Consider the following 281,057-nt stretch of genomic DNA (forward strand, 5'->3'; position numbering starts at 1 on the left):
AAGTGAATCCTGGACCCAGACCTAAGCGACAATGTGTGACACTTGTGCTGTTGCAGGTCTTACCCTGAGACCTCCCTCTTGTGCCCCTCTGCTGGGGTCTCTCCCCGTGGTGCTCCCAGCCACCCAGGGTGACGCTGCAGGGGTGTCTGTGCCTGAACAATCCCTTCGATGCAGGGGGTGGGCTGTTTTAGGAAGGACCTCAGTGCCCTTGGAAGGGGCAGGTCTGTGTCCTGGGGGAGCCCCTGCATACCTGGCAGCATACCCCCGCAGGTGGAGTTGGCCTGCATGGTCCCCAGGACTGGGGATGCTCAGTATTACACAGCTGAGCTCCAGCATAGCTCTGCTCAGGACTTGCCCTGCCTTGGGGACTCCTTGCTCCCACTGGGACTGGGGCTCAGCCACCCCACTCATTCCCCATCCTGACAAGCGCTTTGTGTGAGTTTTGTCTTCCTCTAGCCTCCAAGCATAGCGTTAATGCCTGTTTCGTGGTAGAGCCAGTAACGCCTTACCCTAAAACCTTTCTGCCCTCACAGGTGTAATTTTAAAATGATTTCATCATTCCTTTTCTTTTGGCTGAAATAAGGAGAGCTTCTTGAGGAAAGTGCTTTGTACAAATAATACATAGAGCTGCTTTTATGAGCTCTTTCCAACCCTTAATCATGGCACGAAGGAAGGACCTCAGGCTGGGCACAGTGCCATCTCGCTGCAGCTGGTTGGTGTGGGGCGCTGTGCTCGCTGAGCTGGCTCCCCACACCTTCCAAAACCAGTGTCTGCCCTCTGTGGTGGTCATAGCAGGGTGCTTGTCCCTCATCACTTCACACCTCCTCCTTGGCCCCACCTCATAAACCGGAGCCGTCCTTTGAGCTGCGGCTGGTACAGGCAGCATCCTCAGAACTCACCACAAAACTACCGGGCAAGCCAAACCAAACACTGTCATTGGGGTGAGAAAGGAGAACTATCCCTCCTCTGAGGTGGCGGTGGCTATGCAGAGGGCTGAAGGTGTGACTTGAGGCGTGCATCACTCCATAACAAGCAAAGTGCTTTACGCAGCCGATTCTCTCTAGGCACTGCCTAGCATTGGTTCAGCATGCTGCGTGTACACCCTAAAGGAGGCCGACAGCAGTGCAGCGTAGCGCTCAGTGCAGTACGAGTGGCTGCAGGTTGTAGCAGCCATGCTAAAACTCTGAGGCGAGAGGTGATAAATGTTCCTCTTTAAGACAGACTGTTGTACCTCCTCAAAAAGTATTTGGAAACTGCAATGTTTACTCATCTTTACAAGAAGAAAATTCAATGCCTTAATCACTGAAATGTCAAGTGCCGCGCTGTGTGGAGAGGATCCCCCTCCTCCAGAGCACCTGGGAAACAGGAAACGCTGCCGGCACCAGCGCAGCACCAGCCTCTCCCTCCTGCAGAAGCGGTGGAGCGTGTTGAGTTTCCCTGGTGCTCGCTTACTGGGGATGTTTTTCCATTTCAAGTTCTTTCGTCTGTAAGATGGGGGAGCTGTTGCATTGTACAAAAAATGGCAGAGACCATTCCCGCTAGTTCCTACTAGTTTCTAGGCATTACGGCTCCTTGTAGCCAGTCTGCAGGTGAGGCTGCCACAAGAGCCGGTGCTTGCCAGAGCCGTGGTGCACGCAGTTACAGCCCTCACAGGCCGGGGAGGCACAGGGCGAGTGGTGTGTAAACCTGGCCCAGGCAAACGGATTTTGGAGAGGCCCCTTTCTCCTCCTTAGTTCTATTTTTATTCCAGGTGAACTGGCGTTGCATTTCTATCCAGGGTACGTTGGTGAGTGGAGAAGCACCAGTGCAGCTCAGTTCACCTCCCAGCAGCCCTGCTCTGCCCGTCTTGCCAGCTCGCTGCTGGTGGATCAAACCTTGTACCAAAACCACCATGGGGAGAGAGTGCTTGTGCTCAGACAGACTCAGTTCACTCATTGAAACCAAACCAAGAAATACTTCATAGCTGAAGTGCATCTCTTTTATATTTTTAAATCTGTTTAAAAAAATCCCAGTTCAACTTAGATTCAAATTCATTATTACAGTAATTGCTCTGTTTCCTTGATATTTTAACAGTTTTGCCTTTTGAGGAATAAAATTATGCACTGGTATCCTTTGGATTCTTTTTTAAATCTCCTGCATGATTGTATGAGGATTTCTACCAACTGGTACATGGCTTTCAAAAAAGTGGTTGATATCTTTAAGTACTTTTTAATTGTATATATGAGCTGGGGAGTAGCACAAATTAATGCTGGATGTCCAGTAGTGATGTAGCACATGCAACAATTTTGCATTGCATGAGCACATTTTTATCTGGGAAAGACCTTAAGGCGCAACTGAGAGAAGTTTGCTGTGCCGCCTAAAAGCCTTTCCCCACTGCCCCAAACCTCATGGGCAGGGTTCTGCCACGCTCTGCACCAGCACACAAGCTCAGGACATGGGGGCAGCATCTGGCTGACATGCTGCATCTGCCTTCAGAGAGCTTTATGCTCCATGTGATAGCTTTGCTCACCCCCATGGCTCTCTGGCCATGTCGAGCCCTGTGTTCCAGAGGCTGCTTCGTGGCTGGGACCTGAGGTCATCCGAGGCACAGCTTGTTCAATTTGGTGTGCAAGGATATAGAAGTGGAATGAAATACAGCAGGTGGAGACCCTGCACAGGAAATGGGAAGAAAGAGATTTATTGTAAGGCTGTGAATACAAAATGGAGAACTTGCCCAGCTATTATACCCTACCCCAAAAAAACCCTGTTACCTGCAAAAGGCTGCTCTCTTCTGCCAGGTCTTATTGTCACCTCCAAGCCATGGGACGAGTATTCACAGGGCAGGTGGGGACTAAAGCAGTAGGGAAGTGCCGCAGGTCCACTGCAGCCCAAGGGTAGCGCCAACAGGGGTGTTGGAGCCAGGATGGAGGTTAAATGAAAAGGAAGGGGCTGCTAACACCAAGGGTAACCCCATTTTTGCAGCTGTAAACAGAAATATAGGTACTTGTATTCTTGAGGGACCGACACAACCTTCAGTCCACAAAGCCCTTTCCTTGACGTAGGAGTGCCTTCTGCTTTCCCATCTTAGCAAACCGCATAAGCAAACCAGTGCCCGTAGGAGAGGACTCTGTGCTGCAGTGCAACACTGCTGTCTGATGAGCTGGTTTGGGATAAAAACAGCTCTAAATTTCTTCCTCAGAGGGAGATTAACCCCACTGGATCCAGGGGCAACAACTGCCCATTGCTGAATGAGGAATTCCCATCACCCATTGTTGAATGGGGCTTCCCATCGGTGCATGGCAAGGAGCCCACCAGGATCCCTTGTGATGTTGGACCTCACACCACTGTCTGCCAGTGGCAGGATTGCTTCGCCTTGCCTGGCAAAGTGGAGCCTGCCAATTTTCTCAAGCCAAGACAGGCGCAGAAGGATAAGTGGGATGATGGAGAAATGGCAGAACACCACTTGACATGCTTTTGATCCAAGTTAGCATCGTTCAAGCCCACATACCATCAGTTGTGCAGGCTTCTGTTGCATTTAGGAATGTGGTTTAGCAGTGGACTTGGCAGTGCTGGGTAAATAGTTGGACTGGATGATATTAAAGGTCTTTTCCAACCCAAACTATGATTCTATGATTTAAGCAGACTGAAGTGTTGGGTGCCACGCGAATGGAATGGGCTTCACCTGGCAGATAGCACAGGTGCCTTGTCCTGCTTCGCCAGGGCTCATCATCCTCTGCCTTGCCTATTTAACAGAACAGACCAGCCGAGCAAAAGATGTACTTCATTGCCTGTCTCCTCCTCTCTTCTTCTGGTAGTATTTAGGTGTGCCCTTGCTATTTTAATAATGTGCTCCCTTAACACTTGCACTCTCTTCATGTTGGGTTTTTGAGTTTTGGTCTTTTAAAAATTCTTTCTTATTCACATTTCTTCCCTATGCTTTTTATTCCGTCTTTGTTGTGGTGACTTCTCAGTAGAAAATAGCAAAATGAACATTACCAGCCTGCTCAAATTCCTTTTGCATGCTTGCTGCTCTGTAAGAACCATGTGAAGAGCTCGTTTCCATAATAGACTGCGAAACTGTTTGCTCTTCTACCTGTTGCTGAATGAAATGTTTTCCTTAAGACAAATCTTGCATGGAAAAGAGTACCCAATAGTTCAAGCCATTTTCACTTTCTTCTTCTGCATTCCCATCTCCTTTCTTATATTGAAGATCTCTTATATCAAGGACCCATGTTCAGCTGACTGGTATGCAAGAAAGAAGAACTACCAGAGACCTCATTCATGCACACCAGAAAGAAAAAAAAAAATCTTTCATTTACAGTCTTTACAGTCTTTAATTTACAGTCTTTACAGTCACAGTTTAAAGCCTCCACTGGCAGCTCACCACTGCCATAACCACACTGAAGCAAAAAAGCTACACCAAAAATGAGTCAATTGTCACTGCACACTGATGTTTTCCTCCCCAGACAAGGAATGCAATATTCCATTGGAACAGGAAGATAAAGCACATTTAATGATTATTAGGCATAAGCATCCCAAACAAGCAGAACTGGAAAAATAATAAGATAACTGATATCTTTAGGAAGTGGCTAATTGGAAAAATTACAGAGACATGCAGGCAAAAGAAGTCTAGTAATGACTCTTCAAAAGACAGTAAGCTGCAGTCTGGCATGGATCCCCACAGCTTCTAAGCTCGTTCAATTAAAATCAACACTGAATGTGTTTTCCTTCACTTCCATTACTCAAGCTGCATTCTTCAAAGGGATAGCAAATGAGTGATATGCATATGAAAGAACCATGGAGTATGAAATTACAAAATGATACAGGGTTTGGATATTTGCACTTTGAGGTATTAAATCTTCTGAAGGAAAATATTTGAGCAAATTCTGAATAAAGAGGAGGAAGGAAGAGCTGCGAGATAAATCTAATAAGGAAGAGACTAAGCAACCTCCAAGCACTATTGAATTACTGGGTTTAACCATCACACAGTGTTTCCAGTCTAGGACTTACTCCTCTGTGTGGCCAGGGCAGCGAGTACAGTGCAACAGCCGTTCAAACCCACCTCCCTATAGACAGCTGCTGTGGGGCAGTCTGTGGGGAGCACTCGTGTCCTTCCCATGCGGTTTCTCCTGCCAGCACCGTGCCACTGAGGTTCACTTGTGACATTCACCAGCTGGGTCTCCTTTATGTTTGTAACACAAACTGGGTTTGAAGTCCTGAGTCAGATGTGGATTTAACTTTTTCCAGATGTTGAGGTGTGAAGAGTCACTTCCTTGCTCCTTGGTGCCCACCCTCCTTTCTTCTTGCAGCCACTGCATTGCTGCAGCACCTCTCCAGGCAGAGCAGATCCATACCTCATCTCTGTCCTGCATGGCTCTGCATCGTGAGACAGAAGACAAGCAGCTGCAGGCCTTACCTGCACTGAAGCTGCCACTGCCCCGTGGAGCACATCTCTGCTTCAGCCTTTCTAGTTTCTGCCCAGCACAGCCAAAGGCATGCTTTGTTACAGCTGCTAGCTGACAAGGAGACCTGCCAGAGGTGTGTGATGTTTCATTTGGATCTCTCAAACTTACAGGACAATGTACTCTGTAAATTAAGCTTTATTTTATAAGCTCATTAGGAAATACAACAAACAAACACCACAAACAAGGGCTCAACCCCCTTTGCCCAGGCTAGTCTTTCACATGAATTCGCTTATTCACCACCCAAGTCATGAGGTTTCTTAACTTATAAGCTGTAAGTCTCAGCTCATGCACCTATGAGCAAAACCCTCGAGTTCCCCTGTTAAGGGTTAGTGCTCACCCTTCCTCCTCCATTGAAGTGCGGGTGCCACTGCACCACACCAGCTGCTGCTCAATCTGCTTCCAAAGCTTTTTGGGTAAGCTGATGTTTTATACCTTCCAGCTTGGAGGTTCAGGATATACTATTTCCAAGAGTTAGATTCTGACAAACCTGCCGAACGCTCACTATGCACAGATGCTGGCTGCAGGGGACAGCCAGTGGAAGGGGACAGCGGTGGCATAGAGCCCTTCATCTCTTTCTGGCCACCCTTCCTGCCTAGCTGGTGCTCTCACTTTGACCCAGAGGTGCTGCTCCCAGCTCATATTGGGCTGTGGCACTAGCTGTGCTAGCCAAAATCTGAGCAGGAGTCATGAGAACGGTCACAAGGTCCCAGGTATTCCCATCATTTCATTTCCTTGAGGAAGCATGATGGGAGGGCAAGGGCTACCTGCTGTGCCCATTCTTGGTCTCAGTCTGCCAGCCTGCTTTGTTTTTAATATTACATAGAGATTAAAAGGCATTGGAAGGCACCTCTTTGGCACTGAATCATATTGTATTTTCAGGAATATGCTGCATGGAAAACACTTAGTTGCCTCAGAAAATTCCTAGCCCTGACAGTCTCTCTAATCACACAAGACTTCCACACTGTGTTTAAAAACCTCAGAATGCTGTGACTTGATGGCAATTAGTGGTAATTGTTTCACACACAGGCACTGTATTTGACTAATAACTCTCTTTACAGGAGTCAGGGAGACCAGGGACGCCTGGGTCAAGAACCATCACTGTTAATTACCCTTTTACTCCTCCTGTTACTAAAGCAAGCTTCTCTGCTGCTTCTGCTGGTGTTGACCTTTCAAGGACAGGATGCTTGGTCCTTCAAGCACCCCAGCACTGCACTCAGGCAGCAGAAGCAGGGCCAAGTGCTGCATCCCAGGTTCCCTTCAAAGGTGGCAAACACAGATTTTCATTTCTTAAGGAAAAGAGGCAGGTATATCATCTCTGGTCTACCGTGCCGCAGGCCAACAGCCACACACTCTTGCCTTTTGTTGCTGTTTGAAGTTCTTCTGCAGATGAACCCAGGATGGGTTAAAGAAAAACAACTTCAATAGCCAAAACTCTAGTGGCCCCTTGGGTAAGTTGCTCCAATGACTTACCATCCTTATTGTTAAAAATGTGCATCTTCTACTTTTAAGTTTCCTACTGTAGCTTCCAGGCATGGATTTTTTTTCCTTTTTTAATGTCTAGCCCCTAACAAGAAATGTTTTTCAGGCACTGGGTAACATTTGCTACAGTGCTGTGAATGGCCATGAAATAGGGTCAGTAGATACTAAGAGCTGTACCGCCATCTCCAGCCAAACACCCCTCTCACCCCACTTAGGAGCCATCTTGCCCTGCAAGGTCACACGCCTGTCTGCTGTTGAAATTCACACAAAGGAAACAGGAGAATGAAGGCAGTGCTGGTACCACACAGGCTTGAGACAACATGGGCTGCAAAACAGGGGTTGATCATCTGAAAAGGTTGAGACACTCTGCAAATCAGAGGAAATGAGTTATTTAGAGGGCCTACAAGGATGCCGGAGAGGGACTATTCATCAGGGACTGTAGTGATAGCACAAGGGATAACGGGTTCAAACTAAAACAGGGGAAATTCAGGTTAGATATAAGGAAGAAGTTCTTCCCTGGGAGGATGGTGAGACACTGGAACAGGTTGCCCAGAGAAGCTGTGGCTGCCGCATCCCTGGCAGTGCTCAAGGCCAGGTTGGATGGGGCTTTGAGCAACCTGGTCTAGTGGAAGGTGTCCCTGCGCATGGCAGGGGGTTAGAACTAGATGATCTTAAGGTCCTTTCCAACCCAAACCATTCTATTATTCTATGATATGGGTTTCCCCTTGTGTCAGGATTGCCAGATTGTGCTGGACTGGCACCCTCGTCCTCTCTGGGAAGTGGGTTTACTTTGTACAGCAAGACCTCACTCTGGGGCACTTTGTCCCCTCCAAAAGGCACCGTGTCCACTGCCCAGAGGGTCACCCAGCCCTCCAAGGGGGGACTTGGTCACTTCGGCCTCTTGGAAGAGGCTTCTTGGGAAGCTCTGCCCAAGCACAGGGAGAAGCCAGGGGTTTCCAGGCTTTGCCTTGCTGTGATGATGTGACAGCAGGTGCCCGTCCCCACAGCCAGCTGCCTTCCCAGAAGGTCAGGGGCTCCTGGGGCACCTGGTGTGCTGGCATAGAACCCAAGAGCCAGGCACCCCATGGGCACCCCCAGGCAGGGGGCAGCCCCTTCCCCCCTGCTCGGGGTTTGGTTCCTGAAGCCACATGCCTGCTCCGGCCTGAGCCCTCCTCGCATTGCCACCACGCTGCCCATTCCTGAGCATCCCCCTCCTCCGCTCACAGGCCCAACAAAGCATCTCTCTGGCCTCACTCCCTCTCCAGAAGGAGGTGTGTGAATATCAAAGAGTTAATCAGATGCTCTGACTTCTATAAAAAGAAAAAAAAAACCAAACCCACACCTCCACCACTATTATTTTATAGACTCGGATTGCAAAGATGCTGTGCCCTTACGAAGTCAGTGAGCAATATGAATATGCAATGTGAATATGCATTCAGTGTGTACAGGAACATGAAATTACACAGGAAATGGGAACTGTATCTCCAGAAAATGTCCTTTACACGGCAATGACCAAGCACTTCAGATAGCTGTGTGGAACAGCAGTTGTCCCTACGCACTGAGTAAAAAGCAGCTCTGGAAACACTCCCCTCTGCGTTAGAGATAATACCCTTCAGAAATGCCTTTCCCATTACTGAGACACTACCCTGATGTAGTGGTGTCTCCCCCTCTCAGCCTCTCTGCTCGCAGAGATCTGTACGTGTTACTACAGCTCAGTGTGAACTCTGCAATGCCAATGGCAGACATCTTAATGAAAAGCATCTTCCCGTCAGCAGCAGCTCCAGCCTGCTCTCCGCAGTCCTCCTGATGAGCTTGCACAGGAGCTGTCGCTTGGCACTGCCCTGAAAATCTGCTTACCTGATATCTGGTTAGGAGGGAGCTCAGGGCAGCTGAAATGTGAACGCTCAACACAAAAGTCTCTGCTTGGCTTAACACCTTGCTGGCCTTACACAGCCCCGGGCAGAGCGGTGTCAAGGTGCTGGGAGCAGGCAGAGGTTTGCCACCACGTTTCAGGTGGCTGGCATAGTGGAGTGGCAGACACGCCTCGGTGGGGCATTCTGGTTTCTTCTGCTTTGACAAGATGCATCCTTGAGTCCCCCAAGATTTCTCTTTGAAATAGAGCCCCAAAGGTGCTTGCTGTGCTCAGGTTTCCAGGTGCTACAGAGAGATGGCACAGGAGCATCTGAGGCAGGCTCTCTTTTGCCTGTTATAGCACTTTTATATATATATACCCACCAAGAGACTACTCTGGTGCTCACTGGGTTGATCATTCAGCAATAAAATCTGCAGGTGCTTTTTCCCGTGTCAGTGCTAACAAGCTCCTGTTTGCACTGCAGCAGGATGTGTCCATGTCCCCATAATGCTGGGCAGGCACGTCGGATAGGCAAGTCACCATGTTTAACTCCCAGTTCATCAGACAATGCTGCCAGGGAGTGGAAAAGTACCAAGGCTGGGAGCTGCATTTACAGAAAGACTCATGTCTGCTCATGCTGTAGTTCCCTAGTGGAAATAGGGCCCATTTTTTTGTGTTAGGATCTTTGTCTCCATTGAGAGTTACTCCCTGCTGCTGTCCTCTCCAAGCATTGCTCATGTGCTTTGATTCTTTGTGACAGCTTCTCTTGCAGACCAAACATGGTGGCCCCATGGCCCCATGCTGTCCCCAACCCAGGCTGGCTGCCCCCCAGCTCCTCCCCTGCCCAGCATGTATCAGGCACGTCTCCATCCTGCCAAGCTTACACCAATTTGCCTCCTGAAGCCCATGTGCATTAGGTCTGTTCACCAAGATCCATGATAATCCCACCCGGGAGTCAGTCATTAAGAAAAATGTTACTGGCTGGGGAACTCTGATGCAATTTTCCTCTCTGCAGCCCAGCTTGTTTGAATCACAAATTACCCCATCCACTTGTCTTCAGATGCTGTTTCCTCTCAATTTCTCCCGCAACTTTGCACACTGCTGAGGACTAACCTAAAGATTCCTGTTTTCCCCTCTCACTTCAGTCCTTTCTTAAAATACGGGAACAACTGCAGCTTTTTTCCCCACCTGCTGATATCATTTCCAATTTGACAGTTATTACAATTGTCACTTCTGGTCTGTCACAAAAGTACCCTGGGATGAAGACCTCGTCTTTGTGCATAGGAAACTCAGCGGTCTGAGCTGCTCTTCATCCTCTGTTTCCACAGCCTCTGTCTCCATAAACTCATTTCCTTTCCCCACTACCTGTCTGCATAGATGTTTAATTCAACATCGCAGCCTTACCAACACCATAACGTCAATTAGCCATTCTGTTCGTGTGCCTTGCACAGATTTCCTTTAGTTTTTGCCCCAGCCACAACACAGGGTAGCTGTCTTACTCCCCTCTATGTTGCACATCAACCTTTCATGTGGCACTCTACATGCTTTGCAAAGACCTCTTTTCTTCTGGAAATCCCTTCTCCAAGGTTTCCACTCTCTCCAAAATGTAGTTCCCTTTCGTGAATAATCTTTCCCCCCACACACCCTCTTTACAAGTTTTCTCACTCCTTATGTTCTCTTTAAAACTGCTTACCCATTTGGGGCAACTTCACTCAAATTCTCTTTTTTGTGGAGGAACCTAAATAAAGCACTGCACAGTTACGTTTCAGAGAGGCATTTTTTGATATTCAAGTGGGATTTTTATCTTTATTCATTCCAATGGAAAGATCACATATGCAATAAAGAAAGAGGTACTATTGTCTCCATTTAGCTTTCTCTCTTACCACTCCTCCAATTTCCAATTTCTACATAGCAGAAGGAGCTGCTGCCAGAAAAGCTTTTTACCTTGTGGAAAACTACAGATGCTTGTGGATAAGATGTTCTCAATCAGTAGGACCAAAAATCTACCCCATGTATGACCACCAAAAATCTCTTAAGTTCTGAGACAAGCTTGTTGAACTACTGTCTGAGTGCAGGACAGGATTGTGTTGCTAGTCACATCCGAGAGAGCTGCATTTCAAGGAGAACTCCAGCTATGAAACAATAACAGTGAATTAATTTTCTTTCTCAAAAAGAAAAAAGAAAAAAGAAATAATCTTTTACCTTGCTCATCTGACTGGAAAAGCATTTCTAGAGATTTTATTAACTGTCTGATTTTAGATTAGGTTTTTAAAGCAAATTTATTATGGCAATTCAGTAAACCTAAGTATACTTCCAGCAGAACACCAGAAGAGAGCTTTGTCAATCCTGTTTTTAACTCCAAGCATGAGGAACACCAAAATGTGCAAAAGAGCTCACACATGAAATACCAAGTCTCATTTCTGCAGTATTTCCATATTTAACATAGGTTTAATGAAAAATGTGTAAAACTACCCTGCTAGCCAAATGCGGCTTTGCTGCTTCTCTCGCCTGCATTGAGGCAGGCATCACTGGAGACCATATGCTCCCGGTATGGTGGCAGCAGCTCCCAGCCCTGACCCCAGCATGCCCCAAACCTCTTCCTATCACTGACCCACAAATCCAGGGGCTGCACTTGGCACAGAGAGACCGCAGCTCCCACTACAGGGCCCCAAGGCAGCAGGGATGCAGGCTGTGCCCACAGACTGTGCATATTCCTGCTGCTGTGGGCCAGGCGCAGGAGTCTCAAGGCAGTGACAAGATCAGCCGTAATCAGCCTTTGCCATGGTGCAGTGCACCTCCAGGCACCAGCCCAGCACTGGGTATGGGTCTTGATGTGCCTGGCTGTGCTGATTTCACACTGGTGGGCAGCTCAAGGCCACCCAGCCACTCACTCACTTTCCTGCAGTGGGATGGTGAGAGAATCAAGAGGCTAAAAGCGTGAAAAACAGTGTGTTGACATAAAGACAGTTTAATAGGTAAAGCAAAAACCATAGAACCATAGAAACATAGAATAGTAAGGGTTGGAAAGGACCTTAAGATCATCTAGTTCCAACCCCCCTGCCATGGGCAGGGACACCTTGCCCTAAACAACGTGGTCCAAGGCTCTGTCCAACCTGGCCTTGAACACCGCCAGGGATGGAGCATCCACAACCTCCCTGGGCAACCCATTCCAGTGCTTCACCACCCTCACTGTAGAGAACTTCTTCCTTATATCTAATCTAAACTTCCCCTGTTGAAGTTTGAACCCATTACCCCTTGTCCTACCACTACAGTCCCTAAGGAAGAGTCCTTCCCCAGCATCCTTATAGACCCCCTTCAGATACTGGGAGGCTGCTATGAGGTCTCCACGCAGCCTTCTCTTCTCCAGGCTGAACAGCCCCAACTCTCTCAGCCTGTCTTCATACGGGAGGTGCTCCAGCCCTCTTATCATCCTCGTGGCCCTTCTCTGGACTCGCTCCAACAGCTCCATGTCCTTTTTATGTTGAGGATACCAGAACTCTACACAGTACTCCAAGTGAGGTCTCACAAGAGCAGAGTAGAGGGGCAGGATCACCTCCTTTGACCTGCTGGTCACGCTTCTTTTGATGCAGCCCAGGATACGGTTGGCTTTCTGGGCTGCAAGCGCACACTGCCAGCTCATGTTAAGCTTCTCGTCAACCAACACCCCCAAGTCCTTCTCTGCAGGGCTGCTCTCAATCTCTTCTCTGCCCAGCCTGTAGCAGTGCCTGGGATTGCCCCGACCCAGGTGTAGGACCTTACAGTTGCCTTGGTTAAACTTCATGAGGTTGGCATCGGCCCACCTCACAAGCGTGTCAAGGTCCCTCTGGATGGCATCCCTTCCCTCCAGCGTACCAACCGAACCACACGGCTTGGTGTCGTCGGCAAACTTGCTGAGGGTGCACTCAATCCCACTGTCCATGTCGCCGACAAAGATGTTGAACAGGACCGGTCCCAACACCGATCCCTGAGGGACACCACTCGTTACAGGTTTCCAACTGGACATCGAGCCATTTACCACAACTCTTTGTGTGTGGCCATTGAGCCAGTTCTTTATCCACCGAGTGGTCCATCTATCAAATTGATGTCTCTCCATTTTAGAGACAAGGATGTCATGCGGGACAGTGTCGAACGCTTTGCACAAGTCCAGGTAGATGACGTCAACTGCTCTGCCCCTGTCCATCAGTTCCGTAGCTCCATCATAGAAGGCCACCAAATTGGTCAGGCAGGATTTCCCCTTAGTGAAGCCATGTTGGCTGTCACCAACCACCTCGTTGTTTTTCATGTGCCTTAGCATGTTTTCCGGGAGAAACTGTTCCAAGAGTTTGCCAGGCACAGAGGTGAGGCTGACTGGTCTGTAGTTCCCTGGGTCTTCCACCTTCCCCTTCTTGAAAATGGGGGTTATATTACCCTTCTTCCAGTCATCGGGAACTTCACCTGACTGCCAGGATTTTTCGAATATGATGGACAGTGGTTTAGCAACTTCATTCGCCAGCTCCTTCAGGACCCGTGGATGGATTTCATCAGGTCCCATGGACTTGTGCACGTTCAGGTTCTTAAGATGGTCTCGAACCTGATCCTCTCCTACAGTGGGCCTAAGGTCTTCATTTTCACAGTCCCTGCATTTGCTTTCCAAGACTTTCATGGTGTGGTCAGAGCATTTGCTGGTGAAGATGGAGGCAAAGAAGTCGTTAAGAACCTCAGCCTTCTCCAAATCCATGGTAGCCAGTTCTCCTGATAGCTTCCGGAGAGGGCCCACATTGTCCCTAGTCTGTCTTTTATTTGCTACGTATCTATAGAATCCTTTCTTGTTATCTTTTACATCCCTTGCCAAACTTAATTCTAGCTGGGCCTTAGCTTTCCTAACCTGGTCCCTAGCTTCCCGGGCAATGCTCCTATATTCTTCCCAGGCCGCCTGTCCTCGCTTCCACCTTCTATAAGCTTCTTTTTTCCCTCTAAGTTTCCTCAGCAGCTCCTTGTCCATCCATGGAGGTCTCCTGGCCCTCCTGCTGCACTTTCTTCTAGTCGGGATGCAACACTCTTGAGCACGTAGCAGGTGATCCTTGAATACCGACCAGCAGTCTTGGGCCCCCCTGCCCTCTAGGACTGTATCCCATGAAACCTTACTAAGGAGGTTCCTGAAGTCTGCTTTCCTGCCAAAGTCTGTTTTCTTGAAGTCCAGGGCAGTGAGCTTGCTGCATGCTCTTCTCACTGTCCTGAGGATCTCAAACTCAACCATCTCGTGATCACTAGAGCCAAGGCTGCCCTGGAGCGTCACATTTCCAACCAGTCCCTCCCTGTTGGTGAGCACAAGGTCCAGTATGGCACCTCTCCTCGTTGGCTCCTCTATTGCTTGAAAGAGGAAGTTGTCTTCCACACAATCGAGGAACCTCCTGGATTGGTTGTGCCGGGCCGTACCGTCCCTCCAACAGATGTCAGGATGGTTGAAGTCCCCCATGAGGACAAGGGCCTGCAAGTGTGAGGCTGCTCCTATCTGTCTGTAGAGCGCTTCATCCACAGAGTCCTCTTGATCAGGCGGCCTGTAACAGATCCCCACCGTAATGTCCCCCATTGCTGTTTTCCCTTTGATCCTGAACCACAAACACTCTGTTACCTCATCACCCGTCAGATTTAGGAGGAAGCCCCTTGTCGTTAATTGTCCTCTCCTCCTTTTTTTGTTAGTTTTTCTTGTAACTAATTCCCAGCTTCCTGGGTTGCTGCCGTCCTTCTTTCCTATGGAAAGGACGTTTGCAGCCCCTGCACAGTTTGGGCCTGGAGCAAGCAGCCCAGCTTCCTCTCAGCTTCCCCGGCACCTTTTAGCTCTCCAACAGCCTCCCGCAGCTCAGCCACCTGCTGCAGGAGGACCTCCACCAGGGCGCACTGAGTGTAGCCCTGTCCATTGTGCACCCTCGCCTCAAGAGACCAGTCGAGGCACTTTCTACACTCCGAGGTCTGCGCCGCAGCCTCCCCTCTCATCGGCTCTGTCTGGGTGCCTACGCTGGCCACCGCCGGGGCAGAGCTCCCAGAGCGGGCCCTGGTCCTCAGGCGAGTGCTCACCATCCCGCTCGCTGCCTGCGCCATCCGCTCCCTGGGATGGGTTTTTCCCCACTGAGGGCTGGTGCCGTCACTCCTGGCGCCGCCCCCTGTGAGTCAGCTGCTCGCGTCAGCTGAGCTGCCGGCTCCTGGGCAAGTCCTGTCGAGGACTTGAGGCTCCCTCGGTCGCTTTTGCCGCTCCGAACTGAGGCTCCTGGATGCTGTGCTTCCCCCCGCTCCGGTGTTAAAGGCGTCCTCTCTGGAGACACCTCGGCAATAGATACATAAGCAATAGCCATGCACATAAGCAGAGTGAAACAAGAAATTCATTCACAAAGTCCCGTCTCAGGCAGGTGTTCAGCCATCTCCAGGACAGCAGGGCTCCATCACATGTAATAGTGATTGATAGGAAGACAAACGCCACCACTTCAAACATCCCGCTTTCCTATTCCTTCTCCTTAGGTTTATTGCTGAGCATGACACCATATGGTATGGCATATCCTTTGGGTCAGTTGGGGTCAGCTCTTCTGGCTGTGTCCCCCCCCCCAACTCCTTGTGCCTCCCCAGCCTGCTCACTGGTGTGGTGAGAAGCAGAAAAGCCCTTGAGTCTGTGTAAGCACCGTTCAGCAGTAATGAAATCAACCCTGTTAATCATCAACTCTGTTTCCAGCCCAGATCCCAAACACAGCCCCATACCAGCTACTATGAGAAAATTAACTATGAAATTAACCCTAGCCTAGCCAAATCCAGTACAATGGCTACTTCACAAAGAGCTACTCCATAATCTTCAACACTGCTTCCATGCAATTAGTAAAACATATAGGTTATTCCTGGATTAATTTTGAAGTTAAACTCCCACTAAGGCCAGAAAATGGTACCAAGAAATGTCTTCTGGCACCTCCTTCAGCCCCACACTGCAGAAGAAATATAGCACACCCGGAAGTAGAAGCAGGACAAGGAAGAGGTGGGTGAGCAACATCTCCCCTTTCAGTGGTAACCGGCTGGTGGAGCCACTTAGCATCACTTTGCACTTCTGCAAATACTCTGTGAGGATGCCGAGCCACCCACTTTACCCGCCCTGGGCTTATTTCAAGCCTGCTTTCTGCCAGAAGCCAGTAATTAGATGTATTCTTTAAATTGTTAAAGTGTTTGTATAGTAAGCAATTACCAAATTCTACATTACAGTTCTACAATTAGCAGTTCTCCATTGTTAATAATGAATTTAAGACTTGTGTAACAACTCTCAGGAGCTTCTATTCCAAAGGATCACATTTGCATTATAAAAATGAGGCTATACACGGGCCAGCCAGTTGCCAACTTTGTCAAGGTCTGAAAAGCGTTGGTATTTCAATAGTCAAGTCAAACTCAATGACCGGCATATTTTTGTTGGTAGGTAAATAGCAGTTCAGACCTAGAGCTGTGGTGATGAAGGCTCATAGGAAAGGTGGGATGAGGCAGTAGGACTCAGAGGGATGCTGGTTTGGGAAGTCTCTCATGGCAAACAAACAATATTTGGGGGTATTTTTCCCTTCCTCCCTTCCAGTGAATTTCATCTGAATGAAAAGGATGTGCTGCTCTCCACACCCATTCCCAGGCAGAGCCCACCACAGCCCTGTTAAAGGGCTGTCCAGGACACAGGGGTGCTGAGGACACCCACAGATATCTTGTGGCCTTTTCCAGGCAAGTTCCACAAAATCTTCAAGGATGGAAATATGTCTGAGAGAATCCTGTGGAAACAAATAAGGCAACATTGCTAAAGCAAATGGTACTCAACACACTATTACAGCCTGGTCTTAAATTTTTCTTAAGAAATGGCTTGGAACAACTGGATTTCCTATTAGCTCTGCAGAGTAGATTCTGAGAGAATTTTGTGGCTTATTTAAATAACCCACCAGCATTGTTACAGTTTTTTCATGGTGAGAAGGCTGACATTGAATAAAACTTAGATTAAGGGGTTTGGTTTTTCCTATTCCACTTTCCCCAAACCCGGTACTAAAAAATGAAAGAAATGCATCCATGAAGTTGTACTTCTCTCTTCTTTTTGCATTCTTCCTTCATTGTATCACACACCAGATGTTAATTTCTTCCCTAAAAAATGCTTGTTGCTGCTGCTCAGTACAAAGTTTGGAAATAGAGGACATATTAAATTCATTAGCATCAAAATGCACGTAGCAAAAGGATCAAACTTAGATATTGGGAAGAAGTTCTTTCCTGTGAGGGTGGTGAGGTGCTGGTACAGGTTGCCCAGAAGAAGAAGAGAAGAAGAGAAGCTGTGGCTGCCCCATCCCTGGCAGTGTTCAAGGCCAGGTTGTACTGGACTTGGAGCAACCTGGTCTAGGGGAAGGTGTCCCTGCGCATGACAGCAGGGTTGGAACCAGATGATCTTTAAAAACATCATATTCTGTGATTCTATGGTTCTATACAAGTAAGCAGCAGGTTATAGGCTACAATTAGTCATATGGTAATATCATACCTCAATGCCACAGACCTCTTGGGTGCAGATCACTTAACCCCGGTGATTCATTAATTTTACTCAGCTTAACTAACAACTTTGTTCCTAATTCAGTGAGCTACTTGGAATAATCCTATTCCCGTCCCAAGGGACAGTCTATCTGCTTCAGTAGTCGTACGTAATATCTCAGGTTAGACCATGCCATAACTGTGACAGTACATAGAATTGTTACCTGTCTTGTAGGAGGACAGGTTGCCAGCAATTTCTGGCTGATGGTTTGTCTGCCTACACTGTCTTCATGACAGCTCTGAGGAAGTGCTCTGGCAGTGAAAGCCAACAGCTGGCCATTCACATACAGCAATGTGGGGACAGCACATGGCACAGTGCAGCAGTCCATGCAGGGGATGGAAATACTTCATTCTGACCCAATTCAGGGCAGTTATGTAGTACAACTGACCTTAGTCCTGCCTTTGGGTCCATCCCTAATTTCCACCCCACAAGGGGCAGAAATGTTGAAAAGGGAAGAGTGATGGCACTCTGTATGGCAAACTGAGATTAGTGAGAGAGGAAATAGGTGGTTGCTCCTACCCAGGGCCAGGGAGGACATCTCACGGGATGAAAGTGGTGATGGAAGTGGTGACCCAGCACCCAGGGAGGTTATTTGGGGAGCGGGGAGGCAGAATCATCTTGCAAAAACTGTGATGAGGCCATTATGTTTGGTGAAAAATAATTCTGAGCAGGGGGGAAACCTTCTTGTGAACAGTGGGGGGGGAGTGGTTCCACAATAACCTTCCATTTCTCAAATCTGCAATATTTTTGTTTCATTTTCCATTCCATCCATTCTTTTTTTAGTATCCTTTTTCCAGTAGAGATAGCTGGAAATGAACTGTAGGAAAGGGAGACTTGAAACTGCAGGTGGAAAGGGCTTGGAACTAAAAACAGTTTCTGGAAAAGAGAGAAAACTTAATTCTTATTTAATAAAAAGTGCAGAAAAAAAATATTGAAATACATATTTTGTGGTGGGCTGACCCTGGCTCGATATCAGCAAAGCTGCTCTATCGCTCCCCTCCTCAGCTGGACAGGGGAGAGAAAATAGAATGAAAAGCTGGTGGGCCGAGATAAGGACAGGGGAAGATCAATCACCAGTTGTTGTCATGGGCAAAACAGACTTGGAAAATCAGTTTAATTTATTACCAGTCAAATAAGAGTAGGATAATGAGAAATAAACCCCAATATAAAAACACCTTCCCTCTGCCCCTTGGCCAGTGGTGGCTCCATCTTGGAGACAGTTGGCATCAGCTCCATCGGACACAGGGGAAGCTTCTAGCAGCTTCTGACAGAACTCCTGTAGCCCACCACCACCAAAACCTCACCATGCAAACCCAATACAGTTTACACTGTATTTGTGTGTTTGTTTTGCAGAATTATGTCTTTATTTTGCAGAAAAAAGGGTGCATTTCTGAGCAGCCATAGTGGCTTATGACTTATGTTCAAGGCAAACACAAGACAAATGAGGTACCTCCAGACAGCTGAATACCGGCCAAGCAGGGTTCACTTCCATGTGGTCTTCGGATAAATAATCACCACTATTTGGAGGAAACTGAATAAATGCCTGAAAATTAGGAAAAATAAATAAATCAAGAAGGGGACACCTGAACAGGCAAAAACCAGACAGCATTGCAGCTCATAAACTGGACTGTGAGGTTTAGAAAAATGTGGAGGGCAAGTCTGCAATAAGTAATAGTTTCTCTGATGTGTGCAATATATCAGATCTTGTTTGATGTATTGTGTGATGCAAGGTATGCTTTGTATCCCATTAATTATGTCACCAATTGAAAGCTTAGAATAACATTTGTATCATGATAAATGGTAGTTTCTGGAAGGCGAGGCTTCTTGCAAGGGCTGCATGTGGTTCACTCTCAGCATGATGTGCCACGAGAATGCACCATGTGGATGTGCCATGTGAATGTGCTATGGGGATGTGCCATAGGGATGTGTCATAGGGATGTTCACAGGGATGTGCCATGTGGATGTGCCATGGGCATGCGCCACAGGGATGTGCCATGGTGATGAGCCATGGAGATGCACCATGCGGATATGCCATAGGGACTCGCCATGGTGGTGTGCCATGGGCTCTGCTGCAGCTGCTGCTCATGGCCAACTTTCCCTGTGATGCCTCATGTCCCAGCGGTGTGCCCTGACCCCAGGGCTGTCCAGGCAGGCACCCACAGGCTTCCTTCCCACCTGCAGGTTTCAGCATGTTCAAGCTGCTGCTTTCACATTTTTCATACCCAGCTGTGGAAGCACTGCTCTGCAGGTTCGAATTGATGAATCGAGGTTGACATGCTGGAGCACCATCCAGTACCTCCCGGCAGATTCCCAGCCCTCCACATTCCATGACTTCTGCAGTGTCTGACACCTCTGAGTGGGAGCAGAGGAAGTCGCTGGAGGGCAGCTGCATGGTGAGGGATGCAGCACTGCTCCGGTAGCTGCAACAGCTGCGTGTTTCCTCTGTGGCAGTTCTGCAGAGCTACGTGGGCAATATAACAAATGGTGTTCATATTCAGCACATCCAGCATTAGAGCAAAGCAAATCTTACTTCAGCAAATGTTAAGAAAACCCCTGAAAAATTTTATATTTATGGTATTTCAGCTTTTTGTCCTTGTTTGCAATTAAAAAGAGCTTGGAGCATATAGTTAGCTGGAATAATCTTTAATATGTGTAAGGCTTACATGCATTATCAACAGCTCAGTGCAGCACCAAACATAAAAGGGGCTTCTTCCTGCATGCATTGTTATGTAAAGCTAGAGGAAGGGAATGCAAACATTTCTGTCTTATGGGGGACTTTTTGTCAAATAATCATTTACATAAGCAGCTTCGTGAGACTATTTTCAAAATCATTGATTGAGATTCCAAACCTGCCATGTTTTTCCTCAGAGGACAGAAATAACGCTGCCTGTCTCACATGGTGCAGCAGTAGGGCTGCTGTAGCCACAGTGCTCTAGGGGTATAAACAAGGGATTTTTATAGCAGAGACATGATCTTTTATGTTACCACCTTACCTTCAGCTGGAAGAAAAAAGGCAATATTTCAGAAATAAAAGCTCTTCAGATCTGAAATTTCACCTATCAGTTGTTCTATTAAAAATATAACCTCTATCTACAGATTTTATCTTACTTATATCTTTAGATTATCAGGGCTATAAGATCATTATTTCTGCAACATGGAAAGATATTAAAATTTTCCACTGTGAGAGATACAGCAGAATATACAAACAGCTACTGGGTCGAACCAAATGTCCATATAACCATTTATCCAGCATGAGCTGTGTCAGAAAGCAGGGGAGTTGGAACTAATTGATCTTAAGGTCCTTCCCAACCCTAACTATTCTATGGTTCTATTATCCTGTGAGCTTCCAAATCCCAGATCCTAAATATCTGTGCAAGTCAGTATATCATGAAAAGACCTATAGCCCAATGCTGGGAATAACAGAACATAGGTCTGGAAAACATGTACTGACTTGCAGATGAAATCCTGAAGCCACAAAATGTGGCAGTCTTGTTTATAAATGCAGAAAATGCACCAAAATAAATACAAAGTGTGGAGAATGCAGGAATAAGAAAGACCAAAATGCAAAGCTGACATACTTGCACTCTGGCTGACAGCACTAAACTGGAAAAGAGATTAAACCAGGCGATCCCAGAATGTTCTTCCAGTTTCCAGTGATTTGTGGCTCAAATGGTTTTGTCTGAGAGGCAGTAGATGTGCAGAGCAGGACACCAGAAGTGGCCATGGGCTTTCATGTAAAATGTGACCACATATACTGAAACCCTGTAACATGAGGACATGAGGAAGAGCTGCCTGCATGCTCATGAAGACATGATGATATCCAACAACGGGGTAAAGAAGATGCATGAGGAATTACTATCTAGTGTTTGTCACAGTGCATGAATTAGACAGGACACCAGAAATGACCATACAGCAGATTTAAAGCACAGACAGAAAAGTATCACCCCTCGAAGCAGTCCCTTGCCAGGGCTGTGCTGTTAGAGGAATGTGTGCAGCAAGGATGCAGATTATTCCTGCTTTTTTTTTTTTTTTTTCCCTTATGGAATAGTATTGCATTATATGATTTTGAACCCTTTTCTGTCTCATCTCTGCCAAGTTTGGTGCTCAGCTGGGTTGACAGGTAAGTGATTTACAGAAGTTCAGGCAGAGGAGCTGCAGCTTCCAGCACAGATCACCTCAGTCCACACAGTTACCTGGTCAGAGTCACACAGCTATCATTAGGATTGGAGCAGGGAACAGCAGCAACCTGGGATGAACCACAGATCCTTGTGTTTCCATGCATGTTAAAGATTAGAGTAGTCACTCCCACCGGGATCTCTTCTGCCCGGAGTGCTCACCCGGCCACAGCTCTCTGGCTGGGACACCACAGCTCTCTAGCCAGGATGCAGGAGATGCCTGTCCCCTCTGTCAGCAGCCATATGCTGGGTGCCCAGGCTCCACTCAGCCATGATCCGCTGGTCTTGGTGAGGGACCCAGCTGAGGAACTCATCTGCTCACCGGTGGCAGTTTGCCATCTGCAAGGTGATGAATCCAGGATGTCTATGTAACACTGTTACATAGAGCATTGTTAAACACCCAACACCAAAGTGATACGCTGTTATAAGCCTCACTATCCCAGTCTGAAAACCCGTCTGTATCTAAGGCCATAGACTCCCATAAGACTCCCAAAGCAACTTTCTTCAGGCAGCAGAAAGATGAAAGGTGCAGGGAAAATTGCATTCACATTCTCAAGACAAATCTTCAATAGCGCAGCATCAGTCCCACAAAACGAGGACCACTGCTCTGGCCAAACAGAGAGTTCCTGTGACCCCCTGCCCAGAGGAACCCCTGGGAGTGCAGCCATGGTGAGGTGCCCTCAAAGCAGGCTGTCAGGCACACTGCCAAAATGAGTATTTTAGTATGAGAAGGATGTCCCATCTTTCCCCTGCTTGCATGCTCAGCCAGGGTGCGCTGGATGCTGGCACACAGACACTCTCAGGGCTTCTAACATTCTTAAAGCTTCCTGATTAGCTGATGTCTTTAATATTTATACACATAAATCACATAGTTATAGAGATATAATCTCCTGACTAGATTTCTTTGCATGCAAGAGGAATCTATAGAGTTATTTCAGCTGGAGTTAACAGTTATATCTCAAACATGTATTTTTTAAAAATGATAAACTTAATTTACCACAGCTTGCTATCAGCAGGGGACTCCATGCTTTCATAAGCAAATGGAAAATTGAGGAGGTAAAATGAAGGCAGGATTTGATGTTATAAAATCAAGCACGGAGTTTACAGTGATTTTTGAAAAAGACTTATATTTTGCAGAATGTTTGAGATTCTCAGTGGTGAACTGACCAAGGTGTTCAAGGTAACCTGTAAGGGCAATAAGCTGGCTGTAGTTTACTCCCAGCTTCATGTTTTCAGCAAGACTCAGAGAAACCTTGGGTTTGACAGCGGCTGAAGTTTTCAGCCAAAGTTTTATCGTCTTAGTGAAATGTCATAGATGTCAGGAAGGGCATTTTATATGTGATAGGGTTTGTAGTTCTCCACATCAATATTACATTTGTGGAATTATTTAAAAAATGAAGATGAGGTGGGCTTATTATGGAAATTCATTAAACTAGATCTGCTGGAAAAGAATGAGAAAGGGAATTTTTTCCTTCTATTCAAAGGCAAAATGAGCCACTAGTTCGAAATCCTGAACTTCTTCTACTAGGTAATTTTCTTTACCTTTCCCCTCACTCATCCATCCAAATTTTTATCCTAATTCTTAAAAAAATCAAAACAACCATGAGCATTTTGGCTTGCTCCATTGTTCAAAGGAAATCTGGGCATTTTCCTGTAAATGTGGTTTAGGCCATCCCTTGCCAGTGCTGGTCTGCTGTTGGTGCAAGAGCTGGAGGCAGCTCATCTACAGAAAAAAAGATTTCTATTACTAACTATGATGGATATTTTGGTTTATTTCTCATATTTCTTAATGTTTTAGGTTCCTTGGCAGAACTTACCAAGGAGTGATCCTTGGGTGGGAAGCAGTGGAGACACAGCCTAGAGGGACTCCAAGTCAAAGACACCCATCCCTGGAAGTATTCAGGGCCAGGTCTGATGGGGCTTTGAGCAACCTGGTCTATAATGGAAGGTGTCCCTGTCCATGGCAGGGGAGGTGGAACTAGATGGAAGGTCCCTTCCAACCCAAATCATTCTGTGATTCTATGATTCTTTCTCCTCTTTCAGGTAGAGCTGATAAACAAAAATGATGGATCACTTCCCTCTCATCAGGACAGCTTCTGCTACATTATTTATGACTTGTCAGAAATAATAATAATTGCAGGATTGTTCAGTGAATTATATGCCACGAGTAATGCACATTTACTGTTTCCTCAGTATTTCCATCTTGCTTCACTGGCAAGAGCAATTTGTTGATTGCATTTAAAATGGAAAGACTGTTAACAAGAGGCACATTTAAGTCTATTTGCTCAAGCATTGCTACTGCACGATAGTAGCCCACAGTCCCGTAACGCCCATTTATACACCAGTAACCCTTGGATGGTCATCCAAACAGACAGTGAGCTTCAGAAAGCTGTCTGTGGAGAGGGCAGGTCACCCAGGAAGTGTGGAATGTACTGGCTGCCAGCCCCCATGGCACATATGGAGGGCTGAGGGCTTGCTGTCTGTGTTTGCCTGAGATGACCTGATGTCAGTGCACCTTCACCCCAGAGCTGATGGGTTTTCCAGGGCCAGGACCGCACAGCCGCTAAGCCCAGAGGGATGGGTGGCACAGGGACACGAACTCTGTGTGGAAGCAGCTCCAGCCACATCTCAACTGAGCAGCTGCTCAGCACCAGCCCCTATGCTAGGTTTGGCAACCCCCAGAGTAAGTTCTGACCTCTGGCAGTTATCACCAGACATAAATGAAGTGTCAGTGCTTTCTGAGGGTCACAGATGGGAGTGTAAGTTCCACTCTTGCAACGAGATGGCTGATGGAAACTGCTATGAAGCATTAAAGAGACGTGCCCATGGCACACTGATTTCAAGTGCCCATTTAAGTCCACAAAAAGCAAACATACCTTTGTGGAGGGCAGCCAGCAGCTGCAGGAGCTGGTTCTCCCCATGGTTCCCTGTACCTGACAGGCAGTGCTCACTGCAGACAGACAGTGCTTTCTGCGGATGGGAGCTGCTCAGTTAATATCATGATGTATCATTGTATTGTCTTGTCGGTACTTCAAAGGTTATTAGCTTGTTTGAAGCCACAAGGTCACCTACACAGAATGCAATTGGTTTTCAAAAATAATGCTTATTATGCAAATTCATTATTTACAGACGCCATTAGGTGAAAGTGGATGTGAGGAGCAGAGTAATAGGAAGAAAAAATATTTGATGGAAGATGAATTACGGTTTGGCCAAATGAGGAGAAGAATGCAAATACAGGACCTTTCTGGTGAAGACACAGCAGAGAGCCCTAGGCAGCAGCCAGAGCTGGAGGCAGGGTGAAAGTGGGAGCTCAGGCTTGGCAGGGATGCTGCTGCCAAACCGGCTGCATACAGTGCTGGCTCCGTGGGGGTTCCTCCTTGGGAAGGCTCATGCACAGCTTGGCCAGGTCTGCAGGGAAGGGGCAGACAGAGCACCTGTACCTTGCTAAGGGGTACAGGGGTGTCTGTCAAATCTCCCTACACTCATCTGGTGATGCACATTTCAGCACACACATCTCTATGGAAGAAATGTATAAACCATTAAATTAATTTAATTTGAGGAAGCCTGTAGCTTCGTGGTCTAGAAACATAACCGTGGTTTCTACTGCTTAGAGCAAACACTTCTACTGTTGTGGCTGCGCTTCTTGTTTGTTTTTTGGCATCTTACCTGTCTTCTGTGGGGGAATCAGAGTAAAACTTATTAAATCACTTTGCACAAAATCATCAGCTGGAGGCTTGCAGACAGGCTGGCAAGCACTCAGACTGCTTTTCCTTTGACTGTGGTTGCCATTAGACATAGCTGTGGGTCCCATCCCCAGAGCAGCCCTTGGGAAGCCTTAGTCTGGTACATAATTCACATTAAGTCAGGACACTGCATGGACGTGGTTTGGGGTAATTTTTGCCAGCAGCAGTTATTGCAGGCTTGCATGTTTTTTTAATACATTTCACCATTTCAATGGTAGCTTGTCCTGTCAGCTCTTTGATGGCCATAGGAATGAAATTATTAATTTCTTAGTCTGTCACTAGTGGAGGGGCTAACATTTCAGCTGATCACGGACTGAATGAAGACAGCACCACTACTTACAGCTTTAATGTCCTGGTCTTGTCTCTGACACCTTTAATGACATGGAGACCAACCCTCAGTCTCACAGTCCTCTTCCTTCTTCCCTTCAGATGCTGGCTGTCCTGCGAATGTTGTCACAGCTTCTGGCAGGCATATTTAGATGGCCCAGGCTATCTGTTTACCTGATTCTGGGCCCAAGACACAGGCAATTAGCTCCTGGCCCTGCTGGGTTGGTGTCATCCTTTGGGCAGTGTATAAAGCATGTACCAGTGAGGCGCAGCGGCTGCTGGTGCCACCGCAGGGGTGCTGCTGGGTAGACGGTTACCCTGCACCCGCACAGCAAATAAGCGAAGTTGCCATTCATGAACCACAGTGAGGATGATGGAGTTGTTGATAATTGCTTGTGATTAAATCCATAATTAACTCTGGAATATTTTTGTCTTGCTGGGTGCTAATGGTACAGCTAGAAGCAATCCCTTTACCTATGCTAGCAGTGCCCACATGATAATTGACTACAGGAGACTGCAGGCTTTTTATCTACAAGGGAAAATAAAAACTTCTTTTTTGGATGTCAGTGTTATTTTTGAAAACTTAGCAAACAAAATCTCTTCCCCAGAAAATCCTCAGCATGCATTACAGAACCATTTTGCATCTTATATCCTTTCACTCTTCCCATGTGCCTTGGAAGTGTTGATGTCAACATGCATAACAGCAGTGTATGCTCAAAATCTTATTATAATCTCTTCTGTAGGATTCACTGGAGAAGAAGATGAGTTTTCTCTGTATGTGTGCAGGTGTGTATGTGCACTCAGCTGAAGAGCTAGGTAGCATTTCACTTGATCACCAGTTTCTTCTTCATCCTCAAGGCTGAACAGCGCTGCTACAAGGGAGCACCTTGGGCAGAGAAGTTCCGTAATTGCCTCCAGACGAGTACCTTTGTTTCCAGCTGAACAAGGAATCCTGTCGGTGTCTCAGGCAGCCCTTTCTCTTACACATAGGAGGGCAGGGTCAGGCCATGGCCCAGGACAGGGCTGGGTAACCCAGGGCTGCTGTGCTGATGGTGCAGCTTGCTCAGAGCCTGTGCCAACACTGAAAGGTCTCAGGAGTGCACTCAGCAAGAATAGCTTTCCAGTGTAACTCATGATTAAAGTAGCACACCAAGGAAGCGATAAGGCTTGTCATGGTTTATGAGTCTCTGTTCTAGCACAATAAGAATGGGTAATTTCCAAGGAAGCTATGAGTCTCAAAGGGAGGACAGAAGAAATTTATCCATGCTTTTGTTTCAGAAAAAAATGTGCTTTTTGTTAAAAACAGCAGCATAGGAACCAGGAGCTAGAGTTCATGGGGAAGCTCATCTGGCCTTGGGACACAAGGGTCTCCAGACAGCCCCAGAGTTCTTTCCATAATGAGTGGATAGGAAAGTCCAGAGGGTATTTACAAAGTCACAGATAACTCTTGTGGAGGATAAACATGAGCTGGGACCACAGGAAGCCACAGGTTCGTGATGTCCAGAGGAGCCATCACCCCTGTTTTTTGTAATCCACAGAGACTGGTGGCCACAGAGACAATGACTGGTGTGAGGCTTCGGCATGGTCCCTGGTGCTAAAGCCTTCTGTGCAGCTGGACACATCACAGTGTTGCAGGAAGGACCTCACCATAACGAGGGCACCATGTGCATCTCCCTCTGGTGCAGGAACAACAGTGTGGGCTTTCTCTCCTCTATCTGCTAGAAAAGGTTCTACCTGCTCTTAGTGTACTCATTGCAGAAGCTGGCCTTGGTTGTGTGACCCAAAGTTAAACTCCAGCACTTTCAAAACTTATGCCTTTTTGCCAATCCAATTAATTTTGCTTTAGCTTCCAGTCAGGCTCTTTTTTTTTTTCCAACTAGATTAAAAAGTTTCTTAGTACCAGACAATATCTCCCTGAAAACATGTACGTAAGGCACCATTTTATTACATTTCAGGCAGCATAAGCAGGTGGAGCTCTTTAATTCTTGCCAGATATGAATTTTCTTTTTACACCCCTCAAATTGTTTCGGTGATTCAGATGGAACATTTTTCTTTAAAGTACGGGCAGCAGAACACTGTACAACAGCCCAGTATTAGTCTTATGAGAGGAAAAATGCCTTCTGCTTCCTCCCACTGCTCTCCTGGCATGTCGGAAGCCCACCACCGCTGCACCTGCCGCAGCGCTGCACCCGTTCCTGTTCCCCACCAGCTCCAAGCCTGGCCTGGTAACTCTTGCCTTTTTATATCAACATCCAAGTAATTTACGAGAATACTGAGTAGCCAGAACTTTGGGGTTTTTCCTGTATGGTTTCATGACTGTCTGCATCCCATGGGCTGCCGGGCTCTCCCAGATCACTCCCCTTCTGGAAAATCATTTGGAAAGAGAGCAGCTACCCATAAATCTTACTAAGGGCTGAGGCTGTGCTGTGCCATGGCCTTAAAACCTCTGTGGCCTGAAAGGACCGTTGCAAAGGTTTAATGTTACAAGGAAATCCACTTTCCATACTCACTCAGTTTTCACCTGTAATTAGAACTCCAGGCTTGACAGATAAATCACTCTTCATCACTGGAGCAGAAAACATCTCCCATTCATTTTGGTATATTGTAAGTCCAGGCAAGTTATGTATGATTTAAAAAATGCGATTCTGTATATGAGCTTTTAAACCATAGTGGCACTGTGGGGTTTTATTTAGCAGCACTGCAGTCAGAACAGAATGGAGGTAGGAGTTATCTTTTCCTTCATCAGTAAGCATGTAGACCAAGAGTTTACCTCCCTTTTAACCCTGCTCAATTTTATTTTAGCAATCCAAAAACACTAAACCAAAACCACAATTGCATATTACAGTGATCTGAAAAGAAAGAGGGTTATTCTTTGCCCAGTTACTGGTAGTATTTCTCAGTGATCGGTGACAATACCTTGCAAGGCTGGACCAAGGGAAATATTTCACAAATTTCTCATTTTTCCCGTGGAGGTGGCGGCATATGACCCCTCACGTCCTTCTTCTAACTTTGAAATTATCTGGGAAGTTTTGGGTTTAATGAAACTGTGGCAAGTGGAAGTCACACCAGAAATCATGACATTTTGCTTTTGCCTAATCGTTTGCATTACTGACCTGGCCTGAGCAATCCCTAGAAGAGGGGTTGTGAATTCACAACACCCACAATGTGATGAGAAACTGCACAGTTCCCCTTCACGCCAGGACTGCTGATCTGCCCTCTGCTTTGGTACAGGGTGCTGTTGACTAACCGCCTAATTATCAACAGGCTCTGTTAATTACACATCTAAAGTAATACACAGTATTTTTTCCTTAATATTTGTAATGTTCAGCACTTTTCAATGAAAGATCTGTCTGATGTGGGGCGCACATGTGGTTTCGTTGTTCAATTGAAGCAATGGACTATCCACCTTCACCAAAAGTGTTTTCAGATGTGTAGTATAAAAGATCTGCAGAGCACATAAATCCAGCATATCACCCTTAGCCTGGATCATAATGCCGATTTAAAAAAGCAGATTTTTTACTGAGTACCAATTCCAGCTTACCAAAAGGTGCAGCCACAGGCCATGGTCTGCTCAAAAGCTGGGACTACTGGCCTTGGACTTTAATGCCTGCCACAGGTCTGGTTCACTGGTCTGCTGCATTGCCAGGAGCAGTAGCAACATCAACGGGGACAATATTTTTGGCATGGAATCACCACTGCTGTTTGGCAGAGAGTACAAGGATGTGAAGTGACTTACAACTCCGAAAACGTATCTTCTCATCATACAAACCTATCTAACAGCCACCTGTGTGGGGCACATTTCCTTTTCCTTGGAAGTCTCTATGTAAAATCCTATTATAATGAAACAGTAAAAGAGTATGCTATCTGCAAAATTGTCTAAAAATAGTTCAGTAATAATGCTGCTGCCTTCTGCAGGCTTAAAAAAAAAGACTTTTCAAGTCTATAATTCACTAACACAATCAAACACAATCATAAGCAAAGTTATTCACACTGACTTGATTAGTAAAAAGAGAAGTGTATGCTAATGAGATGTATCCTACAGCATCTTTCGCTGTCTTTGAATATACGCTTCTGTGCATGGATTCATCAGTTGTGGGCAAATGAACCCCTCTTTCCTGTTCTCTTAAAATTTGCTGGTTTCTGGTAGATGAGTGGATATGGGGATTGCACCACAGCCAGTCTGCGCCCACAGCGGCTGCTGCCATGTCAGGGCCATGCAGGGCTGCCCTCCCCACTAAAGAGGCTCCCTCTCCTCGCTGGGGTTCATCATGTCCCTGGGCCTGGTCCGGGGGACCACCGGTGGACAAGGATGCGGCTGTGCTGCTCAGAGCCTTCCCCACCGCAGGGGCCTGCAGCCAGCATGAAAACATCTAAGATGTTCCCTCCCAAACCAAAGGGCAGGAGAAAGCAGGATCTGCCCTGGCAGGGATGAGCACTGCTCCCCTACAGCCCCTCACCACAGGGCTTGAGCTGCGCAGGGATGTCTACCCTGCAGCCCAGAGCTGAGCCGCGGCCAGACCCTGCAGTTGCAGCATCGCGCTGAGCTGAGCCCCACATGTTCAACACACCCGCTCCTCATAGGAGCCCATGATTCCAGGCAGGATTTGACAGGGCTCCATCAGAACCACCCATGAGCACCTCAGATGCACCAGAAGATCCCCTGTCCTTCCACCTCTGCCAGTTCCTGGACTCGCTCAGCCGAGCTGCAGGGACCCTGCTGTCAGTGTCAACGCCTCGGCTGCATTTCAAGCTGTAATAACCTACCAGCCTCACTGATTGCTCTGGGCAGCAAAATAAAAGCATCTACACAATTAAAATGGCAGGGCCTCGAGAAGGAAGACAAATATTGAAGTGTTCACCACTTTATATGGCAGTACCAACCCCTGCAGTGTCAGTTTGTCCTTAGTGGCTCGGTAAACGTGGAGCATAGGCCCTGCTGAATTGCCACAGTCCTCTCACTCCACCAGCATAACACATGCTGGCTGTGAACCGTTCCGCAGTTGTTTGAAAGCAGAAGTGATGCCTACAAATCAGAGAAATAATTCCCTGCCATTTTCACAGCTACTAGCACAGCAGTCCAAAGAGAAGCGTGATCAAGGTTTGAAAACAGCAGGGAAACCGATTTTTGTTGCAAGGCACAATGGCAAAGTAATGCCTAATTACCATTACAAAAACCTGTCTATACAGAGATAAGCGGATGGTCCTCAGCACTACTGAAACTAAAAGCCTGCTAAGTCTTTGTAATTCATTTAATTTGCTTTATTTTACTCTATCTAGCAGATAAAAGGAATTGGACCTGCAGTACAGCTTGTTTAGAAAGCACTCATGGTCCCCATGCATGGAGACAGATACAATGCTAGTTTTCCCAAACCCATTGCTAGCATTTTAAAATGAGCCTCAGCCGTGCAGTGAAGGGGAGAACTCAGCAATGGTGAAGGCTCCACTGCTCACCATTGGTTAATGGAGGTGATCACTGGCACACAGTGCAAAGCAGCACCCCACCAGCAGCACCCACTTGTCAGCAGACATTTGAACAAGATAAAATGTGGTACAAGAGAAGAGACTGTGACTTTACCGCAGTGCACAGCAGTACAATAGCCAAGGCACTGTGAGCTTTCCAAAGAGCTGTCCACGCTACCTCTGCCTGGTGCTGGAAGACAGTGCTTGGCACTGCTGCATAGCAGACCCACAGCCAGTCCAACAGCTTGCCGAAAAGGGACCTTTTAAAGGCAAAGACTGCATGGAAGAGCTCTGTCAGGGAATCACTGGGACCTGTTGCTGCTGCCATGCAGATAAATAACAACATTTTGAAACTGTTTTATATACATACCATAATGTCTAATGATGGCATACATAACAAGCAGCCATAAATACAAGTGGTAGAGTGACAATGCCATGTCCAGGCCTCCATCTTATTTGCCCTATAAGCTGCCAACCCCCTGGATTTTTAAAGGTTTTTCAGTGCCCGGAGTTGAAAATAATTATTGAATGGGAATTTCAAGTCCCCACAGAACAATGAGGGAAACACAGCTCTTGAAGAACAAGTCCCACACAGGACTCAGGGTGCACTGGAAATGCTGTAGCTGTTAGGGCTGTGTTATCTGTACCACACAGCACATACACACCTGCAGACAGATGTTACCACAACAGCAGAATGAGCCATGAACAAATGAAGGGACAACTCCAGCCATGTGTTCAGTCCAGATTTATCTCCTTAAGCATCCCTACAAAATGCCTCAGGGATTAAAAACCTGTCATCAGGGAGATCAGAAAATCCTTTGCAGCCTGCACTGCGAATTGCAGTGATCAAAATGACTAATTAAAGGAGAAATCTAATACAGTGTAACTCTTCTCACTGCTTTGTCAGCTTGTCCATTTGAATTTATCCAAGGAGGCACACAGCTGCCTTCTAAGTCAGTTGCTAGAATGTGAAAAAAACCAGGTTATTTCCCAGGCCTAGATGTCCGGGTTTGAAATATTCCTGTTTCCCATAATATTTTACTTTTCCAGAGGCATGTTATAAAATAGTCTTATTTTCTAATAAATAAAATTAATAGCAAATATGATGTTTTGATACTTTGATTTTGCCTGAACTGACAATCAGCTTCTTACAGCTGTAGTTGCCAGTGCGTGTGCAGCACCATGTGGGCATTTTATACGCACCAAGGAGAATTTGGGGTTAGAAGTCCAGGAAAGAAAACACTTTTATTTTCACTGCATTTCTAAATTAATATCAGTTACAGCATTCAATCTGTCACTTTCCCTTTTAAAAGCAAGAACAAAACAAGCTATTGCAGAGGGGGAAATTATGAGAAGGAACAGAACTGTCTCACTGAGCAGAGATTTCAGTGCTTAATATTTTATATACCAAAATGACACTTCATGAGGGACTGGGCCTTTGTAGGAGGCTAATCTTGGCGAGCCAAGAATCAGTTGTTTGCTGTGGTATTTGGCTGAAGTTGCCTTCATAAAACAAAAATGAAGCCGTTCCACCCTTGCATTCTTACCACACAGAGATACCTGAAATGGTCCGAGACATCCCTGCTGCACACAGGAGCAGCAGCGGTGGGTGAGCAGAGTAGGAGGACAGGAGGAGAACAGGATACAGAGCTGATGGGCTGCATGGGGTCCTGCAACCTGCAGTGACTGTGCCCCAGGAGCTCCCCCCAGGGTTTCTTCAGCGCTTTCAGGCCATTTAAAGGCTTCAGTTCTGTCAGTAAAAGTTGTTTGGCAACAAGTCTTCTCCCTCTACCCTAGCACAGCAGCCATTCAGAAGTGATGGAGCTGCTGGGAGACACGCCAGTGCCTGAGCCCTAGGGAGCAGCCGTGTGTTGCCCACAGTGGCCTCAGCTCAGCTGCTCACCTCCCACATTCTGAGATTGTGACCAGGCATGGATACTGCAACTTGCTGGCACCGGTGAGAGGGTGATTTGCAATCTATAACTAACCCAAAGGCAGCAGTTTTGGTTGTTAAGAATGCCTGCAACCTCTGCCTTCATGGTAACCCATGGACTCACTGATGGGGGTGCATGCTGCCACAGGCAGTGCAGGGCAGGAGATGCCCTCAAGCCCCAGTGCAGAACAACCAGGCCCCACTGCACAAGACCAAACCCCCAAAACCAAGAAGAGCTGGTGCTAGTGACAGTGAGAGCAGCCACACTTCCAGCCAGCATGCTCTCTTCTCCAGTGTTTCACAGAGAATTCCAGGGAGATCCATTGTCTGGAATTGTGTGTGGATGCAGGTGTTGCTATAGGGCCTCATGCCATATGGAGGTGGGAGCTGGAGGGGATGGAACAGGGAAGGCATCGGTCTCAGGGATGCCTGCTATGGAGGGATGGGTAGACAGTCTAGCTCAGCGCATTCTGGGGAAAAAGGCATTTTCTGCCTCCCAGACCCAGCATGAACACTCCTAAAGAGTTCCCTGTGGCTTTAGTGCTGCATTATCATTATTGGGTGACATGGTTTAGTGTGTGGTGTCCCTGCCTATGGCAGGGGGGTTGGAACTAGATGATCTTAAGGTCCTTTCCAACCTTGACGATTCTATGATTCTATGATTATTCAGGGTGACAATAAGACAAAAAACACAACATGTACTGCATAATTTGCAGACAACTTACCCCAGGATGTGCCTCACCTCTGGCAGGTTCAGAGATGTACAATGCAGTTATTCGTCAGTTTGGTTTTCCTTTTTCCCTTCAACCCAGTTTCCTTGTCACATGTTACAAGGTCTGCTCCACTGCAGATGTTGCACTAATTGTGCAACATGTTAAAGGTATGTCTGCTTTGTTATCAGCTCCCCATCCCTGGTGTCCTTTCTCCCTCAGGTGCTGGGGACATCAGGTCGATTTAGTGATGACACTTTAATTTCCATGTCAGGATCTTAATCTGTTCTTTTCTAGAAACAAGGGCAAATGTATATCCTGATGGTGACATATTTTGCTCATTTGTACACAGATATAAATAGGAAGGACTGTACAGGGCAGTGGAAAAGCTCTGCATTGCTGATGCTGAAAGGGAAGCTATGATTCCATGAGCTGGTCCCTCAGAAGGGAGATGCAGGAGCACCCACTGTATGCTGGGCAATAGAGAAGTGCCTGGGGGCTCCTCCTGCCCAGCCCTCACCTGCACCCCCAACAGCACCCACACAGAGACCATGCCCAGCTCCCTGCAGGATCTGTCCATGCTGCCGATCCACCACACTCTCTCTGACCACAGCACTGCTCCAAGCAAAGGGCTCTTCAGAAATCCTGGCACTACAAATGCAGTGGGATTATGTTTTAGGAGTGTATGAACTGCATGGAACCACAGCAAGTGCAAATTGTAACCCAAAATCCAAATCTTCTTCCAACGGCAATAGTACTGGTATTACTAAAAATGACATTTTTGGACCCAATGTGCAATATTTATGAAAAGCGACTGCAACAGAGTCCACCAGCTCTATGTCTAGTTTGCTATGGTAATGGTTTTCTCAGTTCTCCTGTCTTAGCTCTAACAGTCAGTCCACTCGCTTGCAAAGTCCCTGCTTTACCTCATCCACTCATGAGTCACTAGCAATTACTAAGAATCAACAATTACACTGTTACTTCAGACTGTTGAGCAATTATAATACTACAGCAGAATTGTTTCCCTTGCTCCTTTCTAGATTTTGGCAACTGATGGCAACAAATATGCTATGTTGGCAAACTGTACCTCTGTCCCATTGTGCACGTATGTACATATATGCACACTCACGGACAAACCAGGTTGGACGAGGCTTTGAGAAACCTGGTCTAGTGGAAGGTGTCCCTGCCCATAGCAGGGGGGGTGGAACTAGATAGTCTTTAAGGTTTCTTCCAACCCAAACCATTTTGTGATTCTATGCACACACGCAGCAGCACGAGGCACCACCAGAAGTCAGAGGTGACTGCACAGGAATAGATATGAGGAGATCAGCACTAAGGCTGTGCATGTTACAAAAGCAAGAGGACAAGTTTAAAAGTATCAAAGTATTCTGACCACTATGTACTATTTCCAGGAAGAGCAAAATACCTCCCGCACAGCACCAGAAGGTGTCCCAGCCTCAGGTGGCACTGTGCCTCTAATAAGGCAGGGACCATTTCACAAATTCTGCTCAGGATTAAAAAAGAGGAAAAGAGAAACATTTAAAAAAGAGAAACATTTAAAATGTAAACAGTTAAAATAATTGTTCTTGAGCTCATCAAAGGAGAGGAAAGCCAAGTAAGGTTTGTGAAGATGGTGTATCAAAATTAAGTGGAAATGCATTAACTTGCCTCTAGAATAAGAATACATTCAAGCATTTCAAACTGCCTTGGACAAACAAGTGTAGTTTGTACAAACGGGGCAGTAATGATCTCTAAAGTAGTGAGTGCTGAAGCAGTGTTGCATTATTCTACCAGCATCAGTGCATGCCATCACTGGGAGGCAAATTCAGTGCTGAGGTACATTCAGAGTGGGAATAGAATAGAACAGAACAGAATATGTATATAATAGAATGGAATACGAATATAGAAGAATATGAATTGAATTGAACAGAACAGAACAGAATACAGCACTTACGTCTAGAGTTATGCATGGCAAGATACAACCTAGTAGTACCTAGCAGGTTTGAAGGGCCCATCCAGAAGGGCAGCTCTCTGTAGTCCAGGTCCCAGGCCCATCCAGGAGATAGGTAGAGATGGGTACAGCTACCACATCACTCAGGAAGGGACTGAGTCATGTCCCCAGGCCCTTGGCAGGAGACGGGGTGTGTGTGTCCCAGGGGAGGCCACTGAGGTCTGTGAGCACCCTCAGGACCCTGACACAAGTAGATTTGCATGGCTCGTGCTCTTTTTTAGGCACTTATGGTTGTCCAGTTTGGGCCAGATGAGCTTCCACTCTGATGGAGTACTGTTCTTCTTGGGTTCTTCTGTTTTATTATGTTTTTCCAAGAGAAATGGCTCAGGCATTTCTAAAAATGAGCACAAGAGAAAAAATATCCAGGGACAAACGAACAGGTATTGCTCACTTCAAAAACATTTGCAACCATTTAGTTCAGGAGCATTTCATGCTTCAGATAGAGAGCTTGATCTTTGAGCCACACTCAAAGATGTTAGAGATGTGGGCTTTTGCCATTCTGTGGAAACCCAACTAAACTGGATGAACACAGATGAATTTCAAAACCCGCACTTCACACATGCTTTTTGCAAATTTGTCCAGATGATCAAATTATCTCCAGACAATCCACAGCTCTTACCCTCATCAGAAGGTACATGCCTCCTTCCCACAGCATGATAGAGACAGTGCTTAGGCTGGGATGTGATTACCCATTAAATCCCTTCTCCTAGTGCAGGGCTTGGAAGAAATGTCATCAAAGATTTCCTCAGCATGTACTGTAAGGGAAAGAAGGAGGCAAGAAGAAGGTCAAGACAGGCTAGGCCAGGCCAGGTTAGGACAAGATAAGATAGTTCAGTTGGAAGGGACCTACAAGGATCATCTAGTCCAACTGCCTGACCGCTTCAGAGGTTACCAAAATTTAAAGCATGTTATTAAGGGCATTGTCCAAATGCCTCTTCAACACTACCATTGCCATTTGAAATTGAGATGTTTTAAAACTGTTGTGGATCTCATGAGGAATACTCAGCTCAGATGTGCTCGGCTGGAAGCAGTTCAAGGTGGAAATGTGGTGATGACCATATGAACTCCTTGCCACAGGATGGTCTCACATCACAAGAGAAGATCAGAACTTGACTTGTCTAACCTGGCAAAATGAGGGCCACAAGGAGAGGGGACTGCTGTATGTCAGCACGGTAGAAGGGCTAGAGAGTACAAGTGACAACTCAAGATAGCATAATATGAGCACAACAAATGGGTATCAGTTGCTGAGGAAACCCCTCCAGGGCCAGTCACCCTGCGCACAGGTCCCCTGAAACAGACCTGTTGAAACCTTTCCACACCTTGTTGAAGCATCTCTGCTTGTCACAGCAGTAATAGCAACATGCAAATGTACAAATATGTTACCTTGAGGAAGCATGCAAACACTTACATGATGAGTATGGAGGCAGGCTTACCAGCAAACAAGTCAAGGCCAATAAAAAAGAGCTATCTGCTGGAGGAGAAGGAGGAGAAACTGAGGGAGAAAAATTACCATTTCCTGTTTCTGCCTTTAGGCCTCTGTGAACTGGTAAGCTTCCCCTGGGGTCTCTGCACCTCAGGGTGCGCAGGACAGCACCCTGGAGCTAAGTGTGCACCTCCACCCGCATTCCCCAACAGCAGCGAGGAAGGAAGATCCACAGCCACAGAGAGCAGAGCCTGCCAGAGCCCCTCGAGGGCTATGGATCAGGTCACAGCCCAGCTTGCTAAGGAAAAGTTAGCATTTAAACAATAATCAACATTCCCTGATAGACTGAGTAGGCTCAAAGCTTGCATAACCAGTAAGATGAAAAGCAGCAGAAAAAAGTAAATGAACAGAAACCCCATGGGCAGCAGAGCTGATTCTGTGACCAAGCACAAAGTAAGAACAGACAGTTCTCTAAGACTGATTATTAACAAAAAGAGAGCAGCCATGTGGTACGGAGCTTTCCTGAAATCTCTTCCAAACGAAAAAGCAAGATACTGGAGAACAGTGGAAAGGTCTGATGCTAATGAACGTGTTATGTAAAAAAGAGACCATGAGTCTCATTTATGGCCAAAGAATAGTGGAAAGATGTTACAAAGAGTTCAGAAGACTTCTATTGTAAGAATTTGACCAAAACATTGTCTTAGGCTCCAGATACTGAACATTTACCCAGTTTTTCTGATTTTCACCAACCTCAGTCCCTCCAACAGGATCTCAGTAACTAACTGGTTTTGCAGCTCATTCTGCTGCAGTTTGTCCAGGGCCAGACTCTGGCTGTTGGGGCTGCACATCACACTGTAGATGCATTGGGATGGATCTGCATTTCTGCTGCAGGTCCAGCCCCACTTGTGTTCCCCCCAAATTCAAGGTGTGAGGGTTTCATGAGGGTTTTCAGCCATTCCAGGTTCTGGTTTCTGCAGCTCCATGCAATATGGCAGTGGACACGGTAGGGATGAACAAAACTGGGTAGGGGGGATTTTTGTCCCAGCACATAGGAAGCATAAGGTGTTGCTGTGGGCAGACGCACCATTCTTGTTTCATGCTTCCTTGGACCCAGCGACAGAGAATTAAATTTTAATGAACTGTATATTAGCTGTCTTGGGAAATCACTCTGTAATTTGTTTGGAGATGTAAATAGCAGACCCAAACTTCACAAACAGCATATTAAGGAATCAGAAGAGCAGATGTTTTGGGGCTCGTTCTATATCAACTCAGTGGTACTAAAAACTGGTGTAACCAAGCAGGAACCCTTCTTTGGGCACCTTTTGAAAAAGGGGTCTGTCATTCTGAACTTTTTACCATCAGGCTCAAGCACGTCTTTCTTCTGCTTGGCTAGATGAAGCAGGTCTATTATTTCTAGTGGCTATTACCCACCATCGCACACTATTACATCTCATCAGGTAAATTTTGATGTTTTGCTGTGGCTTTCCCCCCCCCCCCGCCGAGTTCTTGCAAGAGTATTTGTCTACCTATAACATCGAGGGTGATCCATTATTCACCTGCAAGGGGAGAGATTAGTTTCTTTTGCAGTAGACAGCAAGGTAGGAACCTGGCAGTCCAAAAGGGTCACAGTGTTACACCACCCTGCCCAATTGCTCTCCCATTTGGAGGTGTGCTGACAGCAAAAGGCACCCTTATGGAGACGTCTTGTGTCTTATGCACCCTCTGCATCTTTTCATTGCCAGGAGAACACAGGACTGGCTTGCTCATGCCCTGAGACCAGCGGGCCACAGTAGGCAGCCTGCCTGCCGAGGGGCAGTTTCCAGGACTCCTGGTCTCCCCTGGGCCCTGGAACACCCCTTGACCAAGGAGCCCCTCTACACAGAAGCATTGAGCCATGCCCTGCTGTGGACAGCAGCCCTGCCCAGCAGTACCATTGCTCTCACTGCTCAGCAACTGCCATGCCTAAGTAATAACGCATTTCCTGGTGAATAAATACCTCATTTGGAGGAGTTAATGGTCCCCAGCTCATGCTAAGGGCTATTAACATCAGCTGCTCATTAATATCAGACATTGCCATGGACTGGTCTTATTCTTGGTTTAATGCAGAGAAGGTGGCTATAATCCTGGACATACGGATCCTTTCCCATGCAATGCTGATTTAGGACTATATACATAGCATCTCAGGAAGCTGATCCATCCACTCAGCACCTTGGGAGATGTGTGAGTGGGGCAGCAGGCCTCCAGGAGCGAGAATAGGATGCCCCAGGCCCCAATTGGGCAGTCTCTGCCCTATTGCCCCCTGGCAGCAGAGCCCAGGTGGGAAGGATGAGATGGGTGGTCCTGCTTGCAGCTGGGAAAGGTGAATTGAAACTGACAGCCGGGAGGAGAAGGAATATTTGTAATAAGAAGCAGCGATGATGAAAAACTACAGACCAGGCTTTTAGAAGCAATGCGTGAAATCTTGGATTGTCTTTATCAAATGCGTTTTTTTCCTGGTAGAGTAGGCCACAGCTGTAAGTGCTAAGATGGGAAACACCAGCCTCAGAACTGGACATGGGATTTCCTACCTGAGAAGTGTGCCGAGGGCAGAGAGCCATGCTGTGCTGGCAGCAGGTCTGTGCAGCCCCATGGAGCACTGCCAGTGCCCGTCCATCCCACAGTACCTGTGGGTCTGAGACTATGTCCTGCAGACTTATCCGGCACTGGAGTGCTCCCCCTTCTACCCTGCAGCCTTGGAGACACCGATTACCTTCTCCTGGCAGCAAGCCCTGCAGACTCTGAGACTCGGCAGTACACACTGCACACATCATTAAGCACAGCAGATGGGACCAACCTTTCTCTTTCTGAGTGAAAGCCAGCAGGAGCAGGCATGAGGAATGCAGGTCATAGGACAGCTTTATTAGGCGGTGATGGGGCAGCGCTGTTTCTACAGTGAGGTGTGGGCAGGAACTGATTGAACTGGTGCAGGCTGCACCTGTGGCTTGTCACAGTGCCTTAGTGCCTTACAAGAGCTGGGAGAAAGACTTTGCTGCGCAGGAAAGCATACCAAGAACAGGATGGAAACAGCACCTGAGGGGTAAAGCATGTGCTTTACCTTCCCTCCCTTCCCTCTCTCCTTCAAAGCAGTGGAACAAGGTGATTTCTGGAATCACTGCTATCTTTTTATTTTAGTGCACTGCTATCTAGGTCACTCAGCACAGCTGCATCCCCACTGCTGTTGTTCGGCCAGATTGCATAGAGCACCAGTGAGAAACGGAGACTTTGGGATTAGCTGTATATACAGGAGCACAGTTTGCCTCTCTCTGATGATGTCCTTGCATGCGTGTCTGCTGCCGTGAGACAAGGACGGTGTCCCTTCCTCAGCTGTATGGGAGAGGGGAAATGAATTTGCCCATCTGGCTCCAAAACAAAGGCATCTCTCAGGAACTTACAGCTGGTTTTCTGCATACAGGAGGGCACAGCACAAACTCCTGTAGGGAGTGTTACCGTTAGCATGTGTTACCGTTAGCATGTGTTACCGTTAGCAGTATATGTTGTTACCGTTAGCAGTATATGCTAACCGTTATGTGTTACCGTTAGCAGTATATGCTCTATAACATTAGTGTTCCATCAGCCCAGTTGTTCTCTGGGGTCAGGCTACAAGGCATGAAGGGAGGCTTCTGTGACTGAGACAGCAACTTCTGTTTGCTTTTCATGGAAAACATGCCCATGCATGTAAGACTTGGGAGCCCAGCTCCAGAGCTGGAAGCAAGCCCTTCAGCAGAGCACCCCAGGGCATGCTCTTGCAATCAGCTCTCTGCAGCCTTCGTCGTCTGCTGGGCAACCAGCTCTCACGCTCAGCACTTCTCCTGGCAGAGCTCCATCCCTAAGCTACTCACAGATGTCTCGTCCCCAGGTGGGATGTTTTTGTTTGTCCATCCTCAAGCAGCAGTTTGAGCCTGGACTGAACGCAAAGCAAGTAGCTGATATGTCTGAAGCAAGTTCCCAGACTCCACTGGGGTTTGTGTGATTTTTTGATTTCTTTTCCTTTCTAGCAGTATTCATCCAACTGTGTCTGCCCGAAGCCTCAACATCAATTGTGGATCAGAGGCATCATTTTTCCTCTCTGCCAGTGGAGATTTTGCCTGGATATATAGATCAGGATTGGGCCTTTTCATCCCATTGTCTGTCGAATCTTTTAGTCTTCACAGAAACTAGTATTTCTCCTGACTTTTTATAAAAAAATTCCATTTACACCTTTTTTTTCCTCAACCTGGCTGTACTCTCCTGGCATTGTGGCTTCTCTTCATTCTCTGTCTGATGTTATAGACAATGCACTGGACAATGTTTTATACATGATCCAGAATTTCCTTAAGCCTCTGAGCCTTTTGCTCAGATACTCTTCTAGATTTGTCAGACAGATAGTTCCATTACACAACTCAAATGTTCAATAATAATAGCCTGGATCTTTTCAAATATCAAAACTTACTCCCACTGGAAATCAATCATCAGACAGACAAGAGACAAGTAGGATAGTTGAGAATTGCCTGCCAACTTTCTTTCACTATGAAAGCTCATGAAAGCAGGCAAACTATAAATGACTTGTCAAAGACAACTTAAAGAGAGAAACTGAGAATATAATTATGGCCGTACAGAACAGAAACAAAGTGTTTGCACAGAGATGCAGCAGAGAGGGCATGTATAGAGGAAGGTTTGTCAGGACTGCAGGAAGTGTATCCAGAGCCAGCAGGCTGTAAGTCTTACTCTGAGCAGAAGTTCCAGGAGGTCACAGCAATTACAGGATAACAAACTTGGCAGCATTGTGCTCAGGACGCTGTGGGCTTCAGGTTGGAGAGCAGAAAAGCTTACCTGATCCCCAGCCTCATTGGTCATATGCAGTTCTGGTCCAGTTCTGGTCCCCATCATTCAAGAAAGAGGCGTAGAGACTGGAGAGGGACTAAAGGAGGGTCATGAATATGACCAAAGGGCTGGAGAACCTACCCTGTGAGGAAACGCTATGGAGGAGAAGAGAAGGCTCAAGGGGGACCTCATCACATCATTCCCTTACATAAAAGATGGCTCCAAAGAGCATGGAGGCTCTTTCTTCACAAGGAGCTCTGTGGAGAAGACAAGATGAGATGGGTACAAATTGCATCAGGAGAGCTTTCTTCTCAATATAAGAAAGACATTTTTTACAATGAGAACAATCATTCACTGGTACAGCCTCCCCAGGGATACGGTTGAGTCCCCATTGGTAGAGGTTTTCAACATCTGGGCTCCCTTTCCAATGAAAAACTAGATGAGATGATCTTTTGAGGTCCCTTCCAACTTGGGCTGCTCTATGATTCTACAATTCCATGATCTGTAGATCCTCGTGATATAAGGATGTAAAAATATTATGTGATTTTTAAGAACTCTACAAGAACTCTGTATTAGAGATACTATCAAAACAAATGAAGGTGCTTAATAGCATGCTTTTCATAGTAATTTGATTTTTCTTTTAAATAACAATGCAAATATGCATTGGAAAATACAATCATTTATGATGAGAAATGAAGACTATCTGAGACATGACAAGTATGATTCTATGAAAATGAGATTCTATGATTCTAAGAAATATGAGCATAATTTTTGGTATACCTTCATCACAGCAGCACCACATCCTTGCGGAGGCTGGAGCCTGGCTCCATTTGCTGCCATGAGCCCTTTAGGATACAACAGTAGAAGCCATTCTGAAAGCTGGTGGTAGCGGTCCATACACCCTTGCAGTCCTGCCCTGCCTGTGCCCCTCGCACGTGCTGGCAGAGCCGCACTCAGGTGACAAGCCAATGCTCCTCCTGGCTCCAGCAGCTGACTGGAGCAGGACGTCCATGGTGGATCCCATTTCACAGCCATCTTTCTGTCCGTTGCCTTGTACACCACTTTCTGCACTCCACAGTAACCTTCTGTGCCAAGAGTCAAAGCTCTCCTTTGTACATTCTCTATCCCAATGTCATGTCTACTGTACTAATGCTCAGTCTGTCTATCGTTAAACATCTTTTTATTTAAGCATGAATAATTAAAACCTGGCATTATTAATAATTTAATTAACCTTTACAAAAGGTTGGGGGTTTAATTCCTGCTTTCATCTCCCTATCCTGAGCCATCTTTATGAGGTGTTTAACTACTGACTTTCTCTCCTGTCACTTGTATGAAGTCTTTAACTGTGCAGCACGTGTGGAGATCATCTTCAGAACAAGCCACCACTGAAAACTATGGAGCTGACTCTCCGTAAAAATACTTCACCATTTGTGATTTCTGCCATTGCGCTGGAAAGTTGATGCCTTCTGTCCTGTGCTGCTGCAGCTTCTTCTATCCCTTCCAATAGCCTCCTCACACATGAGCAACCAGGATCACTTGCTCTGATTCATAACTAGCAACAATGAGAAATGATCACATGCTTTCCACTAGGAAAGACAGACGGGGAGCTAGTGGATGCCCATGACTGTAGGGGACTGACTTATTTAGTATTTTTCTTAACATTTCTGCCACAAATACAGAAATGGGCTAATGAATCTACTATGAAGTGGTATACTTCTTTCCTGTTCAAAAGTACAGTATTGATCTTCCAGCACAGGCCTCCCAGGAAGTGATAACCCACGGAAGATAAAGCTGAAGGATTTTGTCAGTACAGACAGGCTTGGAACTTAAAATAAAGCAATGCCTTTTAGAAAGGTATAAAGGAGCTTCAGCTATGCCTCTCATTCCCTGAGCTGCAGCAGCTGTGCAAGTCTTCCTCCCACTTTCACCATAGTAATCATGAGAACTCTGATTTTGTGCTTAAAAAGTCACCTAATTATACCAGCTTTGGAGAAATGGTTTATGTGTTTCTAATGGGAGTCCTACCATCCTTCACAGTGGTAAGACTTTGGCTCAGGTGGGAACAAGGCAACTCCTGCAGGTGATGCAGGTGAAAGTCATGAAAACTGGTAAGAGGGTAAGGTATAAATGTCTATTTCAAAGTAAGCATAGCTTTTCTGCTGTTCATGTAATGATGCCCTTCCCATACAGCCTGGAGGAGGTCTGTCAGGCAGTTGCTGCACTGGTGTGCTTGGCAGCTCCATTGCCCAGAGGAATGCTGAGCATTCACTGGTATCTCTTACCTGCAAAGGTAAGAAGATAACCTCACCTTCTCTTTTTCCTCCACAGTTCTTTTCCACAGCTATTTCCTTGTGAGCTACAGTGCGACTAGTAGGAATTGGACTTATCTTCTCCTTACGTGACAAAATTTTGTTTGCTTGAGACCAAAAAACTCAGTGATGTCTGGAATGATCTGAGAAAATTAACACAAAAAACCCAAGTGCTGTCATGGGGAGTTTCCCTTCTTGCTCAGGTCATCTCCTGCTGCAATTGCTCAGACTGGTATGAAGTATTCAGATAGTGATCAACAAGCCCATGAATTCCTTTTTTTAGTCAAAAGTCAAAAAAACTTTATTTTATTTTTTTGCTTTTTATGCTCATTGCTGCTTGGAAGACAATAAATTTTTTTCCTGCTGGTAGGGACCCCCAGCACCTACCCAGCCTAAGTGGGATAACTCCAGGCACTCCCTATTATCCTATTTTGTCTGCAGTGAAGGACCTGCCCTGAACTGTGCATGGCTTTTATTTATTTCAAATACTTTAAAGACTGTAGAAAGTATCAAACAAATATTAGATGGCTGTGACCTGTACCAAGGTGATTTTCTTGTGTACAAATTGTTTTATTGCTAAGTGACAATAGTATGCTTGCTCCTAGACTCATAGCCTAAGTCAGAAGACTGCTGCTTAATTGGGGAGAAATAACAGGACAGGAATGAAATAATTGTGAAGAGGAAGGTATTCCGTTAACTGATCACATATGCTGAGTAATTCAGCTCCAAAATTTGTCATTGTCACTTTTCTGACATAAATTTAGAAAGAATGGTGCTTCATTAAATTTATAAGGCTCTTCCAGAGCGAGCAGTGACTGACCACTCACAATAAGTTAATTAAAACTGTTTCACACTAGAAAGAACAAATGTTGGTAGAGATTAATTGATTTCCTGTTACTATGTACTCGGGACTGAGGGATGTACTAGAGGCTTTATTTACAACCACTTCATCTAAGTCAAGTGCAACCTTTAGTGTGCAATTAATTTCATTTTTTCATTAGTAACTACTATTAAAGTTAAATGCCATAAATGTCCAAGCTACACTTACAGTTTACTATGCAGTTTCCAGGTAATGGTTTATCTTTTACCAAGCAAATCAATAAAAACAAAAGGACTGGTGGTAAATCCTGATGATTTATTCACATTCCTCTGTCCCTTCATCTTTGCCAGTTATGTTTAATAATGCTCACCATCTGAGTACTGCTTCTTACTGTTTGTATCTCCTGGATGATTTCTGAGGCCCAAAGGGACGACAGGGAAGGATGGAGTGCAAATTTTGGGTGTCTTTCACTGTGCAAATGGGAGTCCAGGAAACCCCTTCTCTCCCACCTTTAAGCCAGTTTGGCAAATATGGAGTTGTTCAGCCAACTGATGCAAAAGAGGTTTTGGGTGTTACGGGAACATCTCTAACAGATGCTATTGCCCCTGCCCGGGTCTTCATTATCTTCCCTTCCACCAGAAGGACTCACCCAGCGATGCAGGACCAGCTCCCTGCTATGCCAGGTTCTCACCCTGCAGTAACAATGCTGAGCAGTGTCTGCATTGCTAATAAATCCCAGTCATGTTTCTTACCCTCAAACTGAGGTGCAAAATAAATAAACTTGATGTTGTATGAACACTAGATAGTCCCTGTTCTGTGTAGAAAACTTCCCCACTCCAATTCCACAAAATCCTCTAAGTCGGCAGTGGGTGCAAAGATTTAACCAATAATGCTCTATAAGAAAATTATATATATTTTTTTAAACCATCCTGGCAATATCTGGTTTAAATTTTTTATGAAATAATTACAGAAATGCAAGTTCAGTTGCAGTCAAATTATGTGTAAGTTCAGGTAAATATAGTAGTGAGTTTGTTTCTATAAATAAGGAAAAAGTGGAAAAGATGAAATGTTTCCTTAGGGAGTTGAAAAAGTTGCAGTGTTTGCTTAAAGACAAGGTTTTAATACTGAGTTTTAACAGAGAGAAAAAGCGCCTGTTCTGAATGAATGAAAACTCTGAGGCTTCTGCGCACTGAAAAAGAACAGCAGTAGCACACGGCTCTAACTGTGATACGGCAATTGCCTCTGGGCTCTGGTAGGAGCCTCTTTGCTCAAGCTTCTGCCCAAACCTCATGCTGGCCATGGGAATGGAGGGCTGCTCCCAACATGCCTGTGTGTAGTAGTATGGGCTTAGCACTGGCTTGTGTTTGAGGGGGCAGGCTCCAGCACTTCCAGATATTAAGTACACATTTATCACCTCTTAGCCCTCAGAGTTTCAGCTGTGCCAAAGGCTGAGAGCTTGCAGAGCTGTTCTCAGTGGTCTGTGAGCAGCTCCAAGTTTCAAGAGGGCTTCTCCAACCTGTGCTCCATAAGCAGCCACACCGGCGGCTCTCCAAAGCATTAGTCCCACCAGGATGGGCAGCAGCACCCTTCGGTCTCCCTTCTGCACAGCTGAGCTCTTGCATCATCTGCCCTTTTCCCATTTACTTACTGGGATTGCACTGCTCTTTCTCCTCGTTGTCACTTTCAGGCAATGAAGTGTTTTGCCATCTGTAAACTTGATGCTACCGAAGACTGATCTCACATGAATTAGAAGAGGGGATGGCGTAGCCTGCAACAAACTGCTCATGCCTTCAGCAGAATTTCACTTGCATTTGGGGGTATGTGACACTGAGGTGCCTCTCTATTGTCTTTGCAGCTGGACCTCAAATGTGCTACTCATAGCTTGCATCGTTTTTGTCCGGTTTGGTCTGTGTTCCCTTTCTGTGTCCACACTTTGCACTCTTGGTCTAACCTCCTGCTGGAAGATGGTCTTGGAGGCTGCTCTACTCATCCCGCAGGAAGAGAGGAGAGAAGTCCCTCTCTCTGAACTGACGTAGGAGAACAAGAGCTTCTTGGATCCCACACAAGATCCAAGTGTGGATCAAAAGGGGCATCCCTGCACCCCTCTAGGACAGGGTTTGGATGGAGCAGGCTGATGCAGACTCAAGTGTCGTTTCACAGGCCTCTGTCCCAGAGTCCTTTCCCATCTCATTTCTTATTCCAAGAATTTTGCACTGCACTGCTGGGATAAATTTGCCATTTGAAAAGTCATTAGGGACTGTTCAATCACTGGCACTGTTTCCTGTTCTGGATTCAACCACTTGAATGAGGAAAATTCTGGTAATTTCCAGATTTCATTTCCCTTCGTAGAAGTTTTCTGTAAGCTCTGACATCTAATGGCCAGTTTGGAGAAGAGACAGGACTGTTTGCATCACTCCTAAAAACTCCAATTTTGTTTTGGTTTTTAGTGTGCAGAATTGTAAATATTATAATTGTATTAAATTCCTCCTTTAATGAACAAACAGCTATGTGATTACAGCAGTGTGTTAACACCTCTGTAATGGTTGTTTAAGCATTTTAATTACACGCTCTGTTTCCAAGCGGACTCTTCTCTGGGAGTGCAGTCCTGGGTGCCAAACAGCTTGTCAGCCCTTAGTTTGGAAATGAATTTTTGCTCTAATTTACCTAGGAACATTGTGAAAGCTTGGGGGGGGTGCCCAAAGCTGTGATATAGCTTTCTGTCCTTTGATTACCTCATCTCTACTTCCTGAAAAGGAGTCCTTCACAAAACCCAGCAATCTCTGCAGGTCCTAAAGGCAACTACCTGCCATTGAGTTCTCTGAAGGAGGCCTTGAGTTGCAAGTTCCCTTGGTGCGTCACACTATTTGGTTTTATTACCACTGAAGGTAAGAGCCCCCCAGGTGTTAGGCTCACCAGTATGTGTGTCTGGTACAAGATGATTTTTCATCAACAAGGGGTATGTGATTGCTTGCCCAGTTATGCCGGCTGCTCCCCATGGACTGGGTTCAAGCTTTGTTCTGGAGGCTGGTGGGATGGAGATCCCCAGAGCCCTTCTCTGAGCTCTCCTGAGACTCTTCTTGCACTTCAAAACACATTCCCTCCAAGTCAGCTTTTTTGTTTCTTACCAAGTAACAGAGCAGATGAGTTCCTTCTCTTGCTTTGCTTGTGCTGCCTTTTCAAGGGTGATTGTTACGCATAACTTCCCTGTGAGCATCTGCTACATCCTCACTACTGCTACAGGAGCACGCTCTGGACATGCACCCTCCCATGCACAGAACCTAACACAGTGTGAGCTTTCTGTTGTGATTTTTTTTTTTTTTAAACATTACACACTATCTTCAAACATGGTATTAGCCTGATGGGTTTGAAAAGAGAAATTTATCCAGGCCTCCTTCCTACAATAACACATGCCTTTCACCAGTATTAACTTTCCTGGCATGAAGCACGCAGAGCTAGAGGAGCCTCCTGTGTCAGCCTGAATGCGTTATTGGTACAGAGGAACAAAAGCATGGGAGCTAAAGCACTATAATAACTTTAAAAAAAGTCACATTTCAAAATGAAATTACATAAGAACTGTGCCATATGGCTTAGCAAGGAAATTATTCATAACAGCTGGTTCAAGAGTGGAAGTTTTAGTGACTCCATCCACAATGGCAATACAGAGCTGCAGAAATCATTTGCATATCTGGCAAAAAACTTTGATTATCAGCTCTCTATCTTTCTGAACATGTCAGATGTGCACTTGGGAAATTCCTTGTGCTCTGAGCCTGCTGTGACTCACCAGACTTCAATGGGCTACAGCTTTTAAAGAAGTTTTTTGCTGTCAGTTCCAGCTACGGTCATGGCCACACAAAGTCCTGCTAGGCTTCATCCATAAAGCAGGAAGCCCTGGTATCCTCAGGTCCTGCCTAATGCATCTGGAAGAGTTTAACTGTGACATCTTTTGCCCAGTGCTCTTGCAGATGTGAGGAGCAGACAGGGATGTTGAAACTGGAGGGACAAGGGAACTGGCCCCTTATATCCTCAGAGCGTGTTGGCATAGTCACTTGCACTGCTCAATCCCTCTGAGAGCCAGTGAATGCTAAAAAAAGCAAATGATGGGGAGCCCTGCTTATTCTTTTTCTTCTTCTAATACATAATTGTTTCTTCCTCTGACTCAGGAAACTAACACATGAGCCTGTTGGTTTTTTGTTGGTTTGGTGTTATTTTCCCCCTTGTAACTGCCGGCTTCATCAGACCCATTTTAGAATAACACATTTCTGACTGAAATAGGAAACATCAGCACCAGCAACATCGAAATAGTGAATAATAGGTGTGAATTATTTTTTATATGTAAATAAGAGAACTTATTCTAATCATTTGGGGTTTAGTTTCATGATCAGTACAAGAGAAGGTGGCTGGCAGACTGAGTGAGACCAGATTCACCCAGGAACAGTTTATTAGAGATTTACTGGGAGGAGTTTCAGTGGCTAATGAGAGCTACACCAAACATATTTAGGCCCTGTTCAGTGTAGATGTGAGAGACTGAAGGGTGCGTATAAACCAGAATAGAGCCCTCAGGGCAGATGTAAGCAGCTCACTGCAGCTGCAGGATGAACGTTCCCTTTGGTGGCTGGACCTGGACATGTGTCTGTACGAACACAGCACAGGAACCAGGTGAGATGACAGCCAGGAGGAAATGCAAATGCCTGATGCCATAAACAGTGCTGAGTTCTATTATTATTAGTTAACAAATATACCAGAGAGATCATCCAGTGGAGAGTAAACAGCCTGTCTATTCCTACACACTGCCGGACTGACTGCCCAAAACATGGGTGTTTTTATGAGAGGACTCTTACTCATATTCTCTTTTTGGGGAATTGAACTAACCAGAGATAGATGGATGCCAAGTCCACAAGTGTTTTGTAATTCTCTAGTACAAAATGGATGAAAGGCAGACCGTATAGCATGTTAAATAATTTTCCATATGAAAGCAGGATGAACTACGGCCGGAAAGGAAAATGGGATCAGGGATGGGATTATTTTTAAAAGGAGGGGGATTAAAGCATGTAATCTTAATGCAAGAACCAGACAAGTGTGAGGAGCAAAGGGGCATGGCAGAGGAGCAGCAAAGGCAAAGCGGAGGATCAGACAGGATATGTACAGGTGTGACCAGGTGAAGGGAGGAGGAGAGAAGATGAGGAATGTCTCTGTGTGATGGAAAAGGAGAGAGCTGCAGGAGAAGGGCAGCAGAGCAGACAGTGGGGAAAGGCCCCTCATCTTCCCAGCCCCGCACAGGCTTTGTGCGCTTCAGTGTGATGGGATGCAGCTCCTCATGCTGAGGACAGCTTGTACAGAGGCAATGGGGAGGTTTGCCAAGTAAATGTGTCCCTTCTCAAGGGAGATGTGGCACAGATTTTGTGTTGCTCGTGGTGCAAGATATAAGGCGGCAACTTGCCAAGGGGAATATCTTTTCTTGGACAGATGTTACCATCAACTAAAGTACACTCAATTTTGTGAAGGGACATTTCTCTCCCTCAAAGATGTCAGAAGGTGATTAGGAAAGAAGCTGAGCTCAGTCTCCCAGACCCTGAAGCCCCTGGGGTGTCACCTCACTTTACTGGGAGGATCATCTCACCACTCCCGCTGTTCTCCCACTATCCTCACTTAGTTTTCTAGTCATTAATGAAAACATACTATTTTGAAAGAAATCTTTAACCTTTTAAAATAATTCACTCGAATCTGCTGATTTGGGAGTTCCCTGACTACACTTTAGAGGTGTCCAAAAGCTGCACTGGGGAGCAGGGGCCTGCCAAGCCCCTCTCACCCGTGGAGACCCCAGTTCCGGGTGATGCAGCTGCTCTTGGCCAGCCCTTGCTGTGTCTTCCAGCTGCGGGCTCTGCTTTTCCTTCTCTTTGCTGTGCACTACTGGATACTGCAGCTGTCTGCAGTATCTTCTCCCCAGGTCAGATCCTCAGCCATGTCTTCCCAGGCATCCACTTAATTTCCCATTAGAGCTCTCTGGCTTGACATTAATTGGAAGTTTGGGGTCAAATATTATTCAGCTGGCTTTAAAACTGCATTCTTTGTTTTCTCGGGAATAACCTGTCATCTTTCATACACTTTTATTACCTTTTTGTGAAAGGGATATATTGATCTCTTATACTGTGCTGCTGAATGCTGCCTTTCCTCAGTCCTATCCCTGTCATCCCCTTCGATAGCATATGATTAATATGTGCATCATGTTGACTGGGCTATTGATTCCAGCAAATGAGTACATATTGTCATTATGTTTAGATACATTTCCAGGAGGCGGGGAGAAGGCGGCCACCCAAATTAACAGACTTTTGCTCTGATGCAGAATCCAGCTTTGTGCTTTCCCTATGGGAAAGGCCAGTAACAAGTCGCATGCTCTTCCTGGCAACAGGAGCTTGCACACACCCACCTTGGCCCTGCCCTGTCCCTGTGGTGCTGCTGTGCGCAAAGCTGGCCAGGGTTGACCAGGACAGATGAGTTACAGCTGGGGGTCCTGGGAGCTCCCCTCTGCGCCTGGGGGCAGAGTTGAGCGGGAGCAGGGGCAGCTGCCCTCAGTCCCTAGCAGCAATAAAGGGGAATCGGAGGCAAGTCAGAGCCAAATCTCACCAGTGTTGTTTAATTCCTACTGCCCTAAGGGCAAGAGCAATATGAACGTATAGGAGAGACAGGAGGTCCTGCAGCCTTACTCTGATTCCCATTTGGTGCAGATGGAGGTGCGGAAGCACTACGGCACAGTGGGGCTGCCAGGGTGGTGCAATGTCTGTGCTCATGGTAGAGAGAAAAGGTTCGGATCAAAGCGTTCATCTGCCTGAATTCTCTTGATCTCATCTGTTGCCTGTAGCCTTGCCAAACAAGACAACAATATGATCAGCTTGCAAAGACAGCTTCATTCCACTGTCAAAAGCTTCTGATTAGTGAGATCAGACGTGAAGCCTGAGATTTAGATTTCAGTAAGCCTTCCCACAATGAGGTGAGAACACCAGTATGACCTCAAACACATGCTCTAACACTGGGAGGAGGCAAGAACTGCAATTCAGCTAAGATCTAAGAGTCCCATAATTTGCCAGATTGGACATATTGTAACTCCAGACTCATCTGCAGAATTAATTATGCCACATTTGCAAATCACTGTAAAACCATTTTCATCTGCATAAAAATTATTGTGATATTTCCTCTTGCTCTCAGCTCTGGTGAAAGCAGATTTTTCACATCCTCCCTCTAAACAGAGTTCACCAGAAAAACATCTTCCAAAGCTGCCTGTGCAGTGCTTCCATGCTGATCTTCATGCAAACCTGTTCCATGAGTGCCTTGAGCATCTTTTTTGTTTTGCCTTTTGGAGGATGATGAACTCAGGTCAGGGACAATGTCTCCCCATGCACGCATGTGTGAAATAATACGAAACCCATGGGCTTTGTGCACTGAGGGGTGAATGTGGAGCTCACATAACTGCAGACCAGGGCCAGTGCTAGGGAGAGCTCTGCTCTGCAAAGCTATGCACGAAGTGCTATGTGAAAGCCAACACCTTAGACAGAACCCAGTGCTTCTATTTTTCACTTGCTAGAAATTTAGGAAGGGTGACCCAGGATTTTAATCAGGGTTATGTCTACCTGAGAGCTGATAAAGAACTAAGGCAATAAGCAAACAAGTCTTGCAATAATCTTCTGAGAACTGTGCAGGGATAATGCACAAAAAGCTCACAGGAACAATGTATCCAAAGATGCTTTTCTATCATTACTTAATCTACATTCATATAACACTGAGAGGCTTTTTAAGTGACGTAGGTTGACAGAAATCTTTATATTACATCCATTTATCTCCATATCGTTCCTTGCTCTCAAATTTCTGGTTATAAGGACAGTTTCTTTAAATATTCCTAGCATTCTTTTCTTGCTAGATTATTTCTCTGTCTTCAGTAACTTCTGTACTTACAGATCTGACTTGTTTGGACTAGATTAGTGCTATTTCTATTCTTTTCCTTTGTGCCTCTACGAAAGTGATATATACCCATCCTTCAACTTATTTTAGATCAGGCTCCAAAGGACCTTCAGAAGAAGTTCCCAGATATGAATATTCAAGAAAATGAATTCAGAATATCCCACCCCAAAAATACCCAGCAATATTAATTGAAGATTCCTGGCTTCTGTGAGCACCCTCATGTGTACCTGCATTAACTGAGATACTCATAGAAATCTGACACATGCCAAGTTAATCCTGTTAATTAGAAGGATGTTACATCAAAGTAGTCACTGCACAGTGCTTCCCTAGACCTGGTGTCACCTCCTCAGTTCTCTGGGCTGCCTTCTGTTTGTCTTGGGCACAATCCCACTCTGACTGTAGGCAAGAACTGATGTCAAGGGGAAGAAGAGCAAGCTGAACATATAATAACAATTCCTCAAAGTGCTTTCTGAGCTTTCAGCAACTTGTAGTGCCACCCTCTTCAGCCACAGATGAAATCTTCATCTTTAAATTGGTTTTATTCTTCAGAATAAAATCACCAGAACCGCAGAAATATAGGGAGGGGAGGGGGCAGGGAAAAGGGGAATTTTACTGTTACGGGGGAAGGTAGCCCAGTAATAAAATATTGTCACACATTTTGGGGAAAATAGACGTAATCTGTTAGGCCAAAGTAGCTTCTGGTGTCGGACAACCCATAATTAGCCAAATATCCTGAAAGAGCTGGGTTCCTGCTCCAGTTCACCTGTGTCCTGGGTGGTCAGAAAATAGGGAGAAGTTAGCATTTCTGAGAATTATTTGTCTGGTTGGTGTTATTGACCAATTTTTGGTATATTGGTCATTTCTCTTGATCAAAAATTTTCAGCTTTTCTCTACTAGAAAGCAGCTATATTGAAGACTGCTTAGGGTCTGAAGTTATATCGGATCAAACTTGCATAGTATTCTCTGGGTAAATTCTGAGCACATAAATTCCATTTTGGTTTTCAGAGTTAGGCAAGTGCTTACAACTTCTGGGGCTGTTTCCAAGTCAAAGAGAAATATTTTTATTTATTTCAATGCACTTGAATTAGGGCCATGCTGAGAAAAATGCTTGGTTCTTGTGGATTTTTAATTAAGTTTCAAACTAAACTGACTGTTTGCCATGCTCAGTGTGGTATTCATGTTTTTGGCTCCTCACATCTTTCTAAAAATCAAACATTGTACAACTGACAGAGGCATAAAGATGACCGTGAAGCATTAAGCATTTGTTGTGTATGCTTATTTCATCTTTGCTTATGCTGATGGTCTTATTTCACCACCTGACTTAAGAAAAAGTAATTTAGGATTTGTACAGAGTGCAGGAGCCATTCAACCTCCACCTCCCCGCTTCTGGCTCAGAAGAAACTGTTGTTATCAGAATTTCTGCAGAGGAATTAGAATGATAAAAAATGAGCCCACAGAATATGTTCAAGCCCTGGCTGATATAACTCATGTAAAAATCAAAAACAACCTTCTCCAGCCAAGATCCTTTGACAGAGACGAGCACTATGCGCAGACTGGAGAACAGATCTCCATGCTGAGTGATTATATTGCTCTGGCTGTGTTAAAAGAAGGTATCACCAGGAAAGATAAACTCTGCCAGTCCTGGAGGCCTGCACTGATTCTGAAATGGGTGTCCCTGCCTCTCTGGCAAAGACTTATGAGCACAGGAATAGGAATCCTATTCAGATGAGTAGATTTCTCCAATTTATCAATTTTTGTTTTGAGAAGGAATGAAAACAACTGTAAATCTGTCTCTAAAATGTTCTCAGGTAAATTACTTATAGTGGGGATTGTTTTCAGCCCTTAGAGACTCTAAAATGTGAAAGGCTGAGTTCATCAGACTCTGCCAGGATGGGCTGGTGGTGCTGTCCTTGGGCATCATCTGCCCTATAGCTCCATGTCAACCCCAAGAACAGGTAAGATCCAGTGTCTGACAACCGGTCAGACACTGGGAGAAGCCCAAGCGCTGCCATGGGTGCTGTGCCAATCCCACTGCTCAGCACTGTGTGCTACTGGGGTGCTGTTCTGGCTGCCTCACTCCTACCTGTGTCCTGGGTGATGGGCATTAGGAACCTCATTTCAGTAAAAACTGGTACCAAGAATTGCTGAGAAAGCGTCAAGACCAGCTCAGTTTAGGCCACAAGCCATATCTATATGTTCTTGCTTAACTCTTTAGGAGAACAAAATTAAATCATATTCTCGAATACTCTGCCCGAAAAAGTCAGTGAACACTGGAATTCAATGGACCAGGGAAGAAACTTCTATTATTTTTGAAACATGTTAAAATAGCATCAGTAGACAGTGGCTAATACCAGTTATACACAAGGTGAATGGGAAAAGGATAACTTGAAATTTCACACAGCACTGAAAAGAAAATACATTTCTGTTATCATAAAGCAAATACTGGGTCACTTCCTGCAGCACAGTAATTCAGAAATAAAATGGGTCTCTAAGAGGAACAATGGTCTCCTTTGCTCTGGAGGAAATATTCAGTGAATCCTTTCCCATTTCCAAATGTGCAAGGGTCAAACTGCTGCCTGCCCTTATTTTGCACTTTCTGTAGGAGGCTGAGATTGCTCGCCTGAGCTCACCGATGTGGGATGCTTTGAAGACTGCATTGTATAGTACATTCCGCTGGGAAAAGCAAACCTTTGGTATTCCTCCAGGCATGGTTCTGTACAAAAGGCTTCTCAGGGAGCTGAGCTGCCCTATGAATGGTTTGAACAATTATCATTATTAAAATTCATATTACGAAAAACTTTATTACCAGAACTAAACCTGAACTTTGAATTCAGACTTTCAAACAAAAGGAACCTCAGCCACAAGTTTAAACTCATCCAAAAGAATTACTGTTCATCTCCCCAGTTCTGTTTGTCTTTTTTTGTTTCTTTTTAAAGCAATAAAATACTTCTGAAGTTCTGAGTATTTTAGCATTAGTCTTACTGACAGGAGCACTCCCTTCAATTATATTTTAGTCATCAAAGAAACACTGAGCCTGGTGTAACTAGATAAAAGCCCTTCAAAATGAGAACCTTCCTCGATGGTCTCATTCCTGCTCAGAAATGCTTGTTTGTGGATGCCTGCAAACCTTGCACTGCATAACAACGTAATGATGCTTAATGACATTTGCCACTGGGCTTCTGTTTCCCAGCAGAGGTATGTCGTCAGAAGGTTCAGCTATGCTGCGTTGCAAACCGATGTGAAAGCAGATGGGAAGATCTCATCGCTGGTTTGCTTAGAGAAGTGCTTCTGACAACGAATCATAAACCATTTCACTAAACAGTCTTCATAGAAGACAAGACTTGTTTAAGAAGTGTGAAATAAGAACTGCATCCTTGGACAAGATAAACACTATTTTCAGGTCAGTGAAAATTAGGCACATTAATAGACAGTTCCCAATTACTGCCTGCAGAATTGATTTGCTCTACTTTGTTTTGCCTGAGGCAAACTGAGAAGTAAATCAGGAGAGCCCACAAAGAGCATCCTCCTTCCGCAGTCACCAGACAGTGAAGTCCCTACCACACAGACCAGGCCAGGCACCATCCCTGTCAACACAGCTGGCATGTTGATGTGATGTTCTGGGTGACTCTGGGACCCTTGGGCATGGAGGATGTGTATTCATTCAGCAAGAAGAGGCAGCAAAGAGGTCCTTGGCTTTTTCTATTGAAGTCTCCCTGATTACTAATCAAGATCTGCTAATTAAAAGATGCAAGGTTTGATAGAGAAATCAGTGTAAGGCACCAACACTTGTCTGAGTCTGGGACAGTTTTCAGTGTCAGGGGATGGTAAGAAATAGGCGGTGGAAGAGCTCTTACCGCAGGGATCCCCAAGACCCCAACCCAGACACTGAACTGCTGGTGGGCAGAGGGGAAAGAAGAGCCCAGGGAGCTCCTGTAGGGCAGCAGGTACCGGAGGGGGGTCACGGCCACCCATCGGCTGTGAGGTGAGTCCAGGAGCTATCCCAGCTCCCCCACCATCAACTGGCTCTGTCTTCTTGACTGTCCCATGCTCGGCAGGAGTCCTTCCAGCTCCAGAGCTGAGCACGGCCTAATTTTATTACAGTTGTAAACCTTAGTGAATCTTAGATTCAGCAGTGTGACACTGAGGGTACTAGTTCCTGGTAAATCTAGTGTTTGCAGCTCCAGAAATAGAGTTCCCAGATAAAGACCACTGATTACCTTTCAGCCCTGTTTCTATGCACACAAGCTATATCCAAGTCTCAGTTGTGCACACAAGTCTAAGTTCAAGTTGCTTTAAGTGTCCACTTGTGAGTGCGCAGTTCAAACACAAGTGTACGCTTCATTTCTCAGGTTACTAATAATGTTGTATTCAGTTTACTTATTCACTTGTAATTGCAAAAGTAGAGCTGGTTGGAAGTTTATTGTTTAAACTCAGTTTTTGTCAGAAAACTCTGTTTCGACAGAAACGTAGAACTATTGAAAACTGTGAGATTGAATGCTTGTTTGCTTACGATATTCCTGAGAACTGTCCGTTTGTCCTTCAGGAACAGAGGGAAAGGTCAGGGTCTCTTTCAGCAGTTTTCCTTGTTCTTAAGAAAGCCCTTCCTAATTCCCAACATGCACCTTCATTGCACGATGGTGACTATTGCTTGTTGCCATTATCACCACGAGCCCGAGGAGCAGCTTGTCTCTTCTCTGCAGCAGATTTTCAAACATATGAAAGCTGCTGTGTTAGCTTCGTGGCCACTGTCTTTTCTGGAGTGGACAACCGTGGAGCTACTCAGCTTTGATAACTAACCGGCCAAGAAGCTTCACTCCAGGGTCCTCTCTGTGTATGCCCACGGGTATTGACAGGTATTGTGGTAAACTCTGGCCCTTCAGAATACCATTTTTAGTGCTTAACCAACAGCCAGCACACCACCAAAACTTGCATGAAATAAAAGTCTCTAAGTCTTAACTTCAGATGAGTCAGATGCCCTATTCGCACGAGTACTGACTACAACTGAGTAGGCAATTTTTTTCTATTTTTAAATAAAATTTTTCAAAAGGTGTTGCTTAACACAGATGTGTCATTAGCTGTAGAGCAAATGGGGCCATTTGCTTCACAAGAGTTTTGATTTCCACTCTTCAGAAGTGCAACACTTCAGCATAGGATATTCATCTCTCCTAAGAGGGGTTCAAACTCTGTATAGCAGAATCCTGCTGGGATTTGGCAGCTTATTTCCGTGAGCTGGTTGTCAACAGCGGTGGAATTGATGATAGTGTTATGAACAACGTACATCTGCACGTTACCCCTTGATGTGTTAGGCATGCATATATCACACTTGTAATGAAATTAATTAGAGAATGACATGGGATCCTCATTATAAATATAACAACACATTAGGCAGTCCTGTCAACTATTTAATGTGTGTCATAGTCTCAGCAAACCCATTTCTTTCAAGAACTTCTACTTGTCTCAAATTGCTAAACATATCCTCCCATTTAAACAGTTTGCACAGTTCAAGTGATTGACTTGTGAAATAATTTCTGCTCCACTGATGGTGATACTTTCTTTATTTTCACATCCTTTTAAACTTCATTGTAAAGCCTTCTTCCCTTTGCAGTGCTTATTGCTTCACATTTTCTTACACTGTCCTCTTATTACTTAAATAATTTTCCTTTTGTATCCCTTGCCAGCATAACTATCCAGAATATCCAGATATGTAACAGTCCGTGGCTCAACATGTGTTTCCTACAAGAGCTCTAAGATGGGAAGGAAAGGTGGCACACACTTACCCTCGCCCAACAGCCAGTCATGTTATCAGTAAGTGAAATAGTTATTTAGTTAGAAATAGAGAGCCAACCTTAATAAAGAATTTAGGCATAGAATTGTGTATGGTTATTTAATATTGCTTAGTAGGATTTCTAGGATATCATCAGTTATATGATATTAATTGAATTCTGCATCACAGCAGAAACCTGCCATCCATGATAAGGGGTATAATCACATCCCTGGCATGATAGGGGATGTGATATACCCACTTGATGGCATGCTCTTTGACCTAAGTATCCATAAGGCTGTTCTGGAAATGAGTACCATTATCTGACTAAATCCTTTCTGGAGTGCCATGTTGCCATATCCTGCGACAGAGTTAATTTTCTTCCTAGTAGCTGGTACAGTGCTGTGTTTTGGCTTCAATCTGAGAACAATGCTGATAACACACTGATGTTTTAGCTGTTGCTCAGTAGCACTTACTCTGATCAAGGACTTTTCAGTCTCTGCCAGTGAGGAGGAACACAAGAAGCAGGAAGGGAGCAGAGACAGGACACCCGACCCAAACTAGCCAAAGGGGTATTCCATATCTCAGCACATCATATCCAGTATATAAACTGGAGGGAGGTATCCGGAAGGCACCGGTCACTGCTTGGGTTAGGCTGGGTATTGGTTGGCAGGTGGTGAGCAATTGCACTGTGCATCACCTGTGTTTCCTGAGCTTTCGTTCTCTGTTGTTGTTGCCTATTATTATTATCGGTATTGTTATTGTTGGTATTATTTCTATTATCACAATATTTTACTTAATTTCAATTATTAAAATGTTCTTATCTCAACCCACAGGTTTTACATTCTTATAATTCTCCTCCCCATCCTGTCCAGGGCAGGGAAAATTAGAGGAGGATGAGCAGTGGCTGTGGTACTGAGTTACCAGCTGCTGTTAAACCACAACAGTCCTTTTTCACACCCAGTATGGGGCCCTAAAGGTTGAGATAAAGACAGATCTGACCAAAGGGTGTTAAAACAAATTTGTTGTAAGCATTCGTTGTATTGTAATAGTCAATGGTCACAGTATTCTGAGTTCATGTGTGTGTGCTCACTGGTACACTACATAACACTGTTCTTGTCCTGTCTGGTCCCTGCGGTGGGGCTTGGGCTAAGGTTATCATTCTGTTGTACTTTGGAGTTCTGGGTTATGATTTTATAGACTCGCTGCTCATGAGAGTCATCCGGTCCCTGCTCTCGCTGTTGTCGTCACCTTTGTTCCTCGGGAGCCATCTGGTGACAACTGTGAACAATTACACCTTTGGCCTCTTCTCGGAGAGCCGACTGGTGACAGAAACATCTTCCTACTGCGTCCGTTCGTTCTTCCTTTCTTTCTTCCTTTCTTCCTTCCTTCCAACATCCTCTTTCTCCTCCAGGACAACTATAGTAGTAATGTTTTACTAGTTTTTTCCGGATTTTGCACTTGTTCAGGGGTGAAATTCCAAAATGTTGGAAGTGCTCACTGGCCTAGGTACTTGCCCATACTATCCCACACACCCCTGCCACTCATAACTGTCCAGCCTCGGGGCAGATCTCTGGGTGGTATTCTTAAACAATTGTTTAACCTTAAACAAAACCTGAACTATATGCAGCAACATGCTGGTTCCTAGAAAAAGGACCAGGCTGGTTTCAAGGGTGCTCAAGAGATATTCAACATCTTTAAAATTATCGAACACTACTGTATTCAGCCTAGAGGAGAAAGAAGCTGTTGCAAGGAAGGAGGAAAGAAAAGAAGGAAGAAAGCTGTAGGAAGCTGCCTTCCCCGCAGGTTGGCACTCAGAGGAGAAAAGGCAAAGGTGTAATTATTAATAGTTCCCAATAGATGACTTCCAAAGTACAGAGATGATGACAATGCTGATGGAGTACACACACCAGATTAGTTTCACGAGCAGTTTTTCTATCATATCATAAACCAGTATTACAAAGTACAACAAAATTATAATCTTAGCCCTAGCCCCAAGGATAATAAACATAATCGCAAGGAACACATACAGCAAGAAAGGTATCACATAACACAACCCGAAGAAAAAGCACAACACCTCTGAGAGCAAATAACACCATGGCCAGTGACTATTAAACCAATACAGTGAATGCTCATAACAAATTTGTTTTAACATGGTCCAGTCAGATCTGTCGTTATCTCAACCCTTCCAGGCCCATGTTGGGTGCCAAAAAGGGACTATCAAAAACACAGCACTGTACCAGCTACTATGAAGAAAATTAACTCTATCCCAGATGAAACCAGGACATGCTGACAACCAAGTCATTTCCAAAGCAATCTCTTTAATTTCCTCTACTCAATACTTGCTGAAATTTTGTCCTCAACGTTTGAACTGAGTAAGATTCAGGAAACTACCTTCTGCCCATTTCTTTCAAGCAACCCCCTCCCTCTGCTGCTGCTTATGCTATTTGAAGCTGTTTTCATAGCACTTTCAGCTCAATGATGAACAAGAAGTCTACAAAGCAACCTCTTCCAGGGTAATGACTCCCTCAAAATTCTAAACAGCCAAAGAATTGGGATAAATAACCAAACCAAAACCCAACAGCTCAAATTCTGAGGTTTGCCTATTATCAGCCTCAAGATAACATGCACACAGCATTACAGAGTCAAGTAATTCAAAGTGAGAGGCACGATATCAATCTGATAAAAAAAAAAAAAAAAAAATACACTGCACCTTGATCCAGCATTTTGCTATTGGTATGTATGTGTCATTCAAATAAGATGCATTAATCACTGAAGAATACTTCCTGAAAATCAAGTGTTTCTACTCACCCTCTCAGCTGCAGATCTTAGGAGGTGAGCTGAAACAGCATGTGCAATAAGGTTTCCAAATTACTAGCCACTATGAGCTGGTCCTAAATGCAGAACAAAAACCAAAACAGAGCCTGATGCTCTATGCATGAAAGATAATAAACAGTAAATGGGCCTGCATGCCCGGGAGACTGGAAGCATGCTGCTCTGGTATTACAGAAGAAGTATCCTGGAAGATGATCAGCATTTTCTGTGACATGTCCATACATCCAGTGAGGCCTTCAAAGCTCCCATACTTGAAATACTGAAGTAGAGCTAATTTGCCCTCAAAGCCACTTGCCTGCTTCTGAACTGTCAGGGACAGGAATGAAAACAGAAGCGCAACAAGATATGCCCTTCCAGGGCCCCATTTATTAAGTGAATACAAAAATAAGATCATTTAAGTGCAGAGGCACAATAATCCGCTCCATGGTTAAAAGATATCTTGGGTTAGCAGTAAACAGAGTTCACAATGGCTTGTAAACAGACCTCTTTACAAGCAAGAGGCATACTGAAACATGACACACATTGGATTAGAAGTTCCCTGTTGCAGCAATACTCCGCACTTCTCATCTTGAGATTTCAGAGCGCTTCACAAAAGGTGAGAGCATCCTTTGCTCTGTTTTCAGAGCAGCCCATGTGAAACAAATAAAACACAAGTAACTTGCACTGTAAAAAGTTGAGAAAGTGCCACAGCATGTTCCAAGGATGATGGCTTCCCCCTTGTGAGGTATGGTTTGCAATGAAAAATAACAGCCAAAGCTATTGTGCATTATGGAAGTTTTAAAAATTAATACTTCTTTTTAAAATTATTTTTACAGCAACCTGTGGCACAGTTGAATAAAAAATAACTTTTTTCTTAATACAGTACATGGCATTTCTCCTCAATTGCACTACAAGTAAATTTGGAAGCACTTTCAGTTTGTGTTATAGGCAAATAGGAAAGAAAAACAAGTCAGGCAGGGTTTCAATCTCCTTTCCATCTCTCTGCCCACTGTTTTATCCCTACCCTTTCACATCTCAGAGTCCACATACATTCCATTGATCAGGTAATCCACTTGTGTGTAATCCTTCTTCTTGTAGCTCTCGTAGGCCTGCATAAGGAAAAGAACTATAACAGTTATGAAAAAAAACGTACCAACTAAAAGCACTGCAAGAAGCAAACTTTTATCCACCAAGTACTGTGTCAGGGGCTCGGCTGCAATGAGAAGATACTCATTGTCCATGTCCTGAGTTTCTGCAAGGCCCGAAACTGTTGCTTTGGGTGCATCTGCTGGAACAGTGGCTGTTGAAAAAATGTGAGCTGTTGACTTTATCCCATGCCCAGTCACAGTTTCTGCTATATTGGCAGTAGTTAAAACTGTGGCACTTCTTGTAGAGCCCATATGAGAAGTTGATTTACTCAAGGATGTTGTAGTTGTACTTGCTTCTGAATCTAGATTTGGCAATGTAATAGGCAGTGGATTTGCAGAGTGAGAACTCTCTAGGGGGGTAACTGCCATGGCATGAGTGGAAGTAGCAGCAGATGTTCCTACATCTGGCGGGATGAGGGTGGCCGGTGTTGTGCTCAGTGTCTTCAGGCCAGCTCCACTAGCGGCAGGGCTACTAGAGTGGGGAGTGCTGGTGGTGGTGATGGCCGGGTTAAACTGCTCTGTCTGAGGCATTGGAGTACCTGAAGTGACAGTGAGGAGAGCAGAAGTGGCAGACAATACTGAGACAGAGCTACTATTTCCTGATTTCTCAGTGGTGGTCACACGCTTGGTGACATGGCTGGAAGTGGAAGCAAAGATGTTACCAGATGTGGGAGAAGATACAGCAGATGACATGGCTATAGCAAGATGACTAGGAACTCCATGGGTGGTTGAGGCTTTAGCAGTTGTTTCATAGGCTGAAGTGAGGACACTTGCATTTATAACATTTGTTGTTATGTCTGTGGCAGTGGTGGTGGTTGCTATGGTGGTGGTAGCATTGCTTGCAAATGTTTTTCTTGCATTTGTTGTTATATTTCCACTCTCAGCCTCAAGCAAATGCCTTGAGTGAATCTTGCGAGTCTGAGCAGGTAAGGAGGACAGGTTTTCCACGTTGTTTCGGTCAACGTGCGCATTCACGATCCTCCTCTTTTTCTGCGGGTAGCTTTGGTGGTGAAACAGGATTGTTTCCCTTTTCCCAGCGGCAATTTCTTCAAAAAGACAAAAACAATGAGTATCATAAACTCTCAAGATCAAATCTGACTTCAAACCCACAACATGCAAACCAGAACACATTCTGCAGCACATGTGGTACAACTGGAATAAATCAGTCCTAAAATTAGCAACTTTTTTTGGAGGGGAGGGGAGAGATGTTGTTCGTTGTTTGTTTTTGCCACAGACCTCTGGCATTTGCCCAACCAAGGAATTATTTCCACAAAAGGGGGGTAAGGAAGTCCAGAGCTGCAATGCAGAAGCACATTATCAACAGGAGTAGCATTACAAATGCCAGCTCCTGAGAAGAAGCTCTCACACTTTCAAAGTTACACAGCATCAACAAAGCTTTCATGCTTAGATTCATAATTTTCACCTCTCAAAACTGAGTGGAAATTTCCGCTTACACCTTCATACTTCAGAAGAAATTCCTTCACAATTAGTGACCTAGATTTATAGTGACATAAATCCCATCAAAGACCTTTGCTTATCAAAAGTCTGGTTGCTACATTGCAAAGAAAGCTTTGCCAACCCAAAAGAACCATGAACAAACTTATTTTTTCTAAAAAAAACCCCAAAACTTGGGTACAGCAAACTCTTGAAACATACTGTAGAAAATTGATTCCCCAATTTCCACTGAGCTCCATTTTGTTACTGTGTCACTTAATTAAAATTGAAGACCCTGGCGCTGTAAAGTCACCATGAGCAATTGCTAAGGCTGCTCCCATTATAGAAGCAGCCTGCTGCCTCTGGCACAAAATCCTGGCGATCTCAGGAAAAGCAATGCCAAGGCATTTTTCCTTTCTCTTAAAAAATATAAATACATCTGTTATGCCTTTATTTTCCAAAGGAGGGTGTGTGGAGTGCAAACGGCTTGAATGAATGACGTGTTCAATATGGTGACAAACTGTTACTCAGCAACAGTTACGCGAGTTACTCAAAGGCACATCATGCACATATAAGTGCCGGAGTCCTCACAAGGCTAATGAAACAGTTTTTCCAGCGGACCAAGTTCACCTACAGAATCATCCTGCAGGCATCTCACAATCCACTTGTCTCTGCTAAAACCCAGTCAATGTGTAAGCATAGGCATTTAAAGCAAAAGGACAAGAATCCTGGATTTAGCAGGAGCCTGAAGCATGGTACTACCTCCAAGCAGATCTTTGATGTCTTGTTCTCCCGCATTCTGGCACACACTCAGCTGGTGACACTGCAAGAGGATGCAATAATTCTGGTAGGGCACAGACCAACTACAGTGATGGTTACCTGAAAACAGCAGAGAAAATAAAGTCATAGAATCATAGAATGGTTTGGGTTGGAAAGGACCTTAAGATCACGTAGTTCTGACCCCTCTGCCATGGGCAGGGACGCCTTCCACTAGATCAGGTTGCCCAAGGCTCTGTCCAACCTGGCCAGTTCAAGGGTTTAACCAATAGGGTCACTAGACACTGTATACTGAATGCGCTGCTTCAGGTCTGTAATTAAAGAATTAAAAACAAAACCAAACTAAACCGCAACCACAACAGCTGGAAGGTCAGGCCTTAAGGGATCCTAACTCAGCCTTAGTGAAAATAACTGGAAAATTAATTAAATCAATATAGCAGCTGCAGCCTACCTACCTACTTGTCTTATGGCACCAATATCTCCTAACAGCAGCAATTTACTCACCCAGACAATGACAAAGAGAGTGCTCTACAGTTTGGACCCATCTAAACACTAGCATTAATGTACATGTCTTAATGGGGGGTAGGGTGAGGGGAAGTGAGCTGAAACTGACAAGCCACTCGTCTCATCACCCATGGGAGAGAGCTATCATCTCAGTGCTTGGAGTTCCACAGAAATTTACTCTTCATTTGCTGAACCAATTACACTTCAAGAAATTAAAATCCACTCCTCAGAAATGAAAGCATGTTTGGATGTGCCCTGATTCCAAATCCCACCTCCTGTCCCTCACCTGATGAGTCATGCTAGTGGAGAAATGCAGGCCATCTACTACTGTAAATCATGCCATTTCCCATTTCTGGGGAAGGGGAAAATAAAAAGCCATAAGCATCTCTTGCACTGGCTACATATCTAAGTCAGTCAGCTCAGAAAGATCAAGAGACTAATGAGGTCAGCATCATTAAAGCACCCTGGTTTCTGCTGCCATCAGGATGGTATCCAGCTGCTCACGACTTCCCTGTTACTCCCCAGGGCAACCAGACACCTCTATTGAGCTGTACTGATTAATACTCTCCTTGATGCAACTCCAGATTGAGGCTCCAGCTGACATGTCCACTGCAAGATATATGCCACCCAGTGGATCCTTTTTGCTCACCTCCAATTAGGAGACAGAAGGAAAAAAATAAGGAAAAAAAATATGGAAGGACAACAAAAACTCTTCAGAGCTATTCTGAAAGGAAATTATGTAGGCAGATGCCAAGGTCTTCCCTACCAAACTGGTTTACTTCATGCTTAAGCCTGCTGTTACTGGAAAGAAATTGCAGGTACGCAAAGGCAAGCAGAAGCCAGGTAAGCAGCTGTATTGTGGAATTAGTGAGAAGGACTATTTGCTCTTGCAGCCATGTCATATTTTTCCTTTATTTTTCCCAGAGCATGCAGGATAGCTCAAAAGTACATTCTCGGAGCCAAATTGCTCAGATGGCCAGGATGTTCCCCTCCAGGGATTGGCCTGGCTACCATAGAAGACTGGTGAACATATATGGGCTGGCCACCATAGAAGAAACTTGGGAGAGCTCTGAATATGGCTGAGGATGCAAATGGAAGAGCATGGTCTTACCTCCCAACACAGGTTCACCATGTTCATGAAGCATCTGGGAACCCTGGATTGCCAGATCTTTGCTAAGATGGGTGCCTGAGCCCATCACTTGCCCTAGCAGCATCTGGAGACTCGAACCCATTGCATTAGACAACAAACGGAGGTTAAATCTACTACCCATGTTGTCAGCCCTAGAGAGTTTTGCTGCTTTTATTAGCATGCAGTTGAAGTGTCAAACTGTCTCATGATATTGGTACAATCATAGAATGGTTAGGGTTCTGTTTTGTGATATGTTAGTTTGCTAACTCTGTATCCTGGCTGATGGCGTGGATATTTGAAGGCAATGCTGGAATAGCTAGGCCAGCAACCATTCCCTTTTCTGGAGGGCACATCTGAGCGGTGAGTGTACTGGCAAAAGTTCTTTTTGTGACAGCTGCACTACTTCTCTAAGTTAGTGATGTTATGACAGTAAGGGTATAAACTACATCTACAGAAGAAAGCTAACCAGCCAGGAATGTTATTTTTCCACTTCTCCAAGCAATGTAACTATGAAGACGCCTCCCCATGCAACCTTGGCCTGCAACTTAACACTATACTACCTTAAAAAATAACAACCACTGCTCCTTTACTGACAGTTACATAGGTATAACTATTCTGACATGTAAGCCTCAGGCCTCACGTCTGTAATGAAAGAAAGCACAAAAATAAATACACTTTGGGGAAGGTGAGAATGGAGAACAAGAGCAGTAATGCTGATCTTAAAACTTAGGGTTTTATTTTTATTTTTTTTTTAAAGACATTTCACATCCTTCTTTCTATGCATGTGGCTAATACATTGATATCAAGAGCTTGCACCTTTTCTACCTCCCTTGACACCAGATAGTGCAGCAGATTGGCCATCAAGTAACAACTAGGAATTAAATTGCTTCAGTGGGTTTAATACATAAAACCTGAAAAGGTTTATGATTTTGGGTTCAGTTTTGTGCAGCATCCTGAGGATGGAACGTGTCACCTAATTCCAGAGGGTCCACTCCTTCTGCCCAGTAAAGCCAACACTCAACTGGACTTGCTCTGTACAAAACATCAGGAGAGAACAAGGTGAAGGGCATAAAAAAAAAAAACCAAAACCACTGGTTGAAGTCAGCCACAAGATGAAGCATGCACTCAGCTCATCTCCCAGCCCCGATGACAGACTAAATTCCTCACATCCCTCAGATGAGGCAGCTGATAGCACCTTTTCTACACTTACCAAAATATCAGGAAGTTAAAATGACACGTGCAGTGTTTAGAGATTTTCAGGTGAAACAGACAAACATGCAGTGCTACAGACCCTAAGTGTCAGCAGAGTCAGTGTGAATGTGTCATCTCTCTATGGTTTACCACCTTAAAAAGAAGTTGGAGTTTTCAAAGCTCTGGTGCCTGGGAGACAAACCCACTCACATTTTACCTCCTAGATAAAACAGTTCATAAAGGTGCTCTCTTTCCACCATGAAAATGATGTCTCATGTTTAAAATAAAGGTTTGAAACCACTGGGCTTTAAAAAAGGCATCTTTACGATACTCCTATCAATCTGATTGTCAGACATTCATCCACCTGAACCAAGGTCTCATCTTCACTACAGCATCACCAGTTGTTTGTAGGTGCCACAAGCTTTCACATGTGGCTAGATAAGGTCAGGTCCTTCATAAGGACAACTCTGCAAAACTCATTTAGAAGTTTAGTGCTTTTTAAAGACACCTCAGAAGTAGAAAGCAGAAGGCTCTCATCCCCCCAAACTTGTTTAACCCTTCATTGCAGGATACAACTGGTTTCTTCTAAGGTAGGTAGAAAAAACACACACAAATACCAGTGAGCAAAGACTATTCATTCCAGTGCAGCCATCTACAAGAGCACTGTTCACTTGCAAACATCTGGCAGCACAGAATAATCATTTTCAAGTCAAGTGACCTAACACTGTTTGCAAGCTACCAGTGCACACTAAAACCACATGCATGCTGCTTCTTACAGAAGCTAGAAGGGCCCTGGGAAATAGTTGTTCTGGATTCAGTTTAATCAGTTATTTAGCACCACAGGACTGCACAGAGGAGCCATAACTATAAATGCCTGTAAACAACTGAAATTAAGAATGACAGTTGTCAGGGGAGCAGAAGAGACCTTTAAAGAACAGAAAACCCAGCTGAAATTTCAGCTAAAGAACAAGACCCTCACCTGAAGCACCCAGGCTTTGACAAGCCTGCCTGCACTCCTTTTCAGTTGTAAGCATGTTTATTCGCACTACATGGACTCCTCTCCCTTTCAGGACAGAAAACCTGTGTTCACATATACAGAAAGAAATCAGCAGGAAGAATACAACGGTAGTCCACATCTTCACGGTTGGCCTTGCAGGGAAGCTTCTTTTCCCAGGAGCAATTCTTTCTTATCTCACTTTCAGATCCACTGCAATATTCCTGTTAAAAAAAAAAAAGGGGAAAAAAAAAAAGAAATCAATTTATATCAAGTATTCTACTAAACACACTCATATCATCAGGAATGGGGGCAAAAAAATGAACAAAATGCAGGCAAGTATCATTACATACAACATACAGGCAAGGACGCAGAGGCAGGAAGAGAAGACCATTCCCAAGTTCACAGACAGGCTCTTTCTTCAAATAGGCTACATTGCTCTTCTTCCCTCAGGCCCCAACAGAGAACAGCTCAAGTCAAAAGCCATGTATAAATGGCCAAACTCAAACCCCACAGGCGTAGGGCAGCACAGAGATGATGCCTTTTGACTCACTCTGGGACCCTTAATGTTGTTCCCAGGCTCAGCAGAAGGGTTTGCACCAGCTTGAGCACACTGTTAATATGGGAACTATAGCCCTGGCCCTGCCCTTACACAAAGTCAGTCAAAATCAAGCATCAACCTTAGCTGATTCCTGTTTTGATTTTTCCTACTCATTGCAAAAAACTAAAAGAAACTTTGACTGAAAACAAGCAAAAGCCAATATTTCATGTCTTCCAAAACATTATAGACTCATGAGCCGTTGCTGAGGAAGATTCACACCCACAGTAAGCCTTCAGTTCCCCACATAAAACAGTAAATAGGCAATGTCTTTTCTTCATTACCAATGCACACATGAAACACTGTCCCTGTGGATGGGCCCTCATCCTTGAAGTCACTGGAGCAGCTTCCATTGACTTCAGAGCACATCATCAGCTTCTACCCGGATTTACCCTCTTGTTTCCAAGACTTATAAAACTGTATATGAGCTTGCAAACAGTTCAGCCTGAACAAGACCAATTGTAAGTCTCTTCCTTAAGTAGTTTTAAGGCTAACCCTCTTCCTTATCACAGTAGCAAGCTTTGGTTCTCCTGCAGTTCTGAGGAGAAATGTCAAAGACTTCAAAGAGAAGATTGCTGAGATTCAACTCCGTGTGACATCGCAGAGATGTATGTGATGACTGCAGTTGAAGATGCAAAGGCAGTTCACAACACAGAATGAACAGCATGTGTGAATGATATAAATAGCTTAGTGAAAAACATCCAACAGTCATCAGTAACACGCGTAAGACCCTGATCTAGCCATCCATGCAAGAAGTTCCACCCTGAGCTCTCAACTTCAGTCCCAATCATGCCTGTGAATTTAAGAATCTGAATAAGAGCCTTTTTTTATCTCCAAGAAAGACCAAGATAATGTTTATCAGCTTTGACTCCCATATTACACCATTTTGATGCTTCATACCATGAAACTTTTGTTTGGAAAATTTTCCTCCTTACTCTATGTCCTAAGGCCCCAAACAGGGTAACAGAGTTTTAGCCTCAAAACCACCCTACCTGAAAAAAGCGTCAAATATAAACAGCAACCCCAAGCTTCGCAGAGGACAGACAACATACAGATGCACCTTAGACTATCAAAGAGTCAAAGATGGGGACAAAACTTGATACTAACATGCAGTGCCTCAAATTCAGCATCCCTATTTGCCCTACAAGTTCCCTAAGGAACTTAAAGCCTCCTTCCTGCCTTTTTTAGTCTAGTAAAAAGAGTTACTTTGCCTGTTGAAAATAGATGGAGCATTTCTACATCTGCTTCCCCAGAGAGCAGGGGAGCCTGAAAGGACCATACTGTAGAGTACTTGCACCACTGACCTTAGCTTATGCACTCCTCTGTAGCTTTCTCCCTGGAATAAATGTGCACAGCATCATGCTCATTTGTGTGAGCAGGTTTCTCACTGCAGCCAGAAGTTCATGTCTGTGCCATCCCACTTTGCAGCTGAAAACATTTCTAAGTCTGAACTGACAACATAAGTCTTGTAAGGGAAAGGCAGCTCACCAGCCCCATCTAGTCCTGCATACCAGAGACTGTGCCTGGTGTCCAGCCAGCACCAGCTTTGCGGGGGGCTCTCTCCCATTTCACACTGTGCACGCACAGCTCAGACTGACTTGGTTCATTCTTCCTCATCACTTGCTTTTCCAAATGCACCTTAGTGTGACTTGAAAGAACCAGCACAAGAGAGGAGATGACCTGTGCGATACATAACTGCAGCCCCCGTAGCACAGTACACAAGAATCAGCTACTCAGGAAAGCAACCCCATGTTTTCAGCATCATGCTGGTAATATGAATTTGTATTATTCAGCCAAGATAACTTCAACACTTCCCACTGTTCTGAATTACAAGGCACTTCCACAAGTTTGCCTTAGCCTTTAGCACACTCTTGCTGTCACTGTTAGCATAAACTGTAGTTTAATCATTGAAAACTCCTGTTGACAAGACTGTGAGCAGGGCGGAAAGCAAGGGAAGATGTGAAATACTCTGCCCACAAGAGATTTTCTTAGAGCAGACAGATCCTTATTGCTGTCAGACAGGAAAAGTTTGCTTTAAATCCAAATCTTTCAATTTAAAACAAGTGACTTGGGTTCTTTCATGGACACTACAGGTACGTCACCAAGACACTCAGAGCACAATTTGTCAACCTGCATTCTCACACGTTATGCAGAAATGAGTGCAATTTTTGTAAAGTCCTCAGGTCAGAGGCAGAGATTCAGAAAAAAAGAAAAAAAATACATTATGAGACCCACAGGGAAAAAAAAAATAATAAAAAAATAAAAAGTACATCATTAAGGGTAAATTTTACATTTTAAAGAGTACAGCTTATGTTTGCTGTCCCTTTTCAAGGTAAAAGGCTTACAGAAGCAAAATTTTATAGGCTAAGAAGTGACCCTGAGAAGGAATTTGCTGTGCAATAATGTATGCATTTACTGTTTTAAAGAAAACGGCAATGAATAAACACAGAACACTGTCTCATTATTGTGATTTTTTTTCCTAACTTTACTAATACCTCTGTCATTATACTAACTAACCCTCACAGAGGGTTATAGTTTTAATTATAATTAAAATTTCAGACTTTTAGAAAAAAAAAAAAATCTTAATTGATCTCAACTGACCCAAGAACTACAAATATTCGTAAGATCAAATGTTGATCACACTCAATGTCTAGAAGCTGTTGCATTAACACAGCTGTCTGTCCCTTGTGCACAGAGATGCTTTGTATCCTCAACCACATTAACACACCAGAAGTCCTTCCCATCACATCTGACTTTGGTCCCACTTGACTACAACAGCACCAGAGGAAAGCAAAATACTAGTAAATGCCTCTCACCTCTTCCAAAGCGCCTGGCAGCCTTTCTGGATTATGCCAGCACCAGCTAAGGGGGACACACCAAGCTCAGACACAAAAGGACTGTCTCCCCTTTCCCTTTCACTAAACACTGCCTCCTCGGGAGCCAACAGATAATCCCTCTCCCAAGGTGCTCAGTAGAAACTTACAAGTTTAAAATAATTTTAAACGTTCTTTAGCCAATTATAAAAATCCCTTTACAAATTGCCGAGTGAGCATGTGAAGCAGACAAACAATACATAAACTGTAAGTACAACAGATAAGCAAACAGCTCATTTCCAAGTCCAGCAAGGGGATAACTAGATACAGTCATACCTTAACGCAGTCCAGGTGATGCTTGGGACGTTATATTAAATATCAGAACCTCCAACTAGGGGTTGGCTTTTTTCTGGCTTCTTCCACCTTAGCACAATCCCATAAGTCCAGAACAAGAGTCTCAATTATCTGTAAATCACTTTTCCCAACTTAACAACTGTCTTTTATAATTACCAGCAATAAGTTTCATTTCTGTCTTCCCATCACACTTCTAGCCAGTCCCACAGGCTCCATTTGTACTCAGAGAGCCCACTGAGCACCCACTATACACACCTACATCCCAGAAAAGCACCAGCTACAGCTTCTTCTCCAGACCATGTTGCTCCCCAGAATAAACCATCCTTTGGCTGTCAGAGACAACAAAAAGGAAGAAATGAATGCTACTGTTCCCATCAGAAGCAATTTTGATAAACCAGGACAAAATTTACTCTTTGAGCACTAACTTCTCCATCTGTAGAGCGTCCCCAAGGAAATTAAAGTCAAACCAAACCACAGAAGACAGCAACAAATAAAATCTGGGAAAGGACTAACTCTGAAAAATTCAAAGTTTACTTTTACCATCTATGGCTATAACTCATCAGGGAACAAGCATGCTGGAAAACCAGAATAACTTTGAGTCAACAACTGAATGACCGATGACTTCACAACGTACACACACATCCAGAGGGCATTGCCTGCTTTCAGAAGCATTCCTCCCTTCTTGCTGATCTCCCTGTGCTCCAGCCAATGAATTGAGGGGGGTTGTATTATTTCAAGGAACATTGATTGGGCTGATGTTGCAGGAGCAAAGTGAAACCTTTGGAATATAAATCCCTTGCTTCCATGCCCACCCAGCCAGCCTCAGCTGCTCCTGGTTAAGCAGCTGCAGGTGCATGCAAGTGACTGCACCAAGGTGAAAGAAGAGATGTAGAACTAGACAAAAAAGCATGGAAAAAGATCACAGGTACAAAGTGAGCAAAGCAAGTCATGTCATCATTTGATGACATGCTCCTTTGAGCTGTCATCAAAGAGCCAGCAGACACTGCCCCAAAATTCATACTTACAAGTGTGCATGGACTAGGCATGAAATCAGGCCAAAGAGCTGTGAAGAAAACTTCTATCCCAAGTGTAACAACAAAGCAGGCAAAACAAGGGTGGAATGTCTTTTGCAGACAATGATGCTCCCATCCACCTGAGAAGACATAAAGCCTGGTTTCAACTTGCAATTGCTGCTAAACACTTCATCTCTTGTCAGCTCCCAAAACAAGTGCTATATTTCACTCTTTTGAAAAACAGAATTAAACCAGATTTTGCTAAGGGAAGACAAGCACAACATTTTGTGAATCAAAGCTAAAATGCAGGAGACAGGGAATCTGTGCTGCAATCTTGAGAAGCATTTGGCTTCCCAAGCTTACATCCGAGGCTGAAGTTGCACACGTGGGTAGGTCTGGAGATAGAAGGGGCAGCACCACGGCACATGTGGCTGACCCACTGTCAGCTGTGCATGACCAGATGAAGTTACATCATTCTCTGAAGAGCAGCTTTAGAGCCATTAAGTTCCTTTGGCTCCTGAAGAAAGCTAATGACAAGTTACAAAGCTGTTTCTACAAAACATCACATGCTATCAACAATGAAGAATTAGCTGAACAGAGATTGTGAAGCAGAGAAGTGTTAGAGATCACAGGGGAGGAAACGCATTACTAAGTCCCTGGTCTGGACACAGTTACTTCCACTTCCCAAGACGCATGCACAGCATGAAGCATTTCCACTTCCTTAGAAAACCCAGGATACAATGGTCAAAGGTCTATTTGCTGTCCCAATACAGGGTCTCCATGTCCCCACCATTTACAGTACTAACAAAACGCTCCTCCGGGAAGATGACTGAGGTGGGACCTGCACAGTTCTATATTTTCAGAGACAGTTTTGAAGGAAAATGTGCCTAGAAATCACTGAGTCTTATGGATACATCAGCCAAGCTTAGGATGGTGACCAACAAGCTGAATCTGACAAACACCTGGGGCTGACATGAGGCCAGCAGAGCATTCAAGGCTGATCCACTGCAACAGTAAGACGCAAGTTAAACATACTCTGAAATGTGATTCAAAGAAACATTGCCAGCTCAGGTCTGGAAGAAAATCGCTTATATTCCTTTTCCTACAACACAACTTCTTCAGAGCATAACACTGGACAGCTGGCCGTGTATTACAGAACTGCTGGCACATCCGTCCAACAATAGCAGACATGCTCTCTCCCTAAATAGGTTATTGGATGGGCATCGGTTTGGTCTGCTGCTGCCTTTTCTGATGTTTCTCCCGATACATGTCCAGAAAAAAGATTTTAAAAATCTTACAAAGCCAGAAAGTCCACACAAATTGCATCGCACCGGAATGTGTTAAGAATAACAGCCCAATATGCAAAACCATCTTAATCAAGCAGCCATAAAGTTATACATCTCCTCTTCCTTAAACATGCACCACCTCCTTCAGTTTGTAGTGGAGTACATCTATTCCCCATCTATGGCTGAATCTCCTATCAATCTGCATGACACTCATCCCACAGGAAAGGTGACTGCAATGCCTACAGCAGCATCTACAAGCTTCAGGTAATGAGCCAACAGATGACAACAGTTGCAAACAATGACATCAAAAGAACAGAGACAGCATCCTTGCTCAGCACACCCAACATACCCTCTAGATTCACATTTGACTAACTTAGATGAGAGTTATTAAGCTAGAGAGCAAGGAATAATCCAATGTCATTGAGCAGACAGCCGCTGAGAAGGCTGCTGCATCCTCTGGAAGACTGGTGTAAAATGGTGCTTTTTAAAAGAATTTTGCAGCTGCTAAAATATTTCTCCAACTACCACATATTACTCTATAAGAAAATCTATTCTGCTCATAAATGGCCAAACGTGGCAGATCAGGACCTTCAAGATGCTCTGCATAAACAGAAAAAACGCCTTAAAGTCTCTTTCAAAGAGGTGGAATGCCTAGCTTTGCTGAGAAACTCTGTGATCATACTTGGACTTGGCCAACACTTGAAATTTTCACAACTATGAAGTACTTCAGGGTCCATGCTGACAAAAGTACAGTATGTTCCACAGGGCCAAGGCTATGCAAAGCTCATAAGGAACAGCATCTCTGCAAGGTCAACACCACCACTCTCCTACAAACTGAATAAAAACCCATTTCCACGCAAGAGGTGGGTTAATTGCAGTCTGAACAGTGTACCTCATTCACGCAGATATTAAAGTGCTGTATCACTCAGGTTCAAGATTTTCAGCAATCTTCCTTGCTCAATCTTCCTTTCCCTACCAGGAACCCAGACAGGAAGGAGGTTTTAGTGGTTAGAGCCCATATTGGCAGTGACACAACCAGAGCTCAGGCTCCTTCTCCCATTCCAGCATCCTGTGGAAGTAATGCAGTGCTATGGATTCACAATCTTTACACATTTAGCCACAGTGGTTTTTATGGGTGGGTTTGGTTTTTTTCTTTGGTTAGTTTTGTTTTGACTATTACCAACTTTGCCCATCTCCACCTTTCTGTGCCTCGGTTCCCCACCTGTATTCCTTCCTTAGGGCACAAGGCAAGACAGCTTATGCATTTGCTACCCCACTAACAAGGACAACCCACACTGGCACCACCAAGGTTTCATTGCCATCACATTTTGCCTCTGAGAAAAAAGCCTGTTAAAGCGTAAACCCCCCAAACCAGCACTACCCATCCATCAATCTTTCTCACCCATATTAGTGCCATGTGATACAGTTCAGATGGTGAGAAGTACTACTGAGACACTTTTTCCTGTGAAAAATGATGAGACAGCAATTTCATTTATGAAAATGTGGCTTGTTTTAGAATATCTGAAACAATCCAGGTTTAACATACAGAAAAATGAACTGTCAACTATGTTAACTGAATAAAGCTGTAACTGGATAATAAATCTGGCAACAAAGATACCTCCAAACAATAAAAACGTGCACTATGACTCAAGAGCAACCTTCCCTGGTCTAATCCACACCCAAAACAGCTATCAAGTTTTCAGACATGCTGTTGTCTCATGGGAACAGGAGACCATATGCAGGGCATTTCCTACTACATGTTTCAAATTAAACAGCTTTCAACAAGATCTTCAAAGGAATCATCCCACATGAGCCTCCCACATGAGCTCTGCAGCCACTGAGCTAATACAGAACAAAGGAGATCAAGAAGGGTAAAAGGAAAGCTCATGATTTTGGTTTCTCAAAGTGCCTGCAGAAGCAGGTACTATGCAGCATGGGTGCTTCATGCTTGCTGAGATGGCATTAGAAGCTAGAACCAGGACAGTGTACATGCACAGGAATAAATTGTGTCTGAGGTGCCATAAATTCAAAACTGCCAAGTCTGGAGCTAACAGAAACTTAAACAAGCAGTGACTTCAGCCTGAAGGTACAATTAACCAAGTGTTACTTTGGAGCAAATAAAGCCGCCGATGTGTTACAGTCTGCTCACCTGCCCTAGAGAGTTTTATTGCAGTCAGCAATTTCCTGGCAAGATAAATTCCACTGGAGTTAATAGTTGCAATCCTATCTTTCACTCCAGATATTTCTGAGTAATTATTATGCTCCTCTATCGGTTCATGTAGCTGTAATACTAATATTGGGCATGCAGAAACAGAGGACACATCTCCACCCAGAACACAAGGTTCTGCAAGTTTGCTGAGGAATTTAAACCTGTGACTGGTTTTCAGCAGAGTTATGCACAGCAGTGATGGTGCCCTATGTTACAAAATCACCAGGCAATACCATCGATTGCTCAGAAACAGAGAAAAAAGTTCAGACAGTCTTGAAACAGCAAAGCATGGTCCCAGAGCAATGACTGCTCAATGCTAAAAGAATCATAGAACCATAGCATGGTTCAGGTTGGAAGTGACCTTAAAGATCATCGCATGCTATGGCATGATAACTATCAATGACTAGAACGTGTATTTGCCTCCTAAAATCATCCAGAAACACAAAAGTTTCCAAAGTAGATCAGCAAAAAGTCCAGAGCTATGTTTTAAGTGACTGCATGGGTCAGAGGGCTATCAGTCTCCTCTTCGGCTTCCCTCTCTATTTTGGGTCAGCTTAGTGGAGAACCAGCATTTTCTCAGGACTTGAGGCAGAAGGGTCCTTTGTGAAAGGCTGTGTCCATCTCAGTAAGAAGCTGGAAGAGCAAATTCCCAAGGGTTTTTTTGGGTAAATCTAACACCAATGCTCACTTCTAAAAGGCCAAAAAATAAAGAGGCAGAGAAAGTCAGTTCCCTTAGCCTTAAAGCATGGTTAGGCACAAAGGTGCCCTGGCAAGGCAATATGAAGGAAGTTTGCAAGTGATGCTGGGTTTTCACCTTCTTCATTAACAACCAGTGGGCATCAGGCTTCAGCAGTATGAAGCCATCAACTTTCAAACATAAGTAAGGAAAAGGAAGAACATTTCCACTGGATGTTGGGCAACAACCCTCAGCTCTTCCAGCTCTCCTTTGTAATTCCAAAGTTCACTCTTTTATTCTTTTTGCAAACTCTGAAGTGCCTCTTTAGAAGAGGTACTTTGGCCTTTCACGCAGAAATCTGTCTTTAGCCAGAGCCAACAGTGCAAATCTTCATTTAACAATGATTAAGTCTTACAGAACATGTCATGGTACTAAAAAAAAAAAGCGCAGCTGCTTTTAATGGAGAAAAGACTTGGCATGCTCCACTTTATTAAAGAATCAATGCCAACCAGCAACCAGGACATTGTGACATTACTTGTCTGAGACCAGAAGCTGTGACTGAGTTGCATGGTTAGCCTGCACCTTAAGCTATCAGTAAGTTTTAGTTATCGTCAACAAAACGTTTGCACAACCTGTTCTTGACTACAGAACATTTATGTATTTAGCAAAAGCATGAGACAGCCTGAAAACACAGCTCTAAGCCCGACGACAGTGTATCAGACACCTCTTCATCAGCAGAAAGTACAAAAATTATTATCCTAATGCCAGTAACCATGAAGACTTTAGAAGACAGACTGCAAATAATATTCAAGTGAGCCACCATGGAGAAGAAGGGTTCTCCATCGGAAGAGGCTTTGTTCCAGGTTCAGTGCCCCAGTTCACAGGGATGATGTCACTGCCACTGAGCATCACTGAAAAGAGCACTCCCCCTTCAGGTATTTATATACATTGATAAGATCCCCCTGAGCCAGGGCTGAGCAGCCCCAGCTCTCTCAGCCTTTCTTCATAGAAGAGTTTCACAGAACACAAGTTGCAACTTCTGCTCAAGATCAAATTCAAGAACAGAAGCTTCTATGTCACCTTCAAAGCTTTATGCTCCACCTCACTACCAGGTGAGAGGTAGTCTTCAGCCACAGCACTTACATTTCTTGTTCCTAAAGGAGCTCTGCGTAGCAGTACCATATTGAGACAATGCAGGAGCTGGTGTTCTGGCAAACAAGGCCATTTCCAGGCATGGAAAGCATGTGAGATACATCAGGCTTTACAGTTCTACACCAGCCTAAGCAAATACTGTAAAGACACTACATCATCTGTATCACAAACTAAGGAAGTTACTATGATTATCTCAGAAAAAAAAAACCTCATGTATAAAAACAAACTGGAAAGATTAAATAGGATTCATGCATTTTGTAAAGCTCTAGATAATTAGGATTCATAGAATCGTAAGGATTGGAAAGGACCTTAAGATCATCTAGTTCCAACCCCCCTGCCATGGGCAGGGACACCTTGCACTAAACAACGTGGTCCAAGGCTCTGTCCAACCTGGCCTTGAACACCGCCAGGGATGGAGCATCCACAACCTCCCTGGGCAACCCATTCCAGTGCTTCACCACCCTCACTGTAAAGAACTTCTTCCTTATATCTAACTTAAACTTCCCCTGTTTAAGTTTGAACCCATTACCCCTTGTCCTACCACCACAGTCCCTAAGGAAGAGTCCCTCCCCAGCATCCTTGTAGACCCCCTTCAGATACTGGAAGGCTGCTATGAGGTCTCCACGCAGCCTTCTCTTCTCCAGGCTGAACAGCCCCAACTCTCTCAGCCTGTCTTCATACGGGAGGTGCTCCAGCCCTCTTATCATCCTCGTGGCCCTCCTCTGGACTCGCTCCAACAGCTCCATGTCCTTTTTATGTTGATTCATTAATAAAAAGGACTAATAATAAATTTAAAAAAAAGCTTAAGGAGGGAGTGTGTTTGCTTATTTCAAAGATGGTCTCAAGTTTTCGCACACAGACTTTCGCACACAGCTGGTCATGCCTACAGTTGTCCCAGCACCTTCCATCATGCTCATAAATGAAATATTTTCCAAACAAAATACTTCTTAAAAAATGAAACCTGGGTATAGAATGTTTTAGTTTAGAGGAAGGAGCCACTCTGATCCTTTTTTTAAGCCTCAGCAAGTCAGAGTGTCAGAAATTCACATTGAAGCTTCACATAAATTGCTGTGAAATCCTAGTGACAGCATCATCTTTCCAGATCAGCTAGGATAGGGAGAGTTTTAGAAACGGGAAGAAACAACAACTTAAAAGAAAACTGGTCTCAGCAGGAAAAAAAAAAAAAAAAACAAAAAAACAAACTTGATTAGCACAGCTGAGAAAGGCAGAAAAAAAAAATTTTATAGCAATATTTATTGTTTATTAAGTTACCAATTAGACTAACACCTATTTACTGCAGGTAGAGAACTAGGGAGTAAATGCTCTTTGCTTGGACATTGAAAATTTCAATTTATCATTGGGCATTTCTCACCCACCAGAAACTCCCATCCTTAACCCCCTTAATAAGCCAATCTCCTGTTCATCTCACAGCCAAAAAAGACAAAAAAGAGTTGGGTTTTTTTTTTACCATGCTCTCCTTTTTCAATTAGATATGGGAACGTAAGTCCAGATGCCACTGCCAGCAAAATAGACACACTAATGATGGGAAGTTTCATAGAATCATAGAATCATAGAATCGTAAGGGTTGGAAAGGACCTTAAGATCATCTAGTTCCAACCCCCCTGCCATGGGCAGGGACACCTTGCCCTAAACCATGTGGCTCAAGGCTCTGTCCAGCCTGGCCTTGAACACCGCCAGGGATGGAGCATCCACAACCTCCCTGGGCAACCCATTCCAGTGCTTCACCACCCTCACTGTAAAGAACTTCTTCCTTATATCTAATCTAAACTTCCCCTGTTTAAGTTTGAACCCATTACCCCTTGTCCTACCACTACAGTCCCTAAGGAAGAGTCCCTCCCCAGCATCCTTGTAGACCCCCTTCAGATACTGGAAGGCTGCTATGAGGTCACCACGCAGCCTTCTCTTCTCCAGGCTGAACAGCCCCAACTTTCTCGGCCTGTCTTCATATGGGAGGTGCTCCAGCCCTCTTATCATCTTCGTGGCCGTCCTCTGGACTCGCTCCAACAGCTCCATGTCCTTTTTATGTTGAGGACACCAGAACTGTACGCAGTACTCCAAGTGGGGTCTCACTAGAGCAGAGTAGAGGAGCAGGATCACCTCCTTCGACCTGCTGGTCACGCTTCTTTTGATGCAGCCCAGGATACGGTTGGCTTTCTGGGCTGCCAGCGCACACTGCTGGCTCATGTTAAGCTTCTCGTCAACCAACACCCCCAAGTCCTTTTCTGCAGGGCTGCTCTGAATCTCTTCTCAGCCCAGCCTGTAGCAGTGCCTGGGGTTGCCCCGACCCAGGTGTAGGACCTTGCACTTGGCTTGGTTAAACTTCATAAGGTTGGCATCGGCCCACCTCACAAGCGTGTCAAGGTCCCTCTGGATGGCATCCCTTCCCTCCAGCGTATCAACCGAACCACACAGCTTGGTGTCATCGGCAAACTTGCTGAGGGCGCACTCAATCCCACTGTCCATGTCGCCGACAAAGATGTTGAACAGGACCGGTCCCAACACCGATCCCTGAGGGACACCACTCGTTACAGGTTTCCAACTGGACATCGAGCCATTTACCACAACTCTTTGCGTGCGGCCATCGAGCCAGTTTTTTATCCACCGAGTGGTCCATCTATCAAATTGATGTCTCTCCAATTTAGAGACAAGGATGTCATGTGGGACAGTGTCGAATGCTTTGCACAAGTCCAGGTAGATGACGTCAACTGCTCTGCCCCTGTCCATCAGTTCCGTGGCTCCATCATAGAAGGCCACCAAATTGGTCAGGCAGGATTTCCCCTTAGTGAAGCCATGTTGGCTGTCACCAACCACCTCGTTGTTTTTCATGTGCCTTAGCATGTTTTCCAGCAGAAACTGTTCCAAGATTTTGCCAGGCACAGAGGTGAGGCTGACTGGTCTGTAGTTCCCCGGGTCTTCCACCTTCCCCTTCTTGAAAATGGGGGTTATATTACCCTTCTTCCAGTCATCGGGAACTTCACCTGACTGCCAGGATTTTTCGAATATGATGGACAGTGGTTTAGCAACTTCATTCGCCAGCTCCTTCAGGACCCGTGGATGGATTTCATCAGGTCCCATGGACTTGTGCACGTTCAGGTTCTTAAGATGGTCTCGAACCTGATCCTCTCCTACAGTGGGCCTAAGGTCTTCATTCTCACAGTCCCTGCATTTGCTTTCCAAGACTTGGGTTGTGTGGTCAGAGCATTTGCTGGTGAAGACTGAGGCAAAGAAGTCATTAAGAACCTCAGCCTTCTCCAAATCCATGGTAGCCAGTTCTCCTGATAGCTTCTGGAGAGGGCCTACATTGTCCCTAGCCTGTCTTTTATTTGCTATGTATCTATAGAATCCTTTCCTGTTATCTTTTACATCCCTTGCCAAACTTAATTCTAGCTGGGCCTTAGCTTTCCTAACCTGGTCCCTAGCTTCTCGGGCAATGCTCCTGTATTCTTCCCAGGCCGCCTGTCCTTGCTTCCACCTTCTATAAGCTTCTTTTTTCCCTCTAAGTTTCCTCAGCAGCTCCTTGTCCATCCATGGAGGTCTCCTGGCCCTCCTGCTGCACTTTCTTCTAGTTGGGATGCAACACTTCATCAAAAGGATGACGATGTAAAGGAGCTTTGCTGACACAAATACACCAGGCCAACCTCCCTAACACAGGTCAGCCCACAGCACAACATGGCATCAGTTCAAAAGAGCAGACTGTAGGTAAGATAGGCCAACCCTTCCCTATCTCATAGGGTGGAAAAAGAGGTGCGAGAAGACTGAGCCATTTGTGTATGGCTATAGAAGGAACTGGTCAGAGCTGGAAATGAAAATTGAGTCTCTTGAAATCCAGCTTCGTGCATGAGCTACAAGACAGTCTACTTTTTGTATGAAAGCATATATTTAGTAAGTGTGTCATGAAAAGCGTCTCAGGAACATCCAGAAACACCTAGTGTGGGATTTGTCTTTTCTGAAGGAGAGGGGCAAGAGTGTTCCTATAACATACATCACTTACTTAGAAACAAAAAATAATCTATAGTAAGATTCAGGGGATTATGTACGTTGAAAAAATGAGGAAAGGAAGAGGTAGCACAAGCACATGAACTAGCCTCCTCTCCAATTAATGGCTTGCTTGATCTTAAATGGATCCCAAATATTTCCGTTCAACCAGTTCGCATTGATAACACTTCTACTTTTATTCCCTGTTCTTCAATTTATTCCCAGTTCACAAATAGGGATGAATTTTGCCCTCACTCATCTGCTCAGTTTCTGCCAACTTCTACAAAATTTCACTCTACCAATGGACTTGTTTCACAGCAGTTTCAAATCTGTCCAGAGGGAGCAAAAGAAAAAGAATAATTTTGAGTGTAGAAACTTACCAGGCAAACCCTTGTAGCTGTTTTCTCACTGTCAGGACTTACTGCACCTTTAGGGGAAGCAAAAGTCAATAAAAGGCTGGATACAGTAGGACCAGAGCTGAAAGCATAGAAAAAAAAATTAAATATTGTATGCAATCACTTCTCTGAAACAGTCAAAGTATTTTCACAAAGAGATGGAAGAGTTGAAAGGTTTATCCTCCTTTTTAATACAGAGAAGCCAAAGAAAGAAAGATAGAGAAGACAACTCAGCAAAATAATATATTCCATCCTATTAAAATTAATGAGATTTCATCCTGCTGTCCACACACAAGTTGTATTGTGAGTTTAACTTAAGTCGATTTAAACCCAGATTTAGTTAAAGTGCTACAAAGTCTCCTCAAGCCAAACAAGTATAAATTCAATGCAAATGTCATTAAATCCCTTTTTTCTACCTCCCCCCCCCCCTTTTTTTTATATATAAAACAAATCTAACACCAGTGCATATTCCCTGACATATGAGCTCAAGTGTTTTGCCGAACTATTGCTTAAGCAGTTCTCCAGCCGGGTACCAAGTCAGCTGGAGCTCAGGGAAGACAATGCCAATTGTGTTCCCCGGACAGTGTGGTGGTTTAAACCCAGCCAGTAACTAAGTACCACACACAAGAGGAGCTGCGCTTCAGTGCCAATCACTTCTGAAGCAGCTCGACCCCCTCCATAGGCTGCCAGTATCTCTTTTTCAGTGGGAGTGTAGCTGGCCTCAGATCCTCTGTATCCCCGACTCCAAAAGCTGAGGGGTTGACCTCAAGTCTCCCCTGGAGCTTTCTGCCAGAGGCTCCAGGTAGGACCATTCTCCCCAGCTGTGGTGTAGAGCACATTCTTCGCATCTTGCCCTTTCTAGACTGGCCTGAGGACTACTGCATGAACTTTCTTGTTTAATTTCTTCAAAGGCTTGTTGTTGCTCAGGGCTCCATCTGAAATAATTCTTATTCCAGGTCTGTAATTTGGGATGTGCATTCTCCAAAACCCCACAACACTTAGGAAAGCTTGTGTTTTCTTTCTTATTAGTAGGTGGAGACATTGCTGTTATCTTGTTGATCACATCTGTGGGGATCTGACTATATTTTATTCCCAAAAGCTGAATCTCCTGTGCAGGTCCCTTAACCTTACCCCGTTTTATGGCAAAACCGGCCTTCAGCAGGATTTGGATTATCTTCCTCCCTTTCCCAAAAACAACTTCCGCTGCATCACCCCACACGATGATGTCATCAATGTATTGCAGGTGTTCTGGAGCTTGCCCCTGTTCCAGTGCAGTCTGGATCAATCCATGGCAGATGGTAGGGCTGTGTTTCCACCCCTGGGGCAGTCGGTTCCAAGTGTACTGGACGCCCCTCAAAGTGAAAGCAAACTGTGGCCTGCATTCCGCTGCCAAAGGGATTGAGAAAAATGCATTGGCAATGTCAATTGTGGCATACCACTTGGCTGCCTTTGACTCCAGTTCATATTGAAGTTCTAGTATGTCTGGTACGGCAGCACTCAATGGTGGTGTGACTTCATTCAGGCCACGATAGTCTACTGTTAGTCTCCACTCTCCGTTAGACTTTCACACTGGCCATATGGGGCTATTAAAGGGTGAGTGGGTCCTGCTGATCACTCCTTGGCTCTCCAGTCTACGGATCAGCTTATGGATGGGAATCAGGGAGTCTAGGTTGGTGCAATATTGCCACCGGTGCACTGTTGTAGGCACGACTGGCACTTCTTGTTCTTCGACCTTCAGCAACCCCACAACAGAAAGATCCTCTGAGAGACCGGGCAAAGTGGACAGCTGCTTAATTTCCTCTGTCTCCAAGGCAGCGATACCAAAAGCCCATTGATACCCTTTTGGGTCCTTGAAGTACCCTCTCCTGAGATAGTCTATGCCAATGACACATGAAGCCTCTGGACCAGTCACAGTAGGGTGCTTTTGCCACTCCTTCCCAGTCAGGCTGATTTCAGTACAATCAGCTGTTGGGATCCCCTGTTACTCCAGAAATACTAATGGGATCTGCCTCTTGATGGCTTGATGGCATCAGGGTACACTGTGCACCGGTGTCTACTAGAGCCTTATACTCCTGTGGGACTGATGTGCCAGGCCATCTGATCCGCATAGTCCACTAAGCCTGGTTGTCCTTCTCCTTCACCTAGCTGGAGGCAGGGCCCCTTTAATAATGACCATAAGATTCTTCACTTACTTCTTGTACAAAGGGAATTGAATTCCTTTGCATAGGAGTAGGAGTAAAATCAGTTCTTCCACTCCATCTAGAAAACTGCCCACCAGAGACTGGAGGAGCACTCACCGCAGGAATTAAAGTAGCTGCAGTGCCTGTTGCCAAAGTTTGAATAGCCACCATACTTGTCGCTGGAGTTTGAGTGGCTGCAGTGTTTGTTACGGGGATAAAAGTAGCTGCAGTCCCTGTTGCTAGAGTTTGAGTGGCCATGGTACTGGGCATCAGAGTATGGGTAGCTACAGTGCTTGTTGTGAAGACTGAAGTGGCTGAAATGCTTGTCACTGGGGTTCGAGTAGCCATAGTGCTTGCCACCGGAGTTTGAGTTGCCACAGCACGTGCCATAGGGGTTGAAGTAGCCAACTTCCTTGCCACTGGAGTTTGAGTAGCCACAGTGCCTCTCAGTGGAGTCTTGAGTCCCGCTCCTCCAAGTCACAGTGCTCCTCATGAGGGCTGGAGTAGCCACAGGTATCTAACCCTAAGCAGGATCTGAACCATATTCAGCAACATGCTGGTTCCTAGCAAAAGAACCAGGCTGGTTTCAAGAGTATTAAAAATCTTTAAACTTCTCAGATACTATTGCAATTATTCTGGAGGAGAAGGAGGATGTTGGAAGGAAGGAAGAAAGGAAGAACGGACGGACGCGGCAGGAAGCTGTTTCTGTCACCAGTCGGCTCTCCCAGAAGAGGCCAAAGGTGTAATTGTTCACAGTTGTCACCAGATGGCTCCCGAGGAACAACAGCGAGAGCAGGGACCGGATGACTCTCATGAGCAGCGTGTCTATAAAATCATAACCCAGAACTCCAAAGTACAACAGAATGATAACCTTAGCCCAAGCCCCACGGATGAACATAAAATCATAGATAGTTAGGGTTGGAAAGGACCTTAAGATCATCTAGTTCCAACCCCCCTGCCATGGGCAGGGACACCTCGCACTAAACCATGTCACCCAAGGCTCTGTCCGACCTGGCTTTGAACACTGCCAGGGATGGAGCATTCACAACCTCCCTGGGCAACCCATTCCAGTGCTTCACCACCCTCACTGTAAAGAACTTCTTCCTTATATCTAACTTAAACTTCCCCTGTCTAAGTTTGAACCCATTACCCCTTGTCCTACCACTACAGTCCCTAAGGAAGAGTCCCTCTCCACCATCCTTGTAGGCCCCTTTCAGATACTGGAAGGCTGCTATGAGGTCTCCACGCAGCCTTCTCTTCTGCAGGCTGAACAACCCCAACTTTCTCAGCTGTCTTCATACGGGAGGTGCTCCAGCCCCCTGATTATCCTCATGGCCCTCCTCTGGACTTGCTCCAACAGCTCCATGTCCTTTTTATGTTGAGGACACTAGAACTGTACACAGTACTCCAAGTGAGGTCTCACGAGAGACATCACCACATCACCACAGAGAGCATATACCATAGAACCACAGAATGCTTTGGGCTGGAAGGGACCTTAAAGATCATCTATTTCCAACCCTCCTGCCATGGGCAGGGACACCTTCCACTAAGACCAGGTTGCTCAAAGACCCGTCGAACCTGGCCTTGAACACTGCCAGGGATGGGAGACATGACAAGAACCATAGCCACTGCACAGCAGCTGAGGTGAATTGACTGCTTTTTCCTGTATCTTTCCCAGTGAGTAATTGCTCTTGCTATTAAAAGTTTGTATAAATCACAAAGCAACAATTAAAAGGCAAGGATAATCCAAACCTAAAACTGACATTAACAGTGCCTGAACACTCCTGTATGTGCAGTCCAGCAATGAGAACAGAAGCAGGTCAGAGCAGATGGATCTGTTCAGCACACACAGGCAGGCAATGTACAAGATCCCCATATGGAGATAAGGGCTGCGAGGAAATGCGTGTGCATGACACCTAGTCACCTGCAACACTGCTCTGAGCCATAAGCCCAGCATCAGTCAGAACATGCATGTCAGCCAGGATGAAGAAGCCACTGCAATACACCTGGTTTGTGGGTACACAGCGGAGCAAAAAGTTCATTCCTCCTACACCTAGGTGCCCCATAATTTTTCACTGCAATTATGGTGGCATAAATTCTTGCTGGACCTGCTTGACAGCACTTTCAGTTTATAAAACCATGTTCAAGCATGGATGACAACATGTGCTCAGTTAACATTGTGTATTAGAGCACAGGGAGACATCAGAACAACTGTATACTAAAAGCTTCATGGAGAAGAGTTTAATCCATGTCTTAAAAAGAAACCAAAACAAACAAAACAAAAAGAGGCACGAAACTCTACCCAAACAAATCAATTCTTCATGGTTTCTTCAAGCAAATTCTTGGACATTTCCAGCATGCACTGCTTTAAACTAACATCCCCATTCCTTAATGTCTCTGCAACATTTTCCCTTGAAAATTCAGTCAGTCACTGAAAAAGCTACCACATTTAAAAGCACGTACATTACCTAACCCTGTAATCCAGGGTATGCAGCCAGACATTTCAAATATGTTATCAGGTCTTCAGAATGAATGTTTTTTACCACTAAATCTTGACATTTCGCTTGCAAATTACTCCCATTGCCTTGGAAAAGTGTATGCCAGGAGACTTCCCTTAGAAGGCAGAGTCTGCAGGTTGCACGGATGTGCCAATTAGAATTTCAATAGCAAATAACCAGATACAAAGTCTGTTTTCTGGCAGGTGGGTTTATAAATCCAGCAGGGAATTTGCTATTAAAACAAAAAATAAAGATGTCTGCACCGTGTTAAGAGGCATGTAATCCCAGAGGCATTTCTCCCAGAAAAGTACTAAAACAATACATGCATGTATACGTACATTATGTTTATACACATATAAACTAGAACCAAGCAGTAAACATGCACAACAAGTGCATTAATCTACTACAGATGTGAAAGCTAATAAAAATTTATAGATTCCTTCTAAACTAGCCATTATCATGCAATGGACTGCATTAACATATATACTAGTGGATAATCACAGCAGATAAGTAAGATTAATACAGAAATTCATGCACTTTTGAGATACACACTGCATCAACATGCACCTTACAGACTAGCTTACAAAGGTACTGATCAACCACAAACCCTCTGAGGTCTAAAGGGCACGAACTGCTCACTATCAGCGAGTTTACCTCACTCAGCAAGGGGGCAACTTAGCTCAAGGTGCAGAGAATTAATATTTCTATGCGCTTGTTCCTTCAGTAAGCAGTCAGTTGACTCACTTTATCAGGAAACAGGAGCGCTGTTGCATGACCAAGCCTGGCAGGGATTCAGTCAGCTAACGTGTAGGACATCAAGGCACCTTACTTGGCAGGATTTTTCTTTGCCAATCCTAGAAGACAAAGTTTGGGAGACAGCAGAGGGGAAAGTTAAGGGATTCAATGAATCCACCAGAACAAGATCCACTGTGACAGGATATCCCTACAGTCTGCTGTATTTGAGAGCTTGGTCAAAGAACATTTACCAGATTCTGGCTGTCACTTTGCAAACATTGCCCAGGGTACAGTTAGACCTACTGAAAACCCTTACTTAAGGTACAATGCGAAAGATTTAGCACTGTACCACACAAAGCAGGATTCCATCTACAAAGGTAATCTCAACTGTACACACTCAACATTATTTATTCAGACGCAAGTTATGTTTACATATCTGTGATGCCACGCAGAAGGGTGATCTGCTACCAGGCACCGTATTTTGGAGGTGGCCCGTAGGGCCTAAAAACGTTCCATTTCAGGCAGAGAATTACTTGCTGAGTCAATCATCCCTCTTCCCCACAACGAAACCGAGTTTCCTTCGCTCCCCCCTCCCCAAGAACACGACCACCTACGAGCACACACGCATCGCACTGCAGGGGAGCGGCGGGTGAGCGCAAACCCCCGCTGCCACGACTGCTACGGGGAGGGGAGTTGCAACTTTATTAGCAACTTCCGTGGCGAATTCATGGAAACGGCTGCCGAGCCCCTGCTCCCCTCCCAGGCCACGGCCCCCGTCACGACCCGCAGCGGTTCAAACCGACACCCGCTCCGCGAACCCCCCTGCCTCCGAGACCCGACACCGCCGCTCATCCGGCGCGGCGTTCCCCCTAAACCCTCTCCTTCAGGCCCAGGACAAACCACCTCCCGCCCGCAGTCACTCCGTCACGACGCGGCTCAGCCCGGCGCAAAGCCCGGCCTGGGCCAGCGGGGCGGAAGCGGCACTTACCCCGGCGGAGGCAGCAGCCGCACGCCCGGAGCTGGCGCGGCCCCAGGGGAACGGCAGCCGCCCGCACTCCGCGCCGCGCCACATGCCGCGGCCAAGCCCCGCCCCAGACACGCCCCCCTCCGCCGCTCATTGGCCCGTCTGCAGAGAGCCACGCCCCCTAACGCTCAGACCACGCCCCCTGCCCCTTTAGCCCCGCCCCTCCGGAGCGTCCCTGCAGCGCAGGCAGCGCGCTTCACCCCGGAAACACCGGTGGGAGGTGGCTACGTGTCTGCGGAAGTGGCGCTTCCGTAGCGGGGGGGTTCGAGCGGGGCGGAAGTGGCTGGAGGGTAATGGCGGCGGGAGCGGGTCCGGAGCTGGGCCGGTGCGGTCCCAAAGCCGGGCTCGTGTGGCCGCTGGCCCTGCCTGCGGCACTGACCGTCCGTCTCCGCGGCTGCCGCCTGCCCGAGCCACGGCCTGGGCGGCCCGTGCGCCAGCGAGAGCGCCGCTGCTTGCGCCGGACCGCACCGCACCGCTGGCCGTGCTGTGCTTTCTCTGCCCTTACAGCAGGCCGCCGGTGGGCCCGGGTGCTGTCACTGTGTGTTCAGAGGTTTGCGATGAGTTCGGTCTGGGACATGCGGGTGAGCAGCGGTAGTCCGATGAGGTGTATGCATTGTCCTGAGTGTTCGTAACGCGGCCTCCAGCGGGCACCATCCCCTCAAGTTGCGGTGTAGCAGCGGGAGTGTTCCTGGCAAAGCTCACTTACATACTGGTGCGTTTTGCCCATGTTTTCTGCAGTAAACCTAACAGGAAAAATGCACAGGCTGACAGCTTCCTGCTACCCTGGACTATGAAAAACACATATTCCACCATAATCTAGGAATAACTTTTCTTGTATAATCCCTAAAATACGCAAATCTCTGGTTTACTAGACATAGTAAAACAGATAGTCCACTGGCAACAGCATTGTGTAAGTAGAGAATGCTGCTGAACTAAATACTGAATCGGCTCCTTGTTGATTGTTTTGCTATTTTTAGTGCTGCTGCCTATACTAAGGTTGCACATCAGCAGCTCACAGCTGCCTGGGCAAACCCTAGCAGCAACAGAGCTTTGAAGCTTTTATGTACCACATTACGTACATGTATATACAGAGTCATATATATCCAAGCTGCATTCTGAAGTGTGGAACCAGCTCCGTGAAATAGCAGAAGGTGCGGGGTTTCCTTTAAGCCATGGGTGCCGATTTTACAGCAAGCACATTATCTCCTGAACTCAGCTCCTTTGGGCTATTTCCAGATCACCTAAAGAAGAGTCATCCAAAAAAAAGTGCAGAAAACAGCTTTGTGCACAGACAGGTGCAGTCCACATTGTGAGATGCTTTACATAGTGCTTCTGGCATTGAACAGGTAAAGAAGGAGCACTTGCTACCTTAAATCATGTCAGGATTTCAGCTGATACTGCTAATCTGGCCATAGATGAAAGTGATGCTGAAATTATTCACACATCCCAATGTAATTTTAGAACACACAGATTTGCTTTCTAAATGAGCAGTGAGGAGGAGTCATCCCTGGTCCATCAGTTAATTAAAAGTAGACAAAATTCAGAGTTGGCCAATACTCCACATTGAGGACTCAATTTAAAGCATGTCTGTATATATTGTATTGATATATCATTCCATCTTTCGTGTAGGATACTGACATTTACTGAAACGTTCCCTCCCCTCCTTTCCAGAGAAGGAGCAAGGAAGAAGGGAACTCTGCAATTTAAGAGAATTAGAAGAGACAGTTGGAGGGAGGAGGACTGTCTGCTGTAGAATGGATTATCTGGCAGGACCAAGCAAATGATGGAGGAAATCTTGTGAAGCTGTTGAGCAAGGCAGGAGGCCACATGGGCCCTAGGGTTGGGGTAGTGGGGAACAAGCACATTTCTGGGAAAAACAGCCTCAGGAGATAAAAAAGAAAGTGCTTGTGGAGAAGTGCAGATGTGGGATGGGAAAACACAGACACCGAAAAAAATAAAGCTGTGATCAGGCAAACAGAAAATGGGATGTCATGAATGTTCCCTCACTCACTTCCTTCCCTGTAATGCACAGGGAATGTCAGGCTGTTTCCTCTGAGAATCCCAGAGGACATAATTTTGAAGTGTTAAGAGATTTCTGCACCTTTGCATACCTCGTGTGAAAAGCTGCGTGCTAAGACACGCTTGCAATAGCAGGTTTTCACAGAATTTAAATTAGGGCTAAGCCACCATTGAGCTTTCAGTTGGTTTGTATTTATACCAGATTGTCAGAAGAGCAGAGATTATGGGAAGTAATGAAATTCTAACAAGGGGGATTGGGCTGGAGGTTCAGGAAAGGGGAATTTAGGTTATTAGTTTAAACAGAATGGCTCCAATATGGTCAAGCTATGTCGCAGGCATTAATCCATTCAGGGATTTTGCGCTGACCGAGCTAGAGACCAAAAGGTAGGTCTGCGTTTAAGAAATAACACATTTCTGTTTCAAGAACATATTAGGGTAGGGAACATCTGCTCTTCTGGACTATTCAAATAAACTTAGCCAGTTGATGCAATGCAAAGAATAGCCACAGATCTCCTGTCCTTTATGTCCAAGAAAAGGTGGAACTACATCTTTTAAAACGTGGAAAGTTCAAACTCCCCGAGATGCGCTGTAATCACCCTTTCATCCAGTGCCGAGAGAGGTTCCCAGTGTGCCTGGGAGAGCCGTCCTAGAAGCATCACCTCTCCGACTCTGCGTGTGGTGGGTACAAGCTCCTATAAAAGTTTTAACTTGGTGTAGGCCAGATTCACCTCTGGTACAATTTGTGTCTAATTAAGCCAAGAACCTATTCAGCCTGTTATCATTTTTCTCCATAACCATCTTTTCACAGAGGACATGCCTCTGCCAACTCTCAGGCTATGATTAGGGAAGAGTCTGGATGGAACTGTTGACAGTATGTTTGCAGAGTACTAAATACCACTGAATGTGATCTGTAAATATTTACAGTTGGAGGAAGAGATTTGCTCTTTGCATAGTTTGCATGCTGGCATCTGCTAGGCTGAATAAATTACTAATAAAAATCACATTGTGAAAAAAAAATAATCCATGCTGACTCTTTTTATTATTTTATATATTAAATTTAATTTTAATTTTAAAAATATTAAATTTAATATTTTATTAAAGACATGAAACTATTTTATTGAAGACAAGGGTATGATAAGGAAATACATTCCTTGGAAATTATTTTCTCTCCAAGATTTCGATGCTGGAAGAGGCACTATTGCTTTGTGCAACTGAGGCAGCACATGCTGCAGGAGTGCAGGTTTTCCTCGTTGAGGAACCCTAGCAAGGCTGACACAAGGGACATTTTGGCTGAGGAAGTAGAGTCCTTCTCCTTCACTAGTCCTTCAGCAGGACTAGTGCCTGCAGCTAACTGTACAATGGGCAGGCAGGCTTTGTCTCCGCTAAGGGGGGTGGGAAAGGAGACAAGACATGCTTCCAGAGCATTAACTGATAAATTTTTCCTAAGGGAAAGTGAAACATACTTTGACTGTTCAATACAACCTGCCTTGTCCACACAAAGATTTCAAGCACACTTCTCCTTCTGGCATAGTTGTGGCCATATAGGAAGTCAAAGGGAGAAAGATCAGAAGTGCCATGCCAGGGATATAGCTAAATTCTTATGAGAGCTAGTGTTGACCTCGTTTCTGCTCTGCTGCATTTAGCTCATCCATAAGGATTTCTGACTCACACCAGAATGCTCTGCAGTGGCTGCTTCCCCTTTTGAAGGACAACCCAAGCTGATGTAAAGGATCTGGGGACAAGAGAGAATCCCTTCAGAAAGTAAAGTTGGAAAAACAACATAAGCAAGAATCCAAATAGTGGAAAAAGTGGGTTCCTGAGTGGGATGGCAGAGAACGAGGAACTGCCATCATTAAAAAAAAGAGAGTAGTCACCAAATCCCGTCTTTGCCTAGAGCTATGTCAGAAGGATTTTTAAGTGAGATTATGAGTGCTTAAAAATAATAACGTGGAACTTGAGCCTGTATCCTTTATGCTGAAAGCAGAGTTTGTCATGCTTGAAGAGATCAGCCACAATAAGGAATCAAGCTCAGACACTACTTTCCCAATCAAACAGGCAGCACTTTGCACCACACCTCATTTTGAGTGCAGCGTATTCAAATCAAATGCAGGGCTTCCTGCTTCAGTCCTCCTTCTCCCTTCCTCCTCACACCATAAACCAGGACCTTGATCCTATGCCAAGAACACTTGACGATTACATGCAGCTAAAGCTGGAGCTGACCAAATGCTCTGCAAATGTTGCTGTCCATTTGCTTTTTTCAGCCTGTGTGTGTGCAACAATGGATTTGCCAATGGATTTTGCATTGTTCTCTCTCTACTCGCTGCCTTAACAGTAACATCCATTGAACCATCAGCCTTCTGGCCTTAGACAGGCACAGAGGGAAGAGGCTGTAGCTATTTACGTAACTCAAAGAAACAAGGATCATTACATCAGTGCCTGGCAGTGCTGCTGTTAGCCTCCTGCCTGGTGGCATTTCTGCAAGACAGCATTCTGCCTACCACCTTGCCGCTCCAGGGTTTATAGCTTTGATATTAAAATGTGAGGTGAACGGAAACCTGCACAAATGTACTCAGCATGGAGCAGACATGATTTTGGTGTGTTGTCACACAAAACCAAAACTAGTTATTTTAAAATAAAGCCTTCTGACTGGATTCAGACAAGTTCTGAGGCATCCCTAGGTAGAAAGAGGCACTGTATTATTAAGAAGCAGTCAGAGTCTGCACTTGAAGATTTCTTTTAGAAAAGAAAAACCAATCCAAACAAATCACATAATAGTGTAAACAGTGGAAGCACTGATGGAAGAACATGGTAGCTCCTCTTATGATACAGCATGTGCACAAATGCCTACATCTTTTTAAACAGGGATCCATGCAGTGTCCACAGAAGCTGGAGGACAGCAATATGTGGTGCCATTCTCCTCGTGAGACCAGGTACAGCCAGGGCAAGAGAGGTCAGTTAACCAGTAACATACTTTCTGGTGTTTAGTTTCCTAAATAACAACCTGTTTAACATTAACTGAGCTGATTATGGATTTTTTTTCCTTTCCATGTGGGGGGCATATCCCAGCCAAGGGATTCAGAAACTTCCCCAGGGCTGGCAGGGGAAAGGGCAGCAGCAGGCAGCAGTCTGAGGGGGGAAACTCTTGGTGGCATATGAGAGTTTCCTCTCTAGCCTGCCCAGGACCCTGTAAGTTTCCCAGCCTCCACCCAGGAAACCCAAGTTCTGCCAAAAGCATCAAAGGAATGAGGTGGTGGAAGGTGATTGATTGCCTGAACACCAGTGGGGAGTTGGACTGACTGGAAGGACAAGGAAGTGCATGCTTACACCCAAGGGTGGCTTAGGGTCTGACTCCCCTTTCCAGAGCCTGCAAGGAAGCAGAGAAGGGTTAAAGCTTCTTTTCCTCACCACTTTTCCCGTTTGATTAACTTATTGCTATCCTGTCAGCCAAAATGAGTGTCTTTGATATAAACCCATCCTCATGCCATTTCAGCCACAGAGCAGCAGTCACTCTGTAAAGGCCCAAAATCAGGACTCACCCAGATCCCTTGAGGCTTTCTTTGACCTTCTTTTCTGGACTCAACCCCATCCCAGAAGCAGAGTAAGCACGTTCCATCATGCATGTGCCACACCACACTCCACAAGCACACTTAGCAGCTGCCTTCCCACCAGCATCCATTGGCAAGAAATACACCCCCCACCAGGCAGTAAAGCTGCAACACTCCGTGTGCTCCATCCAGGCTGGAGCTGAGCCTCCCCAACACACGCACACATGCACACGAACACAGGCGGGAAGGTGTACACTGGGTGCAGGTAGAAATGAGGAGCAGAGAGGATGGAGGGACTCCACAGCACCACCATCTCCTCCCACTGCATTGAGTCTCCTGCACAGCTCGGCAAAGCAGCTGCTAATAAACACCAGGCTGTCAGAGGGAACTGTATAATGTGGGAGCATGCTGGCAGGGGAGCCTCACTCATTACCCCACAAACTGTTGCACATTTCTTTGTGCATAACCTGGGATGCTTTGTACATGTCCAACCCTGGCTCTGCAACAGCTGCAAAGCAATCCGAGTTCCATACTGCAACCTGGGCTGTTTGTGATGTTCCCCAGCCCATGGCTGTCATGCCAAATATACCTCCTTTGATATGTATGCCCCCCAAAGACCACTTCCCACAAACAGTGCAGAACAACACACTGTCATAAGCTGCTGCTTGTATCCATTACCTTTCCTTCAGCTCTGGTACATCCTTCTGCCCCTTTGCTCCGTGGTGATGCCTTCAGAACTAGCAAAGTGCTTTTCAATTGACTTCAAACTGCTCTTCAAAGTACTTAGTCTTACAGCTTCACTATGATCTCTGATCATAGCAGTGTCTCTTATGCCTCTTTAAGGCTGGCAGGTGTGCACTGCCTCCATCCTTACAACTGGATCATTTAACTCTGAACCCTGATGATAATCACTTTAAAATGTCAGTTGTTTACAGGTAGCACACAGGTGCTCAAACCTAAAAAGACACTACTCTTCCCTTACCATGTAAACGCACACCTAGATAGTAAGGGGAGAAATAGAAGTGTCTCCAAATACATATATACACAAAAATACATCCCTGTCCCTAAATCATCAGTGGACAGGTATTTGCTTTCTTTGGCTGCACATGCTTTATTTTCATTAAGATGACAGGCTGATTGTGAACAAAAAACTAAAACCAAAACCAAACCCCAACACCCCCCTATTTTATCACACTGTGTTGCTGTTATAATTGTCCATTGCAGGCTGTTGTTGCACTGGTAACTGCTTTCTACACAATGCCGGCAGATTTCTTGCTACATATTAGGTTTGCAGCAATGGCCTGTGAACAAGAAATGTTGTAATTATGCTGCACAGGTAGTCAAAATGTATGTTTGTCCAAAAAGTATGCTATCCAATGTTCAGGTCACTGAGGTTAAAAAGCCATATTCATTCAAATTAAATTGGGGGGGGGGAGTGGGAGCCTTCCGTATTTATTGTTTCTAAAAGTAGCAGGACCTGCAGGACTATGTGGTTTTCCATCAAACAGACAAAACTACTCACAGCCATGGGAATGCAGTGCCCACACACACTTAGATGCTGGTAAGTTACAGACTGGTAGTCAGGAACTAATGTACTCTGTTCACAGAACAGGGAACGCTTCACCAATAGCCAGGAGTTAAAGGCTGGCCTGGCTGAGCTTTTCTGAGGCACGCTGCTGAATATTTGAGGAGGATGACACTAATTTCTCTAGTAGTAGTATTAAAAGTTAGGATGATCCTTTAACTTACTCTTTATCCACCTTGAAATTTGCTTACTTTTTCTAAACCAATTACATTGGAAATTGAGACATGAATTCCATAAACAGAAACCACACTGTCCTGGCTGCTGCTTTTGTCTTCCTCCCTGAGTCTTTATCCGTAAGTACACCCGGGTTGTTTATTTTTTCCTCTAATGCACACAGGTACTTAGGATAGAATCACAGATTGGTCTGGGTTGGAAAGGACCTTAAGACCATCTAGTTCCAACCCCCTGCCATGGGCAAGGACACCTTGCACTAGAACAGGTTGCTCCAAGCCCCATCCAACCTGGCCTTGAACACTGCCAGGGATGGGGCAGCCACAGCTTCTCTGGGCAACCTGTGCCAGTGCCTCAGCACCCTCACAGGGAAGAACTTCTTCCTTATATCTAATCTAAACTTCCCCTGTTTAAGTTTGAACCTGTTACCCCTTGTTCTACCACTACAGTCCCTAATGAAGATAATTTTATTTCATTCCTTTGACTTTATTCATTTTTTCTAACCTCGACTATTCTAAAAGTTATGCCTCACCTCTCACTTTGCACACAACTGTAACTATAACCTATCGACTCGTTTAAGTCAAATTCTTTCCATTTATTTAGATGCGCACATTACCAGACGATCACTGCCGCTGCGGTTTACGATCTGTTGAAAAGCTGAAGTCAGACAAACACATAAGCAGCGTTTTAAACCAGACCACTACACCGCGTTCCCCTCACGCCTGCCCGAGCACGGCGCAGGGCCCTTCCTGCAGCTCCCCACAAGCGTGGCAGGCGGCAGCACCGTCCCGCTCCTCCTCCGGCCAGCGGGAATCAACCGCCCGTTGTGCTGACACCAACGCGGACTATCCCCGCAGTGCGCCGGCCCGGCGCTGCCCCACAGCCCCACAGCGCCCGGCGGGTCCTGCGCCGTGCCACTGGCCCTCCGGCAGCGCCGGCACCGCGCCATGTCCGCAGCCCGCTCGCCCCGCCGGGGTGGGGCCTGGCGCCCGGCCGCGCCTCCTTCCCGGTGCCATGGCGTTCCCCGCGGTGCTCACCAGCAGAGGGACCTCCAAGGCGAGCATGCCGCCTCTCCGGAGGCTCTGATCCCGCTCCTCCCCACAGGACCCCGGGCCGGGCTCAGCGATTCCGGTGAGGCGCGGGTCTGCCGCGGCAGCGCGCCCGGGGAGCCGGGCTCGGAGCGCTGCGCTGCCGGCTGCGCGCACCAGGGCGGGTCGGGAGCGGCAGTCGGCTTGAGCAGAGCCGGGCTGTGTTTTCCTTCAGTGTTATCCCCTATCCCAACCATAGCGGACCCAAAACCACCTTTATGTCCTTCCCAAAACAAAGCTGGCTACAACGACACTAGTGGACAGTCTGTCTCTGAGATTTACAGCCGGTAGTCATTCATTCCTGCTAGTAATTAAACGTGCAATGCCATCCACTCGCAAACCTCTCAGCTGCAGCCACATGCACAGCGGTGGAGTGTGGGGAGAGGTGGCATCAGCAGGACAAGCTTGAGCAGTTCATTGAACAGAAGCAGCGAGTGCACGGACTGCCCGTGAAGCTGACGCGGCGGCGCGGTGCCCCCGCGGCGCCGGCAGAAGGACTGCCCGGCACAGCCTCGGGCACCGATAAGCAACATGTTGTGGAAAGTCCTTGCGGAAAGTTCTGGGCGGAGAAAACCCTGCGGGAGGTTCTGGGCGGAGAAACTGTGTATAAATAGGGCTTGCCCGAGATAAAATTTGTCTCAGCCTCAGCGTTCCCATTGATCTGAGTCCATGCCGTAATACGCCACAAATGGCGCCCGAAACAGGCCTTAAAGAGACAGTAATGGCTGTACCGGCGGCGTAGCTCAGCCGAACGACGGAGCTGAAAGGAAGCTCGAGGCGCACCATAATTGCCATTCTGCAGGACAGAAGGTAAGCAGCCGAGAACGCGATGGGGAACACCATCACTCAGGAGCAGAAAACCGTGCTTGATGTCCTCCAAGGCATATTGGACAAACAGGGCAAAAACTTGGACAGCACAAATTTAAAACGTCTCCTCATATGGGCTAGAGATCAGGAGCCTGCTTTAAATGCCCAAACAGTGTACGATCCTCAGTTATGGGATCGTGTTGGGGTAAAACTCTGGGACCATGCGACCCGTTCTGATAAAACTGCGGCAGAGCTCTTAGAAGCGTGGCGCACCCTTCTTGAAGCGCTAAAATCCCATGTTGGGTCGGCCTCACACAAAAGTCCCTCCAAATCCGAGCAATTGTCTATCCCTGCAGCGAATTCAGAGGCTGTCAAAATAAAAGCCTCTGCCCCTCCTGATGATCCATTTCACCCAGGGCCAGTCAATCCAGAACAAGAACCGGACTTAATTCCTCTGGACCCTCACGACCGATGGGCCGCTGTTAGGCAGAGGGCCCGAGACAGTGGGGACATTGAACTGTTGCAGGCTTTCCCTGTCACCTATCAGCGAAACCAGAACCCTCGTTGGGCACCTCTAAGCTATGAGGCCATTAAAGAAGTGCAAAAAGCAGTAAAAGCAAATGGTCTTGGTGCTCCCTTCACTATGAATTTAATTAATGGAATTGCAGATTCTTATTATCTTACACCTCATGATTGGAAGACTCTTGCTCAGTTAATAATGACCCCCATGCAATTCACAATTTTAATGTCAGAATGGCGGGCAGCTGCCACCGTATCTGCCATGGATAACTTGCAAAATCAGGGTCCACTACGTACCATTGGTGTAGACACGCTGATGGGGGAAGGACGCTGTCAGGCTCCGCCCGCACAAGCCCATATCCCTGTGGAGGGAATCTTGCAGGTTCAACAGATTGTGTTAAAAGCGATACGTAAAGTCCCTGATGCAGGCTCCCTTGAGCAATTGTTTGTTAACATTAGACAGGGAGCAAGTGAGCCCTTCAAGACTTTTTTAGATAGCCTCAGAGATGGGATCGAAAAACAAGTTGATAATCTCGCCGCTCGAGAAATCTTGTTTAAACAATTAGCCGTGGAAAATGCTAATGCCGATTGTCAAAAATATTGAAACCCCTTCAAAGCCAAAAGCTTACTATCACTGAAATGCTAAAAGCCTACCAGAATGTTGGTTCTACTTTACATAACACAGCCTTGATGGCTGAAGCCTTTGCGGCACTGAGTCTTTCACAAGGTCCGTGTTTTTCCTGTGGTAAAAGAGGACATGTGAAAAAGAATTGTCCTCGATCACGTCCAGCAGGGCAAGGAAAGGCAAAGCAGCAGCCTGGAATATGCCCCCGCTGTGGTAAGGGATGACATTATGCTAACGAATGTCGTTCCAAATTTGATAAAGACGGCCGCTCCCTGCAGCGGTCAGGAAACAAATGGCAGAGCGCGCCGGCGGGTCGCACTCAGACACAAATCAACCCTCAGAACCATGTGGCAGTGCAGGCCAGCTCTGTGCCAGCACCACTGGAAGCGTCAGAGTGGATTTGGCCACTGCCTGCACCACAGAGTTAAAAGACACTCAAGTACGAGTTGTCCCTACAAGTATAAAAGGGCCTTTAGAGAACGGTTTAAGTGCCTTGCTCATTGGCAGATCTTCTGCCACAAAACAAGGACTTTTTGTTTTACCTGGACTTATTGATGCTGATTATGAAGGGGAAATCAAAATAATGATGTGGACGCCTAGTTCCTCATGCCTTGTTCCAGCAGGCGCCAAGATTGCTCAGTTGATCTATTTTCGGGCCTGCCTCCCAAGGACTGCCACAAAGCAAAGAGGTGCCAGAGGTTCTGGCTCCACTGGAGCACCACAAATATGTTGGTCACAATCTTTGCAGCAGCAGCGACCTCTATTTCAGTGCAAAGTGAGTCATTCTCAACTTAAGGGCAGTGTCTCCCTCTGCAGAATTCTTGATAGTGGAGCGGATGTCACAGTGATGGCATCAACTGTGTGGCCTCCATTTGGCCTTTAGTTCAGCACAATGCTGCCCTGTCTGGAGTTGGCGGAGCCACAACTCCTCAGCAAAGTCGAGACTTTTTAATTATACAAGGGCCAGATGGCCGAACAGCTACCATAAAGCCTTATGTGTTGACCCTACCATCTACCCTTTGGGGGCGAGACTGTCTTGGGCAATGGAGTCTGAAACTGGAGACAGCTTTTCCCTAGGGGCTGCTGATGCGCAGCAGACTCCTGCCTTAACATGGGTAACTGATCACCCTGTTTGGGTAGATCAGTGGCCCTTTTCAAAGGAGAAGCTGCATCACCTACATGATCTCGTAAAAGAACAATTGCAGGCTGGACATATAGTTCCATCCACCAGTCCATGGAACACCCCGGTGTTTGTAATCTGGAAGAAGAGCGCAAAATGGAGATTGTTACAGGATTTATGACATACCAGTGAAGTAATCAAGCCTATGGGAGCGTTGCAGCCTGGACTCCCTTCACCTACCGTGTTGCCTAAAAACTGGACGTTAATTGTTGTAGACTTAAAAGACTGTTTTTTCACTATACCTTTACATCCCAAAGATGCACCTCGATTTGCCTTTTCAGTGCCCTCCATCAATGCAGCAGCACCTCATGACAGATATCATTGGACCGTGCTACCCCAAGGCATGTGTAACAGCCCTACCATTTATCAATGGTATGTGGCCAAAGCCTTAGCTGGAATAAGAACAGCCCATACTCAGTCGTTGATCTATCATTGTATGGACGATATTCTTATTGCTTCTAAGGAAAAAACAGAGGCTGATAAAATCTTAACAGATGTCACTACAGCTGTAACCACAGCTGGATTATGTATAGCACAAGAAAAAGTTCAGAGACTTGCACCTTGGCAATATCTTGGATGGAAAATTCAAGATGAAACTATTGTGCCTCAGAAAGTCAAGCTTGCACCTCATATAAACACTCTTAACAACCTCCAAAAATTATTAGGTGTAGTCAGTTGGCTCCGCCCATTGTTAGGCATCATGACAGAAGAACTACATTCGTTGTTCTGTCTGCTGAAGGATGATCTGGATTTGACATCATCCAGGCAACTCACTCCATCAGTGAAACTCACCCTTGAACGAATCTCTACAGCAATCATGAAACGACGAGCTCAGCACATAAAGGACAAACTGTCTATTTACCTTTATGTTTTATTTTCAACATTTCAACCCTTTGGCCTTTTAGGGCAGTGGTCCTCGACAGATAGAGACCCATTAATTATCTTAGAGTGGATTTTTTTACCTCACCAATTCACAAAAACCGTAACAACAAGACAAGAACTTTTGACAATGGTCATTGAACGGGGCCGATCCCGCCTGATGGCCCTGATAGGTCATGAACCACAACGTATCTATTTAGCGATAACACAGCAGCAAGTGGATTGGCTCTTACAAACTAGCCAGTCTTTCCAGCTTTCCCTAGCTGTCTCTCCAGGGAGGATCGACATTCATTTTCCTCAACATCAACATTTCACGTCTTCAGGCCATATAGGTTTGGCACCGGATTTATGGTTGAGTCCCACACCTGTACCTGGAACATTGACCTTATTCACAGGTGGGTCGGGCAAAACAGGGAAATCAGTCATTACATGGAAAGATGTTCATGACCAATGGCAGAGTAGCATCAAAACAATCTCAGGTTCTCCCCAAATTGTTGAACTAACAGTGGTCGTGCGCTGTTTTCAGCTTTTTAAGCAGGCATTCAGTATAGTCACTGACCTGGCTGATGTTGCTGGCATCGTTATGCGCCTTGAAGGGTCATATTTAAAGGAGGTGACCAACCCCCACCTTTTTGCATTGCTCAGAGAACTGCAATATTTGTTGAATCATCGCAATGCTCATTATTTTGTAGTACATGTCCGGTCACACACAAGCCTACCAGGACCAATTACAGAGGGGAACAGGGTTACTGACTCACTAATGGGAGCAGTACATGTCCCAAATTTATTTCAGCAAGCTCGGATTTCTCATGAGTTTTTTCATCAAAGTGCAAATGCTTTAAGGCGAACTTTTTGCCTCACTCATGAGCGAGCCCAACAACTCATCCAGACATGCCCTGATTACCAGTTTTCTTCTCCCGTGGCTTGGGCCCCTTGGAGTTATGGCAAATGAATGTAACACATGTTGCTGAGTTTGGACAATTGAAATATATACATGTGTCAATCGATACATACTCTGCCTGCATTTTTGCGTCGGCCCATGCCGACGAAAAGGCACGAGATGTCGAACACCACTTTATGGCAGCATTTGGCACTCTAGGGGTCCCTGCTCAAGTGAAAACTGACAATGGACCTAGATATACAGCCAAAACTACCTTAGCATTTTTTCAACAATGGGGTATCAAACATATTACAGGTATCCCACACTCTCCCATGGGCCAAGCCATTATCGAACGTGCACATAGCACCCTCAAGACTATGTTAATGAAACAAAGAAGGGGGAGTAGGGGATACGCACCCTATGAACGAATACAAAAAGCTCTTTATGTTCTTAATTTTTTGAACCGCATTGAAAATGATAGGTCTCCTATAGAACGCCATTTTGGTGGCTCTCAGGATGTCAAAACAGGAAAAGCCTGTGTTAAAATTTGTGATTGTGAAACTCAAGAATGGGAAGGCCCATTCCCTTTAACAACCTGGGGACGAGGCTGTGCTTGTGTTTCCACAGATAAAGGACCTCGTTGGGTTCCTGCATGATGGGTCCATCCAGCCTTGTCCTCTGCCTCCTCATCGCAGAAGGACTGACCATGCCATGGATCCCCAACCAGCCGAAAGAAAACATCTGGGTGACATTGGCTAATGCGACCGGACAAGACACTGTGTGTCTGTCTGTTGCAACACCTATGAACCCGTTTAGCACGTGTCTGGTGGGATTGCCATTGGACAAATGGACATGTCTCAACAACACATCCATGGGAGGTGGACAACCTGTGGACACCTGGGATGCTAGATGGCGCATCGGCTGACAACCTTTTTAGAGCCTCAAGAAGTTGATTTGTTAGGATCTGTGAAAGTAGATATGTGTTTATTTTTCAATTATGCAGGGCAAAACCAATCGTTAGTTCAGAATGTTAATTCATCTTTATCTGTCTATTGAAATGAATCTGTGTGGTGTAGCTATACATCTACTAATATATCTAAATCTTCTAACACACCAGTATCACTCCCTCAAGGCATCTTTTTAATCTGAGGAGATCGGGCATGGCCTGGCATTCCGTCACATATACGAGGAGGCCCCTGTAGCCTGGGAAGACTGGCAATATTGTCTCCAAATATCTCTGTGATATTGAATCATACTAGAGCCCATCATCTCCACAGATTAAAAAGGACCACTCATGCTTTTAATTCTGACTGTTCTGATGATGTCACATTTTGGAACCCCACCAGTATAATTACAGCATCTTTTCTTACCCCAGGGGTAGCCGCTGCGCAAGCTCTGGCAGCTTTAAATAAATTAGGTTGTTGGCTAGCAAAACAAACAAATGCTACCTCTGATGCCCTTTCCGGTCTCCTCCTTGATGTAGACTCCATAAGACATGCAACCCTATAGAATCGAGCGGCCACAGATTTCCTCCTCCTTGCTTATGGTTATGGATGTGAGGATTTTGACGGCATGTGTTGTATGAACCTTTCAGATCACTCTGAATCGGTTCATCAAAGTATACAACTTCTTAAACAACTTATAGAGAAACTTCAGGTTGAGGATGATTGGAATCGTTCTTCAGGTTCATTTGCTGGATTAGGGTTGTGGACCAAAAAATTAATTTTAGTAGGAGCACTTATTAATATTTCTTAGCTTGTTAATATGTATCCCCTGTGTAATCAAACTTATACAATCTCTTATTGATCAAGCTCTTAAACAGGTGATGGTGGTGAATGTGCAAAACAAAGAAGGGGGAGATGTGGGAAGAGGTGGCATCAGCATGACAAGCTTGAGCAGTCCATTGAACAGAAGCAGCGAGACCTTGATACTGAACAAGCCCTGGGCTCAGTAGGCCAGGCTAGGCCATAGGGCTGAGTCGTGAATACCCAGACGAATCAGTGGAGTGCATGGACTGCTCATGAAGCTGACGCGGCGGTGCGTGGACTGCACGTGATAGCCTCAGGCACAGATAAGCAACGTGCTGTGGAAAGTCCCTGCGGAAAGCCCCTGGAAAACCCCAGGGGAGGTTCTGGGCGGAGAGATTGTGTATAAATAGGGCTTGCCCAAAATAAAGTTTGTCTCAGCATTCTCACTGATCTGAGTCCGTGTCTTAATACGCCATAGTGGAGCACTGACATGCTAGAGGTAAGAGCACATTCTGCAGGCATGGGATGCGTTGTTTTCTTGTATTACTATAGCTGAAGACTCTACCATGTTTAGGTAGCCTGTGGCAATAGCTGAGAGAAAGAAAGGCTTTTAAATACTTCCCGAGTCACTACAGCCTTTGCACAACCCAAATCATTGCCTGTTGGGGAGCAGAGCAGGGACAAAGTGGAACAGGGCACCAGCTGCCTCAGCTCCGTAATTTAAAACCATTTGAAAATGAAACACTGATGATAACTTGTTTTGGTTTTCTCTATTAATCACATTGAGGAATTGGTGGAGGTACTTTACTTTAAGCCACCACTTACATACAAATTAAAATGAGAAGAAAATCAAACACGTATAATGAGAGCATAAGCTAACATTATTGCAATCCAGTGGCCACTAACTTGTTCTGAGAGCCTCTCCAGGGTTGAGACAAATAAGCAGAACTGAAGAATATAGAAGCAGGAAGTGACTGCTGCTTGGGTACATCAGCAACATGAAGGCAACATGGATCTGAATTCCAGTAACACAAACCCTCAGCTGGGAGCACTGGGAGCAAGAGAATAGGTATGTGTCCATCCCCATGCTGTGCTGAGGCTAGAGTAAACTCATCACAGAGCACAGGCTCAGTGCTGGGGAACCTGCTCACCCAGGGCTTCTGAAAGCACAACTGTCCCTTTTAAAACTTTGAGAGATACAGACCTCAAATCACAGACTCAGGAAGAGGAGACCAAGAATAATGGCCTGAAATTGAGAGTTGCTATTATAGAAAGAAGTTGTGAATGCTCCATCCCTGGCAGTGTTCAAGGCCAGGTTGGACAGAGCCTTGGGCGGCATGGTCTAGTGTGAGGCATCCCTGCCCATGGCAGGGAGGTTGGAACTAGACAATCTTAAGGTCCTTTCCAACCCAACCCATTCTGTGATTCTATGATTCTATACAGATGTGCTCAGAAGAGAGGTTCTCACCTCCTTCGTCTCACCCTAACTTTCCCTACAAACAGTTTGTATTGTATTTGTATTCCGGCATTAAGGCTAAGCTCACCTTCAGTCTTACTGTCCCACATGAGAATTGTTAGGTCTGTGCTAGAGACATAACCCACAGCTGCTGATGCCCATGTGCAGAGTTGGTGCCCTCTCATTCTAACTTTCAAAAGGGCACCAAAAGTCCTGATAGTAAGAAAAAGGGTTAAGAATTTGTGCCAGTGCCATGGGGTGCTCTTGTTAATGTTCATAAACTGCTCTTTTGTTTTCATTGATAACTGTTGGTATCTAAAATTTTCCCATCGTGTCATGCTCAAAAACAGCAAGAGAAAGCAAATGTGTAACATCATACAAATATGATATAATCACATAACAACAATAATTTTGTAATAATTGGAAGTGTAAGAAAAGTGCCTAAAACAAACATGCTGTGCCAGAGATGAATGGTAAGTTAAGCTTTTAAAATGTCTTCATGTTTAATAATCTAAAATGCTGTTAAATTACAGAGGTAAAGCTATCATCAATACATATTTTATTTCCACAGTGTCCCTTTGTTCTTGTCATTGTTGGTTGGTCACTTTGAACAGAGAGGAGTGGGGAGAAATGCTTTTGAAGATTGGAATATATTCTGGTTTTGATTACAACAGAGGTTTGATGCCTCCTTGATGTGACCCCTACTACCATAAACAGACGGACAAACATAACAGTAGATGAACAAACATCTGGGGTTTATGACATTGCCAGCTTGCCCCATACATTCTTCCCAATACTTCAATTGGGATGTCCCCAAGGAGGCTGAACGTAGCTTTCTTGTCCAGGTTACCATACAGTTAGTTAAGCATTTTTTACTTTGTGAAATACTGTGAGATGGTTTTCCATGTGAAACATGCCCCTGGAGCCCTAGTTCTCTCCTAGATGTGTACATAGTGCTTTATCTGGAGCTCAGGGTGATGGCTGGCTGGCTTTTGTCACATCAGGAACTGGCCATTTCTGAATGCAGTTTCCTTGGCCTGGACAAAAGCTCTGGGGAAGCTCTTCTCACTTTCCTCCAGGGAAGGACCTAAAAAGAGATGTTAAAATTCACTGCACATAATGTGCTGCTGGCTATTGGCAGGCACCCTGGGAACTTCAGACAAATGAAGCCTGCACTGCTGGTTTAGTCAGCAATGACCATGACTTCAGGGAATAGAGAGTGCAACAGTACATTGTGTAATGTGGTTTCCGGGCAGGGGATGGAGAACAGGATGGAAATCTTATTAAATATCCCTGGACAAGCCAGGGTAATCAAGATTGGTGCTGGACTGGATACCAGGAGCTGCAGAAATGCTCACAATTCAGTATTGGCTATGAATAACCAAGGTTAATAAAGAACATGACTTTAGTTCAGTACAGAACTTGCAGCAATTTGTTCAGAGAATGAAAATGAGAGGCATATTGTAAAGGTTTTGTTGCCCAAACATGCATCACTTCAGGAGGCAGTGGTGTGAGGCCATCCTGTGAGTTATATTTCCATCCAATACATCTCTCCAAAGCCTTCTGCTTCACTAAGAGTGTGAACATGCAACAACCATTAAGCACTTTCTGTGCAGACATGATGTGCATCATAGCCAAGACCTTCAGCTCTGAAAGCACACATTTCTGTATACCTGAGCTAAAGAAACAGCTGGTTGGACTTAGCATGCTATTGCGACCAATAAAAGGAAACAACCACCCATTTTAAGGGCTTGCAGTTCTTTCTGGGTGGAGGATGGAAGTCCTGACTTGGTAGTTGCTGTTGAGAACAGCATTTCTAAAATGGCAACCCCCTTTCAACACTGTGCCTGTTTCTTTTTCATCCTCCTTTGTGTAGCCAAGGGGATTTGCAAGGGAGAGAACGGGGCCTGGATTTCCTCTTTGATTCTATCATCCATCTTGTGACTAGAACTCCTAGTGAGGTAATTGAGTGGAAGAGTTTGGGTACTTGTCCTTTCCTCCTCCTCTGCTTTCTCATCAGCTGTCAGAGTGAGCATAAATATATTCAAGGACCAGATTCTTGTCAAGAGCCAGCCTGGAAAGGCCAGTGAGGGAGCTGTGCCCATTCTCTATACCACCGAAATAGTGCACATATGGAAAGCACCATGGTGGCCCATGCATTGGAAGGGTCATCCATGCTTTCCAGATGTGCCCCTAAGTTTTCCCCTCCACCTCCAAGAAGGGAGGAGAAGGAAACAGTTGACATTCTTTGGGTTCACCGCTTATATTTTATCTTCTTGGGTTGGCTCGAAAATAGACTAGGGAAGGGTGGCTCTGGAGCCAAGTTTTAGGTCTGTGAGTGCAGGAAGAAAAGCTGAAGGAAATACCTTCCCAACAGATATTCTCTCCAACTCTGGCCCAAAGACAGCCAGCATATGTCAGCTAGAAGAGAGATTCCCCAGGGAATCGGGGGAAAAATTCTGCCTAGAATTAGGGGAACTGAGAGCGGTCTGTGCCAGAAAGCACCAATATGGTCAACAGTCATCTCTGCAAATATTTAGTAGCTGCCTCTAAGCACTAGCCCCATCTTCTTTTTGAACCCAAAGAAAAGCCATGGTAACACATTCATTTTCTAGGTTCTTATTATTTTCAAGAGCAGGACAGTCATTCGAGCTCTTAAATTTGAGTACTGAAAACTGGTGGTTGTAGAACAGCAGCACCTTTCATTTGTCCTTCACATGAGTTAGAAACCTGATAATTACAAAAGGGATGAGGCTGAGTGGAGCTTGTTGCTGGTCTAAGAGATGAGCAGGTTGAGTTCTGGCTCTGCTTCCTACACTGGGTGTGGGCAGGAGATTTGTCATAGGGGAATGGCAAGCCCAGCCAAAATAGGGAAGAGGCTGCTGGGCTCACATGGGTGGGGGAAGAGATAAAAAGATAAAACGGTTCCAGAGAAGGAACATCACAGTATGGTGCCCCCTTGCCCATAGGCATGCCTTTATGCCCGAGAGAGCCAGCAGTTCTCTGTGGATCACCAAGCATGATCAAGGGACCCTGGGAGGAGAATCCAGTTTAGTTGCCATGCTCCTCAGTTCAGCACTGGGGTTCACAGTCATTTTGCTGAGCAACTGTAGTGGCAGCCCTTGGAAGGCAGCCCTTCACCTCCATAATAGAAAGGGTCTTCCCACTCCTATATTGTCCATTGAAGAAGAGAGAAACCAAGGTGTGCAAAAGGGTATGAGAAAGAAATAGTACAAGAGAAAGGAGGGTGTTATTTGAGGGCATACTGGGCACAGTTTAGACCCGGGTATGTCTACAGGTTCTCGATGTGCCTGAGGCTGAGGGGGCTGTGGAGGTGGAGGGGGACTCCTCATCCGTTGTGTCCCCCTGCTCCTCCTTATGGAGGCCGAGGCTGATGTGGCTCTGCAGGGCTGCTGGGGTCAGCCACTCCTTGGGGAGGCAGCTCTGGAGGAAGGGGATGCACGAGCTGAAGTAGGCCAGGCGGTTCACCCAGCGGGGGATCTCTTTCCCACATAGTATCTGTGGAGCAAACCAAAAAGGAGCATGGTTAATAGTACCACAATACATGCATAGTGGCAATGCCATCCCCATCTGCACCACTACCTCAGCAGAGTGAATTCCCTGTTGCTCAGAAGAGAGCTATTTGAAATGTAGGGAGCACCTTATGCAATCAGAAACAACTGCACATGTGCAAGTGACTACACAACTGCTCGACAAGCACAAAGAGCCCTGCTAGCCATAACCCTTGTCAGCATCATAGCAGAGAACAGGGAAAACATTCATGGCCCTCAATGGCTTTGGCCATTCTGTTCTCCAGGCAGTCCATGGGTATATGGACAGGCCTACTGGTGCTTCTCAACCAACACAGTGACACCCATTTTCCAAGCAGACCAAAAATTTTGGAAAAATATTTAGGCTGTTGCTGGCCAGACCTTGAGGATCCCAGAAGCTGAGCCTGACTAGGTGGATGGAGATGCCTGAGAAGCTGTTGTTGCTGTTCACTTTTCTTTCTTGGGCTGACACATTGGGTCAGTCAAGTTACAGTATCTAGGGGTCCTTTTCCTGTCCTAGCGCATCACCCTTTAATTTCTCCTCATATGGTATTTCCTAAATGTGGGAAAGAAAGCAACAAACAAAAATATTAGCTTCTCACTGGGGCTGTATTTCATTGTAGATTCTCCTGGCATATTTGGATTATGCTCTGCTAGCACAGATGCTGTCTTCCAAGGTCATATCATATTCAGCACAATAAGGCAACTTGCTGTGTACACCAGACCCTTTCTTCTGTAGCATTTGACCACGCATACATTCAGGTGCCAGATTTTAATAGCTGTATCTGGCTTAGGTCACATACAGAAAGTTTCCATTTTACTATTTCCCTTATCAGACACAGAAAATGCACATGGACCTGATCAACTGGGGTGCCTCAAGAGCTTGTCTTTAGTAAATATAATGTTGGAGTGGCCCCACACCAGCATACTAGAGCCTGAAGACTGTGGCAGGTACACTAGTCATAATACCCAAATTCTCCTTCCCTCCCAGCGCTGTCTCCCATGGAACAAGATAGGCAGGGACAAACTCCTCCCCACAGACCTTGTCCCACAATTTACATGAATTAGTGCTTCCAGGGTTGTCGATACTGCACCTTCTGCCAATACTAAATTCCTCTGCTCATCCTCCCACCCTCTTCCCATCTAAAACTACCCTTAATACTAATTACTGCAAAAACTAAGAGGGTGTTTGCCTGTAATCCAGTAAGGAGATTATTTGGCAAGATGTCTGTTGCTGACAAGGGAAATGCAGTACTTAAGAGGTTTCGAGAGATTTTCAAGGAGCACGTCTGGAGCAGTTGCTAGAGAACGGGCTGTGCTGCATTATAGTTCTAATGGCTGAACACCAGCTGGTTCTTCATATGTGTGTCCTGGGCAGAGCGATCTAAGCCCCATTCCATCAGTCACCTTGAGGATAATGGAATTAGCTTGGTCCAAAAGTGTGGAGTTTCCAATGAGGTGAGGAGAAGGCAGCAAATCTGTGACTGTGCTAAGCTGACTACGGAACTCACTTTATTTTGACATGCATTGTTTAAAAATCAATGTGTGAAATTGAAGACATTATCATTAGGTATCAGAGAATGAGCTGAGCCATTTAGCTGCTAAAATTACTTGCAAGCATAGACTGTTGTTGCCTAATACACCCCAAGGATTTTTATTTCACTTCTTACCAGTGCTGCATTCTACTTAACTTCAGATACAGCTATATGAATCTGTATTTTCTAAATTTTTAATGTGGGAACAATTACTTTATTAGCAATTCTTTATCTCCATCCAGATTCCTGGTTTCCATTGCTAGAGCTGTTGCCTGAACTTACAAGCAGATGACCTCTCCACCTGCATTTAAGACTGTCCTCATTCATGGAAAATTTGCTGATCCATTTGATTTTCTCACCAGACACATCTGACCATTTTCACAAGAATACTGCTGGATTTTTTAAATTGTATTCAATATGTTCTACTTGAACACTGAACCTGGGCCAAACTCAAAAAGTGCAGCACAATTGTCTCTAGGTTTTGTAGCGGTTCTCTTTCTTCCTCTCCAGGAACTTAGCAACATACTGGCTCAGTTTGGGCTCCTTGTGATGTATGCGTGCATGCAAGTTTAGTTCTCAAGCAGTCTTAAGTCTCAATAAAGGCTTCCCTCCCATATTAATAGAAAAACAAAACCAAGGTACGATTCCTCAGAAAATTAGCTGAAACAACAGATAAGAACAAGATAAAACTGCCTGAAATGGAAATACCATTTTTAAGAGTTGACTTGCTTTTCTAAGCAAATCCCATAGCAACTGAAATAGCACTTCCCAATGTGGAAGCAGCAATGCTGAGATGTATGCCTTTTGTATATGGGAGCTTCTTCTCCCAGAATGAATCAGTGAGGCAAGACAGAGCTAGAAAAAGAACAGAGATGAGTGGGCATCAGGTCATCAATCAGGAAAGAGCAGTTTGTGGAGCTTAAAGATAATGATGAAGTCAAAGCGGTTTCCCTTTCCTCAGTCATGCTTGTCCTCGCCTCTTGTCAGTGAAGACTCATTACTATTCCACAGCAAAACAGAATGCTCAACAAGAGCGAAAGGGCAATGGTGGGGAATGCTGCTAACGCTACAGCCTTCACCTAACCCTTACCATAAAGCATATTGCGCTGGAGCATCCAGCAGTACTTAGATAATGAAGAAACATTAAATAAACCTGACTGCAATGGGATTAAGCCAATGGAATTTAAATAAAACAGCACAAGCAAGACGAAGTGGGTGTTTTCCAATTGTGTATGCAGCCACAGAAAAATCTACCTACCACAGCTTTTTAGGGCAATTCTCAACTGAAAACCACACGCTGGAACAATAAACTCACAGAACCCTCTTACCACCCATTGTTTCCACCAACAGAACTCTTTTTAAGATGTTTTTAGGGTTTAGGATTTTACAGGGGTTTTTTCTTCCTTGCCAAAGTGGGATTTTCTCTTTTGAAGGGAGTAAACTTCTCTGTGATGGGTCATGTACTTGTTCTGTCAGGGTTAATAAATAATAAACTGTTATGGGTCAGAAATGCTGGTCCTGACCATTATACCAAATTGTCCTGCTACCATCCCTTCAGGAAACTTAACGTATCTGTCGTGGAGCCTGAGCTTGACATTGGACAAGAAAATAGCTGAGTCTTTTGATATGTAACTGACCAGAGAGGAACTTCAAAGGAACAGTCACAGAAGGGCTAAGCCTATACCAGATACAAGCCTGAGATATAAGCTTAGCAGCTAGTCACAGTTTATCTGAGGCATAAGAGTGGGATGGGAAACCCTTTGGAGTACATACTGGCAGCAATGCCTGGAACACCTCAGCCCACGTAGGGCTTCTCTAACCTTTGCAGACCTCCTGTGAACAGTGTCCAACTATCATTGATGAGCATAGCACTTCACCTTTTCTTCACTGTCAGGTCCCTGAAGGCATGGTTATTCTCAACTCACAAAGGCAGCCAGTGCCTGTCACAGACTGAAATCCAGCGCTTGGGATAGCAAGCACAGCTTTTTATTGCCCACCAAGAAACCAGTTCCCCCTTTCAGGCAGAAGCTTCATCGAAGGCTGCATGTACTTGCAGCTTCCACTGAGCGGCACCTTGTGATAGAAAGCCAAGTCTCCCATAGCTGCAGCTGCTTCTGTGGACTCTGTGTGAGAACTGCAAATGACCTAGCTGGCATCTGCAGAGTCAAGTGGAAACAGCAGTTCAGACATCTGTGGCTGAAGCCCAACCTGCAGGAGAAATGGGAGCTGACAGTTCGGGTGCTATTTCTAGGCAACTGTCAAATCCACACTGGGATTTAAACTCATCAAGAAACAAGTAATATGGGATACAGAAGGATCCTCTGAACATCTTAAGCTGTGTCATTTTGTACTAAACAGTCCCTGGTTAAAATGTACAAACTGCCCTGGGAGCGAGGACTGCACCCCATTACTCTTCCCTCCTCTATGTGCCCTAAGAACTAGGTGTTGCTGCTCAGCAAAGCCTTAGTGCTTCCCTCTAAAGCTTTACTGTGGGCAGGGGAGCAGCCTAGCCGCTGGGAAACAGGGTTTTAAATGCCATCCAGCAATGGAAGCAGCAGTCTCCTGCCTTCTAGAGGACAATGCTATTAATGTGCTGCATTTTCTGAGGGCTTTGGGTCTATAGGCATATGCTAGACACCATCTGAGATAGTCTAACAGGCTGAGCACCTTTCAAAATAAAGTGAAGGGCTGGTTATTGTAGATCCTAAGAGAAAGCTCTCAAATATAATAGGTTCTGTGCTGTGCTGAATGGTGTAATTGAGGCAATTCAGGCTATGCACAGAAGTATAACTCAAGGCACTTAGGAGTTTTTCCTAAGTGAACCCTCCCAAAGGCACCATGTAGTGCTCCGATCCATGAAAATGAAGATGAACAGAGGCAACATTACATTCCTCAAACAATACATGCTAATTACTTCAATTCTTGTCTTCAAACCGAGCTTGAAGAGTTCAGCATTGAACATCTGCTGAACCACCCACTGCCACGTCCACTTAGCCTTGCTAGAAATATGGTGGTATCCACATGGGGCATGTATCCATTTGAGCTGCTCTACAGTATTCCCCTTGGAGTGTCTGAGAGAATGCAAAGGGCTTTTATTGGTGCCTGAGGAGTCTAACACAAATCCCAGAGCCCTTTAGGAGCAAAGCCTTTAGAGCCTAAGGGGAATCTTTACAGTGTTCACAGAAGCTGGCTCTTATAAGGCCTAGACAATATAGCGTAGATGATGCTTATCAGAATTTCAGAATAAGGCCATTAGATACAAACCAGCACATCTGCCTAGGCAAAGCTTGCAGGCTGTTCTAGGGCAGCCAAAGACCCTAAGAAGAAAGAGAAACATGGCAATGCAATGAAATATGTATTTAGACACATCTGGAATAAACCATTAAGCCATTGCACAGGGACATCTTTTTTCACCACCTTGCAAAAACTAAAGTGCTAGCATAACTAAAGGAGTTTGAGTGCATCAACAAGGAACATACTTCTAGCTCTGCATTCCTGATCAGCTGTTGCACATGGTGCATATACTGAAAATAACATACTGAAAGAGAATGGACATACAGCCTTCACAACACACCTGAAAGCATAGTCTCACCATGGTGCTAGGATCGATTGCTTGAAACAGATTTATGGTAGAAATCATCATTTTTACACAGTAACTATACTCTAGAGAATATAACTAGCCTGTGGGAATCAAGAGAATAGATGAGGTGGCACTAGGCCATGAAGCTGCATGCAGCATACATTCAGCAGAGCCAGAAACAGCCTGCATCTTGTAGAGGAGAGAGTACAGCTGAGAAACTGTAGATGAGGATGAATGAGCTCAGTGAGGCTGTAGCAACCTGAGTCAAAGGCAAGAAGGGAAAAACCTTTTAAATGAATTTAAGCAACTGCCTAAAATGTCCCCATTCTCCTATGCAATTCCTTTTTGTCCTACAGCAGGCAGGGCACTGCCACTCCTACAGGTCCTGTAGGACCTATAGGTGCTCTCCAGGACTGCAGGTGTTTCTGTCATGTAAAGCAAAAGACGCATCTGCACTGTCTGCCTGAGTCTAGCCAGGAGTGATGAAAAAGGAACACATTGAAAGGAGGGACTGATACCCACAGTCTTGCTTGCCCCTTATGATGCTAATTGGAACGCCAGTCACCTCTGTGGTCCTGTGGTAGGATAGAGTTGCCTCTATGCAAGAGTTTGCATGCAGAGGGATGCCAAGAACAGATGCGATGTAGTCTCTGGGAGTTTGACCCAGCTCTAAGTCAAATGAGACAGCTGGCCTATAGCACCTCAGCACTCCCAGCACTGTTCCAGCTTCACTGGCCAGGCCACAGCGGAGAGGCATGATGGCTGCAAATGTGACATCTTGATGAACAACATTCAGAGCTCTGAGCCCCAACAGAATTCTGAGGGGCATCGCTGATTAGTTATGTACCAACACTGGAGCATGGCAATACCCTCTTTGAGCATGAAGGTCCTTGTAACCAGCACTTATAAGTGCAGCCAGCAGCTGCAGGGTAACAAGATAGGCAGCAAGTGGCCTTGTAACATATGACCATTTTGGGAATTCAGAGTATAATTAAGTCTGGGCTTGTTTGTATTTAAAATAATGAGTCTCCCACCAAATGAATGAACAACTGCAATTAATTCGCATTATCATGATGGCATGAAGAGGAACTGCCTTCTATCAGATGCTGTTTTGAGACCATTGGCTGAGAGCAGCTGTTGCCTAATAGGGTCTTCTTTTCAAGTGTTATGAAACGCTGAACATGTCCAGGCCAACCCACATCAAGAGCATCTGTTTTTTTCCTGAATGGCTAACCAAGAAAACCCTGTGTTTCAGTCTCAAGCCTTGTTCCCTACTATTAGGAAACAGCAGGTTACTACGGAGGGAAGTAAAATCAGAAAAGACAATACAAGAACTCATAGGAACAGGGAAAGACCTTCTTCTGTTTGGCAGTGTTGGCAGGACTCCTAAACAAAAGGTTCCAGTCTCAAGGGTCTATCAACACACTTAAACTCCTGACACTTTTCCTTTATCAACAGGCAGTGGTGAAAAGGACAGGGATTTTCCTTGCTGTCTTCATCTATGGAAAGGAGGCATCTGTTCTCAGCCTTTTGCACACACAAAGGCTCAAAGGTCCCATGATGGTGTGTCTAGACATGAATTCCCCAGATAGTGTGAACCAACTTAGCTCCAAGGTATTATGCTTATTTATAACAGATAAGGAAACTGGGGGTTTGGTTTGGTAAGACAGATACAGAAATCAGATAAAATAAAATAGATGGTTAATCTTTTGGGCTGGATGGATCACATTAATGGGAAAACCTAAAACAAGTGCAGAGGCACACGTGGCAAAACCAACCCTTTCTAAAAAAATAAATGAAATTATATGCTAAGAACTTGCCATTTAGGGGCGGCTGATTTCGGTTTAAATTACTTGCCATCTCCTACTATTCCCCTGCACAAGTGGATAGATAAGGGAAAGAAAATGCACTGAGAGCTGGAAGATGCTTGTAAGAGTTATCCCACTAATCATTTTTGTTGGGCTAGGGGACTCATTCAGAATAGCAAAGCTAGAAAGTTTAACAATGGAAAAAGAAGTTTACACTTTTGTAGCAGCTGTCATTCTAAGTACTTACCAAATTCTTTATAGTTTTCAACTAGCATACAAACTACATCTAGAAAAATCATTTAACCAATGCAGAGAAGTCACATCTGGAATGCAATGTAGCAGTTTATTAACTGCATGCAGTCAAAATTGTGCACACATGCAGAAACAACAGAAAAAAATTACATCCATCTGAAACCATGAGGATAAATTTATGGGTGCGGGATGTCGTTATTAATAAGCTTCTTCTAAACGTACATGGCAGTAAAAAAACAGAAAACAAACACAGCCTGCTCCCCATAGAGCTAACAACATTCAAAGGCTGCTGTAATGAAGCAAGTCTTTCCATCAGCTCCAGTGAGGAGTGGCTCAGGTGCCAGGAAATAAAGCTTTTCTAATGTTCTTTCATGTCCTGTGGTTGTTTGTTTGCTTGTTCCTTCATTTCCTTCTCTCTCTTCTGTCTGTTGGGAGCATTTTGCCCCCCGCCATTAACAGAAACGCATGTAGGCTTTTATGCAACAAAACACCTATCTCCTCCTCCACAACAAAGGCAACTGTAAAGCAATCATTGACTAAGGAAAACATGAATATTACTTGTCTACTTAGGATCTGCTGAGGACTGGTTTATTATAAAGCAAAAGCTTTTGCACTTTTGACTGTGACTTAAATGCCACCTGAAGCTCCTTTCTCTGGTGTTTAATCCTTTCTCTCTGATAGCTTTCAGGCTAAGGAGAGCTTCCTAGTTTTTAATAATATTTTGATGAGAACTTAATGTGCCTGGGGATGGACCCAAAAAGCTTTAGGCTTGAATTATTCACTGGCAGAAAAAAATGCCCTCATTTGGTCCTTGATTCAGCAAACCCACCTTTTCCAGAGAATTTGCTGAAAGTCAAGCTCCTCTATGGAAAGCAGGATTCTGATGTGTTTGTTACATGCTGTCAGCTTTGCCTTGGCTGCAAAAGGATGGGTAAATAGCCAGAGAAAAGAATATGTGCTGACTACCATCTCCTGTCACTTCAACACAACTCTGCACCCTCTACCAGTAAAGTAAGATCCCTCTGTTTACCAAAGCTTCAACCATGCTGACAAAGGACAACCAAGACAGCCACACTATCAGGGAACTATACATCAGGCATAGCTCTAAAGCCAATCACAGAGATATCTTATGCTGCTATTCAGTCATGAGATGTATGTATTTCCTGCTGTTACACTGACATGCAATGACAAAGCCCCTCTCTGCTACTATCAATAGGACAAATCTTTACCAGTAATACAAAGAAAAGGGGAAAGAAGCCCTAGCATCCAGCCTAGAGGTGATCTGCATGCAAGCAAGATCATTGCGAGATCATCCCCTGAGTCCCAAGGAGATTCAGATTGTGTGGCTTCACGAAGCATTTCCATCCCATCTGGCATGAAGGTTTAATATCACTGTGGTGTCAGCATCAATAGTGGGCACGCTAGGTGCCTACTTCAGTCCTCTGTAACCATCAAGTTGCAGGATTCACTGTGCAGACTCCATCTGTAATCATTGAGGTAATTCCTATTGGAGACCATCCTTTTAGGCTGATTTGAGAGAGTCCTACTGACTTCAGGAGACTGGGAACTATTTACCACCCAGGCTGAGCATTGCAGTCCTGCAGCTCTGAGACTTTGGCTGCAAAGCATTCGATTGTGATAGGGTCCATAATCCCTGCCCTGTAGGAGCCGGCCTCATCTAGGATGCTAATGGATTTTCCAAGGCTGACCTAAACCACTCAGATGCTTAGGAGACCTTCTTTCCTGTGTCAACAAAGAGTGAGCCAAGCTCATTTCATTAACCTCCAGCTGCGTTTTCCAAGGCCCATTCAGCCCAAGAATAAGACTCTCAGTTCCCCAAAATATTTTTCTCTCTCTGGAAACTTCTGCAAATTCTACAACTTCAAAATGAGCTTCTAAAACCACAAGCACACAGATTCTGATTTAGGCCTCTCTCTTCTCATGCTGAAATGTGTTATTTCCCTGTTTATGTAAATAATTAAATTAGGACAGTTCCCACAGGAGAGGCTGAGTGTCTCCCTCAGAACATCTTGTAGCTGATATTCAGGGGGATTTTTCATGGAATCACAGGATGGTTTGGGTTGGAAGGGGCCTTAAAGCTCATCCAGTTCCAACCCCCTGTCACAGGGGCAGGGACACCTTCCACTAGACCAGGTTGCTCCAAGCCCCGTCCAACCCGGCCTTAAACACTGCCAGGGATGGGGCAGCCACAGCTTCTCTGGGCACCCTGTTCCAGCGCCTCACCACCCTCACAGGGAAGAACTTCTTCCTAATATCTAATCTAACTCTACACTCTTTCAGCTTAAAGCCATTCCCCCCCTGTGCTGTCACTACATACTCTTGTAAAAAATTTGCTGAAATATAGGAGAAAAGGTAAATAAAGCTTTAGTCCAGCTTGCTCTCCCACACCTCAGGAAGCTTCTCTCTATCCAGGAAGCTCTCAGTTAGTTACAAGTGGGTATGTCTCACCCACTAGAAGTTCTGTTTGAACCCACAAAATGCCCTAGCAAAAGTTTTAATAAAACTATCAGATCCCTCTAAAAGGCTCTGCTTTTGATGACTTGGTTTACTCCAAAAATTCTAGTTCAACGCTAAGAATTAGTTAAAATTTTAGCCATTTATCCAGATGGCATCTCTGAGCATTCTCCCCTGGATCTAATCCTTTGGATCAAGAAATCCTGAGCAATAGGGGAACAGATCCTTTAATATTTAAAGGAATAAAGGGGTGAGAAGGATCAGTGGGTGCAAAAGGAGGCTGGATAATGAGATACCAATCTGTTTTCCTGAATGGTTTTTAATTCCTCAAATCCAAATGACCTTAAAGAGCCTTCTGAAGAATGGTCACATGGATGTGAACTATGCATACTAACTTCACAATTGGTTCTAGTCTTCAATAGAACCAATTGTCTTTCTCTTATATGCAGAGAAATCTGGGTATAAGAGAAAGACATGGTAATTTCGGAAGCAAATAAGAATATTTAACTGTGCTTTATCATCCCTCAGTCATGTGGCCAAATTCTGCTTTCATTGATGCTGGGGGAATTTGTACCAGATTACTCAGGTGTTTCTGAGCCAGGTTTGTCCTGAGGGCTAATGCAGGTTCTCTGACCACACTCTTAAAGACACAAACAGGTCCTACTAACACAGGCTCAGCCTTCTTCTGCCTGCCTTCTTTTACTTTTTAAAGGGAAAAAAATAAAATTTAAAAAAAAAAAAAGGTAGTTTTAGACCAAGACAGATAAATAACTCCAGCTGGGAAACTGCTACAAAGTATCAAAACCCTGTGTATTTTCTGGTCCTTAGATAAATTACACATATAAATCAGAAAGAAATCACTCCCTTTCGAGAAGAGGGAGAAAAGACATAAAAGACTAAGATCTTCTGTCACTGCTGTTCTCAGGTAAAGTTCCAATATAAACAATTTTTAAGGTAAATCAAATCAATGCCTCTCAATTAATTTCCTAATTATGAAGATCAACTTCATATCTTATTAAAAGGGTCCATAAGATCCACTGATTTTGTTACTGTTCCACCACTGATATGACTACTGGGGAGTAAAAGGGACTATCTTCCCTGGTGCTAAGAAACCACACGTCTTCGCTAATTATATGTCATATGTCCTATAGCAAGGTGCTGAAGAGTTTCCTTAAATAGGGATCATTCCAGTTGCTTGGCAGTAATCACATTGTCGAAAGGAGGAATGGTTTCCTTGAGTCATTCCACTTATCTTCCAGTTCTGGTGCTGATTCAAAACTGTTTTCTCCCTTCCCGTGGTGGTTTGCCCTTTTCTGAGACATGCTGTAGCAACTGTCATCACTCTGGTAAGAACAGAGCTCCATAGCTTATCTTAGACAGGAAACTTCAGAAGCACAGAAAATTGCTGGTGGGAAGTCAAATGAGTCATCTTCTGTTTGTGAATGGGCTAAGCAGCAAAAGCTTTTTTGGAGTCTTTAAGCTGCAGTGACATGGTGTGATCCTTATACTCAACACTGAGACATCGCCAGACTGGAGAAGAACCTCAGAGCAGATAACCTTCACCCTCCCTCTGGTCATCTAGTTACTACTGTCTTCTCCAAAGAAGCTGCCCTCAGGCACTGTACACTCACCATAAGGCTACACATCAAGCAGGGCTCCTATTCTTACATGCCCGCGTCTGAACCCATGGCAGCCAACCTTCCACCTTTACGTGTGTTTGGGGAACAAGCCAATTATGCTTTTGCCTTGTCTAGTATCTGCCTTCCACAGTCCAAATCATATTGCAGACTTGCAGGGCAGTGATGAGCCATGCTCTCACATTGAAAAGAACCCTCTGACAGCAATTTCACAATTCCCTGTGAAATGCACCTACCCTTATCTATGCCCAAAGAACAGTCTTGGTGACAAAGTGTGCAACTGCATATGTGTCTTGGCACCTCATGGCATCCTTCCTTGTGGCCCACTGCTGCAATGACAAGTGCTCCTGCAAAGCAGTGGCATGGTTGGGACCTCAAACCTGCAGGTCTCTGCAGGGGAACTTAGAGCCCAGGAATGACTTTGAGTTTGGCTTTTTCCTGAAACCACAGATTGTCTTTCTCTTCCTTTATGTCTGCTTTACAGCAATTTGTAACTTCTGTCATTTTGCTATCTCACATGTCCTTGTTCTGAAAAATCAGGAAATTCAACAAATCACATTATGGAAAGAACTATTTTATCCTTTCTTTTTGTTTTGAAAGGTTTTTCTAATGTTGATCTGCCAAAGTTTAAATATCCTCTTTCATCAGCCAGAGCAACTCAAAGAACAAATGTTTTGCAATTCCTTGAAGGGCCATTTGAATGTATTGCTGTAAGTATACATGGGGGATTGTTAAGAACATAGTGACTTAACAACAGATGATCAAACAGATGGGCTTTACCCAATATTGACGTGGTCCTAACTGAATTCCCCACGCATGCATAACCTCATAAGAATGATAGAATCTCCGTGTTGTGAGCCAGCAGTATTACCTGCCTGGAGTACCGACATGCAGAAAGGCACATAACCTCAGAACAGGATGGGAAGTTTGGGCTCTGATGCTGATGGCCTGACTGACTTTTCTTTGTGGAAATTGTGAGCATAAGTCTCTCCAAAATGATTACCCATCCTCCTGGACAGTTTCTTCAGAGACTGTGGTACTGATACTACTTGATTTTGGGCACTATCAACACAAGCAATGTGAAAGGAATAAGGTTCTTTTAGGCAAATCTGTAATCCTGGTTTGATGAACCTCTGCATTTTAACCCACAAACAATTTAAATGATTTATAAATATAGGTACCATGGGACCATGTTGCAGGAGTCAGAGTGGCTAAGGCAACCCTAACCAGATTTTCACTGCTTAGATCAAGCTCCCCTCACTTTCCCACACTGATGCAGATGGTGAGGGTAAAGGGATACCACAAAGGGGTATTAAGTGTTGTGTGTACCAACCTTGAATTGAAGCTGGGCAAATGCACAGGGAGTGCATCCAGTTTCTTTCTCATGACTATTCAGTAGGAAATCCTGTCCTGCTTTACATCAGAACTTCCTTCAAAACTAAAATGGCGTGTGGGATTTACTAGGCAGAGACTTAGGCTCTGTGTTAGTTCTTCACTTCTTAAATAACCCAAAGTTCCCTGATGAAGAATTTCTCAGGAAATCCACAGGAGAGACTACTGATCATGCAGCACGTTCACTGAATCACTTACTGAGAAGGCTGCCATGAAATGGCATTGGAGAAGATGAAGTCTGAACTGCTGCTGCTGAAACCAGGGCATTCTCTGTTTTCTTCCCACAGGAGCTGCTTTGTGAGTAGACCCAGCTAAAGCCTCTTTGATCCAGTAGCTGCATGTTAGAAGTCCATAGGGAACTGGCAAAGCGGGGAGAGATCTAAGTCTTGAGCAAGTATGAATATGCTTGGCAATCTGCGGTAGGGAGTAAGGAAAATTCAGAGCTAAGTGCCACTGAGGAAGTAACAAAACCCCTTGCAGCTTACAAGTGAACATGGGCAGGAGGACCAGAGGACTCAGAAGAGGTGTATGGCATTGTAGGGAGATGCTCAGTGTCATAGCAGTACACAATTAAGCTGCAATTGCACTGCAAAAGGAGTTTTTCCAGAGGTATATAACAGGTCAAAGGCATACCCAGTGGTTAAGTGGAGCTTATCTGCCTGTGCTGGACAGGTAGTCCAGGGATTTTTCAAGATGCATGGCCAAATGTCAGTCATGATTATAGGCCTGGACATGCCCCTAACCATCAGCAGTCAGCCTTTTAAAAGTAACAGTTATGAGTCATTATGGTAAGACCTGAGGCATCACTGTATTAAACAGGAATTTGAGAGAAAAATCATTCATAAACAGATGTAGACGGACAATTTCTGAATAGATGTTCTATTTGGTGAGAAAACGCTGGTAAAGGACAAGAAAACGAAATTTTGAAAATAAAGCATGACTCCTGTGGCTTCAGCAACCCTTCTGAGGATGGGGAACCTCACTTACAGGTCCTGGCAGTTGGACATGCAGCCATTGTCTCAGAGTGTGACCCCAAGAAAGCTGATTTGGGAGGGCGAGCCAGCCTTATACCTCCTTCCCATTCCCCCTGCAGAATCATGACCTCAGCCAGCAGGACACAAGGCTGCATCTGCCCTCAGTCCATATGACCAGATGGTATTCTCCCAACCCATGGCCCAGCCACTGGGGCAACATCTGTAGGGATACTAATTTGCAAGCCCACAGTCAGATGAGGAAATTAAGGCGGCCAAACACAGCTACCACATGGCCATAGAGCCAAATCTCAAGACCTGCCAGACAGACCTGTGTAAACACGTTAACTCATACATTGCCACATGTTTATAAAGCTCTAGCTCCAGTTTGCATGCTGATACAGAACAAGACAAGCCATAAACCAGCTAATTAACCTTGGCAGATAAGAGACCTGTCACCAAAAGATTTCAGATCCCTTTTTGAAGGAAGGAAATAACCCAGCATATGAGGGGGGATACTTTGGCACAGAGCAGGGATGTGACTTGCCTGGCATTACCTAGGAGGCTCAGAACAACCATCTCCTGAACTCACCACAATTGCTTATGCCCATGAGCACAAAAGGCCTAAAGGACTGTAGGGAGCAGGGGTGGTCATTCCCTTTCATGCTAAAAATTAGCCTCCACCCCGCCCCTCTCTGTAGTGAAAGGGCTTTGTGGCACCGATAGCATCATCTTTCAGCTCGGCTGCAGCAACAGGAAGACTGAGAATTTATACTCACTTAAAATCCCCGGATGCTTTTTGTGTGGCTGGAGTTAAATCCTAGTTCCAGTAAGCAATTTTATTCTAGTTGAACAATATTTCTACGTCTTTTAATTCTTTGAATACATTTTCCAGTTTCCTGTCTCTTACTGCCACATAACACAGCTATGCATAAATAGATGCTAGTTATCATTATTGCTGCTTCACAGACGAAGAGCCTGAAGGAAAGGGCAATACAAACACTAACCAGATTCATCACAGAATTCATTTTAGGGCACAAATATCAGTTTTGTTTTCTGCCTTCTATGGTGACACATATCTATGCAGTCTTGAGAGCCAATCATCATGTAGCTAGCACATTCTGCGTGCTATAGGGCTGCACCTTATAGCTCTACATGGTAGGGCTTGAAGCTCCCTTTTTGGTTTAGTTTTAATGGAAATTACAGCAAGAAAAAGAAAAAAAAAAGACACTAAAGCTGTAAAGCTAAGCAAGTATTCAGATGTTGAATAGAAACTTTCATTGCTTTCAAGTTCTGTCTCAAGAGATTTCAGGCAGTCTTTCCTCAAAGAGATCAGAAGTATCCCAAGATAAGCTGTGCTACCTCTCACTCAGCTCCAAAATGCAGTGATTGCCAAATCATTCTCTTTACCAGAAGTGATGGAGGCATCTGTCTTAAGGCAGCCACGTGTATTTCTCATGTTACTGACTGAAGAACATTGAATGGCTGGGACTTTTGCTTAGTGTCTTAAGACCAGCTATTTCTTTAAGAATTTCAACTCCCATTTTCTGTATCTTGATGCTAGAGACCATACAGGGCCTTCTGCCTCTGGGCCTGAAGAGCACCTCCTCTGGGTTTGCATTTGTAATACTTTAAAGAGGGGCAATAAACACAGGTATATGTGAAGAGCAACAACCAAAATAATTCTGCTTGCCTATGAAGGGTTTATTTAAACTGACCTGAATTCTGAGTAAATTCTGCTCCTGGGAGAACTAGCCATTTAGGCTTTTGTTTTATTATCTGGATAGGTTATAGGGCAGTGAATGAGCACACAGAATCCACCAAGAAAGCTCTTGCAGGAAAACTTAACCCCAAACTCCACTCCTGTTAAGATGTTCATTGAAGGCATATTGAAACCAAAATTTAAAATACCTTAGCATTTTTTTATCAAGATCTCTTATTTGACTTGTGTTTGGAAGGTTGGATAAGGAAGGGGCACTGAAGGGTTCACTGATAATGAAGCAGCAGAATCAAGGAAGGATGACTTTGAGCTTATGGCTTGGACATGAGAGAAAAATTTATGTATCAAAGTATGTGAAATAATGACCTTATTTCACTGCTGCAGGAAAGGGGGAAAAGGAGGGAGTTAGCGTTTGCTAATAATCACACAGCTTTCTCCTGGGTTTCCTTCATAATTTTTGAAGATCCCATTTTCTGTCATAGTAATTTGATTATCTAACAACAAAACAGTAGTGTGGCTAACATGGATTTGATCACTGTATCACTTCAAACTTCATCCTCTGTTTGTACCAATACGATTCCTTCCTGCTTACTTTTATTGGCTAACATTACTTTTATTTGCTAACATTTACAAGAAAGAACTCAGTCATTTTCTCTTTCTGTAATTAGCAAGGATGAAACTAACAGGGAACTGTTTTTCCTAAGAGTCTAAGCAGGTCTCTTGTAAATGAAATCCTGGTTCTTGGATTCACTAGGAATTTTCTTACAAAATCATACAGTATTTTTTCTACAGAATCTCATCTCACTCAGGATCCGTGATGGGCCTGTTTGGGGATGAATGGACACTTGTGGCAAAAGAGGTTGTTGGCATAGGACTTTTGTCCCATATTATGAAGAAAGGTGAGAGATGTATAATGAATGAGGATGAGGACTCTAGAAAGAGAAATGAAAGTTTCACTATTAAAGCAGGTGAACTCTATTGTGAAGAATTATATTCTTTCCTTGTGTTTGCCATAAACACCTATCGGAAAGCACAGAAACAGTTTTTATGGAAGGTCACTTCCATTTTGCGCTTTTCTTTTCTTGGAATTAGGTCAAGATCCTGAATTCAGATTTACACAAGTGCTGAATATTCACACCTTAATTGAAACACACTTTAAACATCTCATCTGGGGGGTAAGGAGGAAGGCAGCTTCCTCCAAAAATAATCAGATATTTGGGAATTGAAAATCAATTATCCCAAATTAGCAGATAGTTGGGATAAATTTGTGCTTCTCTGTGCCTCAATTCTTTCTGAAAAGAAACTCCTAATTTACCACAGAGTGTAGACCAAACATGTGATAAACCTGCAGCAGGCTGTGCTGACCCAGTTCCCTTTTTATGAGCACTACTACAGATCTGAAGCGGGAAAATACACAATGACAACAAGATAACTGTGCCCACCTCAGCCAGAGCAGCAGAGAAGTGATTACAGTTCTTGTGCATCAGGTGGTACGCGTTTCCCTTGTACTCCTTGCCCAGCTCTTCCATAATCTTATCCACATCCTCTTCTGTGAAGTCTGTGGTGCCCAAGGCAATGGATTCTCTAGTTAAAAACAAAACACACAACAGGAAACATGGAAAGATACAGTGAAGAGAGTGATACATATCCAGGGAGAAGGAAATAATCAGACATTGGGAAGAGAACAGGCTTAAAACATGAACATGCATATGTGGGGTTATCAGAGACTTTCACTAACAAAATGCCACAGTAATATCCCCAGCTTATCCACAAAGCAGGTTACAGCACAGGCAACAGCCCTGAAAGCTTCCTGCTCACCACCAGGGAAGTCTCAGCTCTGGGGGTCTTATCCCACTCTGCCCATTATCCCACAACAGAAGTTTCTAGTAGGACAGAGGAGATGTTTCTTTCATGATTGAGAGGGTTTCCATGAGGTGGGCCAGGAAGGAGAAGACTGAAAACTTGATGCAGAAACCTACTGCTTCTCCCAATATTCACTCAGTAGTGCTTGTTCTTCTAAAAGTCTCCAGTGACCCTCAATGTAGACTGGCAGTTTGGGAAGGTCAAGCCCCATCTGCCATGGGCAGTTCCATGACCCACAGCCCCACAGCCCGAGCACCTTGAAGTACACATTAATGCAGCATTCTATCAGACTCCTCTAGCAGCTGGTCTGTCCCATGTAACAGAGCAGCAATAAACACAAGAGATGACTTCTGGTACTTTGTACAGCATCCACAAACAGGTGATACTCATTTTTTCCACCTGCAAAATCTCTCCAGGGCTGCCTTTGAACCAGGAGCACATGAAGGATGTAGTGACAGTGCTTGTGAGGAAATAGAAAGGCAGACCCAAAGGATAGTACTTTCCCTGCTCCCCCTGCACCGATGGCTACTGGGGGCAGAGAGGAAGATGTAGAAAAGGGCCCTTACTTGAACTTAAAGGTCTCGCCAAGTTCTACCGCACTGCCAGGTGTGATCTCAAAAATCCCACTGAAAGGGTAGGGATGCCCTCCATAGGCAAACTCTGACAAGGAAAGAAACAGACTGTGAGTAATTGAATGAATGCAATGTCAGGAAAAAGTCTATGGCAGCTGTCTGCACAGCTCAGCATCAGCACCAGGGCTGGGCTATTGCAAAAATCTGTTTCAGCCAGACTCTGAAAGCCATTTTCTGTGTCTGGTTACCTATCGGCCTGAGGATGCCCTCACAGCCATGCTCTGTGCTAACACTACTGCTTTCCCAAAGTGCCAGGAAAACTCTGAGAGTCTGTCTCTGTACCCATCCAGGTGGCTTCCTCTCAGTGGGAAGTTCTGTGGTGGAGGCATCTAGATAAACTATGAGAGGCTGTCAGTGGTGTTACTGAGCTGGAAGAAGTCTTCTCTAGAGTAGGGAGAAAACAAATCTTCTTCCAGAGGGATTTACAGGCAGTGAGTGGGAATTCTTTGCAGAAAGCCAAGCTGAGCACTCAGCATGCAGGTCAAGCCACAAGATCCTTCCATGTCATACAGGCAATCTTGCATAGCCTGTGAAAGGTGCTGTGCTCAAGATGGAACATGGCACCCCAGGGGTTTTGTCTACTGCAGAACACTGGCTGAAAATACCATGAGTAGCCTGAGTCAATCCCATTTAATGCTGAAGAAAGAAAGGGAAAATCTGTGATGCTGGTCTGCCCTTCACTGCGCTACAGCTGTTTTCCCAGATCCCTTGACTGCACCTTTTGCACCTCTATCACCTCCAACCCTAGCCAGACCATTTCAAAAGCCTTACAAGACAATTTCTTTTCCTTGTAACTCTGCTGTTTTCAAAGAACAGTTTCCAAGATTTCCAGACCATAGACATTCATAAACAATTACTGCAAAACAAATATACCCTAACAGGAAATTAGCACAAGCACACATATGCAGGTCTCAGGACAACCACTGATCCACTTCTCTTCCTCCTCCCCTGTTTCCCCATTCTCTCTTCCTCTCCTTCACTGCAGAACAGCTTTCTAACATTGCTTGGCCCTTCCTGTCTGCCATCCTGTTACATACCTGCACAACTACAGAGGCTGCAATTACATGGTGAAAATATGAAGGGCTACATGGTTCATGACAGAACTGCTCAAGTTCCTGCTGGATTCCACAACAGACTCTAAAAAGAGAACTGGCCGAGCTTTTCATTCCTCAAAACATTCCTTGCCAAAAGCTGTACATTTGGGGTGCCTTCCATATCAGACTAACTACAGTTGTCACCATGTTCTGCAGGTACTGGAAAGAAAATACTTCATACCTCTGCCGTAGATCTCGATGCCAGAGTGGAAGACACCAATCCCCAAGGTGGAGGTGTATTCATTTATCCAGTACTACAGCAAGAGAAAAGCCACATTTGGAAGCATTAGTGCAAAAGAAACACATAACGGTGGTGTAGGGTACATCCCCCATCTCCCGTCCTCAGAGCAACTTCTTTTAAGGAGAAGAGTGATTTTGAAATTATCTTGAGAGAAACAAATCGAGTCTCCTTATAGGCCAACAGAAGTGGGCACTGTGCTTATGCAGTTGGCTGGGATTAGGTCTCCAAAAAATGCTCATCTAATCCTTTCCATGTAAAGCATTAACCTGTATTAGGATATAACTGGACCTCAGCGCCATTTAGTAATTATCTTGGTGACTACTTTATAGGGGAAAAAAAAAAAAAAAAGAAACTCAGAGCATGTTAATCAACATTTTGCTCAGAGGCACCATATACTATCAAGAGACAAGAGCTTGCTGCTCCCAAATTAGGTCCAAGGTGACCACAACTTCACCCGAGTCAAAGACAAGTTTTCCAGAGGAGCTGTTAAATGACTTCATTGCTCTGGTCAGAGTCCAGCACTTCCCCATTACATTAAGAGAAGAATAATACAGCAGTCTGGTGCTTGCATGTGATGCTTCTCCACCAAGCATTGCTCAGGGCCTGTTTCCACCATACCACGGAGGGCAGTGCAGACACCCAAACAAGTCCCAGCTAAGCTAATTCTGGAGCAGGAAGCCATACAGCCATGCCAGGGTAGTGCTGCACTGGAGATAATTAGCCCTGCTCAGCACCAGTATTTATTAGGTCAGCTGCAGAGCTGTGCTGCTACAGAAATGATGGTTTCAGGCACTGAGTGGAAAATGCCCATGCCTGGTATATTTACAGTTCACTTAGGGCTACTCTGCAGTGAAGATGCATCTCCAGTAACTCAGAGCTACTAAATTCTTACTTTAATCAAGCACTGCAGGGGAAATTAGTGTTATTCACTTGTCCCTGTACAAGGACATGACAGGTTCATTAAGCTAAAATTCTCTTTTGGGTCTGATAGCTGCTTCTGGTGGAGCCAGAATAAGGTGTAGCTCCCCTGGTGTCTGGCATCACTGAGCTGCCATGGTGTGAGTTAGAACCCCTCTTCTGTCAGGTAACCAGAGGTCTGGCATACTCTATCTACTCTGCCCACACTGCTTCCTTATGAAATTTTGATGACTGCAGTAGCTCTGCATATCACCTGGAAATACTTTCTGTGAGACCACTGCTACTGTTAAAAACCACAATAGCTCTCATATGAAAAGTACAGTCCCAAGCCTGATATAATGTATAGCCAGTCTTGATACCTTAAACCATGTCTCCAAAAATCCCTGCCTCTGGCAGCACAGCAGTTCCCTTTCCCTTCAGAAGACACTGCAATGCTTCTTGTTCTTTAGCGTGTTTTAGTACCACAAATGTTGTATTACTGCACGAGAGCAGCAAACAACCTGACCCCAGCTGGACCCCTGCCCATTGCTCTCTTCAGACCTTGTATAACCTGTATTTACTTTTTCATTTGAGTTATGCAAACTCCTGTTTTTAGGATACATCAGAACATTGGACTGGAGGTAGGTCAGGTAGCTCTCAACCTCTGTCAGCTGAAACAGTGCATTAGCAATGAACCCTCTGTTGAACACCATGCCTGGTATTTAGGGACATGATGTGCCCTTGCCTTCTGCTGCCCTTCTCCACAGTTCTCTGCTGCAGGAATACCCCTGCACTTATTGGGGAAGAAGATGATACAGAGGTGGAGGCTGCATACAGAAGCCCATATGACACCAGCCACATCTGCTGAGGAGACCAAAGCCTATCTCCCAGGGACACATAGCCCTCAGTTCAATTCTTTGCTCTCCCAAATCTCATGGGTTAATTCCTCAGATAGATAGTCTCAGATAGCCTCAGTAAGCTTCAGAGAAACATTGGTTTCTAGAGTCCCACTGTAACAACTCCCACAGGATATGGTAAGTAGGTTGTCTTCTTCCCTCAGGCTGAGCTATTGTCTCACAGCAACAATACAAGCACAACATGCCCAGGTCATGCCAGCTGCTTTACTTAGAGGAGTAACTAATAGGGAAACTTTAAATTAGATTTGCTCTTGCCAGTTATCAAAGTCAGGGCTATCTAACCTGCAGAGGCTAATCTACATCAGGCTTTCTATTTCAAACAAGAAAGTTAAACTGAAAGCCGCTTTCAACTATAGCTTTTTCTTCTTCCATGTGAAAGTTTATGTTGGATCCAAACAATAAATAAGCAAACAAGCAGGAAATAAAAACCCCAAACTCCTCTCCTTGATTAACATGTTAGAGTAATGCATTGAGACCTCATCACCTCATGCATGCAGAGCACTGTCAGATCACAAGCCCTCCCTGTCCTGCAACCACTCTTGTTCCCAGCACCAAGCCACAGCCCCCAAAACCCACCGTGCCCAACTCCTGGAGGCAAGAGCCAAGCTGCAGGGCAGTTCTGAAAACACAGGTGATGGGGAGGCTCCACCAGAGATAAAGGAGAGAGGAGCAGAAATGTTTCTCTGGCTGATGTCAGATGTTGCAGGATTACAACTGTCACATGGACATTTCTGTATTTAAATGGTATATTTTCTAGTATGAATTCCTTTGATGAACTATTATGGACTAAACTGCAACAACCTCAGCCGTATCTGAACTTGAACTGAAGCTATACTGGTTTAGTACTTTCTTTGAAATAACCTCAATAACACAAGGCTGTTACTGAAGCGCGATCTGATTTGCATCTTGGTTCTATTGATATGATATTGATATGATCTATTAGGAAGACCAAAATGCAAAGCAACTCTGAATCATGGCTGCTACTGTCCTCATCTCACCCTTGTCTCCAGGGTGCTGCAGAATCTGCCTCCAGTGTGTGACTGAACACGCAGTGAATGCCTCATGGCACTTTGGCACAGCCCACGGCTTGTCTCGGGAGGAAGCTATGCTTAGAGTGAACATGTCAGTCACTAGCTGAGCTGGAAGAGAGAATCCAAGCCAGATTTGAAACCAGGTTTGTACACACATGCACAAGCTGGCCTCATTTTCCAAGGGGTTTGCAATTCTGAGCATAAGAACAGCAGCAGCAGTCAGCAAATAACTCATCTCTGGAGTAAATGGGCTATTGCTTAGATTAAAAACAAAAATCTGCACCCTGTTCTGTCAGATGAAAGAGACTGGGTATTAAATACAGCAGTATTTTAAAGAGAGTTGTGATTCATGCCTGCACTGCATACTGCCTGCAAAATCATGCTGTAAACCCTACACAGAGGGACTTGGAGCATTCTGTCTCATTTCCATCTTCAACAGAGACACAGAACAGCTTAGAAGTGAAGAGATGCAGGGAGGAAAGCTAACCAGACTGTAGCTGTTTCACAAAAGCAGCAGATAGCTCAGGACACAAAATCCAAACCCAGAGAGGAAGGAATCTCTTCACATTTACAGTTCGCAGTGTATCAGTTCAGAGCTTTTAATGCAGTTCCCTGATGAAGTAGAAAATTATTTTTTCCAGTTTTATTCAAGTCTTTCCTTATTTCCTGTTGGTCTGGTTTAGAGATTAGAATATCTGGTACGATAATTCATATTCTGGGAGATAGTCCGAGTGAGTTGTTGTGTTATTCACTTCATTTATCCATCTTTCACACAGAGGTAGACTTGAAAGCCTCACCGGGACAGTGAACCATGCCCTAACTTTCCAGAAAGGAAAGAAACTAAACAGCTTCATTATATTGATACATAGTCTGGTAGGTCTAGGATGGAGAAGCAGATGACATGATACTAACAGATTGTGTCATCCCAGGACTTTTCAGAGCAGGAGTTCCTGGGAACTCCTTCCAGAAACAGGTTTCCAGGTAGAAGAGGCCCATCCATGTAACCATTAACTTCTACCATCAATTAATAGCATACTGTAACATTGAAGTTGCTGTCACAAACTTTCTCTTTACCATCCTACTTCAGACCATTATTTCCCATGGTGTGACACCAAAATGGGTTATGCTTCAATGTGCAGAGTAGCTTAACTAACCAGCTCTTGTCTCCAGCTCCCTAGGTGGCTGGAGACAAGACCACCTCTGTATCTCTGATATTAAGCAACACATTAAGCAATATTCCATTTATCACCCCAGTACAGACTGGATGTTCCACTCCACCAGGTTCATCCATTACCGAAGAGACGCTAACCCATCCTTTCTTATGATTTGTATGAACATACAGAAAAGAAATCCACCAGGAGCTACTAAATAAATCTGGTTTCAGCAAATAAATGAAAACTCTGAGTACTCAGTGTTGTAGATCCTTGACACATTCTTCTACTCTTCACTAGGTACCACACAATCATCATCTGAACCAGGATGCAAGGCTAGATAAAGCTTTGCTCTGATTTAGTCTGGTTATGTGGACATCGGAGCAACCAGACTAAATCAGAGCAAAGCTTTATCTAGCCTTGCATCCTGGTTCAGATGATGATTGTGTGGTCTGTATCCTAGACTTGTATCCTGGTCTTTGAACAAGACACCTTTGCCAAGGATGGGTGCAGATGATGAATGAGTAACTAACTTAACCATATCTCCTCTGAAAGCACCATCTGTGTATGTAGGAATACTTCCTTTTCCCTATGATTCCACTGGCAAAGCTTTGCTTCTAGGAGGAAGGAAAAAAAAAAAACAGTAAAGAAGGATGAGATACAGATGATATTCTGACATTCCTAGAGAGCAAGGAGCATGTCAAGAGACTGAAGGAAATGGCCAAATCACCTCATCCTCTGCTAGTCTTCACGGAGCACTCCTGCCAACACAAGTCCAGTGTCTGCCCTACCACCTGGGCTTGATTTTGATGCTTTCCTCTTTGTGGGCCAAGTCACACACTGTAACACCAAGCTCTCCTTTGCAGAGATGCGTCCTCTCTGTAGGATGTGGGAGCTGGCTCACTGCAGAAGATACCCTTAGCTCAACAAATGCAGGGAGAAGACACCCAGGGCGCCAGCTGCTAACCAGTGTGCTGCCTAAAAGGTGTAAACTGGCAAGGAACATTTCTTCACACCTCTGCCTTTACACACTGCATAAAGTCTTTTCCCAGAGGCTTTGTCCTGGGCTTAGCAGTGCTTGGCCACTGTAGTCAACTTACTCAGGCAGCCTCATGAAAACATGCAGAAGAGTGTGTGTGCTAATAAATGCACTGATGAGTCTTACCTCAAAGACCAAGAGAATCCTCTGTGATGTTAAAGCTCAACACAAAAGCCAGTATTTTAAAGGCAACATCAGATTGATGCAGGAGATGAGCCAGGGAACATCAAAGTAATATTTCAGCTTTATTTTCTGAGATGCGTTGATCCAGATGTGAAATACAAGAGCACATCACTCCAGGAAACCAGTGAGTAAAATACCAGCCCTGTATCGTCAGAAACTTCAGAAGAGTTTCAGTTAAGGGTTTTGGGGTGGGGTGCTTTTTTCATTTTTCTCATTTTTTCAGTTTTTTCATTTTTGTAAACCAAGATCCAGAACCTTGGGCCCACAGAGGTGGAAGGAGAGAGCCCAAGACAGATCACAGGCTTTATTCTCTGAGTAATGCTTGCAGGGGTGAAGAAGCATTACCTCAGCTACAGACACACAGGACAGGAGGCTTCCTGCAGGTCTTTGCCAAGGCACTTCAGCCATATTGTAGTACTGCTCGCTTATGTTCCACAGCCCTAGGCATGCACACAGTTCTGCTGATGTGTCTCAGTCTTTCTGCTGTTCACCCCTTCTGGCCTGGAGCTCCAGTAATAAAACCTCACTATCATATGGGATGACATCAAATTATACAGCATGGCAGCTATTAGTAAGGTTTCTTTAGCAATTGGATGAGACCCAAGCTCATTTTAGTGTGACCTGTGTCTCTTACACTCAGTTCTCCAGAGGTCCAAGGCTTGTTTATTCACCAAGCCTAAAACGCTATTTTCCTAATATACTATGAACACAGACTAAGCAGGAAAGGATTTAAATGCATGTGGGCAGAACAGCAACTAAAAAAGAGGCTTAACAGAGTATTGAGAAGTGATGACACAGATTTGTCTTTGCTACTTCATACCTGGGAAAAGCTATCTTGTGCGTCCTTGCTCCAGCACATGCTGAATGTGACTCTTCCTAGCTGGAGAATCACCTCCTGTGTCAGGTCCTCTTCGCTGCTGGCAAAAGCTATCAATCTGCAAGTCATGGAGCACGGTGTGACAGCTCATCAGGTCACTCCAAATCCAATTAGCCAAAAGCACACTCTTTAATCAGGTATGCTAGTTTTCCCTTAAAATGCCAGATAGTGTCAAAGAAACAAAATACTGCAGTAAGCAGGTCTCTGTTTACAAGCAGGCTCAGCCTCTGTTGCAATAGGCTATAACTTGCAAGTCTCAAGAAAAACAGTTCCCAGAGTATGCCCTGTTTACAAACCCAACTGGCAGAACTGATCAAAGCTTGAGGAACTACAGGTTTTCTTCCAGGAGAGCATCCAAGTACTGATAAATCTACAGCTTCAATGCAGCCAGAGAGCTACAAGGACCCCACTCAAGGACCCCACTTCAGGCTTGGACCGGGACACGAGAACAGACATCTGAGGAGCAGAGTCACGTTACAGAAAGAAGAAAAAGACAAGGCATCTCTTGGCAACTGACTGCTGTGCTGCATTTTGAATGGAAGGAGCTTCTGCTGAGGATAGTTCTCAACCCTTCAGGTTAATACACTGTAATAGACCGTAATTTCCTGGGAAATGACATAACTTCCACTGCTGAACATATTTCCTCATGCAAACTCAAAAACGCTGAGAGACACAAGGCAAGATGCTCAATTGCTCTCTTGAGAGGAACGACAGGCCAAGCCTCTGTAGGATTGCAACAGCCAACTCTGTCTCAGCAGCTCTTCCATCTCAGCCAGGTTCTGCTCTGCAAAGGATCTTTTCCTCTCAGGTTGGGCTAAAATACATTCCTTAGCTGTCTCTTCAGGAGGAATTTCTTTGGAGGTTGCTATGGCTTTTCAGACATAATATGCTTCTGAATTGCCTGATGCATGAGCCAACACTAAAATCTTTGCAATCATGAAGCATAAAGAGCTTATTTCAGTGGCTTCTAAAATGCTGTATGTGGATTAAAAACTGATGCTGCTGAGGGAGAGTTGGAAATCTACTTATGCTTCAATGCTGTGATGAAATGAGATTTTACTGGAAGAATAACAGGACAAAAGAAAATACTAATCATGCTGCAGAAAGGAAATAGTATGCATTTTAGCAGATAACTTTTGGGTGTATTCTAATTTTTAATTTAAAATCATAAATAAGATTTAGCTGAGAGAATGGGATACCTTCAGTGTTCCACTTTAGCCTCATCCTACAAAAGGGCAGGCACAGTCCTGGCTCAATATATTGGTGTTACTTGGAGTCCCTTATACTTTTCTGCTTTCCCCAATACTGTTCCACTTTCTACCCTGTTGCACTGACAGCAGCTGTTATCTTGAGCAGAGCTTCCTTCGTGCAGCCACATGTGGGAGGAAGTTTACTGCTGTGTGTCTTTTGTCTCAAGCCATACACATTTGTAGCCTGGTATTTGGGAGATAGCTGATCCAGCATGCTCTGCGTTAAATAGTTGACTCTTCCTGGGGACAGTGAACACTCATCCAACCTATGTTTCAGAGCTCAAGTGGGAACCTGCATTACCAATGGAGAGGCAGGGCAACTTGCTGGCTAAATTAAGCAATTATTTTCTGCCCCTGCAGGACAAACATCTCTCTCTGTTAGCAAGTTCACACAGAAGCCAGCAGAAGTTAATCCACCTGCCCAAGGGTTTGTCACACCAGTCATGACACTAATGGCCCTGTCTGTGCACAGAACATGGTATTTGTAATAGATTGTTTGTGCCATATGAGAAGCAATATGCCGTTTTTTCCAGTGTCCACCTGCTTTCCTTAACCTCAGTCCTGACTGTGTCTGAAGGAGTGACCTGAAGGGGCTGAGGTGGGACTGGGGACATCGAACAGAAATCATGAGGGGGAATTGCTGCAGATGCGTGCAACATCTGCCAGTGCCAAGAACCTGTCCCAGAGTGGTCTCACAAGCAGCCCTGCAGAAGGACTATCCGTGCTATTACACACCACTTCATATGCTGTATCTCCTTATATCTCCTTAGTTTTGACTATTTTCATGTACAATCTTAATCCCAAGTATATGAAATCAGAAGAAAAAAAAAAAAGTGTCCATTTGCAGGATTACACTGAAGTGTATTTACTCGGGGAATGTGCCTGAGAAACTTGGATGTGTTATAAACTTAGCAAAGTGATAATGCCTTTGCCTTAGATGCATTCACAATGACAAATTGAGAAGTATTCAAAAAAGAACCGCAGCAAAATGATCAGAGAAATGGTGAGACTGACTTATAAGAGATTTAATTCAGAAGAGTTAATAGCTTGGCAAAGCAACGACTACAGATGACAAATTTGCAAACATTTGAAAGGCTGACATGAATTATGGGAGAAGACTTCTTAAGGATTCAAGTAGGAGTAACATACTCAGCTTAAAAAGAAGAGAGACTTTGGCTAAGCGTTTAGAAGTTTCCTGGCACAAGAAAGCACAAGAAAACATTTGGATGACTGAAAGCCATGTACCAAAAAAGCCTTCATGTGCCTGTCCAGGCCAGAGTATTGAATACTCCGAAATGTTTTCCTCTGCTAATGTCTAGGAGGCTGTTAACAGCCTTATTTGAGCGTATCTCAGACCCTGCACACCTACATGCACTGTGAACCCACATCCCAGTCTTCAGAGCATGTTAGGAAGCAGGCTTCCAATTAAAAAGGATTCTGGTGACTTGAAAAAAACATAGGCAGAGAAATACCCTACACCCCAGTTCACCAGCAGATATATGAAGCACAGTGCAGGTGCTTTGGCTCTGGAACTAGCTTGGCCCTTACATGCCTGGTAGGGTTAGCAAAATGGCCTCAGGGCTCTCTGTCCTTCGTCTTGCAGGAAAGATGTAACTTAGAACTATAATAATAAATAGGGCTGTTAAATGATTTCTCAGATGAGGAGCAATGCTGTGGCTAGGCCTGCTCAGAAAAGGGTACATTAACACCTTCTTCTCCTTGTTGGTAAGAATCCTTGCTCTCTTTGATGGACCTTCTCCAGTCTTTCTTTCCAAAGAAGAGACTAGCCCTGTCCTGATGTCCAGCATTACAGAGGCAAAACAGGCATTTAGTGCATCCTTTGAAAATGCATTCCAGTCTACATATCAATCTTGCCTAGGCAAAAGCATCTGCTTTTATTCAGAGAATCAGGCTGCAGTTAACACACACCCCAAGCCCTCCATAGAATGGCTGATGGCCTAACAGCTGTAGCATGTCCCTGAAGTGCTGAAAAGCACAGTTCATCTCTCTGCTTTGGCAGATTGGCAGCAGGGATTTGAACTTCAGCCTTTCATAACCAAAATGAACACCCTAATCACCAACTATAGCTTCTCCATCAAAGTGATACATGGACATGTAAACAGCTCCAGCAGAAGAGATTGAGAGATCCATGACATCAAATAAACTGGCAGTTAAGACTTCTCTACCAAAGGCTCATCTAGATCCTTGCTCAGGTTCACAGAGTTCTCTTCCATAGAAGCAAAATACTAAAATAACACTCATTCTTCCTCATTGGCTTGTTCTCTCTTGGAGAGTGCCTGACTGGCCAAACACAAATACCTATTTTTTGGCTAGCTCAGGCACATCAACAGTCCATGACTGACCACCTAAGGTAGACGTCTTGGGATGTCTTCTTGGGTTTCTAAGAAGAACACCCAAAACACTAATGTCTTTCAAGCTTCAGCATAGTTAGAAGCACAGTAGTTGAAACACCCTCTACTATACTGTCTCCACTCAAGTAGTTCAGGAACTAAATATTGCTCAGCAGGATCCAATTCATAGGTACAGTTATCAGATCCTTTGGGAGAGAAAATTAATACCTATGACCAAAAAAGTCTGTCTGCTCATCCTGTTAACAAGGCTCAGAGCTCCACGGCTTGGTGGACTGAGTGTCTGCTCTTCTTCCTGTATGTTGTGTCTTTCAGTTATCCTCTGACAGTTACTCAGACCCACCGGGTGATAGAGACAAACATACTTTATTCACATTTCATATCATAAGGCTTGCTTACTTGCCAAGATCAGCCTGACTTTTCTCAAAACCATATCTAGTCAGTGGCAGGGGAAGGGAGAATCACCTTCAAAGTGCCAGGCTGTGACCATCCTGAAGGGATGGGATGCAATAGAGTATCAATAAAGCCCCTATTGTCAGATATATGATCTTGAAAATCTTGATTGGCTGCATGCAGGCCACTTTCAGCTTTATTTTAGCAGGAACATTCCCTTAAGTGATGCCATCTGAAGGCATATTGTGCCAAGGTAAGACAGGAGTGGGGAGGAAAGCCTCTCAGAGATGACTACCAAGTGGCAGGTATTAGGAATCAAGCTTGACTCAGAGCTAGACATTTCTGTAAAGATGAAGGGACTAAAACCCAAAAACAACAAAAGTGAGAGGGAACGTGGGGAGAGAGAGAGCATGTGTTCAGGTTCATCATCATCATCTGGCTCATTGCCCATCCCTGGAGAAGTAAACCTCTCTGATGTAATGCTAGAGGGGAAGGTCACTCAGGAACTGCTACTCTGGAAATCATGAGGCTGAAGATCATTCCTGTGCATGGCAGAGAAGGCAATTATTGAGGTATACACTTTTGATATATTTAAAGATATACGCAAAGGTTTTAGGGGTTTTTTAATGGTCTCAGGTGAGGTGATTCAACAACACTGCTTTTCTACTTTGCAGTTCTTCCAAAATTTCAAATTTTGGAAGATTTCAAAATACTTTACAAGCATTAAATTTTTAAGCCTCGCAGCATTTGTGTAAAGCCAGAAGACATTCTTCAATTTAAAGGTAGGGGAAGAAAATACCAGCATATAGCCTGTGTTATGACGATGAAGACAACAGCAAATCAGGAGCAGAAATGAGCTCAACATCGTGGCTCAAAGCTTAACAATCCAACACCACTTCCATACTGCCTACCAAAAAGAACTGACCTACAGGACTGTCACGAGGTTTGTTGAAGTGGAAAGGAGTGAAGCTGATCTGCCACAGCGCCTTTTCTGAAAAGGGATATCACAGTGTCTTCCTCTTCCAAAGACACTACTGAAAAGCTAGCATCCTATTTGGCAAACAGAATTAGAGAAGAAGACTATGGAGGAGGCTTTTTAAAAGTTTTGGCTTGAACTGTCTCCTGAGGAGCTCTAGCCTTAAAAGTCAAATTATTAATTGACAACACTGTACTCATATTTACATTGAAACCCAAATCATTAATGCTTTCACCAAGGATGGCATTCTCCTAGATACACAAGGCAGGGACGTCTACTCTTTTTATACCAAGAAAGTATAAGAAACTAGTTAAAACTTCTGACTTCTGCCAAGTTCCTACATGGATAACTACTTGGAGAAGACTGAGGTAATAAGAAAGTCATTATAATTATGGCTGTCACAAAGGGATAAGAAGTCCCTTTATGATACCACAGAAGGACCAAGAACACCACAGGCATGGAATAAATAGTTCATTTTGTTCCATTCCATTAATGCAGAGCACAATAACATATTGTTTTCAACCTGTTGTGCAGAGACCCAAGGGAGACAGCAAACTACTTCAAAGGCATGTGCAGGCTGGCAGGCTTACATTTGCTAGACAAAAGCTGACATCTCCAGAAGAAAAAAAAAAAAATTAAAAAATGAGGGACACACAGACATTAAAGGAAAGAAAATTATTGCCCAAAAGAAAGCAGAGAAAAAATCTTGGGTTTAAACAGGAGATGGAAGCATACTTGAACATCCATAGACAAACTGATGAAGCATAGTCCCATAGCTAGGATGTCAAACAAGGACTTGAGAGGTTCCTATTCCCTGCTCTGCTATGGACAATTTATTTTGGACTAGGTCAAAACTAAAATCTCATCAGCATTACACTACATTCAAATTCAAATCTGTCACGGTCCAAATTCTTCTCCAAATTCCCATTTACCCTGAAGTGTTTAACACCATCAGTATCAGCAATCTGAATGCAAGACCATTACAGCTAAAGTAGGTGGGCTCCATACTCAAATAATGGGAATCCCCAGCAGAGATGGGGATCCCGGCTTTTCTTTCCAGCACTGATTGTTTGCCGTTCAAGTCCACAGACACAGCCTCACTCTGGGGTTCCTAATGGCAGCAGTAGCACCTCATAGCCAGGAGTTAAACCTGCCCACAGGCAAATCTGGATCCCTACAGAAAACAAAAAAGAAAGTAACACTCCCTAGATCTCCTCTCCATGCAAGTGCCATGTAAGGCCAAAATCCAGTCTGGCACTCATGTCATATAGGCCTGTAAATTCTCACTCCCTGTCTCACTCCCACTTACTTGCCAAAAACAATTGTGCCTGTCCTGTGAGCCAACAGCAGTAGAGTCAGAAAAGAGTGGGGTAAGGACTGTTTGCACCTAAGGAATCTATACTCCATGCTTGCTTTGATAACTCAAAATACCTCATGGTGCTTATGACAGAAACTGACTGTGTGCCATTAATCTGCTATTGTAAAAAAAAAAAATAAAAAATTAAAAATCGGTATTTCTCTCTAAGCTGCTGAGAAGGGAACATCTTCTCCAGCATGTATGGGGGAAACCCTTTCACAATGTGAGCTGAGATTTTTTCCTGGAGAGGTTCCAGGGGCCATGCTGGCTGGCAGTGTGCCTAACCAGCTTAGCTTAGAAAAATACTGGGAAATAGATTCCTGCAGCTAGTGACTTGTCCTTTTTCCCTAAAGTGCTTTGTCCTGTCTTGGATAAAGCTCTTCAAATACAGTGCCAATTTCATATAGTGTCTCATCTCTCTGCATTATCTTTTCCTACAAAGAAAAAGGAGATGGGTGCATTTTTGCCATAACCATACTCTCTCTCTCTTCTGTTCCAGCACAACTACTGAAGAATCACGTTGCAGTGGTGTCTCTAGATTAGAATTTAAGGGATAAAAGCCAGGAACTCGAATATAGCAATGATAAAATGTTGTTGTACCATGGAGATTCAAATTCACCTTCCCCCCAAAACTGTTGCTACTGGTCTGAAGAAGAGAAAAACAAAAAAGAGTAGGCCAAAGAACATTTCCTTTAGAAAGGAACTGTCTCAAGACAAGAAGGGTAGCTGTATGACCTAGCCCAATGCCAAATTGGGTTGTTGCAATTATTATCTTCTACAAAGCACAAAACTGATATAAAAACAGCAACTGCGGAAGTTCAGATAGAAACTTGTTTATAACCCATGACCCAAGGGCTTCTACGCTGAATGGTTTTAGCACTGTTTAAAATGACCAAAGATACTAATCACTAACAGTTTTGAGAATGAGTAATCATTTCTGATTGTTGGCATTTAGCTGTTGGATACTGACAAACTGCTTTAAGCATACTTTTACCCCACCTCCCCCCCATATGAAAAAGCAACAAAATGATTAATATGTGCAGCATACCATGATGGCTGGGAAAAAATTAAAAAGCTGTGGGAGTATCTTAACAACTGATGTAATATGCTCTACTCTGGTTTGTCTGGGAGCTACAGGGGAATTTTTGTTCTTTTCTCTCCCTCCCCTCCACCCCAAGGGTTCCCACTGTCTTTATTTAATGAACACCATTGGACATGCAGCTCTGTAATACCATTTAATAGCTATCCCTTGCTGAAAGATAGAGACGACAGTTAGCAGCAGTGCCTGACAACAAATCATCAGTGTTCAGTACTATGAAGATACTTTTTAGGGTGAAAACCATTTCAGACTAAGAAGTGGGCTTGTCCCTTCAAAGGGATAGCTTCTGTGCTTGCTTATCCCAAAAGTCGCACATCCCCTACACTGGAGATGCACAAACATGCTAATGCAGCTTCTTTGGAAAACACTAAGTTATCCTTTCTTCCTCTCTTTCTTTCTTTCTTCTCCTTGCCTCCACCTCCTAAACAACACAGCATGTGCTGGACTAGCATTCAGGCTGCGCTAAATATTTTCCTTCTGCTTGGGCACAGTAATAATTTTACACTTGTGCTAAAGCAGATCTTCTGTGCTAGTCACTGTGTGTTGCATACATCCAGAAACAGACCTGAAATGACCTTAGTGATTCAGCCAACTGGTCTCCTCTTGAACATGCATCTTACGATATCTCCATATCTGAAATGTACCCAGTGAGATCAGGGATTGAAAGGGAAGAGGGAAGATAAGGAAATACTTCAGTAAGATCAAAGAGGAGAATTTGCCTGGTGTAGCAGCTACTCTTCTTGTCTTAAGACAGTTCCTTTCTCAAGGAAATGTTCTTTGGTCTACTCTTTTTTTTTTTTCTATTTCACTGCAAAAGTTCTTTCCCCTTCCTCCCTCCATTTGTATTTATTTCTACAAAAATCCACTAGAAACTGCAAGTACATCTTGGCTCCTATTTATTTTAGTGAAAAGAGAAATGGTTGTATATTTGTACCATGGCATGCAAATCGTATTGTCTGCCAGATCCCTCGGAGACCTGCCGAAAAATTCTCCTGCATGCAGAGTAGACATCTAATCTGAACAGTGGCCAGGCTAATGTAGGAGAAAGAGGTAAGCACCGTAAATGCCTCATCTGTCTCACAACATCCTCTAATATCAAAGACATCTGCTCTGGGATTAAACTATCTCCCTAGCTTGGCCCTTTTAAGAAGCCTGTAGATGCCCAGATGTATATTGTAGGGAAACAAGGCCTTATTCAGCCCCAGCTGACAATGGCCTACCACCTTTCTCAAAAGCAGATTGTAACTCATTTCTTTCTGTCACTTCTTTCCAGGAGTGAAGCAGCACACTCCAAGCACATCCCCATTTTTATTAGTACCAAAAATAAGAGCCTATGTTCTTAATGGAACACTACACACGAGTCATATTCCATATTCACCCAAAAATGCTTCCCAGAGAACCAGACACATAAAAAAAAATATCACCACACTCTTTCCAGAGTGATCCATAGGGCAGAGGAAGAAGAGCAGAACTCCATTTGATCAGGCTCAGCTTAGATATGGACACAACTCCTACAAGAGATGAAGGGTGTTGCACAACAGATGTGGATCTCGGTTCTCCTGAGTTGCTTTTCTTTAAATTCATTCATGCAAGCTAGGGAATACAAATGGTCATAAACCTATAAATTAAGCTAATTATCATTCAGACCAAGAGAAAAGGAGTATTTCTAGTCCTATATAACAGGGAAGTATCTGGACACTCCAGCACTGAAAGCCATGGAAGTGGTGCATCATGCAAGTGATGAATGGATAGGTTTGAGACCATTCAGTTCCCACTCCATGTATCTATCTTCTCCCAAGTTAGATGAATGATTGCAAGAGGTAAACAGATTCATCAAACAAAGATCAACAGCCCAGCCTGTTATATTTCATCTGCTCTATGAAGTACGAGTTTGGTAGCATTTCTATAATTCATTTTACTGTGCTTTCCTTTAACGCCTTAAAAATCTTGTTCAGCCTCTTTAACTAGAAGAGACCAAAAAGAGATAAAAAATAAATTAGTCAGCATAAAGCTTCATAGAAGGAACAAAGCTGTATTTGACAGGGCATTGTGACCAAAGGAATGTTTGCATCAGTGGGAGATCTCACCCTGGAAGGGGTTTGGGGTGCCAGATGGAGCTAATGAACCAGTTGCTGTTTGTATGCATCCTATCAGATCTAGATGAAAAGCAGCTTGTAATCTCTTTGGAGCCAGAACTCTCTCTCTTGTTCCCATTCATACAGTGTCTTCATGAAATACAGTGGAATCCCAGTTTATGGCTAAGGCTCATATTTGGTATCCTAAATCATTCATTAACAGCAGGACAAGGCAAACACCAGCATGCTGTAAGCATGGGAACGTTACCTCATTCCACAGGACAATACAGATAAAACTTGCACAAGCAAATAGGATATCTTTGCTCATGCATCATGCGTGCACACATAAATACAGTCTGTACATATACAACAAAGTCTCAGAGAACAGCAGTGTTTTAACTCTGGTTTACATGAGATGTCCACCTAGCAATAAGCAAACATGTCCAAGAGTGTGTGCAAAGCCAACCGTGGGTAGTCTGACAATCAGCCTCCTTTCACATATGCTGTTTTAGTATTCAAGCCTAGAAGCAAGCCTAGTATTGCACCAAAGGTGCAGCACTATAGATTTGTCCTTGGCAAGTCTCCTTACAGGAACTATTTTCTTCTAACCGTCCTCTTCCAGAACAGTCACTTGCACACAAGTGCTGCTGGATCCCTAGAAATGACTATGCTTTCTGTGGCAATAGTTACCCTGCTCAGAGAACAGCCTCCTTCAGTAAGTAAATTACAGAAGATGCAAGTTTTTTGACTCTCTCCTAGCTTACCTTATTCTCCAAGGTGCATTTGTACATTGTGAATAATGAGAATAAATACGCGGTTTGGTTTGCCACCTTGCAGCATCAGCAACTTTTAGGTAACCAATACTAGATATAAAAATACTAGCCACCAATGCATCTTTTTCCTCTCTCTTTGTAAAATAAGACCACACAGTGCGACATGAGCTTCATTTCTATTTTGTGTAATCATGTAGTCATGGTTTCTGCCTCCCTTGAATGCTAATACCATGACAGTTTCTGCACCCATGCTTGCAAATACCTTCCTTACTTTCCCTTCCAACTCAATCCTAGCAAGGCACAGGCTCTTTTTCATCTGTTTGATCAGATAGCAGTACACAACGGATGTGAGCAAGACCAGCCTGATGCTGAATTGCTGTGTTGGTGCCAGTTCTAAAGAAAAACACTCCCTCCGTGAGAAAGAATACCAACTAGGTTCAGCAGAGAGATGGGATGGAAAACAACATGCTTCACATCACAAGTGAGCCTTTGGAAGATGGATGAAGTAAACAGGAATCAATTTTAAGTTTTAAAGCCTTAAGGAAACTGAAGCATTTGGAAGCACCCAGATGCTCCATTTCTTTGGAGTGTGGAACTGCTTGGCATTGCAGCGCTCAAACCTTAGTTCAAGTGCAGTCACATAAAAGATTTAGACAACATGAACCCACAAATTGGGGTGGGAAAGCCCCAAGGTATCCAGCAAAGAGCACTTAAGACACAGAGCTCTCTTTCTGATCACTCCTCATCCAATTGTCTCAGGAACCTGTGCTTTGAAAGCAGATGAAAACATTGTCACTTTTAGCTTCTAGACAGACCTAAAAAAGATAAGGATAGTGCCTCTCCAGTAACATTTAGCTATCTTCAATCCTTCCTCCAACACATGAGAAAACACAAGTCTGTAGGGCCAAGTGATAGCAAAGCTGTAAAAGGAGAACTCAGACTTGACACGGCTGTTACAGAGAAAATAAATTAAATCTTTGCATCAGAGCTTTCTTGTTTCCACCAGAAGAAAACTGGTGAGATTCCCATGCCTGAACCTCTCACTTATATTTTTATAGAAGGAGTAGGAAGAGTGAGGAAATCGGAAGAGGCTCTGTTTAAAGCTGACACGGATAATACAGACTGACAGAATTGGCCCTGGAGGATTCCAGGGGCAGAAGAACACTTATCCAAGAGAAACAGAGGAACCACAGAGACAGAATAGCTGAATTGCTAATGATCATGGGCAGCCTCTCATGTAAAGTGTCTCTGGGACCTAAGCACCAGAAGGTAGCAGCTGTAATGCTAATCTTCAAACAGAGGTCCACATGAAAGCCAAGGAATTACAAGTGTGAAAGCCTGACATCTAGACTGGATTAATTAGTAGCAGTGATAACAAAAATATAGCATTAACAGACAGTAAATATTATCTTTTGGGTAAAGATCAACATGACTTCTGCAAGGGGAGATGCTGCGACACCCAGCTCTTGGTATTCTGTGGAGAAGTCAGTGATATTGATATAGTTTATTTAAGAATGATTTTTATTACATTCTTCAGAAAATGTCTTTTAGGATGCAACTAGACATGAGACAGAGATATGGTGGGGTTCTGCAGGTGGCATCAAAAAAGTAGATGGGAATTGACTATTCTGTCATGTATAAAACCTATCAAAAGGAAGCCATTTAAAAAAAAATAAAAGAGACCTTGCTTTTCTCCACTAGGTAGTAGACCTGCAAACTCCCTGGCAAGGCATGTTGATACAAAAGGTTATGTTTGTTCAGGAGACCTGAGTGGAAGAAAGAGTCATTGAGGATTAGTAGAGAGACAAAGTCAAGCTCAGAGAAGCCCCAAAGCTGAAAATGTTTGGAAACTGTGAAAGCGTTAGAACGAAATGTTAGAGACATGCTGCTCTGTCTCCCATAGTGGTCACAAGCAGGCATTGAGGGGGAAAGAGTAATAATATTGGACTAGATGGACCCTTGCTCTGAACCAGTTTGGTCATTCATATGTTTGTGTGTTCTGTGTAAAAAAGAACAAAAACATTGAAAGGAAGCCTTGGAAATGAGTTCTCCCATCATAGCACAGTGATTTAAAAATATATATTTATAAAAAATGAACAGAGGTTTTATTTCCCAGAAGAAAGGGAAAAATAAAGTGGAAAGCTATTTCAAACACCCATCTGAAAGACTCTGGGCAAGCCTTATGAACCACTGGAAGAGAATCTGCCTCCGCTTTGATAGTCAAGATACAGTTTAAGCACAGGTTTTGAGGTTATACTGTAATTGCCCAATTAGCTCTTGCGTGCAAAAGGGATTCTCTTGCATTCATCCATATCCAACAGGGCAGAAATCCAAAGGTTTCAGCCCGCTGTGGATTTGCTCTTCCAATTCATTAGGATTAATTTCTTCACCACCCACACAATTCTCTGAATCTCTTCCTCCCCTCCTGCCCCATTGCCACCTGTCAATGTTATAAAGATGATTGGTGCTTCTTAAAAGCAGCACAGAGAATCTTTATCCATTTATTTACTGACAGATGCTTTTTCTCCCCTCCTCTGCTAGACTATTTTTTTCCAAAAGCCTGCAGTCTGTCAAGCTGTCCCCAGAGCACATATGTGCAGGCAGTGTTTAACCACATCACCTCCCGTAACCCTAGCGTGTAATATAACTGTGTTCCTATCCCTCCAGAATCCTAGGTACCATTTTATTTTGACAAGTCCCAAGGAAAACACGAAAATATTTTCAAATCTGTTGGCCATCAAATTAAATTATAACCTGTGCAAACTGACCAGCATTAAGACTTCAGGCTGGTCCACAGCAATAGTTTTTATTTCTAAAGTGCAGGATAAATTTTGGTAGATTAACATGAATGCAATCCTGTTGTTGAGTCACTGGGCAGAACTAGGAATGACTGTTTCTTCTTACCTCTTCCTATCTCAGTCCAAGGCTTGTACAGGGTCATGGTAAACAAGGGGGGCATTAATCTTTCGTGTTCTGGCTCATTTACCTCTATTGACTAAGTGACATCTTTTCAGAAAGCCTCTTGAATTATATTCCAGAGCTGCTCTGTAAATGAATTGGTTTGGGAAAAACCATCTCTGATCCTGTTGGTGTCACGGTATGACATGAAACCCTAGGAGTTTTCTTTCAAGTTGGAAATCATGATAGTAATAGAAAGCCTGCACTTTCATTTTAAAAAGACTGAGTGCTGGAAGAGTGCTTCTGACCCACAGTTCCCTTCAGGGATGGAAGCTATGTGAACTCCATCAAAGGGCATCACAGGTAAACTGGGAAGCCTCAATAAAAGCCTTTGCTTTGAAATATCTATCACAGTCCTTAAAAAGGTATCAGAGCATTTTCAGCAGGAGCTGAAATCAGAGCTGGAGAAGAGGAAGAACAGTCTCACAAACTTTTCTCCACGTGAAAACCCAAGAGACAGTGCAGCAACAAGGTACCTAATCACAGCATACCTCACACTGGAAGGGACCTATAAGGATCATTAAGTCCAACTCCCTGCTCCTCACAGGACTACCTAAAACTAAACCATAATGACCTGAACTCTGACAGACTCAGTGCCATTATCGTTTCCCTGAGGAGCCTGATCCAGTGACCAACCACCCTCTCAGCGAAGAAATTTTTCCTAATGTCCAATCCGAACTTCCCCTGGTGCAGCTTCATTCCATTTCTTCAAGTCCTAGAATCGGACAAGTCAGTCTCTCTGCATGCCAGCACCTTAGCTGCAGAGTGGGAATAACAGCCTTTTCCTTCTCCAGAGAAATACTGGAAAGTATCCTAAAGAAGACTGAGAACGGATGATGTGCTGGAGAGGAGAAGGCTAAGCAGATCTCTTGAGTACCCTCTTGTTCCAGCACCTGCAATAGCAGCGCAACATGGAGATGCTCACGTTTGCTTTAAACTGGCAAATACCATCAGCAGGCTCCAAAGGAGAGAACTGCTTAGTGGTAGCTAACATATCCTGGCAAGAAGCATGGCACGCGGACCTTGTGCTGCATTGTTTTCTTGCCCTGTTTCTCCATCCTCAGCCCCTTGAACAATATCCATCATTCTGCAACATGCATGTCTGCAATTTGCAGGCCATCATCTCAAGCTGCTTGGGCTTTCCTGACAGAATTAAATGAATAGCGAATTGAGTGCTGTCTTTCTCTCCCTCTTACTTCAGTCTCCCCTGGTTTTTATGCATGCTGAAGTAAAAAGCTTCCTCTGAATCAGATTTCAGCTGTCACAAAGCCAGCAGTTTTCTCCTAGGAAGTCTGTGTGCTAACGACAGAAATAGCAGCTGCCTCTGAATACTTCTGCTATATGCGGTCAAAGGGCAGTAAAAGCCAAGGCCAGGAGCAGGTGTGAGAGCTGACTGCTTGCAGAACCTCCCCAGGCAGGCTATGGTGGGGAAAGGAGGGGGACCACTACCTCCTGATGGGCAGAAGGCCAGGGGCAGCCACCAAGGCAGCAGGATTGAGGCTGCAACAGGGTACATACTCACCTGGGCACAGTCAGGCAGGTGCTGCCCCTCAGCCCACCACCCAGAAACCCCGCTCCTGCCTCCCATTCCTATAGGAGTCACACCAATCCAGGCAGTTACATCTCAGATGCCAAAAGGCAGGCAGGGTTTTAACCTCCCAAGCACCCCACAAACATTTCCCCTCACTCCAACAAGAGCACTCTTTCCCTCCTCACAAGTGAGACACCCCCAGGCAAAGAGATTAAAAAGACTTGCTAGCAGTATGACCGAGGTGGGAACTAGGACTAAAGCTTCGGTGTTTCTCAACATCCAGTGCTTTACTCAAAATGAAGGTTTGGTTGTTCTCGGCTAGGGTCCAAGGACATGCTTTGCTGGCAGCATCACACAGGCTGTTTGGAGCTTTTTGATTCCCACATGTTCAAAGCACTTGTACTTTTCACAAAACATTGTGGTATCATTGAACACGATGTTATGTTTGAACTGAAAGGAGGAAAAAAAATCTCCTTCTATTATTATGTGTAAACAAGAGTTGGTCTCCTACAATCATGCTATCTTAGTAGAGAATGAAATAAAAGTGAGCTTGACCCTAGCTGTGCTAATTGGTGATGTTCTATCATCAATTTACTGAGACAAAAAAGTATCTTGTCAGATCATTTCTGGAAGGGTGGAGGAGAACACAAAAGTGCCTGAGGACCTAATCATGTCACGGGGACCCAAAAGAGCAGTTTAAGTCACGTGTAGGATCCTACTTTAATGGGTTCACTTACCTGCATCACCTAAGACTTCCCACAGTAGGATTTTAAATGGTGTCAAGAAAGTAATATTGCCTCCAGTTGTCAGCTTCAGCAACTTACTAGAAACATGCTCATACTGGAGAGAGCCTTTGGGAACTGCAGGGAACTTTTACAAAGGGCAGAGGCTGTCAGTACTTAGAGAGCTACCACTGTGACAAGTGCCAGCTGCAGGCTCCACAAGATAGCTTAGTGAAGGTATCTTGTGCCACACTGCTAAGAGAGACTCAGTACCTACTTTTTATCTGGGTGATCCTGAGAGCATAACATTATTTACAATGCTGCTTCTGCAGATAGGCAGAAGGAAACAAATTTATTCCTTGTAAAAACTGCCCTACAGATGAGTGGAAAGTATCCAGGATTTTGGTTTGTTTTCAAATCTGCTTCAATGTATGTTATCAAAACTAAACTAGAACTAAAGTTCCATTTCCACTAGAATAGTCTCAGCTAGAAGGTGCTGGGTGTCAGGTCCTCACATATGAATACTCCCAGCAGTAAGTGCCTTAATATAAGCTGAGTGATTTTCTTCTTCTTTTATGCTTATTCTCTGGTCTGTCTCCGCTCAGTCCATCTCTCATGCAAGAGAGAACAGGCAAGTCCTAGCGCCCCACACAAGCTCACATGTGTCTCTGTTTCCAGAGCAATGATAAGCAGGAGCATCCCAAAGAGAGGCACAACAGCCAGTCAGCCAACAGTCAAAAAAATTAGTTGTGCCCCCAGGGTTCAAGAACCCCCAGGTATCTTTCAAGGGAGCAAAATACTTCTGTGTTTTTCCTAGTAGGTGCTCATAATGGGCAAGAGGACACCAGAACTGCACACAGTACTCCAAGTGGGGTGTCTGCAAGCTCTGGGAGCTGAGGCTGAACTTTGCAGGATGGAGGGAAGGGAGCTGGTAGGGCGAGAAGGTGACAAGGTTGGAGAGCCCCTGGAAGTTAGCAGCCTTTTCGAGACACTGCCTTTTGTCTCCCAACACAGGAGGAGGTATTATCCTGCACTTCTCCAGGTGGCTTTCACTATCCTAGCCACCAGGGGACCAGAGCAGCAACGATCCCTGCCAATTTCTAGTGACAGCTCACCTAAATGAGATGCATCATTAGAGTCTACGTTCATGTATTTAATAGGCTTTAACATCAGCCTTAATGAGACACCTCTGAGACCTCAGGAGAGGTAACAGATGGCTGGAAACATGCTTCAAAGTCCTGTGGGTATGAGAAGTAGAATTCAAGTTCAGAGGTACCAAGTACAGGATTTTTAAGCACCTGATGTGTTAGAGAGTATTAAATTGTTCTTTACTCTAACTTTAAAATCTCCATCTGCATAAATTTGTTTAATCCAGCCACAGCTTTAACTGTATCAAGATTATCCAAAACAGCAGCTGCAATAGGCACTGAACTGCATATCTCAGAGTAATTGCATATTAAAAAAGGAATCCTTGAAGCATTTCAATAACATGCCATATTACAAACAGCACTTAAAAAGCCATGGATGAATGTGTGAGCTTCCTAGCATAACGTTACTGCTGAGACGGGTTTGGAAGACAGGACATCACTTTTACTCCACCTAGCTTCCTGTTTCCTTGCCTTTCTCTCGGAAGTAGTGGGTGTTTTAAAGAGTGTTGAAAAAGTTCACATTGTGGTTGATCCTGCAGGGTTGAAGACTGTGAAAGAGAGAAGCCTTATCCCCCTTTTCTCTTATGTCCCAATTCAGCTCTCAGATGAAGTGTTCCATTATTCTGCCAGAATACAAGGGACAGAAGAGTATTTTAAGCAGTCAGGGGGACGTACGACCATCCAATTAGCAGAGGGCTTGGACGAATCCCTTTCTATCTCCCCTTTCACCCCCACGGATGTCCTGCCTGTTTGCCTGGCTTTCCTAAGGCCTCTGGCTACCATGTTGCAGCGTATCTCCTGCCAGCAGCACTCTGCCCAAGGGAGGAGACAGAATTTGACCCAGACAATAAAAACAACTGAAATTTTCATGGATTTGTGTGGTTTGCATTAATTTATCCTTCCAGAGGCCTTTGCTCAGCAGAAGCCACAGTTCTTTTGCTCATAATATGAGACACATAGGGGGAAAAAAAAGGATTTGTAGTACTTCCTTTCTTCTGGTCCCAAGAACACCTGAGTTTGAAATGGGCCCATTTATTTTGCCCCTGTTTATTTTTGGCTTACACTAGAATTACTCTGTTCTGTTTCAGTTCAGTAAAACCCATTGCTCAATGCACTGGCCCTCAATATTCTAGCAGTAGTGAGCACAGAGCGAGGGATAGTGCTCCAGCAGCAGAAAATAGAAGAGGTCTATTCCACATCCTAAAGAACTGCCAAAGAGAAGATAGCCAGCTGTCTTGGATAACAAACAGCCATAAAAATTAGAGTGAACAAGGGCACAGCAAATGGCAGTGCAATCAAGAACAATGAATGTTAGAACTGGAGACAGATGGTGGGCGGATTTCAGCTTGGGACATGCATTTTTAGCTCTGGCTTCCACAGATTTGGAGGCCTCCAGCACTGCCTTCCCACCTTTCCACAATGTCTCCATTACATGGGTACTCTAAAGATGTACTAGACTGTGTATTCTTAGTGCTGGGACAGACTCAAAAAAAAAAGGCTGCACATGCGCTCTCTAAGTTAGGTAGCCAGTTAAGGAGGAAAGGGCAGAAGAGATATAGATCCACTCAGGGCAAAGCCTGACATCTGGATAAAAATACCCTGAATGGAAACAAAGCAATAGGAGGGAAGAGCAAGGTTGGCCTCCACTTACCAGGAATAGCAAGCGCTTTCTGCTTGTACCTGATAACCAAGAGTCCAGACACTTGTGCGGAAGGGTACAGACCAACTTTCTAACCACCTCAGCCTGCCAGAGGGGACTCGATTCACTACCTGCCTCAAAGGGAAGCAGACTGGTCACTCTCTCACAGCATATCTGGAGTCAGGCCTTCTCAGTCCTTCGTGATGAAACAGTTTTCTTTCATACAAAATAAAGAATAGATTCCTTTCATATAAAATATATGTTCAGTGAGCCAGAAAACAAGTATGAGTAACACTATAGCCTGGCTCCAGACTGGACACTCTCCTGGATCCACTGGATCCAGTTAGGATCCACTGGAAACAGCCACTCTTCTGCTAAATTAGTATTTCAGACAAAACCTAAATGATTTGACACAAGAGACCCAGAACAACCAAATCCAGAGCTTCCTGCTGTCTGCTTCTATGGCAGACTTGCATGAAGGGGCAGTTGTGTTTGAGTACCTCAGGGATTTTAACCAGGTCTCTGTCACACCAGATGCATCAGCATACTAGATGGCAGAATGGTAGAAGTCAAATGCAGAACCACTACTGATCTTCTTCCAGCACATAAGTAGCGCTCATGTCAGAATCTCTGGGCATGTCATGCCACCTCAAATGTCCTAACATATTCAAGATGTCTCTACAAAGTGGATAGCTATGAAACGGGATCCATGAAGGAAGAGATCTGGACCTTTCCTGAAAGGAAAGATGGATATCCTAAAATTGCCCTTTATGTCTGTGCTGAGGCAGTTGAATGGAGCCTTTCATTTTCTAGATAAGCGATTTGCTAAGAAAGCACTTGGAAATACTTACAACCTAGGCCTCTTAGCAACTAGAAGCAGCCTGCTGTGGCTCTTGCCCCAGTGCTGCCCAAGAGTGCAGGTTAATGACAGAGGTAACCTATTCGTAACCTCTTGGTCCTCTTTTTCTGTCACTTCTCACGTTCACCAAGCTAATCCAGAGCTGGAAGAAATGACAAATACAGGGCAACTATACAATTAACTGCTTCAAGTAGTCCCAAACAGAACAAGACAAACAGATGAGCCAAGAACATCACATACCATGGGAAGGCTAGCCTATGGCAAAGCCTATAATTCACTCTAGAAGGAAACACTGGCCTCTTCATGCACTCTAAACCCTGAGGCAGCTATCAGCACCTTGGAAACTTTTTTTCTTGCATCAGTATCCAGTATAAATCACTAGCAGAAGAGAACAGTAAAGCGGTTGACAGTTCCTTGTGGGTTTAAATAAGACTGCATGGAAAGCACAGTAATAGATCTGTGGCTGAAGGTTCAGCAAACCATGTTATCAACAGAGCTTACACTGTGCCAGGTCCTCCATCTCTCAGACATGGGGATCTATCACTAGTCACATGGCATTCGACTCATGTTGACCCACATGATGAAGGCATTTTCTAAACAAGCGGAAATGCTTTCAGCATTCCTAACATATGACGCTTGCTTTTGTAGATAGGCATTCGTACCTATCAGGTATCATTTATAATCCACAGCATTTCTTCTTCCCTTACCATTGCTTTTCCAGGCACCTTAAGATTCTTTGCTAAGTTACCAATTAAAACAATTTTCCACACTTAGGATATAGCCTCATATTTTGCTCTGAGAGGAGAAGTCTCACAGATTCATGTGCTGATTAGGTAAAGCTCTGAAGTAAGGAGATATCTACTTTCACTCCTCTAGATCTTGCATACTCAAGAATATCCAGTGTTTACCTAGAACAGTATCAAATACTGTTTTCTTTCCTAATAGTATGAGTCCATTTGCCAGAGAAAGAATCATCAGATTTGTGAATTTTACTTCTTTTCTTCCCTAACAGAAATATAGATTTTATGTATTGATTGATCTCTGCCTTCCTCCCCAGCTTCAGCTATGTCATCTTGGCATAATCACAGGAATAAGAGAGACTGAAACAGAGAATTAGAATAAGGGCAACCCAGGTCACTAACATAGCTTTTGGCCCCAGGACACCCATTTAAATTTGGTTCATTGCAGTGATGCACAACTATATATACCTGCCATTCACCACACTTAGAAATGGATCTGACAGCTGTTCCAACTTAATAGCTCTGTTTGTATCACTAATGCTCAGCTCTCCCCAGCAGAAGCTCTCACCACTTGTGTAACTGGTCCCTGTGGGCTGCCTCAGTAGGAAACTGGATGACCAGCTGAGCTGTGACACCAGAGCACTTCAATCTATAAACCAGAGATGAGGTACAAAAGGCAGAAGGGTCTGCTTTACTACTGCCAATGTAAATTTATTTGCTAGGAGAGTGACAACCTCCAGTACACCAGCTTTCCTCAGTTCTAAGAGGGTTTTGTTTGGTTTTGGGATGGGTTGGTTTGTCTCAAAGAACATCCAAGTGACATTAGGAACCTTGACAGCCTAATGAGCCAGGGGCTTAATCTTGCTGATGGAAATGTCCTGTTCTAAAAGGAGTCTGCCTTCCTGTCTGGGGAAACCCCAAAAAGCACCAGACAAAATTCATTTCCATATGGTTTCAAGAGGAACCAGAGCTCCCAGAACTGCTCAGAGATAGGCTAGCGGACTGTGACTTTGCCTGCAGATGGGGTTAAAGGACAACTTCCAGTAGCAGCAAAAGTTTTCTGTATCTCTAGGTTAGAGCTGACCTTACCTACAGCTGCTGGTCTTACACAAAAAATCCTGCCCATAAGACTCCTGACTCCACAAGAGCTCAAGCTGCCCTGAAATGTGTAAATACGCTAAATCAGATTCTTACCTGCACGAACCAACTCAAGAGCACTGATGTGTGAACCAGGCTAATGACAGAACCTGTGAAGGTTTGTTCCAGAAGCAGAGTTCCCACATGTTTTACACTGTATTAGCTTTCCTAGGTTCTCCTCACTCATAACAGTTTCTTATATTTGCCGGAGAGCATGTTGTGGAGCAGTTTTCCTACCTCATGCAGAACCAGCATAATGAGAACTTCCACGTTGCTCTGGATGAATCAGTTCAAGTCAGTCCACTGGGCAACAGAGCACTGGATCAATAAGCATGCTGGTGGGATGACTGTCATAGCTGGAGATAGCAATGCTCTGTGTACAATCAAGATATGGCTCTTAAAACATCTCATGCACAAGCACAGAGTAGTCAGCTAAAGAACTGCTGTGCTGGAGAAGATCAGCAGCAACATGGACAGGTAGCCAGCTTGTCACCCTGACAACATCAAAACAGACTGTTCCCCTGGTGGATAACACATCTCCAGGCTGTTGCTAAGACAACAAAAATCCATTTATTATGCATAAACAGGCACACTTCATCACTGGACTTACTAACCAAGGTCATGCCACTTACTCTATAGCTCCTTGAGTGGTTTAGACCAGATGCTACATTTGGATTCCTTCTTCTTGAAGGAATAGATTCAGCTGCAACTCAGGGTATTCATTTTTTAATCTTTTCTTGCTCCAATTGATTTCCTCTCTCCAAAGATACAAGAAAGAAGGGATGTGGAGTTGCTTTCCATCATTTTCTCACAAGCCTGAACCAGGCACTGACTACAACATAGTGCTTTGCATCACCAAACTGTTTTCCTTTCCCCTCTGCTCCTGAACTCAAGCAGGGCAAGGCAGCAGCCCCACTCCATGACTGGCCTGCCTGAGGTCAGCCTGTTGTCACTCAAACTAAATTGATGCAGCCTAGGAGGAAAAGAGAAGCAGAAACAAAGCCTAGTTTTCCTTACCTGCACACACTGCCAGGCTGCTCAGCCTGATTTATTTGAAAACTTTAATGTACTGCCATCAGATTTCCCATAAAATAATATTTTTTTTAAAAAAAAGGTGGTTTTTTTTTAAAGTCAAGAGCTTTTGCACTGGGAAATGTTGCATTCAAGAAAAGCAAAGCGGTCTGGATAGCCCTTTCACATGTTGGGCTCAGGACTCTGCTGACATCCAGTGAGAGCAGCTTTCTCTGCCTCCTGTCTCATTCACAACAATAGGCTATCTGGTCTCTCTGGCCTCCAGGCAAGAGTCTTCCCAGAGAGTTTTTGGACCCATAATAACCAGTATCATAGTATGACCTTACAGTTACAGATGTTGCAGTAGGACCATCATAAAACAACCAAACAATTAAAAACAGTAGAGAAGGCCAACTAAAACCTCTAGGAAGGCACAGAAAACAAGCATCTGAGGTCTACCTGATCCCTCACACTACTGCCTGTGACTAGCACTATGTTCAGCTACTCTTAGAAACAAAAACAGTTTTGCACTTACGTAGGACATGTTATAGCACTGTGGGGAACTCATCACCAGACACCAGGCACCTGCTATCTCACCATTCTGTTTTGTCATCCAGTATGCTGTACTTCATATGGTTTGAAGACAGCAGAATGAATAGGGCACTGGAAAAATGAAGAGTCATCGATAAATTAAAATTCCAAGGCTAATATCTTTCCCTTTTCTTTCAGAATTTCAGGGTTTACCTTTGATTTACCCTCAACAACAGGCCAGTGAAGAAGATAAAACACCCCAGATCTTCCTTAGCCACATCGTATTCATGGAAGAGGGAATTCTTATAAGCTTTGAGAGTGGTCACAGAGTAAATAAGAATATAATACACCTATGGAGCCCTTCCAAGAACATGGCAAACTTTTGAGTGAACATTGTGTTGTGGAGAACTGAAGTGATTCAGGTTTGGCAAACAGTTTTGGCCAGGGATGACTGGCAAATATTTTAAGGAACAGTCAAAACATCTCATTTAATGTGTTTTAAAAAGTGATGATTTTGTTTCAGAACAACTTTATATATATATATATATTAAGAGTTGCCAGAGTTTAGTTAAAAAAATCCCAAATGCAGTATTTCACATTTTGCTCTTTTGTTAAATAAATTCAGTTTGGTCAACATATAAAGGATGAAGAAGAAAGAAGAGATCATAGTGACTATCATTTAATCTTTCGAGATCATAAGTTGCTCTATTGACTTAGAGCATCTCTTCAGCTCATTGCAGCAAGAAACTCCACAGCTATCAACCTACTTGATGAAAAAGTCCTCTTGCTTTCCATGTGGCTTCCTCCAAGCAGAGTCAGGTGATGCTGCACTTCTCCACACATAGCAACTCACAAACAAGTAAAGAGTAGTGCAGAGATAGGATGACACCTCCAATAGCATTTCTCACTCTTTTAAGTCAGCTGAGAGCTGAGACCTCTACTAACAGTAATCACAAACATGTTGACATTTTTCTGACTAACTAGACTTATTCTTTCCTCCAGAGAGATAATAAAATGTTCCATGATTTAGCCAGGGCTTAAAACAAACATGTCACAGAATGAAGTGCTTTGCTTGTAATCCCATTGCTTTTTCTAAAACAGACTCAAAGGCTCCTTTCTTGCTCAAGGTAGAGGTACAGAGCACCTCTATTCCTTCAGTCCCAGAGCATTTAATTATAGTGGCCACGTCTCTCTCTTTTCCACTTGCCTAGGAAGCCAAGAAGGGATGATAGGATGGGAAGTCTGCTGTTTTTCAATGGTACAAAGAGGTCATCACCTCCATATGTGAGCAATGGATTTCAGTAAAATGCTGAAAATAACAGAGCTGAAAAGTGCAAAAGGAAAAGTAACTCCCATCTCTGCAATATGATTTTGTATCACAGAATCTGGATTAAGCACTAAAGTTTTATGCATTTATTCTATGGTCATACAGACCCTTTCTGCCTTTCCTCACACATAGCTGATATGTCCTTTTCACGCAGGGACTCTTTCACAAGCCTTTTCTCAGAGTACATAAACAAAACCCAGCTTCCACCCTATCCCTGAAGAATCACACATACAGTTTCCCACACCACAACTGCTCATCTAGCTCATCTTGACCCAGTAACTTCCCAGCAGCCCTCAGTTCCTGAACCCAGCTCTATGTAGAAGCAACTATAAGATGACAGACATTTGTAAAGCCAGGCGGAAATAATCTCACCAGAACTCCTCTCCCAACCTAAGCCACTCTCAGGCTGTGGTCGTCTCTGATCAGTTTCTGCTGGGAGACCACAAGCTGATTGACTGCACAGAGCATGGTAAATGTTTGTTGATGGTACAACTGAAACCATGGAGAAAACTCATTACAAACTCTTATGGTTTGTAACACCACCTTCTTCCTTCTCTCCCTCCCCAGAAATGCTGCCTCCTGTGCACATGCAGCCTCCCAGGATGCTCTGTTCCACCACATCAATAAAAAGCAAGAGTGAGATTCATGTCCTGGGAGTCTTAGAAACTACATGCATGTCTACAAACTTTTACATCCTCAGCCCAAGTACTACCCCTACTTCAACACAGGCTGCTTGCCCCGAGATCACAAACACAAAATGGGCCTTTATCACTGCTGTGGAGACAAGAATGCTATTGTGTTTGATTTTCTGTCAGGGTCACTTGGATGATCCACTTGGTGTGATGGAGAAATCAAACTGATGACACCATGACCCACTGATCAGTGAAGCAAGAGAGACCCCAGTCAGACACCTGCAGGGCCATCCTTTGCCATCAGCCATTGGCCTTCAGCCATTTAGCTGGCAAATTATATAAATTATATAAAGAACTGAAAGAATATGGGAGGACCATTATGAATAATTACATTTTGGCTACCTCTCTGAAGCTGGAAGTCACAGGGAAAAACCTCAGAGTTAGTGTGTCTACAGGGACCTGAACCTTATTTCCCTTTCATTCACTTCAAAGAGGATGACAAGAAATGTCAGTGGAATCAATGGAATAACAATGGGACAAGGATGAGAAAGAGATTCACCCCTCTCATCCAAAGAGACCCTATATCACTGCTCCCTGGCTCCCTGCTGACCAGGGCTCTCATTCTTCTCTGCAGCACATCTCAGGGGCTCATTTTCTCCAGCATAAAGAGTAAGCAAAATACCGGTAGATCAAAATGACAGTTTTGAATGCTATCAGCTGCAAAGACAGTGGAAATTCAGGACAACCATATCTGTAACAGAAGAGGGACAGCAGTGATATGAATATCTTTGCTTTTAATTTGATAGCATAAATGTGCTATGCAATAAGCTGAAAATATTTTGAGAGCCCCCAACTTGAATCTCCGCCAAGCAAACTATTTTTAGTGGAATGTGTTTAGTTTGCTTGTTAAAGATTTAAACCTAGGCAATAATTGCAGTTACTCTTCTGTCTGATTTAAGCAGGCAACATTTATTAATGTACAGTGATTAAGTCAACTATTCCAAAGTAAGCCACAAGGACTTAAAGCAATGAGGAAATAGGATGATATCCTGACTGAATGAAGTCAGCCCTGTGATCTAAAGTATGATCTGATCCATGATAAACAGCCTATTAAGGCAGAGTGAAGGAAATAGAGCTGCAAGTTATGAAGAGGAATTTGATTTATCCCTCTAAAGGCAAAGTGATAACTGACTGATCAGAGCAAACTCTTTCATAGATTTTATAGACCCAGTTATTTCATGCAGGTGTCCAAACAGCTTTTGCCTTAGAGTAAGTCCATGCAAGAGCTAGATTCAGATTAGGAAAGAGATTCATCCATGATCAAATCCTGATCCGTGTTATTATTCTGTGTTCACACTTACACTTTAAATCGGAGCGCGGTATCCTGCATACTCGCTCTCTAAAATGTCCTGGTTGAGCAGCCAAGTTCTGCTGCCCTGTCTCTTTTGCAAGTGTTCATGTGTGTACAAGCTCTTTAGCAACAGATAAAACAGGATATAATTACCCTGCATGCTGGGGGTGAGGGAAATTGCTTTTGATGACGATATTCTGAATGCCCAGTGATTTTTGCTGAATTGTTCTATGCTGAAGAAAGTAAGTCTACTTTGATCTATCTGCTTCACCTATTTGTGAAAAACACCTCATTAACAGAAGCTCTTTTTTCCTAAAGAAGCCTGGTACATATCCAACAGGTAAAAGGATAAATGACTATAATCTTTGAATACACAAGACTATACAGAGTAGGTATTTCATAGCTGCACAAAGCTATGAATTGAACTTCTGCCCTAGGGGTAAGTATTCCTGTAGTGTAAGTGCTTCCAGATACCATAAAGGGGTCATGTTCCTTGTCAGGAAAGCAGAGATTTACGTCCAGTTAATTGTTATCCCCAGCTGTCTTTTTTTTTTCCCCCCATTGAGACTAGTTTTCCAACAGTCATTCAAGCAAATGTGCTCATTTCCCAGTTCCCCCGCAATTCCCCACCACAGTGTAACAAAGTGCAGATTTTGCATGGCTACATTCCAAACTCTCTGGTGTTAAAATCATAGCAGCAATGGAAAAGCATGTAGCCTCAATAAACATAATGTAAGATTTGAAATAGAGGTGACTCAGTGGTAGTCAAACAGATGCTATATGAAAATAGAACGGTTTCTATGTACTGAGTGGTTAACCCATGGAGTTAGTACCCATACACTAGGTTTTCATGGCTTGCTAAGCAGCAAAAATTACTCAGTCTGAATAAAACTGGTGACCTCAACTCAATTCACTGATTCTGGGTGTCCACCTCAAAACACAATAACCATAAACAGCAAGTCCCTTCCCATATAATTACTTTGGACTTCATCTTTGTTGTCAATCACATGAAAAAAGGCAACATCCATGTCCATCCAGTTTTTGGACCAAAATATTCATGGATTTGGGACAGCTCAACAGTGGCTGAGAAAGGAAAGTTCAGACCACAACCTGCTGCAGAAAAAAACTAAAAAAATTGCAAGGAAGACAGTGGACATAACAAAAGGGCAACACAATCCCTTTATGTTCCTCAAAGTATTAATGAGAAACTCTTGTGTGTGCATTTGCAATGCTTGTCCCTTGTTGCCAAGCACTAGGTACCACCTGCTTGAGTTACCAGACCTGCTGGTTGAAGAACAGCTTGGGAGACTTCACAGTTCAGGCTGCCAAGCAGCTGACCATTAAACACTCAGGCCCAAAGTCTAGGGAAGGATTTTATACCAACTTACTCAATTTTACCAATATTAGCTCTGGGAGAGACAGCTTCAAGCCACTGTAGTTGTGGTTTTCAGACTGTCTTTCAATACAGATACAATCCTACCTAAATAGCCTTTACCACTCCCTCTTCCCTCAGAAAACAACTCAGATTTTTTAGTCAAAAAAAGATCAGTTAATCTTTGTAATAAGAAGAGGTTGGACATTTACAGCAACCCACTCCTAATCTCTTTGGTGTCTATCTGTGAATTCCCCCAGCAGGGAAACCCACACTATTCTGTGGGCTTCCTGTTGAATGTTGTCACTGCCTGATGACAAAAAGCAAATGTATGTATAATCTTAAAGGTCTGGAGCTAGATACTTATGAGGCCCAGTCAGCACCTAGGCCTCATAAGGTTGTATTTTCCCCAGCAAAGTTCACTAAATTTTTGGAAGATCTGAAAACTACTCTTTCAATCGTTAGTTCATAAACAAAAAAGAGAGGGGAAGTGCATCATCATCAAAACATTCCTCATTTGAACATGCCTCTCCTAAGCTCCTGTTGGACCAGAAAGCAAACAGGTTGTGCCAAGCCTTCTTCTCTTTGGGGGCTTACGCCAAGGCTGGGATTTCGATCTGATGTGTTAGCACGGGTAATTCCCAGTCACATCCCTCCTTGTAAGAGGAGGGTGAGGAAAGCCACTTGCTACACTGTGAACTTTCAGGAAACATTGCCAAGCAGCACGTCCCTGTGCCTCTCCCTGTGTTGAAACTTCACCAGTTCAGGCAATTTCTTACTCCTGTTGTTGCAATTAACCTTCAGAGAAAATTCTTAACTACAATCTTATGGCTGTGAGGGACTGATGCAGATGATTAGCCTAGAAACTGTGTCCTTATTGCAATTCTACAGTTGTTTCTCTTCCCTGGATGATATCCTGACCCCTTCCCCACAGCCTGGGAGTGGTTGCTCACTTAAAATTAAAGGACAATTATCTCCAACAGAGAGGTGATCGAATCTTCTTCCTTAACTGGGACACTGGAAATTAAAAAGTCCTCCCCTCACCCAGTGCTGTTCCTGAGAGATCCTGCAGAAAATCAGGCACAGTTTTACCTATAATCTCTCCCAATATGCTAAACATTTTGAAGAAAAAAGCCTGGGTCAGCATTATCTCTGACAGCCAGAACATGATATGCTTGGATGAGGAGTTTGGGGGGAAGGAGGGCGAGGGATCAGCCTTTCTGGGATCTGTGCTTGGCTCCTCTTCATACAACACCTACCTCCAAGCACAGATTCCCACCCAACCCCACTGTTCCACACAACCCCCCCTTCCCCCTAAATCAGTACTGTTTCATACTCACCATGTCATAAACATTCAGAATCACTGGTTCATTTGCCATTGTTGATTGCAGTAGAGGCTGGATTAAAACCTTTCAGTCCCTGCCAGATGTGTGTTGCTGCCCCCAGGGTATGCTTTTACCCTGAGCCAGATAGAAGGAAATGCCTCATTCTACAGTCTCTGAAGGAAGGAGCATGGAGGGAGGAGGAAAGGAGGGAATTCTCGTGGTTGAGGGGGTAAAGTTGGTTGCAGGAAGGCTTGGGCTGGGTTTGCTGGTTGTATAGGGTTTATTTGACCCCTCCACAGCACGACAGATCCGAGGTTTCTTTCTAACTCTGTAGTGCACCTCAGTGTCTGTAGACTCATATACCACTGTAACCAGGCACCGTCCACACTTACAAATCCCGATCCACACAAGACAAACAGACTCCGAGCCCAAAGATAAGCCCTCTTCTGGCACCTTGAGAAAGGGGGGTGGTAAGGGGGGAAAGGGAGGTCTCTCGGCGTTCTTCTCGGTAGAGGGCTGCCAGCAATACGCAATGAACCGGAGCACTAAGGCACGGCGCAGCTCCGGAGCCGGGCACTGACCGACTGCCCGCCGGCAGCGCGCCCTGGCCCGCCGGGAGCTGTCCGCGGTGCTGGGGCTCGTAGCGCCGGTGACCGGGAGCTGTCCGCGGTGCTGGGGCTCGGTCCGCGCTCAGGCGCTCCGGAGAGGGCTCTCCGCCCCCGGCAGGACATGGCGAAGAGGCTGTGCCAGACGGGCTCCAGCACGGGGCTCGGCCGTGGCAGGAAGAAGAGGAGGGGGCTGGCTGCCCCCAGGGCAGAGGGGGAATGCTGCAACCCCCATCCTGCCGCAGCCGTGCAGGCAGATCCGGCGTCGGCGCCGAAGTTAGTGGGCAGTTCTCCGCAGGAGATAACGCGGGATTACCCGGCGCCGGGGCTGGAGGGTGGAAGATGCGGAGCGGGCGCTGCTTCCAGGCACGGTGCGGGGCCGGGGCTGGGCACCCCCAGCTGTGCGCGCTCTGCTCTCAGCCAGGGTCAGTCCTCATTTCGGGATCAGCTCGTCCCGAGCCGGGCAACCCCTACTGACTGACAGCCGCGGGAACCTACCCCGTCCTCTACTGGCTGGATGCATCTCTGCATGGCACACGGTGAGGGGGCGGGGAAGGGACGAAGCGACTGGGCAGGGCGAGTAGTTTCACTTCAGGCAGCGGCAGGGTCTGGAGTTTCTTCTGTCCTGGAGCTACTTTACACTTGTGTTAGGTCCGGCCAGCTCTGCAATGTCTTGTCAGCAAACGCTCCCCTCTGACCTGGATGCGAGAATCATTTACAAAATCCACTGCGGTAAATTCATCTTCCCTGTGCTCCTCCTCCCCCTTTAAAGGGAAAGCAGGGTCTGTGATGGTGCTGGGAAAGGGTGCAGTTGAGAGGGGAAAGAAGGGGGTTCCTGCACCAGAGATTTGCAGTGGGGGGGCAATTCACTTGCTCACCTTAAACGTTCAGACACCACAGACTCTTTCTGAAGCAGCTCTCCCTGCTCTCCCCAAAAGAGGCAGGGATGACCTCATCTGAGTTGGAGGCGTATCTAAGGCTTTCTGCCAGCTCACAGCCAACCAGATCTCAATGAAAATTGCAGGGAGCCCGTTACATCATCAAAGCCCAGCATGCCCCAGCCCTTCCCGATACTGTCTTCAGCCACATGGGAACCATCCTGTCCGGGAGAAGGGCTCACCTCTCTTTGTCAGGAGCAGAAGAACAAGACCATAGAGCTGCAGCCTTGTAAATGACTTGTTACACAGTGTGTACGAGGATTTGTGGTGAAGGCAGGCAGCATGAAAGGAGAGTGAGTCCATATCCTGCATAGCTAAATGTCAGGCCAACAGAGTCAGATAGATACAAAACTTTTCCTCCAGCCAGCGCCCAAGGAGACCCAGAACTGCTTCGCCCTAACAGTATGCATTTGCATTTTGAAGAGCAAAGCCATGGCTCAAGCCTGGGCATGGTGGCATGCAATGTGGCAGAGACTCCAGCACAGTAATTTCAAATGGGCTAGTAAGTCCAAGGGTGGGCTAGGCAATTCCACACATGGCACAGGGAGTGGGGTCAGCACACTGACCACCCTGTAACCCACCAACTCCAACTTCTCCATTTGGCTCAGCAACCTGGGCCTGCAGGAGCAGTTTGTGCAGGTGGGAAAAGGTGCCTCCTCCTCCTGCCTACCAGACTCCAGCTTCTGCTCAGAGAACAGACTGAGCCCCATCAGCATTTTAAAGACTAGGAAGCAATGACAAGCTCCCTCTGCTAGGGGTTAAGTGCCATCACTTATGCCCTAACTTGTAAAACAAACCTCCTACTGAATCACACAGGGCTTGTGCCAAACTGTCAAAGATACCCTGAGATTGTCACTTTGGGCACATGTCCTGCTCTGGTGATGGTGATGTTTTAAGGAGACTTGAAAGAGGTGGAATAGCTGATATTAGACCAACTGATGTAATTGGAAAAGAAAAGCGGCACACAAGCTCTTCCCACACTTGTCCACATGGTTGCTTGCTAAATTAACTCCAATGTCTGCTGGGCCCAGAGTTCAGCAAAATAAATTAAGAGACTTAAACCAGATCCACATTCCAGAGACAAACATCTATAAATACCTAGGATTGGGAAAGGTGACAGGCAGGCACAGTCTTAGATGTTTAGTCCTGTAAATATTTCTAAAATAATTACTGGGGGGAGGGGAAGCTATAAATTAAGACCAGAATTCCACTTCTAAATTTTAGAGATACAAACAGGGAAAAAAATAAAACCAAGAGCTTGGCTTTAAATTCATCTTCTTGCTTTAAGAGATCAAAGCCAGTCTAAATGTGCAATTGGTATTTAAAGGACTTCTGCTGTAGGACAGACAGTAAACGTCACTTGCACATTAAGACCTGGATTCACCCCCCTAACTCGAAACGTAACTGCAAGAGCTATATTATGAATGCTGTTGCTCTAGGCTCCCTTTTCTTCCCCTTCATAGAAGGGAGTTGTTCCACATGGTGACTTAACCTCATCAATGATCCTTTGAAAGTTCCTTTTTCTACCCCATTTTATTCTAGGCAACTTGTTCTAACTCCAGATAGAAGGGATCAGTCTGAACACAAATGTCCTAACATTAATATAAGCTGTTTAACAATCCCATAAACTCTTTACAAGGCTTGCTTTGGGCTATGTTGAAGTGTTTCATCAACAGCTCAGACTGATACCAGTCAAGAAACTGAACTGCTCTATTTCAGGTGTGTGAGCATGAACCTGCAGATAGCCCCGCTGCCAACAGGCACCAGAGTCCAAGTCTTGCCCTGTAAAAGCATTAAAATTTAGATGAATTGCAAATACAGAGGAAAAGGAAGATTCTTCTTACTACTTGCTAGAAGCAGGAACTTTGGGATCTGTTTTGAATTCTTCTTTTAACCATTTATGCTACTTTTAGGACAGAGCAGAAACACACATTTTTCCCATACATATGCTTAAAGTTGGATGACACCTTAATTCACATTTAAGCGGCTTGTTGCAAGGCCTGATTTTCTCAGATTCTTCACATCCCTAGCACTCCCTTCAAAGGGATTAATGTATACAGTTGTTGTGGTTTAAGCTGAACCCAGGACAACAGTTTAATTGTGGTCATCCACACTCACTATTCATGGCATAAGTAAGTGTGCATCTTGAAGGATCACTGTCTAAAGCAGACAATGTGATATTACGTGTGTTCTTAGATTAATAAAGAGGTGAAAAGGGTTAGAAGGAAAATAATGCCACCATCCAACATGGATTAGAAAACCAAAAATCAGGTACAGCTTTCAGTAATTACCTGGTACATTTTTCAAGGAGGTAACAGAGCTTCAGCCACCTCCTCCAGGTCCCAGTCACAAAAGTGACAGCGCTGGGTACTGTGAACAGTGCTGTGACATTTCACCAGGGACAAGAACAAAAGAACAGCAGCACAAGAAAGAACTAATGGTCGTATTAGAGGTGACAGTGGTATCTGAGGGTCTACTTGTGTTGCTATTCAGAAATTCTGGTTTAAATAAACACCTTTCCTTAATTTACCCTCATGCACTTTCAAAGGCTCCTTAGCAACCTACTAGACAATGGGGTTTTCAAGCATGTTTCACAGTGGGGCTGCCCAGTTTAAACTTCAAGATACTTAATGGTCTTGTCTCTACGTCAGCTACATCACCACTGGCTGTCCATTATACTTTTTGACAACTTCTCATTTTAGATTACATATAACGCTTTTGCCCATGTCAAGTTGTCATTATTATTCCATTTTGAGTACGTTAGCCAAGACTATCCTTTTTAAAGGAAGTATAACATGGTCTTTTAAAAACTAGAAACAGTATTTTTTTTCAGGTCCCTGAGAATGGTGGAGAGTATTTGAGAATGTGAAAAGAGTTGCAGTGCCCTTCTTTCACCTACAACAATAAATCACCTCCTGGGTAGGTGCTGGAGCTTTGTAGCCTTATTCCAGGACTGTCACAGGAGGTACTTAGATTGAAACCTGGGCTGTCTTAGTCCTGCAGATTTAAAGCTCACCCATCATGGAATGCACCCAAACCTTCAAATTACAGAGCTGGTGTAGGCACAGTACATCTTTCTTGCCCACGACACAACAAAGGATGCCTTGGGCTCCATTCCCAAAGCAATTTGTGCATTTAACACTGGGGGAAGACAATCCACAGAAAAGAAGATGGAAGTTCCGGCACTTGCTCTTAGACATGTTCCCTAGCTACTAAGCTGCACTGTTCCAGCACCTTCAAACTGCCTATCGATTAGTGTCCAGCCATTAGATTCCCAGGTATTAGGTCTCTTTCTCAGTCAGGCTGAGTATCATATTCTGCAGCAACATCATAGCTGCATTCCAGTCATTCTAGAAAAGTTAGCAAAGGTAATGGTACAGGATATTGATTAAAGAGATGCATGAAGGCATCCCAACTTATTCACAGAATTTAGGTATCTCTTATTAACCCTTATCCCTACCTAAGCCTCTCTTTGCAGTCCTTTCATAGAACCTGAACGTAAAGGAAATTAAGAAATCACAAAAATATTGAAAGTGTCTCAAAACTAGTCCTAATTTTTAACTTTTCATTGAGATTTTTAATTGTATGTGTAAAGTAGGGTAAAATACAAGTTGCTGGCTAGGCTTACAGCTTGGTAACAATAAGCCTAACTTGTAGTTAGTAACTAAAAGTGCTCCACCGTCTTTACTTTGGTTGTATTAATTTCTTTACAAGTCACTGTGGTTGGTTGGTGGTTTGGTTTTTGGATTTTTTCCCCTCCTCCCCCGCGAATACTAAAACTTAATTACCTTTTCTTATTTTACTTGCTGTTCATGTTGGATGATTAGCCAGCAGACACAACAGCATGCTGTGATTCTCTGGGGCTATTATAGCTTCCAGACAACACAAGGAACCTTTTAGCTTCTGAAGTAAACACACCAACCACCACATCGGATGGCAGGTACACCCACGTGTGCCTTCTGATAGTTTCAAGGCTACTGTGCTCTACTGGCCAGCACCACGTATAGGTACCACCATGCCAGTTTTACTTGGTTCATTTTACTAGTTTTAAGCCCTGTCACTCAAAAATCTCTGTTATTTTAAAGAGTGAGATATCCATTTATGCCTAAGCAAAGATGGTAGCTCTCTAACTCCCTGGGAGTAGCTTGTCTCTTGTTTGATTAGATACAGAGGGTGGGCAGCTCATTCCCTCTGAACAAAAAGAGGGTACAGCTTCAGTGTTAGACCCTTAAGTTGATTTGTTTGATCTCTGAATGCAGATAGCATTTTACAGCTTTACAAGTTTTAGTGATGGGTTTTGTTTAACACAATATATTCTGTAAGGCATACCTAGAGGGCTCTAACAGGCCCTTGCACATAATCTGTATGAGCAAACAGGCTGTGGCTAACCATTAGACATGTGTAGACTACTCAGACACTTCTTAATTCAAGCCAAAACCCACTGTAGTGCATTCTCAAACAAAATTTTTCATATATAAAAAGATCAAACAGTGAAGGAACATCTGCAGATAAAGAAGAAAAACTATCAGGATTTGGAGATGGAACTCAATATATTTTTCCCCTTCATTCCTCCCACTCCCAAATTTTCATAACCCTGCTGTGGTACACATGGCATAATCTGGCTACCAATGTTTTTGAACACTGCTATAATGTAAGCTAAAATACATGCCAAAGAAAACCAGTAACAGTGTCCCATCCTACTCATATGCCTTGAGCTTAGTTCGAGGTCTTACTTGGCAATGGCAAACTAGTTGAAAGAACTCACTGCACAAAGGCAGCCTGTGGCAGTGCCCATTTTCCATTTTCTGCCTATTTTTGTTGACACCATAATAGTGGCCCCAGGTTTAGTCACTATTTACAGCCTTTCACAAAGGACCTATGCGCGAATCTCTTTCAAGACTAAATGCAGGGAGATGCTGGTTAACAGCGCCAAAGCAAAAAGCTGTGTTTGTTTCTACAGAGCTACTGAAACCCAAAGCTTCAGATTAAATACATTTGTCATTGAGGAAGGCAGAAGCTATCACAGATGTCTTGGAAGTATATTGGTCAGAAACAGATTATCTAAATTTATTTTCTCTGCTGCTTATTAACGATCCTGTAACACAGAAGTCATATCATCATCTGAACAGCAAGCAAAAAATGTGAACCCAGACACTCAAAGGGTGAGGAAAAAACAACTGTCTTGCAACAGTGATGGAGAAGGTTCAACAGGCGGGTAGGGCAGGAAGACTGGGAGAGGTGCAAAGGCCTCTTGCAAAGCTGGTGAAGTTCATAGATGTAAAGACATGTTTCTTACCCTTTACTCCTGCATCCAACCTGATTTTGGGATGCTGTTCCCACACTGCACCCTTGCTAATGTCTCAGTCTCTTCCTCCAACTCCAGGACAACAGCTCCCCATGAAACACAGTCAAATGGTAGGTGCTCTCCAAACCCTAGTACACCAACTTCCTCTCCCCCAGTGAAGAATGAGGGAAGAAAGAGGAATGGGAGATCAGCAGCCCTGGCTCCACAAGGCACTCATGGGCAGTGTAGGCAGCAGAGCCTTGGTTCCCCTTTCAAAAGGCTGGTTTTCTCCTCGGCAGCCTGCCCTGGAAACCACCCATGGACAGAAGCCAATTCTACATGACTTCTCCAGGCAGCAGAGATGACAATATCAGCATCCCAACAGAACTCCATTTGCTGCCTTCATTTCCCCACAGACTTTTAACTCATGAATGCTATAAAATGCCACAAAGCACTAGTGGTATGTCACTAATTTCACCACAGAGATGGCAACTCCTGATAGGACTCCTATCAATAGTACCTGAATCACTTTGAGATGAATCAGACTGTTGAAATATTTAATAGTCATGCACCAGCTTGGCTGCTTCCTTACCAAGCTCAGACCTCACAAATTATGAGTAATATTGGCACTGAACAAGGAGCGAACATTTGGAAGAAAAATAATCTCTATTTTTCCTCTCTCCTGTCACCTCACTGGCTAATAGCAGGGCAACGATTTTCAGTCAGCTGATGAAAATCTTCTGATGAGATTCAATTATTGTACCTTGAAACAAAGGGGAAAAAAGATCATTTATATGAATGTTTTTAAAGTAGTTTTCATCTTCCTGAATATTCATACCATACTTCCTGCTCTCCAAAGGATGATGAGGCTAGGTGGCACTGCAGGCTAATGGACTAGCTTATTATTATAGAAACTAATTAAGTGAATTTGGTCATCTTATCAACAAGCTCCATGGCTAATACAGATTTCTTCAGCCTTCAATCACTGAAAAATTGAAGGCAACAGGCCTAAGTACATCATTTTGCAAGGTGAATCCTGGACTGAATAGCTAATAGAAGCCCACTTTTCCTGAAGTACTGTTCATCCTCATAACTTTGCTTTAAGTAATGGAGTAAATATACAAAAATGTCAATATTGTTTCAGACGTATATCAGAGTTTGCCTGTTCTATTAGTTCCTCACTGTAGGTGTCATGAACACTAAAGCACACACATTCCCACCTATACAGCCATAACCCAGCCTAACAGTGATATCTGCTTCTTTCTGGTTAAAGATCTGAAATAAAAATAAAAATAAAAATCATCATTCTTCCTGCCTGCTTATTCTGTTTAAGCAGTATTCCAGTATCAGAGGCCTATCTATGTTCCTATTAGGAAAAAAAAGATTGTATCAGTGAAGGTGTTAGGCAGGTGAGTCCTGCTGGCTCACATAAAGATACACAAGGTCCTGTTTCCACCAACAAAGCAAAAAAACCTAGCAGGCTTTCTCACCCAGTGAACTCTGTGCCTGCTCCATCGGCATCATTCCTGATAACTCTCTCAGTCTCATATCCTGCCACGCACACATACACATGCATCTTTGGTTCTCTGCATTCTCAAATGCTCCGAGACCACATGCTTTAGCCTTGGTCAGGCCCCACCTTGGAGTCTACTGCCTGTTGATCTCTCCTATTGTCTCCAGTTATTTTATTTCACGAAGAGATTTCCTTGATCTTTCTGCATGTCTTGAAAAAACACATTGCCTGCCTTGCCCTTACATACATCTTTGCACGGCAGTAAACACAGTCACCTTCTGTAGCAACAATAATTCTTATATAAAAATAACTACAAGGAAGGATCTCCAGCTCTGAACTGATGTTCAGAGTGAAGATATTAGTATCTTTTGGGTGAAGATATTAGTTTGAAGGACAGGTGTTTCTAGAATAAAAGATCTTGCATGATTATTACTAAGAAAATTACTCCTTATTGAAAAGCAAAAGACATCTTTAGCAGTATCCTAACAGAGGCAGAGTAAGTACAAGGCACAGCACTTGGAAGGACAACAATAGATTGAGATAGCAAAATCTTCCAGCTTCTCACATTTGACACTCCTATTTGTATAATGTGTGCCCTGGCTTGCACACGCTGGCCTGCTAGTGCCTGGGACACAACTCTAAGTGGGAACCAAGAGAGAATGCAATTAACGTATTTATACTGAGGGGAAACATTGCTATCTGGGTGAGAAAGCAGACAATTCTCCCAGTGCCAAAGCAGCAGAGTTCATGCAAAGCTCTGCTGTAACACAAGGGCACACACCTAACATTTAAAGCACTATTCAGTGACTAAGCCAAGGGTACAGCGTAAATAGGAAGAAAAAAAAAGAAAAGGAAAAGAAAAATAATTAAAAAGATACAATGGGAAGATCTGCTGTGTTGAACTGGCTGGGTGGAGAGTAATGAAGCAGCAGCACATGATTTGAATTCATCAGGCCTCCCCATCCTGCCTCAGAATGACCATGTGTAATGCTCTGGAGACCCCTCTGGGATGGCAGAGGCTGTACCAGTTTTAGCACACATGGATGCAGAGGCTAAAGGCCCAACACATCATCAGAGAACAAGGGAGAGGGAGGGCTAGGCAATGAACAGGTTTGATCCAACATAGAGACTGAAGCCAACTGAAAGGTGAAGTCACAGCTGCAGATATTGACCATCCACAAAGGAACCCAGATTATTAGAACTGAAAAAGAAAATCTGATGACACTGAAAATATAGGCATGGACATTTTTCCACAAAGCTGTTCAGGGTTTCATTCAATACAAATGCACATGGGTGTATATTTGTATGTACACATAGATAACACATATAAAAAACTCAACTTTCTCAACTTTTGACAACAGTTCAGTATTGTTCTCATTTTGCTAAAATTCCTTCACCTGCTCCCCAGAATCTCTCTGTGGACAATGAAGAAGGGAATTAGCTTCTTCTGGTAAATCTCACTGAGACTGAGTGAGAAATCAATGTTTCCTGAAAGACAAAACCCACCCTAGCCTTTTGAATGAAAAAGCCAGTTTTTACTAAAAACACATCGCAGCAGAACAACTCATGTCATTATAAAGAAAAGAACCACTTGCAAAATGGAATCCCAGCAGACACTCAATCTTTCCCCTTCTCCAGCTTAAAAACATCCCAGCCTCATCAAGCATCAAGGCCTCATCAAATTCATCCTTCGAAATTTAAGCAGCACAGCTCCACCTTTAGCCACCAAATCACACACATACACATCATCTCTCTTTCACTCAGGGAGCTGTCATGCTAATAAATACAAGGGGGTTAGCTGTTTTGTATTCCATGCATACTCCAAAGGGGCTCTTGAGATCTCACTATGCTGACGGAATTCAGCTTTGCCTCATTTGCAGCTGTTACTGGGATCCCAAATGGAATCAGATACAGGTCAGGTGTTTTCCATTCTATTGAACTGCATTGCTTTTGAAATCCTTCTGTTAATCACATCTCTTGGACATTGTATGAGAAGAGAGATTCAGATGCCAGATTCCAGAAATGTTAGTTTAAAAGAAAATTCTTAAAATCTGTGTAGTAGCATCCCCTGTATCTGTCACTCAGTTAAACTCATCCAAACCAGAAATGTATCCTGACCACAGCAGCTGAGGGTCAACAATATCCTTTGCACCAGTTCAGCTATGTTTCTGCAAAGATAGATACACCTGTAATAACTCAGAACACCCACATTTTCCATCTATTGAACTCACTGCTAGCAGTAAGGAGACTTTCATGTATGAGGTCTTTTTAGATATGCATAGGGTGTGTAACAGCACGGGAATAACCCTACCTTCCATGCCAACAAGATTTTCATCAGGGCTACATCCCCATCTCCCTTGTACCTACTCCACTACTCATCACTGGCCAAAAATCAGCATACCTCCCCTGGAACTACAATGCAAGACAGGATCAATCATTTGTATAGGAAATAAAGAATTCACAACAGAATAAAATCTGAAGAATTCCCTATAAACTGCCCCAAGTTGCCTCATCACAGCTGTAGGAACCTGCAAGGGAGGCAGCACCCAGAAAGAAGAAAGTAGGATAGCTCAAAAATACCATCCAGCAGAGTGCCCAAAGTTACAGAAATTGGCTCAGGACCATGACTTTGTTGTGGTACACAGCAGCAGAGCAGTAGCAATCAATGGCTGCAAGTAGAGCAGATAGGGAAAAGGCAAGGATCTAGGAGAAAGAGACAGAATATGGATCTACAGGAACAAAGGTGCAGCCATCAGAGGTATGTTTCACATATGCACAAATGGCACCTCCATCCACCCAAGACTACTAAGGACACGTTTGTACAGATGCTTGCCACATCTTGCAGCTCCACTTTTATTTGACTTGTGTTCTACTGGCACAGTTACAGAGTCAAAATAGTTTGGTAATCTCATCTTTAGATGTACTCAACAAGGGTGGTATCCTATCCAATGTCTGACTTGCTGAGGCCAAGCTATAAGGAAACCAATATGTTTACTCTCATTCATACCAATCATGTCCTTCCGTCATGCCTGGCCCAAAGCATACTTTATTCTTTCACACAGAGTCAGTAAAAAAACCAGCATTATGGAGGTCTTAGAGTTATGATGGTCCATGTACCTGGAGTCTCCCAATCTCACTGAGTTACACTAGTTTCTCAGATGAAGGGAGAAAATGTATAGAGGAAAGCATGAAACATTCGGTGCTGGGCTTCTGGTGGATACAGCGTATTCTCTGCAGGGTGCTCCACTCGCAGTGCTGCAAGCATGATGCTATTTTCCATCATCTTCCTACTTCGCCTTTGACCAGCTTTCATTCACAGAGACACTTCCAGACAAGAACAGTGTTCACGTTCGAGCAAAGTTTGCAGACTGCAACTGTTATCGTCCAAAAAGACGGAGGGGGGGAGCACTTCTCTCTGCTCCTCCTTCAAAAGTCAGCACCAGGGCTGCTGGATATATCCCTAGAATAAGCTCTGTGTTGATAGCAGTAAGAAGCTAAAAGAGACCAAGAGATGTGGAAACTCTCCAGGGAACCATCTCCGAGCCAGGTCTTCTAGGAAAGCTTTCGCCTCTCTGAGAAGCCCTGGAAGGTCAGGAAATAAAAGCTTTGCATCAGATGTCCTTTGCTCAGCCTGAATGTCTGAAGCCTCTTCTATTTGCTGGAAGAAGGCCAGGCCAGAGCTCTGAGCACTGACAGGAGAAACCCACACCCGCACAGGTAGGAAGTCAAAGTCAGCAAGAGCAGAGGACACAGCCACAAATGCTTTGCCTTCTGGCAACTCAGTTCTAACTCAGCCCACGTTGTGCTTCCAAACCACTCAGGTGACAGATGTGCTCTGCATATTGCTTATTAGAAAAGTGCCAAAGAGAAAGGATTCACTGATCATACCCTCTCCCTTCTCTGCTACCAAAAAAAATGCTATTTACCTAAATAAGGAGGAGGTAATTCAGCCACACAGGATAGCTACAGGATGGCTGCTCAAGGAACTGATATACTCAATTGAGTAATGTAGAGTGTGTACGTATGAAACAGAAGCCTATTTCCTGAATAAGCCATACCTGCCATGCAAAATATCTTCTTCTAACACAGTGTCTTTGACATTTACCTTCAGTCGTGAGGAGACTTACAATTCACAAGTGCCACAACCATGTATGATTCATCAGTTGTCTCCACAGGATTAAAAATAACTCAGATTGAAACCACCATCTATTTAATAAATGCTTATTACATGTTATTTAATGTGCCAAGTTTGGTTTGTTTTGCGTAGTTGAAGGATTTTTTTAGGATTTTTATTTTATATACAGCTCAAAAGCACTTTGCCATAAAATTAATTACACCTTAAAAATGCTTTCTGGTTCAGAATTCATATTGTTTGCTTTGTTTTTTAAAAACAATGTCACTCTCCTAATACATAGAAACTGTGTACAGAAGCCCCAGTGAATTCAGAAGCAAAAGCAGACCCAAAAGAATCACAGAATCATAGAATCAGCTAGGTTGGAAAAGACCATTAAGATCATCAAGTCCAACCATTACCCCAGGATGCCAAGACCACCACTAAAGCATATCACTAAAGGCCTCATCTACACAGTTTTTGAACACTTAAAACCACTTAAAGACACAGGGAACAGAACAGATTTTAGAGCTAAGAAACAGCAACAGTTTCATGAGTCTAGGAAGCACAGCATGGAGGAAAGAGGGAGTGTCCTACCAGACTTGGACAGCAACACATTGTATAGGGAAAGAAGGAAGATCCCATGTGCCAGTCTAATGTGGGTGACGAGATGCAGTCGAATTCTGCAAGGTCTGAGGGCCTCAGACAGCAATGAGAACATCTTGTGGTGCCAAGTCTCTGGTCACTGAAGCCTAAATGCCCCTGCAACGTAATGTTCTTAAAAAGAAATTGTAACTGATTTCCACAGAAAAGAAGAAAGAATGCCCCTATTCTGCCTGCTACTGGGCTTTCTTGCAGTTTTCAACATGTGCCCACTGGCTGATGCCCAATTAAGCCCAGCTGAACTCACTATGCTGTTTATAGACAGTAACAAAGGCTGGATGTGGCAATGATCCTGGGGGCAGGACAGAACAGGCCCTGGGCATCAGCAACACAGACTGCATTACCGTATGCATGCTCCTACATAGAGGTGATCCCTATCAGTGCCTCTACTGATCCCCAAACTACAAACATGCTTCCGATGAGGCTTTGACAGGCTGTAAATGAGCAGCACTACTACACTTTGTAGATATGCTCATAAAGACTAATTCCTTTTCATGTCCTGAAAACTTGGAGCACAGTGACAGCTTGCTCTGCGTACTGCAGAAACTCCATTCAGTAAAATTTCACTGGCATGCGGGTTCAGCCCCAGCCTCCACCTCCTCTGCCCTTCCAACACCAGAGTGCTGTCAAGGCTCCAATTCCTTCTGCTCTGCTTCTAGATGACTGAGTACCAAAACCCGGGGGCCCTAGGTGTCATCCACAGGACTGGCATTGCATGGCCACTCCATTATAGGGGAGGAATAGAAGATCCCAGGAGCAGAAGCTAAAGTAAAGCCCTTAGCATCTCAGTGCAGGCAGCAGCAGCTGCAGTATTCCAAGATGCCTCGACACTAAATATAGTTCTGACTGTAGAAGAGCTGTTTTGTTGACACATGCCACCATACATTTTGACACATGCTGAGCTGGCCTTAGCCCTACTGCTTACAACAGTTGTGTACGTAGCTGCAACCTGGAAGGTATTTTAGGATTAAATCCAAAGTCTGCCACCAAACACTGACACAGACACACACTCATACCTTGCACATCTAAACACTGACTTTTGGATAGTTCTCAGACAAATGGATGTTGTGGGTAGTCCGGGCATGCAGAATTCCCTATATTTTAGCTGAACCTTTGCACGGGATGCTTATAAAGCTGAGTGCATGAAAATGGAGATGACGAAGCTGTCAGCCAGAAGTGATGGCCTTCAAATACTATCACTCCTGGTTTAACTTTCATGAAAAATGACAGGATAAAATGGCTTACACAACATAAAATGGCTTACAACAAGTGGCACTATGAGAAGGAACCAACTTCCAGTGCAGCTTTCTCCTAATAGCAAGATTCTAAAAAGGAACTCAGATTATCAAACTCATGTAGCCCTATTCCTCTTTATTAAAATATTACAAGTAATTAGGTAACCCCACTGCTTTCCTCCTCCCTCCTGATCCTCCCCATCCTGAATCCACGTTCAAATTTGAGCTGACCTGAAATGTGCAGGGTGTTTCAACTCTAGATTCATTTCAAACAGTAGGCAGAAAAAGCCAAGCAATGGAGTTTGTATTGAAACTCCAATCAAAATTTCTTTAAAGTTCAGGAGAGTTGGACTGAGATCTGAAATTCAAAAAGTATTCACCTCCATTCACAGATAACTAAGGACATATTCAGCCTTTCAATCACATCAAGAATGAATCTGTCCCATTAGACCTGATAAATCTGCACAATTTAAATCTGGGGACAAATCAAGGTAACAGTTACCAAACATTTTCACGTTACTGGCGTATCAACTGTAAAATATCTTTTTTAATCCTGTAACTGGGAACAGTCTGAGCTAAGGAAACTCTCAGCAGACAAAAGCAAAAAAAAAAGAAGAATGGATTGAAGCATAATACAGATGTCAGAAAAACAGTCCACACAGTCTGCAGAGTGAGGGCCCGACGGCAGATACTGGAAATCAAACCCTGAAACACCAGTATCTATCTCCATAGTTGTCAAATCTACTTTTTCACCCGCTCTCACTCTCTCTTATTTGTGGAAAATTTGCCAAGCTAACAGAAGGGCCTTGCACTAAAGCCAGATAAGGAGGCAACCATGATGTCCCTCTTTTTGTCTTCTTGAAGTAAGCCAGAATCAGCAACTAAGCAGCTCTTTCAGTCTTAGTTTTGCAATCCAGACCATTTTTACCATTTTGTTCTGGGAAAGAGAGGAGGGAGGGAGGGAGGGAGGGAGGGAAAGAAGGAAAGCCATTTTAAAACCTTACACTACATTTCCAGCATTTGTATGCATCACATTGTTCAGCTCTGGTGGAAGGTTTAGCATAAGCAATATCTCACCTCATTAAATTCAGCTACCCTGTGAGCTCAAAATGTGCTCTGTGCCGCTCTTAGCAGTGCTACTGTGATTCTACCACTGTGTTGTTGAATTCAGGAAAGTCTCTAGCCTATGTTTCTGTCCATTAGAAAGACTGCCAGCTACTCATCTGCCTCCAACCTTCCTGTTGCCATAACTGTTGATGTTTGAAAGAGGGAAAGATAAAGAGAAGGAAAGGAGAGGGCATTTTGTGGATAAAAGAACCTTGTCTGTAAATATTCTTAAGTGATCTCCAATTCTGAACAAGATACAGGAGTGGAATAACCTGGAGATGGAAAGGAGCTGTCAGAACACCACTCATTACTTGGTACTCCACAGAAATAAGATAACTACCTGTAAGCAATGCATGTATTACTCCCCCATGTATTACGACCCAACTCTGCAGGGTTGCTATAGCTTTATTAAATTGTCCCAGAAGACAAAGCACTACCTGTTGGGAGCTCTTCCACTTGCTTCACTGCAACATTATTAGATCACTCCTTCCTGAATCTTTCTGGGTATTGCCATCTGTAAAGGGTTGGCTTTGCCTGCTATACCATTTCAGAGCTTGTGGGAGTTACAAAAACCCAGTCAGTGACTTTTTGAAGAGCTGAGCGCTGACAACTGCCCACAGGAGCCCCTTAAAAAGAAACACAGTTTCTTCCAGAGGGAGTCTTTTGGGCTGGTACTCTTCTGACCTGCAAAACATCAGCAAAAACACTAGAGCATTAGTTCAGCTTTCCTTTGGCATCTCAACCAAAAATGATACTTTCTCTTAAGATGAGCTTCTGTTCTGGAGGACAGAAACCTAGAAAACACTGTATGAGGTTCCAAAAAGGCACAGGGAGGAATCTGGAGAACTGTAAGCAGAAAGCATCTTACATGTCCTGGTAAATCTGATTGGCGAGAGAAGGGGAAAAACTGGAGTTCGTGGAGGAGTGAAGCAACTAACAGGCTCTACCCAGAGCTCACTTGCCGGTAGAGGCACTGGAGCTCTCTCTTTGGAACAACCTTTGCATTTAATGACACATTGCCAGCCACATCAGCACCCTGAAGCACATCTCCATGCCTTAGCTGACAAATCTTGAAAAATAAAGGTAAGAACCTATCAGGAGAAACACCACAGAAACCAGCACAGAGTGGGAGAAGAAAGCAAAAAGCCTGACAGAACAAGCAGAACATGGCTCGGAGAACAATTCAGCAAGGAAGTTTTGGAGTGAGAGCTGAGTATCTCCTTGAAAGATACAAGGAGAGAGCAGAGACACTTCCTGCTGCAGGAAATGAGGAAAGGACATTGAGTATTTTTGTAAATTGGAAGGTAACATCAAAGATTCCTAACTCTACCATCAATTTTTTCAGTATAAAGAACCCAAAGGGATTTGGACTGTGAGCAGCAAAAGACAAGACCTAGATGTTGAACTTCCAAGTGACTGGATACATAGTAAAAATATGCAGCCTTATTAAGACCAGCATTTCTTCCAGAAAACTGGAAAACAAGTTTGTTTTACCTAAACAAGGTATTACCTAAAAGGCTCAGATAATAATCTGAGCAAGTTAGACCTTGCTCACTTTCTTAATAAATCAGATGAATAGCTCCTGGAAAGCAGAATCCTAAAGACACTCCTGCATGATTACAGTGCAAAGAAAAAGCATCCTCTATTGTAATGCTCTGAGTGTATCAATAAAACAGCAGGAGAGAACTAGTGAACAACATCTATTTTTGGAAGGCACCTACCAAAGCTCCCCATGGTGAGTAATTACTGTTTGAGCTGCATGAAGTACAATTTGACCATTCTGGTTTATGATTGAGGGCAGAAAAATGGGAATAAATCAGCAATCTTCCTCACTTACAGAAGGTCAACGGCAAGATCCAACAACTTTCAACACTTGGATGTATTTTGTTTGAAGTATGTGCTAATGAACTGAAAAAGAAGACAAGCAATAAGATAACAGTATTTCAAGTGATACCATTACACATAAAAGCAAATTTTATACAGGTGCTTAGAAAGCTGTGGCACTGTCCAATTAGATAAGCTTTTCAAAGTCTCCACTCTGAACAAACGCTTGGTCCAGCTATGTCTATTTGACATAAAAGGAGGAAACCGCAGTTTAGACAGGGAAAGAAGTAAAAGACCAGAAGAACAACCACCCTCTGATACAGATAAGTCCACTGACAGGCAGATTTTCCTCCTGGTGTGTATAACTAGACACTTCCAATGTGCCACTTATTCTGGTTTACAAAGCTGAAGATGTGCTGGGTAAAATATTACAGCTCTCCATTCTTCTGCTCTCTTCCTGCTTTTTAAAGGTTATTTCAATAATTGACATGCATCCTCTCAGCCAAGGGAAAACAACACAGCCAGTCACTGATTCTGGCATAGATCATCGTGCTGCAGACCCTCTCCATGCAGCCATGTGTGCAAGCAGCTGTGAATAAGGGGCTATGAGCACCAGCTCTTGAACAGCCTGTGTTGTTAAAGCCTGGGGATAAACACAGAGACACCCAAATGAAAAGCTTAAACCATACTAACAACTGTTTGAGAAAGAGTTCCTTCATCAATAACAGCTATTAGCACATCCAAGTCTGACTCATCTCTTTCACCATCTGTGACAACGTGTCATTTGTATTAATCCTTCATTTTTCTTGCTCCACATTCTTCTCAGCATTCATGCTTGCCAACTTGCAGGAACATTTGCCTGACCCTTCCCCATAAAACAACCACCATCAACACGTGTATTTCGATGACCCACTGATCATAACCCAGAACACTGAATTGATTTGATATTGCCATCTTGGGAACCAGTTAATTGAGAATTGCTAATGAATCACTAATGCTCAGTGACTGTGTCTTCAACAGGCAGTGATTATATAGATGGGTCATTTCTGTGTGTACACAGTATTACCTCATTTTTTTTTCATCCCTACTCTACTACACACTTAAGAATATTTTCAGGTAAAGTGTATCAAGCGCCCTCATGAGAAGTATAGGGGCTAAACCACAAATACTATGCAACAGAAAGAATTTACCAGGGCAGTTGTTAAATGACAGAAATACGCCATTACTGGTAGTTTCACAAAACAAGCATCCTACTTTCAACACGTTAGATTTAATCCACAAAGGAGAGGTACAGAGTAGCTTTAAAAGGCAAGTCAAGCAATTCAAATTCATCTCTGAATCAGAATTTCAAGATGACAGCTTTGGGACACACTAAGATTTCCTTCCTGCTAATCCATCCCTGTCCCACAGGTGATAATTGCTTCTATGCCTTTCAGTAAGGGCAATAGAGATCTCCACAGTGAAAACCCCATTTTTCTCTCTCAAGTTGCCTCTCTGATTAACATAACTAAGCTAAATTCAGAGAAAAAAATGCATCAGCCTGTATTTAGCCTCATGCTCGTGGTTTCCATTTCAGCCTGAAAAAGTTCTTGTGTCCCTCCAGTGCATGGAGGAGCTGGTGATAGGCAGAAAACTTTCAGAATTAGGTGGAGAAAGGTCACAATGTTTTCTTGATGGCCCAACAAAAAAAGCAATGTATTTTAGGCACTGAAAAAAGTCACTAGAACGCCATAGCAAAGCAAAGTTTTAGAGAACAGCTTCAAGATTTGTGTTCTTAACATAAATCACCATTTGACAAGCAAGAGAGACAACTCTCTGCCATCCTCCTTCTCCTCTACCTGTCCCCACCGCCAGGAGAAGCATGGTGGGAACACCAGCCTAACATTGCTTTTCTTTTCTCAACACAAGACGTTCATCCTCTCTATTCCCTGCTGTTAAGCTCTGAATCAGAAATGATTGCCCCTATTGAAGGGCAGCCTACAATCTCACCTCTAAAATGTTAAACATCATGACTGCCAGAACCTATTTCAGTCAGTTGAAGCTGTTAAGAGCAAATTCCTTTAACCACTTAAAATCAAGGGCATGTTGGCTTTATGCAAAAAATAAGCCTGCACTTTGGGCAAGTAGGGGCTGTTTCTCTAAGAACCAGCAGAGATACTTGCAAGGCATTGACAGCAGCACACACAAACAGTGCCACAAGGTGGGCCACTTCTCGTCCTTTAGCAGCAACTGTGGGGTCTTCGGGATTATCCAAAGCTTTCTGCCTCCCTAGCACTTTTCTAATCAGTGCCTTTCACATCCAGCCCACATCTCCATAATTCCGTGTTCACTTGGAACAGTGGCATTCACGTTCTGACACCAGCACTTTTAAAATTACACTTAGAGATGGCAGTAGCAGAGTAAAGTGGTTTCCCTGAAACAGCATTTTGACTAAGTTGTTCGGGGGTTTTTTTTCACCACAGCCGCAGAAATCTGTGTGCTGGATTGTGTTTGGTTTTATTTTTTCCAGCTTCACACCCCACCTTCAGAACAATGTGTTCTCATTCAGGGTTCTTACTTATAAAAATCCTAAACGGAGGATGTATTTATACACTACAGACAAATCCAGTAGCTAAAATGGGACATACCAGCAGTTCAAGGAAAGATTAATTAAAGCTTGCCAAGCAGGCAGAACTTGAATACAGAATGGGGAAGGCTTTTTCCTTCTCATCCCTGCATGTCTGAATGTTCACACAAGAACATCTGAAGTCCTGTTTTAACCTCCAAGTGAAATGCAGTGGAGCCCAGAAACCACTGCACTGTGTAATTTCAGTAGAGATTCCAACACTCCCTTTTAATTACCATTAGAAGAAAGTCAACAGTTTGATCAGATTCCTTGACAATGTCTACACAACACTTCCTCAGTGGTTTATAGTTAAGTGGCAAAGCTGGTACCACTGCTAAGGAAAAAAAGAAATCCAGCAATTTAAGAAATAGGACTCAAGACTGAAATTCTTTGCAGAACTGTGATCTTCAAGTGCTGGGCTGGCAGACAATCTGGCTTTTTGTGGCATTCTTGCTGCAATTCAGCCATGTGGCGTGTGACAGCTCAGCCCCACACTGCTGCAGGGACTTGGGTGAAGGGGCCAAGGAGCTTGGTCTCTGCAGAGAAGCTCCCAGCACAGAGGATGACCAATGTGCCAGGCAGACTGCATCTGTGCCTGTGTCCCAGTGATACCCACCCTGCTCCCGCAAGATCTCTGAGTCTTTTCTGGCCTTCCTTCCTACCCAATTTCTGCTCCCTTCCCATGGATCCCAACACAGTAAAGCCAAGAATACGTGAATACTTCCCTTGTATAAGAGCACTTTGCAGCCAAAGCTATTCTATTTGCCATTAGAGTGTGTGACCAGCATGCTTTTTTGTGCGTTAGCTGACAATAGTCTGTGGAGGAGCATAAGCAGAGCTGCAACAAGTTTTCTCTAAAGTCACTAGAAACCCTTCTGAAGAGTATTATATACACAATGAAAGAAGAAAAAAATCCACATAACCATGGATTACTACTCACCTTTTAAAATTAAAATTCCGAACTGCATTTCCAAACTTTGTGCTATACTTGCTATATTTAGAAAGAAAGAAGTGAAAGAAGCCCTAAATATTACAATTCTTTTATTCCCTTTCATTCCATGTTTTACTGTTTGAGTAATCTCGTTTATTAAAACATGCTGAGGAGCAACGAACGCAAAAGACCATTTGGGTTGACTGTGAACTCACTATTTCATTTGTTGCATTTGGACTCCCATGCAGCCTATGTACGTAATTGAGACAGCAAATATTTCACCAGTTAAGCAAGTGATTTCTTTCATACAGTCTCCAGTTCCACCTGGGAATCCCCATGTTAACAATTTTTCACATGAGGTTGCCAGTATCTCAATCATTCTATATTTAAAAAATACCTATAAGAACCCAAGTATTCTCCTGCACTAATGAATATTAAATTCTTTCAAACCACAGAACCATCTAACTTGGCCTATTTCCCATTTAACAGCTTAATGTCCTTCAGTTAATGTCAGCAATCTACCTTGAAAATTATCTCCAAATTTTAAGTGATTCAGGGAAAGAGAGCTTCTAGTCTATTTGCATGAATGTTATTAACATCCAGAGTAGCTCTAATAGTTCATCAAGTGCTTATTACTAGCTAGACTGAAGTAGATGAAGCAGGTGGCTGTATAAAAGATGAAAAACCAGCATGACTTATACCTTACACTGCTACTTCTCCATTCCCAGAAAACACTGTTTAAATGAGCCAGCCCCAGCTGTGTTCCCTGACTTCCCCCTGCCCCAGCAGTCCTACTGAACCAGGTTGAGCCTTTTCTTTAGGTTCATTTCCTTTTCTTTTTCTTCAGATGCACACTTCCCTCATGCACTCGCTATGGATAAGAACAAACAGGTTTTCTTCAGGCCTTCTTTTCTCATCCACTCTAGGTCTCCCCCAAAAACTCTTCCCAATGATGCAGTCAGCCATGGATATATAGACAATCCTGCTCTCAAGCACAAGTACAGCTGTTTTTCTAGAACTCTGCTTGCCTTTTCTAAACTTCTTTCTCTCTTCTTTCTCTGGAAGTACTCTGTCCCAGCAGCAGAATGACGTACTCAGCATAAACTGCACATCTGCTCCACTTTCCCGAGTAGAGAATACATAGTCATTTGGCTGGTGAGCCCGAAGATCTCCCTGTCTGCCCACCCAACCCACACCAAGAGATGGAGTACAGGTCTAATGTGGACTGCCACACTCTAACAGCTGGAAACACCTTTTCGCCCAGCACCAGCATGATCAAGAACACAGAAAGGTGAGACAGACAGACAGTAAAAGCAAAAAGGGCAAGCCTGGAGCTGGGAGTTCTGATGACATCAACACAGGTCTTCAGAGGCATTCCTAAAACTGGAATCCAGCCCTTATTGCTGTAGAGACTGGACCATCCTGCTTAAAATACTGGTACTCAGCAAGAACTCCTTGTGTCTACTTAATCTCAGTGAAGCTCTTAGGGCTTCTTTGGGCTCAGTTCAGAGCGGATCAGAGCTTCTTATTGCTCCAACTGCACAGCCTCTACTGCCTCAGAGGAGTACATGCTTGTACCTGCTGTTCTGACAAACTATCCTCCAACACCCGACAAAACAGCCAGGACGAGGGCAGTCACAGAACTAAGTCAAAACATTCATTTCCAAAGGGAAGAGAAAAGGAGTAACACCAAGCCAAATAGAGCTAGCTCAGAGCAGCTAAGAGGACGCAGTTGAATTAACAAATATCAGTACCTGCTGACACAGAGCAAAAGCAGCAGGTTTTCTATGTATCAAGGCAAAAAATGCAAGCCAGGCACAAATGCAAGGCTGATGAGAGGTGGTGAAAAGTGATGAGAGGGAAGAAAACCTTCCCAAGGGGAAACATGGATGGAAGAGCCAGACACAAAAACAAGCATGAGAGCTTGGTGAATGATCTCAAATCATTCATGTGCCACTTTGAGTAACTACCCTGCATACTAGGTACAGTTACTCTTCTTTACTAAGAGTGCCAGCCTAGGATTTTGGCAGCCAGGTAGTAAACAGCTCGCTCTACAATGAAGCTTGCCTGCAATCAGTTATAGCTGCAGCAGCAAGGACAAAACTTTCAAATTTGACAAGGAAAGCTGTTTGAGTCCGCACAACATTGCTCTTCATTTAAACTAGTGTACATTCTCATCATATGTGGATCCTTCTTCAAGGAAGCTTTGAAAGACCTGGAGTCCCCCTCAGCTGCACCTGGGGAAGAGACAGCGCAGAGCTCCAGAGATGACATATACCAAGCACGGCAGCACAGATGCAGCATGAGCCTGCCAGAAGCTAATCAGGAGGAAAACCCTGAGGACAAGATATAGTCAAGAGGCCTTCCTTCGGACATCTGCACATAACCCTTCCCTTGGACCCCCAGATGGTGGGACACTGTAAAGCTATCTGCTCTCTCCTTCAACCTGAGTAAAGGAAAATGACTTCTAGATGCAAAATCCACATCAATAAATTAGGAAGGAGCGTGGGAGGAAGACTGCCCCATAAAGCTCACTTGACCTGATTATTACCCTTGCATCAGCTTCTGCCAGCAAGAGAAGAGATGAAGCTCACTGACCACTCAGATGTAATCTACTTCACATGCTGATAAATGTATTTTTTTTTAAATCAATGCTATACACTATAAAAATACATCCATTAGACAAAGAATCCAATAACCAGGAGATACCAGCAGTTACTGAAAAATCATAACCACAGGGGAAAGTTGCATTTCTACCAAACTCCAGTGTTTCCACCAATGACCTGGTAAAAGACAAAACCAGTCAGGATAGTGGACTGGTAAATATTACAGCAAACAAGGCAGAGAGAGAGTCATCTGGGCCCATCAGCGTGCACAGCTGATACAAACAGGAGATGCAAGTCATTCAACAGAATGCAAAGTCAGACACCTTCACCCACACCATGGAGGTCCCACTGGGTCTGGACAAGGATTCAGAAGTCAGAATATACAGGCACTTAACACTCATTTCTCGTGTCACATTGTGACAAAAAGGGATTGCTCTTTTGATCTACAACCTGGAATTAAGAGAATTTGCCTCTTGTGGCAATGGTGTTTATTCTGTGGCTTACAGGTTCCTTAGGGCACTTGAGAAAGCAAATGAAGAGGGTAAAGCTGTATAGCACTTCTAACAGATTTCTAAGTTATTTGAGAAAAGCCAGCTCTTAGGAGCTGACTTAAATTTGCTTTGCTTGTGTCTGCACCTTCACCAAAAGAAGTCTGGATTTTACAAAGTAATACAGAAACACTGGAAAGGGTGCAGAAGCCACAGAAACTTCTTGAAGAGAGAAAGTATCTTACACTGAGAATCTTGGGGCTCAGTTGGCTTCATTTCTTAAAAATAATGTGAGAGGTAAGGCAATTACAACACACAAACCCCCTCACAGGGAGGGACTATCAGTTATTAGAGGCCTCTTTAGTCTAGCACAGAACAACCTAACAAACCAGTTGTTGGAACCTAAAGGCAAACTGAAAGCGAGGCACCATTCCCTCCCACACTCTCCTTTCTAGTTTGTTTTAATAAAAAAAAGTGCCAGAAGTAGTGCATCTTCCTATCTTCAGATCAAGTCTGGCTGCTCTTTCTCACTGTCATGCTTAAGTCAAATACATGTTATTAGCACATATAATTCAGGAGACTCTGAGAGACACAAATGTCTAGAATATACAGGAAGACAAACTAGATGGATTTGCCTTTAAAACATGGATATGTAAATCCAGGCTTCAGCAGGTCAGTAAGTTCACAATAGGGTTGGGGGAACAGATGAGAATGGGAGAGAAACATGGGGATTTAAGAGTTCCAGCTGTGCTCAGTATTAATGGCAAATGAGTTCTCCAAAAACCCCAAACTTATAAATTACAGTTAGAATGCTTTTTATGTTTGTCTTCAAAATTTCAACTTACCTTTTTCCCTAAAACTCAGATTTAAGTTGTAACAAAAGCTAAAACTCTGATCACTTGCATTTACCAGCTGTCCTCATTAGATTTATTTTTAATTCATTTCTTTCACAGTTGCAGACAATATATACACACTGTTCAGTGTAAAGATGAAACTCAAGGCTACAGAAACTTCATGGTGGAAAAGACTTTGGAAACACACAAAGTTTAGATGAGACAGTCCAGCTGCTGAGAGAAAGTAATATGAGCCAAAGATCACAGGAAAGTTTGGGGTTGAGGTGTATTTTCCACAAGGATTTTGTCAATAACTGGGACAAGAGGTGGCTGGGGATTGAGTGCTGGTACTCCTCAGGCACTGGTTTGAAGACAGCAGATGTAGGAAGGTGATTCTGAGGGTCAGACTGGATGGTTTAAATTCTGAGTAAAAACTACTATTCAGACTTCTGGAAAAGACACTGAGTTAATGCTGTTATATTAAAAGTACTCAGTAATTGTGAAAAGAAATCCAAAAGAACACTGCACTAGAAGGGCCTTTTCTTGCTTAATAAGCTACATCAATTATCTGGGCATTGGATACTCTGCCTCTCTAATAAACTGCCTGCAGCCCAGATGGCAATCATGTCTGAACAGTATCAAAATCCCAAAGCTGAATAAAAACCACAAACACAAAAACACTCAAAGGCTTTGCTTTCTGCGCTTACTTCAATTGGAAATGAGTAAAACTAACCACTCCCTTCTGCAAATCCTCATCCTACTAGCCTGTTCCACATACTCCGTTTCCCAGAAACTCAGCTCAGGCAAGGCCTAGCTAAAGGCTTGTCCCAGACAGACCTTTTTCATACCTTCTGCATCTTTATTCTGATGGCTGACACAACAGCATCAACTTCTAATCATCCGTCTTAATCCACGCAGGTGCTCCATGTGGACACCACAGCCAAATATTCAGAGCAGGTCACAGACAAGCAAGCTGGTTCATGCTGCATCTGCAAAGATCTGCCTGAACAGCAGCCCTTCTGCTATCGGGCATAACCAGTTTGCAGGCCAAGGCAAGTCACTGCATGCACCAGCCCAGGCCATCCAACACCAATATACATTCACCAAACCTCAAGTCTGTTCCCCTAAGAACACTGAGCGAAATTCCTCCTGTTTCATCTTCCCCTTACACTAGAGCAGTTTATAGGCCAAAACAAGATTTCATGTGGTCCAAGTGCTCTGAAACTCCATGGTGACTTAGGAATGTCACGTATAACAATGTACCATTTCTATCTCTAGCAGACAGCAGGAATACAGCCCTGAGCAATCACACAAAAATTTCAAATACATCAGCAACATCCTGCTAGAGTAACAAAGAACAGAGGTAAGTAAAGCACTGAGACACCAGTTTTTCTTTGTTTGAACATATATATTGCATATGGGATTTTTTTTGGCATCATACAAGACCAGACCATGCATTTTGCTTTTCTTTTACAAAAACAACAAAACACATTGATATCTTGGAAACAAGAGAAACAGGTCTTCCCCACAAACCTCATGTCAGCTGAGGCATTTAAAAGCATTCAAATCACAGTGATGAGACCCTGCAGGTAAATTCAGCAACATGCTTTCCAGGGCAAGGGTCTCTCCCTTTGGTTTTACTCACTAAGCCTTACCCTGGCATACATCTGCCAATCTATCTCCTGAAATCACATCAGTCTTCACAAACAAGCAATACCCAAGATGATCCCAGTCTCTCTTGGCTTCTCCCTTTCAATCATTGTAAGATTCTCTGACTGCAGAAAGCAAGTTAGCTGCTACAGAAAACTTTGTTTGAAGTATTCCCAACACAAAAATAACCCCCAAAAGAGACCTTTAACCTGAGCGATGCAGACTTCAACCCACTTGACGGAGAGAGGGAATACTGCTTCATTACTAATTCAAAGACACTTCTGCGGGTTCAGCATGCCCAAATCTCTTGCCACTGCTTATCCTTGTGATTCAGTTATCTGCTGGTCTCTCTCCGGTATGCTAGCATTTTGTGGAAAGCTTTCTCTTACAGTTCTGACCCAACAATTAGCAGTCAATCAGCAGGTTATCTTCTATCTTCCTAGAACTGGTAGAATACCTCATCAATACTGCACATTACTGTTAAATCAGCAGGTATACTGATGATTTTACCTGTGAAGCCATGGATCAGATTTTGTACGTTTGTCCTAAGGCATTTATTTAGCAACAACCAACAGAAATTCAGTGGAAAAAATAATATACCCTCTGTGTTGCTTCTCTTTATTCATGGTTCAGACAGGGTTCATTAATTTCAAGAAAAATACAGTGGAAACAAGGCAAAGCCTCTTGTAAATGTTTCTGATTTAAAACCACCCCAACCCCCACTCCCTTTAACCAAATCGCATATCTTAAAACATGGTATAGATGAGTGTTTGAAAGTTCATGGTGCAAAATAGAGAGGGATGTCAAAACCTCCTCAGATTAGTCAAAAAAACAGCTATCTCACCCTCTATGTGAACAGCCATCTCCCTTCCCCTTTTCCTCTCTGCTTCCATCCACCCTGCAACAAAATCAACATATAGAGAACATCAGCAGCAGCTTTATGATAGGCAATGATCCTCTTTGACATCAGTCTGTGATAAGATCGTTGATTCTCTATCTTTAAATTACATCATAGCTGTGTAAATACGCAGTGATATCCAAAACATGAACTCTTCACATCCGCTGTCGATACCTCAGCAAGATCCAGACCGCTGTAGCAGCAAGCGCCAGGCCTGGCACAAGAATGGCTGCTAGAGGAAGCCCACCTGATTCTCCGTCGCCTCGATGACCCACAGGGCCATTCTGTGGCTGTAACTAGAAGGAAAAAAAAAGTATTTGCGTCAGAGCTCATCACAGGAAAGCCCCCAGTTCTGTGTCAGGACCAGGTGGTTCTGTGAGGATGTGCATGTTGGTTTCCCCGGGTATCTGTACATTCCACACACGGGAGGGCTAGAATGGCTTTGGACAGACTGAGCTTTACTGCAGGGTACTCAGTCACCATCCAGGCACCCTCATGTTTCTCTGCCACTTTGTAAACTAGGGCTATAACAGCTGGAGCTGGGTACATCTCATACAGCAGAAGCAATAGCACACATATTCCCAGTCATCCCTTGATGCACTTCCCATCACACCATTTCCTGATGTCTTTACAAGGAAAAGGGCATCACTAATTCTCTTTGTTGTTTTTTTTTAACTTGCCCTGTACGCTAGTCCAGAACATTTACTCCTTTTCTCAGGGAGTAGAAAAGGGGCCTCAACCCACTTCTCCCCACCAGCATGCTTCAGGCTGATCAGTATTTCCTTTGTCAACTTCTGTGCTAGCTCCAAGTTACAACAGTGCATTAAGGACTCCGCTCTTTCTATATCCAAAATGGTGCCAGTATATTTAAACTATAGCACCCCACGTTTCATTGAATCGTTTAGATTGGAAAAGACTTTTAAGATCATTGAGTCCCACTGTTAACCAAGCACTGCCCAGTCCACTGCTAAACCATGTCCCTAAGAGCCCCATCTACATGTCTTGTAAGTACCTCCATGGGTGGTGACTCGACCACTCCCAGGGCAGCCTGTTCCAATGCTTGACAACCATTTCAGTGAAGAAATTTTTCCTAATTCCCAACCTAAACCCCCTTGGTGCAATCTGAGGCCGTTTCCTCTTGTCCTATTGCTTGTTACTTGGGAGAAAAGACCGACAACCCCCCCTCTCCATCCTCCTTTCAGGTAGTTGTAAAGACTATTAAGGTTCCCCCTGAGCCTTCTCTTCTTCAGGCTAAACAACCCCTGTTCCTTCATCTGCTCCTCATAAGACTTTTCTCTAGACACTTCACCAGCTTCATTGCCCTTCTTTGGACATGCTCCAGCACCTCAATGTCTTTCTTGTACTAGTGGGCTGCACACAGATCTCAACACTAACCTAAGTGATGACCTCTGAAACAACAGGGGAGTTTCGCCTCCAGTAAGATTTTGGCCTCTGAAACAAAACTGGAAAACTGGAGAACTTGAGATTTTGTCTTCACAGACAAACCTTTGAGAAAGGAGATCTCTGAGAAAACACAGCATACTCCAGCAAAACAAAGACCTGGGGACTTCTCCAAACTCACCTCTTCTGCAATACTGATACAAACAAGTAATGCATGGATGATTACAGCCACGGTCAACTAGAGAGGCTACAGTTCAAATAAAATCCTTGTAGGCATAATTCACATAGAGCACCTGGACATCATATTTTTCAGCTTCATGAAATAGAGACCTATCAATCATAGAAACCAGTCTAAACTGAGACAGAAATAACCCTAAGAAACAGGTAAAACATACCCTGCGCTGAATTTTCAAAGACACGTCACAGCCTGCATTCCTGAACAGTTCCACAGCATCCTTGTGCCGCAAATCCTTCAGGTCTCTGCCATTAACCTAGCAAAAAAGGAAAAGGAAAACCAGTTGCTGAAAGGCAAAAGTAAATTTTTAATGATGCAGACTAACATAGAAGGAGATAAAATTCTTCCTTTTTCACAAAATGCTTCATTGGGGGCATGCTACTATAATGAGCAAGATTCATCCATTCATATTATAGATGTATTCTTACATGTTGGGAGATAACATGAGAAATCCCAAGCCACAACACAGAGGTACTGAAAATAACTACCTAGAAGCAAAATCAGAATAGAAGATGACAGCTGTGTCAATAGCAGGTTCTTATACTGTTGCTTTACTGGCAATAAATCAAAGGTGTAATTCTGACAGCTAATGAAAATAAAAGAGCAGCTACAGCAAAATTATTATTATGAGTGTCTTTCCCACATTGTTCCCTCTGTTGCTCTACCTTTGAAACCCTTCTGTTTGAAAAAGCATGGTAAACATACATCTAAAAGCATAGTGATATAACAAAAGAAAACAAAAGAAGACTTACATACATTTTGGCAGCCACTTGGAAGTGTTAGCATTTTTCTTAAATTAAAATAATATCTCATGGCAGAAGGTTTTATAACCGATTTGATTTCATTCACTAACTGATGATATCTATCCTAATTCTAATTTTTCATCCCCACTACCCCAACTGTGTCCCCTGAGATCACACCCAGTGCCTCCTTTCTCTTGATATTTAGACTCCCCAAACACAAGTACGTAAATATTAAACTGCCAAGAAAAGATAGAATAATATTCTCTGTTTAACTTAATATCATTTTCTGGATCAATAACAGGCTCCAACTACTGTAAGGCACTCTGTAAAGGCTAAAAGATTACACGTGGAACATAATAAACAAGCATAAAACAAAATTAAGGAGTATTAAAACATCATGTATCACACTAGGAAAGGCTACTTCTTCACCCAATCACTTTGTAAATCATATTGTCTTGTATGATTGCCAACTGTCTGAAGAACCAGCGGGACTGAACCTCAGCCACTTTAAAACATTTTTCTAAAAGGAGAAGCAGCCTGTATTATTCCTGATCAGCTGAAATAAAGAGTTTTATAGCCTATAAGTTTTATAGCCTAAAAATCCCCCTGACCAAAAGGATCAGTAAAAAAAAGGAAACTTACAGGTGGAAGACATTTATTTACATGTGTATCAATGACAATCCATTGTGAGCAAGAAAAGATCTGATGGAATCTAAAACTTTTGGGAGGCAAGTCACAGAGGAAATATAAATGCAGCACCAAGGAGTGCTGCTGAAACAAATCAAGAAGGCAGAAGAGGTGGGCCCATGTGTAGAGGCACTCATCTCCCTAGTGCTGAAAGTTCTCTCCAGACCCCCGAGATAGCTCCTCCGCAGAGCGTGTTCAGCATCACTTAACTGCATTCATCAAATCTTTCCTCTCTGTGCACTGCGATGGCAAACCCCCACCTCATATCACATCACTGATCGTCACTGATCACAGCACTTCAAGAACACACGGGGCGACAGAAGAAAGGGCTTACCGATAAAATTTTATCTCCTTCTTGTAATCGGCCATCAAGGTAAGCTGCCCCATCCTTTTTGATCCGGCTGACATAGATGCTGCTGTCATTGGAAATGTATTGCTGATCTGTCCCACCAACAATGTTGAAGCCCAGCCCTAAGGTAAGCCAAAGAGAAAGCTGATGAGAAAAGGCTCAAAGCTTCAGACATTCTTGCTGTTGTTGGGGACTGTACCCTCCCAGTTGTCCTTTTTTTCTCCACCATACTAAAACTCACAGCACACAAATCTGCATCATCCTTTCCAACCATCACTGTCTAGAAAAGTTTCTCTCATGAAGCTGATCTTGAAATCAGAAAAGAGACCCTGAATGCTTGAGGGCCCATAAAGCATCCATGAGCTGTTTTCAGATGGGTGTTGGGGAATACTGAGGGACATGCCATTGTTTCTGAGATGCCGATTCAGCCCTCAGCAGGAATACGCCTCTTCAGCACAGCAGGAAAGGAAAAGAAACAATTCTACATTTCACAGGAGGCTACGGTAAACCATTACCTTTGAACAAAAAGAAATCATGCCTAACTAGCGTCTCATGAGCTGGAAAACAGAGTTAGGAAAGGCAAGGAGCATTAGACCCTGTCTACAGATGAGGAAACAGCCAGGCAGAGCTGTACTACCAGCTTGGAGGCACTTATAGCTTAGAAAGCTCCCCTTTCACATCTCAGGAGTTGGAACTGGCATCCTTCGCCTCCATGAATAAGATTAGCTTAGATGCAGCTACTTCAAATTATATATAATCACTTTGTTCTGTTTCAGGAATTCAAAACACGACAGGAAATAGAGACAAAGTTCTTGGATTTAAAGCAAAACAAAAAAGGAATACACATACATTGAACAGAACTGATGTCCACTTAACGTTTCTGTTATGTTTCATATTGTTCTTTAAAGTAAGCCATGATTACAGATCTCTAACTGGAACCAGCTGCTGGATTAAAGTACAGTTAAAGATTAAGACTTCTTGTTTCATCAAAATTGAGAAGAATAAATTGAATTCAAATTGGAAAACCACAGGTAATGAGAGCACACTACCCACTGTGCATGCAAAGTTTCTCAGTAAATAATTACACGTGACAAGGGATGGGAAAGATTCCCTAAGAAGTGGCTTGCAATGAAGAAAGAAAAGCCAAAGAAAAAAAACAAGAAAACAACAAACAAATATACAATCAAAGTAAATGAGGGGCAGGGGGAAGCCCTCTTTTTTTTTCTGATATAAACCAGTCGTCCAAAACCTCTTGTCAAGAAGAGCTGAAGGTGAATTCTCCCCACATTCAGCCAGGTTGATTTATTTATTTTCTCTTTCTTTTTTACTTTCTCCCAAAGTTGGGACTCGAAACTTGGAGAAGGAGAGTTGCAAATGAAAGTAAAACCACCTGGTGCCTGCTGGGAAGCAGTATTTTAAATCAGTCATAGGAGATCAAAGGATGTACAAATGAGTAATGCTATTTTAAGTACACATCTACAGCTGGGAAGCAAAGAAATATTAGCAGCAATATTGCCACACCTCCCCCTCTCTCCCCACCTCTCACCTCCCTCCTGGCAGCTTCAGATAAATAAGGAAGAAAATAGAAGAGACAGCAGATTTAAGAAACACTGACATTTCAGCTAGACTATTATCTATTCCAAGAAGAGACAGCTGTGCACAATAACACACCCTTGGATGGGAATTACAAAATAGATTTAAAAATCCACAGACATAAAATTATTTGCCATAAAACCAATAACCTGGGAAGAGGGGGAAATCAATACTGCAGAAAGTATGCAGTTTAACCAACACTTACGAAAAAGCCATAAAGCAGGAAACAGTTTCAGAATACATTTTCTCTCACATATATAAAAAAAACCCTCAAATATATATATGTACATATGAATCACAGAAAGGTTTGGGTTGGAAATGACCTTAAGATCATCTAGTTCCAACCCCCTGCCATGGGCAGGGACACCACACCCTAGACCATGTCATCCAAGGCTCTATCCAACCTGGCCTTGAACACCGCCAGGGATGGAGCATTTACCACTTCCTTGGGCAACCTGTGCCAGTGCCTCACCACCCTCACAGTACAGAACTTCTTCCTTATATCTAACCTGAACTTCTCCTGTTTATGTTTAAACCCATTGCCCCTTGAAAATGTCTACATTTTGCAAGTTTTCACCCACAGTTGGATAAATAATCAAAAGTCACAAATTCCATCAGCAGAGGCAACTAGAGATAGATAGAAGCAGATCTTCATGACAAAAAGAAGCAGCAGTTCATGCTAGACCAAGTTAAGTATTCACAGGGCTTGTTCACTGTGTATTTCCTTTCCAGCACTTAAACTTCCACTCTGGCTAAAAATATCTTCCCTATCATTCCTTGAGTGCTCTGCTATTCTTCTCCTTCCAGTTCATGCAGCTATAGAAAGCAACACAGCAAAACTAGGAGAAAAGGAGCAAGAGCAAAAAGATAGCATACAGTGCTAAATCCCTACAAGGGATTTAAATGTCTACAAGGGACCAGAAGTGGAACAGCAGAGCTTTAAAACCAGGCTCTGGGCCAAACTGACCCTCCCTGAGGCTGCAGACCTCCCTATGCCTCATTTATCCCCTGAAACTTAAAAAGTCCCTCAGAAAAAGAAATTTACAAAATTATGATTGGCAGGATTAGGAAACAAGAGATTATAAATTGAACCAATGAAGTTACTTAGTTTTACACAAAACCAGATTTTTCTGCCTAGTTTCAGCCCAGTCCTTGACAAGAAAGTTTGAAACTGAGACATACACACACTGTCTTGCCATTGCACATACATTCACCTCCTCAGCAAACTTTTGCCAGAGATATTTAGTATCAGACCTATCCTAAAAAATTGCAGTCAAAACTCCAATTAGAGAGATTATGGGATTACACTGTACTTTACAATTAACACTGTTTTGTTTCTTCCACAGAAATGAGTTATAGCTCACAGAGTAAAAGCATGAAGGTTGTAAGGGGCTGTAGGACCTTCAAATCAAGTAACATAGCTAGAAATGTAACTAAAAAGACACAGCCCATCTTAATGATGGGACAAATGGTGCTCCTGGTAATCAGATTTCAGTTGCCATAGCCACATTCAAGATCTCTCAACTCATGACGCTTCAACATCACCTTCCAACTCACTCAAAATTTTAGGCTCCAATACGTATGGAAACAGCTTTCCCATCAGAACCAGCTGCATTTAGCAAATAATTTTCATTGAAAAGTATAGCTTCATTAGCTTCAGCTCGAGGCTGTGCAGGCAGTGCAACACAGCCTTCAGACCGGTGCCTACTGCAGCGAACAGAGGAGGCAGAGGGCTGCCCACCGGGCTCACCCTTTGGGTTGTTATCGCTGGCACGGGAGCCAGGACCGACCCCAGCCCTGCACAGAACTACCTGCACTCCAGAGAGAGGAAAATGGCACATACGCCAACAATGTGGGTGCTGCAGGTCCCTGGGGGACCCGCAGAGCCAAGGCCGGCCAGCAGCTGCACCGAGCAGTTGTGCAGACAGAAGCGCTGCCACGTTTTCTTTCATGCTCCTTTTAATTAAAGAGAAGGCCTCATGCACCGAAGTGCAGCTCTAGCTCCAAAACCTTGCTGGAGCCTGCGGTTCTTTGGAGCCAGCATTTTGCTCCAGAGCTGTACACTTGGTGCTAACTTGCTGCACTTCTGGAAGTGCCATTTGAATGGCACCATAAATCCTGTAAAAATACAAGGGCAGACAGGCTCCTGCAGGCTTCCGTGAGAGCACACGCTGCTGTGACAGGAAAAGCAAAGCCAAATACATGTCCCACACACTGCCCTGTCCCCTCTCCCTTCCAGCCTGTGCTCCTCTCACTCTCTGCCCTGAAGCCCTCGCTGATGCTACCCCAAACACCACAAAGCTGACAGCATAGGGAATGGTCACTTTCACTAATGCTTTTCAAAACGCTCTCTTATTTCGGGCGTCCCACACGGCTGAGCGCCTGCCGCCTCACTTGAGAGCAACAGGAGCTGCCCCGGAGATGGCATGTCCCGGGAAACCCAGACGTGAGCTGTTCCTCCGCGGGCACCGCTCGCAGAAGACAAAGCCTGCCCCAGTCAGCTCCCCTCACGCAGGTCACGGCTCTTCCCGCAGCGGTGTGTCCGCCACGGGCCGTTTCCACGGGCACACCGTGGCAGGAGAGGCCGCTGGGACCGGGAGCGTCCGGGCTGCCGCGCTGGTGCTGGGGAACGGGCACTGTGCTCACCGTCGGGACCCTCCCGACGCTGCCGCCCCAATGGGGCTAATGCCCCCCCCGGCCCCGCCGCCGCCGCCGTGCTCCCACTGCGGCCTCCCCGCCCCGCCGGGGGCTGCGCAGGCCTCGGCGCGGCTGATCCGGCCCGGGCGACGCCGAGGCCCCGGCGAGGGGCAGCTGCCCCCGGCTTACCCGAGGATCTGCGGGTGAGGTTGATGATCTCCTCGGAGAAGCCGCCGCCGCCGCCCGCCACGCTGCCGTTCATGCTGCGGCCTGAAGGTGAAGTCGGCTCCCGGAGCGGCCGCTTTCGTTTCCTCGGCCGCCGCCGGAGGGCCGCGCCGCGGAGCGCTGGGAGTTGTAGTCCACGGCCGGCCGCGCCGCCCGGTGTCGGGACCCCACGGCCAGCCAGCGCCCGGCTCGCTGCGGGCACCCGGCGAGGCACGCCGGGGCCCAGCACCCGCCTCCGCCCGCGGGGCACGGCCCTCCGACCCGGCCGAGGGTCCGCGACAGCCGCCACATCGGAAGACCGTGCCCTGGGGAGCCCTCCCTACCTGCCGGGGAGCACGGCACCGCGTCTTCCTGCCCCGTCCAGCACCTCTGCCCGGCCCCGCTTTGCTCCTCAGGCCAGGGTGGGCTGCTTGCACAGGTTAAGGAGTAGGAGAGGTGTGTGACCTGCTCCCAGACCTTTTAACTGGCCATACAGCAAACATAGAATCATAGAATCAACTAAGTTGGAAAGGCCTTTAAGATCATGAAGTCCAACTTTTACCCCAGCACTGCCAAGTGCACCACTAAACCATGTCACTAAGGGCTCCATATATATATTTCTTGAACACTTCCATGGGTGGTGGTTCCACCACATCAGATCAGACAGTTACAGGCAGAAGCAAAAGCCCAATGCAGACAGGTAGCATGGACAGCATCTGTGCCGACTCTTAGTTATCCTGCAGTGCAATGCAGTGGTACACCTATATTCAGAACCACAAATAGCACTTGAACCACTGTACTGACCACCAGCGCTGGGAACAATAAATACTTAACTATGTCCTGTAGAGGTGCTCAGTTTGAGGATTTGGGAAACTTCCTCAGAACTCTACAGAACAGATAGTTACCTACTTATAAAAGGCAAAGTAGTTCAACTTTACATCTAACAAGGGAACCACTTTAACCTGGGACTCCTTAACCTGGGACTCCTGTACCTCAGGGAATTCTTAGGAAAAAGATAGCAAGGCAAAACTTATCCTGTTTATTTCCTTATTAAACTTTATCCTCCTCTATTTTAGCACAGGCTACAAGTGTAGCAATGCAGATAATGACTACAGGGAACAATGAAGAGGGCCTAGTACAATTTAACCACCTAGCTGCTTGGTGCTATTAGGACAGCCACATCTACACAGGAACTTTTCTGATGAAAATGAGGACCAGGTGCTCTGATTTTCAGTGTAACACTACCAGTTTGTTTGTTCCATATTGTAGTGCAGATAAATATTTTTGACTGCATTCATTCCAAGATTATCTGCACTTCTGGATTCCTGAATTTAATCAGGAGAATGAGGGAGAGACAGCCTGGGTGCTATGGTGAAATCAGAAACAAAAATTTTCAACGAGAAAATCTTAGGGACGGAACTCACACATTTTATACAACACAGGCTGGGTTTGTTGGGACACATGTTCATCTTGCTCACATGGCCTAAGCAGAAAAAGAAACAAAATGCACAGAAATACTCCTGTCCAGAGCTTGCTGAAAGCCTCCTCCAAGTTAAGTCATAGTTTTTTAGATCAATCATTAACCGTAGAGAAAAATGGAAACTACAGCGTTTTATTGCTTTGTCTCTTCCAAAAGTGCATTTGCGACTAAGCTTTTATAAGCTAAACTGTGCTTTTATTTACACCTCTGTCTCTTCAATATGCAGGTCTGTAAATAAGAACTCTCTCTTAAGTGTTTCTCTGGTCTCAGCATAGATCTATACTCAGCAATTTATGGCATACTATCAATGAGCAAGAGCAGGCCAATGAGCAAGGTGGCAGCATGAGACTTCTACCACTGATGTTTACGTATTAAAAGCAAAACAAAAAAAGTTTACCAGTACTTACCAGTTGTGCATAGCTACAGTTGGAAGGTGCTGGCTGTAGTGCTTGCACTACTTTTTACTTTCTCCATCTTTCACCTAATCCACATCCCCTTGATTTGTCGCATACCCCTTGCTTCCAACACTGTTAGTTTGACTGTTAGTTTTTGGAGGAACAACCCCCACCCCACCCAAAAAACCCGAAAAGTCTCTGGTTATAAAGAATACATTTGGGGTGTTAGTCAAGGGACAGTTATTCTGTCTTTTGAATAAACACAGGATTAAATTTTCTTCATCTAATCAAAACCGTCCACATTGTTTCAGGACAATAAGTGTAGCCTGCTGAACGAACAATGTGTTACCTCATTTCCCCAGAAAAATATAGATAACAATTTAAAGACCCATTTGCTTTAGACAGAAAGCCATGAAGAACTGTCAATCACATCCTTTGTATTTTGCGTCTAGTCGTAATGTAACCAGACCTTTTTGGATGCAGAACAGAATCATTAAAAAAAACAAACCAAACAAAACAGTAGAAGAAAATGTGAATTCTAAAAACATAAATGTCATAATTGGGAGGCAGTAAGAGTTTATCATCATCATTTGTAGAGTCACTAACATTTTTCTTCCCAAATGTTGCAAGTGTTGGGGTACTTTATTCTACCTTTATAGAATGCTTGCTAAAAATGTGGTCTTTGCTTTCCAAATATAAGTCATTCTTTTGGTAGCAGGCAAGTGCATTATAGCCCTTAATCCAGAAATACCCATCCTTTAAAATAAGTTTTCACTGTAAATCTAGACTACAGACTCCTCTTTATGCTGATCTGGTTGAAAGATCTAGTCACTGCTGTAATACAAGCAGTATATTTATTACAAGTATTTATTATAAGTAATAAAAAGTAAACCTATTGAATGGTATTTCCACATCCCTTGTATTTTCTCGTAAGTTAGACACATTTTGTCTCATGTTAAAAATGGAAAATACAATGCTTCTGTGTGGCACTCTGTAGAGCCGCAAGGTCACATTCAGTAAAGTTTTTAGCCACAATCATATAGTAAACCAAGATAAATCCCCTGAGACAGTTAGATAAAACATCTGTCAAATACTGCAGGAATTCTGGGTGGGGATGACTTGCAGAATAGTTTAAAATATTGTAGAAATCCAGTTAACTTCTGCAACCTCATAGACAGCCCCTCTTTGTGACAGTAAAATACATAGCATTTCTCAGAAACCCAGCAGCCAAGGCACTGGAAAATTTCCAGAAAAAAGAAGACAATTTATTCTGGTGAAATATAAGGTTTGGTGTCACTACACTTTCGACATATAGCTGATGGTTCAGAAATGTAATGCTTATTGCCATGATCCGAATAACACTTCTCTACTTCATCTTGTCTCCCCAGATGAAGGCCCTGTTCCCTATGATCTGCCTCTCTCCTGAAGGGCCTGGAAACAGCTGGAAAGGCTTATGTCACAGCTGGAAGGGTTTATATCACAGACACCTGCATCTCACTGCAATACCTGTTTCTTGTTGCTTGCGTGTCCCACATGTGAATCAAATGGAGACTGCGAGAGCAATTTTTTTCTCTTTGGTTATTAATGAATGGCAGAAGTAAGATGTTCACAAACATCTCTCCCCCTGCATTGGAGAAAACTTTAGATGAAGGAGTAAATTGGAGCAAATAATTTATTTACACCAGTTTTTAAGAACCTTACATTTGTAAACTGTTGATATGAAGCATAAAAGCTATACCTACAGTTTTCCTAACTACTTCAGTTTTAGAGCTCAGGGTGCAAAGAACAGCATGCCTTACTGCTTCCATTTATTAACTTAAAATAAACAAAGATAACATTTACTCTGCGTTTAATGATATCACATGAGATTAGAACTATTCAGAATGTGTTGAATTATTTTGATGAATTATCAGATGGTTCTGCTCAAGGGAGATTTCCCCAGAACATCCAAAGCTACTGCTTGTTGGTCTTCAGCAAGTGCTTTCTGGTGGATTTTGGCTCCACAGGAGGTGTTCTCCTTTGGGAACAACTGTATTTGAAACAACTGCTATATTCTTCTGTGGAATTGGGCTATTTTCCTCCTAAGCCATGCCACTATTTGCTGTTGATAAATTATGATAAGCGTTATTCCAGTGATAAGGAGAAACAGAGTACTAAATAGTATTATTCCTATTCTTGCTCTCCGAAAAAGCCCCCTGGCTGGAGGAGGTCCACTGTCAACACTTCCTCCATATCCTTTCAATTCGCAGTACGGAGGAGCCCAGCCATACCTGCAGTGACAGTGCTTATGATTGTTACACACTCCTCTGCCGTGACACTTTGTCGTGTAACAGTTGTAGTTCAGCAGCACTACACTGGTACATGTCCTGTTGATACAAAGCATATCACGACCACATGGCGTGCCATCTTCCACAGCTCCCACATCGTCTACTGGTATCCCTAAATGGTAGTCAAGACCCCAACACTTTTTGTGTCCAATAGGGGTTTGGACTAACGTTACATGGTCCTGCAAGAAAGGCAATTTGTTTATGTTTTCACACTGGATCCTACCACATAAGATATTCTCAATACTGCATTTTGTAAAATAGACACTGTCACGAATCCCACAATTCCCAAAACGGTCACCTTGAGTATTCACTGCTTTGAAGCAATCCAAAGAAGCGGCTCTGGCTTGTTTGCCAAAGAGATGCTGGCACTGTTTATGGTGGGTAGAACATTTTCCTCGATAGCAATAAGCCCCATCTTTGCAAGGGGCTCCATCTTGCATGTACGAATCTTGTGGGCACTGAGGGGAAGTCCCATTGCAATACTCTGGCAGGTCACAGACACCAGTACTTGCTCTGCAGACCTTTCCTGCTGGAAGGAGATGACATCTCTTGCAGCATTTTCCAGAAGCACAGACTGAATTTGCAGTAAACGTACAATTCGGGTGACAACAAGGATCTTTTCTGCAGTTTGATTCTGAGCCACAGTCACATTGCTCTCTGCTTTCTACTATCTTATTCCCACAGTATTGACGCTTCGTGGTGTAGAAAGTGCCGGGTGCTGGTGGTTGATGAATGCAGCTGGAACCACGTGCAACCTGGTCAAAGAAGTCTTTGTAACTGCAGTCACTAAATGCATCCGTGTCAACATCAGATTCATACATAACACATCTCTTTCGTCTGCATTTACAGCCCGGTTTATCGTGGTGCATCCCAAGATTATGGCCCAGCTCATGGACAAATGTGATAACAAATGAGGACAACTTCCTATTAGTGAAGGAATCAACTGCTGCTGACCAGTGGCTATCACATATGGACCCTAGGTACGCCAATCCCAGGTTCTTTCCAAAGCTCTGAAATGCAAATAAGTGAGACACATCATGGCGCATCCTTGGAAAAAGGTCTGACCTTCGCCATTTGTTAAAGGCATCGAGTACGCCACCGATAGAGTTAGTAATATTTATAAGGTTGCTTTTGGTCCAGATCTCCAATCCAACAAGAAACAGACGAACAGAAAGCTGTTCGTACAGAGAGTCCCCAATGTTGATGACTTCTAGGACTTGCCTCAAGACTTCGGATTCGTTCCTGCCCGACTTCACAAACCGCGTGTTGTCCACGACCACTACTATCTTCACATACCTGACATGTGTCCACCAGCCCTTCAGCACCTCTTCCTCCTCCTGCACTGCCTGGGGCTCCTTGAACCAGGGCAGCAAAGCCTCTTGCTGCTGCAGCTCCTGCGGGGTCAACCCACAGGTGGGACCCACGGGGTTGCTGGCCTCCTCCATGCGGTAGAGGATGTGCCGGAAGGCCAGATCATCAGGCATGGGCTCAATCTCATAGGTGTCATCCTCTACCCAAAGCATGCCATGGAGGCCTCTGCCACAGTTGCTGAGGGCCACCATGGAGCCGGGGCTCCCCTGCACCTCTCCCTGGTAGAAGCAGTTGTCATGAACGAAGGGGTGCTCCTCCCAGCGAGTCCCATCCTTGCCATAGGTGACCAGGGTGAAGGGGTGGGAGACCAGCCCTCGCCTGGGGCGCAGGCGCACCACCCACGGCCGCCCAGCCACCTCCAGCCAGTAAGAGACAGCCAGGGGGTCGGTGTCAGCCCGCGCGCTCAACTGCCGCGGCACCGTCACCCACATGGAGGTGACACGCAGCCCCCCGGACAGGTCGCCTGGGGCAGGAGGGCACCCCACCAGGCCCAGCAGCACCAGCAGCCTCAGCAGTACTCCCATGGCTGCTGCCTGGCACCGCCCCACGCCCTGCTTTGTGGGGGTATGGAACCTAGAACCACACCGGGGGAACCACCCTGAGGCCTCCAACTGCCCCTCAGCAGGGAGGAGCAGCAGCATCAGAGCCCCCTTTGCCTTCCCCTTGTGGAAATACACCCCCAGGCAGCAGGGCGCCATCTCAGAGGGCTGTGAGGGCACCTTGAGACAGCCACTCCCTCCTCTTTGAGCATGTACAGAGGTTCTTGCAGGGAGGAAGACCAGTGATCTTGGGCTCCCTGCTCAGACCCGTTGGTTAGCCTACCACAAGCACATTCACAACTTTTTGTAATCTTAATTTTCAAATTAATGGGTGTTTCTCCTTTCTGAGCAGATGTAGCAAGGAGGGGCCTCAGCTCAGCTTCATACTCCTTGTCAAAGATGTTTGTGTTGAGCAAAGGGATCATTTAATTAGACCACAGAGGGTAAAACCTGTTTTAATAGCTCAAAGGCTGGCTTTTGCTTTGCTCACTTTTTTTATTAAAGGGTAGTTTGTGAATGGAGATGAGGAACAGACTATTTCAGCTCAAAAGAATATTTGGAAAAGCTTAGGGTCTGAAATGGAAAAGTACAGAAATACTAGTCTCCTAGCTGGTTACTAAGACATAGCACTCCTTGGAACCCTTTCTTAGCATGTACCTTACTATAGCTACTGCTGCTATACACATGCATACGAAGTAGAAAGGTAGAACCAGGGAGGAATTAACTTCCACTATGCTCAGTAACATAGAGGCAAACTAACAGCACGGAGGATGAAAGTCTAAAGCCTATCTGCACCACAGCAGCTGCATACTTACAACAATGTGCCTTAAATGTAGACAACACTGATGCAACAGCCATTTTCCCACATCATGACCTTTCTAAAAGTTTGTGCTTGCAGAGCACTGGCAAGAGAGCTTACAGGTACATCTGCCACTTGGCTGCCATCCATGTTTTGGGGAACAGCTCCACCAAGACACAGCTGTAAGACAGTAACCTGGACTATGCTAAAACAGGATATCCTGTGCAGCACAGCTGTGCATGCTCGTTTTTAGGCATAGTGCTGGGATTCAACATAGCCACAGCTGTTATCTTTTGGGAACTCTCCACGACTTTCTTTTCAGCACTGAAACCATGTCTGGGATGAGTCCAACCTGCTATGGCCCTTACCTTTCTCAGCTGCAGGAGGTGCACCCTCTCACCACCCCATCTCCATCTCCGGGATCCTGCCTTTTGGCACCAGCTTCTGGGTGCTGACCATCAATCACCCTGGTACAGGCAGCAGCACTTAACATCGCAAACTGCCCGAGACAGGCACTACCCCTCAGAAGGCCAAGCAGGGAGAGAAGCAGCTGGCAGAGCAGTCTGAGACCCCCTCTGCTGCCTCCTGCCCCAGGGTTGTGAGCAGGCTGGCACCTTAAGCTGGACACATGGCAGGCCTAACCAGCAGATGTGGAGGTTACCAACAGTTGCCCAAAGGAGTTCCAAATTCTGTTAACTGGTACCTTGCTCATTCATTGCAAGTGTGGCCAGCATGAGTAGTGAACACCTTGTCATACAGTACCCCAGATCAACGGAATGAAAACAGAAGTACGCCTGCTTCTATTAGTACCTTTCTAGATATCCATAATTGTATATTTGAAATTTATTACTGCTTTACCTAAAATTGAACAAACTCATGACCTGTGTAAGCCTTAGATTTGTTATTAGTTTTAATAACTACAGAAACAATTAGTTGTTGAATAATTGTCTGCTACCTTTCAAGTATCAGTTCTTCATTCCAGAGCTGCGAACTACATCAGATTATGTCTTTTGAGGCAAATATAACTATCATAGAAAAATCTTGTTACATAATCTTTGTGTGCAGTGTCTGGAGTGCTATTTTTAAATGCGTACTTCTGCTGTATGCTCATTCTTTAAGTTATAGAAAAGGCCCTACTAAATCACTCTGCCAACTTGCTAGAGACATGTCTTATCCCTCCTCCCCCCCAGGTTGCCTGCTACTTACTTTCTCTTTTAATATGAACTATATATAGTTAGAACTAGAAAGTACTTTGGTTCCATTGTTGAACTCATGTCAGGTTATTCTTGGAGGGGAAGTGACAGCCTAAGTTTGTGACACTGCATTGAGCACTTCAGCAAGCCCTTCAGCATTGAAGTTACATAAAAAGAGATAGACTGTTGTGTTCAGGTTACCAGAGCCTTGCACTTTTGTACTCTGATCAGGTAAAGATCAAAGGGGAGAAAGGGAAGGATTCCCATTACATGACAACAGGGAAAAATGACTCACCTTATAGTCAAAAAAATATCACAGCAATCCATAGCTACTTCAACTGCAGAAACATTTGTTTGGCAGGGGTAACTGGCATTCCCATGATGCATCAGTGTTTTTCAATCTTGTAGCCCCCTATAACTTTCAGTGAAGGTGCAAGCTCCTGTGGAATTGAATCCTACCAGCAAGAGGTTTTACTTTTCTCACCTTCTGTTAAATTTTTAGGAACTGGTCACAAAAGCCCAGCAGCCTTGTGGGCTGCAGGCTGAAATCCACTGTCCTGGCAGAAAGAAATGAAGCCTTCTTATTGTTTATAATTCATGTTATCATAATTCATGCCAGTGGGAAAACATCTTCCATCACCCATCCATCTATGATCCACATTAGGCTACAGAAGAACACTTGTCACGTAAGCGACTATTTGTTTGTTCTGTGCATGATTACAGGGCCAAAGCAACACTTGACCAAAAATTCACTTTCCTCTCCAAGAAAACAAAATAAAACAGCCCAAAACTGACTTGAATCTTGAATGCCTACTTATCAATTACTTTGACATTGAAAAAATATCAAAAAAAGAGTGTATCACATTGCCTTTTGCTCAGAAGCTATCTGTTGGTTCAGCGAAAGCACAATCTATTTGCGTAATACATCTTCACCATTTTTCTCACAGGGAACCTCCATGCCTCAAAATAAAGCTAATGTCTCCCCTTTGCCTTGTCCCCCACCTTGCCTGTACTCTCTAGCTTTGCTTTGGCAAACAACACATACTGACTGTCCAAACAGCATCTACCTGTCTTTGCTAGGAAAAGGTTACAAAAGTATGAAGTATGTGGGGAGAGCAGCAAAGAGGAACAGGCAAGAAAAACACACCAGCTGGTCAGACCTTACTCAGTGAAAACTTGAAGACAACTGTATTTCTACTGCATATGAGACACCATTAGCTTTACACAGTGAATTGAGGTAGCCAGACTGCCCCTTTTCCTACAATCTGGCTGCACTTTTGCTCACCTGTGTATATATACACAGGTATTCATACCTGTTCATGTGTGTACACATTTACATGCACCTTCAGGCTCTCAGGAAAAGATTTCTGTTGGAGTTCTAGATAATTTTTAGCTCCTGCTACCCTGTGATATAAGCCAAGAAAAGCCCTTTTGAAGTCTAAATGGTTATTACATAAGAGCAAAAAGTAGAGAGAGCTCTCCTGCACAACCAAATCTCTCCTTTATGCAAAGGGAAGTGACACACAGGGCAAACTGCAGAACTGCTTGCTTATTTCCCTTTTATCTATAAGATTTACAAATACTGAAGGTCCTTTGAAGGACTTTGGACTTCAGAACTCAGGCTCCAAACCAAGAGACAGTATATAAACACCAGAGAGAAAAGGCTTAGTTTCTCATACACTGAAAAACATTACTGACTAGAAGATAGCTGCTTAACAGCTTTTTGGCAGTAAATTACTTGGAATTTAACAGTAATATCTGACATGTCACTTCAGTAAGTTAATATCAAAGCTCACTTAACTGATAAAATTATTTGGAGTATCTTGTTAGCATGTAACAGAATCAGAAGATATTTCAGTCCCTCATCCCCTCATATGGCCACATGCTTAAACAACAAAATGTACAGCTGTCAGTGATGTTTCTCTTCCTCTGCCCTAGCCCCTCAGGTCAAAAAGGCAGATGACCAATCAAGGTGACCAGATGCAGTATGAGCAGAGCAGATGCAGCAAAAAAGTGCTAGAAGTACAGAGGAAGAGACACAACATATATTTGAGTTACACTGAAAAAAGAAGAAATATAAACAGCTTAACTGAATGTGCAACAGCAAGACCTTTTAGCCTGTTTTATGTCATGTCAAATATCTCTCACAAGAATACTAGCTTTTATAATAAAAGACCAGCTTAGCCATAAAGTAAAAGGAGTGCCCAAGAACATTTAGAGACTGAGGGCAGTCTGACACCTAATTACATGTATTTGAGCCTCCAGTTACCAAACCTTTTATCTGTATTCCAAGCATACTAAAGGCACAGCAATTTATAGCAGGCAGCCTAAATCCTCTAGTTGAACTTCTTTCCCTCAAAATAGCACAGAATATATTCCAAAATACAAGCAAAAAAATGCTGCTAACACATATGGCGTATTTGTTACTAACAAAGTAAGCATTTAAGAAAGGCATTCCAGTAGCCAGGATTTTTATTTGCAAAGAATTCTTTTTTTAATATATATAAAAGTTTTTTCTTTTTACATAGGAAACCAAGACACAAGGGATGCAAGAGTCTGTAAAGATTTCAGGAGGCTGCAAAACCTGTCCATGTAAAAACCATTCTCGGAAGCCAACGTTCAAAATCAGATGAAGAGACTGAAAACACCTTCTTTGAGGCAGCTCACAACCTGACATTAACATTTGAGTGGCAGGGTTCTATAGAAAAAGATGTTACAGGGACTTCAGGCCCTGAATCATCAGTCTCAGTGGAAGGGCTTAAATATAAAGAAAGTGGAGCAAGAATCTCCTGTTTTCCAGGTCCTAATCCAGATGAGCAGCAACTTCTCCCTTCACTGGAGTCTCATCCGTTTTTCAGGTGGTCCTTTAGCACCAGCACTCTGCTGAGCATTCTTTACAGTCTCTTTTTCCTCTGGCTTGACAGCTTCAGGGGCTGGTTCTGGTTCCTTCTTGATTTGATCCACTTAAGAAGTAACAGCAAAAGAAAGTTAAACCTCCAGTTTTAATTCCTAAAACATGATTCAGAGTACTTTGAAAATATGGTTGATGTCAGAGGGGCAAAGGTTTAAGAATAACCAAGGATTAAATTCATATCAATACTGGTAAAAAAGCAGGACAGACTGAAGAGATACAGTTCATAGTTTTCCTGTTTTGAGGTTGCTTATGATCAACTCAAAGCCTTCACATGATTTCTTGAGCTTGTAGCACCACTCAAAATCACTACGATGCTGGACTGACTAAACTGTTCCCTCATTTTCCCTCCTCCTGCTTTCAAAGACCACTTCCTGCATTTGGACCTTCAGACAATACAGTTTTACAGACAGAAAGGGCAAGGGTAGAATACACTTTTTTTTCAATGTAAATTTTTTACTTTAGGAATGCCAGAATTCCTAAGCACCTCAGCAGCAGCAAGAGCTTATATGGCAACTGGAAGACACTGCTATATAGAGCCTATTTTTTAAGTCTTGTGAGAGTATTAGAGTTTTACCTGGGATAGGCTTTTCTCCAAGCTTTTGCTGTGGGGGAGGAAGAAAATAATAAAACAACACATTAGCAGGACCAAGGTAATAGTTTTTAAGCCTTCCTACTATTCATTTAGGAACATACACCAAGCAATACACTCTTACGTATAAGAGCTGATGGTAGAAGGAATCACTAAACACACTTTAAACAAAATCCAATTAACATTTTATAACACCCAGTTTTTGCTCTAACAACTGAAGAGCACCAAAGCAAAAATTACACAACCAGTCTTTCCCACATCTGAGGAGTAAACAGTTTTGTGAGATGCTGTAAACATAATTTCTGTTGCTCCCAAGCAGAAGACCTGATGGAACAAATGGCTACTACAGATGATCAGAGGTAATCACAACTTCACAGAGTGCCACGAATTTCCACACTAATTAATAAGCCTCAAGAACAATAGAGTAGCTAAAACAAAATAGCTGTGGTGGCTTGATTTAGCTCACAAAGCAGGAAACTGGAAGCAGTAGCAAAACCTGATAGCTGACAAGAACAGACCCTCTGTGATTAGATAAGGAATTTGTATAAGAAAATTCACCCTCACAGTTTTTCCAAGGTCTTAAATGACTCCTGTAATTACAAAGGGGAATCCTACACTCTAATCAGAGCCTTCTGTTTAAAAATTATTATCTAATCCATGCTACCATTGCAGAAAGCACACAGAATTCCCATTCAGTTTCAGCTGTTTAAATGCTTCTGACTGCCTTACAGTCTAAGTTACAGAAATACTATGGCTTGTAAGTGTCATACCTGAACAAATCTGGGTGGAAACTTTTGTCTTAGGTCTAAAAGCAAAGCATCTACCCGTTGCCTTTGGAAAATAGAACTTGGTTCTTCTTTCTTCTTGGCTTTTGGTTTAGCTTTCTCTGCAAGTCACAGAAATGTAAGAGAAAGCTGTATTAGAAGTTCTGTCCACTTCACAGCTCTTTGTATGACAAGCTGGTATTCATCTCTCCTCTAAAATTCACCTACATTTTCCCTTTGACATCAGGGTTTTTTTTGTGGAAGACACATTAAGGACAATTCTTGCTTCCTAACAAACTGGTTTGGCTTCTGAAGATGTACCCTGGTCTCCAGTGGGTTGAAGAGTTCCCCACTTTGTTGACACACAGCTCACCATTTTCATCTCCCACATTGCCTCCGTGTTCATCCCCACCAGCACAGAAGAGCAAGATTCCTGACAGGCAGCACTAACTTACCCGTCAGACAGACACTTAACCCCATCTCTACACCATCACTCTGCATTGCCTCAAGCTTTTCCCTACATTATCTTCCCTCATCAAAGTACCCAGGAGCAACTAGGATTCACACCTCGTTCTTCTTGGTCTTTGAAATGCCACCAGTAGCCCTTGGATGGGTGATACCGACAGTAGGACATAGCTTCTTCAAAAGCAGACTGAATTCCATGCACTGCAGTGAGCTTTCAGAACAAGAACATAAGGCAGTGTTCAGAGTTTAAGGAAAAAATACAGTATAAAATTTTGAAAGCAGGGATTTTAAAATTAGTATTCCATATTTAATTTTGTTCTGGGAAGGGAACTTGGGACTTTTCGACCAAGAATGTACTCTCTTTAATAGGCTCTTACAAGACATTTTCTGACATGCTTTTCTAAACTGACAAGAGGAAAAAAACTTACAAAAGCAGTTGTTTACCAGAACAGAAAAAAAATCAAAACAAGTGCCCAATTTAAAAAGAAATACATCAACTTAAAAACATAAGCCTCATTTAAAGGGAAATATTACATTCCCTTAACAGTAACATTCCAAAGCAAGCTTACTATGTATTTAATTGCTATTTCACATGCATTTGTTATGTAATTTTTCTTTTGATTATTCAAACCTTACGCTGGTCTGCCAATTGTGTAGCTTCAGTTAATCCTGATCCTTAATCCTTAAACAGCATATCCTACTTTTGGGCCATGCTGCACTCTCCCAAGATCTTTCCTTTCCATGTGGAATGTACCCCATATTAACTGGGGGGGGATGTTGTTGTTTTATGTTACTGTGTATTACATAAGATCTTTCCTCAAAACAGCAAAGGAAGGATTTAAACAGCCTGGGGAACAACCAGAAGTAAAAGCAGGTACAAACCAGTATCCACCAAATGCACAGAACACTTACAACTCTGGAGTTAATGACAGACCCTAAGTCAGGGGCCTGATAAATCACCCCAGCAATAATATAGTAGTCAGCCAGTGGAATAACTGTGGGGAGGAAGAAAAAGAAAAGACAGGATCAATTTAAAGCTCTGGCTGAAAACAGGGTATTTGTTACTGAATTTCAGTGGTAATAGCAGAAATTGCAATATTCATCACTAAATTTTCTATTCTTAACCTTTTCCTTCAAGGAGCTTTATTTCCACCTTAGCCACATAAGGGGGCAAAAAACCCTCTTCTACTGATAAGAACCTACTCAGCAGGATAACCAACCCACAGTTAAAGGTGGAAATAGTGCAGAATAAGAAAGTGACATGACACAAACAGAAGCATGAATGATCCCTCTCCCTAATGATACTATGTTTTGAAGAGTCATAGATCACATACGACCCTCTGCAGATGATTAGCTTAAACTGAATTAAGCTCATCAGCCCCAGGCAAAGATATCGTTAGCCTTATATTCAAATAATTAAAATGAAAGCTCTTGCATAGCCTAGCAGATAAATAAGGTATGGTACGATTCTATTACCCATTTCCATGGCAAAATACACCACAAGGCAGCCCTTTCTCATTGCACTCTTCACATTTCACCACAAGGTGGCAATCCCTGCTATTAGCACACTAGAGGTCACTCTGCTTGAAAAATTATCTCCACTCCACCAGAAATCCTCATACCCTTTTATTTAGATTTAAGATACAGACAGCAGTGGTTAAACACCAGTAAGGAACAGCTAAAAGCGACTAACTGATCAGCCTTCTCAACAGTGACCAGAACTGCGACCTTACCTTGTGTTGGAGATTGCCTTTGCTGCTTTCGGATAATGAAGAGAATGGGCTCTTGAGCATGAAGAAGGATGTACTCCACTCCAACCATCTGGCTGAAAAAGTAGCAACCAGAATAAGTACCTTCCTCAAAGCAAAGTAGAACGTGAAAAGCTACCAAAGGGCCTGGCAGTAAAGGGATGAAGTTCTGATGCTCTGGAAGCTGTTCTATATAATGTGGAGTAAATAAAGGCATAGAATTTTCTGAGGTAGCTATCAAAACCTAGCAGCATACACAAAGGAAGTTAGCACAACCTAACACAATATCTCAGTAGAACATGTTAGCAACAAATAAATAGCAAGAAAGATAATCTGTCATCACAGAGATGTCATTTAAACACAAAGGACCAGTGTATGATGTGAACATGTGTGTCTGATGTGAACACCTCTCTGCAACCACATCTGAGCACAAGTGACTTTACCAATGAACTTTTAGCTCAGCTTGCACACTCCCTATCATACTGTGGAGTCTTTAAATAGCTCTCAAACATCTCACTTGTGCTCAGTGTGGCAGATGGGAAACTGCAAAGAAAGTTAACTTCTGCATGCTGTAATCTCATTACACAACCATCTGTGATCAGTTTATTTACAACACTCACTACTTTTATTATCCATACTAAAAAGCCAGCTCTTTGGAGGAAATTAAGTATGGCACATAGCCAACGGGATATGGAAACACAAACTATTTCTGAACTCGAAGTATCCCCTAACATAAACCCTAATCACCACAGAAAAACATTTCACTATATTAATGCTACTCAGGTTCTGTTGAGCTGGGAGGATGAGAGAAGACAGCTTTTCTAATTCAAACATCTAAAAGGTGATTTACTGGAATCTCAGAACATGCATAAACTGCTTCATGCTTAACACCTCCCTCAAATGGCATATGAGGAAGTAGAAGACATCCAAATACAAAAAAAGCTGGGCTCCCCAGCAAGTGGTAGGACTAAAAAGCACAGAACAGAAAGAGGTTCCCAGCATGCTTCCGTTCAACCATCAAAGTCTCTGGATGGAGGGACAAAGGATGCTGCACAGGAAGCAGTTCCAAATGATAACTTACTTCAAATGTTCCAAGGTCATCCGCTGCATTTTGACAACTTCATTGTTACATGTTCGGTCATAGAATGGGTTACTTCGCTCTGAGAAATAGTCCAACACACTCCCATTGTTTAATATTGGAATCCAGGAGCTGTCAACCCAGGAAATTCCCAAGAGATTATCTGAGAAGAGAAATCTACACTGAGTACTAAAGGAGCCAGAAGCACTACAAATACCTCCAGGAGTAAATTGCTGCTAGTTATTGATTACAGCAGGGGAAGGAGGTGCAACACAGCCTCACGCAAACCAGTTCCAATCTAAAAATGTGTTACACAGAGCTCAAATAATAACCAATATCCTTTAACCTTCTGCAGATCTGCAGACACAACAGAAAGTGTCTTTTTTTTAATTACTGCACTTTTCTTTCTTGACCACTAGTTGCTGGTGTACCTTGACATCTCAAGAACATGAGCAGGGTCTGTGTGCACATGTGTGCACACTGTGTTGGTGACAGTCATTTTTCAAAGCTAGGTCTCTGGTAAGGAAGTTGAATTTGCTAAGCTGAATTAGAACCAGTTGCGGGGAGGGGTGTGGGGGGGTAGGATGAGGGAGTGTGGGGTGATACACACCAACACTAAATCTGAGCCTGGTCATATTTAAAACAATTTATTTCTGAGAAAAATAGTTTCAAAGCTGTAAAAAAGGATGCTGCAAAATAAGTAAAACACTGCAGACATCTGTTAATTAAACCAAGAGGGGTTTTTTGCTAAAGCAAATGAACAAACTACTGAGTGGAACAAAATAGTGGCATTGGTAACATTTCTAAGGTGTTCTGTTATTAAAACACATCACTACGATATGACAGCAGCTGAGACTGTTACGTTTCAAAGATATTTTTTATGTGGGTGAGGTCTACGATAAACAAAAAAAACCCCAAAACAGCAGACAAAGATGCTATCTTTGAGCAAAATGTTTCCCAATAATCTTGAACAAGAGATTTATTCCTGACTACAATTAATCTGCCAAATTGCCTGTAGCAAATTACTTGTTCCATAACTCAGTGGGTATTACAGAAATCTAACTACAGAGTAAAACCAATTGTATAAAAAAGCAAGCTTTTTAAATGAAACATACTCTATAAAGGTCAAATCGTTATATGCTAGTTAAGTTCCTACAGATCTGGGGACATCTGAATTAAAATCCCTGGATTTTATTATCATATTGCAGCAAAATCATGTTCCTCGAGCAGACCAAAGAAACCAGCATCAGCAATTGGTTCCACAGTCAACAAATCTGCTAACATTGAAGATCCATGAATCACCTTGAAAAGCACTCTGAAATTCAACCATTTTCAATTGCTGCAGCAGTAAACAGAATTTCCAAGACACAAGAAAGCAGGAAACAAAGGCTTAGAATTAAAAACATAACTGGTGAGAAGTGATTAATGACTGAAAGAACTGAAATTCCCTTCTTGCAGGAACACATTATACGTTCAGGCATTATATACATACCCAGAACTCCCACTTATCATTTCACTGTGAATATTTCACTTCTGCGACAACTCAGCATGCTTGAGGATGACTGGATCAGTTCCAAAAATGCCAGCTCATACACTATTAGCAGCTTCTCTGAGGAACAGTTAATAAAGTAACACTAACTGCCTAGCAAACCAGGGAAAATGCAGCACAAATAGTCACACAAATCATTTTTGCCTTGTTAATCTCAGAATTGCCAGTATCTTTCATAGAAGGGGGGCAGAGGGGGGGCAGAATCTAGAGCCATTCATGTTACTCCACATACACTATTAGTCTCTCCTCACTATAAAGAAGGAAATCTCAGAATCACAGCACTGAGATCCACTATTAAGCTCAGTGTTAGCGCTGATCATCCTAAATGCCTTTCAGGACCATTAGAAAAGCTTTCCTTCCCAATAAACCCCACAATCTGAAGTGCTTGCATTCTTGCCACAATAAATGTTCACACTGCATTTCAAATACAAACTTTTCTTGCCTGTGTGTTTAACAATAACAATGCTGTACATAAACTGATAAGTGTATTATAAAGCGGAATATAAAGTTGGGCTCAAAGGCTCAATTATCCACAGCTGCTTAGTGCCAGTATATATAACTGCCTTTATAACAAGCAAGATTGTTTTCTTACACTATTCTTGGAAAAAAGGGGAGGAAGAACAAAACCAACCCTGAACCTGACACACCTGTTCTTCCCACCAAGAAGGGAGTACTTCTGTTTATTTCAGGTAAGAGAAAGGATGTATGGTGTTCCTGCATCACAGATGCAAAAGTGCTTACGACAATACTGCCAATCTGTCACGAACATCAAGACAGTTTGGGAGACAAGCCAGCAAACCACAGCAGAAGAAAAAAAAAAAAAAAGAGGAGAGCAATTCACACAATGTGCTGTGCCTGGCCTTGCCAGCTAGATAACCAACACAAGGCTTTGATAAACTGAGAGGAACAGCAAAACAGTTTTATAGCTTAAGAATGTAAATATGCCTCAAAATCTACTTAATATATTGAACCATATCAGGTAATAAAAAACAAAACAAAAACCATAACATTTTTAGGGAGCTTAAATGATCTGGATTAAGACAGAAGGCTCTCACAGCAGCTAATAACTTAGTACAGCACTCCTCCATCAACTATCCTTGCTGTATCTGACACAAGGCAGTCAGAAAAGCAAACAGGACTGTAAGAATTAGAAGAAAAAAGGAGAAAACCTCTATGATATTATCAAAATTAAACCCTCACAAGATTTCCCTATGTACCTGCTCTTGGTCATTCCCTGAGACTCCACCACTGAGAATCTCTGTATGATTCCATTCACACACCCTTTCGGAGAAAAATAATTTCCTTTGCCATGCCCTCTCAACTCCCTTTTTCTCCCACAAAGTTCAAACTCTTCACAGAAATTTAAGCTGTATTTTGTTACAGCGTAAACCTTCTTTAATACTTCATTCAAGTACCACCCCTTCCGCAAAACATTCTATCAATATCCCTGAATTCTCACCCAAACCTTTCTTGTTCTCGGTTATTTCAGCTTGCTTTCTGGCCTTCCTAACACCTGCCCTGCCTCACCACATCCACCTGAAACCCTGTTGAGATCACCAGCCTAACTCACTGCTTTGGTCCTGTCCAGGTCCCACACATGCCAGAGCTTCCCAATTCCCTCCACTCTCCAGAACTAAAGTCTCCTTTTCAGCGCTTCACTCACGTCTTACCCCAGGACCCCCTCATTCCACCTGAAAAGGAAGGAGCGTAGCAGAAGAGAGGCTTGTTTTCACATACACCCCCTCCCAGCCCACCAGAAAGCTGCTTTTTGGGCAGGTTTTGCTCCCCAATGCCTTCTCGGGACACAGACGCCTTCGCGATGCTACCGAACTCCCTTGTGCAGAGTTTTCCAACACATACAACAACTCAGTGGCTCCGCTGCCCCTAAGAGCACTAATCAGGGAAGCAGCTCCGTTACCCTCACACCTCCGGCCCCACCACACCGTCCCGCAACGGGGAGGCTCGGTGGAGCGAGCGCCGATAGCGCGGCAAGCTCCAGCCGCCCCAGGGCAGCCAGGCCCGCCACGCTCCGCCCGCGCAGGGAGGACAGCCCTTCGCGGCGGAGCTGAGCCCCGGCCGGCAGGCAGCGCGCCCGGCTCGGCACGGAGGTGCCGGAGCGGCGGGACACCCGCCCTGCACGCAGCGCCGGGCCGGGAGCCCGAAGCGCCCGCACACGGCCCGGCCCGGCCCTACCTCGGATGTCCACAGCCGCCATGGCCGCGCCGCGCACTTCCGCCCGGCGCCTGGCACGGCGAGCAGGCGAGGACGGAGCGGGGGTAGAGAGGCGCCGGCAAAAGAGACGGGAGACTAGAGCGGCGTCACGCCCGGCGGGGCGGGGAGAGGGCGGGGCCTCCGGCAGCGGGGCGGGGCCAGCTCGGGGGGAAGGAGGGAATGGAGACGGGAATGGTGATAGGGATGGGATGGGATTGGGTGGGGATGGGGTGGGACAGGATTGGATGGGGTGGGAGGGGATGGGAGGGGACAGGATGGGATGGGATGGGATGGGATTGGGTGGGGATGGGCTGGGACAGGATTGGATGGGATGGGGCGGGATGGGAGGAGATGGGATTGGCTGAGGTGGCGATGGAGTGGACGGGACGGGACGGGATGGGATGGGACGGGATGCGATGGGATGAGACAGGACGGGGCAGGGTCGGATGGGATTGGGTGGGGTGGGGATGGAGTGGGACAGGACGGGACGGGATGAGATGGGGATGGGATGGGACGGGGATGAGGATGGAATGGAATGGAATGGGATGGGATGGGATGGGGTGGGGATGGAGTGGGATGGGATGTGATGCGGTGGGATGGGATGGGGATGGGAGGGGATGGGATGGGACGGGACGGAATGGGGATGAGGATGGGATGGGATTGGGTGGGGTGGGTATGGAATGGGACAGGATGGGACGGGACGGGATGGAATGGGACGGGTTAGGATGGGATAGGATGGGGCGGGACAAGATGGGTTGGGATGGGATGGGTCAGGATGTGATGGGACAGGTCGGGATGGGATGGGGAGGGATGGGATGGGACGGGATGGGATTGGATGGGGTGAGGATGGAGTGGGATGGGACGGGACAGGGTGGGATGGGACGGGATGGGATGGTTCTGGACGGGATGGGGATGAGGATGGGATGGGATTGGCGGGGATGGGGATGGCGATGGGGATGGGGATGGAATAGGATTGGAGAACATCCCTTGTCCCTGCCCACAGTTGTTGGGCAGGGAAACATAAGCATGCAGTGAAGGGTTGTGCTGCCCCAGCCTCCCACTACAAGTGCAAGGGGACCTGCTCCTCACCCATGAGTGATGCATAACCAGAATGATGGCATTAGTGGTGAAAACTAAATGCATTTTTAATGCTAATTCTGAGCTGTTTGTTCAAAAACAGAGATGCAGGTGTTCTGCAATCATTTTCAACTGCCCGTGGCTCTCTGGCAATTGCCAGTCACTTTCGAAGTGAGAGGGATCTGGGCTGCAGGTTCCTGCTAGGCATCACACCCATCCTGGTCGAGTTGGCTGGGGTAGCCCTGATTTAGATTGCCGTGTGGGAATAACACAGGATATTTGTGATCACACCATCAGAACACTGCATGGATCCTATCCTGAGGTTTGGTCCTTAGCGTTTTGACTCTTAAGTGATATTACCAGTCATTCATAGGGTGAAGAACAACATTCCATGCATGAAGAATATACATACACTGACGATTAACGAGCTTTTTATCTATACTGACAACCACAATCTACCCATCTGCTGTACAGAGCGCCCAATGCCCCCATGTCCCGCTAGCATAGCTCTATGCATCCTCCTCACCCGAGCCTTTGCAGAAGGTCTGTGAAGTGACTCTGAAGGTTATCACCTTGCTGATGGGACATCGGGGTAGTAACTGGCAATGGACTTTCTTACCCTTAAGACAACGACATGTATAGTGTGTATAAAGTACAGGTACTATTATTGTATGAGAGCAATCAAAAAGTTAGAATGAATCAGAGCTGATGCTGCTTATTTGCTCTTTATTCAGTCCTTTTGTACCAATGCATTAGGAGACAGACTTTAATCGCATAATCACATACAGCTGTGTTTCCCACCCCCCCCCCAAGGATTCCTGTCTCATTCAACATGTGAGAGTCAGTATATGACTTGTGGATATGCAGGACTTGTTTTCTGTGAAGGAACGCTGCCTGCGGAACGCCTGCTTTATGTGTTTCAGAGACTGAAAGATGTCAAGGTACCAAGTGAAGGTTACAGAAAGTGACAAGATCAAAAAGTTAAGGCAGAAGAATACTGCTTTGGAGAACTGAACTCTGTTCTCGCCAGTGATGTAGTAATACATAATATTAACTAAGTTTTTTTCAACCTAACATTTCACAGTTGTCCAGTAATTTCAGTTCTTCATTTGTTGGAGACTGACACCAGGGATCCAATTTATAGATATGCTGAGCCCTTGGTGCAAAGTAGTCATTCTTTGTGTGTTTTATAATTCGCTGCACTCTCAGAAGTCAGGTTCTCTGAAATCTCTCTCAGTTTAAGCACCCAAAATAAGATTTTTGTAATCTCTGTGCCTCAAGGCTGCATCTCTAAAAGGGGGGTGATAACAGTTGCCTTAGCTCCGAGTGATTTATGAAAATAGATTTTACAATCTCTGCAAAATATGATGCTGGGGTGGTTAGTGTCATGAGGAAACTTATAATCTCCTCTTCAAAAAAGGATTTGCCTAATGTGCAAAAAATAAGTAAAAAACCTTGAACACTGGAAGAAAACAAATTAATGAACAGACAAGCACTGTCCATCCTTAACACTGAATACAGAAGAAAGCTATGAAAACATGGCACTTAATAGAATTTAATGGCCCAACTATAGTAAAAATCAAAGCTAGCCTTAATTTTTCCATTTACTCATTTCTGAGTGCTTGTCTTTGTTACTGAGATTATATCCTGTGTAATATACTTTTCCACCAGGTAATACACATGTGCGCACACTGCAAATCTCCGTTCATTAGTTAACTGCTACTTGTTAGGAGTTTCTACCCTTGCCAAACATACCGCTTTAGCACTATCTGCAGCAGAGTGTTTCCAAATAATATTATAGTATTATTATATTAGGTTGCTGTTCTAAATCAAATATTTAAATATCCCTGTCCTGAACAATCCCCCTGGAGAGCAGAAATGCCACAGACAACACAGCCACCCTTCTGGAGCATCTCTGATGCTCCATCTCATTCTATTTTTGTGCAAACTATTTCTCTTCAGTAGCAAATGGGAACTTAACCTCCGTTTTAATTATTCATGTTGTCCACCTTTCCTGCTGACTCTACACTTTTCCTCAGCAAGTATGTCTTTGGGTGAGTGAGGGACTGAAAAGCAAAGACTCTTGGATGGGAAATAATAGTGTTTGATGGCTTACAATAAATCTTCAATTACATGGTGAGACTAGGCAAAGCACTGCTGGAAAGAATTGTTCATCTGGTAATATTTTCACCTTCTACAGCAGCATAAAAGTCTAGGGCTTTTTCACTTGGCTTCCTCTAAAGGGAGAATTCTAATGAGTTCTGTCCTTGTTAGCAGGAGGTGTGGATTACAAATGGAGAACTAATGAAATATATCAGGTAATATGAGGAATTTATGCACACTGCTTTTAATGTCAAAGAAAGGCACATTAAGCAATGAATATTTAGGCATATTCATTACATTCGTATGTTTTAAAAATAATTAAATACCTGGATAAAAACTGGCACATTTTCATGCCCCAGTGTTCAGATGTTAGTGTCACCCTCCCCCCAGTGAAATTATTTTTGTATATTTCTGTGATCAGAACTAATGAGGAATCTCATTCTACTATGCCCCTCTTCTGCTAGGCACTACACATACATATACCAAAAGACACTGCCCCTAATTTACAATGTTTGTTAGCTCCAGTGTATACAAGATTGTAGCGCTGAGCACTCCAATCACATTATGGGTACAGTGGGGATGCTACAGAGGACTCCCTTTATAGTCTCAAATAAACATAGCTAAATTGAGAGGACTGTGTCTACAAATGGAAGGAAAACTGTCTCTGTGCACACCTCTAGCAGTCTGCAGAGACGGAACAAATAAACTAGCTATACACCATCAGGTGAAAACTATTGTGCATGTATCCTTATCATTATATTTTGGGCAGTTTCCAAAACACATTAGAGGCTGCTGAACAAGGATATAATCACAGCACTTTGGATTCTACCAACCTGCATTTGAAATCTCAGATTAATAGCAAAAAGCTCCAAGTCCCATTTTGTGTTCTGGGCAAATCTAGTTCTGCACTGAAGCACAAGGGAAATTTACATTCCTATGCTAATGCAAAATTGCTGGCCTTGAATTACCTAGAAAATGAGTGATTCACTACTGGTTTTATCGTAAATAGGAAAATGTTCTTTTAAATGCTTACCTTTTGGTTTGGGGGGAAGACATAAAAAAATGAACAAATCAGTGATGGAAAATTATGGGCAGTGCAAGGAAAATGCTGAAATCACAACATTTTGAAGGAGGGAATGGGAAGGTTTGAGTGGGCTGCTATGAGTTCAGCCCCCTTATTTTGTTTTAACATTTTTGCTGGTGAAGTTTCCTTCTTTCCACCCTGAAAACAGTGCCAACGTTACCAGTATTTTCAGATGGCACTACCCATGCAGTCACTTACAGAATAGCTACCAACAGGCCTCAAAAGCCATCGCTGAATTGTGCTTTAGAAACCCACAGCACAGCAAAATTGTAAAATTCTGTTTTTTAAATCCTTAATCAGGCAGTTTTGCTGACTTCAAAGTCTGTTAATTTCTTCTTTCCTTCAGTGCATCTGCCTGTACTTTTCCTTTTCCTAAGATGCTGTTTTCTGCACAGTTTTTATAAATACCCCTAATCACATGCATTGACTATAGAAAAAAATAGCCAGGCTTGTGTGCTCTTTTTTCCTCCTGGAAAAATGCCATTGGGGAAGATCTAAATAAACTGGCTGCAATGATATCTGCAGCTGGTTCCCTCTTCAAAAATGGGTCCCCCCTTGCGCTCAGCTCTGGCCTGCAAGAGGCAGAGAAACTGGAGGACAGCGAGAAGAGTCCTGGCATCCTCAGTGCATTTTAATACATCTCACAGTGCTTTATTAGAGTCATTTGTTTGAAGGGATGGGAAAAAAAAAGATAAAACCCTGCTAACGGTCTAAAAGCTTCTTGAAAACAATTAATCTCCCAATAAACCCCAAAAGGCTATCTGTCAAGAAGTTAATAAAGATGAAATGTCAGGATGCTACGTGGCTACTAAAAACTGCAGGCAGGAGGGGAAATGAGGTCCCAAGCAAAGAACCACCAGATATGTCATCTCACACATGATCACCTATTACAAACATGCTGAAGCTCTAGATGCTGGCTTTTATGGTTCTGCAGGCACCTTTGATCTTAGCATCTCTGCTGCTGCACTGGCATTATCAACACAAAAGCCCACAACAAAGAAGGATGCTACAAGTCCAATCTGCAGGTGTTGGATCACCCAGAGGGGACTGGTGGGAAAAGCAGAAGTTGCCTCGTGTCCCGAGAGTTGAACAGGTCAGACACAGACCAATGTCTGGGAAGACGCAGACTGAGCCGTCAAGTAACTCTGGATCATGGTCTCCATCCTGCATGGCTCTACTTGTCTGCGTTTGTTTGCTGGATTCCGAATCAACTGGTCTTCTACTTCCATGCAGTTTCCAAAGGGCAGACCATGGCCCTGGAGCAGAGCCCTGGCCCTGGAGCAAAGCCCTGGCCCCGCTTGCTGTCAGCAATGACTGCTGACAGCCAAGGCTTGTCCAGGAGAGGGAAGAAAGTAAAGCAAAGCAATCGCCTCCCCAAGCATCCTCTTTATTGCACAGGCCTAATAATCTAATAACCCCAGTCTCTGGACTGCGCCACAGATTTAGTGTTTGTAGAATACTTCTCAGTAAGCTTTGAATGCCATCATTTCACTGTGCATTGTAAACCCTAATGTAGCCAAATTGCAAAGTCCTTGTTTCTTATGCCCTTAGTCAGGCATCTGATCTGAAAGAAGGTTTTAACAAAACAAAGCATCTTCCTAGTCTGATGAAAGGATTTGCTTTCCTGGTTTATGGTATTTGCTACTAAAAAAAAGGTCTTTGGTTTGGCAGTGAGCATTGTGCTACCCAGTGGGAGGATGTAAAATGTGGACAGGCTGACCGGATGAGGAAGTGAAAACGAATGGTTAATTTCAGCGTTTCAAGATTGGAGAGAGCTGCAAAATCCAACAAGCAGCATCGGTGGCAGAACATGAATGAAACCCCTAAAAATCTTTCTGCTTGAACAACCCCAGGCCTTACAATGCTTAAAATAAAAGGGCTTATTTAATTTCAGTGAAGAATTTTCGTCTCTACTCTGTCCATTTGGTCACATATGATTTTTTCCTGCACCTTCTACCTACCTAAAACAGATTTCCTCATCTACTGTGAAATCTTAGGCTGCTCACTTCATCACTGTCTCAGGCACCTAATTGGCCAGGCAGGTCCTTGATTGGATCCCTTCTTCCCTGTGCGCCTTCCACATTATTTTTTACTAGTGTTGGTTGCCTGGTAACTCTAACTCCTCTGCTTCCTTTCCAGGAATTTTATGTGTTCCCCCTCAACAGGTACTGATAAAAAACCCCTTCATTTCCATCCTGACTGCTCATTCCCGGGGCCCAGAGGGAGTGTGAATTAATGTTAACAACTGAGCTAACCTAAGGTACAGAATTTGGCCTGTCTGCTGGGCCTGTGAAAAATGAGCTATAGCAAAGTGTTCCTTCTCTGCCGGGTAATGCTGCATTATCAAAGGTTATTTGCGAGGTAACTGGATACTGCTTTGGAGAGACAGAAGCTCCAGTTTGGTAGAGGTGACATGAGTTTATGGGGCCTTTCAGCTCAACAGCTACATGGGGTTTTGCCTTCTTAGTCTGCACAAGGTATTTTTCAGAGGGGGGATTTACTCAGTTGCTGCGAATGTGGCTGAGAAGGTATGGGTTCCTCTTCCTTTGCATTCAGAAGCTGCTGCAGGGAGTGTCACTTAGGCTTTACCTTGTTGTCCTATAGCCTCTAAGCTAGAAAGTCTTCTGTGGGTTAGGAAACTCCTAGTGAATCGATGCTCAGCATGGGCTCTGGGAATTAGTACAGGGGCATAGCTCAAATTGTTCTGGACTGCAATTTGCAAAGGAATCCCATTCTCAGGAGCATCCACCCCTCTGCAGGAGTAGCAGTAGTAAAATTCTTATCACAAGCTGCATTGAAAAATTGTGGATTTTCCTCCCCAGATACAGATTGTCTTATCTTTGGCTTCAGTATGGTCCTAAAGAAGTAAGGTTGATCCCTCAGCTTCCAGAACAATATCAGCCCATCATGCTGGTGCTGTACTCTCCATCGTCAGAGACTGAGATTAGTCTTGCTATGCCACTTCACAGAAACTTAGAGACTGTACTTGTGACCCTGCCATCACAATCTACAAAGCTGGAAACAATCTAGATTAGCAGGAAGACACTGGCCAGTACATTTTGCACATGAGAGAAACCTCCATCTGGGAATATTCTGTCAACCATATCAGCCAGAAGTGGGCCAGTATTTTACATCAGACTTTGATAGGAAAGAGTAGGTTAAATTAATTAAATTCACATCACAGAGATTCAGCATGTGCCTCAAACAAGTGACAAACCTTGTACTGATACCAGAGCTTCATCTGCATAACTGAAAGCACCTCTCTGCTTTGCAGGTCACACTGAAGTCAGTAGGTATGTGGCAATTCACAGAATATGCCGGGATAGTTGCACATCCAGCAAAGAACTTGTCATGTTTTTCTATCAGTGCAATAGAGAGTAGAGCAAGGACACTCAGGGATTAACAAGCAGAAGAACTTATTTGATCATTCTTCCCACTCTCCTCTCCCCAGTGTTTTAAATATCGCCTTTGTTGAACAGGAGAAAAATCAGAATAGCAAGGCAGGAGATACACAAATATAGCTGATCTACTGGAGTGAAGCCAAAACACCAGAGCCAGGCATGTGTTTCTATAGTACTCAGCACAGTGGGGCTCCACTGGGACTCAGAAGCTATCATGATCCAATGCTAAATAATGATAATAGGAATATGAGGAGATGAATACAGACAAGCTAGATGTCCTACAAATCTGTCAAAAATTAACATTTACCATTAGCAACACACCACATGACTGACCTTCATAGCTTGATTCAGTGCTATGAATCTGAGGGATTGTTGTTTGAGGGAACAAATGGCAAGGCAGGGCAATGAGCACCTTTCATCAATAGGGCTGTTTATCCAGGACAGGCTTCCTCAGTATGGGCCAAATCGGCAGCAAAGTGTTTCATTCACATATAAAGCATTTCATCTGTAAGCATTGCCCAACAGAAAATGCTCTTACACAATGAGCCTGGGCTTTGTAGTGAAAAAGGTTATCATGAGCCTTACCAAGGTACATGGTCTTGTTCACCCAGCCCCAAAATAACCCTTGTTTAGTCTCTGCTGCTTTACAAAATCTACCAAATCTCTCAATCATGTTAATTTAGGTGGGGTTTGGTTGTTGGGTTTTTTTGTTTGGTTGGTTGGTTTTTTGGTTGTTGGTTGGTTGGTTTTTTGTTTGGTTTGGTTTGGTTTGGTGTTTTTTTTTGTTCCACAAGATTTTGTTTTAAGGAAGGTTGGGTTAAATGAATTTCCTTATCTTTGTAAATCCACTATCAGAGCTGTGGCAAGAGCAACATCCTTCAGACTTAAGCTGCAGGTTGACTCGAGTATCTTTTCCATCCATATTATCCACCTACACAACTCACTGTGATTGCTTCTTCTTAAACAGGGAAGATGAGTGGAGAGGAACATTTTATGGCTTATGGCTTACTAGCCTGTCATATGAAACATTGGTTTCCATTCTGGGCAGAATAACTGATCATTTCAAACTGTATTTCAGGTGAGTATCAAGGATACAGAAGCTGTAGCCTGAATTTTTGTGTTGCTCATGGGTTTTCTACTTTCTCATCCACTTTTTGGCTTTTATGGCAGATCAAATGTCTCCTCTGCCTTTGAACATTTACAAAAGCGGATGTGGAAAGCTGTATTCATCACACATTTCTCTCCATATATGAGTCTCATTTGTTAAAATTCATATGTCTACCAATGTCTTACAGTCATTATCATGTTTACACTTTACTATCTCTTTCAGTCTGTCTACAGGAAAAATACAGAATATACTAAATGTTGTAAATTCTTGAGTTTCACCCCAAAGATCTCAGGCCCTTCAGGTCAGGAGATACTGACTTTCCCATCTGTGAATGGTACTGAAGCCTGACTGACTATATGCAGCATTCCTTTTCCAAATTGTAACTGCACCATCTTCCATACCAGTTTTCAGTGCAACAGCTTGCCTCAATAACATCCAGAATATAGATCTTTTTAAGAGTTGTGTTTCTCATTTCTATAACCCTGAGAACTCAGTTGGTTGGGCAGATAAACACTGGATTTATGAGTGCAAGGGTCTGTCAGAATATCACTTCTCAAACAGAAATAAAAAATCATCAATGAAGCTACAAAGGTGTTGCTGCTTAACCAGTTTGTCTACACCAATCAACCTTTTCACAAAATTTTTGCTTCTATGTAAGTGACCTGTTTATATCTATAGAAGACTGTGTTATACAGTGATCTGATTTGTGAGCATGACACTAAGTAAGTAGATAAGTTCCTATATCCTTAATGCAGCTCAAATATCTCATTTCAGCACCCATTCTAATTTTATAGCACTCAATGCATACGGTAAATATTTAGAAGCAAGTTCCCAAGTATTTTGTCCATGCCTGTAATCTCTTCATTCCCCCATGAAAATTCTAAAAATTCACTAGGAAAATGCTAAAAATACATCATACATTTGTCAGGTGGCTTCATACGTACACTGATATTGGTCCTAAGCTCAGCCCCTGTGAGAAATGCAGATGAGGAGCCTCGCCACTGCAGGTGCTGCAGTGGGACATGTCAGAGGGGCTGGGTCACTGGAAGAAGTGGGAGACACTCAGGGGACAGAGGTGGGAATGTAATTTGCCTGGGAATTACAAAGGTGTTGGTAAAAGGTTGGACTTTAACTTCAGGCCCCTGTCACCTGAGGTTAATGCCCTGGCATGCCGCAGGGGCCAATCTCTGAGATCAGCAGCTTCAAGAGCTCTGTGCTGCTCATGAACACGTGCTCATCCATTTTGTGTACCAGCTGATGGCTTTGTGGCAGCGTCTCCTGTTGTCATGGGTACCTTTCAACAGAGGGCATCATCTACGAATAATTTGAGCAAATTGTGTGGCTTACGAGGAACACTTCGTATTTAGTAATGTAAGATATATATAGATATGACTTACTGTAAGAAGAACCCTTAAACACAAAGAAAAAAGAATAATCAATAAACTAACCCAAATCCTAAATGGGTCAGGAAGCAAAAACCACGAGGACAATTGCAGCATACCCTGTTACTCCCAGCAGACCAGCCCAATTCCCTCCATCCCCAAAGCCTCCCAATACAGAATGAGCGATCTTGCTAATAAGGTCAAGCATAGCTCATTCTTCTAACTGCTTTGCATTTTTCAGTACTGGTATTTCTAAGCCTAGCACTGTGATGAGAACAGTCAAATAATTATGCAACTCCATAAAATAAGGCAACAGCCCAGTGGGAGTTTTTTCTAGGCTGATCTTCATGAGAAAACCATCCCTAATTGAAAACCAATGGACTAAGAATTAAATGCACTCTGGATACTGGAGTGGGTAGTTGACTGGAGATGCAATCAGAGAATCAAACAGAGGCACGGCCAATGAGTAATTTCATAAATCTATATTAATACAGATATTTTCATTTTAAACGAAAAATGTCAATTTTGTTTCTGTTCAATCAGTGTATATTTGGTTAATAAAAATTATGAGAACATTGAGGGCAAGAAAAGCCTGGTTTCAGATTAATTTCTCATAAACTGCACCTGACTTTGGCACGAGAAAATCCTAGAGAGCTGCAAAGTCTGTTATCTACTGTAGATTTGGCAGGTTTGCAGACAAGGTCTCAGGAGGTCTGTCCCATAGGGCCATGTACTTTACTGGTATATGCACAGGCCTCTGAATTTATGTCACAGGGATTTTGCAGGCCCATCTTTTGTAAAAGGGGTGTCTTAGTGACTTTAGCTGGACCAGATAAAGCCCCTAAAACTTTCTGTCCCTGTGTAGAAAATGAGTTTTCTCCTTAACCACCTTTCTCCACTGTGCCCATCTCAGTAAGTTTAGTTACTCATTCGGGAATAGTATCTCCTCCTTTCATTTGCAGAGATCCATGCCTTTGGAGACTACAATCCACCTCTGGTGCAGCCTGGAAAACAATCAGTGCATGTCACTTCACACAGTTGTCTGGAGAAAACAGCGAGTCAGGGCTCAGACAAATTCTGCTTGCTATTCCTGTCACAGGGATTACTGTAAAAAGGCTGACCATTTTTACATTATTTAGGATTAAATTAGCTTATCCAGAGAACATTCACCTGGATACCAAATGCTACTTGTATGGTGATAAGAGATAAAAGGGGTTTGCACATTTTGCCTGTTTGTGCCTCAACACGGATTTTTCACCACTGACATTTAGCTTTGCTTCCTCATTCCTGTGCTGCTGTGGCCTCTGTTTGTCCCTGCCCTACGAATCCTGATTAGTACAGGTGTTCCAGCCACCGCTCCATCTTCAAACATCCATTGCTTCCTCACTGAAGTGCAAAGGTACCAGTTCTATTGTAGCATTTTCCATTTTCTTCCTCATCCATGACATCCTTTTAATTAATCTTTCGCTCTTTCCACTCTGTCTTTGTTCTTTCATATTCTCACCACCTCTGATTTCAAAGCTCCTGTTCAGCTCTTTCTCTGGAGCATCCATCTGATGCTCTCTAGACCACTGATTCTCCATTTTTCAAACCTCTGCTAGAAATATATTTCCCATTTTGCCAGTTAGTATTTAACAGGTACCTGCCTTAAAATCACACAGTATTTTACAGAAACATTGGATTTGAACAAAAAATTACTTCCAGCCTCTGTATCCAACATTAATCAGGACTGTGTCTCTGGTTTTAGTAAATACTACATATTGTATATGCTAAAGTTTTTAAATAAGACATTATGAAGGAGGAAACACACTATTGATATATTAAGACAGGAAGCTCATAGCTGCTGGCCAGAACAGAAATTTCCAGCTCTAGATGCTCAAAGCAGCAATTTCCCACAGTTCTCTGACAACACATGCTATCTTTTTTAATGGTTTTCATACTCTGACCCTCTAAGCCAAGTGCAGGGTAGACAATATAGCTTACCTTGGCTCTTTTTGTTTGAGAAATTTGAGAACACTGCATTGAAACTACCTTTCTTTACCCCATGTATTCTGATGAAATGTATTTAATATTGCCCTAGCAGTCATATACAAAGTATTTCAAACTTTGTGTCATTTAACGTTGTATTACCTGAGGGACACAACTTGTACAGAATACTTTCTCCCAAACAAAACAGGCCCATGTTACAGCTTGCTCACATTTTAGATGGCCTAATTTAGGACTAGCCCAAATAGAGCTGCATGAGAGTAATGCTGAAAATGATACTTTATAATGGCAACTGTTTATTTTAAGAACCAAAGTCTTTGGATTGTATTCCCACTGCTGCTGATTTAGCTAAGGACTCTGATTCCTGTGTGTATAAGTACATGTACACATATAAATATGTGGGACATGCATTTTTGCATTCACCAAGGAGACTTCATCCAAAGTCTTCATATATTGCTCGTCAATGATGTTTGGGAGCCAAGTAACCAGGCCAAGGAACATTTCACTGTCAGACAAAGTACAGAAGTGAATTAGGAAATCATAGAAAAGGCACAGAAAAGGCCCAAGGCAGGCAGCAACAAGGAACAAATCTCAAAACATTAGAGAAAACTTAAATGCCAACACAGCAGCCAGAATCTCCTCATGATCAGGAAGCCTTCCTTTACTGACCCAGGACACTTGATCAGGGCTAACACATTATTATGGCAGCTGTGCACAGACAAGTAGGGCCATACAGGCTGCTCTGCAGACCCTCCTCAGGGTGTTAATACAAGCTGTGCACAACAGCTCACAGGGAAAGAATTACCTTTTCAAAGAGTGTAACAATGCAACAACAGTGTGCTGGAGGAACCACTAAAAAAATTTCCTGCAGTGAAATCTTCAGTGAGCTTCTATTAAATAGTGATGGCGCTAATCTCTACATGCCCACACTTGGGACCCTACATTTGCAATATCACGTGGCCCCTCTAGATGAGTTTGAAAGGCTTTCATACATCAAGGTCCATTAGCATTTCTCATCTCTTTGCAGGATGAAGAAGTGATGCTTCCTCACTTAAGACTCACTTAAGCTCCCAGTATAGACAGAGTTATACTGATCCCACACCGTGATGGCCACCTTCCACCACTGCAGTGTCCTGCGAGGTAAGGTCTGGTCTGGAAAGCTGCCTAGATGGGGAATGGAACCATTTTTGCGACAAAAGAAGAAAGCCGAGAACCTCACATGTGAACTGCAGACCTGATGGTATCAGAATCCCACAGCCTGTGACCATGCTGCCCAGGGCTTTGCACTCACCAGACCTCACAAATTAATTTCTAGCAAATCTGGGATTGCATGTCCTCAGGAAAACCCCACAGGCTGCACAATGATGAATGTTGGGATGCAGCAGGAAGCGTTCCTCTTTCAGAGCTTTACTCCCTTTTTCTACTTCCTTGTGAACAAATCACCCATACATGTGGTAAATGACCTTAAAGATCTTCAGTTTCCGCTGCAGCTTACACTCAAGTGGTTTTACTCAAGCACTGCTTTAGATACAAGAATGCCTATGCTCAGAAATGGATCTGCCTCTAGGATGCAGTGAGCCATCTGCTTAGCTGTGCACTGCAGCACCTTCAGCATGTTGGGAGAGAGAGAAAAGCAAGCAGAATAACTATATCCAACTGGAAGAGCAAGTATTAATGCATTTACACTGAAATTTGACCCACGCCCTGCAGCTCACACTTCAAGCTCAATAACAGCACAAGCGTATTAAAGGTCAGGAGCATAAAACACCTTCATCTCACCTCTCTTCCAAAGATAGCATAGCTAACTGAGCTGCAGGGCCTGCCAGTCTGCCGACAGAGTGGCTAAGTACTCTCTTAGGGAAGAGCACCACTTACTGCATCATCAGGCACACTTCCTGTAATAGCCTGTTTCTCCTTGGAGGCCACTGATCACCATCTACAACTTACAGGGACCAGACAGAAAAATGGTAGAACCTTTCCCTTTGACATCAGCCCAGTCAGGTACATCTCACACAGCAAGAGCCTTCCAGAGGCCAGGGTTTGGTACCCATAAGGCATGACTCCGTTGGTAGGCATTGAATCTTCACCTTAGCAAAGATTGCCCCATGACATATAAGAAAATAAAAATGGATGCCATGCTTGAGACAATTCATGTTTTCAGACTTCGCCAAACTAGGAACTTTCCAGACAACTCGGCTTGTTGCAACGTCTTAACTCCTTTGCACGTTACTGGAACACATATTAAAAAGGCAGCCACTTCTCTAGCAGGTCTGTTTGCTCCGTACAATTAGCGCTCACAGTTTTCTTCTTGCAGTTCAGCTGTAAGAAGGATTGGGAATAGCTGTGCCTCGCACTATCTGGCTGTTGCACAAAGCAAGCAATTAGAAGCACAAGTGTCCCCATTTGCTCCCACGCTTCATTTTTAGTCTCATAAACACAGACTGAGCCACAAAACTGAGAGAGACACGTTTTTTCGAGCTTAGGGGTAGATAGATGCACATTTGATGTGTGTCTATGTGTTACCATGGAAGAATTCAGCTGAATGAGTTACAGCCATATGTGTGAATTCAACCCAAGGATGCTGGTGTTAGTTATGTAGGTAATGGGCAAGTAATAATAAATATGCACATATCCTGGAGTGCAGTTGCTATCACTGCTTGATCCTGAAGGTGTAAGCATGACATAAAGATTATGTAGCTGTCCTAATATTCACATAAACTGAGCAGGCTTTACTGCTGGTGGTCACTGGATGGCGTTTCTCAGTTCTGCGTGCCAGCCAGATTTATGGGCAGTCAGCGCATTTTAGGATTCTTTTTATATTGTTCAGTAATTCAATTTCCAGTTACACTCACATGCTGTCTGATTTGACTCAAATGACTTATTCCACACTCCTGTACAGATCTGAACACCAAGTGTCACCTCTTGGAGTTAAATGATCTTTACCAACCTTGAACTACTTGCCATTAGCCTGGGCAGTAAGAGGATGCTAGACACGAGCGGCCCCGCAGTAACTGCTTCTGCACAGTCTCTTATTCCCCTCTAATGCAGCATAATATGCAGTCTTTCAGTGTTAGAGGAACGAGTGTCTTCACCTTCATGAAGGGTCAGAACAGGTACCCTGCCAGTCATGGTGGAGTAGCTGATGCACAGTAACTCGAGCCCATACTGCCATGAAATAGCATTAAGCAGTTCTGCAGGTCTCCCTGGGGCAGCAGTAACTGGGACGATGGAGCAAGGGTCTACTTCCTCAGGGTCTTGCTAAAAGCATTGTTCTCAACTCAGATCTAGGTCACTGCTAACTCAAAACCCTCACACCACGCTCCTTCGCCTGGCGCAGATGTGCCTTCAGAATTAGGACAGCCTTGGATGCTGGTAGATAAGATAGAGGGAAAATGAGGGCTGAAAGATAGAGGAGTGCTTACTTTGCAATTCTCAATATCTGTCTGATAAGAAAGGTGGGTGGGGTTTTTTCCCAAATCTACTGTTTTCACAGACAATGGAGGAATCACCCTTGCTGCTCTTCAGTCCAGCCTGAGTAAAGCGCAAAAGCTTTCCCAGAACACTGGGATTTACCTGAAAGATTATACCTGCAGCCTGCAGAAGGACTGTAAACAACTGATTCTATGAGATTAAAAGTGTTTCCCAAACTTCGTTGGCAGCATTCCTTTCCAGTGTGACTGTTCTTCAAATCAAAGTACTCATTTTTAGTTAAAATGCAAAAAGAAACACTGGGAACCACAGACTGGTTTGTGTTGGAAAGGACCTTAGGATCATCTGGTTCCAACCCCACTGCCACAGGCAGGGACATCTCCCAGCAGACCAGGTTGCTCAAGACCCTGCCCAACCTGAACGATGCTAAGTTGTTTTGATTTGGCCTGTCCTGGGTCCCTTAGCCTCCATGGCTAAGCCTCTTAGCAATTTGTTATTGTCTTTAAGAAAAGGACAGAAAGAATCCGGTATGTTAAAACCAGAATTTGTAACAGTACTTTTAATTTTGAACAGCTTTTCTGTTTAGCCATCTACCTCTTAATATTCCTAAACAGCAAACACTTCTGTGAGAAAGATGCTGCTCATATACACACCCTAGGAATGGATTGCTAAGGAGACACTCCTATTTGCAAATACATCTGTGACTGTTCTTCTTTTATTGTATACTACTCTTGTGAAATTCACTGTAGTCCAGATTAACCGTTCTTAACCAGGCAATCATCAGGCAACAAACAGCTCAGCAGGATCAACTGACTGATGATACAACCCAGACATGGAAGAAAACATATGCACAATAAGTGTGTTGCATTTGATGAATACTCATAAACAAAGGATCTGTTGTGCTAAAAGGAATTGTTGACTGCAACAAACGATATGGAGAGATCAAAGGAATTTGTGCAAGGTGACAAATTTTTGTTGGATATGATGTTATTTCCCTTTCTTCTCTTCCTTGGTCATAACTACATAAGACAATCTCCCAAGCAAAGGATTTCAGAGGCTTCTCTGCTTTTGTGTTCCCAGGTTTTGCAGAAGCTCTGTCTCTTCTTTTCCTTGTGCATGGACAAAAGGCTACGATGCAGAGCTTTACATATGATTTGGAAATAAATAATGGATGATTGACTAACCTGGTGACAGACTGCAGCAGCAGCAGCTGCGTATTCTGGAAGCTGGCTGCAGCTTGGGAATTCTGCGGCTGAGTGGAGGTGGTGAGTGGTCTCTTCTGTTCCCAACGGCTTGACACCATTTTCATCACAATCTGGTTCTGGCCCATTCAGAAAAGGGTGAAGCTTGCAGTTTGCCCCTGTAAGTGCTCAGATGAGCTTGATGAAACAATTTTCACATGGCCAACAGTCCCATCAGTGCCAGGAAACGCACAGGGAGAACTGGAGCAAGGCCTTAAAGGATACACTGCTTTCCAAATTGATATCTCGTTTTGAATGTTTATAGACTTGAGTCCTCATCATGGCCCTTAAAGTTTCAATTTATAAAAAATCTCACCCGACAGCATAAATGCTACAGCAAATTCACATCCAGCTAGAAAAATGCACTACCAGAGCCCAGGTGCTCAGCCTCCTCAGCTCTCATCAGATGCTTTTCCAGTTTCCTTAGAGCACTGTCTTGCAACGGGGGGAATATGTCCTGAAATGTATGAAATATGTCCTGAAATGCGTGAAATCTGTCCTATCTGCCTGTAACTTAATCATCCTCTCAGGCAGACAGAAACAATCGCAGCTAGAGGAAGGCCTGAAGATCTCACAGCTCTGACTCCAGTACTTTTCTCAATATTTACAGTTTCACCCAAGAACACATCTCCCAGTCATGAACAGGACCCTGCAAAGACGATTTTCTTCAGGTAACCTCTGAGCAGGAAGTTATGGTTTAGTGAGTCACAGATCCTAAAATATCCCTATGAGGCATGTGACCGCTGCATAATCATCATAATAATAATAATAGTAATTGAGCAATGCAAGTGTACATTTTTGGAATGTGCTAAGGAAATCTCAGTGCAGAGGAGGAGACAGGCACACCCAGGCAGTTTTAGACACTCAGGGCACCTGGGGGCATCCAGACAGAACGGCACACCCTATCTATTACAGAATGAGCCAGGCAAGCACCTTCTGCTTCCACAGACAAAAACCCGTCACTGTTGGACAAAAGACAGGCATGACAGCTAATACTGACCGATACCATGACCTCATCTCATGGCATACAGATAATGACTGCAAACTGGCTTTATTTTGTCCTAGTATATGCCTTCTTTCACAGTCCAGTCTATCTATATAATATGTAAACCTACTCTTTGTGATGCTTTCAGATTCCTGTCAGGTTTTCAAGCTGGGTATCGTTAGAGGTATTGACCATCTGCAAGGCTATGCAGCTAGGAGTGGGTCCTAGGCAGCTGAAATTTAGATCTGGACATCACATCAAGGAGATAGCTTCTCATGTGTTCCCTCAAGCACCATGTTTCCCTCGAAAAAGAAACAAAAGCAGTGCCTTACAAGAACAGTCGATGTGGTGACCTGTGACTAACGTGGTGATGTATTTAGTACACCCAACACATTACTTAGCTCCTCTCTATGAGGAAGGAGCTGACGGGCTAAACTGACCTTTGCCAGTCATCCTGCACAAATATTATGGCAGCTTTAAATTCTCTGGTTGAGAGATGCTGCTCTCAGCTGAGGGATACTATGTTGGTATCAACATAGAGACTAAGTTGGCCAACAAACAGCAATCATTCCAACACTTCTGTTGTCATCTATTTTAGGATTTACACAGTTATGACATTCCTCTTCATATTCACCAGCAATCTGTCAGGAAGAGAGCTTGGACATTTCTAGAAGAACTGAAAGATGGAAAACTCTTTTGGGTGCTTAGGCAGCATTCGTGACTAAGCTGCAGTTTAGTATGTTTAGTATAGTTTATAATGAAGGAGCAGCCAGTTTTGTCAATATTTTGTGACCTCCTGTGACCATATCTGCACTCAAATTGGCAATGACCACTGCCAGACTCTTCTGTAAGAAATTTCAGCTTTGCATAGCTTGTTTCAAACGTCCACTATTGACTAGCAACCAAATAAAGAAATCTTAAAGATTTCCTGAAGGTTAATGCATTGGGCAGAGCAGGTGGAAGAGAAGGTAAAGTCACCAATGTCTCAGTGCCCCCTTTACCATGTCATAGAATCATACAATTGTAGAACAGTTTGGGTTGGAAGGAGACTTTCAAAGGTCGTCTAGTCCAACCCCACTGCAATGAGCAGGGACATCAACTAGATCAAGTTGCTCAGGACCACATCCAGCCTGGCCTTGAATGTCTCCGAGGATGGCACATCTACCACCTATCTGGGCAACAATGTATGTCCATGTGCTTAGACAAACTCAGAAAGAGGGAAGTAACATTAACTCCCTATGTCACTTTGCTATACCACCTTCCACGAAACCAGTCCCTTCTTTGATTGCTTCTGCAGCTACTCAGATCTGAGGAATTAAACCTCTGTGGCTATCTCCTTTCCTCTGGCAAAGTCAGTGTCCAGCACAAGAGACATACATTGTCCTTATGAATTCTCCTGAACAGCAATTGATAATGGTACGACAAAACCTCTGAAGTGACTTAAGCTTACTTTGTGCAATATGACTAGCAGACAGGTTAAAGAATGACCCAGTAGGAATTTTCCTTCCTTAATTTTTAGGTCCCACACATCAAATCCACTCTAGCAACTGTGACTAATACCCACCACCACCACACCCGCCTCCCAGGATTTCCTGATTCTAGATCACACATAATTTGAGCAAGATTTGCAAGTAACTTATCTTATTCTTGGCTTGAGGCACCTGAAAATGCTGAGCATCCATTTTCATACAGATTTTGAGATGTGTCTTCTAGGACACCTGGAAATCAAAGTACTTGAAATCATGTAATCAATTGCTGAATGTCTTAGCTGTAATTTCTCTCATGCAAGTATTTTCAAAATTATACGTTTATCACAAGGATGATGATATTTGCTTCTCCTTGAGGCTGTCTCTTGGGTTCAAGTGAGTACATGTATGCCTGTACCACACCGTGTCCACAACCTCAGCAAGGTCCAGAAACCTAGCAGCAGCAGACTCACATTGCTGGTGGAAAAAGCCCAAGTTCTTAGCCCTGCTGACAAGGAATTATCCAGGCATCAGTTCCAGACCTGCATTAACACCTTCACTCAGAGCTGTGTCACACAGCTACCCCAGTCTGCCCAGCACTGCACCACCACATGCCATCGCACTAGGCTGGACATATCTTGAACAGAAACTCCATTTTAAAATGTCCTCCTGATTGCAGAGAGAAGCTTGAACATACTGTACCACAGCTGCAGCTTTACCATGTAGAAGTGACATGTGTAATGAAAAGATGCCTCCCAATATAGTATTGAGAAAAAACCTCATTATATTTTCATCCATCCTCTAATTTGTAAGCACGAGGTGTGACCTACAAAATATCTTGGTGCGACAATGCACCCAAAATACATCAAACTGCTCTAATACACAATGCAGACATGGTGTTTGGCCTTAGAAAGCAAAGCCTAGTGCTGAGAGCCGTCCTTCCGTTGTTTGTCTGTGCGAGGTGAGCCACTCCCCACTGGTACCCCCAAACCAGGAAATGATCCAGGCATCAGTGAGCATCGACCCGTTTTTTCAGCAGCATATGGGAAAATCTGATTCAGGAAAATCAAAAGTCCCCAAGTGGCTGGTGTCAGGGCAGTTGCCGGGCCTTCGCTTTTGCTTCCCTGCTGCAGAGGACACAGCAGGCTTGTTTGCCCTGCACTTGTTTGTCCTGCGGTATGGAGTTTACACTCTGCAAAACACCTTGAGGCACCATGAGCAGTTGTACGTGGTGGGTGGCCACTGGTGGGATCAGGGAGAGGCAAGGGATAAGGGAAACTGGGGTGAGAAGGGGAATGGAGGAGATGGGATCCCAGCCTGCAGACAGGGACATGAGACCCTAAGGCGCAGCAGGGTGAGGCACCGGGAGGGGAAGGGGCTCGGATGGAGGGGGCTGGAGGGAGCGGGGTGGGGGGATCTGTGGGTCTGGCCCGTTTGGGAGCAGAGCGGCCGGGCACACATTCAACGCGGGGAGCGGGGCCGGGGCACCCCCGTGCCGGGCGGGGGTCGCGGCGGTGCCCGCGGCGGGCAGCTGGTGTCGGGGGCGGGCAGGGGCGGGCGCCCCCGGGGCGGGCTGCGGGGCGGGGGGGGAGGAGGAGCGGCGGCCGCCGGAGGATGGGAGCGGGCGGCGGAGCCGGGCAGCGGCGCGGGGGCAAGGCCGGGAGCGCGGCGGCATCGCCCGCGTAGGGCGGCGCGGGAGCCGGGCGGTGCCGCGGCCATGGAGAGGGCGAGTCCGGCGGCGGGGAAGCTGAACGCCGGCGGCCGCGGGGCGGGCGACGGGCTCGGCCCCGCTGGGGGAGCCCAGCCGCGGGCGACGGCGGCGGGCAGCGCGGAGCCGGGCGAGCTCATCGGGCGGGCGCTGGATTTCAAGAGCGAAGGGGCGCAGTGCTACAAGGACAAGAAATTCCGGGAGGCCATCGGCAAGTACCACCGCGCCCTCCTGGAGCTCAAGGCGCTGCTGCTGCTGCTGAGCCAGGAGCCGCCCGGGCAGCGCCCTCCCTCCGCTGCCGCCGCCGCCGGGCTCAGCGAGGAGCAGCGGCAGGCGGTGGAGGCCATCGAGGTTGACTGCTACAATAGCCTGGCAGGTCAGCGGGGCCGCGGGGCGAGGGGCGGCGGGGACCCCACACCTTCGCCGGCACCCCTCCCTTCCCCTCCGCAGAGCAGCGCTGCCTCACTTCTCTGCTCATTTCATCTCCTTTCCTTCCGCTGCCTTCCATTTTCATCTCTGCTCTCACGCCGGGCGCAGAAGGGCTGCCGGTGCCCGGCTCGGTGCCCGCTGCCCCAGGGAGCGCTGGCTGGGTGGGGGGCTCAGGCTCAGCCGCCCCTCGCCCGGGGGCTCGGCTCCGGCCCTTCCCCGCTGACTGGTCCCTGTGCCCTGCCCCGGACCGCAGGTGATGGGGCGGTCACGACGCGGCAGTGGGACGCTCAGACTTAAGAAATTGCGGCTCGTGGGCCGGCCGAGATTGCGGGCTGCGTTTTATCCTCAGCCCGAGATGTCCTTCAGTCCCTTCGCCACAGCTCCCGTTCGGGTGCCTGTAACTAACAGTATTACAGGGAGGGAAGACTCCTTCTACCACATCTGATGTAAGGAAGGGGAAGGGTTTGGGCGCCACTGCAATAGCTCCAAATAGTACTAGATATAAAAAGAAATTTTTTTCCCTCGTAGCCATGAAAGTTGAAAGCAAATGTAGTCCTGGCTATGCGCTAGCTGCCAGTCATCACTGTGGTTAGTAGACATTTGATCATTGCTCCCTTTGCTCCCTGCTATCTGTTTAGAAGTAGTGCTGCAGGAAGATGGAGGGGAGCGGTGGGGGGGGTTAACTACTTTGTAGTCAGATTCTGAAGTCCTTACAAAGACAGGACTCCTGTTGACTTCAAGGGGCTTTGCCCAAGCAAGCACTGCAGGATCAGAGGTTATTTTTGGTCCCTAGCAGCTCCTGGATTTTTTAGTTTCCAAGCATGAAAGCATCTCTAAAACAAGAACTTGTGCCTAGGTGTGTACAGGGAGGAGAGCGTTCATATCCTGGGCAAGGTGCACAAAATGTCAACATTAATAAAGCTCTGTTGTTTTCCATAAGAATGACAGGTCACTCATTACCCTTTATATCCTTGGGGAAAAAAATGGCAAAAATCAGGATGTTAGTGTGTCAGCAGTCACCATCACTTGGCTTTTTGGCTTCTAGACAGAGTTGGTTAGCTTTTTTTCCTGTTGTCTAGTGCTAAAAAATAGATGCAGAATAAAGCAAATGGTTTGAAACACCAAGCCAGCATCTTCTCTTGTCTTAATCCATGCCAATCTGTTATACTTGATATGTCTTTTGGGATGTAGAGGGGGGCACAGCTTAGCTCCCTTTCATCATGTCTTCTAATACTCTTCCTTCAAAAGCCTGTTGAAATGGCAGGGAGCGAGAGGCAGGTGAGATTCCAGAGCGATACCATAATTGCACAGCTGTAATTTTGTCTCTCTCCAAATTTCTGTTCACTGGTTTATTAAAATCCATTATATTTGGTAAGGATCATTTAGATTTTACAGGGTGGTGCAAAGAGCTCATAATATTCTGAACGATATAGCTTGGCGAGTTCCTGGGCTTGAAAAAGTACTCACAGGCAGTATCTCTGCTAGATACAAACAAGACATGGTAGGTAGCAGGTAAATGAAGGAGGAGGGATGGGATTTGCTTCTGTGGCACTTTCTGCTGAGTACACAGGTTCCACTTGCTAGGAATGTTTCCGCTCCTGCTGATGAAGTTGTCCTGTGTAATGGTCATTGTCCAGCTCATCTGTTTACCGTTTTGGGTTTGTATGGGGAATTTTTTTGCTGTTGGTTGTATTGGATCTTGTCAGCAGTAGCAATCAGTGTGAGAAACGTGCTCTGTCTTTAACCTAGATTTGAACAGATTTTTCCCTAAATTTAACCAGTGTGAACACAGGAAGAGATGAGCATAATTAACCCTGGAGTTGCAAGCAGTGCTTTTACTGGGGTAACCTCACAGCAGGTCAAGCTGTCATTTTTCACAGGCAGTTGTCGCATGTTTTCAGTAGATGGCATGCACCGAGCAAAGAATAGCATTTGTCTCAGAAATGCGTAGCTCCATGTGTGTCTGCTGGGCTGTCTGCAAGCAGTGTTGAACAAATGCCCTGTGTGTTGGAGAGGGGAGTGTGCAGTTAAGATGGAATTGCAGTATTGCTACTCCTAGCCCAGTCCCAGAGCTCCTATTCTAGCAGGAAGACATATGAATTCATGTCTGAAGGGAAGCGAAGAGGGGGGAGGGAGTTTCCCCAGAAATGTCATAATAATTAGTACGCCTTTCTAATGGCAACTTCAAAAAGTGCAGCAGTGGGACTTTATTTTCTAAGTGTGGTGCAGCAGAAGCCACCCATTTCTTCACACAGTGGGCTCTAGCAGAGGCACCAGCGCATACTGTTAGGGTTGAAGTCAGTGTTATTTGTCATGAGGAGGAGAGGAGACACAGAGGGTTTTGCTTCTCAACACTGAATGGGTGCCTAGAGCTGTGTTTAAAATAAATAAATCCGCATAGTGCAGCGAGCATCGCAGCAGTACATGTTAATTCTAGAGAAAACAGTTTTCCCTTGGCTCTGATATATACCCAGTAGCATTAGCAGCTGTCATCCTAGTGTCCTTGTTATCAAGTTCTTTTAGCACCTCCACTTACTCTCTAAGCTTAGCATTTAAGAAGCCCACCTTGCTTTTGCACTGTCATTTTTCATGTGGCCACCACACATCCACCTGTCAGAGATGTTTTGCATTACTGATATAGATGCGCGCACACACACACTTACTTGTTTAGATGCAGCATACCAGTCAGAGGAGGGCATCAACTATATTTAGGTAAATATGCATTTAGCCAAAGAAATAGGTGAGAAATATACACCCAAAGGGGATTTGGGGCAATCTCATTGGTGAAGGCTGGGGTTGTTTTTTGTTTTAATCTGACTGATTACATGAGTAAGAACATGTGGGCCAACAGTGTTGTCAGTGCCTGTATTGCCTTGCAGAACATAAATTTAGGCACAAACATGCACACAGATTGGTGTTTAGCTCCACTTCTTTTGTAGAGCATCTTCAGCAGGCAATTCTCTTACCGTGAGGTAAGGGGGCGAGCTCTTGTCTTTAATTGGAGCCCCACAGTATTCGGTGTGTATTCTGAGATCCTCTGTTGTGGAGCTCAGTGGCACCCCCAAATGCAAACTATTTAGCCTCTTTCAAAGGATCCCAGATCTGCTGGGTTTTAAATTCTCATTATTTTATTTTTGGTTTTACATTTTAAATCAGCCTAGGATTTTCACTGCTTGCCATTGGCAGTACTGCTCACATTTCTTTCACTAAGCTCCTAGCTGGGCTTCAGTTTAAGGTCCAAGAGTTTTGCCTTAAAGGGACTCGCTCTCACATTTGCAAAATCCAGTGCTGCCGTGTTCTTATATGGGCCTGCCGATACCCCTTCATCTTACCACAAGTGTCTCTGATAAATGTCACCAGAGACAAGAGCAGCAGCATGGTCAAGGCTCCCAGAAATTGCTAGGGTAGGCAAAGATAAAGGCTACCAGCAGCGTAGAGCCTTGCGGAATGAATGCAGGGTTGTAAGGCAAACAGTCCTTTCTTTATGACTCACTGACTGATGGTCTCTGACCTTGAGGAAGTCACTTGACCTCTTTTTGCCTCTCTCAGCCCTATTGAAAAATAAAGAACAGGGACCACAGTCTCATCCTGATGGTGCGTTCAACTGGATTTCCCCCAAATATGTTCTTTTTAAAGAAGATAGACATATAAAAAGTGCCTGCAGAAAAGCGACTGGCCAAATATCCCTCAGGTCTTAGTTGCCTTTCCACTCCTACGGCATCTTTGGTCTAGAACGAGCTTAAATACTTTATGTACTGCATGCAGGTAGGGATCATTTACCTACTACAAATGCAACCATTAATGTCATGAAACACAATGATTATTTTATTCCAGCATTATTACCTAAAAGTTTATAGGATCAAAAGGGCTATGTCTGCTCTGCAGAGAAAAACAAGTTCTTGTCGTTCCAAAGCAGCAAAATGCTAAGGGTAAGCATAGTTTTAAGCTTTTCTGGTGAGGGAATGTTGCAGTGTGATAAGCAAACCTTTGTTGGTTTTCCTAAGTAGGCAGAAATGCAAGAGCTAATCCTGGCAGGAGAAACAGAACCAGAAGGAGAACTGGGGATCAGGAGTGGCGCTGGGGTATCTGGGTTTCTAATCTTCCCCTTCTGCGCTAACCAGTTGTATTATCTTCACCAAATCTTTCCATTCTTCAGACCTCAGTTTATCTGTCTGCATTTATGCATCTTGGAGTTACTGTAAGTCTTTGTTAAATACATGAATATAAATTAAATGTAATGTGTTTATATCCCCATTCAGGTATGTTTAGTTTACTATAGGAGTCTTGGCAGAAGGTCACACGTACCTGCACAGAGTATTAAAAAATGTAGCCATGCAAGACATCTCAGCCTAGATAATGAGGTTTGGCCTCCTAGACTGGCAGAAATGTGCACTGATACAATTCATGGCTATGTGAAGGTCATAGTGACAGTCCTACAAAACATGGCATTTCCAGCAGCGTAGGAACCTCCTAAGCACCCTTGGGCTCTAGCTCCCAACCATCACCAGTTGCATAGACTTTGGTGAGCAGTCTTACTGAGAAATCCAAGTAAAAATACTTATAATGCTTAATACAAGAAAAAAATATAACTAAACATGAGAAAAGCTGGTAAAACTTGTATCCATTGACCACCCACTAGGACTCCTCACAAGGAGTCTTTGCTAAAATCCCACCCCAGTATATAGCCATTAACAAGTACAGACTCTACCAGGACACATGGTGCTGTGGGTGTTAAAGCAGTCTTGGGTTGTTGCTTGATGTGAAGGGGTTTTTTATGTGCTGCATCAACAAAAAACACCCTCTGTAAGGATGCCGTGCAGTGGGAAAGAAATACAGCAGCAAACAGAGCAGGTCTGCAATTTCATGGATTGAGAGGGAGAGTTTCCCGACACTATGGTCAGCCAGACTGCATGGGAGTATCTTGTTTTACAGGCCTGATGCAATTACTGCTCCTGGTAGGTGACACTGCAGCAGAAAATAAACACAGATAACTATGTGTGGGTTTTTTTAGTGATAGGCCCAAACCCAGACATGTACTTAAGAAAAAAGTGGGATTTGAAGAGCCATCGTCATGAACTACTCTTTAGAAATACTCAGTATTTATCTATCCCCTTTTATTTTGGAGGCCAAAATTCTCCCTGTTGAGGGATTTTTTGTACATTGAGAGGATAGGTTGGAAATACATCCAGATGCCGGGGGAGGAGGAGGGATGAAGAGAAAGGATGGCAAGTTGCCACCAAACTTTGTTTAAGGGATACATGTCTGATAGCATCTCTCTTACGGAGGCAGGAGATGCATTTTCCTTATATACATCACTATTCTTCCCAAGCTTCTTCAAAACTTGAGGCTCTGGTGGGGTTTTTTTTGTAGCCACTTCTACCACATGTTTAATCCCCTTTGCATGAGGAGAAGCCTGTCTCAGCTGGCTTTGTCACCATTTGCCTGAAACAAAACACAGTACTGGGATGGTACAGATCCCCTTGCCAGACTGCCGAGAGGAGCTGCCGTCTGGGTGAGCTGAGATCCATCCAAGTCTAGCTACAGCTTACTATGAGAGATGAAGCAGGAGTTACCAAAAATCACAAAGCTTCTTTAAGACCAGAGTGGTGGTTAATTTGTTTACCTAAAGAGTACTGGTTGTTCTCCACCTTGAGAACAGTGGTATCTTTTCTGAGAGTTCTGTAGCAGCCATGCTACATGCTGCCAGCTTTGCTCCATCCTCTTCTGAAATGCTGTCCTAGAGTGTCCTCCAGCAAAAGTCCACAACAAGTCACAGCCTCTTACACCTCCACAGGTTTCCATCAGTGCTATGATGAAGATGGTTAACTGGTTCAAGAAAACAAAATCAAAGCTGGTTCCTAGTCTGTTGCTAAATACACCCATGAGCTCCATGGTTACCTCCTTTCCTAGGAGGTGGGCTACCTCTGCATGGTTCAGCAGGTGGAGCATCCTTCTCCTCCTCCTGTTCACTTGGGCTCAGACCCAGAAATTTCTAACCCAACTCCAGACCTGTTTTCTCCAGCCTTTCTCCTAGAACTTACCAGTCCAGCAGTACATCCCCAGTATCTCATCAGTGTCCTCTTATCAGGGCAGCTGGTGCTCCAAGAACGGAGGGCCATCAGAAGTTTTCACATTAGGATTTTAGGATGAGATCTAATGCATGCCTGATAAAGGAGCTGCTGTGAGGAAAGGAACAGTAAAAGTAAACAGTATAAATAAAAGGGGAGGTCTAAATGTTGCCAGGTCCCAGTTTCTTCTTGACATTGTGCCATCTCACAGAAAACAACAAACAAAGGACTATGATACTGAGGAAACAAAATGAAGAAAGAGAGATAATACATAATGAAGTTCTGAGAAAATTTACTGGCTATTTATATTGTTCTCTTTTCTATCTCTTCATGGCTGAGAAAATGATGTAGAAGGAAGATTACTGTTAAAAATTTTGTTTCCAGCTTACTCAGGTGACCATATCAGTCTAACATAGTAGGCTAACACTGAGAGTTACAAATGCTCTGAAAAAGAGTCAGTATTAACTATCATTAACTAGAAAGTTGTTACTAATGGCTGCTCAGGAATCTGTCTCCTTTTGTTCATTCCTGCATTGCATCTTGGATAGGAAACAGTAAGCTTAGGACATTGATCGATGAATGCAGGTAAATCTTGTGATGGCATGGAGGATTACTATTCTGTTCTCTTTAACAAAGGTTGTAGGTCAGTTCCTGGAAGCTTTGATGGAGTTGCTGAAGGTAACTTCAGCTGGGGCACACTCACTTGACTGAAGCTGGGAGGTGGTGGTAGGACACTGTTCTTACTCACTTACCAAGGCAGCTGCGAATGCCTACCATTGAAAGTGGGGTTGGAGCAAATAAGTCTGTCTCAGCACAGCCATTTGGAATTTAGGACAGCACTAGAAACAACACTAAGACAATTCATGGAAATTAATTGGGCACAGTCACGTTTTCTCTCTGTGATAACCCAATGCAGAAGTGACAGCTAGGAGCAATGATCTTTAGCTGTCATAGCTTGATGTGCCAGACCTCATCTGTTATTATCCATAGGCAATAGCTAATGTCATGCTCTTAACTTCAAAATCCACTCCATTCTCCCCACTCTCCAAAATTCTTGACACACCATCACCCTGAGGCTCATAGGGTGGATAGCACCATCTGCTTCTCCTTGGCTTTGTCCCATGTACGCTGTTCTCCCATCGTATTTTGCAGCTCAGGAGGCAAGGCTGCTTACGCAGTCTGTGCCTTTACCCTTTGAATTCCTGTATGTGCTCTTCCAGTTGCAATGCAGATAGTCAGACTTTTTGACCTCCCAAAGTTTTGTCCCTTTCCAGACTTCCCCCATTTCCGTTCTGCCAGTGAGGTACTCTCATCCCCTTTGTTCTCATACTCTGTGCCACAGCACCTTGTTGTGCCTGATTATTTTGAGATGATTTTGCCTGCAGTATATTAGTGCAGGTTGGACCTTCTCTCTCTTCCTGGCTCTCCTGAAGGCCCATCTCTGGCTGTGACACCTGCAGGAACCCAGTCAGTTGGTGGTGTTTACCTGTTTACGTATAACAAGGAGGAGTACCTCTCTAAAAGAGGATGTACATGTTCAAGCACGTTGACTATATTCCATATCTTCACACCCTTTGTCATTCATCTTGATAAAATTACCTCTGATCAGGGGCATGAATTTTAACACTTGCTTGTCCTATATAGCCATGATCAGAGCTTTGCCCATCACAATAGGACATACTAATCCTGAAAGCCATGTGTAAGTCACCATCCCTAAATGGTTCTGCAGCAGCCTTCCAACAGGAATTGAGGGTAGTGAAACAAACAATCTCACGCTATTTGTACCTCTAGCGGTTGTGGATCTGTTTGCCAAAGAACCCAGAATTGCTTGATAAGCCTGGCGTCCCAAGCTCCTCATTATAATGACATCTCTATCCTATTCACTTACATGTACCATCACCAAGGCAGGAACTGCAACTCTGTACATGTCCCTAGGTGGAAAGAACACCATCCTTGCACTGCCACACAAGCCTTTCAGGATGCAGGACACTGATTGTTCATTGCAAGGCTACAACATTTTTCCTTCTCCAACACATCCATGTTTGACAGGTCACATCTCTGCCCTACTAAAGCAAACACTTTTCTAGCTACTGTTAGGTATTCCCTTTCTGTCTTTAGTAGCAGCACTGCCCATTGCACTTACTTGCTGCCAGTTTAGGGGGCTGTCATGTAGATCGTTCTGCATCGATGGCAACTGCAACTCCTTTCATATCAGAGTGACAGGCAGCAAAACTCTGCTAATCTAGCTGTCGATCTAGTTGCTTGGGAGCTGCTGGAAAGGAGCACCTGGGTCAGCCAGCAAAGAGCCACCAAATTCTCAAATGTTCGTTCCAAAGCTCCTGTGATGCCCTGATTACAACTATCAGTTTTCACACGTCTGGTGTTATTCTGGCCTGGCCACATCAGACACATCTAAACAGCTCATTTCCTACTCGAGGAGACTTAAGTGAGCTATGTACCTTGCTGTAAGTCACCTTATTGTGTAAAGGAGGAGGGTTCAGGGAGAACCTAATCAGGTAGTGGTTGAAATGTGCTACCCGTCTGATGTGTCTGTAAGGCTTAGCCTCATGTGCAAAGACTCATTTCAGGTCAGCCCAGTTGGATGCTGCTTATCCTAGGTCTTGTCCAACTGGAAAGACTTAACTCTTGACTATGGGCAGCAGAGCTGTTTACTGCTACCTGAAGCAGATGGAGACGAGAATACAAAACAAGCAGCGGGGTATCCTTCCCACATTCCTCAGTATAGTGAGTGGGAGAGGAAATTTACTCCTGGAAGCAAATTAAAAGCAGAGGAAGTGTCTTGGACTCAGCATTTATGTCAGACCTATAGTGCTTCCTTTGCCTATTCCTGGGCTGATGTGTGGGCTGTGCTACCCCTACAGCTGCCATCTAATCCACAAATTCACCCTGATATGAAAAGCCTCTTTATGATATAAGGAAAGATCTTTCAACCAGCTGCAGGGAAGAAGCTGTGAGTATTCACATTCTGCCTCAACTCCTGCTCCTAGAGAGGGAGAGGGCAGAAAGATTATATTTTATCCACGCTTTCAGAGAACAAATCCATGGAATGACCGTAACCTTTCCCAAACAGGAGCTGCCTGGGGAGGTCATCACCTCACCCAGTTGATCTTGCAGAAGCAGAGGGATGAGGGAAGGAGTCTGTTATGATGCTCTGGAAAACCATCATAAGTCAGCCCTAGCCTTTGTTCTGCAAACACACCTTTTTTCTTGTCTAGTGTTTTAAAAAGAATCAAACCAGAATCTCTGCCCCATGCCTGTAGCAATGATTCTCTCATCAAACAGCATGATGCAAAGTTAAGCCTCAACTCCTTTAGTCACCATATTTTTTTAATACTAGCATAATTCAAATCCTAGATTACTATCCTCTTAAATGCTTTACAGTGATTAATGTTTAAGACATGATAGTGTATTCATGTTGCAAGGAAACCAGAGCAGCGCAAGATCCTCACCTATATTGGAAGTATAAAGAAAATGCATTCATTTTCCTTTTTACATTCTCTATTGTGGCAGAGCTCAAACTGAAGCAGCTCAAGAGCTTTGCTCATAGGTGATGGTGGGGGTAAATTAAATTAATAGATTAATACAAAATAATTTTTAAAACTCAGGGCTGATTAACTTGGGAGTACACTGCCAGAAGGTGTCATGGCATTAAAGAACCTAATAAGGTTAGAAAAGAAGGCTTAGACACATAACTAATCAGAACATTCAGTGCTGTATTAGACAGGATAAGAACTGTAAAGCAAATATTACATTTTCATGCTTGATAACCACTGCTAACTGGTTTGGATTTATGAATAAACTTCTCTGAGATTTTCATTTCTGTGGCCATGTCACATAAATGACTCAGTCATCCTGTGATCAGCTAGCATATTCACATCCTTTTCCTCTTTGGTTGTTTCCAGCTCATGAGCTCACAATCGAGCAAAAAGTCTTAGTAGTCCCAAAGAGCATGGTCTTAAATTTGGATTACCAACTTCCATCCCAGATAAATTTACTGCTGTGTACCAGGTGATGTAGTTCTTTTTATATCACATTATTGTTCTTGTCCCTTTTGGTGGCACCTTCCAACTTCACAGTCAGTAGGACACCTCTACTTTTAGATTGGGGTATTAACACTAAACAAGCTCAATTCTGAATTTAATTCTTGAGGTATTCTACTAGTGATCTTACCAATATGCTTGTCAGGGCAACCCATTTCAGCTTCTTTAGCTACCATATAATTCTTATACTGTTTTTTCACCTTCCCTAGCTGAACTGTAAAGGCACGGTCAAGAGAGAGAATTGTATTATTGGCCTGATTCAGTGCAATGATTCTGGTGTTCCTGGTGCCTGGAAACAAGCTCTCTACTTTGAGTGGACGTTACCTTCCATGTGCTCCAAATCACACACACACTGCTACCTAGAGTTCTTGCACCACCAGCACTGCATTGCATAGACACGGTTTATGAAGGGTTTGCAAATGATCAGAGATCTTTACCTGAAGCACTTTGCCACAGTTTATATTAAAGACACCTTATTAGAGGACTGCCTTTTGCTCCTGCACAGTTCAACCCCTGACTTTTTCAAGCAAATAATATACTGAATCATCCCTCTGGTTTTCAGTTTATTCATTTTCAGCCTGATTTCCAAAGGAAATTAGTCACAACACGTATGTTTCCTGTGGCCTGAGCGTCAGTCCCCTCTCAATAATTTTCAAACCTGTTGGCCAACTAGATTTGAGAGACTGATATCTCAATGGTACTAAGTTTATAAGGTACAAATGGAGGGCAGCAAAGAGGCAAGAATGCTAGAGGCCCATCTACATGAAAGGGTGATGCTTAAGCTCACTTTACATCATATGTCAAAGCTCAGCCAGGTGACACAGCCTGACACAGCCGGGGTTAACTGGCACTGATCCTGACAAACCACTCTTTTCTGTGAGTTTGTTCAGCGCATTTATTTAAAGAAAATAAAGTTGAAAACTTTGTTTTATACCTATGTCTCTTCAATTAGATAGAAAACGGTTGACTTGGGCATCCTCTTGCTCTTTGATTCTGTCAGTTGTTCTCCTCTCCATCCATCCCACAGAGGCCATAAAGGTTTCTTTCTTTTTCAAAACATCATTAAAATGAAAAGGCTTGGGGCTACACTGGATCTGGATAAAGCACATGTTTTATTATTTTAATGAAGGAAATGTTCCTTCTTCCCATTTGACCATCTTGCCAGATGAGACTTTTCAGCGAGGGAGGCTTCAAGGGAAAACCAGAAGCATTTCAGTTCCAATCAGTTATACATGGTATGAATACACAAGGAGGTGGCTCAGAGACAGCCTGCTCTCCACTCCTTAGCAGACTCCGCAGTTGTCAGCTCTTTCATGTGTCCCGGGAGGTGAACTGTGAGCCACCACAGGGCACAGCACACAGATGTTACACAGGCACGTCGTCGTGACTTGTTTGTGGTACAGGCTTTCATCCCAAATTGGACATGCTGCAGTAAGCCAGGCTTGAGGCAATGGTGACATGCACAACCATCAGTGACTTCATTTGAGAGCCTTCAAGCTGTTCCAGCTGCATTTCATAGTCCTGCTGTCAGTTGTTTGAACCACTGAGCAAAGGATGCTTTACCCTTCAGTAGAGAAGGCAGCTTGAAATCCATCACTTCCTCCAAAGCTTCTCCCTATTTAGAGAAATCTCCTCCTTGTCTCAGATGGGTTTAAAAATAACCCATCAATCCATTAAGACCTTAATTTCACTGTGTAATATATTCCAGTAAGAATCATAAAATATTTGATAGCACTTGTTAGAGATGGACTGCTGTTGAACTCCAGGCACCTATCAGATGGTTGTCACCATCTGATGTTGCTGATCTCCCATGTTTTGCATAGGATAAAATCCTATGTACTTTTCCCCTGTGGAAAGAACTCAAGAGACTACATTCCCCCAGTGGGTGTCAATAGCAACAGGAGGCCGGAAGAGGAAAGGGTATGATGTAGATGAGGTGCCACAGTGAGAGAGTAAAGCAACACAAGGTGAACAAAAGCAAACAGGGAGAAAAAGGCGGTAGAATAAATAGCAACTGAAATAGTAGATCTGAAGGCAAAACATGTCTAAAGTCATATTGACTGAACTAGACTGGACTACATGAATACTGATTTTAAAAGATAGAGACAGGTCAAAGATTACTAGATAAATACAAAGTCAGAGAGGAGAAAACCTCTAGGGGATTTAACCTGGCAGATCAATAATAACAGCCTTGGCAAATACAAACAGAAGGGACTTCCATCTCTTCAAATGTGGCTGCAGGAGGAGGTAGTATTTATGACTATTATAGAATCAAAATGATCTAGCAGTTGAAAGCTGACTGAAGCTCTTGCTCTACCAGTGGTTTGCTAGGACTTCACTCCTATCTCTCCTGGTTGGGAAAATCAAAGGCATTGAGATTAGACAATGCAATATGAAGATCATAGAATCATGGAATGGTTAGAGTTGGAAAGGAGTTTAAGATAATCCAGTTCTAACCCCCTGCCATGAGCAGAGACGCTTCACACTAGACCATGTCAGCCAAGACTCTGTCCAGCCTGGCCTTGAACACCGCCAGGGATGGAGCATTCACCGCTTCTTTGGGTAACCTGTGCCAGTGCCTCACTGCCCTCACAGTACAGAACTTCTTCCTTAGATCTACATTTGAACCATTGCCCCTTGTCCTATCACTACAATCCCTGATGAAGAGTCCTTCTCCAGCATCCTTGTAGGCCCGCTTCAGATATTGGAAGGCTACTATCATATCTACCTGAAGCTCTTCATTTTGGTAGAATGAAGATTTGCTGGTACACAGTTGGGGGCAGATTTTTGCTTTGGAAAACAGTTGTTTGCTTGGCCTGTAGGTTTTAACTACTTCTTTAATAGTACCATAGAATTTTCAGTAATTTTGGTTTTGATTTGAAGGACCAGTAACTACAGGAACTGGTAGTTCAAAATACTCTTTCAAAACAGAAGCTACAAGGATCAGATGAGAAGTTTGCTGAAATTCCTTGCTTTGCAAAGCTTTGTTCCTTTGAAGGAAAACTGCAATATTATATCACTGATTTGTGACACACACCCCCCCCCCCCCCGAAAAAAAAGGCATAAATAACCACAAATTTGCCTTAAAGTAGCTTAAGAATAATTTCAAAATAATGAACACTTCTAAAGAACTGCGCTCCTGGAAATTAGAAGAGTCTGAAGTACAGGAACATAAACACACAGCAAAGGCAGAAATCATTCATGCCTGCTCTTACTTAAGTGCTTACATATCCACATGTCTGGCCAGGATCTTGCTCTGACGTCCTCCAACAGGACCTTCTGTTAGGAATTAGCACTAAATGCGAGCCGTCAAGGAGAACTGAGGACCGTTCATGCTCTCAGTGTTTCAGGACAATCAATAACAGGACTGCAGAGCTGAACAGCAATTTGAGAGTCTTCCATCCATACCTATGTGTAGTTCAAGGGTACAGATAAGACATATGCCAGGTAACGTTTGGTTAAGCTGTTCTTAAACAATTGCAAAGCCAGTATCCTTCACAACTTCCCCAAGCGGTCTTTTTCAATGCTTCACTGCTAAAAAGTCCTTCCTAGCTGAAACAAAAGCCTTGTTCTTACCTCCAAAGTACAAAAAGAATAGATTGTATCCCGAATATACCGTTCATTGCATTATAGGGCTGGGGGTTGTGGGTTTTTTGTTCTTTTTACTTATATGAACACTGTTAGCCTATCTTCCCTCACTGTTTTGTTGAGGACTTATATTCTGTCTTCTGTGCTCTCCAACTATTTTCCTGCTGTACTTACTTAGTGGTTTTTGTTTGGTCTTTTTTTCCTGCCTAATTGTGGGACCTTTGTCTTGCACCTGTTGAATTACATCCTATTTTTATCAGGACACCACCAGTTAGTGGGGATCCTTTGGAATTCTACCCCTGTCTTCCAACATACACCAGCTCCTCGCATCTTGGTGTTATCTGCAAATTGATGAGGCAGTCTGCAGTCTGTCATTTAGGTCTTTATTGACAATACCAAATACCATGGGGCCTAGGACAGATCAGTGCAGAACCCTACTTAATACTGTCTTTCACTTTGTTAACAGAGTTAAGCCTATTCATTTAGACTGTGCTCCTTCAATTTGCTTAAGAAAATGTCACTAAAATTTGTCATCCGACTAATGTAAAAGCCAAGATATGCAATGTCTACTGTTTCTCCTTTATCTTCAAGATTGATCAACCTATCACTGACTGAATTCAAACTGATGTGTTCTGACAGCTCACATTAGCTGTTACTTATCTCTTTGTCATCAGCCCTGTGAGCTCCAAGGGATGGCAGTAGGCAGAGTCCCAGGGTGGGCTGCCAGCCACAAAAAGCCAGACACACAGGCTCAGCAGCTCCTTTGAGAACTGCTAGATACCTCTTCACATTCATGATGGTGGAAGCATCAGCATACTCCAGTCACTACTGATGAGAGAGTGTCTCTCTCTCCCCTAGAAAAGCTAGTTGGAACAGTGGAGTCAGGGCCTTTCTTCTGGAAGAGGTATGAAGGACTTGGGAACAGCAGAGAACTGAAGGAGACCATGCTATGTACGGGAAAGAAAGCATGGGCAAACAGGCAGGATGGGGAGGAATAGCTGGTATCTACAAATTGAGAGGCAGGCTGAGAAGGGGAAGGCTGCTTGGAAAAGGCGGCTTTCTTTGGGGTCTCCAAACATTTGTGGATCCACACCTCATTTAGCATTAATCCCTCCATGGAGAGAGACAACCTGTCGTACAGTTTGGATTTTAATTTTCCACACGTTTCCCTGCAAGCAGAAACATACGGGCATGTTTAGGCGTTTTTGGTACCTGGAGAGGAATAAATGAGAGCCACTGGCTGTAAAGCTGTACTGTCATTCTGATATTCCCTTTTCATCCCATGAAGGTTGTCCGGGAGCTAGGAGTCAGCTGATCAGATTATTGCCAGACATTATCAAGCTGTCTATAATTAGCTTTATATTGGTGAGAAGCCAGAAAATCCTCTTTGTTTGCAAGCTTGGACTATAGAGAGAGAAGAGAAATATTTCAGGGAAGAGACTGTTTGGAAACTGCAGATCCTAATTAGTGTCTCAGCCTAGTAGTGAAACTGCATGCAGCATTTTTCTGGAAAAAATTAAAAAGCTTTAAACACCCTCTTTTGAGGAATGCTGGGTTGCATTTTTGAAAGGCACAGCACACATGGAGTTCAGTGCAGATATGGATGCTTTACCACCTCTGCTCTGTTCCCTTGGTGTGGGCTTCTTACATTCCTGTCTGTTATGTGGCTCCTTTTAGTGCTAGTCTAGATTGCAAATTTAACACAGGTTAAAATACAGGTTAAAAATTGGGCTGTGCCATCCACATATAGCCTGTGCAATCTGCACACTCAGGATCAAGAACTTCAACTTCAGAGAAGTTTGGATAAGCATTCCAGTAGTCCAGATCTTTTTATGATGTACATTAAAATTACAGTAGTTCAAGTCCAAATTTACTTTTAAACTAAGATAACCCTTTACATTTTCAGCATCATCTTATGAGGAATATTCTGCCTGATTTATTTTAGAAATTAATTATAATTTATATTACTAACACATGGGTGAAATTTTCAGTCTCGTGGTAATGGTATTTCTTTTAATTCTTCCAGTGGACACTGAAAGATCCATGTGCTCTTTGTAAACACAATTTACACAGACTGCAGCATGTGAAGATTAATGATACATTCATTAATGGCATGGTTAGAAGATTGCTGTCTATTCAAAGACAAATATTTTTCCCGTTTTTTCCTCCCTGTTTTCTTTTTTTTTTTTTTGGTTATATTCCAATAATTTTTCTTCCCAAACATATCAAACCAGAACTTGTCACTATCATGTTTTCACTTTTCTGAGGAAGAACATCACCACGAGGGATGCCAAGCCTTCTGAAGTAATGGAAGTACGAGACTCTCCTAGTCTGCCCTATTATTTCAAGTCTTAAAGAGATGAGAACAAAGCCTGTTCAATGATATATAAAGGTCTTAATCAAACGTCTGAATAAAACACTGAAGCAGTTTTATCAAAGCATCAATCATATGTTTTCAAAAGTAGAACCAGAGTAAGAATATGCACCATCTTCCTGCAATTTAAACATATTTTAAGCAAGCTGATGGCTGCTGCACTTAGGGCAAGATCATACCAGAAAGCAAAGTATTTTGCAGAGTTTAATTGTGGTTATTTCTAGGAATGATACTGTCAGGTTGTGAAATACACGTTGAGTTTGTAGTGGTTGGAGTACCTAGCACTCACTAAGGAATAACAATCCACATAGGCTGTTAAGCTCCAGCAGTAGAGACAAGAATAAATACAGTAAAGAGGGAATATTCACTTCAGATTTAAGCAGTAATGGGTTTAGCTACTTCTCTCCGCTTTGCAACTAAACAAATCAATACAGGCTATGGTTGGTTTTCAGTCTAAGGGGTGGAATCATAGAATGGTTTGGCTTGGAAAGGACCTTAAGATCATCTAGTTCCAACCCTCTGCCATGGGCAGGGATGCCTCACACTAGACCATGTCTCCCAAGGCTCTGTCCAACCTGGCCTTGAATACTGCCAGAGATGAAGCATTTACCACTTCTTTGGGCAAGCCATTCCAGTGCCTCACCACCCTCACTGTAAACAACTTCTTCCTTATATCTAACCTGAACTTCCCCTGTTTAAGTTTAAACCCATTACCCCTTGTCCTATCGCTACAGTTCCTGATGAAGAGTCCCTCTCCAGCATTCTTGTAGGCCCCCTTCAGATAGCGGAAGACTGCTATGAGGTCTCCACGAAGCTTCTCTTCTACAGGCTGTTCTTAACAAAAGGAAAGCACAGGTCACTTGGATTCAGATCATTCTGCATGGGTATATGAAGAGTGGTTCAAACAGATGACTTGCTATTAGCTCCTGCATAAGATACCTGTTCCAGTCTCCAGGGAATATTTCAAGGGCTAGCTTTCAGCATTGCAGGTTAGTACCCCTTGGTGAATATAGTCAGCAGACAAAAAGATGATTCAGAGCAGGGATGTGATTGTGGTTAAGTGATCTGCTAGAGGAGCTGCTGCCACATAGGAAGGTTAATTTGCTCTGCTTGGATTTCACTGCTATTAATGCTCCTCTTAGTCCTTGGACTGGCTGCACTGTGTCTGTATGTCCTTAGCACCTTGTCCCAAACTCTGAAGTCCCCTTCTCCCCCCAGACTTTGCCTCCACAATAGATCTCAACTCACCACTCATGCACCCCTTTCACCACACCAACAGTTCTGTGCCTCTGTCCCCCTGTGGCTCTCAGCCCTGATCTCCTTCCCTTGCAAGCATCTGTCTCCCTGCCTGTCTGTCATAACCGAGACAACCTCTCTCAGCTTGGTTTCCACTTTCTGCTCTTCTTTCTTCCTGTGACCAGTGAGCCAGTAAGAGAATTTTTTTGCCCTCTCAGTTTCCAAATCCCTGCTTTTTCCTAGCTCAGATTGTGCCCAGCGTGGACTGAGTATTCAAAGGATTTGGGTACCAAATTCTAGAGCATCTCTACAGTGTACTATCTGCAGTCCTATACTGGTTTTATTTTCAGAAGGTTATCAGTTGGCCAGCTGTAGATTACCCTAGGGATAACAGAAGGCACCTGCTTGACACAAATGATATCTGCCAGATTTCAGCTTGCAAAGCCACAGGATGAGAGGGCGTGAGGCAAATCCAAAGAGACAGTGACCAGAGCGCTTTAACAAGGGAAAAATAAGGTATGTTTCCCTAGCCTGTTTTTCAAAAATACCCGATCAATCTTGGCTGGCAAGCAGACATTAAAGGCAGACATGGCACATGTAATATTTTAGTCCAAAAACTTACAAGACCATTAAAATTACAAGCAACTGACTCTTTCCTACATTGGAAGGACCAAGGCAATCTTAAAAACATGCAGTGCTACGAGCTTACCTGTGTGACTGCAAACAAGACAGGAGTTTGTGAAATATGAATGTGCAACCCAAGATATTCCTGTAAGGCAAGGGCATTTTCATCTCCCAAAACAACAGCAAATGGAATTCCTGTTATGACTAACAGAGTGTGCTGTGCCCAAGGAACACGCCACAGGGTAGGGATATGCTAATGTTGTTTGCATGGTAATTTGGCTCCCCCTCCTAAGTGTTCTGTAACATGGATAGGTCTTGAGCCTTGCCTACAACAGGAGTTTAGCCACTGGTATAAACTATGTCTGGAGGATTGTTCTGGCATGCAGATTTATCCTTTGATGAAAACTGCCAGGTAGGCAAGGCTTTTCATATTGTTGTTCAAAATCTCCATGTTAAAATCCTTACATCCTACTTCCAGACTTAGCTCTTAGCTCAGACAAAATTAGAAGCCAAAAGTTCAGGCCAAACTGAGCTATTTGCAAAACGCACAGAGGTATTCACAGAGAAGAGGTTTCTCTGGTAAGATGCTAACTGACAGCACTTCCAGCTAAACTTCATTTTAAGGGCTCAGAGAATAGCTATAAAAGTGAGAAAAGCTGAAAAATACGGGATTTTCAGTAAGTAACTGCTGGCACTTCTTTATGCAGGCTATTAAAGAAGGGTTGAAAGAGTGACTTGATCAGAGTCTGAAAGTACCAGTGCAACAAGGAAACACAAGCTTTTCAGGGTAGCAAAGGTGTGGCTAGTAATGCGCCAGTGACTAGTAACTGCAGCTAAACAAAACAAACAAAAAAATCAGTATAGAAATGTAGTGACATTTCTTAAACAATTAAAGTAATTAACCTTTGGGAGAAAAGGGCTGTCATGGATCCTTTCTCCCTGACACTTGTCAAACCTAGATACCTACCTGAAAGATACTCTGAAATTGAAAATTAATTCCGGGTGCAATAAAACAGAATCCAGATCCCTCAACTGCCAGGATTTAGTTACAACTTCCCGCCTATCAGTAACTACAGCTACTGATAAGGATTAGAGGTATAGATGTATTTTGGCTCTACAGGTGCTCTAATCTTTGTTTTACTTAACCTTGCGCTGCACAGGGCCACACAAATTAGCTTTAACAGTAATCTACTGGTACCAGATCTGTACTGCACCACTCGAATTGCTGCATCTCATTGAACTGGCTGGCATAGACTGAGTCCACAAATTAGAATTCAGGCTTAACACTCTTCTTACGAAGAAAACCAGCCAAACTTCCTATTTCCTTGCTTAAATATCAGCAGTCAGTTGGGAAGCATGATGGACAGGACCCCTCCATTGGAGCTAATAGCATTAACCTTTTCCCCCTCCCCATAGCACATTTCACCCAGTAGTTTCAGATGGCTTATTTACAGCAGATATGGACTCTTCATCACCATGTGACATACATGGTTTTAAAAATTAGGAGTTACTTATTGCTTAAGCTGACACAATAAATCAGCTGCCAAATTGAGAATGATAACCAAGTATGATGAGAACCATCTCACACTGTGGATAAGCAGGACACCCTACATTTTGAGCTGGAGAGATATAGCCACCAGATGCAATATCACAATGACAATGATATCTGCAGGGAACAGGTAACTATAGATTTGCATCTACAAGTAAAGGACACCCTTCTAATCACCAGAGAGCTTCTAGAAATGGTGCTGTATGGGATCAAGGCCATTCAATTTCAAGAAAGTGTGAGGAACCTCTTGGATTTGATCTCTTTGAGTGAGCTCTGTTCCTCAGAAGGATTCACTCTTTTGTTCCTCAAAAGGATATTATGAACTGAGGAGGGTGATGAAGTGCTGACATGGTAAACACATACTCCCAGAGATGCACATGTCTGTTTAGGAAAACAGCATGTTTTCGAAACAACTCTCCCCAGACTGACTTAAGTAGGAAGTACAATGGTTCCATGTCTCTTCCGTTTCTGAAAGCTGAGTTACTAACAGCCTCAATATTTGCATTGAATCACAGTCCATTAAGATCATTTCAATCCACCAAGAACTGAAAGCATGCACGTCTAAATATTTATAAGGGAGATTCTCCCTCCAGGTTCATTTTCCAACAGCCTCTTCCAGTGCTGGCTCTCCAAATGGCCAACTCTTCCAGCAGAACTGTTTCATGCACGTCCATCTGCTTGCTTTGTTCAGACAAACACGCGTCTCTCCTGCTAGCCATGTGGTACTGACTCGTCTCTGCTGTGTGCATGGTTAGTGGGGATGCCCTGCAGAATCTTTATAGTTAGTGCGAGTCACATAGAGCACCCAGCTGGGTATCTGGGAGCCCATTCAGGTTTACGAGTTAGCAGGGTGCGGGAGACTTTTTCTTTTCTTTTAAACCAATCGTGAAGCAAGTCCAGTATGGAATTACTGAGTTAATATACATGAGTAGAATGCCTGTAATTTTTCACAGAGTCCTTTCTATGACTCTGGCTGGAAATACCAAGTAATAAATGAACAGAGAGACTGAAATCCACCCCCTTCAGTTGCTCTGAAAGGCAGTTTCACAGAACGTGAAAGGCTGGATCAGATTGGCAGCATGCAGAAAGCTACTGCCACTACTGTACATGCTACTGGTCAGCAGATAAACAAAGCAATCCCGTTTCCAGGGCTGTGAAGCCAGCAGTAAATTTACACAGCCATCTTTTTAATAGCTTTGAAAAAATAAAGGAAAACAAGGCACGGCCATTTCAAGCTCCGTTAGAAACAGAGTGAGAAAAATCAATGTTTGACAAATAGGAAGGGACAAATTCTGGATAAGGAAATGCTGCTAAGCTTAGAAACATAGGTGTTTTTTAACTGGCAATCAAATAAGCAAGCAATCAGATGCCTTTGAAATACCTATGCACTTTAATAGTAGGAGCTGTTAAAATATATTGAGAGTCCATCATTAAAGCAAATAGGACAAAGCTGCTGTTAGTATTACTGTGTCACTCAAACAAACATACCTGCAGTCCTTGCTCAACACATGTGCACCCATCAGTTCTCTACTGATAAAAGCCTGTTTATGATTGTTCCCAGTTAGCTATTTAAGCTTTAAATGTGTACTTGGATTAGGAATGCATTCTGTCCATGTTAGCCGATTCACGTACTCAGACTAATTTAGGTTGGAAGGAATCTCTGGAGATCATCTAGCCAACCTCCTGCTCATGAAACCTAAGGTGAGGTACAGAGAGGGTGCAGGGCTTACTTTAGGGGTGCAGGGGAAGGCGATCAAGAACTGTTATGACCCAGCATCCTATCCTCTCAGCTGCAGGCTGCAGTTACCATGCAAAAAATGAAGTCTCTCTGTTCATTGGTGAGACCTGAACTATGACAACTTGGATTTCCAGGAGCAGTGAGTCTCCTCCTTGCCAGAGACACACTGAGTAACACCACCTGCCATGGGAAATTTCTCTCCATGTCCTGGCACTTGTCACTGCCAGCCTCTGAACTGATCCTTGCAGCAGCATCCTGCCTGCCTTCCCTGAGTTCTGTCATTCCCAAAGTTGCCTTGGATTGCAGCATCAGGTGGGCTCGTAGACAGCACAGCTCCCCAAAGACTGTGACTGCACCACGTCCTATTCTTGTCAAACCATTCCCAAAAACCATTCTTAACGCCCAATACACCTAATGAAGTGTACCCAAGAGTAAGTACTACAGAAAACCATGAACAGGGCTGTAAAGCTTGCCTCAAGGATCTCCCCCTTTCCTCTTTATTTTGCTCCTAGTTGTGGGAAACTCACTATGGGAATTTTATTCAGCTCCTTGACATTTATGCAACAATTATCCTCCAGCACACAAAGTCCTCAGCACACTGTTTCTTTACTGTGCTTACCTTTTCCTTTAGAAAGTCAGCAGAACTAACCTCTTGGGATGAACTTGTGTTGCAGTATTTTATAGAAAGCACACTGTGTAGCACGTTTGTTCCTACAGCTCCAGGTGCCTCTGGTTTGCTAGCAGCAGATTCCAGCGAGCAAAGCCCCGTATCATTTTCTATAGCAAAACTCCATACAGGACCCCCTGGATAAAAGACATTTACATATTATTTGTAAATCTAAATCTAACAGCCTTGGATGAAGCCAAATAAAAAATTCAATCCGGTTTAGTCCCCTTTTCCTTTGTCAGATAACTGTTTGACTGCCTTTTTGTACTTTCCTGAGCTCCAGCCCTCAGTCAGAGAAGTGATTTTACTACAACTGATCCAAAGCCAGTCACTGCCACAGTATTCCTGCTCTATGGAGGGATGTTTACATCCCCCCCCCAGAACAAACATAATCCCTTCACTTTGCAGTGCCAAAAATAGAAGCGTTGGTGTTTAAATTGCAAACAATTGGATTTGGCAAACAATCCATATGACTGCACCCTTTCTGAATCATGGGGCTGAGTCATTTCCCTCACCTAAGCTGCTCTCTTCCACCATGCAGATTGCAGGAGCAGAAAGAAATACAGCACTAATGTTCTCCTGTTTGTCTGTCTGTCTGCCCATCATCCCCATCCCCTGCAGCCTGCCTGCTCCAGGCCGAGCTGGTGAACTATGAGCGAGTCAAGGAGTACTGCCTCAAAGTGCTTCAGAAGGAAGGAGAGAACTTCAAGGCGCTCTATCGATCAGGAGTGGCATTTTACCACCTGGGTGACTTCAACAAGGCCCTCTACTACCTGAAAGAGGCAAGATCCCGCCAGCCAACAGGTATCAAGGGAGCGGGGATGTGGCTTTGCATTCAGTGCTTTTGCATTTCTTTTCACCAGCCTTAGTTTGTCCCTGACTCAATTGCATTGATTTCCACAGGGATGAGCATGACTCACTGTATCCTTAGCTCTACTCTCCTTCAAGCACTCTCATGTAGTGCAGCAAGGTTGCAGTGCCCAAAGATTAACCCTTGCTGAGGCTGCAGCACAACCTGGAATATGACAGTATTGCTGGAATGCCACCTGTATGGAGAGGATCCTGCCTCTCTTTCCCTCCCCTGTTTATTTTTGAAGAAGAAAGCTGGATGTCGAAGAGTGTATCCTGACCATTACATTTTCTGACTCAGATTTTCCCCTTTGCAAAGCCAGGAGACTATTTTAATTCTCAATAGCAATCCCTTCCACCATGTCAGTAAAGGGCTAGTATTCAACTTTGATCAGAGACACTTACTCACAAAGCATTCATCGGGACGCTTCAACTTTTGCTGTGAAATCAGCCACTTGCGTGTTCAAATATCTGTCATCCATGTGTCAAAATCCAACAATTCATTTTGGGACAGCAAAGAAATTATATATTCAAACAACTTAGCCTTTATGCTAACAGGGAGATAAAACCACGCTATGGTTTAAACCATTTCTGTTGAAAGAAAGGAATTTTGTAATATTCAAAAATTAGAGGCTCATAAGGAAGGAAAACGGAAGCCCCACAGCACAGCTCTTCCACCTGAACTCAAGAGAGAAAGGTGAGAACAGGGTGTGAAACAGGAGTGAGCCTGGGTCCTGGCAGAGCACAGTGCAGTTGATGTTCATTGAGCTAGAGTAGACAGGGGAGGCTGTCAGAGCTGAGTGCACTCGACATGCTACAGGCATTGGCCTTGCAGGGCTCCTGCGGTGGCTGCGCCCTGGAGCAGCACCAGGGAGGGTGTGCTTAGGTGTGTGCTGGGATCTCCTTCCTCTTCCACAAGGGTGCTTGGTCCCATCTGCTGCACTTGGCCATGGGCTCCAGGCAGTCTGACAGTACAGCTGTACACCCCACACTCCCTCAGCAAATGTGCTCAAAAACTCAGTTTAACCTATTTTAGTTTACAGTGTACCCTTCTGCTTTCAGCCCTTGCCAGAACCAGGAAATGGAGAAGCCTATGCAGTGGAAAACAGAAGTTGTCCTAACCTTGAGGTTCTGACTAGGCTTAGATGTGAAAAAGTCCTTTTAGCTGAACGACTTTGCTTCCATTTTTAAAATATGTACTTCTGTGCTCCCCCACCCCACACACCGTGTGATACTATTTATTTGGTATTCCTCATTGCTTCTTGAAATAAATACTAATTTATTCAACAGCAACAGCTTCAAATACCACAGCTTGCTACAAAAACATACCAGAAAGTGTCCCCAAAGGCCCTTAATGTATACAGAAAATAGTTCTGGCCTTCAGCTCTGCATCAGAGACTCTTCACTGTTATTGTTAGACCAGTCAAGGCCATTGTTCCACTGTTTTATTTATGATTATGGAAAACTTGAAGGGTATTCAGGGGGAAAGAAGTGAATACGTACAGTAAGAAAGGATGTGGCTGTTAAAACACAGCAGTAGGAATCAGGTAACACTATCAAGAATTATCCTGTAATCTGGAATAAGTCAGTGTCTCCATCTGCAAAATGCAGTTGTTTTCCTTTATCTGAGGTTTCACTAGTCTCACTGGTGAAAGCACTTGGTTATTATTACAGTCATGTTCTATGTGTTCTTTCTTTTCTAATAAGGAATGATTTTGGCACAAAGCACTGGCAGTTATTCTCTTTGGTGGGGGAGATTTTAAATGGTAAAGAGGAATTAGCTAGCAAAGAGTTTTACTGTTCTAAAGGGCAGCACAGCAAATCCCTTATGGCTATTTACCATCCGTCAAGGGTAAAGGTTGGGTTTGGCCTGATTTCTTATGCTACCTCCAAACAAAAATCACAAAAACAAATGGGAATAACACAAGATAATTGTATAACCCTCCTTACTAAGGGAGGGGGAAACCACTGTTAAATTGTGCAAAGCGTACATGCAGCCCTCCATGAACTCTGTGTTCAGAGGCTGGTGCAGCATGGGCAGCCAAACATACTCTTTACCTTCAAGCCTCATTCAGCTCTTTTCCACTGGTGAGGCCACATTTTGTTGAAGTAGGTACTGACTGGGATTGAGACTGGACATCAGCTGGCCTGGTAATATCGAACACCCACAGTTAGTCTCTGCTGGCCCTGCACTGAAAGCTGGTGTTCAAACATCACATGGACTGCACATACAAGCCAAATTTCCCATGCTGCGTAGAGAGCAGGCTCAGAGCTGACCTCAGGAGCTGCCTTCCTGAACCCCTGCAACTCAGAAGTCCTGGGGACAAAACACAGGCCACAGTGTGTGCAGCACAGGTAAGCAACGGGGCTCTGAAGCTACAGGGAGAAGTCGAAATGACCTTTAAAATGGCAAGAGGCCACTCTGCACAAGGACACAAGCACAGTCTTAAGAGCCAGGAGACATGTTCCCATTGCAGCTTTGCCAGCATCTCTTTGTATGCATCTGACCCCTCATCTGAGTTGTCATTACCTGTTATTTCCACATTAGCAGAAGGGGATCACTTCTTCCTCACTGAGAGATGAGTTTTCATTAACACTTACATGTAGCTTTGAAATACTTCTGCAGGCAGAGCTAGTATGGTGCAATACTATTTGATGGAAAAGACTTGACAAAGACTGGGCTCCACTTTTGTAAGCAGAGTACTGCTCCCATTATTTCTCTTTGGTAAAATAGTGGCCCTCAAAAAGGAAGCAAAACAAGTCAAAACCTGTCTGGGAGATTTATAATTAGCTTGCAATAGGAGTATCTCCCACCCTCTATCAAGCTACATCTTATTTTGCCCCTGGCTTCCCAGGCGTGTGGGAATCTCCCAGGTGAGTGAAGCTGTGCCATCAGCAGCTAGCTCCCTTACCTGCAAGCCAAAGGGACTTGGCAACCTTTCATTGCCCAGTTATGCATTGAACCCACCTCAACCCCAGCCAGGCATTGAGCCCCTGCAGGCCCAGGCAGGTGTGATTTCCTAACGTGCTTATGCAGTTATCACTTATCGCCTGCACCAGGCAGACTTTCAACGTGTGAACCTCAGCAGCAGGGATGTGTACCCAGACCCATCAAAGCCTAGAGGGGCACAGAGCAGAGAAGCTGCAGGGAGGCACAGGTGGCACAGCAGGACCCTGGCTGTGTGTACTGCCTTTACACTGCTGGGAGTCAGCCACTTGCCTGTCATATGCACTGATTTCATTTTAGGCCTGAAGTTCAGGGCTACCCCCTCAGCTAAATTTCTTCACCTGGGGAGGCTGCACAACTAAAACCAATTCTGTTTTTAAAAAAGCTACCTTGAAATTTTCTGGGCTTGTGTGAAATGCTACTGCATGAACAGCTCAGTATACTGGTGCAGCTTGTCTAGCACAAGCAGCAGCAGAACTTCTTAGCTCATTAAGAACACCCCTCATGCGGGAAGTAACTTAATCACTGAGTCAGACCCTTGGGACTGACCAGGATGAGGCAGTTGAATTTGCAGAAGACTCAGTAGGGAGGTCACAGCAGCATTGCCACAGCCCACTGCTATCCCATGGCACATTTATGGAGAGCTCTGTGTGAAGGGAAACCCATTCGCCTCCCACTGGTTCAGCTCTGGCTGAAGGCACAACTCATGTTTAAATAAAACTCATGTTTAAAGGAAACTTTGCACCTACAATTGCTTTGGTGGGTGCAGTACCCACACTTGCTAGTGCTGGATATGTTGCCAGTAATTTGTTCATCTCTTTGAAAGCTGAAACACCTCTCATTTCCCTAGCTGGTGTGGTTTGGATGAGGAGGCAAGCTTGCCCTCTGACTGTGGTCTGCAGTGTGCTTCAGATTGCTTTCTGAAGGTCTAATAATAGACTAAGCTGGTTCTGGCTGTTTGTCTGAGTAAGGCTGTGAGGAAAGGACTATTTTAAAGTCAATACATAAAGTGAAAGTGGCTACTTTTTTGCTTCCTTGCTTCTGATACCACATGGATTTTACCATTATGTGGGTGCTGTGTGCATGGGAAGTCACTCTCATGATAGTAAACCAACATGATCTGAGAAATGATTGACCATGACTGCAGACTCTTGGGGTCTGTCTGGAGACAAATACTTGTTTAGATCACCCTGTGTCTCAGGGTGAACAGGTTCCCTCATTGATGAGGCCAGGAGGCAAAACAAAACTCACATGTTCTGTGTGTTGTGTTGATGCACTGAAATACTGGAAGGAAAAAGAAGGCTCAGATTACTACCTGCACAGCTCTCTAAAGGGATGAATCAGTGGTTCTCTGCCCCTAGGAACTTCATTAGGTAGAACAGCCAAGGCAGTTTGCAGCATATAGCATAGGACAAAAATGCAGAGTGTCATGATGGAAGGACTCCCAAATATGAAATTTAAGGAAAGCAAGGGTACAAAGAGAACGTGAGGGATGCTCTTCTCAATTCAACTCATTATGGAAAAATGTGAGAAGAGTGAAATAGGCTGTAAAAGGAATAGGAGAGCGAAAAGGCAGAGCATAACTACACAAAATGCCTTTAGGGGCTTGCATGCAGGCACTGAGGGAAGGGAAGCCAATAGAGGTACTGTTCCACAAGAATAGGCAAGGATGACTTGGATAGTTTCAACTGTGTGAATTCAACTGCGCTGACCAAAAGTAATCAGAGAGAAGGTAAAAACTAGCTGAGGCAAGATGATGAGCAACAGGGATGGTGAGCACTAATCAGACCAAGTTCTCCAAAACCAAAGCTGCAGGGTTTGGTTCAGAGCCCCTTCCAACCAATGCTGTTCCTGCAGGCAGCGCTGGAGCCATGTCGCTCCCCAGGTGATGCACCAAGGATGAAGGTGCAGTGTGTCTGTCTTCCACAGGGAGTTGTAACCACCATATGTGTATGTGTGTGCTCTTTCCCTGCAGATACCAATGTCATACGATATATTCAGCTGACAGAGATGAAGCTCAGCAGATGTTCCCAGAGAGAGAAAGAAGCCTTGTGAAAATGAAGCCGCATCAGCTGAAGTGCCCAAGGCGGAACATTTCCTTCCCAGAAGCTCATTTGGTGGATTTTCCTGTTTGCTCTGCCTCATCCTCATCTCCTCATCCATCCACTTGCCCTTGCTCTTCATTGAATCCCAGTTTGGAAAATAAAAGAGACTTAGGCACTGGATACAGCTGCTTGCCAACCATGGTAATACCCCTTCCCCGTGGCAGGAGAGCACAATGGCTACAGCCAGCCTTGTTCCAAGACAGTGCCACACACCTGGAGCAGGCAATGTTGGGGACCTTTCTGGTCCTGAGCTTACTGCCTATTACCTGTTAGGGAAGCAACCCCCAGAGCAACAACTTCCTGACCAGCAAGCTGGAGACAAACAGTTCCTGCTCTGAGTGATCACTGGAGCTTGGAAGAGCTGAGAAACCAAGAGAGTTGCCGGTCATGTCACAGGGGATGGCAAATGCCTTTTTACCATCAGTTCCCTCTGCCTGCTTCTCCAGTGTGTGTTATCTGTCTCCAGTGAGAGCTCACATGCTCCCAGTCTAATGCCAGTGAAAACTGTTTCTAAACATCCTCTTAATGAAAGCACAGAGCACCCTACAAAACCCCTGCAGAGCTGTCCTGGTGCCGGAGGAGAAGGCTGTGGACTGCCACAGAACACTGAATGGACTGTGAGAGCACGGTGTACAGTGTGAGGGAAAAACTGTGAAATAATTCATTCAAGGCAAATAAAAATTATTAATGGGCAACAAGTCCCGGCATTGCTTTTCGAAGGGACCTCTTGAGTTCCCTGTGTCCAGACAGACACCACTGTCTAGTGGGGGGCAGCATGGGGTGGGGAACAAGGGGCATCTCCATTCTTACTGTGGCTCTGCCAATGCCTTGCTGTGTGATCTTGGGCAAGTCACTTAGCCTCTCTGTGCCTCAGTTTCCCTGTCTGTACACCGACGATAATACTACTTCCCTACCTCGCAGGGGTGTTGTGAGGATATATTAGTTAATGTTTGTAAGTAACAGTACAGTGATGTACAGTGCTAAGTATTATTAGTACATTGGATTGAGGTCTTGATTCTCCCACCTTGTGTTGGTGCTTCCTGTGTCCTGGTTTTTTCTTTTGTAGGAGAACATGGTGCTGACAGGCAGGACAGGGCAGGGCCAACAGCTTTGAAGCCCATTTCAGCAGCCCATAGGGCCTGTTTAGACCTCCCTCAGCAGTCAGATCACCTCTAAGTGCTCAGGTTCCTTGGCTCAAAGGTCCTTTTCTGAAACTGCCAATAATGAGATCAGCAAGTGCCACAAACACATTTCCAGTGTGCCTGCCCCATCAGTGGCCCATGGGGACCTGCTCCCAGTTGCATGATGTAAATGAATGGTCTCATCCCATGGTGGTCAGTGTGAAGTGAGTGTACACAGAGATACTTCACTTGACCCTCAGCTGAAACATGGAAACTGAAACACAGCTGAACAGACAAAGTTCAGCCAAGTGCTGCATGCTTTGGTCCCAGCAGACGTGGTGTATGCATACAATTGGCTTTGGCATCTCACATTCCAGCTCTGGTATCTTGCCACATTTTTCTTTAGCCAAAATTTGAAAGAGTTGATAGAAAAACATCAAGAGAAAAGGCAAATTTGTGCCACCATCTCCGAAAAAAATGAAAATTTATTCTTTAGGACAGGGACACATCCAGCCCATGCTAGGGGTGGGGAGGGGACCATCTTAAAGTGATGTATAAGTCTCTGACATAAGGTGGACCTACACCAGTTGTGTGAAACTTACATTGCCTGGGTTGGCACCAGAGATTCATATTCCTTGGGTGGTGTAAAGCAGCTGCTTTTCAAAACTGGGAACGTTGTGTGTAGCCCTGCAAAGGAAAGGGCTGCATCCTGATGGCGGCACAGTCACCTTTTCAGATGGAGCATGGTTCATACATGCTAGAAACAGCAAGCACCTCTGCCCACCACTACACATCCAAGAAATAAAAGGGGCTACATGTGCTGCTAGGACAACAATTGAGTTAAAGAGGACAGATGAGGGCAATTCTGTAGGTGACTCTTAACTAGACCAGAAAAAAAGGTTAGGCAGAGGTGTGCTTGGGTGCATGTAAGATGTACCTGGTATTGTATAAAACACAGAGCTAATAAGACTCCGGTTCTCAGGCACATGCAGTGCAATCCATATTCTAAATACATCACAACACACAGCAAATTAAAATAGAGGTGGCTCCCACCTACTTCATGTTGCTCATGAGAGTTAATTCCACAGCTGTGTGTGTCTCCACTAGGAGTGAAATAAGGATTCATCCTGCAGGCCATGCAGGAGGAGAGGACACCACCTACACAAGCAGTCTCTGCCACAGGAAAGCTCAGGCAAGCAAAGGCAGGCTTGTTAGTCATGACCTTAATGTAAGAGAAAGGGCATTCTCCAGTCACTGGAAAGGAAGGTCCATGGACTGTCACTTTGTCTGGAAACAATTTTAGCCCTGACAATGGCTTCACTGACATACTGTCAGTGCATCAGCCCCATGTATACATTAGTATAAAAAGGGCACAGCAGACTCCAAAGTACAGTCTCCTCCATTCTCAGCCTCTTTTCATCCATTCTCAGGCTCTTTTCATCCAAGAGCACTGCAAAGTGTGGGGAAAAGAGGGAATTGTGTCAGTGTACGTATGAAAAAGATGTCAGAGAGCCTCCAGGTGCTACACAACAACCTAAACGGTTGCCCTTACATACCTTGGCACTCAGAGTACCTGCAAGCAGTCCACACTCACACGAGGAGCTTGAAGAAGGAAGCCACCAGAAAGAAAACAGTAAGGGACTATTTTGCCAACTATGCAGCATCTGTATGTTTTCACAGTGATACAGAGCTTGAGAGAACATGGACAAAACTCCGGGTGGGGGGCCTCTGCATGTCAAGGAGAGAAACAGCAGCAGTTCCTCAACCTTGCGGTACATGTGGAAATCAACACAGGCCCCTCCATGTACCCAGTAGGGTAAGATGCCTCCACTGCAAAGGGAAGTGAGATTGTTCACCAACCACATGTGAAAACAGCAGGAACAACAGGGCAGATACCAGGCAGAGTGTAGGACAGCAAGCAGGAACTGAGGTTGAAATGAGAGAGAGATGAGCTGATCATGGGATGCAAAATACAAGCCAAACCCAGGTTCATGGGCAGAACGAGAACCAAACTAGAAAAAATAAAATAACCAAAGACTTATCCACGTTATTTACAGTTCATAACAAAACCCATTTTAAATTGGCAGGATGCACAGCAGGAAAAAAGGCAGTAAGATTAGAGGTGATTTTCCAGCTGGAGGGAGCAGAAGGGGGGGAGGCTTCCTTCCTCCAGCACAATCATTTTTGAAAGTGTGAGAAGAAGACAAACACATGCTGGTTGCAGAATTTTTCCAAATATGTGTTAACCATTGCAGTTGGTCAGAGTGGCCTGGACAGAGAAGTCTTTCTTTAAGTTAAGAAGAGGGTATGACTGGTTTCCAGAATGGATGGGAAAGCGAAGGTCTTGATTGCCAGTGAACCCAGGAGTCTATAAGATGAAGAGAAGGATTTTGAGCGCAAAGTCATCCCCCTAGCTGTACATCTCCATTTTACTTTCCTAGAATTTCTCTCCAAGCTTCATCTGTGTAGATGTTCGCCCCAAACTACAGCCCATCATGTGTGTTCTCATGATGCTTCACATGAGATCTTCAGAGTTTTCATCTGCACTGTTTTCTTTATGCTCAGTCTCTTTGCCTTTTCTCTTTACAAGGGGCAGGAGAAGTGGGAAGGTATGCACTGGGCAAAGGGGAAATGAAACCAAATTCATACAGGACATGCTGACCACCCCTCTTTTCTGCTCATTTATTCACATTTCCTTCTGCACCCTGAAGCACACTGATGTTCCTCCCAGGTTTCTACTGTGAAACTCCTTGCTCTGCACAGTTCTTTAGAGGCTCGGGATTACTTAAATAAGGATGGACAGCGGTGGGGCAATGTGCCACTCAGATGGGATTCTTGGGAGGGTGCAGTAAATTATCAGGTTCCTTAATACTATCCACAGGTTTGCATATAAATTAGTAGGACTTTGTATCACTGCACCTGGTATAGACTGTTTCCAGAGATTGTTCTGAGTTGATCTTTGTAGGAGTTGCTCAGTTACTAAGCGCTGTGGGCTATACTACCACACCAACAGCCTCCATGCTTGCTCGGTGGAGGCAATGAAAAAACAAGACACCCTCCTGGCTCCTCTCACAGCTACAGTTGGAGGAAGGTAAATTCATGGATACTTGATAAGAACATGAGAGGAAACCAGTGGCAATGTGTGACTTTGAGGCACATGTGAGGTGGAAGGGGATGTAAGTGGCCTCATAGATATAGGAAGGGAAAATCCCCTCTGTTTCTTCCCAGAGACAGATGCTCCCTCTGTCACAGCAAGGGGCCAGCTTAAACTGTTCAGCTCAGAGAGCTGTGCCTACAGCAACTGTTTCCAGTAGTGGTTGTGATGGAGAATCAGGAAATAAATAGACTGTGTAGTGCCCAGGAAACTACCTTGCTGTGCTCACTTGTTATTCTATGGAAGGCATCTGTTGTGTTACATGGACAGATAAGAGGCATGTATGGCACTATTCAACCATGGCAGTGACAAATGAAGCTGCTCTCCAAGAGAGGTTGACTTCACAGGCCCTACCTTTTTCTCCTTCATTTATAGCCAGTCAAGTTTTATAAATAGCAGCAGCTCTGCAAAACTAACTTCCACAACTTTTGTTTCCTTCCAGAGGGCTCCCCTTCACTCCATTGTGCCTGCTGGGGAGCATGTATCTGTGCCAGCTTGTAGCTACCTCTGGCAACTCCCCATCACTGGTGAGGAAATAACCTATAATGTAGCCAGGTGGATCTCCAAGGGCATTAGGGAATAGGAAGAGGAATTTGGCTGGTGCCACCAGACCTACAGTGATTATACATGCCCAGACTCCTGTCACACATGGCACTCATGAGAGCTCCCTGTTGCCCACCACAGCCAACAGAGGCGATGGGAGATTAGCTCAGAGGAAGGGTGAATCACCAGTGTACTCTGTTATATTATTTTCTCCCCAGAGCTGAGCTAACAGAAGCATATGAGCACATGTTCTTTTGTATATTATCAGAGCTACAAATCAAAACTGTGATTAGTCTGCACCTGTACATATTCTGCATCAGACCCTAGCTTACCTCAGTACTGTAAAGGTTTGGTGTTAACTACAGTGAAATACTGATGTGCAAAATGCAAGATATGAGCACTGAAGGTGGCAGAAAAGCTTTCTATAAAGAACTCTGCCCAAAAAAAAAAAAAATCATTTTGAAAGGAAAGGAAAAAGACCTGCTACTGGTAACAGAGCTAGATTTGATATTAAATCACCTTGACCAGAGATTTTGCTTCCAGCATTTATGGAGGCATTCCTCAGTCTATGCATAAATGAATGTGTGTGTGGGGTGCACAAAGGGGCTGTGGGGTGCAGCCCCAAAGGCAGAAATGTACAAGAGAGAGCTGGACCAGACCTCATCCTGCTGCCCAGTCCATCCCACAGCACAACCTGCTCTAACTAACTCAACCAGTCCTGACATACTTTTACTGACGACTTGACTCTCTTGAAATGAGAGCTGGGCAAATGTTTGGTTACTGATTACTGCTTATACGAGTTCCCAGTTCTGCAGGCTTTCATTTGGCCATGAATCTGCAGTGAACATAACTGCTTACACATGCTCCCTGTGGAGGGAGAGGAGGGAGAAGATATCCAAAGGGAAATGAGAATTTCACTGAATGTGAAAACCAGCCTGACTGAAAAGTCTCACGACACATCAATCAAAGCAGATCCAATTCACAGCCTGGGATCCTTGGATGAGAAAGGAGAATGCGAGTATCTCAAAGGACAGTTTAGGTGGGAAAAAGAACAGAGGAGAAAGAGACACAGACAACCATAGCTGAAAGTCTGAAGGGCCTGGCAGAAGCTCTGACTCCAGGGCAGAGGATGGATTTTTGGAATGAGACATACAATAAGGGCTGAAACACAAGAGAAAGAGGAAATAGAGAAATGGAATATGGTAGGAAATTTAAAAGTTGGAGCTGGTAGCAAGTCTTCCCATGCATGACACACGTAGGACTTGTGCCAAGTAGGACTCAGGCATCTGGTTGACCAGACCCTAACATAGCTCTGACCCTGGAGATGAAAGGAGGAAGAGTGAGACCCTTATCTTCCTAAGGACACAAGGAGAAGGCTTCAGGCAGTGGCTGTATGCTGGACCTTTAAATGCTGATCCCTTTCTTCGCTTTTTTGTTGCTTTCCATGTGGTGAACCAAGACACAGGGCAACTACCTTGCCTTAACGTGGTTTTCAACTCATGACAGCAACACTGGGGCAAGAGGGATAGGCACAACATGCATAGGGCCATCATTTCAAGACCTGTATTAGCTGGAAGTGGTAACCCACCTTCATTACGTGTTTTGGGGACAGTAGTATTTTGAGACTTGAAACAAAGCAAATGAAAGCTTTTTTCACAAGGCTGATAAGGGAGTTCAATTTCCATGATGATTTCTGATTCCAGCCCTTCTGCCAAAGTTGTTCATAAGTCAGGCTGCTGTTCCAGTTTGGTGGGGGAGACTTTTGCTGTCAATGCGTCTGCTTCAGCAGTGATTCAAACTCAGATACAGTTGCACCTTATTCCTCCTGCAGCAGCACCTTTAACTCTTGTTCTAAACAGAAACTGTTTCTGAGCATATGATACTAAAATTAAAATGTATTTTAATGGCCACTAATGAAAAAAAGCACGTATTCAGATTGCCCAGAAGGAAACAGATGGACTGAACATTTTTCTGATTCTGCTTAGAAAGACAGCTGGGTAATTTACAGTTGGGAACAAAGGATTTTCATTTTCTTAACCAACAATGGATGGTTTGCAGCCAGTCTGGCTGCCAGTGTTATTCTCATTTTGTGATGGCAGCCCAAAGAAAGCAGCTTAGTATAGCCTGGAACAGCCTCAGGGGAAAGTCACGTGCTGAAGGGACTGAGGTAGCAGCTCCCTGAAGAGAGCTGGTGATAGAGCTGCAGTGACTGCAGACTTCCTCCACTTCACACAGCAGCAGTACTGGGTTACAACAAATCTCTTGGCATCAGTTAAAACCCAGCTGTTTCATATTACCTCCTACAAACTACTGGTGAGAAAAATGGCCACATGCAAATGGCATATTCCTTCACTCCAAGCCGGTCTCCTGCATCTTGCTGGGGCTGAATTAGATCCAACCAACAGCTTGCTGAATTCAGTAGGTTATCTTTGAGGCTTGGCTGCCCATTGGCAAGCTGTGAGCATCAACTCAGGGAAAGCACATAAGCCCATTCCCTGAAATAAGCTTAGCAAGCCAAGCTGCGAGCCCTTTCACAGGATCCTTTAGATGGCCTCTGGCTGAGCGAGGGGGCTGAGCCAGGATGTGCACAAAAAGCCATGTCTCAGCATCAGCTGGGCAGAACAGATGTCTGACCCACTTGTAGCCTGGAGGCCAGGCTCTCACACCAGCCGTGCAAGCTCACAAAACCAGGGCTGACCTCTGACTGGCATATTCCCATTGCTAACAACGCTCACAGGTTTTGACTCTCCCAGTCTTTGGTGCTGGGACTGCACTGTCATCTTGAGGTAGAGATAGGTCCCTGTTTCTAAAGGCCCTTTAAAACCTGAGTAGTAAGGACTCCAAACATCAACAGGCAAATTGTAAATATCCATGTGTGTCACTGAACTCTCATGATTCGGAGGGGCTCAGTTCCTCTGGAGGAGGACTGGAAAAGAACCCCAAGAGAATGTCTACATCACCTCATTGCCTTAAGGCAATTACGTCAGATTAAACTGTTCCTGGGAGATGTTTATCTAACCTGTTCTTAAAAGCCTTCCATGACCAAATACCACTCCATTCATAGATGAAAAGTTAAGAGACTTTTTACTAAAGCTTCAACTAGGTCTCCTTTGCAGTGATTTAAACCAATTACTTCTTCTTTCAGCTACAGTAGATATGATTAAAAAATCACTCACTTTGCAGCAATTCCTGATCTTTGTGAAAGGCTCTTCTCTAGGACTCTGATCTTTCAGCTTCCATTAACATTTCTGCAGCTCAGCAAGTTTTCTGGTTCCTTGCTTATTCTCCTCACTCTCCTCTGGACTTCTTCCAGGTGGTTTACATCTTTATTGGTGTGCAGTGCTGAAAGCAGAACAGTTCTCCAGATGTGGCATTCCAGCACAAGACAGAGCAGAAGCACGATTTCAGAAGTCCTATAAACGATAGGCCTACTTACATGTTCTTTGCTCTAGCAAGACACCGTTGACTCATGTTCAAGTCTCTCCACAGACTGCTTTGACTCATCCCAGTTTTTCTTCTGCTCTGTCACCATCAGGTCCTTTTGTATCTGTGCAGCCAACACTCCTTCCTGAGTTGCATCCTATTTGATTAAGAAACAGTCAGATTCCAGGAAATAAGACATCACAATTCTTTTCCCACAGAAAGAACTGCATCCCTCTGCTTTTTAAAGGATACATGTGGCCAAATTTTAACTCAAAGCAAAGGTAAGATTTGGCATAAAGTACCAGCATTGGGTGGGGGAAAATCAATAGACATGTACCCCTTTTGTAGTATTGCTAAGAAGTTCCTCAGCTGCACAAGCTCTGCAATGCTTTAGCAGCTAAGAAAAACACTACTTGTCAGTTGAGAGTCACAGTCTGTTGGGACCATCACTCACAGCTGTCTTCCACCAGGGAAGGCAACTCCTTCTGCTGTTTTAGGTTACCTTGCAGAGCCAAGCACATTCACATCATTCAAAACAAGTAGAATTTAATGCCAGATTAAGAAGGTAACAGTGAAAAACAACGGCACAAAAATTAAGAGCTAGTGTGTTGTTCACCGCATCCTGCAAGTTCTTTGCCCAGTATTCCCCACTCAGACAGAAGATACGTGTTTCTTTTGAAACCTTCCAAGCGGAAGTCACAGGCAGTGCAGGCCACAGATTGGAACTCCCTGCTCTCCTGGGTGTCTTGTCTGTTTAGCAGCTCATGCATTTGACCATGAACAGAAAACCAGAAAATTACGAATGAGAGATAGGGGGAGAGGGGAGAAGAGGGAAAATGTTACTCAGTATTTATCCAGATTCCAGTGAAAACTGTGGTTTGGATTCTCTTCTTCATAGATTTTTATCCTGTACTCACAGGTAGTGAGTGTCATCCAGAAAGACGCTCTAGATGTCTGGCTTGCTGTTTGCTCTTTCCTAATAGGAGAAAGCGTGTGCAACAGAGGACTTGGTTTGGTAGGTCATAGATTTGAATGCACACATTCCCTTTTTTCCTTCTTTAATGAACACTGGAGAAATGTGCTCCACAGCAGTCACAAGCAGTGTGAGATTACTGAAAACCTTGAAATAGCATTAGTGATCTCCTAAAATCACTGAACATCTAATTCCTGGGCAAAGACAGTTTGAATTGAATCTGATACTCTATGGAAAACCTGTGGCAAGAGCAGAGTCAAATCCATAGCTGCTTGGTTACATCAAACCAGGCTGTAGGAGTCGGCTAGAACTCCCTATTCATTGTGGGCTCCATGCCCAGGTTCATGTTAAAAGGTGTTAACTGCTGAGACCAGACCGTTGCTTGCAGGCCCGTGATTCTCCAGGACTATTAGTAATGGCAGAAAACCTGCCATGTATGCTATTATGTGAGATCTTCAGGCAAGCACAGGTTACAAGTGTGCCTCTGAAGTGCAGGTAAAGTGATCAGACAAAACATGTAGTATCCACCTTCACTGAATAGTTTGTTGCACATACAAACTCAGCTTGTCCTCATAACACAACTTGGTGGAGTTCAGCTTCTGCCCAGAGAGGACATAATCCAAACATCATTCTTGATGGCAGCAGTTAAAGACATCTAACACAGCAGAGCTAAAGACGTCTAAAAAAATGTTAAGTATCCATGGCAAATCCATGGGAATTTAGCCTGACAATGTGGGTTGGATCCAGACAAATGTCAGCATCTCCCCAAGGCACTGAAGGAAATAATGCTGATTAAAGAAGCTGAGGGTCTGGCATATGGCTACATTGCTGAAAAGTAGCTCAGAGGGGTGGAAAAGTTGTGTAGAGCAGTAGAAGCTGGATTTCTCCCCCAGTTCTGCAGCTCTGTTTTACTTGGCGCATGCCAGAGAGCAGTGCTGAGCCTCACTTCCCACTTCATTGAATGAGCTCCATCTTCTATTGCTGAGTATGGAAGAGTTCAAGAAATAACGTTTCCAGCACACTTCTGAAGGGTCTCTATGAGCATGGAGTATTGTTGCTGGTGCTGTTAGAAACAAGCACAGAGTCTGCTGCTGAATAATTCATCTGATATGGAAAACAGCCAGCAAGTTGTTGAACAAAAATGCCGTACAATGAGGCATAATTACAGAGTGGTTACAGGGAGCAGGATACAGCTGGAGCTCTCAGGTTGGCTGGTGGTGACGTCAGGCCATGGGCAAGCATGGATGCGTGCCAATTGCATGCTTCAGTTTTTGAATTATTGTAACACTTTGCCCTTTGAGATATCAGCTAAGATCTAAGGAGGAAGTTCTTTACTGTGAGGGTGCTGAGGCACTGGCACAGGTTGCCCAGAGAGGCTGTGGCTGCCCGATCCCTGGCAGTGTTCAAGGCCAGGCTGGATGGGGCTTGGAGCAACCTGGTCTAGTGTGAGGCACCCCTGCCCATGGCAGGGGATTGGAACTAGATGATCTTAAAGTCCTTTCCAACCCTAACAACTATTCTATGATTCTATGAGATATCCAAGGACTACCTAATTTGGAGGGACCTTCTCTGGTGGAGAAAGGGGAATTGGTGTCCCCAGCTTTTTTGGTACTTGATCTTTCTGGTAAGACTGTGACTGTTCTGTCACATCAATACTGTCTTTCTTGACAGGAGGAACGGGCAGAGCTCGCATTCCCCACAGGTGTACTCATGTTATGGACACAAAAATTTTCTGCAACAGTTTCTAATAAACAGGAAGGAGATTCCCTACCTCAAGGAGCTGCTTGAAAACAGATACCAGCATTCACAGAGCCCAGCCCAGAAAAATAAAGAAGATTGCCAAGTCTTTGTTCTTCATCAGATCACACAGGGAAACCTCCTTCTGCTCTGGCTTAGGAAAAAAATTGATTCTTGACCTTAAAGTTATATCCTTTGCTGACACATGGTCAATCATTGGCTTGAAAATGGATACAAGACCTCAAAACCTGCTGCAAAACTGTATTGTCATTGATGTGCACAGAGCTGTGGTGCCCTGATTCTTGTTCAGGGACTGTGAATGCTTTCAGTGTACCAGCAAAAAACACGCAATAAAGCAAAAACTGAACTAGAAACTGAGACCTACTTCAGCTCACTTGTCATCAGAGTTAAACAAAAAACAGAACTTTCAGACACTACTTACAGATTAAAGCCTGGCTTAGGAGATGGAAAGACAAAAGCCACTGCTGCATTCCAGGTCTCCAGCTAATTCTTGCCTGTGAGCCAGATTCAAGGGATGGGGAGCCTGGAAGATACGGGTGGCTTGGAGCCAGGGAAAGAAAGTGGAACATGAGAAGAGGCTTTATCTTGCATTTTCTTTAAAATAGCCAAAATACCCTTCTGTTCTTTCTCATATATCCTAGAGAGAGCAGAACTGAAGTGTGAAGAACTGTTTGATGGATTTAGTAACAGTATTGATCTTCTGTCATTTAAAAAGGGACTTGAAGCTTAATCAGATCTGTAGAAGTGTCTCATCATTTACTTTACTTTGCCAAAGGAAAGGATTAGATATCAGAAAAAGAAAAGGCCTTTCAGCTGGCACGGGTTTGTTCTGCAGAATGAAAATCCATCCATTTATTCTTATGCGCATATGTATTTAAATAGGAAAGAATCCAAACAGCTCTCCATGAGATTCTGCCTGGAGGAATTAATACAGCAGCAATAAACAGAGGTAGACTCAGCAATGCAGCGAACCGGCTCTTAGCTTTTCAACACCCTGATTTAGCTCCAATAATCTGGTCACCTAAGCATTAATAGTAGAAGTCATATTGCTGGTAGCAGTCAGAGACAGATTGAAAAAGTTTTCACCTTCTGAGGCGCCTTCCTGCTACTGAGATACAAAGCAATATTTATTTGCAGACTGAACACATCTGGCTGGGAAACAACACTGAGAAAGAATAAACCAGAAACCCTCTGATGCCACTTTTACAGTCACCTTTGAGACAACTGAAAATTGGTGCATGACATCATTTCTCATAATGCCCCCTCAGGAAACACTGTGATAGTTTCATTTCCTTGACACCCAAAGCCGTAACTTCCCCATCTGTCTTTCAGGGTAGCTGCAGATGAGACTGTTTTGTATCTGTGTTGTGGTGCTACTGAAGCCATGCTGACAAGGTGTAGAATCTGGAGAACTGGCTACTCCCCATGAGTTGGCTGTACCAGCAGTGAGCAAAATATTTCAGGTTGAACATAAACTGTGACTTTGCAGTGAGAATTTTTTGTTAACATCTCAGAAATTCTCATTATATTCTGGGATAGGCACATACACATGTGTATATACTTGCAGGATAACTACAATGAATAATCTGATTTGGCTTGCAGGAGATACCTTACACAGCTAATCCAATTCCATGCAAACTCTATGCCAGTTTCTACTGCTGAATCCCACAAGCAATAGAGACAATTCAAGAACCTCTGTATTTCCCAACACTGGAAATTGGAAATCCCATCCCATTGGAATTCCCATCACTGGAATCACTGGAAAGATTTCTTGTTAGTTTTCTTTCACATACCTGTTTTTGGAGATTTTTGTTGAAACACCTCACTAATATAGGAAGCTTACAGGTGGCTTGCTTGCTTGGGTTAGTATTTATTTACCTTGATCAGCACTGCCATTGTACTTGTTCATCCTGATCCACATTTCCACTTAGTTGTGGGTTTGCCATTGCCCTAGCAGGTTTGCAGAGAAGATAATGGAACGTTATTTGAGAGCTGGAGGTTTTGGACACCCCCTGTCTCTCAAACGTATATGTGAGGAAAGGAAGGTGTACAAAACCAAACAACCAAAAGGGGTTAATCCCTTCCTTTTCTAACGATAAGGAACCTTCTTCCAGGGCAGAGGTGGGTTAGCAGGTGAGCAAGATATGCAGGCAGGTAATCCCAATGTGGCCTTCAAAGCATGGGGACATCACTGTGTGAATCAGAGGCAACTTCAGCATGACAGGAAGAGACCATTTTCCCCAGGCTGGTGACTGGGTCCCAGGATGAACGGGAATGCTGGTAATGGCTGCTGGGGTGGCAGAGGGCAACGAGGAAGGGACAGTGGGATTCCACCTGGCAGTCACTGATGGATCATAAATTTATCAGAAAAGGAACACCATTGTTTTGTTAGTGTTCCTGTTAAGAAGGTGGCAGCGTTGGAAAGGAGCTATGTATTATTTACCTACACTTCAGAACAGTACTACTTTAGTCTGACATTAGGGTCCAGTATCTCAGAGATATTTTAAGAAGCCTGTATCTTTGAAATCCTGATGTAGATCCAAAAAGCTCTCAGGAGCAGCAGTATCCAGCAGCTACAAATACATTTTCTGATGACAGGAGTTCCAAGTGAAGAGTAGCTTTATCTAAAAAGAGAACTTTCACCTGATGCTCAACCATCTATTTTGTGCTGTAATTGAATGCCAGCTG

At 44.2% G+C, this 281,057-nt stretch overlaps 6 protein-coding genes across 18 annotated transcripts; 1 reads left to right on the top strand and 5 right to left on the bottom strand.

The window, feature by feature from the left end:
• Positions 1-61,961: 61,961 nt before the first annotated feature.
• On the bottom strand, positions 61,962-89,753 carry LOC115607177 (uncharacterized protein C11orf24-like). 10 transcript variants are annotated; one of them, XM_030484113.1, is made up of 7 exons: positions 89,672-89,753; positions 88,693-88,802; positions 83,256-83,302; positions 73,569-73,696; positions 68,764-69,002; positions 64,946-65,062; positions 61,962-63,795 (listed from the first exon to the last, which is right to left on the bottom strand). In XM_030484113.1, the coding sequence occupies exons 5-7, from the start codon at positions 68,918-68,920 to the stop codon at positions 62,630-62,632; spliced, it is 1,440 nt and encodes a 479-aa protein (XP_030339973.1). In that variant the 5' UTR covers positions 68,921-69,002; positions 73,569-73,696; positions 83,256-83,302; positions 88,693-88,802; positions 89,672-89,753; the 3' UTR covers positions 61,962-62,629. The 10 variants fall into 10 exon arrangements, with proteins under 10 accessions (XP_030339973.1, XP_030339969.1, XP_030339971.1 ...); XM_030484109.1 differs by having other exon boundaries at positions 83,256-83,352; XM_030484111.1 differs by lacking the exon at positions 73,569-73,696.
• An 18,501-nt stretch (positions 89,754-108,254) lies between these two features.
• Positions 108,255-165,770, bottom strand: LOC115606182 (deubiquitinase DESI2-like). Of its 3 annotated transcripts, XM_030481644.1 has the most exons (7): positions 165,114-165,770; positions 163,646-164,933; positions 128,901-128,973; positions 127,560-127,653; positions 126,573-126,714; positions 122,638-122,853; positions 108,255-109,728 (listed from the first exon to the last, which is right to left on the bottom strand). In XM_030481644.1, the coding sequence occupies exons 2-7, from the start codon at positions 163,682-163,684 to the stop codon at positions 109,486-109,488; spliced, it is 807 nt and encodes a 268-aa protein (XP_030337504.1). In that variant the 5' UTR covers positions 163,685-164,933; positions 165,114-165,770; the 3' UTR covers positions 108,255-109,485. The 3 variants fall into 3 exon arrangements, with proteins under 3 accessions (XP_030337504.1, XP_030337505.1, XP_030337506.1); XM_030481645.1 differs by lacking the exon at positions 122,638-122,853 and having other exon boundaries at positions 163,646-165,770; XM_030481646.1 differs by lacking the exons at positions 127,560-127,653; positions 128,901-128,973 and having other exon boundaries at positions 163,646-165,770.
• Positions 165,771-188,089: 22,319 nt separating this feature from the next.
• SYNJ2BP (synaptojanin 2 binding protein) lies at positions 188,090-199,132 on the bottom strand. Of its 2 annotated transcripts, XM_030481647.1 has the most exons (5): positions 198,756-198,937; positions 194,322-194,458; positions 192,718-192,813; positions 191,096-191,217; positions 188,090-190,921 (listed from the first exon to the last, which is right to left on the bottom strand). In XM_030481647.1, the coding sequence occupies exons 1-5, from the start codon at positions 198,826-198,828 to the stop codon at positions 190,864-190,866; spliced, it is 486 nt and encodes a 161-aa protein (XP_030337507.1). In that variant the 5' UTR covers positions 198,829-198,937; the 3' UTR covers positions 188,090-190,863. The 2 variants fall into 2 exon arrangements, with proteins under 2 accessions (XP_030337507.1, XP_030337508.1); XM_030481648.2 differs by having other exon boundaries at positions 188,090-191,217; positions 198,756-199,132.
• Positions 199,133-202,598: 3,466 nt separating this feature from the next.
• Positions 202,599-204,867, bottom strand: LOC115606065 (disintegrin and metalloproteinase domain-containing protein 21-like). The gene is given in 2 exon segments (XM_032919846.1): positions 202,599-202,715; positions 202,717-204,867. Coding segments are annotated over 2 exon segments (2,268 nt in total).
• A 4,461-nt stretch (positions 204,868-209,328) lies between these two features.
• Positions 209,329-218,317, bottom strand: MED6 (mediator complex subunit 6). The gene is made up of 8 exons (XM_030482981.1): positions 218,175-218,317; positions 214,436-214,595; positions 213,340-213,431; positions 212,519-212,601; positions 211,709-211,817; positions 211,148-211,263; positions 210,363-210,390; positions 209,329-209,837 (listed from the first exon to the last, which is right to left on the bottom strand). Exons 1-8 carry the CDS (start codon positions 218,194-218,196, stop codon positions 209,707-209,709), a joined length of 741 nt encoding a protein of 246 aa, XP_030338841.1. The 5' UTR covers positions 218,197-218,317; the 3' UTR covers positions 209,329-209,706.
• Positions 218,318-238,880: 20,563 nt separating this feature from the next.
• TTC9 (tetratricopeptide repeat domain 9) lies at positions 238,881-268,420 on the top strand. The gene is made up of 3 exons (XM_030482982.1): positions 238,881-239,538; positions 262,118-262,300; positions 267,268-268,420. The coding sequence occupies exons 1-3, from the start codon at positions 239,172-239,174 to the stop codon at positions 267,345-267,347; spliced, it is 630 nt and encodes a 209-aa protein (XP_030338842.1). The 5' UTR covers positions 238,881-239,171; the 3' UTR covers positions 267,348-268,420.
• The last annotated feature ends 12,637 nt before the right edge of the window (positions 268,421-281,057 follow it).

This window comes from Strigops habroptila, chromosome 4, assembly GCF_004027225.2.
Source record: "Strigops habroptila isolate Jane chromosome 4, bStrHab1.2.pri, whole genome shotgun sequence".
Classification (NCBI taxonomy): Eukaryota; Metazoa; Chordata; class Aves; order Psittaciformes; family Psittacidae; genus Strigops; species Strigops habroptila.

Bases quoted from the DNA above. Each gene is read 5' to 3' on its own strand.
- LOC115606182 (XM_030481644.1), bottom strand. From the start codon at position 163,684: ATGGCAAATGAACCAGTGATTCTGAATGTTTATGACATG. The intron at 128,974-163,645 runs GTGAGTATGAAA...CTCTTGCTGTAG, and splicing joins TTCTGAATGTTTATGACATG to TACTGGATAAATGAATACAC. The intron at 127,654-128,900 runs GTATGAAGTATT...TTTCCTTGTCAG, and splicing joins CATCGAGATCTACGGCAGAG to AGTTTGCCTATGGAGGGCAT.
- TTC9 (XM_030482982.1), top strand. From the start codon at position 239,172: ATGGAGAGGGCGAGTCCGGCGGCGGGGAAGCTGAACGCCGGCGGCCGC. The intron at 239,539-262,117 runs GTCAGCGGGGCC...CATCCCCTGCAG, and splicing joins CTGCTACAATAGCCTGGCAG to CCTGCCTGCTCCAGGCCGAG. The intron at 262,301-267,267 runs GTATCAAGGGAG...CTTTCCCTGCAG, and splicing joins AAGATCCCGCCAGCCAACAG to ATACCAATGTCATACGATAT.
- MED6 (XM_030482981.1), bottom strand. From the start codon at position 218,196: ATGGCGGCTGTGGACATCCGAG. The intron at 213,432-214,435 runs GTAAGTTATCAT...CTACTTTTTCAG, and splicing joins ATGACCTTGGAACATTTGAA to CCAGATGGTTGGAGTGGAGT. The intron at 211,818-212,518 runs GTAAGTGTTCTG...TTGTTCTGAAAG, and splicing joins CTGTCATTAACTCCAGAGTT to CTCACTGCAGTGCATGGAAT.
- LOC115607177 (XM_030484112.1), bottom strand. From the start codon at position 68,920: ATGTGGACTACCGTTGTATTCTTCCTGCTGATTTCTTTCTGTATATGT. The intron at 65,063-68,763 runs GTGAGGGTCTTG...TGCTGTTTTCAG, and splicing joins TCAAAGCCTGGGTGCTTCAG to GTAACCATCACTGTAGTTGG. The intron at 63,796-64,945 runs GTAGTACCATGC...GTCTTTTTGAAG, and splicing joins CATCAAAGATCTGCTTGGAG to AAATTGCCGCTGGGAAAAGG.
- SYNJ2BP (XM_030481647.1), bottom strand. From the start codon at position 198,828: ATGAACGGCAGCGTGGCGGGCGGCGGCGGCGGCTTCTCCGAGGAGATC. The intron at 194,459-198,755 runs GTAAGCCGGGGG...GGCTTACCTTAG, and splicing joins CCTCACCCGCAGATCCTCGG to GGCTGGGCTTCAACATTGTT. The intron at 191,218-192,717 runs GTATGTTTTACC...TTTTCCTTCTAG, and splicing joins CTTTGAAAATTCAGCGCAGG to TTACAGCCACAGAATGGCCC.